This window comes from Amblyomma americanum, chromosome 9 (genome assembly GCF_052857255.1).
Source record: "Amblyomma americanum isolate KBUSLIRL-KWMA chromosome 9, ASM5285725v1, whole genome shotgun sequence".
Lineage (NCBI taxonomy): Eukaryota > Metazoa > Arthropoda > Arachnida > Ixodida > Ixodidae > Amblyomma > Amblyomma americanum.
Window position 1 is genome coordinate 145,793,193 of NC_135505.1, and position 273,625 is coordinate 146,066,817.

General features: G+C 46.6%; 6 protein-coding genes and 2 long non-coding RNA genes across 11 annotated transcripts; 3 read left to right on the forward strand and 5 right to left on the reverse strand.

The window, feature by feature from the left end:
* Positions 1 to 7,036: 7,036 nt before the first annotated feature.
* On the reverse strand, positions 7,037 to 34,147 carry LOC144104761 (uncharacterized). Its single transcript, XM_077637939.1, has 4 exons — positions 33,758 to 34,147; positions 14,430 to 14,529; positions 11,930 to 12,202; positions 7,037 to 8,483 (listed from the first exon to the last, which is right to left on the reverse strand). Exons 2-4 carry the CDS (start codon positions 14,480 to 14,482, stop codon positions 7,628 to 7,630), a joined length of 1,182 nt encoding a protein of 393 aa, XP_077494065.1. The 5' UTR covers positions 14,483 to 14,529; positions 33,758 to 34,147; the 3' UTR covers positions 7,037 to 7,627.
* Gpa2 (Glycoprotein hormone alpha 2) lies at positions 16,563 to 110,443 on the forward strand. Of its 2 annotated transcripts, none has more exons than XM_077637941.1 (4): positions 16,563 to 16,698; positions 91,868 to 91,975; positions 98,950 to 99,125; positions 109,746 to 109,922. In XM_077637941.1, the coding sequence occupies exons 2-4, from the start codon at positions 91,879 to 91,881 to the stop codon at positions 109,836 to 109,838; spliced, it is 366 nt and encodes a 121-aa protein (XP_077494067.1). In that variant the 5' UTR covers positions 16,563 to 16,698; positions 91,868 to 91,878; the 3' UTR covers positions 109,839 to 109,922. The 2 variants fall into 2 exon arrangements, with proteins under 2 accessions (XP_077494067.1, XP_077494066.1); XM_077637940.1 differs by lacking the exon at positions 16,563 to 16,698 and adding an exon at positions 61,889 to 62,250 and having other exon boundaries at positions 109,746 to 110,443.
* Positions 37,537 to 39,692, forward strand: LOC144105711 (uncharacterized). The gene is made up of 2 exons (XM_077638814.1): positions 37,537 to 37,859; positions 38,457 to 39,692. Exons 1-2 carry the CDS (start codon positions 37,699 to 37,701, stop codon positions 39,511 to 39,513), a joined length of 1,218 nt encoding a protein of 405 aa, XP_077494940.1. The 5' UTR covers positions 37,537 to 37,698; the 3' UTR covers positions 39,514 to 39,692.
* Positions 44,439 to 52,053, reverse strand: LOC144103764 (uncharacterized). Its single transcript, XM_077636418.1, has 5 exons — positions 51,678 to 52,053; positions 49,193 to 49,630; positions 47,516 to 47,581; positions 46,295 to 46,380; positions 44,439 to 44,563 (listed from the first exon to the last, which is right to left on the reverse strand). Exons 1-5 carry the CDS (start codon positions 51,710 to 51,712, stop codon positions 44,439 to 44,441), a joined length of 750 nt encoding a protein of 249 aa, XP_077492544.1. The 5' UTR covers positions 51,713 to 52,053.
* LOC144104224 (uncharacterized) lies at positions 58,108 to 60,970 on the reverse strand. Its single transcript, XR_013308468.1, has 3 exons — positions 60,881 to 60,970; positions 59,553 to 59,687; positions 58,108 to 58,221 (listed from the first exon to the last, which is right to left on the reverse strand). It is a non-coding gene; the product is annotated as an uncharacterized LOC144104224 (long non-coding RNA).
* A 26,668-nt stretch (positions 110,444 to 137,111) lies between the features above and the next one.
* On the reverse strand, positions 137,112 to 189,901 carry Gpb5 (Glycoprotein hormone beta 5). The gene is made up of 3 exons (XM_077637943.1): positions 189,485 to 189,901; positions 163,694 to 164,047; positions 137,112 to 146,913 (listed from the first exon to the last, which is right to left on the reverse strand). The coding sequence occupies exons 2-3, from the start codon at positions 163,985 to 163,987 to the stop codon at positions 146,698 to 146,700; spliced, it is 510 nt and encodes a 169-aa protein (XP_077494069.1). The 5' UTR covers positions 163,988 to 164,047; positions 189,485 to 189,901; the 3' UTR covers positions 137,112 to 146,697.
* A 23,345-nt stretch (positions 189,902 to 213,246) lies between these two features.
* Positions 213,247 to 220,019, forward strand: LOC144104765 (uncharacterized). Its single transcript, XR_013308628.1, has 3 exons — positions 213,247 to 213,447; positions 215,412 to 215,556; positions 215,650 to 220,019. It is a non-coding gene; the product is annotated as an uncharacterized LOC144104765 (long non-coding RNA).
* A 1,142-nt stretch (positions 220,020 to 221,161) lies between these two features.
* On the reverse strand, positions 221,162 to 257,223 carry LOC144104764 (uncharacterized). 3 transcript variants are annotated; one of them, XM_077637945.1, is made up of 4 exons: positions 257,174 to 257,223; positions 242,299 to 242,395; positions 231,985 to 232,070; positions 221,162 to 225,027 (listed from the first exon to the last, which is right to left on the reverse strand). In XM_077637945.1, the coding sequence occupies exon 4, from the start codon at positions 224,968 to 224,970 to the stop codon at positions 221,515 to 221,517; it is 3,456 nt and encodes a 1,151-aa protein (XP_077494071.1). In that variant the 5' UTR covers positions 224,971 to 225,027; positions 231,985 to 232,070; positions 242,299 to 242,395; positions 257,174 to 257,223; the 3' UTR covers positions 221,162 to 221,514. The 3 variants fall into 3 exon arrangements, with proteins under 3 accessions (XP_077494071.1, XP_077494070.1, XP_077494072.1); XM_077637944.1 differs by having other exon boundaries at positions 257,169 to 257,215; XM_077637946.1 differs by lacking the exon at positions 257,174 to 257,223 and adding an exon at positions 256,997 to 257,102.
* Positions 257,224 to 273,625: the final 16,402 nt, after the last annotated feature.

Genomic DNA, 273,625 nt, shown 5'->3' on the forward strand with positions numbered 1-273,625 from the left:
GTTTGCCAGACAGTGAATAACACTGATTGCCATCACCAGGTAGAAAAGCTCATTGTCCTGTTTAACCCTTTGTGTGATGCATGTTTATGCGCGAATCATTTCGTTGGCTGCTAATGATCGTTTAGGTGTCCCTGCATTGCAACATTAATGTGCAGCTTACCTCACCACTGAAGCTCCAAAAAGCTTTGAAATTTGGTCTAGCATGGTCCGAAGAAGCTAAACTCAATTTCATGGCAGGCCACTTAGGGGTGGCCCGTCATCATGGCATGTCCCAATTCCTCAGGAACCGCCGTTCCGCATCACACGGTGTTTTGTGGTTTGCCGCCTGTTCTGTTACTGTTAGCCCGTTAAGGCTTTGTGGGCTTATGAAAGCTGCAGCTGAGTGTATGTTCTTGCCACTCAGGGTCGCTACTTGTTTCCGTTTTCATGTAGTGCATAATTACTGCTGAGCATTCCAATGTTACAAATAACTGGCCTGGAGGCGACCACAATTGAAACCCTTACATTAACCATTCCCTTACAAAAATGGTCTGTAGACAGTCTGTAGCCTTCTTATAGACTGTATTGCCTTCCTATAGATATTTTTGTCTACTCATGGTCTATAGACTGTCGATAGACAAAAGTCTACTAAAAGTGTATGGTCATAAATCTTTTGATGGTCTATAGAGAGTCTATAGACCTTATAGACAGAAGTCTATAGACAATTTATAGACTCCTGTCTATAAAGTCTATAGACTCTATAGACAGACAGACCCAAAGAACAGTATATTGACTTTATAGTACATAAACTTTATAGTCTATAGACTGTTCTAGTCTATAGTCTATAGACTGTTATAGTCTATAAACAGTCTATAGACTGTCTAAATAAATTTTTGTAAGGGAATTGTGCAGTGACATTCGTTATTGATGAATAACGAGCGGTTGCTTCGTGGCAATGGTTTCGCGTAGGAGCCGATCCGTGTCACCTTTGCACTCTTCCACTTGCTGTGGTAGCAGGTGCAATCGATAGGCGTCGCACCTCTCGTTCAGTCACAGTGCAGAAAAAGAGGATTTCTTCTTTGTGTGCGAGAATGTGTGCTCATCACTGTGAACGGGAGTAATCCGCCGTCGCGAAGCTTGCACAATCGTCGACAGTCGAACCGGGAAGTGAGAAGAGCAGACGTACTTGTTCTGTATCGTTTTGTAGCCGTCAGACCTCACCTTTCATGTGAAGGAGTGCGCAGTCGAGGTGTTAACGTTCTCTAGCTCTAGACGAATAGAAGCCCCGACGCTATTATTATTCACGGTGTGAAGCAGAGCGGTATACAGCGCTTGGATTTGCTTACGTGACGGTGTGTCTGTGCCGACGGGGGAAAAGAAGCGGGACGCGAGTCGAAGCTCTTTACTTTCCATCATTTTATGCTTTTTGCAAAGACCTGCACAGACATATCCGACTATGGTACCTGAAAAGCAGTTTACATGACTGTACTTAACACGTTGTTGTTATCTGTGGTCCAACAGCCTCGAAGACTACATTGATTACCTGTAGAAAGTGTGTGGGTTATACAGCAGGTATTACGGAACATCGCCTCTCTTAGCGAGTCGGCGCGTACCTTTATGCGCGTGTCCAACACAACCGCAGATTGACGGGAAATGAAAACGATGTTGTTTGCTTCGTGTGTGGAAATTGTTTGTTACATAGACAGTGTTGTGTTGTGCCCTTTCAGCGTAATGGTGGTGTTTTCTTTCACACACCGGAGTCATAATTTTTTTTCATAGTACTTTAACGTGGTTGCTCTACACTGACTGGTGTACATATCTTGTGAGCGTAGCTAACCACTTCATTCATTCCTTGTTTGCGAGTTAGTGTGACGACTCCCGGAACTCGTGAACCCTTGTCTATATGTCCCGTGAACATGCGGGCAATAGCGAAATTACCACTTACAACGCGTGTAGGTCCTGCAAGGCTTTGGCATCAAGAAAGCACCTAAGACAAAAAATCAAGGAATGTGTATTCTTCCATGTGGCACCCTGATTGGAAATCTGCCGATGGATTATCAACAAATGCGTTTGTCATGAACATATAGGCACATTTTTATTGTTATTGCAGCATTACATTAAAAAAATCTGCTCTTTCAGAGAGCCGCATACAAACTTACCGATGAGTTGGTGTGACGCCAAAAATGCTGATCCTAGGTTACAAAGCTTCTACAGTGTGTTGCAGTTTCCTGTTCCCACTCCTGTAAAAGTATGTACTTTTATTTTTTCCTTGTTGTCGTATGTATGAAATAGAAAGAATCTGGCCACGCCACTATCCAAACTTGTGCAAGTTTTGTTACCAAACTAGTTTTACCACTAAACTGAAGATGCATGGCCGCTGCTTCTACACTCATTCGTGTCATAGCGTTATATAAGAAATGTTGTTGTTATTTTTTCACTGCACGGCTAAGGCGATGAATGAAAACAAAATTGCGTTTCAATAATTTGATTTGCCAGGAACCTCAGCTGGTAATTCAGGACTTACTTTTGTCCAATGCCACACTTGAGGATGAACGCTCCCTTTCTAAGCTTGGCTGATAGTGCTTGGAAATTCAGAGTGAAAATGTTGAAGAGTAGGCCAGGTGGTGCTGGTGCCAGCTGCAGTGGCCAGTGTTCTGGTCAGCATCTAGACAAGGGTTTGCCAGCTCCAAGGGTGGCGTCAGGGTGTAGGCCGGGCATATTGCCACTTGTCTCGGCTTTTCGCGTTCACATTTTTTTTGTTGTGGTTTGTAAGTGTGTGTCGAGTGCGTTGTTTTAGTGACGTCAGTGCATCTCATTAAAAATTTGTTCTTTAAAAATGTGAGTTGTGTGCTTTTGATTTTGAATGCATGGAACTGACATTGTAACAGCATCGTTAGGTTTGTATCTGAAGAGTGTAGGAAGCCTGGAGTTTGCATCTGAGCTCTGCTCGGTTTCCAGAAAATGGATGTAGAATACGAGCCTCCTGTCACCATTGCGTTATTAATCCAGTGTTTTACTTCGGTAAGAGGCACTTGTCGAGAGCGCCGGTGTGGTGCGCTGCGGGACAAATAAATTGCGCTTTTGGTGTGTCTCCTTTGTTGGGGGACTGACGCTTATGAATGTCGTTTTAACCTGTAAAAAACACAACATAGTATTTTCTGTTCCACAACAAATTTTTCTGTTGTATTTTGGGATGTGGCCTTGTAGTAACATGAATTCTTGTAGTAACAACAAAAGTTTATTTGTTGTGTGGTCTCTTGTCGTAGCGGCAGACTAGTTCTGTCGTCACAACAGGCGGTGTTGCAGTACGACAGAAAAATCTGTCGTGACAAATTATTTTGTCGTATATGGGGCACGACTCTGGCATTTTTTTTACTTTGTATAGGTAAGAAGCAGCACTTGAGTATAATAATTTTATGTGAAAACCACTACCTGCTTTAATATTTGGCTTCTTTGGCTCTGGAGAGAACCTCGCGAGCGCTCTAGACTAGCCTGCTCAAGTTTGTATGGGACTATATTAGTTTAAAGAAACTTCTGTTTGGGCTAGATGGTTCATTTCAAACCAGACAGGAAAACAGTAGCGCCGAAAAACACACAGACACAGTAGAAGAACGACGTAGGACGAGCGCTAACTTCATCTGACTTTATTCCTTGAAAAGCGAGCAAATATACAGAAAAATCTAGGCATGCGCAGACAGAAATCTCACGTGCGATCAACAAAACCGTTCAAGATATACAATATCAGCTTTAACAAGGTTCACAGATGTATCGCTGACACACTCTTTTCCTCTTTTTCTGATGTGGTATGCCTCTAAAACCTCTTGTGCCTTACTATCACCGCTCCTGCCCAGAATCTTTGTCATCAAGTCGTGGTTTACACTTTTTACATTGTTTGCAATTTTCCCCCGCCGAATGTTCAGCCGCTTTTAAAAAATGTTTAGATATGTTGACGATTTTTTAATAGTTTTTTAAAAACTGAACGACGTGTCCTACACCGATGCTGTAAGCAATGTTTTAGAGATTTTTAAATTGAACGGAAAGGGGTTGGTTTTCACGCATGAGATGCCCTTGCAAGGTTGTATACAGTTTTTAGACCTGAGACTTACTTTTGGAGAAGAACACGTATGTTGGCAGTATGCTTCTCGAGCTAAGAAAGAGCTGCTACCGTATGAATCGGCTCATATTCAAAGACAAACGCGCTATTGCTAATTTTTGCCTAGAGTCGGCACTCGTGGAGTCGTGTCAGCATAATATGCAAGGAAGCTTCGATAAACAAGTGGCTCGATTGGTGGGGGCCGGATTCCCGAGCTCGGTATAATCACAGGCGTTGCAGAAGGCCTCCTACAAAAAGTCAAGGGCGCCATGTTTAAGCGGCCAACGGAACAAAAGAAGCAAGGTGCGAGACCTGAAGTTGTTCCGTATGTGCACTGGGTCGCCCACAACTTAAAAAAAGGTGGCAAATAGGCATGGCGTGCCAGTCGTCTTTTCGGCTTTACGGAAGCTTGCTCAGCTCTGCGCACGCGTAGCCAGCGATGGAAAGAGGAACGGTTGCAGCAAAAAACATAGAAAACACTCTGTGAAGTGCTGCATCGGCGTGGTCTGAGAGATACCACTGACCTGCGGGAAGGCCTATGTGGGCCAAACGGGCAGGTGCATCAATGACCGTGCAGCAGTCAGAGCATGCGCGCTCGCTAAAGGAAGTAGGAGGAGGGCATCTACCCAAACACTGCGCAGAGTGCAAGGTGTGTCACAGAGCGGCTGAACATTCGGCGGGGGAAAATTGCAAACAATGTAAAAAGTGTGAACCACGACTTGATGAGATAAAGATTCTGGGCAGGAGCGATGATAGCAAGGCAAGAGAGGTTTGAGAGGCGCACAACATCAGAAAAAGAGGAAAAGTGTGTGTCAGCGATACATCTGTGAACCTTGTTAAAGCTGAGATTGTATATCTTGAACGGTTTTGTTGATCGCACGTGAGATTTCTGTCTGCGCATGCCTAGATTTTTCTGTATATTTGCTCGCTTTTCAAGGAATAAAGTCAGATGAAGTTAGCACGCGCACGTCCTACGTCGTTCTTCTACTGTGTCTGTGTTTTTCGGCGCTACTGTTTTCCTTTCTGGATCACTATATTAGCTATGTGCTCTCCAGAACTTGACGGCTAGAGGCGAGCCCCGCTCGTTTACCTGAAGCGTCCGGACAGACGGCCACTTGGCTTCACAGAACACTGTAGGGGAGCCAGGTGTCGCGGAGGGATGCCCGCCAGCATCTCAAATACGATGGGCATTCAATAATTTGTCTGCAAGCAAGAAAGAAGGTAATGATCGAGGTGTGCGTGGGAGTCTTTGCTTGTCGGGGCTTGTCTTGTGGCGCATGTGACTCCAACTTCGTGCGATCCCATCTGTCAGAGTTAAGCATTTCAAGTGAACCCGTGCGTGCGATCTAGAGCACACACAAGTTCTAAAGTTTCCTACTATAGAACCTAAGAAGCCAAAAGAAATCCTTGAACGCATATTCAAGTCTGCTCAATCAAAATAAAGTGAAAATTTGGAGTAATAAAAGGAAATGGAGAACAGAATAGATTGAAGATGACGCTGACAGTGGACGTCATGTAGAAGCGACTTCTGAAGGAATGTGTAAGTGAAAAGTAGGATTTTGGATGGTATGCGAATGGCGGTGCTGGGATTAGCGGAATAGACGGTCATCTCAGTGGGAGCAGTTTGGATTGTTATTCATGAAAAGTTGGACATGTACAGAGCCACCGCAAGCTGGGCCCCAAGAACGCTGAGCCTTTGGCACACACTATCTCGTCGCCAGTGCTGTGAAGAAGAGGATTTGGAGCGGTTCCACAGCATTTTTTTTAACGTTTGGTGACGGCGTTCGAGACTTGTGTGTACCACGGAGACATCGAGTCCAAATCAAGTTCTTGCAGAAGAAGCACGATGCTTCCCCTAATAAAAAAAATTTACGGTTTAAAATTCCGTTTCTGGGGCGAAAATAGGCTTCTGTTTTTAAAATGAATGCCACAGAAGATTACCATGCATAAGCGGGGACACCTATGGTAACACAAACACTGCTCTGCGGGAGGCCATCAAAAAACGGGAGGGGAAAGCTCTCAGCAGGCGTGCCACTCCATCGTGACAACGCGTCGATAATACACATGTCTGTACAACCTCAAGCGAAAGTTCGGCAGTGTGGGTTCCAACAGCTATATCACCGCCTTATAGTCGAGACCCGGCTGTCTCGGATTATTTTCTATTTCAACATTTGAAAAAAATTCAATCATGGCGAACGATTTTGAAGCGAAGTGTGAAGAGCAGCCAGACGACATTGTTTAAAGAGGATACATTCGGTTCAGCAAAAGTGGGCGAAGTACATTAAGTTGCCCGGGGACTATAACGAAACATCAAAAAATATTTTGATAAGTTGTTTCAGTCTTACCAAGGTAGATAAATTATTGAACGGCTTTGGTGTCCACCTGAACTTGCATGCTTTCACACAATATTCCGTACTTATATAGCAATGCTGAACCGCCAGCAATTTTTTTTCGAATAAAATCAGGGGCCTATGTCTGCGCCTGTCCTATCGTCCGTGTATTTTTATTTGTAAACGATATACAACCAATCGGAGCCTCCTTTAGTACATTGCCTGCAGCGTCCTGCGCATCCACACAGTACTGCGACTGTTCGTTTGTTTCACTGAGGGACCGTGTGGCGGCGCAAGTCTATTGCGTCATCTATTGGAACGATACATCAAGGCTCCCTAACCCCATCCCGCAAGCTAAAATTTTTTGCATCATTATTTATTAATATTAGAAACGCAGATATGAAGGCATCCAACAGTCACCGAAGCCAAGGAAAGCATATGGAATGTTTCCATCTTTTTTTTTTTTAATTAGATGTGCATGGTAAAAGATGCCACTGCATGCGTGAGTTGAAGGGTTAGCCTTTAGAGGCGGAAATCTGTGTTTCCGCGTCGCATTTGCATCACCAGTGCTGGACCTACGGCGCAGTTTGTCATTCGAATGCAACCGGTCCCAGCCGAATTATGTAACAGGCATGAAAATACAGATATAATTGATTCACTACAGCCGTTATAACGACGGGTGCGGCTTATCGCACAGTGCATGCAAGAGTCGTCGTCACAGTTCGCACCGACAACAATGCTGATCCGCTTTCGGCTCGCGCACCTCACAGCATCTGTTAATAACTTCCGGCTACATCCTGTTGCTTTGACGGCATTTGAGAAGAGTTCGAGGATGGCAGAAAGTCCTCGCGAATCACTGGCATGATTTCATTTGATCGTGCTCTCGTTTTTATTACCACACGAGAATCACAAAACTCGTACGTGGCTTCGACCGCTCGTCCAACCTATACAAGTGCGTCACTGCAAGCAGGTCTGGACGGTCGACCTTTCACAGATTGTTCCCAAAGAGGCGAAGAGAAAGGGGCATGTGCTACTGGCCCCATCACCAAAGAAACACCATTAGTTACGTTGCATGCCAACCATGGCGTCCAGTCATCGTGGAAAGCTCGAGACACTGTCACTCAGCGCACTAAATCACAGCGTTTCGTCGAAACATTTGTGCACAGCTCACACTTGGCTGCGTCGTCTCCGCGCACCGCACGGCAGCCCCTTCGGCTCGTCTTCTTCAGTGGTACCTGTAGGCGTAGCCGAGGTTCATGCCCTTGCTGTGCAGTTCCTGCACCTCGAGCTGCTTCTGCAGGTAGCTGCCCCACTTGGTTCCCCTTCGGATGGCCACCCTGAGGAGCCAGTTGAACAGGTTCCTGAAGGTGCGGTATCGCAGCAGCAGGTTGAATGTGAGCCATATGAGGCAGTAGCTCCACCAGTCGTACAGGCTGAGCGCGGCGTTGAACTGGAGCCCCACCTGGCGCGCCCAGTACGCCATCATGCCCTCGTAGCTGAGGAAGATGACCAGCACCCGGACGGCGTTTATGATATCCCTGCTCATGGCGGCGCCTTCTCTGGAGGCGCTCACCAGACCCGGTTTGATCAGCTTCTCCTGCATGTCGAGGCAGACGCGAAGCGTCTCCCGGTAGCTTCCAGCGCATAGATTGTAGGAGTCGGCCACGCCTAGCTTGTAGCCAACGCACCTCCAGAAGTGGAGCACGCACTCCAGGTCACGCTCGCTCACGAACAGTCCCAGCTGACGAGGGTAGAGCACGACGAGACCGATGAAGGCGAACTGCGTGACGGCCATGTCCAGCTGTGACAGGTAGGCGCCGCCGGTGACCGGGCAACGCCGATTTCGAAGATGCGCGCTGACGTCCCGGTGCATCTGGCGGACCTTGCCGATACTGATGGCGGCCGCGTCGTTGGCCTTCCAAATGTCGCCCTCGTACCAGCATTTGACGTGCCGCAGGGTGCTCAGATAGCGCCGGTACAGGGACGGTAGGTTCGAAGACCGACCTGTACTGGCCAGCGGCTCTAGGAGGGATGGCTTCGTCACCACCATGGCAAGACCAACCAGGTGGGCGAAGAAAAAGCTGTAAGAGAGGAAGGCGGGTTGATTGAACAATCTCCGAAGCCGATCTATACAAAGTTTGGCACTACAATCTTCATGCCTTAGCGTGGCACTTGGTTACTTTCCGGACGCGTCAACCTTCACTTCGAAGGCTCCAATCCCGCATTACGCCTGGCATAAATGCAACTGTTTATATTATTGCGAGCGTAGTTGTCTACTTTCCAGGAATAAACTAAATATTAGACGGAATGAGATATGGTAGCGACGCTGTGCACCTATGCAAAATTATTTTTGGTACCTTGTATGGCCACCAATTATTGTATAACGTAACCCAGGACGACCACAAGATACCACACATATTTAAGGCTGAAAATCGCAGGTTTTACGTGTAACTATCAACTGAGGTGTTCTTCGGAGTTACGCAACGACTAGCGCAGGACGGCGACAGGTGGCGGTAGTGGGCGGGGAGCGACAAATGAGGAAATGGAAAGCAGGGCGGACAATGAAACCAAGTTCTTGTCGGCGATTCCGCACTCAGGAAACGATTATAAGAAAGGACAGATGAACGGGGAGAGACAGAAGATGGCTAAGGTTACTCGCCATGTCATGCAGCTGTGTATTTGCAGCACAATGATTTTATTCCAGTGCTGCTTCTCTTTACGGCTTCTTTTTACGACCCGGAATGTACACCACGTCGCGAAATAGCCACTTACGATCATATATTGTGGAACTGTAAATAGGAGCCGCCACCGGAATCTCTAATGCAAGTTCCTAGTCTCGAGCAATGGGAGGCCGTGTTGGTCAGCTCAGACCTGGGCGTTCAAACCCGGGCCATTGAAAACTCTACTCAGGCCGCTGTCAGCCGTGGACTGATAGCCACCTAGCACGGACCATCTTTATTTGTAGGAATAATATTTGTAGGAATAATATAATTTTCCGTAGTTGCTACAGAAAAGTACTGCAAAAAATACCACAATACTACAGAAAATTGGTCGTTACGACGAAACGACAAAACATGGTGTCTTATTCTTGGCGCGATTCTGTCGTTTTTTCCGTCTGATTCGTAACTGCTTATTGTGCAAGAAGCAGCACTGGATACGTCGTTCTTTTTTTTCGTGGAACCATTCCTATCACATATTATGGTCTCTGTACTTGGAGAGTAGAGCCCATCTCAACTGCGCCAATGATGATCGCGCGGAAGAAGACAAGTCGAAACGTTGGAGTCGAACTGAGGACGCATGCTAACAGGTCCCTCCTCTCTTGTGGATTCTTCTCTTCGAAACCGTAGTTCTCACGATTACGCACAGATATACGTGTACAGCAGTCGATACGAACTTTGTTGTCTGTTTCACCGAACATCTGTCGCGCCTTTTAGCACCGGATCTCTAAGCATCATTTCAGAGTTCAACCGATCTCGGGCTATGTAAAAATCAAACTGAATTGCGGAATATTTTTTCTTTATTATTTGTTAGGCAATACACAGGTATCGCCAGCGAGGCAGGACTAAAGGAGGGAATAGGCCTCCTCCCTTACAGAAATGGTCTATAGACAGTTTATAGACTTCTTATAGACTCTATTGCCTTCCTATAGATATTTCTTTTCGTCTATTCATAGTCTATAGACATAAGTATATTAAAGTGTATGGCTATAAATCTATACATTGTCTATAGACTGTCTATAGGATTTGTATTGCCTATAGACCGTTCTCTAGCGATTGCCTATAGGGGATCTATAGATTTTATAGACATAAGTCCATGGACAGTCTATAGACTGTGTAAAGAAATTTTTGTAAGGGCAGCTGACTGGGTGCAGACTTTTATGTATCTCTTGAGAGTTTTGCAATAAAGGGTCCAGACTCTGCAGGGCGGAGCAACAATGGTGTAGGAACATGAGCAATATGTAATGCATGCATTTATTTCAATAACAGCAATTAGAATAGGCACGGCAAAATAAGTGAGTATGCGGAACACAATAGGAAAACAGGGCGCACCTAGAAGACACAATATTCCATCACAATACTGAAAATTCTCCTGAAAGAAATCTTATGACGCTTCAATTATCGGTCCAGCTTAATTATGACATGGACAGTAAAAAAAATACAACTGTTAGAAACTGACTCGTTTGCCCAATCGCTAATACACTTGTCATGACGCGCAGCGACGGTATGTTGAAACATTTTCCGAAAAATCTGCGGGCACGTAAATTACGGTAAGCCGCAAATGGTAGCCCGCTCTTGAGAGCGGTTGTCGGGTGTATACCAGCAGAATAAGTAATATCGCCTTGAACTAAACGATTTCTGGCATCGACATACTGCATATGACTGCGTCCTGCAAAGCTGACTCAGACGACGAGCTCAGCACTAAGGAACACTATAGGCTGTCGAATTTGATGATGATGACGAATTTTTATGGCGCAAGAGCATCTGTGGCCAAAGAGCGCCGTGACACAAGGTATTTTCGACTTCTCAATGCGGGGCCAAATACTAATTTCCCAAGCATTTCACCCTGAGTAAGCCGATCACTAGGCAGGGGAAAGCTTAATTGTACCCGTTGTATCACCGATACGGGTACCCGGCGGCACTGGGGATTGAACCCCGCACCTCCCGCATGCGAGGCGGATGCTCAACCACTTGGCCACCGCTGCGGTAGGCTGCCGAATTTAACAACGTGCGCAGAAAATTCTGGTTGTAGAACAGTGCTGGGAAGAAAGAGGACGCCACGTAAAATAACTCGTGGCAGTGTTTGTCTTTCTGCGTGCTGCTCTCGAGCTCTACATGTTCTAAGAAGAGCTTCAAATGGGCCTAGTTGGTTAGACAGCTCATCTCCATGAAGCTACTTGTGTTTGTGTCCCTTCTTTTTTCATTTTAACAGTTCATATAAAACGAATTTCCCACGCAATAATATCAGTTGAAAGTTTGCGCCCTGTGTCGTTCTTGTCTATGTAAACCATGAGTAGTGCAATAACAATGTCGAAGTCTACATGTTCCACAGCGTTGCTCACCAAACAGCAAAAGGCCGGGTGCTGCTGCGCTGTGAACGTGTTCTCGAAGGAGAGCGCGTGCCCCGCCGCGGTGGCTCAGTGGTTAGGGCGCTCGACTACTGATCCGGAGTTCCCGGGTTCGAACCCGACCGCGGCGGCTGCGTTTTTATGGAGGAAAAACGCTAAGGCGCCCGTGTGCTGTGCGATTTCAGTGCACGTTAAAGATCCCCAGGTGGTCGAAATTATTCCGGAGCCCTCCACTACGGCACCTCTTCTTCCTTTCTTTTTTCGCTCCCTCATTTATCCCTTCCCTTACGGCGCGGTTCAGGTGTCCAAAGATATATGAGACAGATACTGCGCCATTTCCTTTCCCCTAAAACCAATTATTATTATTATTAAGGAGAGCGCGTTCTGATTGCAGCCCGACTACGCAGCAGCGGCCGCGAGGCTCGGTTATACGCGTCCGAGCGGGCGGAGGAGACCGCTCACCTGAACAGGTGCTCCCTGAAGACCTCCTTGGCCCTGGCGAATTTGTGCGTGTCGAACCATTCGGGCCTGGAGTCGGCGGGGTGGCCGCAGTCCCCGCTCTCGTGCTGTCCGCCCCACAGGTGGTCCATGCTTAGGCTGCTGGCGCTCGGGGCGAACACCGAGTCGCGCGCCGGCTTCGCCTCGGCGCTGCGCTGCCTCCCCTGGAAGGCTCCTCCTTCGCCGGCGGCTGCAGCTGCTGCTCCCTCGAGGAAGCCGTAGTCTCGCATGGCTGCGCTGCGAACGAGACAGTGGGTGGCGACCGTGTTAGTATGACAGCGCGCCGTCTTGCGAATTGGATGCAGCGGCAGTAGCGCTGAAGCATCCGAGCGGCAACGGTTCCGGGTGGTGGGGTTCTGTTTGTCGCTGTGCTTGGTGCGGACGTGACTCGCAAGAGATTACGAGTGAATGAATTAACGAATGAATGAATGAATGAATGAATGAATGAATGAATGAATGAAATTAAATGAGTGAGTGAGCAGGCCCACATATCAAATGACCATCTGAAAGTGAATTTAAATTGTTTACTTGCTATCTTGTCAAAAATTCATTCATTCATTCATTGCTCCATGACAATTATGAACGTTGCTGGGCCCTTAGTAACGATGAAAGATACTTAGTACGATGTAAGAGCAACAGCCTCAGCCTAGCCACTTTCACTCTCACTCACTCACTCACTCACTCACTCACTCACTCACTCACTCACTCACTCACTCACTCACTCACTCACTCACTCACTCACTCACTCACTCACTCACTCACTCACTCACTCACTCACTCACTCATTCAGCACCTACTCACCCATTCACTCATTTGCTCGCTCGCTCACCTAATTCACTCACCGACATGCTCAAACACTCACTCGTATACTCTCACAAACTCACCCACCCACTCATGCACGAACACACTCACTGACCTATTCGCTTAATGACCCACACACTCACCCTCTCACAAACTCAGCCACTCACTCACTCTTACCTACACGCATGCGCAAATGAGAAACTCTTGTGGCAGTTCAGTAACTGCAGGTGTGGACGTTTAACGCAATCTGACATCTCTATGCACGCTTAAGAATGCACTGCATGGCATTCGCTGAACGATGAAAGCTTCCTTCAAGACCCCCAAGGACGCGGAATCATTCGTCGCGCATTTTGTAGCAAAAACAGGCGAACAGAGAAGGCTTCTCCTTCCCATTTGATGAGGCATAATTTCCCCTTCGAGGGATAGAGGAGGAGGGGGTTTTTTCCGCTTTCTTTTTTGCAGGCACCTTGTTACGTTCGCTGCACGCCGCTCTGCGACAAAACTGACCGCCCCAAGGACAGTCGTTATTGTGTTTACGTAATGGCTTCCTGCCCGCGCACCATTCGTCGTTTCTTGTCCTACTTGGGGTACAATCTTCCGTGTTTCACTTTGATCTTCCTTTGCTCTGCACCCTGTCAGCCTGGCGCGATGTGATGTGATTGAATATTACTTCCTGTTATCGATGATGGTGTCACTGCTTTCGAAGCATTAAAGTGCGACTTTCCAAGTTGTATTGAATTCCGATTTGTTTGTTCTCTTGTTAGTTTAAATGGAAAACAAACGGTCTGCTGAGAACGTGGTAGGCTCTCTGAACTATTGACCCCTCCTTGGGTCGCTTCGACGCTTAATCGCATACAACATGATTTCTGAGAATAAATCCTGCGTGCCTTTTTCTGTCTTTTCTTGTATGGTTACTTTTGGAAAATACTGTACGTCAAAATGCCTTTAATTTTTCTCGCTCTTCAATGGAAGCGTATACTAGTAGCACTGTCCTAGGAGTGCATATTTCCAACCTGAAAAACTGATCGCGATGTAAGCACAAACACCGCTGTTCCTTGCTCTTTCGTTCATTATCTCTTTTTTACTGTTTTTCTACTTTTTACTTAAAAGATTGGAACATTACTCACGCATACAGCGACGCAGATGCAACACACCGGCCTGATGCTTTGCACTTCCTTACAAAAAATGGTCTATAGACGGTCTATAGACTTCTTATAGACTCTATTGCCTTCGTATAGATATATCTTTTTGCCTAATCATAGTCTGTAGACTGTATATAGACAAAGTCTACTAACAGTGCATGCCCATAAATCTATAGATTGTCTATAGGATTTGTATTGCCTATAGACAGCTCTCTTGGGTCTGTCTATAGAAAGCCTATAGACTTTATAGACAGAAGTCTACTGACAAGACTGTCTAAAAATTTTCTTTAACGGTCCCACGCACCTATTTCAAGCAGTACAGACGCTCTTATTAAATATACTTGCAAATAACCTGATTTTAACAACGCATTTTAAGCGCGAGGTATTCGCATTAGAACAGTTTTGCAGGTGGATATGTACAGGTACAGCTGTGGCTACCACGCGGGCCACTGCCGTCGCGATAGATGCTTCAATAAAACGAAAAAAAAAGTATCCACGTAATTGACACATGGGGTGCTTACCTTTCGCACACAAGGAAGTTGAAATGCTTCTTTCTTGTCAGGATGTTTTCCATTCCATGCCAGGGTGAGGCAAACCGCGCGCACCGGCCATGTCTGTTCTCTGCAAGATTGTTCAGCACCTAGTTAACCTTTGCTACTTGTTTGCGTGGATAGAGAAGATTATGTTGCGGGTTCCAGAGAGAGAGAGAGAGAGAGAGATGAAAGGAAACGCAGGGAGGTTAACTAGGCTACGCCCAGTATGCTACCTTCCACATGGGGAGGGGAACGGAGGGAGAGAGAGAAAGGGAGATCACCTTCCCACGTGTCCGTAGGCCATTACGAGTAGGGCACACACTGAAAGGTTATCACCCTGAACTCAATCCTGAGTCCTTCAAGAACCTGAGAAGCGCCTTCACAGCTGTCCTCTGCGAGGAGGGTTCAGTCCAAGGACCCACTGTTTTCCGCATTAGGAGTACAAGCTGAATTTCGAAGGCTCTAGAAACGTTGGAAACTGGCGGTAATGTTAGTAATCCCTCATATAACATCAATTAGTGAGGAATGGCATGCTGGCCTTCAGAGCGCTATACGATGACTGGCCAATGCCTGTCACTCGCTTGGAGGTCAACGCAGTTAGCATTCAGGCGAACTGCTTCCTCTTCTGGGCTTAACTGCTTGTTGGCTCGCACTCATTTTATGTTAGCCGCCATGATGGCTCAGTGGTTATGGCTCTCGGCTGCTGACCCGAAAGACGCGGGTTCGATCCCGGCCGCGGTGGTCGAATTTTGATGGAGGCTAAATTCCAGAGGGCAGTGTACTGTGCGATGTCAGAGCCCGTGAAAGATCCATTCTTGTGAAAGATGCCCAGGTGGTCGAAATTTCCGGAGCCCTCCACTACGGCGTCCCACACAGCCTCAGTCGATTTGGGGCGTTAAACCACCATAAACCAAAGCATAAAGCATTCTTTTCTTGGCAACGAATGTTCATTATGGTAACCGTGCGCCTTAATAAAAAAATCGGGGAAAACTCGAAATGAAGGATGACCTGTGAAGACAAGCGAGCACCACCTTTAGATCACTGTGAACACCCCAATAGGCACTGAGCTCTTTTGGACGTCCTGAGGACGTTTAATACGTCTGTAGGATGTCCAAAGGAGCTCCAGTGCCCATCGGGACGTTATTTGTCAGCAGGACTCAGTACAACCGCTAGCTTGAGGTTCAAGACTTAATGAAATGCTTAAAGAAGTTGGGAAAACTGTCAGAGCGCTTCGGGTCGACGAATTGCAATCAGTGATTATTAGCTCCTTCCTATCACTGATCACTGGATGCAGATGCGCAACTGCCGTTAGCGAGTACTGTCGGCGCAAAATGAAATGCGAACAGCGGAGTGCATGGCCAAGACCATTTGACTAAGTCTGCCTGTTGCCATCAGAGCGCGCTTATCCGCTTTGCGATAGCCTTGCTTCTGTTTTCTTTGACGTTCATTTTCTCGCTTGGCCGCTAGAGCGCCCCGTGCATTCTTTCCACCGGTCGGAACTTGCGCAGCGCGGTATATCGCTGGCTGTCACGGCTGAGGACCGCTTGGGTGAAGCGACCGCGCTTAGCTCCCGGGCCTGCAGCGCTTTGATTTCCCTTCCATCATCATCGCGTTATCAGCGCCTGGTCTCGACGCGAGCAGTGGAAAAGACCAATCGGGTTGCGGTCGGTGCCCAACGCGACAGTTCCTGAATCGCTTGTTTCTGGTAGTGAGCGCAAGTTTATCGCCACCAGAAAAGCTGAAATAACCGTGGAACCGAACGTTCACATGTATCGTGCAGCCTGAAAAGAAAGCGCGCATCGTTACTCCTTACCGTCGTGGTGTGCAGCAACGCGTCATTGTGAAGGAGACAGGCCATCCCCTGTTTACCATTTCCAGAATTTTCCAGGCACTCTGTGGTGATTGACGGCTCGAAAACTTTCCTCGTGGATAGCGGGTTACCAGCAGTGATTAATACCTACTTATTCTTGCCTCTGCAGCTGACACAGCCAACATTACGGGTCGTGAGGGGAAGGACATTTTTCAATTGTGTGCCGGCACGTCAACCATCAGACGTTGTCTGCACGAGGCTGTTCTGTGAAGCCGTGTACCGTCGCAGAGCTGAGCGGTGTCGGAAGAAAATACAAACCCAAGGCCTGTGTTTACGCTTGTCTTTACGCTAAGACCATGCATCATGGACTACGGAGAACTGGCGCTGCGTGATGTTCGTCAACGAGTCAACGCTTTCAAGCGAACAGGACCAGCGTCAGCGAATTAGGTGAGCCGACAACACCTGGTGTGCCATTCCTGACATATGTGCACGTCGACCTGCTATATTTGACGGTAGGATTGCTTTAATGCAATGGCCGCCATAATGAGTAGAAGAGGCTATCGTTATTTTCTTAATTCACGCAACCGGTCGATCGATGTTTATTTGTTCGTAGTGCAACCAGACGTTGTTAACACGCCGAGAATGGAAGTAATATCAAAGCGTTGCAGGCCTGGGAGCTAAGAGCGCTCGCTGCACCCAAGCCGTCTACAGTCGCCAGCGATATACCACGCTGCGCAAGTTGCGATCGGAGGAAACATTGCACGTGGCGCTCCGTTGGCAAAGCGAGAGAGCGCCTTTCTCTAATTACGACAGGCGGCCGGCGTAAAATGGACTTTTAGCCACGCCCTCCGCTGTTCGCATTTCATTTGACGCTGCTAGTCCGTATTAGTGCAGTAAAAAGTATCCAAGAGAGTATCGACAGTATTTGAAGCAGCTTCTTCTGTTACAACTCATGTGTGCGTTTGAGTCAGTTTCTTCGCTATTTTCGGTCCATAAGCCGCCATATTCGGACTGCTGTCTGCCGTAGCAGGTATCCGCTATTATGCGAGGCTGCCGACACTTGCATATATCATAAATTTTTCTGATTTTTGATTTAGATTCTCTATCTGAGACGCTCTCTAGAAACTATAGGTTACTTATAACCATTTTCTCGATCGTCAAACAGTGCACAAGAAATACCAGGACACTAAGAAAGAGTGTTTTACGATCGAAAAAATGAAGTACGAACTGGCCCAACGTTCTACCTTGCTGTACTTACAATCAGGTTGGCACGTCGTGACGACGTCACAAGGTCACGTGACCTCTCGACCAGTCAACGAAATTCATGACATCGGCGGGGTTTTTGAGTACCGACAGCTCAAATGCTGTCACATTAAAAAACAAAGGCATGAACAGCGTTAACACAAATATGTTGGGTATTTCAAAATTAACAAGGCAGGTTTCGCGATGCAGAAAGCAATGTAACCGGCCGAAAATGTTGGCGTCTGCCACCGGTATTCCATTTCAAAGCACGCAAGATCATAAGCTCTCGCACTTCGTCCGAAAGGCGGCCAGTTTGACGCATGGTAACGTCTAATGACTTGATGAGGACGAGAAAGAGAATATAACAAAAAATACAAATCACAATGTCGCTAGATTATTGTGCGGTGGCGTTTCAACCACAGCCGAAGTCAGTGCAGTACAACGAGATGTAAACATGCAGGAACCTAGGATACAAAATGCACGTATGTTGCGTCAGTAATTACAAACCCCTGAGAGAAGATCTTGCAGAATTGAGTGCCATATCTCTCCTCCTTCTGTCACACACTGTCCGTTCTCCGAAGCCCGGCCAGGGCTGCCTTTCACGTAGGGCTGAACGAAAGGCACACACATCTATACTCGAATGCCCTAGTGTGAAACACACGCGCTGGTACAAACACCCGTTGACCGCCATAACCAAACGTGTCCTTGTTCTCACGCGGGACGGTTGAGCACCGAAGAATCCTGCTGGAGCAGCACGTTCCAAGCAGAGATCACCCACATATAACTTCGAAGCAGGCAGGCCGTGAAGTCATCGCGAGACTCCCGTTCGAAACGGGTGTCTTCCAAGACGCCTACACATCACTCAAATCCATGACGGCGCTTGGGTGCGGAGATTACACTGGCGTCCTTGAGCCGACTAGTGGATCTGCGACACTACTTTTGCAATACCTTCGTACAGGCCTCCGGCTCATTTGAGCAGCAGCTGCTTGCGGTATTACCTCTTGTCTTCGCCTTCAGCGCTGCGCCAAATGAGAGCGTCCCTGAAGGCAGGTGCTGCCATCAGGTGATTGATCGGTGACGTAAGAAGTGGCTTTCATGCGACAAGCCGTGGTTTCTTGGTGCGTGCTCTTTCTATAGCTACCGAAAAACTGATTGCCACTCGCTCTTATCTCTCTGAAATTCAGCCGAACGGCTCAGAGTCCTCGTATAAACCATTCAGTGCCGCTGAAAGCCTACCAGCGGCAAGAAAGCCTGCAGTAGGTGTCGGGATCCAGAACTCGACAACAGGGACTCCCAACTTACTCTACTCAAGTCCATGATGATTCAAGGCTACGTTGTCGAAACTTTCCAAAGTCTAGGAAGGACAACACTATCTTAGAGCTGAACTTGACCGAAGATGATGCACTGCTGGATGCTGGATGCAGAGCCGTGGGTATATTATAAAGTGAAGTCATATGGAAGCGTTGCACGCAACGTAGGCGCCAGAAGACTGCGGGTGGAGTTTGTGTCTCCTTCTGCCTCACATTACCGAGTGATGAAACTGGATCCGGTCCTCAAGCAGGTCGCGATGACGTCTCTTGGAATCAAAGCATCCACAGTCGTCCAGCCAGAAGACACGATACGCCCGATATATCGGAGCACACACCGCACACACCGCACGTCAGATCGTGCACCGAATGCACACACCCCACTAGCGGCGATAAACGTTTACCCGACGCCTGAGCTGAGACATCGCTCGGTCTTGAAGTCACCTCAACGGGCCTCACCACAGCCCGCTCACATCTCAACTGCGGCACCACGTCTCACGGCCGTGGGCCTCCAGGCAAAATAGACCACAACGGCCGGGGCAAAGCCATAGCGGTATCCGGCAGTGGGACACGCACTGGGGATGCGAGGGGGAGGGGGGGGGTGCGGTTCTCTTCGCTTCCGTGTTTTTCAGCCCCATCTTACGGAGCGCCGCGTGACCTCTTGTCTGCGGCGACCGCACGCGCAGGTCTATTGTCGGATGCGAAACGCATGGTGTCCTCCCCCCCGCGCTGCTCCAGATGAGCACTGACTCGAATAAGGCCGTCCGGTCCTCTCAGCTCCCACCCTGCTTCCGCCCTCCGCGGCCACAGAGCGCTGTCTGCCGCTGCGGTGGCCACCATATCCCTCCTCGGACACCGACGGGCGCACGGAATTGTTCGCGTGTGCCTGTGTCCGTTTCCGTTGTTCCCCTATTGGTTGCGAGCCTTGAACGAAAGCGAATGCGTCGCTTGACGCTGCTAACTGGTCTAGAACTTCCCTTTCCTGCGATGTGAAAGTATCTTTAGAAAAACTCCCCAGCTTCACACTTTCGTTTTTCTGTTGGGAGAAACGGATTACCACATCTACCACCCCAGACGTGCGAACAGACTCGAGGTGTTTGCCCTTGCGTGATTTTGCAAGAAATCTTTTCCAAAGTGCAAGACTTTGCATGGTGTTTCCGCAAGACTCGTCGGTCTTGGTCTGTTGCTTACTCTCGGCTTCCCACGTCCGATTGGCTTGTGCCTTGCGGACTGTCGTTGTTGTTGTTTTGCCTCAAAAGCGGTGGCACATACCGACGGTGGGGGACTGTTGTTCTTTGCCTCACAAAATGGCACATACCAACAAGGGGGATTGGCCATAACCAGACGGGGACTACTTGTATTGCAAATTGCATGCGGCAAACATGGAATGACCTAAAAAATTGGGCTACTCAGTGTTCGTGACATAGATGGTTCAGGGTGGTAATGGGGCCTAACAAGCTTAAATTGGCCACAGTCTGCTTTCCATCCGGCAACTTTTTCTTCGCTGCGAGCTCTTTTTGTATGGACACCGCTTTTGCCACTGAAATTGATCGCTTCTCGTAATGACAGCATCAATATAAAAAGAACAGATGCTAATATGAAAAATGTCGGCGTTTAGAAAATTTGCTGTGTCCTGCTTTCAGTGAAATAGGATGTTGAATTAGCGCAGTAAGTAGCTTAATTGTAGGGCCTCAGGATGACCATGAATAGAGATGTTTAGTGCACACATGAGATTTCATTAGGTCGCGGGAGTGTCAGTGAGGATGGAGTCGTAAATGATATAAGAAATGAAAAAAATACGACACACTGTACCCATGTTTCCGCGAGAACAGCCGCCGCGGGGAACTCACTCGGCTAATGGCGGCCGTTAGTAATTTTTTAAAGCCTACCCTTGGCAGTGAGATATGTCGGATATTGCTGGCTACTATAACTTCCAATACGGAGCGTTTCTTTCCGAAATAAACTGACCGCTTTTTTCTCAGCACTGTTAGAAACGGACTTCGTCCACAACTTGCAAGTGTCATATTGTTGTTTGGCTAATAATGTATTTGTATGCATTTTCAATCTATGAATACCTCAAACGCACCCTTGGTATATGTTTCAAAGTTTGAGTGGTGCTGATACATTGCTGAGTTAATTGCTTGCTTGCCGACATGAAATGGGATAAACTGGAGTCAGTGCGTGTATGGACCTAGCGACAGTTGGCATGCAGGCCGTTGCTGTCTTCCGGTGTCTAAACGAAGGACACGACGCTGGATGCGCCGATGTTTGAGCTGGTTTTCTGGCGACTCTTGCGGCTTGAAATGCGCCTTGAGATGCGCCTTGAGATGCGGCCAGTTATCGTGGCTGTAGAGCTGTAGACGGGCGCAGGCGCAGAACAAGCATGTTTATGCTTGAAACTGAACGCTGCCAACACGCCTATTTATATTTTTATGCTGCAGTCAAGGTTATCTCAAGTTGAAGTACTTTGTCGTCAGTATGAAGTTCGCACATCACCACAGTGATGCGCTTATTAGAATCCTACACTGCGTTAATGCTTTAGTCCCCCCCCCCTCCCTCTCAAAAATGAATCGACATTATCGTCGTTAAGGGCTTCGAGAAGTTTACCAATTATTCCTCGACCAGCCATCTACTAGCTAGTGCGGTTAGCTCAGTTAGTAGAGTTCTGTTCGGGACTGCATTTCTCAAAATAGGAAGAATTTTTATTTAAATGTGGATGTTCAGCTATCTAGCTGCCTTCTGTGGCTGCCTGCTGTAATGTCTGGGTGCTATGTGTAATTCTTGCTCGCTGTAGTTGAGCACTGTGACGCTGGTAAATTCACTGAGCGAGGAAGTGAAATACTTTAGCTGAAGGACACACATACAGAGGTTGCCTGTAAGAAAACTAGATTTGAGGAAAGGCGCAGTAACTGTCTCAGTTATCGGCGGAAATCTCAACCGCGTCGTCGAGGAAGGGATGAGAAGGGAGAGTGAAAGAAAGAAGTGCCGTTGTGAAGGGCTCCGGATGAATTTCGACCGTTCGAGACCCTGCAGCGCAACAACCTAAAGACGACGAACAAAAGGAAACGAGCAGAAGGTGCAAGTCGAGCTGCAGGGTATCAAAAGGTCGAAATTCATCCGGAGCCTTCCACTACATTGCCACCGCGGTGGCTCAGTGGTTATGGCTCTCGGCTGCTGACTCGAAAGAAGCGGGTTCCGTACCGGCCGCCGGCGATCGCATCTCGATGGAGCCGAAATGCTGGAGGTCCGTGTACTGTGCGATGCCAGTGCACGTTAAAGGACCCCGTGTGGTTGAAATTATCTGGTGCCCTCCACAACGGCGTCCCTCATAGTCTGAGTCTCTTTGGGACGTTAAACCCCACAAACCAAACCAAGCTGTCCCTTTTGCTTGTTCCTTGTCTCTGTTCTATAGCTTGTTGCGCGAACGAATCATTGACCAACTAGACCCAACCGCGATACTCTTTAATTTATACCACATGGGGACCATTAACATCCACTGATATCGCACAGCAAACGGGGAAATTTTTTTTCTCCATCGAAACGCGGCCGCCTTGGTCGCGATTGAATCCGTGCGCGGCGGCCGTAGATTGTGGGTATTGTAGTATGTGGGCCGTAGTGAGCCAGTCATCCCATTTTTGACAAAGAGGGTGCAGTTAGACAATTAAGCGGCATTGCACTGCAAAGGTGCGTATGCCGTAGTGGCTCAGTAACGAGTGGCTGTTAAGGTCGTGTGGTGTATAGGTGTAGCCTTCAAAGCGCATCGTAGGGTACCGCCTGGCAGTGAATTTGGTAGAGCAACTTGTCCTAACGATTCCTGTACTCTTTTAGTTTTTTCGTGCTTAAGAAACAGTTTTTAGGTGCTGCGCATCTTTCGGCAAAAACTACACTTTACAGTATGCACCAAATAAAGGAACTAAATCGACCTTCATTTTGACCTTCGATGAATAGAGCAGGAAATTATTAGAGTTCTCCGTAAGGAGCCTGGATCGGATCCAGGGCATCTCGGCGCAACTCTGCTGTTTCCTTCCCATTGAAATGAATTGAAAATTCGTTTTTGAGGAAGGGAAATGACCCAATATCTGTCTCGCATATTTCGACGGTCACCCAAACCGCGCCGTAAGGGAAGGGATAAAGGAGGGAGGGAAATAAGTAAGGAAGAAGAGGTGCCGTAGTGGAGGTCTGCGGAATGATTTCGACCACCTGGGGATCTTTAACGTGCACTGACATCGCACAGCACACGGACGCCTTGGCGTTTTTCCTCCATAAAAACGCAGCCGCCGCGGTCGGGTTCGAACCCGGGAACTCCGGATCAGTAGCCGAGCGCCCCCACCACTGAGCCACCGCGGCAGCCCTTTCCATTCCCAGATTGAAGTTTATTGGGGGTAGAGGGTAAAAGCGGTTAGGGATTCGGCCCTTGCGTTTGATCAGCTGGTGATGGTGCGCGGCTGCGTCTCGGTAGAGGCGGAACCCCAAAGGCGCCCCTGTGGTGTGTGATGTCAGTGCACGTTAGAGTTGGAGAGGGAAGATAAGCTCCGCCTTAAGGGTCTCCCGCGATATCATAGTGGATTAGGCTTTGTATCCAGAGCAATTTGACACTTTTGATCACATTTTTCAAATTTTTTTCAAATTATTCTCGTGCCCTCCACTAAAGCACCTCTCCCTTTCCTTCTTTTCTTTCTCTCTTTCACTCCAAACTTTAGTCCTTAAAAATTGATAATAATAATAATAATAATAATAATAATAATAATAATAATAATAATAATAATAATAATAATAATTGGTTTTGGGGGAAGGGAAATGGCGCAGTGTCTCTCATATATCGTTGGATACCTGAGCCGCGCCGTAAGGGAAGGGATAAAGGAGGGAGTGAAAGAAGAAAGGGAGAAAGAGGTGCCGTAGTGGAGGGCTCCGGAACAATTTCGACCACCTGGGGATCTTTAACGTGCACTGACATCGCACAGCACACGGGCGAGTAATGCGAGACGTTTACTGCGCCATTGCCTTTCCTCAAAAAACAATTTTCAATTTTAATGGGAATGGGTTTTTTTACACAACAGCCAAACATGAATATGAACCGAAATTATGGCTCTAATCTTGGACTGTCAGAAAGTAAAGGGCAAATCGGTTTAAAATATTTACGCAACCCGTGGAAAGCAATTGTGCGCTCTTCGTTCATGAATTTATCTCCATGCGCGAAGAGCTAATCGGAAGCTTATCTTAGAGCGCGCTGCGGCACTTCCGCTTGTTTCACAGGGTAACAAAAGAACACGCTCCTTGCGTTCAGTTGGTTGTTTTCAGCAGTCCGTTCATGCCATGTTGCGATTCAGTTCGAAGTTTGCTTTGCTTTGTTGCTTTGCTGTTGCGTGCCGATACTTGGTCGTCTAAATGGAGAATTTCAGTCGTTTGTCTCACTTGTCTCGGCGGAAACCAGAACCGCGCCTTAAGGGAGGGAAGGAATGAAGGAGGGACTCTAATGACGCAGGCCTGCAAAGCCTAGCGTCGGCTCTACCCCCCCACCCCATCCCTCCCTCGGCATTTATCACCCGACACTTTGTAGGCGGCTCCAAACACGCACATTACCCTCCAAGTCCACACAAACCCCTCCTGTACCCTCTGCCACCACCCCAAAGCCACTCTCGATCATATCCTTTTCCTCTGCCCGGCGGATCCTCCCCCGCGGGGCCTGGAGCACTTTACCACTTGGGAGGCTTGGGAGACCCTACTGCGCTCCGAGGACCCGGCCAAGCAGGCCATCGCCACAGGCCGGGCTGCCAGCGTCATGAGCCTCCGGGACATGAACGTTTGAGTGCAGTGGGGCCGTGCGGGGGCCCAAGGACCGGCGCGTTCTGAACTCCCCTGTGTCTAATACAATGGGTACAAGCTTTCCCCTGGTCTGGTGCTCGGCTTATTCAGGGTGAAATGTTTGGGAAATGGGTCATTGACCCCACTTTGAGTACAAGAAAACACCTTGCGCCATGTCGCTCTTTGGCAACAGATGCCCTTAAAAATCCATAATCATCATCATCATCATCATCATTTCCAGTATTGGGCCAATTATCTGTGCTACTTGGGGTAGCCAACACGTTGGCCATTAAAGTGCCGTCAAAACTCGCAGTGCGCGCTGGCGGAGAACAGGAGAACGAAGCGTGCGCAGAACCAACGGGACAGCGGCTAAGCGCGCTCTTCGGGGAGAAATCGCGGTCCATGAACTCGCGCCGATCCAGGAAGCGAGCGAAGAGGGCTCACTCGCCCGGCGAGGCATGGAGGAGGGAAAGAGAGAGAGAGAGAAAAGAAAGAGAGGAGAAGGGCAGGGGACCAACGCCGTGAACCGGCTCTCCCGTAGCGCCCGCGGCGCTAGAAGCGTCTCAGCGGGTCACGGTTGTTTTATTTGTTCGCGTCGCCCCACCTTGCGCTATAAGGAGCGCAACGCTTGGCTGGATTCCAACGGGTTGCGCTGACCTTGGCAGTGGAAGACGCCGACGGGGAGTCGCTGTGGTGAAGAGACGCAGCCGGCATGCGGTACATGAATCAATGATGACGATGTGATTAGTAAGGGAGCGATTGCTGAACGAGTGAGTGAGTGAGCGGTTTAACGTCCCAAAATGACTCAGGCTATGAGGGACGCCGTAGTGAAGGGCTCCGGCTAATTTCCACCACCTGTGGTTCTTCAACGTGCACTGACATCGCACAGCACACGGGCCTGTAGAATTTCGCCTCCATCGGAATTCGACCACCGGGGATGGAATCGAACCCGCGTCTTTCGGGTCAGCAGCCGAGCGCCACAATCGCTGAGCCACCGCGGCGGCTGAGTGAGTGAGTGAGTGAGTGAGTGAGTGAGCGAGTGAGTGAGCGAGTGAGTGAGTGAAGCTCTCTATTCGTCCTGCCTTAAGGGAAACTGCTTCAGGTATACGGCTCCACAATATGCACGTCTAAACGAATTCCCGAGGTCTTGGCAGGAATTCAGTCCGTCGAGCTAGACGCACATCGAAACAGACTATTTTACGGTCGGTTGTTGGAAAGCGCTGTGCTGTTATTAGGGAAAAAAAGACACAAGTCATTACGGAAGGTGATGCGCTCCTCTAAATAAAACGCACCTTCGCAGGTTACGCACTGGTCGTGTAATTCCGCGAAAATTTGGCTACGTGTTCACAAATCTTATGGCTTTTGCTATTCACCCGCGACCGGAAAGACCTGCATGCACGAACTGTTTTGTGAAGGATGAAGTCGCACGAAATATGATGAGTGCGGCTTGTTGAAAACAAAGTTACCAGGTTAACGTTTGAACGATTCTAAAGACTGCGGTCAGCGTTTTTGTTCTGGGCTTCTTAGACCGTCTGTTTGGTCGGGCAAATTTTTACCTGAATAACACAGAAAACGCAAAGACGCACGGTATATAATGAGTGCAGCTTGTTAAAACAAACTGAGCAGTTTATCGTTTGGGAGAGTGGAAAATGGAAAAATGGTCAGCGTTTTTGTGCTGAGCTTCTCCAGCAGGACGCTAGGCTTGCAAAATTTTAACACAGACGTAGCAAAGGTGGCAGGTGCGCTGAAGCTGTGCGTGACCACCTCTTTGCTTTTGTTACCGCCCCTTCTTCTCGTTCCGTTCCTGTGCTGTTGCGTCATACTTTCTAGAAGCTGCCAACCGGCCGTAGTCAGGGCCTTTCTGCACAGACAAGCTCTCATTTTATTGCGCAAAGATGTAATAATTCCTGTTCAAATGATTTCCTAATTATAATTTTGCACTCTATTAATTCTACTAATTTCCTAATAATAGTTGAAATAATAATAAAACTAATAGTTTTCAGGAGCGATAATCGTTCACGTTAGTGTCGTTTCTCATTCAACGCTATCACAGCGAAACTTATGTAATTCCTTAATGATCCAATGAGAACAACGTGTACGCGATAACCTCCAAATAAATTGCTGTGAACGTCATCACGTTTCAATAACACATTCTAAATGCCGTACTAAACGTCTACTACATTTCTAAAGAATCACAATCGGTGAGGTTATTGGGCGCTCAAACAAGTAGGAGCCAACATAATTACGGGATTGGATACGGAGGGAGACCAGGCTACAGTAGCCATCAAACTCGGACGTTTGCCGGAGCCGAAGACTGCAAGCGAGAGTTTTGTCACCGCAACTTTATTCGTGACAACAAAAGAAAAAATTAGCTCGTCCGATCACCTCGTTTGTACGCAATTGAGTAATTTGCGAATTCGCAGGTTCGCAGATTTACCCGATTCGCAGATCTTCCGCCTTTTTCTTACAAATTTGGACGCCTGTATTAATGTTTTTTTTTTCTGGATTTATAGAGTCATGCACATCCTGGAAAAATCAAATCGTTCCCCAATCCATAAGATATTAATTTCATATATACTGACATTTTAATGTTACAGTTTACAGCTATATTACAGTTTAGTATTACACTTTACAAATTTTCAGTGTGAAGCCAAATAGATCTATCGGGGATCCCTCATCGGCAATTGGATTTTCCATTTTCGGAGCGAACACTGTCATTTTCGGCAATCCATGGCGGCTATATGGGTGGTTGGAACGTGGCTACAACTATAGGCACTCGTTTCGGCCCCAGTCGATAATAACGCTACAGGCTCAATGGCTGAGGCGCGTTTCCGAGGAAGCGCAAAGAATCATGGGAACATCCTCTGCTAGGTACTTCCGGTGGCAATTTTCTTCCACTGATTTCCTCTTTCATGCACCTTACATGCTGGCATCGTGTATTCAATAATTTATTTGTGCTTTGGCATCACTGATTGAACTGCATCGTCGCAAGACCTGCGGGCTCTATAGGCATTAGTCTATATATAGTCTATAGACCGTCTATAGACCAAAGAAAATTAAGGCAGTTATAGACTTTACTCAATAGATCATCTATAGACTCTCTATAGACAAAAGGAAATTGAAAACGTTATAGATTTAAGTCTATAGATAGTCTATAGACAAAAGTAAATGCCTATAGTATGGCTATAGAGTCTATGAAAAGTCTATAGACAGTCTATAGACCATTTTCATAAGGGTGGGCGTGACGGGAATGCAGTAATCGACAAACCCGAAAGGTTGGCGTGCGTTGTCAAAGTTAGTACGCCGGCGTATAGCTTGTTGTTGCAGATACTGGTCGGGGCCGGACCGAGGGGAGTTTCATTGTGCTGAGCGCTTAGGTAATTACATATTTGCTTTCGCTTCGCCGCGAATACGTATACCCTGTAAAATTGATCAGACGATAAGTTGTTTTTTGCTTCGTAGTGTGTAATGTCTGCGAGTGGCCTCGCGAACGACCCATCCATGCATGCCACTCCGCGAGTCTCACCACATCGTGGAAAGCCGCGTCCCTTTTTTATTATGCGAAATCATTATATACAACAGCTGTATACCACAGCTGCATACAACAGCTGTATCTTGCCGGTACTCGCCTACGGGGCAGAAACGTGGAGGCTAACGAAAATGGTTCAGCTTAAGTTAAGGACAACGCAGCGAGCCATGGAAAGAAAAATGATAGGTGTAACGTTAAGAGATCGGAAGCGGGCAGAGTGGGTGAGGGAACAAACGCGGGTTAATGATATCCTAGTCGAAATCAAGAGGAAGAAATGGACTTGGGCAGGGCACGTAATGCGAAGTCAAGATAACCGCCGGTCCTCGAGGGTAACGGAGTGGAGTGCAGGAGAAGGCAAGCGTAGGAGGGGGGGGGGGGGGGGGGGGCAAAAGGTTAGGTGGGCGGATGAGATTAAGAAGTTTGCAGGCATACGGTGGGTACAGCTGGTAAAGCACAGGGTTAATTGCAGAGATATGGGAGAGGCCTTTACCCTGCATTTGGCGTAGTCAGGCTGATGATGATGATGCTTATATTGCGTATTGGCCACAAAACCCAGCAGCGTTGACCAGCAGCAGTGGTACGGAAGCCCCCCAGTTACGTACCCATGGTCTCGCATGACCTCAGCAGTAGATCATAAGATAGTGACGTCTTCCTCAAGGAAAAATTAAATTTCTTCCGAAGGTGTTGGAAATTTAACAGAGGAACTTCAGATTACCAGGCGAGCACGCAACCCATAGGCTGCCTGCAGGAACTATAGGAAGGGCAGGATGCACAAGATCATCCGCCTCGCATGCGGGAGGTGCGGGGTTCGATCCCCACGGGTACCCACCGGTGATACAGTGGGTACAAACTTACCCCTGGTCTGAAATGCTTGGGAAATGTCTTTGACCCTACCTTGAGAAGTCGAAAATACCTTGTGCCATGGCGCTCTTTCGCCATAGATGCCCTTGCGCCATAAAAATTCGTAATCATCATCATCCGGATACACAAGACCGCCGCACACGTACTCAAAGAAGCGGCTTAATTGTGACTTCTTCCCCTTGATTTCGACTACGATGTCATTAACCCACGTTTGCTCCCTCACCCACTCTGCCCGCTTCCGGTCTCCTAACGTTACACCTATCATTTTTCTCTCCATGGCTCGCTGCGTTGTCCCTAATTAAGCTGAACCCTTTTCGTTAGCCCCCACGTTTCTGCCCCGTAGGTGGGTACCGGGATGATACACCTAGCTGTTGTACTTTTCTCTTGAGGGATATTGGTAAACTGCTATTCGTTATCTGAGAGAACCTGCCATTCTTATCCTTCTATTTATTTCCCTCTCATGATCAGGATCAGCTGTCATTACCTTCCCTAACGAGACATATGCCCTTACCACTTAGCATATAGGCTATACCTACATACTAATTTATATTTATAATCTTTTACAGGATTATATATATGGAGTGCTCTTTAAAAAAACGGCATAGGTGTCGTCGCCAGTTTTTCCTCTTGATAATATCGAGAAACTCAATGGACCCTGCAAGTGACAAGCGCTCTGTGGACAATTGCGTACTTTTGCGCGTTTCGCCACCAAGTTGCTGTATGGGACGTTACCGGCTGGTCGACGCTGCCGTGATATTAGTGAAAAATTAGAGAACTGTACGCGTACAGCGGGTGAAAATAGCGCCGAGAAACTGACGAGCTCAAAAGGAAAATACCGGCGCTGTCCTGTCCTTCCTTTCCGCACGGAAGCGTAGATCGCGGCCGGAGATACGACGGTACACTCACCTCTCCGCGACCCAGGATGGAGCTCAGATACGGCATCGACGTTCTCGAGCCCAACGCACTATAGCCTGTGTAAGCGCAGTTCGCGTGGCTTACGGCCGCTATCTGCGGAATACGTTGTCGCGTCTGCGTGAGAGTGCCATCAAAGGGTGCCCAGATAGCGACGGGGGAGTCCACATGATAAGATAGCTTCGACTCTCCGAGAACCACTTTGAGACAGCGCGATCAGATGAAGCGCTTGTTTACTATATGGTGCTACGATTTATCTCAATCTGTGGCGTTGTTTGTTGCGCCTCGCTGTCGTAAACCTTCACTTTCTGGCACGGCGAATCAGTGGAGTCGGGAGCTCTGGCTTCTGTCATCATGGCCATGAGCAGCAGCTCAAATCCGTCCGTTGTAATACAAAAGGCTTCTCCGGTACTCTTCCAATTAACACTTTCTCACGTCGGCTGCGGCCAGCGTATACTCGCAAAAAGCCAGCAATCACCGAAAGCAAACCGTATTAAATGTTTCTGTGTTTGTTATTTGGTGGCGTTAATCAAGCATCTTCATGTATGGAATCGGCCCTCAGAGAATCGTGTGGGCATAAATTGCAAGCAAGTTTTGACAATCAGGTGCGCCGACTTTTGGCAGCAGGTTACCCTGTGTCACTTTTCACAGCTGTGGCTGAGGCCCTGATCAGGAAGCAAAAAACAAAACAAAACCAGAGCGCCAAAAAAAAAATGTTTGGTTTATGGGGGTTTAACGTCCCAAAGCGACTCAGGCTATGAGGGACGCCGTAGTGAAGGGCTCCGGAAATTTCGACCACCTGGGGTTCTTTAACGTGCACTGGCATCGCACAGTACACGGGCCTCTAGAACTTCGCCTCCATCGAAATTCGACCGCCGCGGCCGGGATCGAACCCGCGTCTTTCGGGCCGGCAGCCGAGCGCCGTAACCACTCAGCCACCGCGGCGGCTGCCAAAAAAAAGGGCGGCCGAATAGGAAACGTACAGGCCAGTGGTAAACCAGAGCGGCAAAAAAGAAGGCGGCCGAATATGAAACGTACAATCCAGTGGTAATGAATTATCTACCTAAGGTCTCCCACCGACTTAAGAGAGTGGCTAGCAGGCATGGTGTCCCTCTGGCGTTTTCTGCGCCGAACAAGCTTTCCAAGCTGTGCTCCCCCACGTGCGGTGATGGAAGGCATGGCTGCCAAATCAGGCATGGGACAACCTTTGTCCCTTGCACCACCGGAGTCGTGTATGCTTTCCCACCCTCGTGTGGAAAGACGTAGTACACCGGGCAAACAGGGCGCTGCATAAATGAGCGACTCAGGGAGCATGCGCTAAATGTAAGTGACAAAGGTGCACATCTTGGGTCGCACATTATTAACTGCAGCAACTGTGCACCACGATTCCGAGAGACGGCGATTCTGGGCAAGAGCAGAAATGAACACGCGCGCCTGGCTATCGAAGCATTTCATATTAAGGAAAAAGCTGAAGGACGCATCAGCGATACTTCCATATCACTTTACTCAGCCGAATTGAAGTTTTTGTGCTCGCGTCGTTGCCAGTAATCTCACATGATTTGGTTTTTATTTTTGCTTGCTAGCGCAGGTGTGGCAAAATGTATACATATGCGTTGGTTTGAGAGGAATAAAGTAGTTGTTAGTGTTGCGCCTGTCCTTGTGTTTCTCCCGTGTTCGTGGTTAGTCTAATGTTTTACGCACATCGATCATCTGTATTATTATCATGCAACAACTAGGCCCAACAGAAGTTTTAATAAGTTCCTTCAAACGCCACTACCCTTATTAAATTGGTATATAGACTGTCTGTAGACTTCTTATAAACTCTACTACCTTCCTATAGATGATTATTTTTCTCTAATAATAATCTATAGACTGTCTATAGAAAAAGACTACTAAAAGTGTATGGCCATAAATCTATAGATTGTCTACAGACTGTCTATAGGATTTTTCTTGCCTATAGGCTGTTCTCCAGGTTTCGTCTATAGAGAGTCTACCGACTTTATAAACAGAAGTATATGGACAGTCTATAGACTGTCTAAAAATCTTTTGTAAGGGTACCCAGGCCCATCTCCGCACCAACGTTTTAAATGAAGTCATCTTCGGTCACATATATCGCATACCATGTTAAACTATTAAAACTGTTTAAAAAAATGTCCAGGGACACCAAACCCCACGAATTCAAAGCGCACTACTAAACGAATTCCTCTTAGTGGCCCTGCCGACGTCCCTTCGCGGTCGACCATGGTGAACACTACCGAGCACAGGCAGCTGAATTACGCTTTAAAATCCACACAGCTGCACACCGGTGCACACTGAAAGACGATAACAATTATAGATAGCTGTCGTAATCTGGCAGGACCCTCCATTTAGTAGCGTTCACTTTGCACAGCGGCGAAGTGATAAACTTAGGCGACGTTGTGTTGCCAGACGAAGTATGGGAACAAAACATATTACGACAGGGTATACATACAAGACAGTTGCTATGACATAACAGGCGCGAAAAACAGACGAAGGTGGAAAGATGAACGAAACAAAAAACGATTTGTCGCGTTACATTCCGCTGTCCTGTGTTTTCTGCTGTTCTTCCCGGTCTGTTTTGAACATATCATGCACCCATGGTTGAGCAAGGCGTGCTGCTGGGCTAGCTGGCTAGGTTTGGCCATTATCGAATGTGCAGCGCTGGCAGAATGACGCAGTCATCACAGCTGTGCGCCCTTCTCGGCAATGTCCGTCGTCTGCTAACGCGCCCCGCGTTCCATAACTGCAGAGCCCGTTATTGGCAATTACTGGTTGCGTTGTTGTTTATTTTCTTTTCATTAAGTCACGCTCCTTACGAACACTACTAGCCAAGGATGAGATATCAGCGTCCAGACAGAATCTCGCACAGGTTATGACCGCGTTCAACCGGTAGTCTCCATATTAGCTGATTGATAGGGTGATTGGTTTCCGTGAGGACATAGTAGTGGCGCTATAAACAGGGGCGAAAGGATAGAAGAAAGCAGCAGAGGCACTAGTGTCTGTGTTTTCTTCTATCCTTTCGTCCCTGTTTATATCGCTAATACTATGTTCTCTCAGTCTAATCAACGACTAGCCAAGCATTCTGCCTAAAATGTTTCCATGAATTACCACTCTTCAATCAATCAGCTGTGAAGTTCCTGATGCAGTTTAGAGATGCTGCGAGAATTGACGCCCTCATTAGCCCGGTATCAGGAGTTCGACAAGTTGTTTTGTCATGTATGTCATGCATAGCAAATGCGACGAACTACACGTAGTTCCTTGAAGGAATTAGACTTCTGCTTGGAGCTGGCGCACGAGCTCACAGGCAACAGGCAGTCATAGCAGCTTTAGAAAAGTGGCCAAAATGAGTGCCGAAACTTGAATTCGAGTATGACTAGCGAACTGTGCTCGAAACCTGTTGTAGCCCTTGAATCAGAAGAGGGAGTCAAAAGTCGCGTTTAACGCGATTTCTGCTACCACGCATTGCGCATGTGACGAATATATAAACTACGTGGTTTCGCTTTGCAAGGACTGTACACATCACTTGCAGACGTCTACCCTGACACTGGGTAGACTTTGTACAGGCGGTTAATTCGAATGAAGAGAGTAACGACGGAAAACATTTATATTTTGGATGAGGAGTTTGAATGAACATTTGACTTTGGCGCTTCACCTAATGAAATGCTTTCAACCGTTGCTGGGCTCTAATTTTCCATTACCACGAGATCGCCTCTATGGCGCCCAAGCCGCCCGAGCCGGGCTGCGCATCAACTTGCGGAATTAAAAAAAAAGGGTAACGATGAGAACGAGAGCCACGCATGACCATGTGGAGCTGCACTGAATCAATAGAACTCACCGACGTGTGATGACGCGTTGCCATGGGAGGAAGCCGAGAGAAACCACCGTGCCCAGATCGATTCGGCAACGGCGCAGGCGCAGAAACTCCTCGTTCGCAGACGACTTTTTTTTTTTTTCCTGTATCCTTTCCTCCGTCTGCACTCACGCCTTCCAACAAAGCCCGCTCAGCGAGGCGTCATCACTGCGCACCGGTCTGTCTTCTCGGTCCGCACAAAGCGAGCGTACGACGGAGTCAGCGTCGTCACGAGCGCGACGTTGCCTCTAGCGTCAAGACGCGGCGGGCGCCGTGAACTTGAACGGGTGCGCGGGCCGCCGCCGCCGAAAATCCAGTTTCGTCTGCGCCGGCCACTTTGACCGTGTCGTCTGCTGACCTCCATTCTGGATCGTTATAACGCAGCGCCGCCAGCGCCGCAGACGAAAGAGGAACGCTGGAAGGGCAGCGGTCTTTTGTTATTTTTTTTCTGCTCCTCTCTCGCCGAATCCTGGGGGTCTGCGTGTATATATAGCTGAGAAGAGAGAGAGCTATGGGGGGAAGGGGGATCACCGCCCGGCCTTCGAAGGCCAAGGGCGGAAGTAGTTTACGCGCAACAGAGTTGACCAATGGCAGGCAGCCCTTTGCTGCTTGTTGTCACGAGTGTTTATTGATAGACGTATGCATGCAGAGGTAGAGCACACAGCGCGTGCGGTCTGCCAGTTGCGTTCGGCTTGGAGCAAAGGTGCGGTTCAACTGAAGATGTCCGATAACGGAACTGAGCCCCTCTCCTTGATTTCCGACAGAATGACGGTGGGGAGTACTGTGGAGCGTGTTTTCTGTGGTTCAGGTTGGTAATGTTGCAGGGTTAGGATGATTACGTAAACTAAAATAGTTAACATTTGGTTTCACAAAGAAGCAAAAGAAAAAATGAAAAAGCAACCCACCTAAGCGCTTTAATGTTAACTGTCGCAGAGGCGCATTTTTTGCTTCATCGGCGAATGGGCTACTGATCCCATTACTATCGTCTTCAGGATTCAGATGCACCATCGATCTCTTCGTCTCCTACGCATTCGATGAGAGAGTAGCTCTGGGGAAGGAATAAACGAAACCACGTTCGAAACAGTAAGACCTATGAGGCTCAAGCTGACAAAGAAGGCTCTAACGAGTCAGTTTCGCTCATTTTCGTTTGTAGGTCAGCAGGATCTGTCTCAATTTTGATTTTACATGTGATTTTTGAGCAGGTTTTCCAGGCTTTATTGGGCACCTTTCATTTTCACAGCTTTAACTATAGTACTAAAGTAAGATCTATAGGTGAACGTTCGATTACAACAAAATCTGACTTAGTTTCGGTTTCTGGGTTTGGCTCATTTCGATAAAAAGAAATTTCCGCATATACTGAAATATAGGCACCAAACACAGTGTCCAGTAGAATTATAACCTGGATGGCAAAAACGGGTGGTGGACCTTGCGGTCCGACTCTGTATTGAAGCGGGCGAAGTTTGTCGCGAAGGTTGGGAAAAAAAGAGATCTGAGTAACCACAGTAGAGTGGTAAGGTGGCGCTAAAGGTTGGATGAGATTAAGAAGTTTGCAGGCAAAGGGTGGATGCAGCTGGCAATAGACAGGGTTAATTGGAGAGACATGGGAGAGGCCTTTGCCCTGCAGTGAGTGCAGTTTGGCTGATGATGATGATGATGATGAAAGCTTGGAGTAAAAGACAGTGGCACTTTTGACAGGCGGGATTGGAAAGGAGGCGATAAAAAAGGGAGGGAAAATGAGATTATTGATGTGGATATTCCGCGCGATGCGGACGTGAACGCGGTGTCCTCTCCTATCCTGCAAGAAAACCGGCACGTGGTATCGGGCGACCATTTTGATACACAGCTTTCAAGGCCTCCTTCTGCCCTATCTCATCTGTTTCTGTTCCTCGCGTAATATTCGCATGACCAGTCCTTTATCGTCGAAGGTGTTCTGGATGCGCAGGGTCATCAGTCGAGATGTTTACGTGCACACGAGGAGTCCGAGCGCGGTTTTGAAAAGAGTCCGGGTGAGGGCTTCCGCCTTGTATTTGTTGGTCTTGGTGAGCTGAAGGTAGGGAAGGCTGTATTGAATGCGGATGATTTCAAAGTCCTTGGCGAGTCCGAGAGTGTCCTCTTCGCTCACATATTCACCGACGCTCAAGCCACCTGTCGTCGTATTCCTCGAGGCATGCATACAGTGAAGCCCCTTTGGACTAACAAGCGTTTTAGTTCGTATCCTTCTCAGTATTGTTTCTTGTGTCATTGTTAGCTCGTTGCACGGTAAAGGGCATTCTCTCCTTCTTAGCCTGTAGGGGTGCAGGATCTCTGTATGCATGACTGGAAAATTTGCATAAGTTGGTTGATACGTTGAGTAGTGCAAATATCTTCGTTTCTACTCCCACTCTTTCTGTCTGAAGAGTTTGCGACTGGAGAGAATGAAAAAAGTGTGTGTGTCACTGGATCTGTCTGGGCAGGAGGGCAAATAAAGTGAAGAACAAAAGTGGAGCATGAACGGCTAGCCTTCCATGACCTCTTTTCTATCAGTTTTGCTTCATTTTTCTTCTCGCGTTTCTAAATTGCGTGGCTACTTGCCTGACTGGTTTATTTCATTAGGTTTCCTAGGTTTTCCTTCTCTGTGGTGGCCCGTATTTTGGACCACGAGGAGAAACAATTGAAAATAAGTTGGCTGTAAGCCAGGACACTGAGAAGGAAATATATGTATATTAAGCATTAGATAAACTAGCACTTCCGATACACTCCAGCCAATAACGCGTGATCGGGGACTAACTGCATCGCTGACTTCTTGCTAAAGACGGTTAGTACGTGGAGGTAATAACTACACATGGGCTACGACAGACGCCGTAGTGAAGGGCTCTGGATTAATTTCGGCAACTGAGATTCATTAACCGCCACTGGCATCGCACAGCGCACGACAGATTTTGTTTTGTCTCCATCTAAGTGCGATTGCCGGAGGCGGTATTTAGTCCTTGTGCCTACACTACCCAATGACCGGGAGATCAAGGGTACTTGTCGGCAATGTCTGAGTCCTCGGATCTTGGGTGATGCCTGATTCTGAGTACGCGCCACTTTAAAGAGCGAACTGGGACTAACTGCACGGCTGAGTCCTTGCGAAGAATGGCAAATTCGCGGGGAACATAATTGGGACTGGTGCCCCTTTGCATCTATAGCATCTATGGGACTAAGGCTAGATGTTGTCAGGGTCTAAATGTTGCGGCCGCTGAGTTTGTTCCAAACGAATAACCCGATTAGCACTACCAGCTCTTTCTGACTTAGAGTGCATTAACCAACGAATAGAAGATTAGGAGTGGTAGTCGCCAATCCTCCAGCCCCCGAAATCGTTGGTGACTCCCGGATCAAATGGCACAGCGCCACTTTTTTTTAAACGAAATTTATTTCCCCAGGGCATCAATGATGGGTGAAGGTGTGATGAATGATGTAGTAAATATTAAATGAATCGAAAAAGGTTAGCTGATTTGATTAAGTCCAGCAGAGAACGATGGTACGGTCCCTGCGTCCAGGCAATGTATGAAGCAGGGTTGCTTGGGGAAAGACCTGCTACCATCAGGTGCCGGATCCTTGTAGGCTTGAGAGCTGGGCAGTCCCACAGTAAGTGATGAATGTCGGCCTCAATGTCCTCGTGTTTTCATATCGGACACCCTGGCCGAGGAAACAATTCCCGGTACTGAGGCCACTTCCGAGTGATGGCTGGTTTCGCCCCTTCGAGGCTGCGGAGCAGAGGAAGAGGAGGCAGACGATGACGGAAAGGAAGAAGCAGAAGCAGCGGGTGAAGCGAAGCGGAAGCTCGTGCCCCGGGCCGCCTGCCTAACCGTGCTCCAGCTCGAGGGCGGCCGTCGGACAGCAGCAGCGACCGTCTTCCCGGCTCGTCCCCCGGACCCCGCGGTCCAGCGACAGCAGCGGTTGCAGCCATGGCCGCTCCGACCACCACCATCCAGTCGGGCGCCGCGCGGCTGCCGGGGGACGCGACCGGGGCCGGACGGCGAGGGAACGCCGTCGTGGTCCGCGGCCTGGACCGTCGCGGCTACCAGGCCCTCGGCCTGCCCTTCGACAGCGTCAAGGTGTACCGCAGGTCAGCCCCCCCTGCAACTGCTGGGCTCGCAGAGTACCGCGCTCCAAGCCAGAAAGGCGTGAAAGTCTCTCAAGGCGGGAGAGTTCTATGAGGGCTAAGTTGCCACAACCATCAGCCCCTCAAGGAGCATCCTTTACTCAACCAGACACCAACAAAGGCATAAGAGGCGCACTTGCCGACCCCCAGGCTGTCCGTTTGTCGCGAGGAATGAATGAGTGGTACGATTAGCATCATTTTGCGCATGTTCTACTGAGATGGTATTCGCGTCAGATGTAACGAAACAGGTCTTCGCCACCTAAATGCGGATGTTGTCGCCCTCAGTATGGCGCTTAAATGTTCTCGCACTGAAAATATGCCTGCTAAATTCTGCAATCTCAAAGCTCCAGCGCGCTTTCATGTTGCACCACGAAGGATCGCCTATTGGAGCCATTCCAACGTGGTCGAAGAGTGGCTTTGAAGGTAACGCTCGAACGCTGGCTCATTGTGAGCTTTTAGGGCACGGAAACGGTTTGTTTCCGGCGAGTATGTCTTGTGAGTTTCTGTTCTCACTCTGCTCCGCTAATGCTGGCCCACTGGACTTCCCGTGTCCGCTCGCAGGTCGGCGCGGACGGGCGGTTTCAGCGCGACATTCGTGTTCGCTTGCAAGACCGCCGTCCTGTTCACCCTCAAGGCGTACTTCGCCTTCCTGCTGCTGTGGTATATCTACCACCTCCCCAACCTATCCGTGGACAACTTCCCTGCCAGGCTGCTCGAGGTCAGCGAGCTGCTGCTAAGCGTCGCGGCCGTTGCCGGCTCCGAGAGCCTCTGGTCCCGCAAGTCCAACGTAGCCGCGCTCGCCTCTCGCTACTTCGAGATTTCTGGCGGCGCAGACCAGCGGCGGAGGAGGCCCGGCTTCTGGCAGGGAAAGTTCATCCCCGTGCTGCTGTTTTTCCACGCGCTCGGCGGCATCTCCCTGTTCTTCGCTTCCAACATCTGCCCGTGGACCCGAGAGGGGCTCGCCAACTTCACCTTCGTGGAGGCCTTCTCGCGGTTCTTCTTCGTCAATATGCTCGCCCTCTCTCAGGCGTACATGGCCATGACCATCTACACGCTCTTCTGCATAGACGTTCAGAGGTCAATGAAGGACATCGCCAAAGAGCTGGAGAGAAACCACGGGGTGCTGACTCACGAGGGCCTCAGCGAGCTGCACTGGAAGTGGGAGGCGTGCTGCCAGTATCTGGGCGACCTCAGCTACAACTTCCTCGCGTTCGTCTGCGCCTGGTACTGCTACCTGTTCGTCAGGGCGGTCTACCTCGTCGCCCTCATTTCCAGCACCGTGTGTCCTGCCAGCCGCTCCGCTCTTACGGTCCAGGAGGTCGCCGTGCCTTTGTTCGAGCTCACGTACCTGGCAATCTTGTGCATCGTCTCGGACAAGGTCAAGACCACACTGCAGTCGCCCGTGGAGTCTCTGCAGGAGATGACTGTATCGAGGCCCACGCAGGAAGTGCTCATGCACGTGGAAGTGCAGAGGTTCCTTTTCCGCATCCACAAGTACTCGACCATGACCCTGTGGAAGCTTTCTGTCTGGACGGAGAATGCGCTCAAGGCTTTCCTCCTGGTCATCACTGGCCTCCTCCTGCTTCACGATAAGCGGATCCGTGCCAAGCTTCTGTGAGCGCAAGTTTCAAGGCCGTCCCTTGGCTTCACACTTGACGGCAGCAGAAAGCAATTAGGGGCTATCAAATTTCGCTCTAAACGATGACTACACGACAGATCGTTTTGCATAAAATGGAATGAGGCTGTCATTTTGGTGCATTGTTTTGTGTCATAAAAGAAGCCATTATTTTATCGGCACATGAGGTTCTTTAATGAGGGTTCACAAAATTGCTGAAGGCCTTTCTTGCGACGATAAATAACAATATATTTAATGTTTGCTCTCATCAAGGAGGTGGAGGTAAAGGAACAGTTCCAACTTCCAAGGTATTTTATTCCAAGAAGGTTGCCAGCGTCAGCAAAACGAGAATGAGGGTTGGTAGTGTACGGTCAGTATGAAGATTTGAAACTACAAACCTACTTGGATTTGTCGAGCCCTAATTCTACGAAGGTACAAGCAATACTGTTTGTGGTGCGTGTAGGTTTCTTGAAGTTAGACACCCCCCTTGCAACCTCTTTAGTATGGTACGAAGAATCTTTAGCGGAAAAAGCAGTTTCGTGTGGTTATAGTAACAGGATTTCTGCAATGCCATCAAATTTGCTTGAAAAACCAAACGCATAACAAGACTAAGATTGTTTACTACATTCGAACCTGTGCGAAAGCACTGACTTGAGCTACACAGAAGACTACGATGAGCGGGCAATGCCGCGGGACGGAGCAGACGGAAGTTAAAGACTGCGCGCTGCAATGCACAGCACGAGAGCGTCTTGTCAATCCCCCGCCGTGGCTATGTGCCATTAAGCTTGAGGACATCATCATCATCATCACGAGATTGTGGGCAGTTTAACACAAGGTGTGTTCGGCTGCCGCTGAGTACTTAGGGGCTCCTCTGCACCAAATTTGTAACAGTGGCGCCTACTGGGATTCATAGATAATGTACATTAAGCGACCAAACCAGCTTTGGATGGGTAGGGAACTGTCAGAGTTTGCTCGGGCTCAAATCTGTGCGTGGAAGAAAGTGCAGACAATGCACAGAATATTTGCGACCTTTGCATGGCGCTCCCAATGGGGGCCCGTGCGTCGTGACAACCTAATTCTTTCTCTAGAGTCTGGTGGAACACGCCTTGTTCACTTATTCGTACATCAGCATGTTTCGCGTGTTTTCTCTTTTTCAAATCGGCAAGCCACCCCTGTTTAGTATCTGCGCTTATGAGGCGCCTTAGTGCTAGGAAAACTGTGTTGTGCCATGTGGTCTACCTATTCATGTTGCTGGGAGTATTTAGTCTCTGGAAGAGCCGTATGACGGACCGCCATGCCAAGACACCACGATTATCGAAATCCTTAATCAGTGAGAACTGCGCTTTGGTGCGGGGAGTATATGCTGCCCTGGATGAGCCGCCTAGCTGCCTCCCCTATCTAGATGCATGTGTGCCTCTCAAAAATTTTTGTTTCGTATGGTGGGGATGTGACAGGTATGGTGGGCTGGTATTAAGCAACCTGGTTCTTTACACCGTGATCATTTTCAGACTGTTTTTCGGCAAATTTGACATGCAATAAAGAAAAAAAGGAAACTGCGGCGATAGCCTATGGTGGTCTCGCGCAGCGGCCTTTGAAGATGATCTGTTCGCGCCGCCGCAGGTTCGACTCCGAACAGTGGATATTGATGTGATTTATTTTCGCTTGGCTCTGAGCCTCCGGACATACATCGGCAGGAGACGATTTTTCTGGGTTGTGAACCTCCGGATTAGTGCTTTCGCACTCAATCCGACGTCGGTGCTAAATAAGCATTTAAAAAAAAAAATGAACGTACGCGTTTATCCGACACCGAGGGAAGAATAGCTTTTTCTGAATCGTAAACTGACGGTGAGCAGCCACTGATGGTACTTTCGTTGCCTCAGTCGCATCGTTGCGTGTTCAGCTCCTCTGCGCTAACATCCCACTTAAATGCTATAGGCCGCGTTGTTGACGCCTTCATTGCACACCCGGCTTACGTTAACGTCTTGTATCTGCCTTGACTTCCCATCCCTTATATTGAATAATATTGATATGAAGAAAGGCATGGCTCCGTAACTCAGTGGGCACACCGATCACACAGTGAAAAAATAATTTGCATTTTAAGGGATGCAAAAGCTCAGTAATTTGTCTCGCTTGTCGGTGGACACCTCAGCCGCTCCTTGTAGGAAGGGATGGAAGAAATAGTAAAAGAGAAAAACTTGAGGTGAAACTTAAGCTCCGTCTTGAGGGTATGACGTAAAAACTAAAGGGGCGTCATCACACCCTGCCCACCGGACAGTGAGCAAGCTGCCCAGGGTGGCAGGTGGCAGTTAAATTATTGACTGGTCGCTCACGGAAGAGCGACCCGGGCGCACAACTGGCCCACCGCTGGGAGCACCTCCCATTGCAGGGCAGTGAATCTAAGAAAGTAAAGTATAAGAATGACCTTCTGCACATATGGTAATTAACCCATTACGCTATCGCGTTATGCCTTAAGGCGGAGCTTAAGTGTGCCCTCCAATTTCTCGCTCACAATTCTGATGACAATACGAAACCGGATTTTCGGTAAAACGGGAGCCTTAACGATATCGCGTTAACGATATCGCGTTAAATATTTGTTGTGATGCCAGAAATTTTTCATCTGACTGGCCTTTAATCTGACTGGCTGCACTGTACTGTGGACAGGTACTGATGCGCGGAACCACACGTCTTCACGGAGAGAAACAAACGAACGGGAGTGTGGGCCTTGACTGCCGCAGATATTTCGCAGTAGGCCCTGTTGGGCTGAAGCATTAGAATTGCCACCATGGCACATCAAGGCTTATCGCACTTTAAAGGGCTGTCAGCACCTTGAATATTGCCAACCGGTCACGTCCGTCCGTCCAATCTTCAAAAGCTTGATTGTTTAGAGTACTAGATCTACACTCTAAACATGAATGCGCCTATATGGGAGTAAAAAGGGCGTAAGCTGACCACTAGCGAAAACTCTTTTATAAAAAAATGTTCGCTAGAGGACAGTGTACTCCCTTTTACTCATTTCTACTTAGATCTACCAACAGAAAAAAAAATGTTACCACTATTTTCTTAAACCTATTTTCTGTTTGCCCATCGTCGTTTATTGTCCGTAGACTTCTTCCTGTCGTGACGTCATAAGATTTGCTCGTGAAGACTTAGGTTTCGGAGTTAGGCAACATTTAGCCACGTTCTCGAAGTCAGCACGTCGTTGGCACTTGACGGACGGCCTCATTGTTCTTCGGTAAGTTAAAGTCTACAGCTTCCTTGTTTCGCCACGAAGATGTGAAGAAATTCGAAGCAAATGCTTAAAATGCGACAACACTTTGTATGGGGAAAGAAGTCATGGGTACGTTTGCTGTTTCTGCGGCGTTGACAGGACAGCGCGCCACATTGATTGCTCAGCATGCAGTGACGTCACGCTATAGACGTCTGTGCACCGCGTCACGGCAACGCACCGGGGACAGAAGTCTGAGCACAGTGACGTCTCTAGTGACATCATAGTGAATTCACATGCACTCTACCAGAGACAAAGGCAAACAGTGATGAAGAATCAACAATATTTTATTCAGCACCGCCAAAAAACTGCCGCATGATTCTCGTGTTACACAGTAGCGACAGTCCTGCGAGTACTTTTAGTGGCAAACGCAGCTGCTGTTTGTTGCTGTAGGAATGCTATTTGTCCAGTAAGTAGTTGCACGCAGTTGCCAAGCTACTGAAAGTAACGACGTTGAAATCAACAATATTTCCACGTGCCAGGAGCAAGACCGACGGCGCCAATACTTCAGCCCCTCTGTTGCCAGCCTGTACCCAGCACGGCTTGTTCATGGGGTACACCTGGCGTTTACTTCCTCCCCAACAGTGCTTTCACCCATTCGCCGCTCTCCGTAGCTTCTTCCGAGCAATTTTTCAGCCCGATGACCTGACCGTGACCTCGACATAAAGGCTTAACGTGCCGAAGGGCCCTCTAACCAGTAATCGCATTTAAAAAAGCTCCTCGGGCCTTCCAATTTCAAAGGCTGCGTGGGGAACGGCAGAACGTATTGTCGATACTGTTCTTGTTAAGCAATATGCACGCTTCCTGCCATTTGGGCTCAAGAAATTAAATTTCAGTCGTGTTTAGCGTGCTTTATATCCTGAAACTATGAATCGATTCTTTGTTGATAAGCTGTCTACTGCAATGCGTCAAATATTTTATCGTAGTAATATCGGCCTTCCATAGTTGCTTTTCCGGCTCCATTGGTACCTGAAAGGAAGGAAATAGTTACGAAAATAAGGAACTAAATAACATGTATTTTTACGATAACAGCTACACTCGGCCATGGAGATAAACGTTGCTATGGCCTCGCGTTTATTCGTGAGCAGCATGCAGCATAATTGCCGAACATCTTCTACAGCTTATGTGCTAAGAATATCAAGTAGAATTAGAGGCCGCGCAGCTGGTATAGGTGCGATTAATAAGCAACCTGTGGAGCTGATCACCAAAGAGTACAATGCAACTCCGAAAGTATGCTGTAGTAAGAAGAGCAGAAAACGGCTAATAAAAGTGCATATGGCTACTGAAAAATATGTGGACACATCTGCATGTGAATAGAACGACTGGAATTGTAGAGCGAACAGCGCACTCCCTTATAAAAATGGTGTATAGACATTCTGTAGACTTTTTTATAGACTGCATTGACTCCCTATAGATTTTAGTCTATTCATAGTCTACAGACTTTCTATAGACAAAAGTCTACTGAAACTGTATGGACATAAACATATAGATTGTCTATAGACTCTTTAGGATTTGTATTGCCTATAGACCTTTCTTTAGGGTTTCTCTATAGAGAGTTTATAGACTTTATAGACAGAAGTATATGGACAGTCTATAGACTGTCTAAAGAAATTTTGGTAAGGGTGCGCCGCGGGGCTGATGCTTAAAGCGCATTCTGATAAGGTCACTTGCCATTGCTTGTCGGAGCAGGAGCTGAACCAAATGCGTCACCGCTTTCATGGTGACGTTCTTGGAGGTCGGATGGGTAGGTGTAGTTCACCTCTTGTTTTCGTATCACAGCGCCCCGATCTGCGTTCGTTTGATATGGGAGACAGAAGAAATTGCTTATACTATTTGTCTGTATGTAGCGTGCCTTTAAGAAGGTTGTTATAATTAACATAAAAACAAGAATTCGGGGAATGCAGCACGATACTTTGCTGCTCACATGTGTTATTGGGTTAAAAATTCGCTGTATATGAGCGATTTGTACGTTACCTAATGTTCTAACCCAAGGTTCCTAGCGTTCGTAAGAAATCGCCAGCGCGACGCAGCAACAATTGATTGATTGATTGATTGATTGCATTATTAACTGATTGATTTACCGACCGACCGACGTTCCTTCTTGAAGAAGACAAGGTGAATGCGACAAACCTTGTTTCTTGTTTCCAGCAAATCCTATTAAGGATTTAGTTAATTTTATATACTTTTCTGGGCTGAAGTTTTTCACAGTAGTGTGCTTAAAAAGCTACTAGAAATTATTGCCGACAACCAGGGAAGATTAAGAAAGTGCTTGGTATATGCGCTCTCTATGATGATAACAATTGTGGTGAGAAGGCGGGTCTAGCCACCGCGTTTTTTTCGAAGAAGAGAAAGCTGTAAACGTTAGTCCGGCACGATGCCCCTGCCACCTTAAAGTCAAGGACAATGCAAATAGCAGCGTATGACTAAGAACAATACGCTGGTTCTTTTAAATTAGGCAGAGTAGGGAAATTAGGTGGAATAACAGATCGTGGCATGCGCTGTGAGTTGTGGGATAGCGGATGAAATACCTACTTCTTTGCTTTGAGCATTTCAGCAAGTATACCTTCGTTGCCTACTACACGGGACTGGCTTCATCCCTGCGCAGCCACCGCCTACGAATTGGTTCCTCTGATTCAACGCGAGCCAATACGCTTCGTGCACCTAGAGTTCTTGCAAGTGTGCTGTCACCATCTCAGTGTAGGATAGGCAAGAGTGTCGATCCTCAGCGCCGCAGTGCCGCTGATAACGCCAAGCTGACGTCACGTGCTTAGCTTTCCTCTCTGTTCACATTTCTCGACCTACGCACCTTTCCGGAAGCTTTTACCCTTTCGCCACCCGCCTCGCAAGAGCGATTAAGCTGGCGCGCCACCTGTCAACATTTCCACGAGATGAAACGGCAGTGCGGGCAACGGCCGGAACGCGTTCATCGCTCAGCCGGAAAGCTATACTCCGTTTCATACACCAGGTGCAACGCTGTGAAAGGTACAGAAATAGTCCGCACGGTAAAATAAAGGGAGGCGTGTTACTCCGCGCTTGTTCTGCGGTCAAGTGGTCTTAGGCACAAGAAAGTGACAGGGAGTAGTCAACAATAAAAATGCATTTAATCAAGCCGATGACAAATGTGTCATGCAGTAAGCCTACAAGAAACAGATTTACTATGTTTTGCTCACCACAAGGAGCGCACTACTTTTTGGTCGCGGATGCAGGCAGCGCAAACAAGAGCGCTAGCTTTGACAGCGTTGAACCTGATGTATGAAACGGAGTATACGTGATGGCTATGTGGCAGCTTTCTACCAAGGCTATGTTGGTCATGAATGAAGTCGGCAGCGCCATCTTTCGAATGCGCCACGAAGCTCCACTTTCGCGAAGCACTACTATAGTCTCATACGCAGATGTCCCTCCAGTCCTTTTCACTGCGTGGGGCACAGGAGTTACCCCATGGGGATCTAGTCTGTCAGGTTACTGTGGGTTGAGTTATGATCGCCGCACGTCGATTAAGTGCAAAAGCCAGTGACTAACCTGTCAAAGTGAGGGCCGCCAGGAGGAGGACTATTATAAGCACGACCAGGACGAGCGCACAGCCCACCCTCGCCAATCGCTTGAGGCTGGAAAGATTCGGGACGCCTTGCTGTGGTCGCCGGCGCAAGAGGCCGGCATTGTCTGCGAGGTCGCATACCTTCTACAACGCATTACTGACTCGGAACAAACCGAAATACCTCTCTGTCGTTATGAAACAAACAAACTGAATTTACGGCGACTATTTTTTAAAAAATTAAGGCCAACCTGACACGAAAAAAAAGCCTTACCCCGAGAGAGCTAATGATGATTGGTACTTACCCCATCCACGCATTAATTGTGGTCGCGAAGTGCTTCAGTTTCTGGTGCTCCAAATGCTAGCTGAACGCTCAAAATATTTCCTGTGCTGCCCAAAGAATGACACCAACGTGAATATGGATGGATATCCGGATACCTTCGCATTCTGTTTTCGTCCAGCCCGTGGATATACAAGCAAAACTTCCTAGGCCACAGGGTCGACTTTTCAGCAGTATGTTTTGGCACTTAAGATGCCCACTACACAGCTCAAGGGCACACTCTGTGGCCTGGGAACTTTTGATGCGCCCTGTACCTGAACAGTTTCTGCTTAATTGTTGAAAACCTTGTGCATTGGAAATGTTATACGACGAGGTTATTGTGTCCTATTTTTGACGTGTAAACGTTCCTCTTGTTATGGCACAGTATACTAGCCGCTTATGGCTTGAAAATTAACAGTAAGGCCTCTTTCTTTTTGTGCCCCTGCCGCCTTCCCCTTTCCTATTATCACAGGCGTGCGGAGCGTTCTTCATTAGGGGAAGCCAAGTTTCACCGTAGCCGCCCCCCCCCCCCCTCCTCCTTTCTTTCAGCAAGTACTTCCTCCTGTCTTCTCTCTTTTGCTTTACTTTTATATAAAAGGAATGCTCACAAAGGTTTGTTGGATTGGTCATTGGTGAGAAGGCGGCGAACAGTCCTTGGAAACGGGACAAGAAAGCAGACGACAGCGTAGTCGTCTGTCGTCTCTCCCAGTTGTCTGCCGTTTATCGGTTGATCACGAGAGGCACGGCGCCTTAGCGAAATTTAACGTCGCCGACGTGGCGGTGACGATGTCTTCACAACCCGCATCCCGTCCCATTAATAGGCAACAAAACCATTCCAATATCCCCCGTGAGCTTACATGGTAAGCGATAGGATTTTCACTTTGCTTACCCGGAACCAGAGAACGGTGAGGTTGCGGTGGGGTCGTCAGCCTGTTGTGGTGGGCACTGTTGCGCTCTGAAAGATTCAGATAAACATTTGATCAGTTCGCACTCACTCTACCATCACTCATCTGTCCTGGTTAGCATAGGTAGGAGAGGCACTGTCCCGGGCGCTTGGCCGCCAACTGCCACCTCTGAAGCCGCGAAGCCTCCAAACGCATAAATTTACAATGACGGCTCAGGAACATCTCAGCGCGTCACCGAAAAGGCAGAGCACACCCAAGATGAACTGTAAATTAGTATTACGCTGACAATTTTTACCTTGAAACCTAAAAAAAACTTAAATTATGTGGCCACTTTGAAGAAAGGCTACAGAAAACAAAGGGGGTTGTCGGTTCTTAAGCGTATCCTTGTCAAGCCTCAACGACGTCCAGGGAAAAAGTAAACAGCCATCTGGTGTGGCAAACAGGGATCCTATAGACACACGGTGGTCAGCGTTCGAACCTGGAGCCAGGACGATTTTTTTTCACTAAGAAATTCCTGAGATCGCTGAACACTTTTTTTTGTAACCGCATAGGTGCGTTCATGGGGGGTGTTTATAATAATTACCCCCCTGAAACCTACTCCACCTTGGGAGAAGGTCCACTAAACACGTTGGTCTAACACAGCGATAACTGCAAAAAAAAAAAACACTCCTCTCATATAAACTCTGACTGTATAACGCGGGGCCAACTCAAACGCTCCGAAAGTAAAACGGAGCATGTGCCAGTCCAAAAGTTGGCTGCCGCGCCAGCCCCGCTGGTCATGTCAACATCAAGGGTGCACTACTGGTCAGCCGGATACGTCCACGCAGCATACATGGGAACCTGCCGCTATAAAGCTCGCCGCGATTCTAGCTTTTACCCGCTTTCTTACTCAGTTTTATTTTCGGGACAATTGGGCAGTCGTGAAAATATATGAGTACGAACTTTTTGCACAAAATTGGCAATTTGTTCGTAATTTTTTTCGCTAAATTTGATAATGATCGACGTTTGAAAATTGTGCGCCAAGAGGATAACTAGCTATAAAAAAACAAATCTGTGCTTGTCCCGGGAGTATAATGAATAAATTATTCCTCAAACCTGTTCCCTCTCATAAAGCGCTGTGTTGTGTCCCCGCGTGTTTCCTCCATGTCCCGCTCGTCGCGCTGTAGTCACTGGATATTTTCACCAATTCGCCCAAGAACTTTCCTTATCTCTCTTATTTCTCCCGACTGTGCAGTCTTTGCCATAAACAATCAGGCTGCGTGGTTTGCTTCTAAGTCATATAATAGAGCTTTTGAGGCTTCCATAAAAATCAAAAGGTCTTGAAATATGATAACAAGGGTTCTCTTTACCTTACAGAGGTTTAGAGCTTGAGGGGTGGCATAAGTGGCACTCTGCTACTATTTACTACTATTACTACCACTACCACAATTCATGATATACGTTGTGATGGGCCATCCCATCTTTTTGATGCGCCACGAAGCTTCACTTAGCGTTGTTCGAATGAAGAGGAGCCTGATCGGAATGGGATGCTGTCGGGACCAAATCGTGTATTCGCAGAAAGCGGAAGTTCGAATTAAGCGAGTTCAAATTAACTAGCTTCCCTTGTACTCTGTATGCTACACGCGCTGACTCGGTAATAAGACGAGCTCGTAGCCACGTACGGCTGTTGGTGCGCAGAGTCCAGGATACCCCTGATGACGTTGTGCAGTTCCGCCTCCTCCTGCTGCATAGAGAACGTCTTCCGCGGAGAACGACTACCAGAGGGCGCCGTAGCTGCCGGAGGACGGCTCCCAGGGGGCGTCGTAGCTGCCGGAAAATGGCCGTCAGGGGGCGCCGTAGCTGGTGGAGCCCTGACCTCCATCTTCGGGACCTTCTCGGCCTTCTGCTTTGGAAGGAGGAGATTGGCCCATTTTGATGATGCTGGACTGGCGGCCTTGGTCGGCTTGGGCATGTTCTTTGCCGCTGGGCTGAGGTTGTGCGACGGCGCTGGTGTAGGGCTTTTTAGGACTAACTTGGAAGCCTCGGCGGTCGTCTTTTCGGCTGTTCCTGGAAGCGTGGCTGTTTCCGTGCTGAGGCTGTCGATTTTGCCGGAGGAGCTCCTGGTAGACGAAACATTTGGCGCCACAAACACCCGCCGTTAACTCTCAACATCGCTATTGTTTTTTTTTTGCTACGAAACACGTTGAGTCATTAGGGTTTGAGCGTATACCGTTACCGTACGCCGTTATCGCTGTCGTCGGGCGTATAGCTACGCATGTACGTAGTGGGGAAAATCTTAATTCACTGACCATGTCAAAACGTTAGTCGACGTTTCGGAACCCGTATCGGCTCCTTGTTCACTTTTAAAAGCCGGCCGTGAAATGTGCGCCTTACGTAGCTTTAACTAATCTCCGTATTGTTTTTTAGTAAGTAGGGTGAAGATTACCGTTTGTTCTGCTCAGTGAATTAGGCGTAATCTGCGTTATCAGATTGCATATGGAGCGGAGCAAACCAATTCGTGTCTGCAACAATGATTTCCATGTTATGCCAAGTTTTTTCATGCCCACTTTTCTGTTTACCGGCATTTCAAGGCCCGTGAATTTTGCTGAGATCGTTTCGATGCTCTTTTCGTGTCAAAAAGTGAATTATCATTTTGACATGGTCCGTGGTCCAAGATTTTTTCTACTATGCTACTACCTGACTAGACGGTATTCTTTGAAACCATATGATACGTCAACTGTACATCTGCAGTTTCTTCCAGGCTCGGATTGGTAGTGCTGCCGGCATTGGAGTACATTCAACAAAGAAACCCACGGTGGTTTGAATGGCAACGTCACAGTTGTCAAGCGTCGGCAGACGGTTGTCTCGCACTGAGCACTATCACTTTGTTGTCGTGCACGTGCACGTTGTGCATGATGCCTCCTCGGAACAGCGCTATTCAACAGTTCTTGAGGAGGGGTCGCCACTTGTGTTTGCGCGTGCAGTAGAACTGTACTAAACGATAAGCGCCACTTTTGTATACGGAAGATACTACCCATATGCCCTGGAACTTATAATATGCGCTGTATGCTCTATATCTTAAATCACAATATGCCGTTTGTCCTATAACCCGTTTGCTATACTTCCTATACTATATCCTGCTCCTCTTAAGGTCCACAGATGAGACTGTATCTGATCCCCATAAAAAGATTTTTTTTAAAGTAAAGTGTACATTACGCCTCTGTGACATTCGACAATTGCAGGCATTGATAGTCCGCTGCAAAGTAGCAACCGCCATTCGCAGTGCTGTGCCACACTGTACAGAGGGCAAAACGTTTGTTTTGGAACACGTTCTTGGCGTGTTTTGGGTTGAACACGCGACATCGAGCGGTAAAATTTGGTTAAAAATGTCTGGATGTAAGCATGGGCGATTAAACTCGTAGTATTTCGATGGAATTTTTGGCTTTCCTGGTCGCAGCGTCTTTGGGAGCTGCGGAACACTCAGTTCGGTCGTTCTAGACATGTGTTTTGCCCCCTCTCTACAAAGGCGTGTTATGCGACGCTAAAATACCCAGCAATTCTGTACAAATGCATTTTTGAGCGGGAAACCATTTAAGAACGCAATTTTTTTCATCTTATGTAATATTTCCCTACAACAATCAACATATCCGCAGATCACCTGACGGCAGTCTTGTATTTTTTTAAATAATAATAATTAATAATTGGTTTTTGGGGAAAGGAAATGGCGCAGTATCTGTCTCATATATCGTTGGACACCTGAACCGCGCCGTAAGGGAAGGGATAAGGGAGGGAGTTAAAGAGAGGAAGAAAGGGGTGCCGTAGTGGAGGGCTCCGGAATAATTTCGACCACCTGGGGATCTTTAACGTGCACTGACATCGCACAGCACACGGGCGCCTTAGCGTTTTTCCTCCATAAAAACGCAGCCGCCGTGGTCTATTAACGTTTTTGGTTTCGTCAAAACCGTTCCCCATTGGTTTTCTATGGCAGTCTTAACTGGCAAGTTGCGACCGGTGGAAACACTTTGAAAGGAAGGTTTTGGTACATGTCAGAAGAATGCACAGTGACCTTCAATATTTCCATAACGGTATCTTACAATTTTCCAATTTTTGAAATTTTTGCCCGAGAATTCTGGACATGTTTCCCCGAGTTGCTGTCCTCTCGCTCACCAAAGGGCTTTCTCTCCCGCCTTCCTGGAGACCATGGCCACGATGTCGGCGTCCGGCCGATCCACAGCAGGCGCAGTGACAGGCGGGCAGGTTGTGGCGCTCCGCAGCAGTAGCAGACTCTCCTCGTCGTCCAACGCTTCGCTGCGCCCGATAAGGAGTGTCTCTTAAAAGCGCTATTGAGCACACAAGCATGGGGAGGTGATGACGTCGTCAGGACACCCGTTTAAAAGCAAATCCTTTGAAACCATCGAAACCAAGTGAAAGTGATACTTTTCTTCACGGCGCTGTTGATGACAGAAGGGAACTAACCCCACAGTCATTTCAGATGGGAGGCGATATTGTGAAAATTCCCAGGGACATATGATTCCGTTATGTGTTGCCACTGTGAATGCATTAGGAGCTGTTGATGCCTTTACAGGAAGTGACGGCAGTTCCGGTACAGTGACGTCACTTTCCTCCAGCCAATGGGCGAATTCTGTGAAGACGCATTTCGGCCCCATGGGGCTTCTAATGCTATAGCATAAAACGTAGAAAGCGCCACAGCGTCAAGGCTTGCCCCTCTCGCCCCGTTTGCCCACTGACGTAGGGTAAGGGATGCGCGGCAAGGTGCGTCTCCCTAATCGGGTGCGAGCTACTGCGAGAAGCGACTTTTAAAAATTATTTCTAAATTAAATGCTCCACGCAGAGCTTTCAAATTTGACTCGCATACCCGCAAAGACTAGAAGTATTCTGCAGAGCTGATGATATTTTAAATAATTCTCTATACTATTTCCTAACATGTCTACAGGTTCTTGCGCAGTACTTGCAAAATCACTTTGCCACACCCGTCTACAGTGATGAGGATTTGTGGCCACTATGATCCTAGTCCTGCACACGAACAGAAAAATGAACACTTTCTAAGCTACATCAAAAGAAGGACAAATCATTGAAAACTACACGAAAGTGTCGTCATTCTGATGGTGGACGCGATTGATTTGATGCAGTACTTTGATTATAAATGTGGCTCATTGATAGGCACAGCAGCAAACTGTTCTGATGGAGCAAAAACCGCTGATATTTTTATGACGCACAGTCAAATTTGACCCGAATATCCACAAAGACCACCTCCACAGATCTGTTGCACTAGAATACGCCCGTCGAAATAATTTCAGGGTCCCTTCAATAGGGACGGAGGTTACTCGTGGCTGCCAGGGCTGCCGGCTTCTTCCCCCTGAGGTCTGGGCGACCCCTTGGGCCCTTGTTCGACCAGCTGGACGTTCTTCTTGGCGGTCTTGGCCAGGTGCCTGTCTCGGAGGTCGGTGGCCTCGAGCAGCAGCTTTTGAGCCCGGCTCTTATCGGCCAAGTTTCGCGCCTGCTTCTTCTCAAGCGCTTCCCGCAGACCCTTGGCCTCGAGCTGCAGCACTGCGGCCCTGTGATGACATTAAGATGACATTAACATGACATTAAGATGGCATTAATATGACATTAAGATGACATTATGATGACATTAAGAAGTTTGCGGGGATACAGTGGCAGCAGCTGGCAACGGACAGGGTTGATTGGAGAGACATGGGAGAGGTCTTTGCAGTGCAGTGGGCGTAGTCAGGCTGACGATGATGATGATGATGAGAAGGAGAGTGACAGGAAGGGGAAAAGCAATAAAGTTAACCAGAAAGGAATTGCGGTTGCCTACGCTCTCTGGGAGAAAGGAAGACGGGATGTAAATGGAAAAAGTGGTGAACGATTTAGCGTGGTTATAGGCGACACGCGTATTCGCTGTGCTAGCACTTCGTTTTTAACTTCGGCTTCGGTTCGCTGCTCGGTTTTCAAGGTCAAGTAGGCTTCGGACAAAGATCTTTGGCGGTTTAATGCCCATACATGCGGAGTTGGTCATTCTTTACGTTCATAGTTCGCTGGGAATCCTGAATGAGCGTATACGACAGCGTCCCAAATGTTTATTTGCGGTTGGCTTCCCTCTTCAAAGCTATTTTTCCACAGCTAGCCGGTAGTAATTCGCGTGGCTGCCTATAGAGGGCTCCACCAATCCTTACTTGGAGCGGGTTACGACAGACGCCGCCGACATTTCCAGGACCGAATCCGCGATCTCCTGCGCCTCCTTCGCAGCGCTCCTGGCGGCCTCCTTGGACGGCCTCGCGCTCCTTGAACGTAACATAGCGCCAGCGACAAGAAGGTTACGTTATCCATGTTCAGCATGCGCAGCAGTTTTGTAGAAATCGTTATTTCATGTTACTTTTCCTAGGTGGCCCAAGTTACTTCAAAGGTTTAGCCTCTATAGAAATTCACGTTCAGGGCGAATTGGAGTATGACTGATTCGATAGCCTGCCGCGTTCTAACAACAACGCTCTAGTTTTGCTGACAACGAAGCTTTTATAGGTTAAATGAGGTCGAAAAATGAAAAATAGGTGTCGCCACTGTCGGCTGTTTTCGCAAAGACAGTTATCAGAGTGGAACACGGGTGGGCACAGATTCCGGAGGCTATGCTGCACCTCAACCTCTAAATGGTGATCCGAGAGTCTTTTCTGTCCTTGACGTCATGCGCATAGAGTGGCGGGAAAATTCTTAAATCCAGTTTTCTGAGCAATAAATTCGTCTTTTGCTGCTTTTCACTTTGTACACGAATAGGCTTGGAGTAAAAAAGGGAAGTAAGCTGTACTCTAGCACACCCACTTTTATAAAAGGGTGTGCGTTAGAGGACAGCTTACATCCTTTTTACTCCTTTCTGTTCAGAGTGTACAAACACCGACATAGTCAGAATGATCCACAGAATGGATTTAACTCCGAGCCAAAGTTGTAGACTTCTCTTAATCAGCAGTGAACGAAAACTACGAATAGACCAGAAATCAGGCTGTATAAACCTATGACTCCCATAAGGGTATGACGCGATAACTTTGATGGGGTAACGCCCATATATGCGGAATTGGTGATTCTATACATTGATAGGTACTTGGGCAGCAGAAAATTAATGCCAGCCAATCATGGCGGAGATTTGTGCATAGCGTGCCCTTGTTCTACATGGACAAAGCTTAGCGTTATGCCGATTGGTTCAACTAAGCTAGTCTGGTGCCCGCATTGGCTTTCGGCAGACCTCAAGGACATTCGTAAAGCAACAACATCCATATCCTTATTCACGATTGAACCCTGCCTGCGAATATGCGCTCCAGTCCTGCTTGTCATCCACAAACTAACGCACATATATAGTTTATTAAATATCGCTCTTAATACATACGGCTGTCTGGTCATGACTGCCTGCTTTTGACGTCGTGAACGTCTGCTAAGTCCTTGTTCCAGCGATCGAGCCTGTGAAGCAAGTGAAAAGTTACTGTAAGAAAAGTGCATCAGCGTGTGCTGCCTCCATGGAGCGAAATCAAAGCCCTATAGTGAGCACTAAGATTCGTCGTGCTGTTTCTGCTCGGTATGTGTTCGCCAGTGCTGTCATCGGCCTTTCGTTTCGGACGAGGCCACTGTACCGGCGTCCGGCACAATAGCTCGCAAGAAACTTTGCCGGCAGTTTGACCCATTGGCACATTTCGGTCACGTCACGACACGCAGCCAATGAAACGACACTGCCGGAATTCTCTTTTTACAGCTGTTTCGCTGGCAGAATAGCCTGCATAAAAAGCTACCGGCAGCCGACAGTCAAACCCAACGCAACGAATCTCAGAATACTACCTAAAGGCGACGCAATCGCAGGGGAAACAAATTTTGGTTCGTCCTGTTTTTTATTTATAGAAACAAAAACAAAATCCTTCTCGAGGCGGGCTCTGCACGTCACGTGACTAAAGCGAGACAATAAGCCAAAAGTCTGTAAGGATGTGGGCGACCTCATCTGACCGGCTGACTGCTTGGGACCGTTACGTCCTTTGCTACAAGAGGAAAGTTTAGTCGAGGCACAATTAAGCAAATAGATAATGGCCACCATGCCTGCAATCTAAAAGCGCTTGAGGGAAACAGCACCCAGTCAAGTTCAATTAAATCAGACTTCTGGAGGTCGTGGTTTGCGATGTTTATCCTGAGATGACGGTAAACAGCACGTAACCATGCACGCACGCAATGTAAGCGGCACATCACGGGAGCCAGTTGCGTTAACAGTACATAAATCTGCAGTAGCAGGCGCGTGGTAGCCATTTTGGTGGGGATGAATGATAAACGGGCTGGTTTCTTTGCTGTATGCGTGCTCGTCAAAGTACTTGGACGGGTCGGTTCTCACGGGTGTCGAATATGGACGAAAGAGCGATCAAACGTCGGCTTCTTACCTGCAGGTGGCTTCTTCTTCTTCGTCTTCTAAAAAGATTGCCCCCGTGCCAGAAATGGATGCAACTATAAAGGGCTCGCGTAAAAGCCGCATGCTTAAGAAATATTTTGCTGCAGCAAGCTCGGTGGACGGCAGTGATGATAGTACCGCATTATATAAATCAGTGATGCTGCGCCATTAATACCCAACTCATCATCATCATGAATCATCATCATCACTGCACGGGGAAAGGAGAAAAAGTGAATGACGAAGGGGTTGAGACAAATCAAGAATTTTGTAGCCGTTATGCGTTGAACTAAAAGCCAACTTTCTCGCCTCATGGCATTGAGAAAATGGTTGCAGGCGATGAATCGCATGTCAGGCTTCTCATTTTGATTGTTTCGCCCTACGCAATGCAAAACTCATGCTTCTTTATCCCTTTCATTTCCTAGTCTACACCTCTGATTTCAATGGTTAAACTGGACCGATTCGGAAGATGTTCACACAACCCGCCGCGGTGGCTCAGTGGTTAGAGCGCTCGGCTACTGATCCGGAGTTCCCGGGCTCGAACTCGACCGCGGCGGCTGCGTTTTTATGGAGGCAAAACGCTAAGGCGCCCGTGTGCTGTGCGATGTCAGTGCACGTTAAAGATCGCCAGGTGGTCGAAATTATTCCGGAGCCCTCCACTACAGCACCTCTCTCTTCCTTTCTTCTTTCACTGCCTCCTTTATCCTTTCCCTTACGGCGCGGTTCAGGTGTCCAACGATATATGAGGAAGATACTGCGCCATTTCCTGTCCCAAAAACCAATTGTTATTGTTATTACGATGTTAGTCCAATTCCCTCCTTGCGTTTATTCACTCCCTTACTTCAATTATTAAGGTTTTCGTTAAGAAAAAATGTTTTAGTATCCGAGTACTAAGGCTTCCAGCCTCAAAAAAAAAAAACTTGACTTTTTGTGTGAAGCCAGCCAGAACAGGCAAAATAAAACTGCCACGACTGCGCCGTGCTTGGGTTTCGAAAAATCGGCGGTGACCAGATCAGCTTCGCTGGCTGCTGCAGGAAAATGACTGTACTGTACTATACTATACTATATTATAATATACTATACTATCGCCGCAACCGATTACGCCTAGTGTTTAACTACCTCTCTCTCGCGCAGTACATTGAATGTCGTCGTCTTCATCAACTTCAATCTCTGCTCTACCACTACAATTTTATAGTGCGCTACCACTAATGCCCTCAATCACCGATTTCGCCGAACTTTTTCTGAAGCTTGACGTTACCCTTACAAAAAATGTTTAGACAGTATATACACTGTTAATAGAGTTCTGTCTATAAAGACTTTAGACTCTGAGGGAGATCTGCAAACATTCTCCTGGGTAATCGTTGGTCGATCGTTCGCTATTAAGATACCGCATCAAGTGATGGTGGTGGAGGTTGTAGCTTCGAGACTACAGCACGTGTGTATAGTGAACAGACGTGAGTTGGTCACATTTTATAAACGATATTCAGAGCCAGAATACAAGAGAATAGGCAGGTTACGTAATGCGCAAAGGAAATCATAGGTGGCACGCCGGATGACAGTTCGAACACAAAAGGGGAGGGAGGTGTAATGGAGGATGGTAGACTCCAATGGAACGATGACCGGGGATGTATGGATGGAAACAACTTTATTGGGCAAAAGAAAGGTCGCCTGAGTGGTCTTCTACCAGGCCAGAAGTCCACGGCCGTGAGTTTCACGTAGGGCCCGATCCACTAGCCATTTCTGGCTGGCAGGCTGGGCAGCCTCCCAATAGGAGTGAGTGGGATAAGGGGGACTGCCTGTGGGGAAGGGTACTCCCATAGATAGTGGAACAGAGTGGACTTAAGCACGTCACAGGTGTTACAATGTGGGGGAAGTGGGATGGCTGGGGTAGTCGTTTGCCCTGTAGTGCTGTAATCGAGTTATGATAGTGACGATTGGGTTACCGCCTCATAAGCCACTGTGCCACTTCAGTGCTTAATGTCGCCAAATCAAGGACTGCTCTTACGTAAGAATTTGCACATGCGCTGCCAAATTCTGTAGCACATTTGTATCGTGGTTGACACAGTAGCCAGTAAAACAGTTGAAAGCATATCTACTGCAAGATGACGTATATTATCAGTATCATATATTTTGCGGGCATCTATATCCACTCTTAAGTGGATTCAATTGAATCGTGAAAAGCGGCTTCTTGTCGCAGCGTTGAGCACAGACACGAGCATTGGTGCTACGCGAGGGAGTAATTCGCAGTTCCTGGAAGGGCAGTCGTGGTGTTCTGCTTCTTGCTGCCTGCAAATACAAAGGATGCAGATCAGGAATTTACGAATGCCTCTACACTGCTTACATCAGATGTAAGAGAAAGGGAAGTCGTAAGCGATGGTGGAATTGAATGCGAGCTTCGCCAGTGATGGAACTGATCGCTGCGGTGCATTTGGAGTGCCTCGGCTGAATTTTTGCCGCATACCATTTTCTCGTTTCCATTATCCTTACCACTGGTTGCCGAAAACGCTTAGTTTGAATCAGTTTGCCTGAAACTGTTTTCCTGCGCTACCACTAGATGAGGCACTAGCGCAAAAGTCGTTATGCCCAGGTGAATCTCGGAGTAACTCGGGTAAGCTCGGAGTAACTCGGGTAAGCTCGGAATCACTCGGGTGAGTTCGCAGTCACTCGGGTAGACATTGCAGCCAACGGGAGGAAGCTCGGGTAAACTAGGAGATTTCCTGCGCCCCTTTTCATGCTTTATCGAGAGAAGAGCAGCCCATCCCCCACACCTCCATTTTAATTCGACAGCATTTAAGTTGTCTTGCAAGAACTACCTGGTTTCCCCGTAACGAAATTTCCTGATTGCCCTAGTGGGTCGTGACGCCATCAGCACCACCAAATTTGAAAATGTCAGGACTAGATCGTTGGAGTACCTCCCATTAGGCTATCATATGAGATTATAGTAACCGACCCGCTATTTCACCTTAATCCAACACTAATCCCCACTAATCCATATCAATCTACCAACTAACTGCCACCAATCCACCTTAATCCACACACAAATCTACACTAATCCCTACCAATTCACCTTATCCAACCACTACTCCACCTTGACCCAACCACTACTGCACATTAATACACCTTATTCTATCTTCTGGGTGAGCCAGCTTCGAAATGCTATCGGATTTTCTTTTTAAGGGATCGGTAAAGAAGGCCCCGAGTTTTTATTTTAAAGAGGTCTCATGAGCATTCCACAGACCCAATGTAATCGCAAAGTCATGCTTCAGGGGGACGAATGCAGTCATGGCTTTCGACCGTTATAAGCGATAAGGGGTCCCTTGAGATGAATTGCTAGTGCATCCGCAATTTTAGCTGTGTAAGACGCGCTGGCCTTCTTGCGACGACATTCGCTGGTTCAGGTGTCCGTAGTGAATGAGACAGTTACTGCATCTTTCCTTGCGACCACCAGAACACCGCCACCATGTTCACATTCGGGAATGAGCGAGGGATGTAACGCATGCAATACGCAACTGTGGGAGTGCATCGATATGGTCTCCAAATACGAGTTAAAAGACGAGAGCACACTACAGGTCTTCTCAGTTAGGCGCACCATCCCGCCTCTCTGCTGTGCGAATCACCTCGGCTCGAGAGTGCTTGGACGATGGCCATGGCGACTAGGATGACGACTGCCAGGGCAACCAACGCACACACGGCGATGATGAGGGTCAGGCTGCGGCTCACTTGGATGACGTCAGTGCTCTGACGAGACGACGCTGCAGAGAAGAACAGCCGAGGTCAGAATCCTCGCGAGGACCGGCGCTCACGTGTACATCTTTTGAGCTCGAGAAATCGCTCCTTACGCCTTTCTTTTTGCTGACAAAGCAGTACACTCTAAACACGAATACACCTACACGGGAGTAAAAAGAGAGTGAACTGTCCTCTAGTGGGCACCCTTTAATAAAAGGGAGGAGCCCTTCACTACGGTATTCCTCATAACCTGAGTTCCTTTGGGACGTTAAACCACTATAAACCAACCAAACCATTCCACCCCCTAGCCATGACCATTTGCTGGAAATATAATAAAATCCCAGGCAAACATCCCCCTCTTCCCTTTTCCCTGCCGTCACTGGAATGCAGGGGAAAACGAGGGCGAGAGTATGAGGCGTTGCGAATAACGACGTCCCAATTTTTTTTGCACTGGCCTCAAGCACGAGGGGTGCCTGCAGCGGGCCGGCGGCGAAGCATGCTCTAGTTTACCTTCGGGTTTTAGATCGGAAGCTCTCATACGTACACCAACACCGACCAAGAATCTTGTCATCGTACGTGCGTACGTTCTTTTGATGTTGTGCCGTTGCGTAGCAACCCGAGTTACTACCCGAGCTTACTCGAGTAACTGGGGTAAGCTCGGGTACATTCGGAGGAGGGTGGCGCCATCTGCGCGAGAGGTTCCTCAGGGAGAACAGTGTGGGTTGCGCAATCCCTTCCGGCGGCTGTGATAGAAAGAACCGCCTGCCAGTGCAGTGGAGCATCTGTTGACCGCTCCGCCACTGCGCTAGCAGTGGTATGAATACTCATCGCCATCTGTAAATGCTAAGTACAAAATTACCAATTCTCCATACATGGGCAATAAGCCACTAAAGATATCGCGTCATACCCTTAAGGCGGAGCTTAAGTGTTCCCTCTGCTTGAAGAATTAACACCTGCTTTCGCACGTCTGCGCGCTTTAACCACGGTAAACCCCTACCAATTTATTTAATTACATTCGATTAGCGGGAAACGAGGAAACCAATCAGAGGGGAAGATACAGCTAACCCTTCGCCTACATTTGTTTTTTAAAAAATACGACTAGTTTCTCAACGAAGAATGAGTAGGCTGAATCGATAGGTGTTCATATAAGCCCGGCTACTGCCACAAAAGGAAAGGAATCAATATTCTGAAAGGTGTAAAGCAATTAAAATTCACTCACATTCTGTGCTCTCTGACATCTCTTCTTCAACTTCCTTCTTGGGGTGCAGCACAGCACGTGTTCAGCGCTGGTACGGATATTTATTAGTCGGTGCGTTTAAAAACAATGAAGAATAATATTGCTTGAACAAGGAGCGCATGACTGTGATAGTTGATCGTCCTTATAATTTGATTCCTTTTCATTTTGAGGGAAGCGGACCGACTTCCTTCATAATCCTGCTTGCATGGTGGTGATGATTATGATGACGGTGGTTACAAGGACAATGACTTCTTTACAAATTATTGTGACGCACCGAGCACGCTAAAACAAGATGCTTCATGGCTTGCGGGCGTTTATTTTCTTTTTAGAGTGTGTACGAGTAATTGAAAGCAAAGCAAATACAAAAGAGAAACGATGAGAAAAGTCCAGTGACACCAGACGAGGCAGGCCTAATCATAAAATGCGAATATGTGACGCTGAGCACAATGTCATGAATTTTCGCGCCTAACAAACGGGAATTTTACCAACACGAAAAATTATTGCCAGGAGTATAGTTTTTAAGTAATTTAAATGAGAGACATGTCCTTATTAATGCGGTAAGCAGTAAAGGGACTTGCGCATGCCTGCGGTCAAAATAAATTGGACTGGCACCCACTCAAATGACTATAGTACCACCTGTTGCGTTTTATGCCTGATCCAACCTTCCCGCCCATTCCCGTCTGATGTTTTTACGGCAATTAGCACCACCTCGCGGAGACAGTACGTAGTAGGATCGCGATCTAGGAGAGCTAGCGGCACCTGCGCACTTAACTGAGAAACGAATTCTGTGAACAGGCATGGATCGATATAGCAGACGACGTTGGTAGCCCGATAGGCGGTTGTTCTATGGCGCCACCTTTCGGACGTTACATGAAACGCTGACGTTGGGGCTCCTTTCCCAACAGCTTCTCGAAAGAGGGAAAAGAGAAGAAAAAGAGATGAAAGAGAGCTAGACGGAGCCGCGAAACTGCCAGAAGGTTAGACCGGCGCAAACTACCCGCGAAGGTTTGCCCGAACGCACTAAGATAGCGGCGCGGCGGGCGATATTCTTCGACTTGACACCACGCTGTCTCGAATTTTCCCGCTAATTTCGATATTCTTCGAGATTTTAAACTTTTAAGTGACTAAAAACTTCGGTTTGTCAATAACTGACGCCGCGAGGAAGTTGAGGAAATCTTTCGTTCGGGTTATTCGGAGTTCTTGGTTTGGTGCCTAGTAGCTTCAAAAGGCCAGATTCAAAGCAAGGGTACATATAGAGAATAAAATTAAATATCGGGGAATAAAGCGCCGCGAAGTTTCCGACTTTCCGACTCTGCAGTTTCTTCGCCAAACTTCACAAGAACCGGCTCCCAGTGAGTACGCATGTACTTTTGAATAATTTGTTTTAGCTTTGTAAAGTAATTAGATTTAAGAAAAACGGAATTTTCTCTAACCAAATTTAACAGGTGAACGGTTTTGCACATATTAGAATGCGTACACGCGTGTCCAAGACGGTGGTTTCAGTAAAATTCATAGGATGATGCTACCACAGCTAAAACAACTTTCTTTGTATGAGGATGAGTAAGCAAGGTATATATGGTTGTGTTGTTCCGACAGCGAAAACATTGGCTGCTCTTCCAAGCAGCACAACAGAAACGTGGATCTGAATTGCGACGTCATAGTTCCCGGTTTGCAACGGTTAGAGGAGTGGCGGTTATTATTCAATGCTCACAACTTTGTAAGAAACAACATTCACTTACAAAGTGCTTCCTTGCCAAAACTGGGGAGCGAGGTGTTAAAAATTAATCCTCAAATGTTTGCTAGAACTACCGTAAGATTTTTATTTAAATGTAAATATCTTAAATGCGGTATTCCGACTATTTTTGCACCTTTCGGTTTCGAAATTAGGCAGCCATGAAACGCGACCGGTCGTGTCATAATTGTGTAACGGCCCTGCCGTGTCTTAACGTCACGTTGTAGTAATTGGTATGACTGCCTATCACATGTCTACGGGAGGTAAAAGTAGAACAGAACTCCTGGCGAATAAGGGGCTTGTGTCTGTGACACTGTCGGTATACGCGTGGAATCGCTGTCACAGCAGCATAAAGTTCTGGAAACTTTGCGTACCTAGATAGTTCGCTTCAAATGCGTTGCCGTCTGTGCTCTTTACAACAGTGAGCACACTTGAGCCTTGAACGCAGTATTCGGTGGGTAGCTCCTCCTGAGAATGCAATGTACAGGCCAGCGGAAGTCTAGCAGGAATATTCTGCAAGGCTTTCTGGTTCAGCGAACTGCACGCGGTAGACATAGCGCCGCGAACTTTGCTGCGCGTTAAGACTAAGCCTCCGAGGAAATAGTGGCGAGCCAAACGGATAAGATTGAATGTCGTTTGTAGAGCACGAAACCTTTTCCTCTATTGTTGCTCTTAGAGAAACTGAGTGTAGGAATGGACGCTGATAGACAAAAAGTCCATCTAACAAGCTGAGATGTTACGGTCTTCGGATTTAGTGAACTAGCTATGCTGATCTCGCATATATCATGAAAGGGTGCTTAATTCTTGATTTTTTTTTGTATTTGACAGGCAGACTAATTCTCGGGCCCCTGCTACTTCATTAGAGCGATATTAAGGCTTATATTTTCGCTGCAAAGTTGACTCAGCCATATCAAATAACAATAATAATAATTGGTTTTTGGAGAACGTAAATGGCGCAGTATCTGTCTCACATATGTCGGTTAACACCTGAACCGCGCCGTAAGGGAAGGGATAAAAGAGGGAGTGAGAGAAGAAAGGAAGAAAGAGGTGGCGTAGTGGAGGGCTCCGGAATATGTATATATAGTGGTCTACAGACCATTTTTGTAAGGGGAGATGTGCTTTCATCTCGTTCGAAAGCTATTACCATGCCTTTTGTCTCTAGGTAAAGCTAAGAAACGTTTCCTTTAAATGAAAGAAATGAAAAAAAAAACAGGCAATTATGAGTCTCATATCTAAATACGGGACTGTCCTGAGTGAATTTCTATTCCCGCTTTATTGTAATCTACACTCAGTCGCTATTAATGGTTTTTGGAAGGTATTTTTTAAGCGTCCGCTGTTTGCTTCGTGCTCTTCCCGAAGGAAGCAGGCAGAAAACTGAGGGTTTTTTATGCAACTTTCACTGACAATTTGATCAATGAAACGAACGCTAATGATGTTAAACTTTGAAGGCTGAATCTGCAGAAATTTTCTTTTCTCGACAATAATATTTAATTGGTTTTTTTGGGCTGGGGAAAGGAAATGACGCAGTATCTGTCTCATATATCGTTGGACACCTGAAGCGCGCCGTAAGGGAAGGGATAAGAGAGGGAGTGAAAGAAGAAAGGAAGAAAGAGGTGCCGTAGTGGAGGGCTCCGGGATAATTTCGACTACCTGGGGATCTTTAACGTGCACTGACATCGCACAGCACACGGGCGCCTCAGCGTTTTTCCTCCATAAAAACGCAGCCGCCGCGGTCGGGTTCGAACCCGGGAACTCCGGATCAGTAGTCGAGCGCCCTAACCACTGAGCCACCGCGGCGGGGGCTGGACAAAAGGTGAACTCCGCATTTAGGGTCCCCCGCTTTCTTCCGTCCGTTATTATGCGCCCCCTTAAACCTTCCTCATGAGGAAACTGCTAAACCCGATGACGTTTGCGCCGCGAACGCTTTTTTACTTGTGTTCTTTGTTTGCATGGCCGGACTCTATAACCGCCTCCAGTAGCGGAAAACCAAGTGAGGATTATGGATTGTGGAAAATGAAAATATTTCAAAACTGTCGATCGCGGCTATAGTCGATAGGCGTATTTCCATTCCGTCAACGGTACAGCGCACTAACTCCGGGTTTTGTCTCCTGGCTGGCCTGAAATTTTTTTTAAACGGTGATTTTCCCCCCAAGAGCCCCTCACAATGAAACCATATATACAAGGTGACAGACACCGCCACGGGATATGGTAAATTATTTTCGGGCTGCGGTACTTGATTGTTCATAAGTAAAGAAAAAAGACGAGTGAAACTGGTTTGTGTTCAGTGGCTTAAGCACCGACTTTCGCTGCAATCTCAGAATGCTACCTCAAAGGTAACCTACCCCTGTGAAAAATGGAAAATGGTTTTCGTGGTATAAATAGTGAGAAAAACAAACTATTATATATGTTCAAGTAAAAATGGCATTCGAACTGCTATCTTGCGCGTTCGAAAGTAGTCCTCTAATCTATTGAGCCACAGATGCATTTTTTTTTCTTAGACATGATATTTATTGCACTGAAATTATGTTCTATTTACATTAACTGTTTACAAAGCTTTCGGGAAATGTCACGAAAGACATCTAGAAGAGAGAGAACAGCAGAGCACTATAGACAGGAGGTGGGGATGAGCACATCACCAAGAGGGAGTGCTACTCCGGCTTAAAGTCGATCTGTTCGTACACTTCCCTCAGGTGAACAATCATTTGGCGGAAATGAGATTTTGAGCGCCCGTGTGCTGTGCGATGTCAGGGCACGTTAAAGATCCCCAGGTTGTCGCAATTATTCCGGAGTCCTCCACTACGGCACCTCTTTCTTCCTTTCTTCTTTCACTCAATCTTTTATCCCGTCCCTTACAGCGTGGTTCAGGTGTCCGCCGATATGTGAGACAAATACTGCGCCATTTCCTTTCGCCAAAAACCAATTTTCATTTTCAAATGGCATGAACGGTAAGGTTCATGCTCAAACGCTGTTGCGATCAGAATGAATCAAAGGCGACCACTCTAATTTCCAAGTTCTTCCCAAGCGTAATATACCTATGAACACCCAAGCGCAGCCATAAGGCTTGTAGCCGAATGGCTACCTTTGGATGAAATCTAATGAGCAAATTTCTTTTATTTAAAATATACTTCATCTTCGAGGACTCCCCTAAACACACACGTCATGGACAATGGCCTTCATGGCTAATCATGTTCGTGAAAGGAGTCCAATGGATATGCCTAGCTGCGAGAAGTAGTTTTGCAAACTATCCCAGGTATTTACTTTTGTTTTCTCAAAAGGTTTTCGTCGTTTTTATTTTTGCTTTGACGCTTAGTGTTGTGTATATTGCCGAATTCCGCAACATGGAGCAGGTTTCAATAAAGGGAGCAACGACTGCTCGGTGTCATCCATCTGAGCGTAGCGACACGACAGAAAGGGAAAGCTGCACATATCTCTAACAGAAACTTCGGCGTTGAAGAAAAATTCGCGCTGGTCAGGAATGGGAACCCGATATCACAGTTCGTCCGGCAACATGAAGGACTAGGGTTGTAATTAGTTCGTTCACTTAGAAGTACTGAAGCTTTTGGCGGGAATCTTGAGGAGGACGTCTCCAGCAAATCAGCGTGTTACGTCTGGACGATGCCTTCCTTCACTTTATTCGGTCGCCGCCTAGACATTCTCGGGTGTCTGCTATTAGCGATATGAGGTGCGTATTTCAGTGTTCACAAAACAGCATAAATGGCGCCGATAAAAAATGAATTTCTACTCCAGAGAAAAAGAAAAATACGAAGGATAACAGAGCGCTCTTTAAGAGGCACGTTACGCTTGAGTTCCTTCTTTACTCCATTTACTTTGCGTTCCCTTTGCTAGCCTGGTGCATGTGCACGTTTAGAAGTTGCGAAAGAGCGGTTAGCTTGCATTCCTATTCACTACATGCCACAAAGTAATAATAATAATTGGTTTTTTTGGGGAAAGGAAATGGCGCAGTATCTGTCTCATATATCGTTGGACACCTGAACCGCGCCGTAAGGGAAGGGATAAAGGATGGAGTGAAAGAGGAAAGGAAGAATGAGGTCCCGTAGTGGAGGGCTCCGGAATAATTTCGACCACCTGGGGATCTTTAACGTGCACTGACATCGCACAGCACACGGGCGCCTTAGCGTTTTTCCTCCATAAAAACGCAGCCGCCGCGGTCGGGTTCGAACCCGGGAACTCCGGATCAGTAGTCGAGCGCCCTAACCACTGAGCCACCGCGGCGGGGCAACCACAAAGTATATAATTATAATTGGTTTTTGGGGGAAAGGAAATGGCGCAGTATCTGTCTCATATATCGTTGGACACCTGAACCGTGCCGTAAGGGAAGAGATAAAGGAGGGAGTGAAAGAAGAAAGGAAGAAGGGGTGCCGTAGTGGAGGGCTCCGGAATAATTTTGACCACCTGGGGATCTTTAACGTGCACTGACATCGCACAGCACACGGGCGCCTTAGCGTTTTTCCTCCACAAAAACGCAGCCGCCGCGGTCGGGCTCGAACCCGGGAACTCCTCAAAAACTATTCTTTTTCCAACTGTTCGCCGATAAAATGTTTTTTTTTGCTTTTTCTCACAATATTTACTGTGCAGCCTTTAAGTAATCTATAGGGACGAATAAAACGGTGAAAGGGCGTAGCGGGTACCGCTTCTCATGTAGTCGCTCTCCCGTGCTTCGTTCTGTACTCTGTCCAGTGTTCGAAATGTTCGTCCCAGTAAGGCACGCTTTTCTCGCTTGTGGGCATTCGGAATGCACAGGAAATCTTCATAGTATTGGCGAAAAATCAATTACCTGTAGTTATTTTTCTAACGTTATGTAAATGCAACACGGGAATAACTCACATAGTTCATTTCATTGCAATGACTAACCGCCGCCGCGGTGGCTGAGTGGTTATGGCGCTCGGCTGCTGACCCGAAAGACGCGGGTTCGATATCGGCCGCGGCGGTCGAATTTCGATGGAGGCGAAATTCTAGAGGCCCGCGTACTGTGCGATGTCAGTGCACGTTAAAGAACCCCAGGTGGTCGAAATTCCCGGAACCCTTCAATACGGCGTCTCTCATAGAGTGATTCGCTTCGGGACGTTGAATCCCCATGAACCATAAACCATAAACCAGCAATGACTCACCGCATGTTTTACAGACAGGACTCTTGCTCTTTTGCCTAACAGCAACAAAATATAGAATGCGAATGAGTGTAACTATACCCACTACAGTCCAATGCACATTTCTATGGCCGCCGAAAGCGAAAGTATCGTTAGGAATAGTTTAAACGAACTCTTCAACTCTTTAAGGAACAAGTTTAAACGAGCAGGGCACATTCAATAAATATCGCCCAGGCTTTCGCCGGCTCAACCTATTGGTCATTATTTAGCCCTCAGAGTTGCAGCAACTAAGATGAGTACTGCACGCCATTCTTTTATGAACAGACACATTAAGCTTTCCAGATAAGGGGGCCTTCCCTTACAAAAAATGGTCTGCAGACAGTCTATAGACTTCTTATGACTCTATTGCCTTCCTATAGATATATCTTTTTGTCTGTTCATAGTCTATAGACCGTCTAAATATAAAAATGTCTACTAAAAGTGTATGGCCGTAAATCTATAGATTGTCTATAGACTGCCTATGGGATTTTTATTCCCTTTAGACTGTTCTCTATATAGGGTGGGTCTATAAAGAGTCTATAGAGTTTATAGACAGAAGTCTATGGACAGTCTATAGACTGTCTAAAGAAATTTTTGTAAGTAATTTTTGTTAGAACAATTTTTTTAACACGGTGTCCGCCGGTGCTACTACTATAATCGTGCGCTATGCTAACATTACTTCGCTCTAACCGCGGGCTTTACGTTACTGCCTTCATGGTTGGGCATATCAAATGCTCTAGATGTCGTGATTCAGATTGCAATCAAGGTTTAACCCGAATAAGCACCGTCTCCGGGTGGTCAACAGATGATGAAGCGCAGTACACAATGTATACGGCTAGCTCGCTGCGTCGTCAAGCGACTTCGGGCCTTACGATTCGAGGACAGACGCCGATTGAGCCCTGACATTCTGAAAGAAAGCAGACCCTCGGGTGGAGAGAGAAAGAGTATCTATTATTGAAAGCGACCACTTCGATTAGAGAACGCTGTCGCCTGAGCACGCGGTGAACATTGAAGAACAGATTAGAGAATACTCGGACTTGGCCGAAAGAAGCACAAGTTAATGCCGGCAAGCACGCCATGAAAAACTAGTTGTTCCTGTGCTTGCGCCTGTTTTGAGCCTGTAGTTAGTGCACTTGTGGCGTCAAAACAGGCCCCAATCGGTGCAGTAATAGCTGCACGAGGGATTCTTATCGGCAGAAACGACCTCCATTAGCATCGCTGTCGATGCCGCATGCCGTAGCTGGCAGCCCCTCCATGTTCGGGCTGGCCGAACAGAATGTCATGAAGGTGCGCTTTAGTCATTAGAGACATATGTGGGCCGCCGAAAGGTTACATTTATTGAGAGGGTGGTGCACTGGGAAGTTCTTGGAAATGCTATACCGGCAATTTCATTTCAGTAGAGGCTTTCATTGTATGATGACAATGGCGTCACCATTTAAATGACAAGTGGGATGTAAAGAAAATGTGCAAAGGTGTTAGAAAATGTCTATAGGGACTTTACCGCGACCTAGTTTCTCAAAAAAAGAGAGAGGTTTATTTTCTGCAACGTGGCGCTAATTGGTAGTTGATCATCATGTTACGCAGACCGCACTGTTGAGTTTTATTTTAACTGCGTTCTCATGCGGCGTTTACCATGTTCAACCACTCGACTCACGTGCTACAGTTTCGCCAGTCTTCCAACCTCCTTTCACTTTTAGCTCATGAACACACTATCATAATGTTTAAGCTTTGTCGCTGTTACACCACGTGATTAAATAGAGAACGCGCATTCTCCTCGAAAGCGGAGTTTTCCTATTCAGCACTGTTATTAGTACCGCTATTGTTGATCCCATTTTTCTTCTTGTGTCGCATTTTGTAGAGGCGTATTTACAAAGAAAGGTAGAGTGATCGGGTCGAACAATGTACGTCCACAAGAAAAGTGACATAATAGGAATCACAAAGGATGTCAGGCAGGAAGACGCGATCTCTCCGCTCTTTTCACGGTATGTTTACAAGAAGTATTAAAAGAGTTCGGTCTGGAAGAGTGTCGGATAAAGTGAATGAACACCTTAATCTCTAATTTGATGAAAGAAGTGGCATAGTGGAGGGCTGCGGAATAATTTCGACCCCCTGGGGACCTTTAACGTGCACTGACATCGCACAGCACACGGGCGCCTTAGCGTTTGGCCTCCATCGAAACGCAAGAAGGTTGAATTTCAGATCAGCCCAGCGAGCTCTTAAAAGGAAGACGATTGGAATAACGTTCAGAAACAGGAAGAGAGCAGATTGGGTCAGGGAACAAGCTCTAGTTGTTGATATTGTAATAGACATCAAGAGAACGAAATAGGCTTGGGGGCAGGGCATGTACTGCGAAGGCAAGATAACCGCTGGTCCTTAAAGGTGCACAAAAGAGGAATCTGAACTCGTCTTTTTACCTGCGGGAACTCTATCTACACGTTCCGGGCATTGCTAGAAACTTGGAATTATTGTCCTGTGCGGCCGATTGCCCTAATTAAATCGGATTAAACATCCCGGTTCCCGCTATTTTTTTAACTCAACACGGTAGGTAGGAGGAGTCAACCAACGCGTCAGCCAGTCCCGTGGCGGCTTGCCGCTCTGCCATCGGCGGAGTGATACGTAAATCAAAGAGTCCACGTGTATTTTTATTTTCGTGGGCCTAATTTGCGGCTATATTGTCTGTGACTGAAATGTTTATTCACAAAAGCCTAAAAAACAAAATAAAACCGAAAGTGAAGCCGCCACGGGACTTGCTGACGCGTTGGTTGACTCCGCCTACCTACCGCGTTGAGTTCAAAAAAAAAAAATAGGAAGAAGGCGGGACTTGATCCGATTTAATTAGAGCAATCGGCCGCACAGGATAGTAATTCGAAGTTTCTAAGAATGCCCGGAACGTGTAGATAGATTTCCCGCTGTAAAAAGACGAGTTCAGACTCTTAGTGCACCTTTAAGGGTAACGGAGTGGATTCCAAGAGAAGTCAAGCGTAGCAGGGGGCGGCAGAAAGGTAGGTGGGTTGATGAGGTTAAGAAGTTTGCAGGGATAAGGTAGCCACAGCTGCCACAGGACAGTGTTAGTTAGAGGACCAGGGTTCGAATCCCGGTGCACCGCAATTCTCCTCCGGAAGAAAAAAAAAACTCCGCGTGTCGATGGAATTGCATAACCGGGCCTGGAGTGTGGCGTGATCTAGGTGACTAGAACTGACAACGCACTCCCTCACCAGAACAGGATATGGGCACCCTAGTGTAGTACTTGGCCACAACCTCCCATACCAATAAACCCTCGACCCTCAGGACAGGGTTAATAGGCGAGACATGGAAGAGGCCTTTGTCCTGCAATGGGCGTAGTCAAGCTGATGATGGTGATGGCTATGAGAGGGCTTCGTCTGAAGTGAACGTAGTTAAGCTGATGACGATTATGATAGCGACAGGTGCGCGGGGGACATTCGCCAGCGGCGTGGCATGTTACAACAGAAAATTCCTGCGCTCACCTTCCCCAAAGAAGCGAAATCTGAAACAGCACTCAGCTTTTTTTTCCCTTTTATTTACGAGCGTTGCTTGCGGAAAATTCGACCGCGCCGCCTTCAGGGTTCGCGTGCCGATCTGTTCCGTAAAGCTGGAGTGAAAGCACTCAGCGAGTGGGCCGTGCTCGCAGGCGGCGCCACCCGCAGGAGCACTGACCGTTGCGCCCCCTGGAGCTTTCCACCGGTGGCGCCTTCACGTGTAGGGTCAGCCGCGCTGATTACGAATTGGAACACGCGCATTAGGGCGATTGCCCGGCCCCCCTGAAATATGCACTAGGCTGCAGCGGAGACTTGCAGTGACGGATTATGTGGCCGTCACCATTGACCTAAATGGACGCCTATTGGGAAGAACAAAACAGGAAGAGCAGCGGCCCAACCTTAGCGGCACTGCGGGCTTGCGGAACATGAGCTTTGTGGTTGTTACCATGCGTAGTGCATGTTAGTTTTCTTTCTGCCGCCAGGAGTGACGTAACGTTGTAATAGAACGTAACCTTATAACCATCACTACGCACGTCAAGGCATGAAGTTATTTATTTTATTCATTTATTTATCCGAAATACCTCCAAGAGCCCTCAGGCAAGGGTATTGCGTGGGGGAGTGTTATAGATAAAAAAAAGAAACAAGAGCGCGAGCTAAACATAGAAATGCTACAAGAAACGACTAGATTCCTTGCTCGACCATCACAGGTGTAGGCAAAATATGAAGCTTCCTAACAACTGCGCATGCGCACGGTACACGTGCGTACCTAGCGCATGATGGTAATGGTAGCGGCATTCGGAAACAGGACGCTAGAAGCTTCTAATAACAAGGCAATTTATGCCGTGTTATATGGTACACACAATGGGGGAATAATCGTAGATCGGATGTTCTTCGCTATTAACTGTTTTCTGCTTAATACTTTTTACAAACATTGTCACGACTGTGATGGACGAAGCATTCTTCATGCGGGCGTCCGAATCGCTATAGGCTAAGGTCACCTGGGTCGCCAACTACCGCAACGGAATATGGGCTACCAACTTTAGGAACCTTGCACACTGATTTTCTTCAGCACGTGCAGTGTCTCACTGGTTAGGATTTCTCGCCTCGGTAGTCCTTTCAACTTAACGTGGTATTCAGCTGAGGCGAATAATCCTGCAAAAGTAAAAAGCTCTATAGAGCTCGTCACAGTCTTTGTCAAAAATACACAGCCCAAAGGGTTCGCTTCCGAGCCATGCAGCGGGGCTGTTAAGCACATTTGACAGTCCTAAGGTTGCGAGAGTTGAGGACTTTAGTTCCTCCCGCCTTCGTGAGATTAGGGTCTCTTAGTATGCGAGAGGAGCCACGCTGTAGGGCTCAGAAACAGACGCCCCGGGATGTATACTTTTGACAAAGACTGTACGTTTCCTGTAGCTGGCTCTAGCTGGGCAGTCATAGGCCCTTATACGAGCCTTCATAAAACATCCTGGACACACAGATCTACAAAACTGTCATTATTTAGGCCGTCATCATTATCACCAGCCACGTCACATTCAGTGTAATACAAAGACCACACGCAGTGTCCTTCTATGGGCCCATGCTTGTGGCAGCTGCGTCTATCAGGAATTCATGGCTGTGCTGCTAATTGCCGTCAAGTGTTGTTGCTTTCCGAAACGCGATGGTTTGCGAATCATCATCTTTGCCGAAACGTCAACGTCTTCACCTTGCACATGAAGTCGTGCACGGGAAATAAAGGAGGCAACTCTTCGCATCCCTCTGACCCTGTGATGGTCGCGCGGCTGAGGCACGTGTTCCTTTAACTTCCGGACCTTGACGCCTTCGCTTCCGTATCCATTTTTGTCGGCTCTCCAACGCAAACACGACGTGAGGCGTGACGAGGACGCTTACGTCTTGATGAATGATAGAGTACTTCACCGGGGCTCCAGTGCCCACTGCAGAAGCGGGCGATAATTTCCGGTGTCATTTGGGTCACTTCACCTCCACTTCTGTAAAGAACGAAAGAGAGAGGTAGCAAAAAGGGGACGGAGCTAGAGACAGCAGTCGAGAGCCTCCTCCCTTAGGGACTCATTGACTGCTGGGCTGCTGCACCGGCGACGGCGCTCCAAGGGTGATTACAGTAGACGACTTGCCGAATGGAGGGAGGAGTAGGAATCGCGTGCTTGCTTATTCAACAGTTTATGCTCGGTATTTTACTTATAAACGAAGCTCCAAGTGCAGGTGGCTCTGATGATTGGGTGCCTGAGCTGAAAATGCGCAAAATACGGACGCAGGAGTACGGCACAAACGCGCACACAAGGACAGTCACGTACGCTGTCATAAACTCAAAAACGTACGCGTACCCCACACGGAGAAGAAATACCCGCACGCTGACCGCTGACTTAACGAAAGTGATTGCAACGCAAATGATCTGTGCTTTTGTGATAGAAGTTACCCCACACAACTCAGGCATCACAAAACGTATGGTTTCCCAGAGAGCCCAAATTCGAGATATAAAATTTTAGGTGAGCGGTCGCCGTACTAGCATATTTCGTGGCATTGCCTATAGAATAAAGACATGTTTATTTTCAAAATCGAGAAGAACAAATTTCTATCCTGCCTTTGTACCTGTGTGTATTACACTGCCGACAACTTCAGCAGACCAGTTAATTTGTTAATTTTAATTTTCAACATTAAAAATACACGGTCTAAAGACAAAAGGTACAATGACCCTGTACATACTGTCTCAACTATTTACACAGCGCACTAACTGTAACTAACTATCTACACCGCAACTAAATAACTAAGTAACTTACTAATTACAATGTCAACTATTAATGTTTTCCTATAGAGATAAAAGGTACTGTTATGTCTGTATATCCGCATTGCTTTACGGGAATAACTGCCTCGGAGAGATTGCCAGGATTGACGGTATGTTGGTAGTTGTGTATCGGTGACGACAAGAAACTCGGTGAAGTGACTACTTCCGAATCAGGTTGCCATTTTAACCCCTTTCTGGCAGAGTTAGAGTGGATAGTTGCTGTGTTCCTTGCTGCAAGTCGAGAGCGTGCTGTCTTTATGTCTCAAGTCTGGAAGTCTCGACAAGGAACATGTTGTGGGCGAGGGAGAAAAGAAAAGGGGAAGTGTGAGTTGAGAAGAGGGTGGAACGAGGTGCAGTTTCCACTTTATGCCAAGGCTTGTATTATTGCAACTCCGTGAAAAGTATGAAATGAATGTGGCAAGGCAGCGTGTTGCGGTTCAGAGTCCTCCCTTCAATATATTAAGGTGGATGTCAGAATAATCATTAACGAATATAGATCTTTTTTTAACGACCTCGGTCGGAGTTCCTTACCTTCATAGAATAATTGGTTTTTTGGGGGGAAAGGAAATGGCGCAGTATCTGTCTCATATATCGTTGGACACCTGAACCGCGCCGTAAGGGAAGGGATAAAGGAGGGAGTGAAAGGAGAAAGGAAGAGGTGCCGTAGTGGAGGGCTCCGGAATAATTTCGACCACCTGGGGATCTTTAACGTGCACTGACATCGCACAGCACGCGGGCGCCTTAGCGTTTTTCCTCCATAAAAACGCAGCCGCCGTGGTCGGGTTCGAACCTTCATAGAAGACAAAGGGCAAAATTTATTGGGATTAAAGAAGATGTTCTCGATAATCCGCGCGCCTAATGAACTGCCGCTACAAGTGTCGTTCGTAAAGTGCTTTGTTTTGTGGAAAATAAATGGCGCAAAACTTGTCAAGGCGACACTTATGTTGTTTATCTTGCACTGAGGGGACTGTTGGACACTGCGAAAAGATAACAAAACTGTCATCTCGAAAATTAAACTTTTCTCACCAGACTATCGAAAGAAGAATAAAGTAGGAAGAGTAAAAATAAATCAGTCACGTCCTGTTTTTTTTTTTTTGTCAGAGTAATACGACAGTTACTGAGAATCGACCAGTTCCAGAAAAAGCAATCAAAAGAATACCAAGTTTCAACGGCACCACCTTATGCACGCCCGTGTGACCTTGGGGCCGACGGTACAGGGAAGCTATACGCCGCCTTTCACCTCATCACGATTTGTTTCCGAATAGAACCTCCGTAGTGCGAACACCGAAAGGACAGCCGGCCTTCCGCGCCGCCACAAATGGTGTGCTGGTGGAAAATACTTGGAATCGAAGCCGTGGTCGTATTACCTGACCCGCCTGCAAGATTCAGTAACCCTGAGCTCGTTTCCCCCATCCGCATTGACGTCATCGACTTCGTGGGAAGCTATCTACTAGGTCAATATAGTGGACGCGCTTCACGCCTGGTGGACCGTGGTGCGAAGATAGACAGCGACATGTTGTTCCTGCCTTCCGAAATAGCCATTTACCGAACCTATGTATTATGCGTAGCATCCGGGCACCTTCGAGCTGGAAAATACTGCGCTTCCATTTATGTATTTTTCCTTTATTCATGGCGCTTTGACAGGCCATGTTCCAAGGAATAGGCTGCACCTATATGCTTGGTATTTTGCATACATATTCTAAGAGGAACCTAAATGTCGTCGAGGAAGCGGTATGTAACTTGTTATTGAGTGGTTTTTGTTCTGTTTTTGGTTTTGAAGCGAAAGCTCTACTCCCACCGTGGAAAGCTGAAGGTCATGTGGCTATGAAATTTGACCTTCAAACCAGAAGGAGTGCAGGCTTGGGTCTGAAGTCATGCCACATCACACGTACGCCCCGCCTTGCCACTGCTCCGTGCGTTGAAATGACAGCGCTCGCCTCGCCAGCTATCGAATCACGTGACTCGCTGCGCCACCCCGCAGCTGTGTATGCGGAGCCGACAACACTCTTGAAACTGCAGTAAATAGCGTGACGTGCCGTTTTCTATATAAAACATGTGGCGTGTGTTTACCTTCGTGTGTTTACCTTAACAGATCTTTCGCTCGTCTTAATAGGTTCAGTCGGTTGAACCACAGCGATAATAGAAACTGTCTCACTTATCTCGGTGAACACCCGAACCGCGCCGTAAGGGAAGGAATAAAGGAAGGAGTGAAAGAAGAAAGGAAAGAGGTGCCGTAGTGGAGGGCTCCGGAATAATTTCGACCACCTGGGGATCTTTAACGTGCACTGACATCGCACAGCACACGGGCGCCTTTGCGTTTCGTCTCCATCGAAACGCGGCCGCCGCGGTCGGGTTCGAACCCGGCCGCAGCGGCATTCATCATTTTCTGCTGTTGTTGCTTAGCGTAGGCGGAACAACTTGATTACGAACGCCAAAGCAGGGATTTAGGCTTCGGCAAAATATACAACGCAAGGAAGGAAATGAGGGAAGATTTGACACATAGAGCACTCGGCACCTTATACTTCTTTATTTTTTCTTTTTACTACCGTCACTGCGCTACCACACTGAAGCTGTGGATAGGTATGTGGTATGCATGTATTTGTTGTTTAACGTTCCCAAACTCCACGTGTAATATGAGCGAAACCGTGTTGAATTGTTCCGAATTAATTTCGATCATCCGAGGCTCCTTAATATGCCCTCCAGACACCGCTCACAAACGTTTTTGGCGTTTCACTTCCATCAAAATGCGACTGCTGTGCCAGGGTTTCGATCCAGCAACCGTGGACCCAGCAAGCGAACACCAACGCCAGTTAGCCACTTTGGCGGGTGTCGCTGGAACTGTATTCTCTTAGAGACTAGCTCATAGTGAGGCTGAAAAACAAAATTGTGAGGCATTACTATTCCTACTATTTGCTGATATTTACTTTTGCTATAATTATAATAATTACTGATATGACCTCTGCCAATTAAGTAAATAGGCATAAGCGATTTCTTTTGCTGTCTGACGGTGTAGACGGCCGAGGCTAATTAGGTTGCTAACGAAGTTGCGCTTGCAGGAGCTAGAAATAAATCACAGTATTTTTTCCAGGCTTTCTTGCATTTTCTTTTTATTATTCTGGACTTCATATGCAGGGCCTCAGATTATGGCATGTTCTAAGTTTGGGTGGATGACTTTCGCGTCCAACGCTTGCAGCGGTGATCTCAGAAGAGTTGAGAAGTGTGCTTTTCACGCTGCAGTTTATTCAACTAAACGGGAAAAAAAGCCTTTATCAGTTTTGGGCTCTTGTACTTCGAGAAGTTGAGAGTTTGACTCGCGACTCCACGAGAAACACCGCGATATTTGTGGACACTTTGCTAGTAACAGTACTTAGCAATACTATGTGGCCTTTGTGTAGTTAGAGGGTGCCCCAAACCATCTCAAAAATACTAATGCCCCGTTTGACAAGGTAAGCTTTATTTTTTTAGAGTTTAGCTGTATACTGGCTTATCGCACATGCAAATATTTCGTGTTTAAAAAAAAAACCGCGCAGGTCGTTGGCTGCGAGCGCTTGCGCCCGAGGCCTATTTATAGCACATATATGTGCACCGCGTCACCGACGGCTTGGACGCGTTATTAAAAGCCTCACTGTGGCCCCTTGTCTTGTCTTAGAGCGAAACCGCGGGCACTTAAGACGTCGCGCGCCCTCTTTCGCTGAAAGTGTTAACCTTGAGAGATTCTGCACCACAGTAGGGGAACGAGGTTCGAGAGTGCTACTGCGCTCAGGCCACAAAGCCAACGCAAGATGAGAAAACAAGCAAAAAGATGTCGACGAACAAACAGCAATAGCGGCAACAACGTGGTCTCCGCGCAAGTGTAGATCCATTAGAGGCGTGGGCATACTCCCCCAAATACGCTCGGCTGCCACGGCCATTGTTGTTCCTAATGCGGGCGAGTAAACAGCGTGTCTCAGAGATGAGCTCGACAACAAACACGAGGCAAGTGGCAGGCGACACGCTGCGTGGCGGGGACACGGACGAAGTGTAAACGTTTTTATTCAATGAGCGATAGCCTCCTGGATAAGAAAAGCCAACCGAAGTTGTGGAAAGGGAGACAAAAAAAAAAAACCCTGTTCCGAAGCGCTGACGTTCTGAGACACTAAACTCTTTCTCCCACCGCCCGTCTTGACGCCAAGCATGAAAGCCACTTGGCGAGTGCGGTTTGCCGGTAACTGACTTTGTTGTAGATTTCGTCCCACTCTGTGCTTTTGTCTTTGCTCTCGTTACTTCTCCGATTTTTGTTATGTGTGGTGTAGACAGACTGCAACTCGAGCTGAGTGCGTCGCCTGTCAGGACCAGAGCGCCATCTAGAGGGAGATCCAAGAGACTTTTCTTTCGCCTTTTCGTTCTTTCGTTGTGAAGAGAAGCTTTGTCTCTGTGGTAAAGGCGAGGCAGATGCAGTGACTTCAAAGTCACTCTTGCAACAGCTTTTATACGGTCTTAGTGTATCATGGGCGCGCTGAGCATCTTGTCTTGAATGAAGGAGAGAGGCGCCACAGCAGCCGCAGTGCGTGAGCAAACAGGTGAGCGACGTCACTTCCGCAGAACTATTACATCAGCATCTCTATGTCCCTTGTCCGCAGTCAGGCGTAGGTTATTTTTTCTTTGTGGCTGACTTGTGATTGCTTGGCGGGCTAGTTGGTTCATATCTAACATGTGTTGCAGCGCGAACCACAAGAAGGGACGACGACAGACAGAGTGAAAAGAGCGCTGACTTCCAACTATTTATTTTCCTGATAGGCCACGCATTTATACACATTTGAACCTTCAGCAGGAAAGGGCAGGCAAAGCAATCAGCATGAAAGGCATAGGAGATTAGGACAATCACCATCGATCCAGAAACTTCAGCTCTTTCTTGGTTAGAACAACTGATGACATGCTTACACACCTGTCCTCTGCACGAGCAATACTTGCCGCCTCGATTATCTCCCTAACACACTGATCATTGTGTCGAGCAACGATTGTGCTTTTTTGGAACGCAGGCGCGCAAGGTTTTCTGCGGCGACGTGCAGACTCATTGCCACAATTACGTCATTGCCACAATCTGTCGTCGTCCCTTCTTGTGGTTCGCGCTGCAACACATGTTAGATTTGACTTGTGAAGTTCTCTCGCCGACTAATATTAGAGGTCCGGCGCCAAGGTGCCCCCCCCCCCCCGTATCGCCATGACAATGAGGTAGCTGGCGATGATGCGAAGTGGGAAAGAGTGGGTACTTCTGAGGCGTTTTAGGCTTAATTTGTCGATGCCACCAGACTGGTTACGAATGAAGGCATAAAGGCGGCACCTTAAACCAGAACATTGTCTTAAAGAGACACTAGAGTATTTTCAAACCTGAGAAATAGCCATGATCACACTGTATACCACCAGGCTGCGCATTGTGCGATCACTGAAGAGGGTGGTATACTGAATGTCGCTATTATTTAGCCTTCTACGAGCGAAATGGTTTATTCCGGTTGAAGAAAGATTTCCCTATCCCCTGTTTATTTAATTAGAAGCTTCACGGGGCCAACATCAGTTGTCGGTCACAAAATTCACCCATTGTCTGGAGAGAAGTGTTGTCACCAGACCGGAGCATATGTTAAAACAGTGCCCGTTTTTTAACCAAAATGTGTGCCGTCTCAACATCGTTCGCACCATCGCGACAACGTTGTGAGAGGTTGGGCACAGCCACCAGCAAAGCAGCGCCCGGAGGATTTGTTGACCCAACCACGGCGGCTTCTAAAACAAGACATGGAGACCTTTCACCCTCGCTGTTTCGGCGACGCTACACTGGAAAGGAAAAAAAAAATGGGCGCAAGACAAACTTACAACGTCTTAAAACGAAGTTTCGGACAAAAACAACATCCACCCCCAAATTCGGCTAGGTTTGGAGAGTCGAGCAACCCGCCGTGCCCTTTGTTCGACCAGGGCAAGGGCGCGCTGATCCTCGGAGCGCCTCGATAAAGGAAGTCAAATCGGAAGTTATTTCAACCGGCGCCGCTTCGAGTTGGCGTTCCGTTTTCTTACCTCCGATTTATTTTTCTTTCTGAGTTGTAAGCGATAAGCGCCAGCAATGGACGTAGTGAGGAACGTTGGCCTCGCGATATATTGGTCGTGCCCTACACAGCGGCCTACTGCGTGGTCGTGTTGTCGTTCATTTTTGGAGAAGCTATACGCCTCAGCATCACTCGCCTATTGGTTTCGATGCCAGAGTGTGAAAACACTTGGCGTCTGATGGAGAAAACAGCATTTCGGCGGCGCTCTTTAGGACTGCGACGTGCTCAAACGGGCAGCGTTGTTGTGACGGAGCGAGATGTGTTTCTTTTGAAGCCTTACGGCGGCTCCGGGTCCTTTCCGAACGACTAAATCCCCGAGCTCCAAGATTTTACGGAACAGTAAGTCACTGCGCGAACTAAGTCCGAAAAGTTTTATAGATGCGGGCCCATTGAGTTTGTTCTCGTTTATAGAACACATATGTGCACTCATCGACGATATGTAATGCTTTCCATCAAATTGTTCCGGTGCGCTAGTTTTGCTTTTCTTGTCTATTGGTTTCGACGTTTGTAGCGCCGGTTTCACACTTGATGTTTCCTATTGCCTGTGCTCTTTGTATACAAACCTGGATGTGCTAACAAAAGCCGCGTTTTCTTTCGTGTGATTACAACTTTGGATCATATGAGATTGATGTACACGGCCGTACAATTTTTCTTTTGTAGCGATAGCTACATTACGGTAGAATTTCGAGTCTTCAGCGTGGCAGTTGCACGTGAAGGTGGCGGCGCGGCCACCGCCACGTGGTCACGTGGTTGATCACGTGACCAACCACGTGGTGCGGAACAGCTGCTGCTGCCGGCGGCTCGGCGCGCCGGCGAAACCGAGCTGCAACAGCTGTGCGCATGCGCCGTGTCTAGTGGGACGAAGATGAAGAAGGAACGCCCAGGCGAAACGGAGCGGCGAAAGACTGACTTTGCAATTCGACTGAGCGAGTTCCACTCGGCCAGCTGTAACTAACGTATCACTCCAGGTTTAACCAGAGCTAAACCACCGCCAATTTTTCGTTTACATTGTATCCCTACTCCTGACCGAAGTATTTTCTCTGAGTTCTGTTCGTTGCTGAAAAAAACTTGTACAAGGGGGCGAATGCGTCGCCGGGCTCCTATAGCCTTTAGCCTGGGCCTTCTCTTAGACATTCTATGAGGAGAAAATAAAGCAAAAAAAAATATACACAGAACCTGCTGAGGAGCAGCATGCAGTCATTTCACAAGCAGGATATCATGCTCTGTAGCCTAGTGACATTGACAGTAGTCAGTGTAAGTGACAAAGCGTAATGTTGCTTGCGCGCACTTCTGTAGCTCACAGGCAACGCGCGGAAACCGCACAGTATATACAATCCGGAGGTCAGTTTTCTCTGCAGCCTCGAAATCAACCACTGCAGTGCCTTCTGACTTCGACATTAACAGCACTCGTAAATTATTCCGTATATGCAGGAAAAAATTAATTACGGCGCCGTTGCTTTCAAAAAGAGGAACGTGTTTAATTTTGGATTGCTTGGACGTGTTTAATCAGAGCCTCGAGGCAAAGGCCGGGGAAGTGTATGCAGAGGAGAGAGCTTGCCAAGCAGTGCGAGTTGCTTCGGAGTGAGAGCGATTCGAATGTGAGTGTATCCCCGGAAAATGTTTATTTAGTTAGGGTGGCTCCCACAGTGTCTGCAACGGTGGCTTCCGGGGCAGCCTTGAAAAAAGTACCGTACTTAGGAATCAGCGAGAAACGAGTAGATTTATGGTGACCCGCTTACCTCCATTTTTCGATTGCGTCAGTGAAAGGCAGCCTGCTCAGTGGCTTCTTTGGTAGCTTTTACTTCTTAGGGTGGTACTTATTCATACGTCGCTATTTTTTTAGACATAATATTAACGTAGTACGTGCTTCCGCGATCGCGCAAGTTCTCTGAATTTGTAGTGAGTTAAAGGTCACCTCCAGGCAACGCACTAGTCGACAGAGCTCCGTACTGGAGCACGTTCAAAACAACGAAAAATATATAGAGTAAAATGCATGCCTGTCATTGAATCCAAAGGAGCAGAGAAAGGAACTTCGATGTGCCATTTCGTTCAAGCCGAGGTGCGTTTGCTGACCTTTTACATACTGGCTGCTTGCTGAGCGCTCCAGCTCGAGTTGTAGATTGTCTGTATACCTCCGCAACCATCAGAATTTAATAAAAAACTGTTCAAACGCAGGATGAAGTGCTCTGAGCGGACATATAAAATAAGCAGTTTGTTTATAGATGCGCAAACAAGTGAACGCGATTTGAATGATGTTATGCTCATGCTATTGTCCCTTTTATCTGCAAATAAACAAAATGCACGCCTCAAGCTTACCACTGTGACCTTGTATGAAACCTTTTCCATAAATAAATGAATGGGTATCGCTGGTAGCGCTGCTATTATTAGTCATATGAAGCCTATCCAAGTTCTGAAGAGAATCACATAATAACATTTCGTGAAAGAATAAGAGGACCACTCATATTGATGGTCTCCGGAGCGACAGTCTGGACCCCACAGGTATCGCAAGGTTATCTGCTGCGTTCCGGCACCAAAATATATTTTGCTCTCATTAATTCCAATTTGTCTGCTGTACCAGTAATCATCAAAATCACTTTTTATGTGACTTAAATCTATACACTCCCTACGTTACACTTCAAATTCAGGGACCCTTGGCTTCTTTAGTATCTAGAATGGTTTTATAGCAAGGTGCATTGCTGGGCGATAGCCGATCTGCACCTTTTTATACAAAAAAGAAACCGTAGGGAGATATACGTTTATACCGTTCCGAAGTAGAGTTAGCCAGCGCAGTTCTGTGTCCTCCTTGTTCGAGTCCAATGTCCGCGAGCACTGTTTTTCTCAGAATGGTTTTATAACCCAGGAAGAAAATTTTTTGAAGACCCGGAACATTTTGTTCAGCGCCGTAGCCTATAGGCGCTACTTGCAAGGTTTTAAATCCGCACATTAAAGGTATGTATTTGGCTCAACAAGGTCAAAGAAGTTTGTCGTATGGAAGGAAACAATTTATTAAATGTTTTTAACGTTCAGCAGCAACAAATGCTTCTTTTATGTGAAGGTAGAGTGCGAAAAGCCAGGTGGGTGTACCACAGAGGAACAATTAAAAAGCGTAAGCTCAGCTATGCTCCCACACCAGCAGATTCTTTCGCTTGAGAATGCTCGTGTTTAAAAGCGGCATTCAGCCGCCATTGGATGGAATTTACGCACTCAGCGAAAGCACGGAAGACGTCGCAAAACAATGCCTTGAATCACGTTGGCATAGGCTTGTGCAGCACGACGTATGAGCATTGCCCAGCTATGAATAAAATACTTTCACAGACATTGGCTCAATTATGCTGCGACGTTTTGCAAGCACTGCCCCGCTCCTAGGAAGGATTTCCAAGCGGCAGCTCTAGATCTTAGTGGTGCTTCGGTTAATTGCACAGCGCAATTAGCGCAATTAAACCGAGCCGACAACAACAAGGCAGCCGGCGCCTCTAGCGGTAGTAAGAAGAAGCTGGAACGACTCGCTTCTCTCACTCAAGCGAATGCCTTCCACCTGATGCACGGCCTTTCCGGGCTATGGGGTTGGCGAAAGAGAAAGCGCTCACGCAAACGACCTCTTACCTCTAAGTGCTGCGAAGAGAGGAAAGGGGGAGCGCAGCGATTGGTTAAAACCAGAGTAGTCTTACATAGGGTCTTCAGAGCGACGTCTGACGTCACGTGACGTCGGACGATATTCGAATGGGGCCACTAACCCTGCTAGGGCAGAAAAAAAAAGAGGGGAGGAAAGGAGAATAGGTTTCCGGAATCCGAATTGCGTCTGGAAATGGCAGCGGCAGTTTCGGGATGGCCGCTGGGAGCCGCTTAGAAAGAAGCGCCTGGACCAAGATCAGCCAAGGTAATGACGTCAAGAATACGTCATTGACAGGGAAAGGAACGAAGAAAATGAAAAAGGAAAGGTGTCTCTAAAACTCGCATGAAATACACCAGAAAAATGTGTTGACAATGAACGCGGTAATGTGTAAACCTGGGGCGGTGACATGCGATCCGCTGTCTTCACCTTACACGGCCCCCTTGGTGTCTCTGCAAGCGCATTATTCCCTGTCAGTGCATCTTTCAATGACCACTAGGTATTATTTAGTGGAAAAATATTTGCTAGAAGGCCCTAAGACAACGGACATTACATTCACTAAAGTCACTAGTTCACAGTCACGTAAGTTAACAAACAGAGCTATTATATTCCGAAAGGTGACCTTGAATTGCTTAGAACCCCATGTTATTGCTTCTAATTGAGGGAAATCGCTATGCGAACCTGATCCCAGCAATTTCGTGCGAGCTAGGGGAAGATCGCTACCAGTGTTCGCGTTTTGATTCGCTCACAAGACATTCATGGTACACTTGTGAGTTGGTTGACCTCGGCCTGTCACATCTCCCTACGCTTAGTCTGGAGGTTTTCTTATAGCCCATGCTTGTAGGATGGTGTCCTCTGCCTGTGTACGTATGGTTCGCCGCACAACTAATGCGCCTGTCCAGTGTTCACTGACAGGCCCCTCGTTGACCGATACCGCTTAAATGTGAACGGGCTGCTTGACGGCTTTGTTTGCATGCATGCAGAACTCACCATAAGCATGTGTGTTTTCCGCCTCCTTATAAGACTTTTTTCCACCTAGACAGTCTATGGACTGTTGATAGACTGCTGTTCATTAAGTCAATAATCTTTCTGTAGCCAAATCCTATAGATTAGTGTATAGGCAATACAAATCTATAGACAATCTATGGAGAATATATAGCTTAATGGCCATACACTTTCTCTCTGTCTATAGTTTATAGACAGACTATAGACTATTAATATACAAAAGAAAATACACCGCCGCGGTGGCTGAGTGGTTATGGCGCTCGGCTGCTGACCCGAAAGACGCGGGTTCGATCCCGGCCGCGGCGGTCGAATTTCGATGGAGGCGAAATTATAGAGGCCCGTGTACTGTGCGATGTCAGCGCACGTTAAAGAACCCCAGGTGGTCGAAATTTCCGGATCCATTCACTTCGGCGTCCCTCATAGCCCGAGTCGGCTTGAGACGTTAAACACCCATAAACCATAAACAAAAGCAAATATTTAACAAGACAATAGAGTCTATAAGAAGTCTATATACAATCTACAGGCGGTTACTGTGAACACACGCTGGCTAAATTCTGCAATGCGCAGTGAAGTTCATGGTCTCCCTCAATAAGCGGACCGTCACTCGGGCGAAGTAAGGATACACTGCCTAAATTTTTGAAAGACGCGAGCCTCAAGGACTCATTTTTCGAATGCTGTAAGACTGAAGCTGCGAGACAGTGAGAAGGGAGGGGGGTACAGAAACTGAGCCCTGCTCTGAAGAGGAGAGGAGGTCACGTTGCGGGCTAAAGACGTGCCACATTGTAGTCGATGGACAAATGACCGCACTCTGAATGGCGTAGGAGGCGGAAGGTGAGCTCCGAAAACCTCGAGGTCGGATCTCGACCAAGATGAGCCGGTAGCCGAGAGACAAAAAAAGAACAGGGGCTGGGCAGTAGTTTGGGAGAGGAGGAGGAAAAAGGAGAGGAGAGAGTGGTTCTCACGCGAACCCGTAATTACGCGAACGGCGTGGAGGATACATCGGGAAGGCGTCGCACGTCGCCAATGGGGAATTGCAGTCGGCAGTGGGCGCCGTTCGCCGGGCTTTGAGTGGCTGAGGAGGCGTAGGGAGGTATATCCTCTTCTGCCCAGGATAAGACACGGACACTCGGGTCTTTCTCCAAATGCATGCAGTGCAGAGTGATGACGTGGAGGGCTGCACCGCCTATTGACCCTTGCAAAATACCTTTATACAGTCTCTAGACTGTCCATAGACTTCTGTTTCTAAAGTCCATAGACTCTCGATAGACAAACCCCAGAGAACAATCTATAGGCAATACAAATCCTATAGACAGTCTGTAGGCAATCTGTAGAATTATAGCCATACACTTTTAGTAGACTTTTGTCTATATACAGTCTATAGACTATGAATAGACAAAAAGAAATATCTATAGGAGGGAAATAGAGTCTGCAAGAAGTCTATAGACTGTCTATAGACCATTTTTGTAAGGAATTGAGTGGAGAGGGTGAGAGAAGCCGTCCCAATCGCCTCAATGCGTGGCCGTTCTTCATGTCTCTCCTGGTCTGCAAAGGTACCCGCTCTGTAGAAGACGTTCGACAACTTAACAAAACGGGTATTGGAATGCATCCAGCAGTGAACTTCGCTGCGGCGCGGTGCGGAGAAAGTGACAATTACTGGCTGGTAACATTGAGAGAAAGAGGGGGAAATGAAAAAAAAAACTTCGTGTATAGTACCAGTGAGAGGTCAAAAATATAGTCAAGCACAAGCATGAAAATATGCTCAGCAAACAGCTTAGTGCTTTAAAGGCAACAGCCACCGCCCCATCACGAGCTGGCTAGGAGCTCGGACAGCTTAGGTTTTGTGACGCACTTGCTACGTCACGATAATGGTCAACCACTTTCATATCTTGTCAGTGGGCTCAACCGGGTCAGTTGGTGCATGGTCGGTATATATGAAGAGCGCGCGACAAGCCAAACGAAAGAAGTGGCGACACCAGCGTGCCTCGCAGGATAATACGGTTCCGGGGGCAACGCAGTAAAGGCGAAATCTCATCGTGAAGTTGTTTTCTAGCCTGGCCGAGGTAGACAGCCGGAAGCATTGCTTTTCGACTGCCGATTACGGCTGACTCTAGACTGGTTACCGGAGACCAACCTTTTGGTTGTGAAACGCAACTAGGCAGTCTTCTTTTCTTCGCTCCATCGCTCTGCGTCAACTTGAAACGAATGGCTGAGGACACATCATAAAAGGGTTAAGTTAAATATATTTAAAAAATACTGTTTAAACTTTAAGGCCTCTCTGACCCTTTGGCCATAAAATGCGAGGGAAGCCGCCCTTGCGGACATTGAGCCGTTAAATAAAGGGAGCGAAATGCCCTAAAACTACCAAATTTCACAACACGCTCAGACAAACCGAATACATGTCAGGTTAGGGACAATGCGACACCTTATGCATAACCTTTGACAGGCGAACTGCCTGTTGTGGGTTAGGAATCCAGTTAATGCGGACAGCACCCTTGAGGAAAGGCTGACGTCAACCTCCCTCTTTCTCGGTGTAGAATGCTCAGATGATTCTACGTCTGACAAGCTTCCTCTTCTACAAAAGTCGCGGTTCCCGCACTGCCAAGCTACACGCCTTTGATTCGCACGCTGCATTGCCTCGCCCTCGTTAAGGCATGTGGGAGGCGCTCGCCTTTGAATGAATAGAGATGGCAGTCGGGGACTGCGCTGTCTGTGTGTCCTTCGTGCTTAGTCTTCTCTGCGCCTCCATTCTGGATAGTACACTCTAAACCAACACTTACTGAACTAAAGACCTGCACATATGGCACTGCTCCAGCGCGCATGTTCTAGTTCATGTCTTTTGCCTCTAGGGAAGGGCAGCTACGGTTGGCGTGGCGCTACAATAACCCTGTTGAGGAAGATGACGTTTGTTATTTTACTTCAAGGATGTAATAGTTTTGCCATTTGTCTACGTTCTGAGTACACGTCATTCATCCATTGCTTGGCAAAGATGCCAGAAAGTCGCACGCATGCATATTCACCGCTAGGATTTCAAGAAATGTCATATTTGCATCGTTCATTACTAGATTTCAAAACGATAAGACAGGATCAAATGCACAGGGAGGCGCGAAAGCCAATAACGCAGTCATACATTGCAGACGATGTTGATGATCACTACAGACGAACAGAGTCAACTGAGCTCCCTCAACGGCCGAAAAGTTAACAAAAGTTGGCGCACGCAGTGCCATAGGACCCCGCCATATGTGCAGGTCTCGGGTTCAGTAGGTCTTGCTCCCAACAAGTATACGCCTAAATGGGAGTAAGAATGGGAGTAGGCTGTCCTGCAGCACGCACTCTTGTATGCTAGAGGACAGCTTATTCCCTTTTTTTTACACCTTACCGTTTAGAGTGTAACGCTTACACCCACAGGGACAGCAGAGAGTTCACCCTGTAGCATGCCATGCTTCGGTGGCGCTGCAGCCAACTGATCCTTACCACGAGAAGGCACAGGAACGTAACGAAAAGGCGTGGGAAGATTCTCTGGAACTAAGAACCTCCTTGAGGATCTTCGCCGATCCGTCGGCTCTCTTTCTTTCTTTCTTTCTTTCTTTCTTTCTTTCTTTCTTTCTTTCTTTCTTTCTTTCTTTCTTTCTTTCTTTCTTTCTTTCTTTCTTTCTTTCTTTCTTTCTTTCTTTCTTTCTTTCTTTCTTTCTTTTTTTCTGTCTTTCTCTTTCTTTCTCGGTGTTATTCGTTCACTCCGGAAACAGAATACAAACGCAAGGCGCATGTATCTCCATAGCATTGGGAACGAATCAAATATAGGCGGCCCAAAAGGGAGCTGGGCTGTTAGGCTCTACTGAGCGAATCGAAAGGATTGCGGACTATATGAAGTGCGCATAGTACAGTGCAAATAACTCGGACGAGGGTCTAGTTTATCGAGAGATGGCCGAAATAAGGTGATTCGAGGTAATTCGCAGCTTCACGTGGCATCATACTTTCTCGGAGAGCCCGTAAACAAAAATTCGACAGGCGTTTCAGTGCGTGGCTATAACACCATCGCGAAGTTCTCAGAATTGATTTCAGAAGCAAATAAAGAGGTGTGCATGATCAAAATCAGATTAATTTCCAGTGCTTGCATAGTGTGTTACAAAAATTATGCAAATTGAAGGGAGAGGGGGGGGGGGGGGAGGGGGGGGGGTGGGCTTGTAGTCAGGAAATGACGACTCGTGCTGGCATAAAAATTCTTCAAACAAAAACTCAGCAGGCAAAAAGAAAAGACTACCGCACACAAAAACATTACACATCCGCTAAGGAAAGGTGAAAAACGTGCCTGATCTTTTTTAAACGTAGTCAGCCTTAGTCCAACATTGCGCTAGATGTAGATGACAATATATATAAGAAATGAAAAAAAACGTAGTGTAAATGTTTTTCAATCAAAGGACAATCAAAATAGAACTTCATGTATTATTGCATGCGCGTTCTCTACATATTTACACATTGGAAAATTATTTACATCAGAGTTAGACCTCCGCATTTTTCGCACCTTTAGAGCAAGCGGTAGCACTTTTTAAGATCTGTACGGTGAGAAATAAATTCTTTTTTTTTTAGCATACGTCAGTGCCTTAGGTAAAATTAGGCTATCGTTTAGCGCAAGTCTTATTGTGCTGGCACTCATGGGGGAGTCGTTAGGATTGAGAACCACAAAGCCTAAAAGAACACGGCCAAATATTATTTTGCGCTGTGTACTCTTAGAACATGGTTATCCCGTAATAAATAGGTTTCGTTAACGTCATATGCATTAACAGTTAAATCCTCATTCCTCACTTTTCAACGCTTTAATGATGAATATAATGATGAATATATTAGTATTATAAGGAGCTTTTTTTCGACCGTGCAGGGATGCAGAACATAGAACAAGTGACAAACACGGTGCTGATCAGCGTCGTGTTTGTCTCTTCTTTAGTATGTCCGGCTGTACTGCCCAGTTGAAAAAAAAAAAACTCGTTATTGATTACCAACTCGCCCAACCTGCCGTTTTTATTTATTTATTTATTTTTGAATACTGCAGGCCACTGCTTGGCCCAAGTAGGAATGAATTTACACTGTTACATAACCAAAAGAATAAACCAAAAGAATAAAATTATACAATATTAGCAGCACATGGATACAAAACATACATATAAACAATATTAGCAGGTAAGTACACGATGTAACGCACCAGAAAAATTTTGTGAGGAAAAAACAGATGCCGGTAACGAATTCCAATCTTGCACTGTTCTAGGAAAAAAACTCTATTTAAGACTGTTAGTTTTGGCGAAAAGTGGAGCAAGTGAATGCTCATGAACGCCCCGAGTCCATCTCACTAGAGGACGCTTAATGCGCTCTAGAAGCTTGTGCTTATTTTTTCCCGTTAAACTATTAAACAAGAATATCAATCTATTAATCTTTCTGTGGGTTTCTAGTGTATTAATGTTATTTGAGATCATTAACTGCGAGGAAGTCTTCTCTTTTGTATTTTCTGTACATAAACCTAACCGCTCTCCTATTGACTTTTTCAGGGATCGTTATGTCTTTTTTCGTGCATGGTTCCACACTACTGAAGCATATTAATGTAAATACTGCGCACAAGTTTCGTAGGCCAATTTTTTTATATGTGCTGGGGAAGTTTCTAGCTTTCTTCGTAAAACCCATAGCTTTTGTAATGCAGCTGTAGAAATATTTTGTAATGTGTGCCGACCATCTTGACTTATTTTCAAGTGTTACACATAAATATTTCTATTTCTCAACTTCCAAAATCCTGGCCCGAAGAGATGCGGGTTCGATTCCAGCCGCGGTGGTCGAATTTCGGTGGAGGAGAAATTCTACAGGCCCGTGTACTGCGCGATGTCAGTGCACGTTAAAGAACCCCACGTGGTCGAAATTAGCCGCAGCCTTCCACTACAGCGTCCCTCATTGCCTGAGTCGCTTTGGGACGTTAAACCCCCATAAACCATAAACCAAACAAAGTGCGTGTTATCATATATATATATATATATATATATATATATATATATATATGCCCACTACACGTAAATATATTATTCGAGGAATCGCGGTAGATAATTTATGACGCTCGGGACTGTTTGGGAGGATGCAGGGCGCCTTCTATCTTGAACTTTTTCAATCACTTTCAGTAGAGTGCAGCTGGCAGATTCGAGTATTCCGGTTCAGAAGGATGCTGAGCCCACGCGCCATCGCCGCCGCTGCCAGTCTTCTTTTTTTCACAGGGAGAAAATTTTTCCGATAAAGAGTAGACTTCGGAATGCTTTGCCTGCTTTCCTGCTTGCCCGGTTATTGTCGCCACCCCGTCCGGATGGTTATTGATTAGTCTCACTCCTCCCGAACACCCCCCCATTTTCGCAACCATTTTCCATACTCCCCACTCATCTTCAACTGGTGCGGCCCGTTAGAGTTCTGATGTGCGTCTTCCAATTCGGGAAGGCGCATGTCGTCAGTCGTAGCCTAGGCAATGAAGTATGGAACCATGTAACACTTATTTCTGAGTGACAAAAAGAACATACGGCACAGGGCCAGGTTCTAAACAAAAGGAATAAAAAGAGAGTAAACTCCCTTTTATGAAAAGGGAGTGCGTTAGAGGACAGCTTACTGCCCTTTTTACTCCTATATATGCGCATTTTTGTTTAGAGCGCATGAGTAGACGCTGAAGCTCTTCGTATATTCTAGTGGTTTCACAAGCAAGAAAAGCAAATTAGTGTTTTTTTGAGGAAAAGATATCGTGCAGTGACTGTCGCACCTCATGGTGGACAGCTCAACCACTCCGTAAGGGAAGGGAGGAAAAATGGGTGCCGTAGTGGAGGTCTCCGTAATAATTTCGGCCACCTGGGGGTCTTTAACGTGCACTGACGTCTCACAGTATACGGGCGCATTTAGCTTTTCGCCTCTCTCGAAACGCGGCCACCGCGGTCGGGGGTTCGAACCCTGGAACTCCGGCTCTGTAGAAGAGCGCCCTAACCACGCAGCCACCGCTTAAGGTATATAAGAAAGCAAATGTCCCTACAGTTGTGCGCAAGAAAAGAAAGGGGTTGTATAAAGAGAGAAGAAACAGGAACAATGAGAATGCCCCTCTTCCCTTCCTCGTAGGCTCGCAGCTAATGGCTCGGAAACCCTGCATCGCCATCGTCCTCAGCGTCCTGGCGCTGACTGGCGTGGCAGCGAATTTCTGGGAGAGGCCCGGGTGCCACAAAGTCGGTGAGTGCACTAACGCCACCTGGTGGAGCTCCTGGTCCTTGTTTTTTTTTTATTATTCGCTCCACACGCAGTGTCTTTCGACATCCACATTTGTTGTTCAGTTACTCTGCTCAACCCCGCCCTCAAGAGACTTAATCCAGGGTCCCCGAGGTAGGCTGGCACTGCAGAACGTATATACAATTACCATTCTCCCAAGCGCAACCATATCTATACTGAAAGTTTCCCTTAGGCGAGTCGCATTATTCCATATACCTACATATGGATTATATGGAGTCGGTATGGACTCTATGGAAAGCGATACTGAAGCTTACAAACTCCATATGCCGTCATGCATATTATATAGAAGTTGTATAGAAATTTTATGGAAAGTTTGTAGAATCCGTACAGATAACGTATGCATGCCCATATATATTTCCATCTCTTATGGGCTCCATATTCCCATAATTCCATACGAGCGACTCGTATGAAACGTTTCAGTAGAGATACAACTACAAAGTGCATCTTTTTTATATCTCTTAAATATTCGTCGTTGAAAGATTCGCCAGAGCCCGGGTCTGAGCTTGGAGCCATCAGCCCACCGGCAGTTGCAACCTTTGGGCTAAAATCATTCCCATTTCGAGAGGATCATTTCAGCATCTTCCCGTCATTTTCCAGGGCCTGATCGGGCGGTCTTACGTAACAGTATATCCAGCTTCATTTCATTTCGTCCTTGCCATTGGTCGCTGCGTTGGCAGTGGGTGTTGACGTCACGCTGATCGGGACAGGAGCACGCCCGCAATGGTGCCTAGTTGCACAACGCGCTCCGCCCACCTCCGCACACCCACAACGAGAGATGTCGGCGCTGATCCCATCTCGACGAAGAAAGTGCGTGTACAATAGGGGATATGAAAAATTCAGCAAGTGCGCTTTCCCACATGACTATGTTTCTAGAGGCAAGATGGCCGAGTTCTTTAAAAAAAAAAAAAGAAACAGCGAGGGCTGCATGAGAGGCGTTAAGGGCGTGGATAGAGTGTAACAAACGTAATTTGGGCGAATCAAACAAAAAAAAACTAGTCCTTCTTACTTCCTTTACGCTCGGAACGCATGTTAAGCCATTTAGTCTTGGGCACCATGTTATGTGGAAAAGCGCACTTGCGGAATGTTGCATGTCCCCTATTGGCGGGCGGCGCGCGCAGCGGCGCCGCGATAAGACAAACCTGATGCCGGAGAGGCGGGGTTCGTTTCCTTATGTCACGTTGATATCTACACGAATAGCACCTCCACCAAATAAATTGATAAAAACAAGATAAATGCTCAAATAATAAGGCCCCTGGTTAGTTTACATTGAACAGCTGCTCCTCAGGTGGGGCGGCGGTGCGGGATTCTAGCACTGCACCTTGACAAATCTGTTTGAACTCCAAGTACTTGAGCAAAGCTTTTCTTTCAAACCAGATGTCTGCACTGAAGAGTATACGCCAGGGGTAATCGCTGACCCCTCTCCACAAAGAGGCCAAATAGTTTTTTATGTGCACAGGTTCATTGCCTGTACGCAAGGCATGGAATTACCGACTGCTAATGCTGAGCTCGTCACCGTCGTGCACATTGTCGACAGAATAGCACGAGGCTAATGTTCCACCCGTAGCTAACAACAACCTTCCATCACTCTCGACCTCCAACTCCACGCACGATCCCTAACGGAGCACCGCAGCGACGGCCCAGTCATTTGAGCATCCGCCTCGCATGCGTCAGGTGCGGGATCGATCCCCACTGCCGCCAGGTAACCACCGGTGATACAATGGGTACAAGCTTTCCCCTCGTCTGGTGCTCGGCTTATTGAAGTGCTTGGGAAACGGGTCTTTCCCTTACAAATATTTCTTTAGACAGTCTATACACTGTCTATAGACTTCTGTATACAAAGTCTATAGACTATCTATAGACAAACCTCAGAGAACAGTCTGTAGGCAATACAAATCCTATTGACAGTATTTACACAATGTATAGATTTATGGCCATACACTTTTAGTAGAGTTTTGTCTATAGGCTATTAGTAGACAAAAATAAATATCTATAGGAAGGCAATATAGTCTAGACGAAGTCTATAGACTGTCTATAGACCCTTTTTGTTAAAGGTTTACCTCACTTTTAGTAGAATAAAATACCTTATGCCATGGCGCTCTGTAGCCACAGATGCACTTGCGCCGTAAAAATCCGTCATCATCCCCTTCCCTAACGGCGCTCAAGCGTCACCTTAGGTGGAGACGCCATAGTCGTCTTATAGCAGGCTCTGGCCCGAAAGACGCGGGTTCGATCCTGGCCGCGGCGGTCGAATTTCGATGGAGGCGAAATCTCAGAGGCCCGTGTACTGTGCGATGTCAGTGGACGTTAAAGAACCCCAGGTGGTCGAAACTTCCGGAACCCTTCACTACGGCGTCTCTCATAACCTGAGCCGTTTTAGGACGTTAATTAAACCCCCATAAACTAAACTAAACTAAACTCTTATAGCAGGCTGCTCCCATGGAAGCCTCCGGTGCGACGTTCCCATTCTTTCTATATATTTTTTTTATTTAGTGCGTCTTTGTGCCCTGATCTGAATTCGTTTACGAGCACAAATTTACGATTGCTTCGTGGGTTGTCTGCCTGTGATCCCCGGAGCCGTTAATTGAGCGCGGCTGTACAACGAGGCTCGTTCAAGCTCCGTCAAGAAACTTTAACAGCACTGACCAGATGACGTCGATTGGTTCTAGCCGTTGTCTTTTTCTTCTCCTCGCTTTTTCTTCGTTTGAGTGTCTCGCAAATGTAGCATTTAAATGCGCTGCTTTCGAGCATTTTTCTTGTTCGCGTTCCCTGCTCCCATTCGTTCGTGTGGGCAGAACAAGCAGACCAAACGACGGTCCTCCGTGCTGCCAAGCAGTTTCAGCGAACGGATGCGGCCTATATAGGGTTCGGTGCACCAAGGCTTTGGCATGGCGGACGTGTTTAACGCGATAGCTTTGAGTTTCCCGTTCTGCAAAGAATTCAGCGTCTTTGTCGGTGGCGCTGCGAGCGAAAAATTCCCGGAGAAACCCCCTAGGTGGGCCACAAGTGAATACAAAAGAGGTGCTTGTTATGGCATACATGACTGAAAGCCAACAGCCACCGAAACCAAGGTGCATAGGGGATGCGTTTTTGTTTCTTTAAATTGTAGTTTTTCACCAGTTGGAAGCCAATAAGGGAGCCCTGCACTAAGGCACCTCTTTCTTCCGTTCTTCTTTCACTCCCTTCTTTATCCCTTCTCTTACGGCGTTGTTCACCTGTGTCCACTGAGATATGTGGGACAGATACTGCGCCATTCCCCCCTCCCCCCCAAAAAAACAATTTTGAAGCCAATAAAAACAGAATAAAAACAACCACATGCCGCCGGTGAGATCCGAACCCAAGACCTCTGAAATTCGGAGGTCTTGGGTTTGGTTCCCGCTGACGGCATGTGCTTGACTTTTCTTCTGCTTTTGTTAACCTCCCGTTGATGAAAAACTCCAAATTAAAGAAACAAAAAGGCATCCCCTATGCTTCTTGGTTTCTGTGGCTGTTGGCTTTCCGTCATCTAGATTGGCCACGCAGGTCACGTAACCTTGTGACGTCATCACAACCTGCCCACCGGACTGTGAGCTGACTAACCATCGTGGCCCGTGACAGTTAAATTAAAGGTTGGTCGCGAGGGATTGCTCGGGAACAGCAACCTGAGTCTCTCAAGCCCACAAGTGGCTGCCCCTGATATCGCAGGGCTGTGCCACATCGCTTAACCGCTGCACCACAACGCCAGGAGTTGTATGAGTAATCCCGAAGATTTATGACGTTAGTTAAGTATAAAATGACCAATTCCGCATATATGGTCATTAACACATTAGCTACCGCTTCATACCCTTAAGGCGCAGTTTAAGTGTCCCCTCTAAAATATTTCGTTTCGCCTAAGTAGAAATGAGGCCGCCACTACCGGGATTCCAGCCAGCGACCTCCTCTTCGGAAACAAATATAGGTGGACGGATTTCAAGACGATCCTCTTTGAAACGGTGCCGCGGTGGTCGCCACGATGCATGATTTTTGTTTCTTTTTATTTACTTAAACAATATTTAACATTTAAAAGATATCCTCTCTTCGAATTGGGCCTTTTCAATTAAATAGTGCGCTGATTTTTAAGCTGCGCCAGCTTTACAGTCTGAAGTTCAGTATTTACTTCGGGGATACTGACTGTGCCGGTCTCGACATCTGGATGAATACTCCCACGTTGCAGTAAAAAATGCTTCATTGATTCTTAAGATTTACCACGCCTTGCCTGTACGCTTCGGCCACAGTGCCACAACGGTCGGTTTAATTCAAGAGCAAATTATACAACCCCTACCCCCCCCCCCCCCTCCGCTCCTTCTGTGGAAACGTGGTTGTATAAAGATAACTTGAACGAGTTACCTGAAATTTTCGTTGAAGTCTTCTTTCTACGGTGCTGGTAAAGTAGACGCAATTTTACCCGTCTGTTTGCACGGGGAATAAAACTAGTAGTACAAATAAACTCAGCACAGTTATATCCATAAGGGAAGAAATTGAAAACGCGTTCATTATGAAGTTTTCTAACACGATTCGCCGCAATTCATTTTCCAGAGCAATTCATGGCTATAATATCGCACTACCCACCACTGCCTGCTTGCAATTCGTTGTGGTCGTAAATCTGAAACACCTGCAAACTTTTTCATTGTAGCTACGTGGGCGGTACGACGTTGGACGAAAACTTACGTAAAGACCAGCCTAGAGACATTCGTTTAAAATGTTGCACTTGATGCGAACCCTGCAGTTCGTTTTTTTGTGACGTTTCTGACTAAATTCTCGTACCTTGCAAAGCAAATATCATTCCCGAAGGACCGGGAGGCCGTAATGGGAATTTGAGAACTGTGCTGCAAAACTTTTTACGTTCGCCACAGTGATGGCAGATGCCGGGGTTAGCAAAATTTTTTTAACTTCCATTTTTATTATTATTTTTAACAAACACTTACTACTACTACTACTTGCATTTGATGCTTACGCTCTCTGTACATGTGGGCGAATAGGATGCGGGACGAATTCGGTTAGGAGTCGTTGTGTTTAATTCCGTGGTTTAGGAACTATCCTACAGACGCAGCCGCGGCAGCTTAGACGCACCAGCTTTTTTCACAAGACGAGCACAGCACTCTGTCGTGGGCGAACGCGTTCGGGAAAATAGAATTACACAGCGCGCAACGAAACCTGAGCCCGCACAATCAAATTAAAACCTAAGGGGTTCGTTTGGACGTCCACCGCAGACTTCGTTTTTGAGGTCATAACTTTTCCTTCAACCCACGTTCAAAAAACTGACACATGCGTAAAATTTTTGAACAAGAAAGATTAAAAATTCGCTCTTCGCCCCCATTTTGATTTTTTTTATTTTTGCGGAGGTGGTTGTTTTTACTACCAGTGAATTTTTGCTTACACATGCAGCAGTCGGAAAGACACGTCCGAAACACACCTAACGGTGCAGACGATTCCGCAAGTGGTGCAAGTGGAAGTGCAAAGAGAGAGATTAGATTAAAGACTCCCCCCCCCCCCCTTACATTACTGGAAAAAAAAACGTCGAGATCCAGAAACAAGCAGAATTTACACTATTACCGCTACCCCTAAATGCAGATGAATGATAGAATTGTGAAATGCGAAGTCATGAAAAATCGCCCTCGGTGCAGAGCGCTCCTCTTGGGTTCATTTGTTTCTATTCTTTCCGCGTAAAATGGAGCCTTAACTGTCCGTCCTGACCTCAACATAACTGCCAGGCAGTGCATCATTTGTGATATTAGATTCACAGAACGAATGAGAGACGTGCGAAACGGGCACTAGTTACAGAAAGTGCAAGGCGCTGTAAATACCGGTGCGCTTGCTGGCACGCGATAGAAGCCCAATCTTCGGGCAGGTCCATACGTGTCTTTACAGTTCTTAAAGCCAACTCAAAACGAACGTAACGCCAACGTACAGACAAAGTAAAGGCAACATAAAACCAACCTTGTACAGAAAGGAACGTGAGGCTTTCTGCCTAATACCGGTGCCACATGAAGAAATGTGATGCCATTAAGTGCTTAATGCCCTTGGTTTTAAAAGCGCGAGAATTGGGCCTAGTTGGCTGTTCATCATGCCGAAACACGCTAAACTTTTTACGGATAAAAAACAGAACGAAGACACAACACAGCACACTCTGCGTAGCGTCTTCGTTCCATTTTTGGCTGTAAATAGTTTTGCGCGGTTCACCGCCATCACCAATGTTTTAAAGAGATTAAGAGATTCGTGCAGTACACGCGCAAATTTAATGACATCAGCCTTAATGCCATTTGCAACGTACTAAGTTCGCCACAGCCCATTCGCCCGAGAAAGGCTTACTCTCGTACCCACTCATCGCGCAGAAAAACATGCAGCTTTGATATGAACAGCCTTCTATGAAGTGTAAAGTGTTTTATTAACATCTTGCAGTAAAATCAGGCAGCTCTACAATTTCATTGCGAATGACGCCATATTTGCAGGCACTTCTAACACTCTTGCCTTGTGTGCTAACGGGCGATTGCATGGATACTTTTCTGACGTGCTAACCAAGAAAAGGTATATTTTGCGCAAGATAATTTTAGTATTACATTTGGACACCACTAACGAGATATCATACACAATAAATTTTAATCAGGTAGCGCTGATGGCCACACTGAGACTCAACTCCACACCAAAGATATCAGGGTGCCTAGTATTCACTTGGTGCGAGACCTCAGCCTCGCCGTCTCTGGTCATTTATGTATGTCTGTTTTTTTTATCCTTCTTCCCGCATTATTTTCACGCCACCTTCACGAATACTGGCTTGTGTTCTTGCAAGTACGGTAACCAGGCCGTCTTGTGCAGTTCCAATCCAATCAAATCAAATGGATAAATAAATAAATAAATAAATAAATAAATAAATCAATCAATCATTCAATCAATCGTTCCCACAGGGCACACCCGTCGCGTGAGCATCCCGGACTGCGTGGAGTTCGACATCACGACCAACGCGTGCCGGGGCTTCTGCACCTCCTACTCGATCCCGTCGCCCGAGTTCACCCTGCGCATGAACCGCAACCACAGGGTCACCTCTTTCGGGCAGTGCTGCAACATCATGGACACCGAGGACGTGAGTGGCGCCCTCTCTATTTCATTTGGCCAACTGTTTCGTCACCCGAAGGGGGTGTCTTTTTCCTTCACGAGCGGAGGAAGCATCAAATCAAAGGTAAAAAATGGAAGGCTGAGCTGAGGTAAGGACCGATGAAAAAACATAAAGCGCAAGTCGAAAATGGGGCAGAAAGCGCGCCGCCTTTCTTCACCCAGGCAGATACTAAAATCATGACACTAAAATCATGACTTGCTACTAGTTCCGGCAGAAAATGTTATAAAGTGTACATATACTAGTTCCGGCACAAAGTGTTATAAAGTGTACATATACTAGTTCCGGCACAAAATGTTATAAAGTGTACATATTAAAGCACGACTTCAGCGAGAAGGTCATAGATTTAATTAGAAGCCTCGTCGGGAAAAATTTCCCCGTCGTTCACATAATTCCTAGGACCGGAAGTGACAACTATACATTCGAGTTTTCTTCATTACGTACGTTTCGCCATTTATAGACACCTTTGAGGAAATGCCTCCCCACCAGCTATAGATGACCCAAAGAGAATTCTGGTTTACGTTCCGGACTAGGTGCTGAGTCGTTACACAGCCACGCCCCGCGAATTCTTCGTTGGACGCTCGTCAGGCCGCAATAGACGGCCTTGTGAGGGAGGGCTAGCCAGCGACGGTAGCACTAGTTTCACACTGTGGGTGTGGCGACACCGCCCTGACTACGGTTTGCTAATTGGATTCTTTACGTCCCCCGGAATAACGTAATGACGCCTATCTCTGCAAGCGAAAGTGGGGAGCAATGGGGTAGCTGACAAAGATGATCAAGGTATGTACACTGCGACAGTATGCTTTGAACACGCAGGAGCAACACGGCTATAGATTATCCGGGATGTTAGAACTAATATCGGTTATTTCGAACACACTAAGCGAATAATTAATTTTGTTATTAATTAGTATCGCACAGAGAGGTACATTGCTACACTATGACCCTTCGCGAAAAGCGGTATTCAGCAGCCGTTAGAGCTCCTTTATATAAAACAATGTGAAGGCAAAGCTTGGAGGTTTTAAAAGTCTGCAAACACGTGCAATGCATAAAAGAAGGCACAAAGAATTCATAGGGACGCTTAACTACAGTTTGTAATGAGGGAATAATTACTCTTTGGCATCCACCTAAGCGCAGCCAAACGGTTGCAGAGGAAACCCCAGGCAAGGACGAACTTTTTTTTACCTGCAAAATTTCTGAGAAAGCTGTATAGCTTTCCTCTGTAGCCGTATGGCTGCGCTCAGGTGGATGCCAATGAGTAATTACTCCCTTATTACAGACATACTCCACCTAGGGGGATTCCCCTAAAACATTTGACCATTAACTACAGTATATGCCGCCGCCGTGGCTCAGTGGTTATGGCACTCGGCTGCTAACCCGAAACATGCGGGTTCGATCCCGGCCGCGGCGGTCGAATTTTTCTGGAGGCGAAATTCTTGAGGCCCGTGTACTGTGCGATGGCAGTGCGCGTTAAAGAACCCCAGGTGGTCGAAATTTCCGGAGCCCTTCACTACGGCGTCCCACGTAGCCGGAGTCTCTTTGGGACGTTAAACCCCCATAAACCATAAACCATTAACTGCAGTTTGTGGTGGTAGCGCGATAGCATTAGTGGGTGTTGATGACTTTGCCGGAAGTGAAGTTGCTTCTGTTCTGGTGACGCCACTTCCCTCCCATCAACGGGCGAACTTTATGACCGACGATTTATTTAATGTAGGTTGTTCCAGGGACGACACCCCCCCCCCCCTCCCCTCCCTCGGCCCGTTATTTACGACGTATACCCTCTCCTCATGTCGCTGTCCTCCTTCTCTCTCCCTCCATTGCGCTGCGCATGCATCCCCTATTACACTGCTCGAGGTGCGGCTCGCGATCTATGCACCCCCTGTGACGCCTACAGGTTGACTCTCCTTTTTTAGACAAAAACATAACACACGAAATACCATTTCTTCGCATTTTTCTCTGGGCCTTGCAACAGCGGCAGGGTCGCTTAAAGGCATGCCTCAATCACACGACCGCACAAGATTCCGCCTCAATCACAGCGCCCACTGTCCGGTTGAGCTCGAATCTCATTCTCATTTGCAACCAGAGTAAGGAGTTTTCTTCCTACTACGTACTACGTCAACAGCACCGGTGGCCTTAACACAAACAGAGCCCGATACGCGGTAGTCTAGTGACGACAGCTGTGGTAACCAAAGTCACACGTGTCTGAGGCGCTCTTTCGTAATAGCCCAAATAGGGCTTCGTGTAGCGTAATGCCATTCTAGGAACAACGCAAATGGTAGTTTGGTTACGTCATTTGTTTTAGTTACGTCACATTAATTCTCCCGGCCATCTTTCCACTTTTTCTTCCGCCTGATTGCTGATGGCGACTGGGCAGCAAGTGCCCACGCCGCCAGGTGGCGTGCATGCATGGAGAGGCAGCAGGCGTCTGACTGTGCCTAGCAGGTTAAAACGAGGCAGTCTATGCCTGCAGTGACGTCGCTGTTGACGTCATTTGAACACTGCAGAACCGTGTGCTCCTAGTCTAATGGTGCTGCAGTGTACTACATGCTAGCTTTCGTTTTTCTTGCCAAAGTCATCAGTGTTGAAGAAATCGCGTCAGAGCAGGGGACGAGAACCGAGAAAGGCAAAAGAAAAGCACTGAACCAGTGCTGAGTTTACATGGTAGAGTAATTCAGCTGCACTTAAATAAGACGAGCATAAAAACAGGCATGACAGGACGGGGGCTGACTCGAACAAAGTTTATTGAAACACACCCTAACATTACTACCTTAGAAACAGTGCCTAATCAACTAGCCCCGCCACGTGTTTTATAAAGCAGCGCTCAGTTGTAAGTTGGCGCTGGTCCCGTGTTGCGCTATGCCTTTCTGTGTTCTCATCTCCTGTTGCACCGTTTCCTCTTCAACGAACAAACTATCCCAAACAGAAGACTAATCCGTCGGTTATATTCACCTGTACAGAAGAGTAGCCTTTTCGAAAACCATGTTGATACTTTGTTAGAACATTACATTTGTCCAAGAATTGTGAGATATGATTATGGATTATGTGTTCGAGAAGTTTGCATATGGTAGATGCTAAAGAAATTGGGCGGCAGTTCTGAATGCAGTATATTTTCCTGTTTTATGTAGTGGTTTCACTCTGACAGTCCTCTAGTCGCTCGGCAATTCGCTCGAATCCTCTCTTGGAAAGCCAACCGCGCGAAAATCCAGCCCCTAATCTTCGCTTCTATGAATTAATGCCATCGTGGGCAACATCGGTTTCTTCTTTTGAAGCTGCCATCTGCTTTATCTGCTGGCGCCTCGAGAACAACACCGGAGTGTACAACAAGAGGCGCACGGTGTGGTTTTCGCACCCCCCGCGCACCTCACGGCGAACAGTCAGTCGCACATTGGTTCGAGTCCAACTCCGATGTTCCTACGATCCCGCCAGGTCAGTTAACCTTAAAATCAGTCGCTGCGAAACTATGCAATCTCTTTCGCCAGTCTAGCGGCTGCCCTATCAGCGCTAGTTTCTGCAAAACCGTTAGCGGGGGGTGGCGTGGGAAATTGGAACGTGGGAAATTTGTTTTTTTTTTCTTTCCTTGAGCTGTAGGAGAGGCGGCATTTTCGTAGGCTTTGTTACCTCGCCCGATGTCCCAGTATAGTCATCTGGCTTTCAGCTCGAATACGTCCCAGCGACAGTTTCCTTAACCTCATCGAAGCAGAGCACAGGTTCCAAAGGGCGGAGTAAAAATGCTTAGCGTCTAACTTTTGCTACGTGTGTGCGATGCGTATGCCTTCTACGCTCTACCTATAGCCTGAAACTCTGGCGCACCTGCAGGAACATCTCCTGTTTCAAATACAGCGTTGAGGCGTAAAATGGAGAAAATTCAAATAATCACTGGAAACACCGGGGGCTACTTGTGCAGAAAATTATTGACACCAACGTCTCATAGAAGCTTATGCTCGTAGAAGCTCAGAGTATAGTCTCGGTGAATGCGGATTTTGGAGAGGAAAAATGTAGACATAAAATGTTTTCTACTCTGTTAAAATGTTATTCAAGACGAACGGTTAGTCCGCATGAATTCTAGCTGCGGAAGGCGATCTTTTCGCAATTACAATCAAGGCAAGCGATTTAGTTCCGACAACTCACCCCTGTTGTCCTCTAATAAGCTTTCTCTGGCTTCGAGTGCATTCACTAAAACGCACTTTGCGTTCTCCTCCCCCGGGGAGCAGAGACAGCGATAGTTTTACCTCATTCCCCGGATATCAGAGCTATTTTTCTCTGATATACTCGCCCATATTGCACGTTCAGTGGCCACAACGTGCAACTCCCCGTCAGTCGATCGCTCCGCCCCCCCCCCCCCCCCCCCCACACTTTTTCTCCCGACGCCTGTCGCGGCGTGGGTGAAGTCGGTTGTTCGCCCTCGAACCGGGCTATCACACGGCGCGCCAAAATGGGCCAGCCCAGCTAATACACCTTTACTGCATTCCAAACAGCGCACGAGTCGCGCGAGCCATAAATGCAACGCTCGCGCCATCGCCGATTGCGACACACACGTGACGAGCACGCTTCGAACATACCCGCAGGTTGATGCGCATTCCAGAGACCTGTTCCCCCACTGCCCTAAAGGGGAAATAATAAATGCGGTAGAATAGCAGAGGCGGTGGCGATCCCTGACGGAGGAAGACACAACTGTTGTGTTGCAACGCTTCGAACGCCAGCGATATGTCGTAGGCGGTAGTTGTATCACCCCGGCAGGTTTCGGTGCGTTTTAGGGAACCCTCCGCTAGCAATCGGCCTGCCAATTTTCCGCCTTCGTGGCGCCGGCACGCATATTGAAAGAGCTTAGGCTTTCACGCCGTACATATTATCTCCCCGACGAGGCGAGCGAGCTTGTGAGGGCGGCAGTGGTGTCCACTGGTAGGAAGAGATGGGCGTCGGTCATTAGCGGTTCTTCCTTCATACCGTGCATGGATAGGCGTTCGAGGAATTCAGAATTGACTAGAAGGTCACGTTTTGGCCCGACTCCCAGTATCCTCCAGTGTGTGGTCAGTATGGATTCACGTGTGAGCGTGGGAATTTCGTCATTGGGCTAACGGACGTCAACACGCACATGGCACACCTCAGTAAGAAGCTTAGAGGCGTCGCATGCTTGCTCTATGCTCTAAGGGCCTACCTGCCATTTGCCATAAGACGTTTAATTGCACAGTCTTTGGGGTATTCTCTGCTGAGATATGGCATGTGCTGTTTCTTCAACTGTTCTGCAACATGGAAAAATAGGATAAACCGTATCCTCAAGAATATGGCTAAGAGTGTCATCTATTCAATACCCCATAAACAGCAAAGTGTATTCCTTTCTTCAGGTCTGCCTTCCTTTGACATTGTGTTCAAACAAATCACTGTACTCAGATATTTCTGGAACTCTGACTTTCGGTTCCACAGCGTTAAACCAATCCCATTAAGAAAAGTTTCTCGATATATTGTCCCTGCAGTGCGAACTCATTTTGGTATGTCTATGAGGTCATATTATATCCCATGTATATTCAATGAGATGCCTGATAATGTTTTCAACTTGAACACTCGCAGACAGTTACGAGATGCTATTGCCGAGCTTGAACAGCTCTAGTGCATATGTTTTAATGTACACAAAACAAAGAATTGATTTGGTAACAGAGGTTGTTGCCGCTGCCGGACGGCGCCCTACAAGCCCAATTGAGGCTTTGGCGCGTCCGCGTCTTGTATTGTTTCTTTGGAGTGAATAAAGTATTTATTATTATTTATTATTATTAACAAAGCACTGAAAAATAACGCCTGCCGTTGGCGGCCTGAGTGTCAGGTATTGCTGCCAGGTGTTGTAAAAAGTTTGCCCTCCGAGAAATGTTCGTGGGATGTGTAACCTCACCGCTGCCGTCACGATGCGCTGTTTTGCCGAGGTCGTCCTGCATTGCCGAAAACGTGCACCATCGCCTCTGCGTATAGGCTACGAACTCTTACAAAAATGGTCTAGAGGCAGACTATAGACTTCTTATAGACTATTATTTCCTTCCTATCTATAGACTATACACTTTCTATCTATAAACTATTTACAGTCTATAGCCTATAGACTGTCTAAAAATTTTATAAAGGTGGTACAGGCGATATATATAGGCGATGCAACACATCGATTGAATGTGTTGCGGTCGATGTGTCAAAATACAGTTAGTAAGAGAATCGGTCATTGATGTACGAAATGCCGGCCCGCGTGTCAGCCACCACGTCAGGGGTTTCTCTTAGTAGGTGAGTGCCACCCGGGACACGATGCTTCATGGGCTTGTATGTTTCAACACGTGAAGGTTTTGCGTCGTCTTTGAAGAGCGCAAAACTTTGGGCTGTGTACTTTTTGTGTAACAACAAACCAGGATCCCGACCATGGCAACGTCAGTATTCGTGTAGCAGTGACGTGTCGCTAAAGGGTGCCCGACAAATATAGTAGGCAAACAGTTGTGAAATGGGATGGAGTATACTGACGCTCTTCATAGCTCATCGCATTCCAGAAAAGCGTAGGCGTCACTTTGTACATGCGACGAACTTTTCATTGCAGGGAACGTCACTGAGCCTTCGAGATTCGTGACCCGTTAAGACAAAACCTTTGAGAGCACCCCGACACTGATACTGTGTTCACGATATCGGCTTGTAGAGAAAATGCGTCTTTGGCTGCTTGCCAAAAAAGGGTCCTGTGGCGCTTCTGAGCTATATGTGTCACTGGCCATGCCTAAAGAAATCTATACTCTATCCTAAAAAGCAAAGCTTTTTGGTTTTTTACCTTGTGGGGTAGATGGTTTAGACTTTCTTTTAAGTTACCGGCAAACCAAAACGAATGTTCTCGGTCGAAGTTGAAGTTTATTCTTAGTTTCCTCATACAGAAACTAAAGCACCTCGAACAAAAGGTGCTTCTTTGCATCTGACTAGGTTCAGGGTTCCATACAACCTGTACACGGGGGAAACAGCGCGGTACAGATGAAATTGTTTTCTGCACTCAAAGATACAAATAAAAAATAAAAAATACAACAGTAATAAGCACTCATAAAGCTAAGCGTATTTTTTTGACGTTAATGACAGTTTTAATTCGAAGCATTTTGTTCTACGTTTCGATCAGTGTCCGCTTGATTATACACCAAGTGATGGGTGCAGTTCAATTACTGTAACAAGATGCTTATCTTTGTTCAAAAGCATGGGCATTTGGGATTGTAGGCTTTGCCCAACATAATTTTTTCTCAACTTTGGTAGCCTGTATTGCTTTTTCCTCAGCTCAAAATTTGGATATAGGATCACATATGTTTGTACAAAAATTATCACGGTTCTTCTTCATTTATAAATCGCAAGATTGTTTTCATAAAGCTGATCCACCCTCAGTACTCCATAATTGCATCGAAAAGCATGCGTGCTTTCTTTGTAGTTCAAACCTTCTAGGGCACGGGTAGATTTTTTCCGTGTAAAAAATATGTTTGCCAAATTGGTGGCAGCAGTTGTTAACTTCACAATCTACGAATCAGTAACTACCCGAATAGTTAACGTAGGCGCGGCGACATTACTGTCGACGTCGCACTAGCCGAAAGCAGATGCCACATCGACCGTGACTGTGCTTTTTTTTTTCGCGCGCGTAATGAGACGCCTTTCAGTCTCACTTTGCACGTAATCGCTGTAGACGGCGAGGCGTAGACGGCGAGCGTCTTACGTCATGGATCCGAATCGTTTTACGCCAGCGTTCTCTATAGGAGACCGGACTGTAGCCACGTGAGGGGATTTTCACGTGTTGCGATCGCCTTGCGCAATGGCTTTCCGCCTATAGGCGCTCTAATGAAGCCGAACACCGTAACACTTAGGAGACGACGGATCCGCAGCTTTAGTTAAGCTGAACCCTTATAAAATTGTCTGTAAACAGTCTATAGACTTCTTATAGACTATATTGCCTTTCTTTAGATATATTTGTCTTTTCACAGCCTATAGACTGTCTATAGACAAAAGTCTACTAAAAGTGTATGGCCATAAATCAATAGATTGTCCATAGACTGTCTATAGGGTTTTTATTGCCTATAGACTGTTCGTTAGGGCTTGTCTATAGAGTCTATATACTTTATAGACAGATGTTATGGACAGTCTGTAGACTGTCTAAAAAAATTTGCAAGGGAAGGGCCGTTACATGGCTCCAGTCGAATCTCTCCAGACACTCAGGAATGAAAAGAAGTAGGAATTATAATTTTGTTCATCGCGTTAACATGGCCGCGCACATGTAGCTTTAAGCATGAATTAATAAGGACATTTCCGAAGTGCTTTTCAAGACACATTATGCAGAACTTCGCCACCGTACTTCTGCCCGGGAAAGAACTTGTTCTTCCAGTTTTAAGATTTATACCCATTTTTTTTCCCTATGAGTGTGCGCTTTCGTGGGGTTTTTTGTGTTCTACTCATTTTACGCGTTAGCGTATGCAGCTCGTTCGGCCGAAAAGCCGTCGGCATAGTTTAGTAATCGGCACCGCGTGTCGGAAATAACTAGGGGCTACGTAAAAAAAAAAAAACCATATCCTGGTAATTTGTGGTCCTAGTGATTGATGATTGATGAGTGTGTGATAAATGGTGACGAGTTAATGAAATCATTCTAATTAATTCATTACTTACAGAAATGAAAAATGAAAAAGTTGGTTCAAATGTGTTAAAATGTTCAGAATGAAAAGCCAAAGCTTGATTATGATAATTAAGAAAATATGCAGTGTGTAACTGATCAGTTAAGTAAATTAAACAAATGAAAAAGAAAAAATGCGCTCAAAGATGTCAAACTGCTCACAGTGGAAAGACTAACCCACTACGTTATCGCGTAATGACCTTTAGGCGGAGCTGATGCGTCCTCGCCAATTTTTTTTTTAATTTCTGTTAGCATACTCGCTCATAGAGTTTTTCAGTTTTTTTGCATTTTTGCTTTCGGATGCGTTTGGTATCTTTTTCCTTTCGCCGAACTTACTTACCGAGACCTCCTTCTCAATGGAATTGCGTTGTAGCCGTCTTGTCACTAGTGCCAGAAATTCCGCCGATTATTCATGACGCAAGTGAAGACATTTCGCGAGGTGTGATACAGGAGAGCTGGACAGGTATTACGGATGAGTAGACATGTCTGAATTTTAACGCCACAGCGAAGATAACGACCGCAGAGAAAAGAAGAGGAGGGGCCACAAGTGAGAGACGGGTGGACTAAAACAGTGTAGCGGAAACAAGAAAGAGCAAATCCACCGCTGAAATACGCCCACTAAGCTTCCTTTAAAGAGGACGAAGTCACTACATGGACGAGAAAGTATAGAATAAAAAGCGAAGTACTATAGGTAGATAAATCACGCTAGTAATGAGTGAATAAATTGGCGATTCAATCAACCAGTTAACAGTCCGTTTACATCCAACTGAGCTTGGAAAATCTGGGAGCACGGAAAAACCTGGAGGATGACTGAATGACTGCTTGTCTCATCATGCAGCTTTCAGCAACTAGAGAAATAAACAAGGCAAGAAAATGCACCTGAGAATATCGGCAGGAAAAGCTTGAGAAAGAAAAAGTTATGTGAACAAGTTCAAAAAATCAGGCTATAACGATTTAGAAAACATGCATCTACAAATAAATATACTACATTTGCAGATTCTTTAAATGTGGAACTGATGTAGATAAAATTACAGACCTTAAGTCCCAAAAGAGCAGTTCAAGCCAAGCTGTCGCATTTCTAGAAACCTTTGTGCTAATTTCCACTCTTCGGGTTCTCTCCGACGTCCACTGATATCGCATCACACGATTCTTCTCGAATTTCGCCCTCAACACGTGAGATCTCCGGCCCCTGGTAGTTAAAGAGATGAGGCACAAGTGAGAGAGAACAAATACTCGTATGCTGATTTGTTGAACGTCATGACAACCGGTCGATGCCATTGGTCTGGAGGGTTCCCTTAGAGGCGCATTTTCCTCTCCGTTCATGAGCTGCATACGACTATAGGCGTTAAAGTTACCCCCCCCCCCCCCCCCGAACTTTCTGTACAAAAACCAAATACAAGTTAAAGAGACTACTAATGCCTCTCTATTTCTGAAAGCTTATCGTTAGCATTATGTTTTGATTGTTTTGGCTTGTGCTCCTGGATGTGCAAACACGTTTCTACAACAGCTGCCTAAGTGGCTGTGCATTTGCCTATTGTTCTTTCCGTCATTTTGCTCAGACGCGTTGCAGTTTCTGCGTTAGATTTGTTGTTACGGTGAATGCGAAATGTTCTGCATAGACACTGTATAAATTTTAATATTTTTTCTCAAGTACTATACTCGCGTTGACTGATTTCTGTGCACGTGAACCATGGTTGAATATGCTGCCTGCCAGGCGCTGCCACTCAAGCCGCCGATAGCTTTGGCAGGCCTCAATATATGAACCGATTGCATTACTGGTAATAGGAGCATTATTAGTATTAGAAGAGTGTTGGTTACTGCTGAGAGTAAGCTAGCAAGCACTAATAAACACAGCTGTCTCCTTCAAGCTGCCCTGCAGAAATGCTTTGCTTGGTTCACTCCATCTCTTCGCCTCAGTGCCCGGCCTTCTGCCATTTCTTTTTTTTTTTGCGCAGGTCAAAGTTCAAGTCCGCTGCCTGGACGGTCACAAGGACCTCACCTTCAAGTCGGCCAAAAGCTGCGCGTGCTTCCACTGCAAGAAGAACTGACGGACCCGGCGGTTCCTCCTCGCCAGTTGGCTGGCCACCGAAGCGGCACAATCCTTCACCCCCTCCCCATGCCGCGTCTGTCTAATGTGTAACTCTTCACACTTGCGGTTGTGTTGATGACAATGGTAACTGCTGTGTGTTTTCGTTGAAGAAATAATGTTCGAGAAACGCGACTACCTGAAAAAATTAACCACCTTTTTTTGTTCTGATTGCGACGTATAATTCTGTGGTAATCGCTGCAATGCTTTTTGCCTCCGTATTTAAAATGCAGTCGTGACAAAATTTTTTCTCTATGATTTTATCGCTTGTGCTCCGAAACACTTACATTATAAACCTACCTGGTAACTCTTTTCCAATCACCAGTGTTTTTGTAGAGTGAAATCCTGCCGATTAATTAATTTTTTTGTCTAGCACAATTTGCTAGTCTCGCCTTAAAGCACGTGCAGTTCTTATCCTTTTTCAGCCAACTTGAATACATCGGTACTTAACGCTGGTCTCGTTCAGCGGCCAATCGCCGAACAATTCAACAATCATCACATCCCCTCGTATCCCTCACCAGTAACCGTACCCGGATATTTTGACCGAATAAAGAATACGAATTCTTCTAAACAAGTGTCATCTCGTGTCCTGATAAACTTTCACTGGCCGAGATACACCTGTAAACTTGGCAATTGTAACGCAATAATGCCCTCATTAAGCGCTAACGTAAAACTTGATATAATTTACTTAAGTGTATTCATCATCAGACCAACTCAGCGGCCATATCATGCTGTGGGGGCTTCATGGTGGTGTCGTTCATAACAACATCATGAAGTGAACAGTGCAATCTCATTCTTCGTCCTCTGTGTGCGTGTGTCTGAGATTGCGCTGTGCACTTCATGATGCTTCCTGACCAACTAGCCCACCAAAACATCTTAACGTTTGTAACAATCCACAGCATTACTGGAGAATGAATTATTGAGACAGTAAATCAATCAATAAAACAATCAATCAATCGATCGATCGATCAAAGAATGTCAGTCAGTCATTCAGTCGGTCGGTCGGTCGGTCAGTCGGTCAGCCAGTCAATGTACAAGTGCTCCAATTTATCAATTAGTCAACAAATCCATCAACCCAAGCACCCAGCCAACCCGGCAGTCAAGAAAACTACCTAGAAGGCGTCTCTAGTCCGCTACGGGCTTCTATGCTGCCACACCTTATTCCTCCCGAACATCTGTCATCCGTCTGTTAATATATCACCGGCACGAGATGGCGCACCAGGTCATAACGGTGAGTAGGAAGTAAAGTGTCCCGTGTAGCCTTCCTCGTTACTTGATGCGGCGCCATTCTTCCCTATAACAGGGCACTCTGGGCACACTGTGTAAAGTGTGAAGGGCAGCTAACTCCTATCTCTGAAGTGAAAAGCATCCAATATATCTATCCAGTACTAGCCTATAAAGACCACAATTGGAGGCCATGGTAGTACTCGCAGTAATACAGTACGTACTACGTCCCCCGCTATGCACGAGGGTGGCGCTGGTGAACTCTGAAGGCTCAGTTACACTACACAGAAATACCCCCGAAAGCAGAAGACTGGACAGCCGTCGCCATAGCTCCGTTGGTACAGAGCACCGGACGCGAAGTTCGGAGGTCCTGGGTTCGGATCCCACCGGTGGCATGTGGCAGGCTGGAAATAAAGAACAACATCAACAAAAACAACAGGAAAATGCACCCGGCATAGAAAAAAAAAAGACGAACACCACGGAGTATTCACACAGCCTCGAGCGCGGTGTGAAAGAAAGTCGGCCGAAATGTGTGCAGCAAATGCTCTCATTTACAGGGCTCTGGAGGTTGCGTGGATCACAGCAATGAGAGCATGTTCCCTTTTAAGAACATGCCTCCGGGCGGATTAAGCTTGCCTGCCTAAGCCTTTCCCCGGAGACCGTTTAGAGGGCAGGCCTATTCCTGGAGGCCGGAAAATATTGAAAGTCTCGCAACGCACGTGGCAACCTCCCGGCGATGTTTGTTCTTCATATGCGCGTGCTCACGGTCTGTCATCAGCAGGCGAGGCTTCCGCGAAAGGTGCGAGGTACGTGGAAGAATTAAAGCGCCGGAAACTTTCTTGCTCCCTGCCTCTCTTCCCTTGCAAGAACTTCTTTACACAGTATATAGACTGTCCATATACTTCTGTTTATAAAGTATATAGACTCGCTATATACAAACCCTATAGAACAGTCTGTAGGGAATACAAATCTTACAGGCACTCTATAGCCAATCTATAGATTTATGGCCATACACTTTTAGTACACTTGTGGTTTATGTTTTATGGGTGTTTAACGCGCCAAAGCGACTCAGGCTATGAAGGACGCCGTAGTGGAGGGCTCCGGAAATTTCGACCACCTGGGGTTCTTTAACGTGCACTGACATCGCACAGCACACGGGCCTCTATAATTTCGCCTCCATCGAAATTCGACCGCCGCGGCCGGGATCGAACCCGCGTTTTTCGGGCCAGCAGCCGAGCGCCATAGCCACTCAGCCACCGCGGCGGCTGTTTTTAGTCGACTATAGACAGTCTATCGACTATGAATAGACAAAAAGACATATCTATAGGAAGGCAGTAGAGTCACAAGATGACTATAGACTGTCTATAGACCATTTTTATAAGGGTTGTGATAGTAGTGATTTGATTGAACAGCTCTGCCGAGAGGTAGATGACTCCGGAGCACCGCGCTTTTAGATTCTCAGTCAGACTGGTATTAAAAATAAACTGGGGAGGTTGAGGGGGGCACTTAAGCTCTGCTTTAAGGGTATGACACCATAGCGTTAGTGAGTTAATGCCAATATGTGCGGAACTCGTCATTCTCAACTTTACTCTCATAGGCCCCTGCGATTACTCATACCACTCCTTGCGCAGTGGTGCAGCGGTTAAGCGATGCGCCACTGCCCTGCGATGGCAGTCGCTGCAACTCGTGGGGCTTGTGCAACTCAAGTTGCTCTTCCCGAGCAACCTCTCGCGATCAATCATTAATTTAACTCCCACCTGCCACGGTGGTCAGTTTGCTCACTATCCGGTGGGCAGGTTGTGATGACGCCGCAAAGTCACGTGACCTACGTGACCCACCTAGTTTTCTTCTCTTCACTGATTTTTGCGTGCCGTTGGCACCTTTACTGTTTGAAACTGGAACTTAATGTTTTGTTGGCAATATAATCCAGAGGTGTACTATGAAAAAAAAAACACTTTTTTACGGTTTGAAAAATTTTCGGCAAGTAGGCATTTAAGGCGGAGCTTAAATGTCCTCTGCAGGCTTAGTGCGCTACAGCTAAGGCTCCTCCTCGCCGATTTCGCTGATCATTGTCTGAAGCCTGCTTCACCTTGGAAACCGAGTCGAGAAGCGAAATTGAGACAGAAGTGAAAACCAAGCCCTTACAAATGTTTTTAGACAGTCTGTAGACTGTCCATATACTTCTGTTTATAAAGTCTATAGACTATCTATATACGAACCCTAGAGAACAGCCAATAGGCAAGAAAAATCCTATAGACAGTCTATACACGATCTACAAATTTATGGCCATACACTTTTAGTAGTCATTTGTCTGTAGACAGTCGATAGATTATTAATATACAAAAAGAAATATGTATAGGAAGGCAGTAGAGTCTATAAGAAGTCTACAGGCTGTCTATAGACCAATTTAATAAGGGAAGTGTCAGCGTACCTAATCCGTATTAGGTCTAACCACGCTAAATCGTCTCTCATTTTTTTGTTCGGAACTCAACGCTTGACCCTGGCCACTCCCGTTGTGGTTATGAGCCACTTCAATCCAGAGCAGCAACAAAAGCAGCGTTTGCGTACACTTCCCTACGCTGAGTTCTGCGCACGGCTTAAATGATGGTCGTTCTGGAGGATACACCACGTGCACGAGGGGGAAGAATTTCGAGCCCTGGATCACGGAACTCTCGTTACCCGTGCCGACAACGGCCGCGTCCGCTCATGTAGGCGCGGATCAGTGATGTCCGTAATCGATGTACTGGCTCAAATGCTGGCGTTATCTCGTCGCAAACATGGGGCCTCTTTCGACAGTTCCTCCTATCATAGCGATCAGAAACAGATGTTTTTTAAGAGCACAGTATTTGCTTATACACGGAACGAGCGAAATCTATTGAATCCGGGCCAAAGAGGGGAAAACGGGACGCAGAAATCAACCCAATCATATTCCGATGCCATTGAACCGATCCACAAATACGCACTGCACCTTCAATCACCGCCATTCCTGCACCGGATGAAAAGGCATCCAAACGACTGTAATTCAGGCTAACCTAATGCAAGCCAACCCAAGCCAAGCTAACCCAACTTTAAATGACCTGACCTGACCTGACTTAAGCAAAGCTAAGCTGACCTGACCTGACCTGACCCGACCTAACCAAACCTAACCTAACCTAACCTAGCCTGACCTGACCTAACCTGACCTAACCTGACCTAACCTAACCTAACCTAACCTGACCTGACCTGACCTGACCTAACGTAACCTAACCTAACCTAACCTAACCCGACTTGCCCAGACCCCACCCAAACAAAGGCAATCAGCATTTGGTTTTCGCTTTCTGAATTCCCTCGCGGGTTCTCGTACCTTCAACCGGTGCCGGTTCCCTAAAGAGGGAAGTGGTGGCGCGGGTCCACGACAGTATGCCACCCCAGTACGAAAGACCTGGCGCGAAGTCAGTGCTCGTTTCTGAGGTATCTAACCATGCGTCATTGGTAGCATATAAATAACCGAATTGTTTATTCACCATCTTGTAGGGAAGGAAATTACAGATGGGGGACTGCACATATGCTGCAAAGTTGTATGAAAACCAACCGTGTGTGTAGTTTGGATGGCGTGAAAACTGTTCACACAAATAGACGTTACCTCAGAGAGAGTCTGATAAATGTTTGTAGGAAATAACTGCCCCCCATTTTCAACAAATTGCGTTGGGCGCTGTTTACCCGTTGCCTTTGCGTGAGAAAAAAAAAGTCAACCCTCATGAACAAGCTGCAGTGTATCGGTTGTTTCGTCGGAACAAAACTTTGTCAGGGATTACTTTTATGGATAGGTTTGTTTATTCATTTATTTACTATCAGGGCCGTTGAGGCGTTACAGATGGGAGTGGTAAGTAATTACACAAAATCAAATACAATAACGAGAGTTATTAACATATATGTGGTGAAGGAGCGCACATTTGAATGCTTCTGGTTGTGAGATGGCGACGGTCAATGGCCAAAGGCCAAAGGTCACTGAAACCAAGGAAGGCTCATGGGGATGTTTCTTTTTTATTGCGAAGCAATACTACTTTAGGTCGCACTTCAGCCCGTTCCGTGGCGAGGCGATGGTAGGCACCATTGACCTTTAGCGTGACCTCGCTGCGCGACGTCACACCACGTGACCTAGAGTGACGTCACACCAGCTGTGTAAAAACGGGGCCCCATCTCACGCCGTCGCGAGGCGAGGCGGTAGCCACCAACGGCGGCCTAACTCCCGCTCCTCTCACCAGGGGCGCTACGGTCGGTGTGACGTCACACCAGCTGTGTAAAAACGGGGCCCCATCTCACGCCGTCGCGAGGCGAGGCGGTAGCCACCAACGGCGGCCTAACTCCCGCTCCTCTCACCAGGGGCGCTACGGTCAGAGTGACGTCACACTAGCTGTATAAAACAGCTCCGCTCCTCTCGCCATGGCAGTCATACAGCCAGATGTTACGATGGTGCCTACAAACAAGGCAGCTCGGCAGAATGCAAAGAGGAAGCATCAGCGAGCTACGGAGAGTAGCCAAGGGTATTGCTTTCGCAATCTTCCAGGTTTAACCAAGCTAAGCCTTCAGCCAATTTTTTTTTTCTATTTCGAATGTGAGGTGTGGATCAATGGGAAATTAGCAGTGTAAGTTTCTTTTTTACCTGAAAGGTAATTGAATTGAAAGAAGAAAAAACAACCTTAGGGCGCTAAGCACTTGATACTAAGCAAATTGACGCTAAGGAGTAGACGAAGATTCAATTTATTTCAGTGCCACACTCTAAGCAGAAAGCAGTAAAAATTGGGTATGCTGTCCTCTAAGCGCACTCCTTTTCAGCGCTAGATGACAGCTTACTCTCTTTTTACTCCCATATAGGCGTGTTCCTGTTTAGAGCAGGGCCGGCCTTGCCTCATTCGGCGCTCTGTGCGCGAGCTCTTGCAGAGGCGTTTCCTCCCCCCCCCCCCCACCCCTCTCGGCCGTCAAACTAATCTTTTCTTTATATTTATGTTTTCTCGATTCATTTTTTTTTCTGGGGGACGCCTGCTATTCAAGCAAAATTGTTTTGACAGTTTATTAACGTGACCTGTGTATTTCAATGCTGAAGCCTGAAGGGAGACCGCGAATCAATAGCGCCAGCCAGAAGTCCTCACCGTGACTCCGCCCTAGGTTATACCTAGGTCCCAGCGGGTCACAGACAGTTAACATTACAAGCAGCTGATACAGTCTAAAAACACGTACGCAAAGAGGCTTATCAGCGAAAAATAAGTTTATTTGCATTTCCAGGCAGCTTCAGTTATTTTTCAAGAACGCTGCGCGCACGAACAAAGCGGAAATATTGGCTGTCTGATTGATTAAAACCTTCATAAGAAACCAGCCAATGCTAGAGACATGGATAGAGGGGCCATGCCTGAAGACTTATTCTCCGACTTGAGACAAAGGACCCGCCACCTCTTGAGAACAGACCATTTGCTTTTTTTTTTTTCAGGTAGCAGCGCCAAAGAAACGTGCTGCTTTCAGCCTTCCGCAAAAGAGGAAATTGGATACTTAGTCCTTGTTACACTGTAAAAAAAAAAAGCTCTCATCACACTGAATACATTTCGTCCTTCACCGTTGCTGGATCGAGTATTCCTCGTGGGCCTCAGCCCGGATGGTTAACATTTGAACTTTTTCGGGTCCGCGCGCGGAGACATTCTGTCCACAAAAAGGCGCAAGGTGCTACCCCCCTCCCCCCTTCCCTCCCTACTAGCGCGTGAACAGCCCTGCGCAGGCACGCGCTGCTGTGTCCAGCCCACGGTGGTCCGGCCTCCGCAGTCACTCGTTTCATCAGTCCTGTAGCCGAACATTCCGAGGACTCAGACCACAAAATCAACTTCGACGAAACCAGCATCCTCGGAACCGAAACAAATTACCAGAAAAGGCACCTTCTCGAATGCTGGCACATCCAAACTATCCGTCGTCTCTTCTCTCCTCAGAAGAGCAAAGTCAATCTGCTCCTCCGAAGGGGAGAAAAAAAGCAGAAGTCACCGTTCTCGCCGACCTACAAAAGAATGGCTACACACGTGGCTTTATTCAACGCGTTGGTGGCCCTCAAGCTCGGAGGACAGGGAGACCAGCCAACAATGAAACAACAAAACGCGTGCTTCCATATTTCAGTGGAACCAGCCAGGCACTCGCACGCATTCTCGGAAAACATGGAATCTACATGGCTCACAAACCTGTTTCGACAACAAGCGGCCTCAGAAAAAAACAAAACAACCGGGTGTCGTTTACAAAATCCCTTGCTCAAAGTTCCCGGCTTCATGCATCGGCGAAACAAAAAACTTCCACCAAAGAATGAGGCGACACAAAAATAACATCCGGCTAATGAAACCACCCCGAACAATATCAACCGCACAAAAGGAAACCTGCCCCCAGTATATGCCCAGGCACTTCGCTCTTCAACGCAACGAAAAAAAGTTGCCATTCAGCACCTCCCTGCTATGCGCCAGCGTAACTAACAGCCTAAAACTAGTCCCCCTCCCCCGCACCTTGCGCGACACAGCTGTCGTTCTTTTCACCCCCCCCCCCCCCCCCCCCCTCCGCTCCATACTTAAAAGACGCTAGCTACTGCCCTCAGTCACCCCGGATGAAGGAGCCGAGTCGGCTTCGAAACGTTGGGTTAAAGTTAACATTTTTGGTTGGAGATGTGCAGTTTATTACAAGTCTTCAAACCCAACCAGGCAGGTAAATCTGTCAAAATGTTTAGTTTTCAATCTATCCGTGCAGCCTTCGGGCTAGAAGCTATGCAGCTTGCGAAGAAGTACATCAATACCATGCAAGGCATCTCGGTGTTCAAGACACACCTGGAATTCGCCAAGATGTGCAAGGAAAACAAGGTTGTACCCCAGAGCCTACGACTACGACGCCTGGTCCCTACCCCGGAAGGACGAAACATCATCAACAAGGCAGAACAGCACCTAGTGACGGCACGGATGCATGAGTGCCGTAGCGTGATTAGGAAGAAAGAAGTCGACGCCTTCTTCGCCCGCCGACAACTCGAGCACAAGATGCCCAACCTAGTGACGTCTATCGAGGCATTTGCAAAAGAAACCGCATCATCTGAAGCCGACAAACACCGCACCAAGCAGACAGAGAAGTTGTCAAAACTTCAACGCCGGCCCGAACAACCCTCACCGGACCATTCTGATCTGGTCGCCAACTTCTCCTCCAGGAAGCTCACAACCGCCGAAACGTCAATCCTAGCCAAGGGACACAAATTCAACCTCTAGGTTAACAGAACCCCCCTTCCAACAATCGTATCTGCGCTTGAAGTCAGTATCCGGCAACTGGAACCTGAGGTCAGGCTCAAAACAATAGGTATACTCAATTCAGTGCAAGCACACCGAAAAGAATCATACCTAAATCCGGACGAAAGGCAAGCCCTGCGAGACCTCAAGACAGACACCAACATAGTGATCCTCCCAGCGGACAAGGGCAACACAACAGTCGTTCTGGACAGACGGGACTACGAAGAGAAAATGTCCACCTTACTCAGCAGTCAAGAATATGCATAATTGAAGAAGGACCCCACAACCACTACCCAAGCAAGGCTAAACAAAACATTGAAAGAAGTACTCGAAAAACACCCCAACTTCCGAAACCTCTACCTTCAGTTATTGAGCACCAACGGATCGGCTCCAGAATTCTACGGCCTGCCCAAAGTCCACAAACCGGGGATCCCTTTGCGCCCGATTGTCGACTTCCGGTGTTCCCCTCTTCGCTCGTTGTCAGAATACCTTCACAAACTAATATTCCCAATCACAGGAAAAACAGCGACCCATATCCGTCATTCCAGTCACTTCATCGAACTGGTGTCCCAAGCCACCCTTGAGGCCGACGAATGCCTTGTCTCCTTCGACGTGGTGTCCCTTTTCACAAACATCCCCGTGAAGATTGCGGTGGCTGCTACCCGTGACGCCCTACAACGCGACGACACACTCAGCGCACGAACCCCGCTGAGTGTAAATGATGTGTGCCGCCTCCTGGAGTTTTGCCTATCAAGCACATACTTCTCGTCAAACGGGGAATTTTACCGACAAGCGAAAGGAACACCAATGGGAGCATCCATGTCTGTCGTCATGGCCAATTCAACAATGGAACACGTCGAACAGCGAGCCTTCAACTCATTCCACCCGAAACCAAAGATTTTCCTCAGGTATGTCGACGACTGCTTCGCCGTCATCAAAAAATGTAAGTCTCAAAATTTCCTTCGTCATTTAAACTCCGTAGAACCTGACATTCAGATCACGCTAGAGGTGGAACAAGAAAACTCCCTGCCGTTTTTGGACGTCCTCGTGTCCCGAAACGACAATATTCTTCAATTCTCCGTATACCGCAAACCAACCCACTCAGGCCGGTATCTCCACTTCTCTTCGAACCTCCCGACAGTCCATAAAGCATCAGTGGTGAAGACGCTGTTCAGAAGAATTGAGACACACTGCAGCACAGAACTTGACAGAAAAAAAGAACAACGCACGATATTCAAAGAACTCATCATGAACGGCTACCCTAAAGACTTTATTCAAAAAACCATTCGACGTCAAAAACACAATATTCGCCAAGAAATCAACGCACAAAGACCAACGCCACGACCAAAATACGTCACTTTACCTTATGTCGGAGGTGTCGGCGAAAGCATCGCCCGAATTCTGAAAAAATCGGGTCTCCAGGTTGCGCACAAGCCCACAAACACTGTTGCGCTTTGCCTACCTGTTCCCAAAGACCGGCCGCCGAGAGAAAGAGCCCAAGGCATTGTCTACCAAATTCCATGCGCCGACTGCGACGCAAGCTACACCGGCGAAAACAAAAATTTCAAAGAAAGAATTCAGCAACGTAAGAAAGACGTCCGCAAATTCGCAAGAGAGCGCAATCCAGTAGCCGAACATTCCGAGGACTCCGACCATAGAATCAACTTTGAAGAGACCCGCATCCTCGGAACCGAAACAAATTACCACAAGAGGCTCCTTCTGGAATCCTGGCATATCCAAACCACTCCGAACAATATCAACTACACAAAGGGAAACCTGCCCCCAGTATATGCCCAGAGACTTTACTCTTCAACGCAACGAAAAAAAGTCTCCATTCAGCACCTCCCTGCAGTGCGCCAGCGTGACTAACAGCCTAAAACCTGTCCCCCTCCCTCGCACCTTGCGCGACACAGCTGTCGTTCTTTTCACCCCCCCCCCCCCCCCCCTACGCTCCATACTTAAAAGACGCTAGCTATTGCCCTCTCAGTCACCCCTGATGAAGGAGCCGAGTCGGCTTCGAAACGTTGGGTTAAAGTTAACATTTTTGGTTGGAGATGTGCAGTTTATTATAAGCTTGCCTGGTTGGAGCGGAGACACGAGTCTCCTTCTTGAAGCCCCGCTGGCTTTGTTGCTGGCGGTGGCGTGCTTCTTCAGAGCAGGTGACATGCGGAGAGGACGCTAAAGACAGCGGCACTGACTGATCTTTTGCGCGAGTCCTTCGGAGTCAGCCCAACCTAATGCTTCACGCGGCGCCCCCTTTATTCTGACGCCCTGTGCGACCACGCTGGTTCTCCACCCCAAAGGCCGGCACTGGTAGAGTGCACATCGTCCGTGTGAAGCGTCGATCACACTTGCCTAGAGTGGTCCGACGGGTGCTCTAAACTGCACCTGCGACGCCTGGCGGCAGTCACTGGGTTCGAGGTCGATTGGCAAATAGCGGCACGAGCATGAACACCGCGGCAGTCGCAGTCGACCGAGACAAAAGGCGGTGTGACTTCCGAGTCGCCAGCACCGGCTATCGTTGAAATAGCGCTCCCAGATGAGCCGAGAACACGTCACGCTGCCGCCACACTGATCGCTCAGCTCCGTGGTTTCAAGCGATGCGATAACGCCGAGAACATGCGTGCGCGCTTTGTCATGCGCATTCGCGGCTCAGTCGCCGATACAGAGCTGCGACCCGCTAACCACGCAGGCCCTTATCTGGGCCAGCCCAACACCCTCTCGGGAAGGCCGCAGCATCCACGTTCGTGGCTCGTTTGACCACGCACTCTCGAACGCGGTGGCTGCCGCCAGGCGTCGCACGCGCAGTTCGGAGCGCCCGTCGACCAAATTCCAGACAAGTGTGGCCGACTTCGAAGGTGTTATCGTCCCCGATGCCAGACCTTGGGCGCCTTCGTGCAAAATACTTGGGCACTCCACATTTGACAGACAGTACGTGTATACAGGAATATATATACCGACCAGCATATGAAAGCACAAGTAAGTGAACAAATAACTAATCGCGTGTATATGCCTTGTCATCGTCTTATATCGTCATCCTGATACCCACAGCGTAAATTGTGGCAACTACATTGTATTTTCTTTTCAGGCGTCAGGTTATGATTAGGCGAGTTCCCAAACAAGGTTGAAATATTTTACGCTGCGTTTCGAGCTTTTGGCTGTGTGCAGCGACGAAATTTGCAGTGGTTTGTTATCAAATTTCTATAGGACATAGGAAGGTTAGAGCCTTAGTAACTAACAGCGATGTTTTGTGCGTTGTTGGGCTATTAAAGTGCTCAGAGTTGTTTGGCCATACTCACTAGAATTTAAACTACAAGTTTTAAAATGAGCTGAGAAACAGCTTCTTACTGCACCAACCTCCTTCCATGATTACCGTGTCTGTGATTCCGTTGTCCAGAGTGCCTGACAAGCTTTGCAATGCCGGGTCACAAAAAGATACGCACAAGATCACTAGTAAAATATATGCGCCAGTTCTACATACTCCCGCACAGGCCCCACGTGTTTGATTTGTGCGTTCAGATAGGGGGAAACTTTGTTTCTAAAAAAATTGCTAAAGAAGCGATTTGATTTTTCGTTCCAAGTGTATGACTGTAGTCTCAGTTGTGCAAAATAACCGTTTTTACTCTGATACAAAGTTTCGGGACTCTCCATCAAGTAGATTTGAAGATCAAGGTACATTAGTGTAAAAAATCAAGAGCTATAAGAGACCGAATTGAACAAAATTCTAACCTAGTTCCGAGCTGTACTTAAAGCTGCGTCTAGTTGGAAGACTGCTGGAAAATTTCATCGCCGTAGCTTTCATTACTACTCTACAGCCCATTTTTAAAATCCATTTTCGAAGTTTAATCTCACCTTAAAGTATATTCGCCCTAGAACAGACCTAGCTGAATGTAACAACACATTGTTATCGATTTCATGTTTCGCGAATGTCGCCTTGTCGACAGTTTTCGCCTTCGCGACTAGGGATTGTACACTGCTGTCTTGTTCGGAGCTCTTCATTGCTCCAGTTTATATTTCCCAAATGATTTAGCCGATTTCGAAATCTTAGTGTGACCTTATCTCCCGTCATTTTATGGTTCATTACATAATGCGTCCAGAAAACGCCGAGATCCAAATGAAGTACACTTAGCAGCAGCCGTACGTAGCGCTCGCGGGGCTGCCACCATTTCATCCTTGCAAAGACCGCAGCGGTGGCCCAGTGGTCTGAGCATCCGTCTCGCATGTGGGAGGCGCAGGGTTCGATCCTCGGTACCACCAGGTACCCACCGGGGATACAATGAGCACAGGCTTTCCCCTGGTCTGGTGCTCGGCTTATTTAGGGTGAAATGTTTGAGATATGGGCCTTTAACCCCACCTTGAGTAGAAGAAAAATACCTTGTGTCACGGTGCTCTTTGGCCACAGATGCCCTTGCACCATAAAAAATCCATCATCATTATCAACAACAACAATAACCTTGCAAACCACATTGAAAGCAAAACGAACTTTGGGCGCAACCCGAAAGAGCATTATTCCGCAGCCGACCTTCGGGCAAGCGTGGGAAGTAAAAAAATATGAAACAAAAGGCAAAACGCAACACTCGGGGCCACGCACAGCTATAGACGTGCGTGCTGACACATGTGTTCTCTCTGTGAATACCTAGCGAGCGGTGTACGGAATGAGGTGAGCAAACAAGCCTTGATGCCACGTGGGCTGTTCCTCGCTTATTTGATATGAAGCTCCCCGCACTGAGCTGATCGCTCGCTGCACTCACAAAGCGAGAAACGCGTAAGGCGCATATGTGACGGTGCTTGCGAGGTGGTCTTTGCTGCCTAATGTGCGTCGCGATGTGGAGATCCGGAAATGCGTCCTTATAAAAATTTAGGGACGATCAATTTATTGATGCGAAGGGAATGCGATCGCAAATTTTTCACTCGACAGCTTGTTCCAATTTTTGTTCCATTGTATTTCACTCATCAATCTATTCCAGTTCTTATTCTATTACAATTACAATTCTATTTCAAATCTGATACTATTTTGAGTCTATTCGTATTCATTTCTATTCGTACTCGCTTTTTATTCATTCTTGCTGAGTTATTCCTAGTCAGCATATGCTTTCTCTCTCCTGCAAATGGAAAGGAGAACGGTTTGCAGGTGGAGAGAGGAAAGTACCCCTAAACACAACCTGCCACTTGTCATGTTTGGCAAATGGAGGCTTCACACGGCGCCTTCAGACAGTTCGCGCCATCGTGGCACCCCACTGCTATCGTATTGAAAACAAGCAGTGCTCAAGACGGCCACGGTGCGTTTCCTCACATGCAAAACCTCAAGGTCATGTCGCTCTGAAGAACGACCTTCAAGCGGCGGAGCGGAAGGGTGTGGCTGTGACGTCATACCATGTGACTCGCGGTGCAGCTTCGGCTCGCGAAGCCAGCGGCGTTTCTCTCGCCTTCGCAACTGCGTTGAACAACGTGATTCAACGCTCACCTGGCAGTTCCGCTGAACCACGTGACTCGCCATTTATCTGATAAGATAGCAGAAAGTCCGAAGCGTTGCTCGATGTTCGCAGGCAGCCATGGAAGAGTAGCGCGCTGGAACCACTGCTTCGGCTGTGTACCGTAGATGTCTGATTTAATGCGATGACTCTTATGATCAAGAACGTCGACAGGGCACGTTGGCGGTGGATAGAGCGGGGAAACTTTAAACCTCAGCAAACCGTGCTGTCGGACCACGCTTAGTCGGGCTCCCGCTCTGTAAGCTAGGTTCAGCCGGGTTCAACCCCAGCCATTTTTTTATTTTTTTCTCCCTCTCATTGATTACTTCTCTTCTACTCCCCGCCCCCCCCCCCTTCCGTCACATACCCCAACCACTTTTATTTTCCAGAGGTATATGCTTTGATACTCTAAACCTATTGCACTTTCGCTGGATATAGGTGAATGTGCGGATAGACTGCTAAGAACAGGTCCTTACCTTCAGCTCAGTTCTTGCCCGCTTGTACACAAGGCGCGTGTCTTGAGTATTCGCTTCTCGTACTCTGCTACTGTTCAGCTCCATGTGCTTCCAAGGTATTTTTTTTTTTGCTTCATTCGAGTAATGTATTTTGCAGTGCTTTCGGTGCGCCTTGGAGGTCAGAACGCAGCCTTTGGAACGGTGTGGCACTTTACAGGAAGCTTTAAGAGTTTTGCTTCAATAGGCCCACGTAAACGTTGCAATATTCTCGCAAAGGCAATGGTGGGAAGCCAGTATTCCCGCACTGTACATAACGGGGTTTAATTTCTTGCGAGAATCACATCACATCACATCACATTGTCACCTTAAAATTACCTTATTAAAATGAAAACATAAATGCAGCTTTAGTGGCCTGCTTGCGAAGGATGTTTTTATCTGGGGTATCTGAGATCATTAAATGTCTAAAAAGTGCATACATGACGGCGATACTGCTGAATTGCTGCAAGTGTTTAGTGATGAAAGGAAGTCCTTCATAGCAAGCAAATGTTTGTGTTTTATGCGCGCACTGTCGCATGGTGCTACTATCTACGGAGATCCTGTGAGCCGATGTTGTTCTTGCAGGATTGGGCATCTGTTTATGCAATGTGGAGTTTAAGAAAAATATGCTTTACAATGTATACTTGACGCCTGCATGAAGAGCTATTCTGTGCAAGAATGAAGCCTTTGAAGGCTGAGTGATGACAGATACGGTGCAGAACTCTATCCAAGCTTGTGCATGGAACCAAACCTGCACCCGCTCTGAAATGACGCAGTATCTGTCTCAAATCTCGGCGGACACCAGAACCGCTTCGTAAAGAAAGGGATAAAGGACTTTTGTTTCGTGATTAGGGCAGTTTACAGGATGTGATGGCTAGCATTGCTGTGGTAGAGGCAACGACTAGCTCTCAGTGTTATTTTGAAGAAGCCGTGGCCTACAGGCAATATAGGACAGGCTTCCATCAGTGAACAGTTAGAGGAGCCTGTTGTTCATGCCACGTTTGATATCAACTGTCCCCGGTAGATCTGAAGACAGCGACCAACCTGCAGTGGGTACGCCACCCTTCCAAGCGAGCCTTCCAACCTGCATGACGAAAGCGCAGGTTTCGGGTGCGGGACCAGACCGAGTGCTGTTTCGCGGGATGCAACGATGGCGAACACCACAGCAATGTAATATAACCTTTACTTTTCTGAAACTGCGTTTTGCACTGGCTGCATGCACGCCGCTAAGTTCGCATGAAGCCATTTGGTTACCTATCAGAAGTTACGAAGAGCTTAATTTAACTTTATTATAGCTGTTAATTTAGTGACGGCTGCTTCTCGTCCTATTACGGAAGTGTCAAATGGCATTGTACATCAACTACTTCGTTGAAAAGCTACAGTGATAGCTTCATACTGAGCCACGTATATTCTGTTTAATAAATTAAAGTGGTCTCCACTTAAGCAAATTACACTTTTAAGCAAATTTATAACAGAGTAATAGCTAATCCTATTAACCTCGCCAACAACGCAACGCTAAACAAAGGGATGCAAAATAATACAGCGGGAGGCCCGTGAGGGAGGGGCGAGTGGAGAAAGTATTGAGCCGAACCCTCAAACGAGCAAACAAACAGCTACCTTTCATTGTTCCCTTCTCGTCAAAAGAAAATAACAGGTAACCTTTACCTCGGCTCCCACTGTTACTTGGCCTAGTGCAGTCCATCAGGAAACTTCGCCTTGACGACAAAGCTAACGCCGTCGAGCTCTCAGTACCGAAGTAGATGACTGCAGCTCATCGGCTTCTTTTACTTTAGGAACGGTAGTGTGACCAACCGGCGACATTCCAACCTACAAGGAGAGACGCTGAGTTTTACCCCTGTACAGCGTTCAGTAGTCGCTAAGTGGGTACACAACAGGGACTCCCTTATTAAGAGCTCCTTCCCAGAACGAGGGCCTTAACTACTGCCAGCCTCCTTATATTAACCAGCGCTAGTCCAGAAGGCGTACATAAGCAGATAAAGCTGCGCGAACCTGACTGTTCTACGCCCTGAGAGAACAGCAAAAGGTGTACCCTAAATCCTTGCAGTGCGGTCGAGGCGGGAGTCAGGAGAACTCCGAGCCCGTTTCGCCGACTCGTCTGCACGCTTCTACACTGACTAACCCACATCTTGGCGACCATGACCGGCCAGCTCTTACGAATGCCCCCTGGTTCTCCAACGTGCCAACAGCTTCGGCGAATATCCTTGAGCGACTAATTAACTCGCGCCAGCTCAGGCTCCCACAACGCTGCACGGCTCTTGATCAAGCGTAGGGTGAACACCGAGCTACAGAGGGCGCAACATTGGTTACCCGCGACGCCGTCCGAGCTGCTTCTCAAGGCCGTCCACGTTCACGTGCTTTGGCATTGTCCACGATTTGCATAAATTGTGGCAGGGGCGGCGGTTTTCCCCACTTTCCCTAACGACCTGTTGTTCCCGGTGCGAGGAAAACAAAAACAAGAAGGGAAGCATGGGCGACTAATTGCGTTTGCTCGACTAGCGTCGGTCCGCCTCCGCTTAGCGCAGGCGAGTGTGAGGCAAAGGCACTGCTTTTCGGTGGTCGCGTTGCCCCCGCCTTGACGGGCCACACGTAGCGAGAGGAGCACGCTCTCGTTAACGAAATTTCTGCCGCCAGTCTACCCCCCCCCCCCCCCCCCTCCGGAGAGATCCACGAGGAATGGATGAACCGTGTTCCTTGCCTCCTACGCGGAGTTTAGCTCCGAGAATACTCTGGATACGAGAGTTCTTGCTCGGTAGAGAGGCACTCACTTCAAGAAAAATTCGCGGGGAGATGAGCTGGAGAGGCGATTATGTGTGCTTCGATACCCCCTCTAAAAGATGCAGAGTCACTCGTTACGTGTACCGTCTCCCGGTTCATTAGGCATACCCATATGGAAAGCCGAATTTTAGGACGTGGATAGCTGCGCACTAATAACAAGGGCTTTCAACAGGACAAAAAGAAAATCGCCGCTTTTTATAGACCCTCGTTACTGTTGTGAGCTCTCCTCTTCGATTGCAATGAACCGATTGGCTCGATCTCCTATGTTTGTGAAATTGGAACTTTATATTTTTTGGATCCGCTTATTTGGAAATGACGTGTACGCGTAAGAGCTTGCTGCCGTCAAATGCCAAGCACGTGTGTAGCCTTGGCTGGGCTCAGTCATTTTCAGCGTATATCGTCTCCAAAATTATTCTCTTCAATTTGAAACCTCTGTATGAAGCCTGTTTAAGACCGAGGGTTCTGAAATTCAGTCAGCGAGGCATTCTTTACCTGCCCTTTAGTTCTTGAATGCTAACTCGGACTCTAACACCATAGTCCGGAGTAATTACTGAACAGCTAACCAAACTGGAAATCACAACTCTCGTAATCGCCTTTTCTTGACACCACCAGCAGCGCAGATATTAAGTTTGCAATGCTAAATGCTAGTTTCTTTTTCTTTTTTTTTCAATTTGCTTAGTTTAATAATTTCAGTTAGATAATTAGATAATTAGTCACTACAGAACGACTAAAGGCAGTGCTGTTTCGGTTGAGATTTGAAGAAGGCACTAATAATAAGCGCAAACCATTGTCAATTTCTTCATGAATGTACAAGCGTTATAAACGTATTGCATGCAGCAAAGTGTCCTAAGCCAATCCAAGTTCTCATTTCCTTTCTTCTTCATCTCGATTATCGATAGCGCGGTGTAAAAAATTTTACGTGCTTTTGAAGGTCACTAATTTAGAAAAAAAATTATAACGTCGTGAATCTAGGAAACGCTGCAAACGTCAAGGCTATCCTTATTCACGTAATTATTGCCCCAGAAGCATTCGTCTGGATGCTAAGTAACCCACCAGAAGAATTTATTGTGTTTCCACTATCTAATATGAACTACAGCGAGGAGGGGTACTGGGGATGTTCACTGCACAGTTGTTCATTTCCTGCGATCCACTTACATTCCATTTCGTTGCCGTTTAAACTACTGCGATCTCGCCCACCGCTCACCCGACATCGGAGAAGGGCCACCAGGGTCAACACACGCTATCATGAATAGGTCCACAAGTGTAGCCTCTGTCGGTACCACGTGTTCTTGGACGAAGGACAAATCTGGTCGGGTTCTTTATCTGGCGCGTCTTTCGGAAACTGGGTGCTAAAACGGAAGCGTCATTGAAACCGGCGTCCACGCACTCCAAGAAGCGTGCAGTGTTGTAGAAACTATATACTTCTCCCTCTAGTTGTGCCGCACAGGCCGAATTCATGGAGGCATTTTCACGAAAAAGTAGTTACGGTGCCTCCTTGTTGGGCTGTCATCGAGAAGAGCCCGTTTTGGAAGGACACATTGGTTGATGGTCATTAACGAGCCTTCCCGCGAAGACTTGCGCACTGCGTCTATTCTTAACGGATGAAAGGTCATACCACTTCCTCTGTGCTGTACACTTTTAAAGGGCCAATGAACGGTGTTGTGTATTTGGGTGCGATTGACACCGACGCCGCGAATGAGCGACACCGGATCTCCCGGCTGAGCTGTCGAATGACCAGACCGTCGGTCCGCATCCCACGCGTTACTCGAAACACCGTGAAGAGAAATGGTCACACTTTTACACAACAGCCCGGGCGGGAAGGTGATCGCCGTGCTTCGGGTTTCCACTCGCGTCGTCTGCTTACGTGGCCCACACTACACACGGGCCTCAAACGTTTACTGCACTCTGCAGCCCACGAAGCTCTGGCGCGAACTTCTGGCACTCCTTCAAAGACCGCACAAGGCTTGATTGCGATAAAAAGCACACCTGAAGCACAAGATTGCGATAAAAAATAGTTATGGGAGCCATATGGCCACTCACTGCAAAGGCTGCAAGTGTCGTCCAGGTTTTGAAAACACCAAATTCATCGCAAGGTCTAAAGACAAATTAGAGCGTGAAATCATAGAAGCTTATTACATCAAGCAGAGGGGTCATATCTGCATAAGCAAGCCATCTGTCTCGCTCTCAGAAGAAGAGATTAGGTTTCTCAGTGGGTCATTATCAGAGTTCTAATCATTGCTTGATCCTTTTGGCACGTGTTCCTATGCTCTGTCACTGCGTGTTTTTGTTTTGCTTCTATCTTTGCCTGCTGGTGTGGTTATTAAGCGGTTTTTTTCCATGAATAAACTTAGTTGGAAGTTGGCGCCTGTCCTGTCTTGAGTGTGCTTGTCTTCGTCTTTTAGCGCCTGTACGCTTTTTTGCGTAAACCATGTCAAGGCATCATCATCATCACGATCATCAGCCTATGTCTATCCAATTAGCTTTGTCATTTGCCATCTGTGCCCACCGTATCACCGAAAACTTCCTAATCTCGTCCACCCACCTAACTTTCTGCAGCCCCCTGCTACGTTTGCCTTCTCTTGGAATCCACTCCGTTATCTTTATAAGTACCAGCGGTTATCTTGCCTTCGCATTACGTGCCCTGCCCAAGCCCATTTCTTCCTCTTGATTTCTACTAGGATGTCATTAGCACGCATTAGTTCCCTCACCCACTCTGCCCTCTTCCGGTCTCTTAACGTTACACAAGGCTTAGTACGAGTGAAATGAAGTGCCGCCGCCGGAACTGATTATCGAGCGCACCTCTAGGCTAATGTTCCTTGCTTGCGCGTCGTTGTCGGTGGCGTGATCCGCAGAGCTATTCCAAACCTAATAGCATGATTGGCTATCAGGAAATGAAAGGCCCGGTAACTGTCTCAGATATCGGCGGACACCTGAACCGCGCCGTAAGGGAAGGGATAAAGGAGCGAGTTAAAGAAGAAAGGAAGAAAGAGGTGCAGTAGTGGAGGGCTCCGGAATAGTTTCGACCACCTGGGGATCTTTAACGTGCACTGACGTCACCTCCATCGAAACGCGGCCGCCACGGTCGGGTTCGAACCTGGTATACCCGTGCTCAGCTGCCGAACTTTCTAACCACTGAGCCACCACAGCGGGCGAATAGGAGCAGGAGGAGGCAGCGGTAAAAGAGAACAGGGCGGAAGCTTAAGGTGGAAAATGAAGGAGGAGGGTGTGGTGGGGACAGGCGACAGGGGTCGCGCCGGGTTTGTGCTGGCTGCTGCGAAATGACTTCCTAAACGCGTTTGCATATAGCCGCCATGCTCATAATGGGCACCGCAATCACCTGCGCAAGAACGACTGCGGTGGACGTGGTAGCAGGCACATACCTCAGCAACCCCTCCGTTCTCGAGGGCTTGTGAACAGCGACGCACTGCCTTGGCCAAGTAAGTCGATTCCTTGCGCAATGATGATTGTGGACCCCTTTAGCATGCCGTGTATCATGTTACAGTTACCGGTAGCGGAGTACCTCCAACGATAACACGATATGCTAAAGGTAAGGTCTACCACAAAGTGGTAGCGGCAACTTCAGTAAAATCAACTGGACGCCCCTCTCCAGCTGTAGTGCACATGGTGTTGTGCGCGCGTGCTCTTCTTCCTTGATTATGGGTACCACAAGCGCCCGACCTGTATATATGTTATAGTTCAAGTTAAATACTTGTATATAGTACCCCCCCCCCCCCCGTACTCTCTCCCTGTCCCCTCACCTCTTTAATTTCATTTCTCCAGTCTGCCTGCTATCCCTTTAAGTCCGCTGCCCCAGATCAGGTCCTTCCCGTACCGATGGCAGATGCCGGGGCTAGCAAAAATATTTTCCTTCCTTTTTATTTTTATTTTTAAAAGTAGACCACTGCCACTACTAACTTGAGCCAGCCATGAATCAGCGCGCGAACCGTCAACCAGCACATCCAAGGGGGTTGTTTGTGGAGTCCACGTCAATGGAAATGAGCACGCGCTGGTCTCCATGTGCGGGCCACGCGGCGTGCAATACCGAATGAACGAGAATATTACTCGCAGCCACACCACATTTCGTAATTTCACCGTGACAAGCAATGACGTCGCAATGACGTATACCCTGAAAGAAGCGACACACAGAGAGCTAGCGGCAACTGTCAGTTTTGTAACTTGAAGAGGCGGAATGTCTCTCCTAATTGTTTCTGGCAACCTGCTCTGGAGGCTTTCAGAAGCAAAGGCTGTCCTTTCTGCCAGTGCGACCTTTCCTTTTGTCGAAATGGAACGCGTCTGTCGTAAGATATATACGCCGGTTCTTCCAGCCAGATGATGATGGCGGGGCACGTGAGACGTTACGTCAGGCGCAGGTAACGCGCAACTAGCTTCACTGACTAGTCGCACGCATTATCGGCGTTAAATGAAATGCCAACAGCGGAGCGCATGGAAGACGGTCCAGCTTAGGCCGTCTGCCTGTCGCTATCAGTTACAGGCGCGCTATTCCGGTTTGCGATAGTCTTCTTTCGTTTTGTTTGCCTTTCGCTTCCTCTCTTTGGCGCTGGAGCGCCACATTCATGCTTTCACTGATCCCAACATGCACGGCGCGGATTCGCTGGCGGCAACGAGTTAAGCGATCTGTCCTCTCTCTCTGGTTTGCCGCGCTTTTATTTTATTTTTATTCTATCACTGCCGTGTTATCAGTGTACGGTTCCAAAGCGAAAAAGATCGAATGATCGGTGTTCATCGTGGCCGTTGCCGAATCGCATTTTTGTGATGCTGGGCGTAACTTTAAAGCCACCTGAAGACCTCAAATACGCTGGGATCGAACAGAAAATGCCAAGAGTATGACCGAAACAGAGAGCCCGAATTGCTGCTCTCAACAGTCATGGCGTGCCGAAACGTTAGACTGCAAAGGAAGCAGGTCGACCACTTTCTACGATTAATAGAATTTTCCAGGCAGTCAATATGGCAGAATTTTCCAGAATATTCCAGGCATAATGAACGTGGCGCTCCAGTGGCAAAGCCAGAAAACGAACTCAAAAGAAAACAAGCAAAACTGTCGATAACCGGATGCGTGCGCCTATCGTTGATAACGACAGGCAGACGGCATAAGATGGACCGTTCGCCACGCTTTCCGCTGTTGGCATTTCTTTGACGCCGATAGTGCAGGAAAGACGAACCTTCACGGGGCTTGGTCACGCCAACGTATTTAGAATAAACCCCTATGCCTAGTAGCCTCAAGAAACTACCAAGCCAGTGGTTATCACAGCGGCCTTCGCCCGCACGCCCGCTGCTGCCACATAATCGCTGTGTCATAAACGAGAGACCGTGAGGCGGCCAGCTAGGCCGCACATTCTCCGGTGCGTATCTTCCTCCTTTCCCAAGAGGTCTGTACAGGTGCACGCTTTCTAGTGCAGAAAGCAGAACACGTTGTCATTGGCCGTAGCCGTGTGTCACTTTCATGCTTGGAGCCCAACTGATGAAAAACCGTGACATTCTCTACGGTTTGAATTCGTACTGAAGTCGCGTGCCGGTCTTGAGGGCGCTTGTTCGCGGCGCTACCCTTGGAGACAGACGCAAACACACGTGCGGCTAAGTGGCGCGATAGGCGGTCGTCTGAACGGTGCTAAGATGACGGCGCCGGCCTCCCTTCTGTTCGATGTTGCGTTCAATTCTCAGCTCTCCGTCCTGTCGCCCTACTTGTTCTTGTGCTCCGTTCTTGTTGCGCTGTGTCCTGCAAGCATGGAAACAACAGCCCAACAGCAAGTGTTCCTTCAGTTCAGGGAGCAGTGAGTCGCCTTTCAGAGCGCGAACTTACTACCGATAAGCGGCGACCTGGTTTTAAGCCAGCTTGATAAGCTTGCAACGGAAGTCGAATCTTTTAATGGAGATAAGATACGACTTCGCATAGACACTCGCAACTTGGCGTGATCACTGCGAAGCCCGTCTGCGTTAAATGCTCCGCTACGCCCACAGTTCTCAGACAGTGTTGTGTTCCTGGGACTCAAAGCCTGGGTGCTTTCCACCGTCAGTGGTCAGAGCAGCGGCTCAGCAGACGGCGACTTCGGCGGGCTCTGTGCTGCAGGCCGTGTCTGGTTCCGACGTGCCTCCAATCAGTCGCGCCAGTGTTCCGTGTGCGGCAACGTCGGATGCGGTTTCAACCTTGCCGTAACTCTTGGAAAAACGAAATCTTTGTCAGCAGCAGACAGCAGCCTCGCAGAGAAATCTTCGAGAGGACTCTACAAGAGTGCAGGCTTAAAGCGTGTCTAAAGGTAAGCGGCACGTTTTGTTCGCCTTTCAAGTTCGCGCGTACACTTTGATAAAAGTATGCCAGCCGCAGTCTTTCCTGCGTTTCCATAAAAAAAAAGTAAAGTATTGCGAGATAAAGAAGACTACAAACTCTTAGAGTTGTCGTGTAAGATATCTTCACGAAATACGCGGCGCGCCTCTCTTAATACACGTGCCAGTGATGGATCATTCATGCAATGAAGCGTTTCAAAGTGCATAATCTAGCGATTTGTGCTTGTGACAGTTCGTGACAGGAAACTGTTGTCAGTGAACTTTGAAGTGTCGTACTTTCGCGGTCCGTGAACTAACTCAAGATTATCAGATTTAAATCCTTTGACACAAATCATCTTCATCATCATCAGCTTGACTGCGCCCACTGCAGGGCAAGGTCTCTTCAACGTCTCTCCAATTAACCCTGTCCTTAATTGGAGAGACACATTCAACTTACCGCAATCCGAATAAGTGGAAGATTTTCGACGCTAATTATTTCACGGCTAAACGTAGGGTTCCTCGTTGTGGCCATAATGCAATGAAGCCAGTCGGCAACATTTCAGCAGCGCGGACACCATCATAGTCAGCAGCCTAATTACGTCCGATGCCGGAGAAAGGTCTCTCCCCAATCCCTCCAATTAAACCTGTCCTGCGCCAATCTCCTTATCCCCCCTCACTCATCTCCCCAACCTCACTCGCTCATCTGATCCTGTCGCCCACTGCACTGCGCTTGAGTCCTCCTGTAATCCACACGTTCACCCTGGTGAACCGTCGGTGGTCTTCCCTGCTCATTACATGCCCTGAACATGAAATCTTGTACAAGAATTCGTAGAATGCGTGTGAACTGACGTAGTAGCGTAATTCAAAGTTTCGCGAAATAGCGCTTTTCGTTTATCGAGCCCTTTAGCAAGCTTTCAAGAAAATTCGTTTTTTTTTGTTTCAAAACAGAGTTCCAATGAATGTCTACCGAAATCATCCGCGTGTTTGCGGTGGCATTGTAGCTTTAATTTCTGCTGTTTCGTAAGAGCAAGACATTGCTGTGTTTTGTTTTGCATACATATTAATTCCAACATCGTGCAAAAGGCTGGGAAATTCAGATTGCCGACCCTCCGGAAAGGTGGGATGGCCGCAGTGGGAACTTAGGATGCAAACAGGATTAGGTTCATGCTACTCGGCCTTCTGCTCCGCTGATAGCAGCAGCATGTACAGTAGTAAGAGTTGATCTTTATCATCCACCATCTGTGGTTGAACTTCAGGCCGCTTTTTAAACTCATGCGGCTTTCTCTTTGTGACGTTATCCGATACTTCCATGTATAATAAAGAAAAAAAAAGACTGAATACTTTGCACGGGCCCGCAAGCCGTGGATGCAGATTCCACTAATACGCAAGCCTTCGTAGGTGGTTAAACAAATCGTCGGGAGTGGTAACATCGGCAATGCTGTCACTCCTACTAATTTTGGCTGCTTTGTGTTTCTCTACTCAAGAAAGCAGTGTTGATGCGATGCGGCTTATGGTTTATGGTTTAGGGGTGTTTAAACGTTCCAAAGCGACTCAGGCTATGAGGGACGGCGTAGTGAAGGACTCCGGAAATTTCGACCACCTGCGGCTCTTTAACGTGCACTGACATCGCACAGGACGTGGTTGTTGATGCGATACCATTGGAAGCTTCATCTCAGAAAAAACCCGCTGTTATGGTAGGTCATAAATTTCGCTGATTGGACGAGCAACACCTGCCAACCGTTCAAAGCATGCACGTAACCTGTACATGCTATCGCATTGTCACACCTAATCAGTCATTAAGTGTCCTCCTTATTTTTTCATGCTTACATTTAGGAACAGGCTTTAAGCTAAGACACGTACTGTAGGGTATGATACTTTACGGATACTGTAAGGATACCGGGAACGGGATACCGTTTGACAGGAGGGATGTATGAGCAAAAACACGGACGCCAACTAGCTTTGCTAAAAAGATGACGTTTCGTTTCCCAGCATGGTGGCTTTGTTCCTAATCACTTGAACAACACTCCCGTACATGGGAACCCAAACCTCACCTTTCGAGACCATTTGTTCGGCGTCCTTGTTTTTTTTTTTGGTAAGATGCGCAAAATGCAACTGGACTGGTGCCCTAGAGAAATAAGCCAGCATGTGCAGCCCAGAGACATGGGTCTTACTGCATGGTTTACCGGACTGTCCGCGAAGCGAACTGCTAACGTAAACACACACCCTTCCCTCCTCGCCCTCTCCCACTTTTCATACTGTCGTAATATAATCGCTTTGATAATCCTGCAACGCGGAACAGTGCGCGCTGGTGCATCACTTCAGCAAAGATAATCAGCTTGGGGACAACTTGAGTGCAAAAAGATCAAACTTGACAGGCTCCTCCTAAACAGGGTGTTTCACCTAAGCCTTTACACATTGTTTTTCAAAACCGGCTTTTTTAGTTACAAGAGCGCCTTTTTCTGCGTAGCACTGTCTGCGATGTAGTGCATCAGAATACAGCTATGACGTGCTAACTAACTAGCAGTCCGGTTAACTAATATTGAACAGATAACTTTTTAATAATTGTTGTTAGGCTCCTATATTACTAAGAGGCGTGTAGCCCACTCTAAGTAGTAGCCATATCAAATTGTAGAATTTCGAAAAAGCGGTTATCCTGGGCGCTGCACCCTAGCACATTTTGGCTATTGCGACGTGTTACGTGTCATGAAGGAGTTGCTTTGCCTGCAAGCTTCTCGAAAGTGCGCGTATTTTGGCGCGATGTAACCGAAATTTGTTGACAGCGAACACCGAACTCATAACGCCTAGCGATTAAGAACAGCAAAAAGACGAAAAACAACATACGCATGCGCCGCTGCGGTGGCTCAGAGGTCATGGCGCTCGGCTGCTGACCCGAAAGACGTGTGGGTTCGATCGTGACCGCGACGGCCGAATTTCGATGGAGGCGATATTCTAGAGGTCCGTGTACTGTACGATGTCAGTACATGTTAAAGAACCCCAGGTGGTGGAAATTTCCGGAGCCCTCCACTACGGATCACCCGTCGCGGTGGCTCAGTGGTTAGGGCGCTCGGCTACTGATCCGGAGTTCCCGGGTTCGAACTCAACCACGGCGGCTGCGTTTTTATGGAGGAAAAACGCTAACGCGCCCGTGTGCTGTGCGATGTCAGTGCGCGTTAAAGATCCCCAGGTGGTCCAAATTATTCCGGAGCTCTCCACTACGGCACATCTTTCTTCTTTCACTCCCTCCTTTATCCCTTCCCTTACGGAGCGGTTCTGGTGTCCTCCGATATGTGAGACAGATACTGCGCCATTTCCTTTCCCAAACAGCCAATTCAGTTCAGTTAAATTCAGTTCCAATAGGAGTCCCTCATAGCCCGAGTCGCTGGGATGATGACCCCCCCCCCCCCTTAATACAGCAACATATACATGCGTGACCGGCGCTAGCAGGATGAAGACTGAGCCCATTGGATTATAAACGAGACTTGTTAAGGCGGAAACTTTGGCTAGATGTAAATAATCTCTTAGAATCATAACGCCTAGCGCTTAAGAGAAGAACGCATTAACTATGGAATCATTCTTATGTGTGCTCTGTTGTCCTTTGGAATTTATTACGGGAGTGTCGTATTCGAGCTGGTGACAATACTTCCGCAGATAACTGAGTTGAAAAAGAAGGCAAACAGTGAACATCTTACTGAATTTATTTTTTATTTTTCATCACACTTTGCTGGCACATAGCTTCCCGCGAATCGAAGAACTCGGATTGGGCAACAAATACAAATTTTCACTCACTTGAAACATACACATTCTCAACACGAGGTGCAACACACGGAAAAAAGAGTTTACAAGAAGTGCTCACTCCCGCTTGCTGGTTCATCAGCTTGCTTTTATCTTTCTCTGAACACACCGTGAACACAAGTGAACACAAATGAACACTCGGTAAGGCTAGGCCACGTGATGTGCAGCTGGGTGCAAATGACAGCTAGGAAAATGCAGGAGGGGTGCACATTTCAAACTCCCCTGTTCCGCTCGTAACATCCGGTTCCAAGATGACTTTCCACGTCCAATCATAACCTTCATACTCCGCCGCCTTGAGCCGCACAAGACACACCCAGCGTATACCAATCTCCTCTGCTTCCTCAGTTACGCTATGAAATTGTGCCATCATCTTCTGTACCCAGCAAGGAAGCGTCGAAATAGAGACATTGCCCCCATATTTCATTTCAGATATTCTGCAACTGATTCAAATAAATAACTATAGGTATTTAAAGGAGAAAAGAGCCACAAAATGAACAGGGCAGGAGAAAGCCTCAGGGTGCTTGCCAATGTTTCGACGTGACGTCTAGTCTTTGTCTGGGCGAGGACAAGTCCCAGAGGCTGTCCTTTCTATTGTTCACTTTGTGATTTTCAAGAATTATCTGCCCGCCCTCTAACTACTAGGAAAAAAACAGTATGGTTTATGGTTGTTCACAGACAGTGTGTTCTTAGACAAGTAGGTAATGCTGGAGTTGGTTATGAACAAGGCTCAAAAGAAGCCACGGTTTGAGGCTTAAGGCTTCACGAGAAGGGGGACCATATTTTTCAAAGTCGTCGCAGTCCATCCAATACGTCTTACCGATAAGCTTAGTTCAAATTTGCCTAGTGAAAATGAGCAGTTTGCTGTGTAGATAGAATGAATCGAATTCACTTTAAAGTGGTTACACATTTTTTTCTATACGTGAGTCATGCATGTGACGTCACAAAAAAAATCCTCGCGTTTCGCTTTTCATGCCGAGGCTAACGCAACCACACTCCCGGTTTGGAAGTAACAGCTGCGCAACAACAACAACAACAACAAATAAGAGAGATTGCTGTAATGAGCGATAAAAACGACTAAACGAAATGGTGGGAAAACGTATCACGCCTCTGTTTGTTGCCCGCGAAGCACTGGAGATCGATCATTCACTTGTTGAGCAAGGGTGGGGCGTTCACGCGATCTGTTCGATTAAGGTGGCCCCGAATATAGCCTCTTGCGCTTGAGTGATCGCTGCGAAGATCGTGCAATTTTAAACACATTTTGTCGGCGCAAATGCACTCGTTTCTAGGCTTGCTTTCTTTGTTTTTTTTCTTTTCAGTACTAAGGAATGCTGACCGATCAATTTTAGCCTACGCTACATGCGTATATGTTTGGGAAAACGCGCCACACCATTATTACCTTGCTTTTCGCCGCTCCTACTCCAAAGGATCTCAGAGGCTCAGTTCAGCAGAACCCCGTAAGTTGCCGAAATAGAACCCATCTTCGTTTTAAACGACTCATTTTTTTTTACCTTTTCTCTACGTTCACGAAAGTTCATTGCCTTTTTAGACCCAGGCAAACGGTAAAATAGGGGAGATCTGTCTCTTTCTTGGTTCTGTGCTTGACGCATGGGTGTTTCGAAAGATTTCTGCTTGTGCTCAACCAAATTGGGCCAGAAGTCCCACAAGTCAATGAATTTCCCTAAAAGGGCTCCATCGGTCAGATTCACTTTAACTATTGCTTGCGACCGCTTAGCGCCCTCAGGGTTTGCTAGCCGAATGCAACATGCACTGTGGTAGCTAAGTCCTCCGAGAATTGAATAACTGCAATTTCCAGTCCGGCCTCACTTTTGAAATTTCGGTAACCAGTTGACGTTTCTCTTGTAATGTAGCCTCGGCTTTCTGCTAGGCAGGGTTCGTGGGAAGCTGCATTTTTTCTTATTGGGGGACTCAGTCAAGGCCCAGGAAGCAGCCTCAGAAATTGCTAATTCGCAAGGAGTGAATGAGAATCTGCAGAAAAAAAAACGAGATTTCCGTCCTTTTGTTTGCGAACAACTGTGCAATCGCAATATTTCGCAATGTCTGCCAAATGTTGTGCTTTCTTCTGTATCTACATGATTTCAGAGCACACCCAGAGTAGTGCAATAATGTGTTCGAATATGTGTGAAATCGAAACGACGTTTCCAATGCACTCCCTTTACTGCCTATATTTTATCGCATATTCATTTATTCTTTTTCATTGTTACGTATAACTGTGTTTATGCTTTGCCTTGTTGCCGTTGTATTGAAAATTAGGGCCGCCTTCAAGCTGCTCAAGTTTTGCCATTTTGGTAAATGAAAATAAATACAAGTACAATACAATCTAGCTAAATAAGTCTTTGTCGAAAGTTGGTATAAACTCTGCACCGTACACGTTTTCTCGTAACCATTACTTTACGTATAGTTTCTTGACTGCCTCTTCATGGTTGTAGTGTTTTTATTTCCATCTATTGAATCAAGAGTTCCTTTTTAACTCCTGCTTAGCGCCGTGCTGTGCAAACAAAAAGCGCGATTAGCTGCGAGTAACAAGCGTATAGTCGCTGTGACGTAACGGGCCACTGCTCTATCAACACTCTCGACTGTTCGGCGTATCGTTCGACTACATGCTAGCAATGTAAACGGCGCTCTTAAAGTGCGTGGTGCAGTAGTGAAGTTTCGGACAAAGCAAGTTGGTGGTAGAGACCGGTGCATTCAGTGCAATGAGGAGGGCAACCACATTTATACCCAAGGGCATCGTCGTGATGGCCACCGGACAACAGTGTACATCAGGTGCAGTAAGATGTGCTGGAAAGCTTTGAAGAGAAACAGCAGTCACCTTTGTTTAGTCGAGAGCAGCCGAGCAAAAAACACTTACGTAAGCACAGACACGTGTTATGTGCGTAGGAGACACCCGGGTGTTTAAAGTCATAACAGGCAAGCCTGGACTCAGCACATCATTCTCTCTCTCCGGCTCGGACTACGCGAGCTTATATATAGGAGTAAAAAGAGAGTAAGCTGTCTTCTAGTTTACTCCCTTTTATAAAAAGGAGTGTGGCACACTACAGCTTATTCCCTCTTTATTCCTTTCAGTTTGGAGTGTACTCTTCGGCTCGCTTACCGGATGGGAGCGGCAGAATTGTACTCTCCTTATGGGAGCAACATCTGGAAAAGTTGTGAGCATGAATACTCGCTCTGCGCTTACTGTTGTGAACAAAGAAAACTGTTTAAAAATTTGTGGCCGTGGAATGGTTGCGTTACTTCCACCTGGTTTTCTGCTTGAAAATGCCGTCAAAACCACGCTTTGTCGAAAGTCTGGCTGTTGAGCTAGAGAGAATTGTGGCTTCGCGCTTGCATGGAGCAACAGAGGTTGAAGGTTATTTTGCGTTTCATGTTTTCAACATCACTACGGGCGAGGGTTCAGGATTATGTTTGACCACTCCAGGTTCCTTAACATGAACCGATGGAGTAAGTGGTACACCTGCTGGCGCAAAGTGCAAATCTCAATTCTGGAGGTGCCTTCTTCTTCAAAAAGACTCAAATTACCACGATAGGGAATGTGGTCGGGTCGCAATGTTTTTCGGTGGCGGTTTTGGAGGCAGACAGAGTGGCATGAAACTGCTTCGGCTGCTTGTATCGGAGTTACCAAAATATACTGTGATTCAAAGTCATCAAAGAAATTCATCGTTTAATTCGTCACTCTAAACTGCATCTTTCATTTTATTTCCGCTGCGAGATTATTTATCAGTGAAGTTCGCGAAAACGTTTTGAGAACCCTATGTGCTGCACCGGCAGCAGACGGTTTTTACCGCAATTTAACTTCCATAAGGTTCGAAAGATACTACCCATCGCAATGCCCTTTTTATTTACCATTTTTTGACGCAGGTTTTACATTCGTGACAGGTCGCACAGTTCACGCGGGGTCAGAAGTAAACAGATCGCGCTATGCAGTTCCAGTTCCACTCACGCCTTGCCCAATGGAAACGTGACTGCATCACTGATGCGGTGGGGCTGCAGCATTCCTTGCAGTTCATTCTATAACGGATGTAAACTCACTTGAAACGAATAAACTACGCCCTGTTTGTATCTCTACGTGCTTGTAATCATGCGGCGAATACGCGTTTCGTTATTCAGTGTGTGTCCTCCGAAATTTTACAGGCTGTCTAAAGGTCCCTGTAAGAAACGAAAGTAATATGAGGCATGAGGTTGCCGACGCCGTCGCGTTTATGAAATGCGACGCGAGGAACCGTGAGGCGAGAACGGACCTGAATGGGACAGCTTTTCCTGCGAACAGGCTGGAAACACTTCTCACATGAATGGAATACACCGCAATGTTGTGGGTTTACGTAGAGCCAGTCCCTGTGACAGGCAAACCTGTCTTATCCTGCAGCAAATGTCGTCGCTATACTGTTTTTGTGCCTGATTTTCCTGTCCCACCTGAAAAAGCACGCTCAAACGTTTTTTCTTTGTGTTCCTACTGCAACGTTTCATAGGAGCTGCTGGTATTGAAACTATGGTAATATGGAGTCCATAAGATATGTTAAAATATATGGAAATCTATATCTTGTCTGTGCGGAGTCCGAAAGCATTCAGCACCATTTTTATAAGACTTCCCATAAAAAGTTCATGAGATCATATGATGTCCGTTAGTTTCCATATGTATGTCTATAGTCTATACCGACTCCATGTGCTCTTTACTGACTCTTATAATCCGCGTGTGTGTGAATGGGATTCATTATTCGAACAAACAAAAATCGCCGATCATTGTGTCCACTGATATTTAGCCTGGCTTTGATAATGTAACACTAGGTATTTTAAGGAGCTCTTATTAGACTGTGTACAGACGTGAACACACTTGCCTACAGCGCTAGCGAGCGGTGCTCTTCCGAGGGAGAGAGGTGAATATTTAGAGCAGTGCTGAATTTCACCGCCAGTGCTGGCGCTCAGAAACTGCGCTAACACATCGCAAGATATCGCAAGCCTGCTCAAGTCTGTACAGATTTCCAGCCTGACATGTTCTGAAAGGGAATCTCAACGGTTAAGTTCAGTTGGCAGCAAACTCGCAAGTTTTCTTTCTCTTTCCTCAAACCTCATGGCTCGTTTTTCAACTACAGCAGTATTCTTTAACAGTGATGGGAGCATTCAACTCTGATTTAAAGCATGCAAAAGTTACAAAATGCTCATAACCAATTGCTGATTGGCTGATAACCAGCAGAGGCCCATTAAGAATAGCAGAACAGTGAGGTTTGACTGACTCCATTTTTTTTATTAACAAGCACATGATACCATGTTGGTTACGTACCGAGAAAGAAACCAGTGCATTTTTCGTTTTTCGTGTCAACAAACTTATAAGCATCGGGTTTCAATGGCACGTCAACTGAGGTAGTGTATCGATCACAACCGAGGACTGCAATGATCAACATAGGTGCGTAGCCGGTCAGCCATTGCTTAAAATGCAATATAGAACGACTTTATTTTGTTAGCTTTTAATCTTCATACGCTACTTGGCATTTCCAGTTACATTGCATATAGCCGCTTATAGGCATGTTCTACGTTTGCAACGAACAGGCAGCATGTCTGATCGTATATAATGGGGATACCAAGGACACAATGCAAATTGGAGACCACATTTTGTGTGACATCATAAGCAAAGACCAGTCGTGTCATCCCCATCAACCAGATATACCTCTCTTGGCGTTCTTAGCTGGACTCATTCACCCGTGTAACGTTTGCTCATGTAACACGTCACCACCTTGGCTGTCCCAACTGCAGTCAAACCTAGTTATGACAAAATGAAAAGGGCCGCTATTTTACTTTAAACATGATGTGACGTGGTTTCGTGATAACACATAATAGAGGCTTTTAGCATAATGTATACCGCCACCTTTATCTATTACCACTTACCGCGATCCTCTAGTGCGCATGCGCATAAGTGATTCCGCGGTAGCGGTGGCGGTATGCACTACGCTAAACGTCTCTAATAAAGCGACGGTCAAAACAAATCCCCTTTAGCGCCCCTTCAGGTTATCAACAACGAGGCTTAAGACCGGTTTTTTAAGCTCGTCTCTACAAACGTGGCACGCTTACAAGACAGCGCAACAACACTTTTCTTGAGCCTACAACTTGGCCATCCAGAGGCCCAAAACATGAGTACGCTTACTGCGTTACGAACTGGGAGAGGAAAAAAAAAACGAGAAAGGAGAGACTTTGAAAACCCAACTTTTTTTGTTACATAGGCCCTGCACGAGGGCATAGGGAAAAGCAAGGTTGCACACAGTTTCACACCCCTCTCATTGCTTTTTACACGCCCCAGTCTTGGGATCACTCTACGCTGAGAGACAGACCGGGCCGAGCCGTGCAGAGTTTACGTCGCGAAGTGCTTTACACCATTCACCGAGTATTTTTGTGGGGTTCGTGCTGCTGTCTGACCGTTTAATCATTACGTTTCACGCTCATGATGTGTAAAGAAGTATTTTCTATGCCTTCTCGGAAAAGGTTAGCAGATGTTTTGAATTTTAAAAACATTTCTTTCCATAAGTATAAGAGACTTGGAAGCAAAAAAAAGTGCTCAGTGGGAGGCATTACAGTTGTCTTATCAAGCTGTATCACACACTACATGGGCTTTCCAAAGCATGCAGGCGGCCCCGAAAATCTCTAGCTCGAAGTTTGAGCAGTGAGAGGCTGTCCAGCTGAAGCATATAGGACGAAAGACAGCTGGTTCAACGGCTGCAGCAAATAGCTAAGGCCGTAGGAGCCCTGGACTTAAAGCCCATCCCAGTTTGAGGGGCGCAAAGTTCTTTACTGAACAAAATGTTTTTCATCATCACCATCATCTCTCGAACTCACTGCGTGCTCGAATCAAAATGACATAAAGGTGATCTAACTTCGGAACAGACAACGCAAAGAATACATCACGAGACGCAGACAAGCGCAGACGTGACTGTGTCTGGTGGTGTATTCCTTGTGTTGTCAGTTCCGAAGTCAGCGCACACGTGTGTCATTTTAAATGAACATCTAGCCCCCTTTAAAGCACTGCTGTCGAATCAAAAGAACCTCAGAAAAAAGAAAGTAGCATGAGGCTGCAGTTTCAAGCTCCTAAGTTTCATAACGTTGATGCCTGGAGTGGCATCGAATAAGCAAGTGCAGTAATTCTTAGGCTGAATTATCTTTTAAAATATTTATAATGGCTTTGAACGCATGGTTGCAGTACATTCAATAACTTCAAATGAACGTCATATGAACAGAAAAAAGTATATTCTAGTAAATGAAAAGCTTTTAGAGAATAGATAAGTAATAGAAGCAGAAATCGTTGCGACATATTTTAAACTTGTCAACCACCGCAAGCTTTAAAACCGTATTCTTCTCAAACTAGGGTTTAATCAGTAAAACATTATTCTGTCACTACCTCAAATCATCTTGTTATTTTTTCGGTCGAAAATGAAGAGCTCGTGGTCCTAGGAAGGTAGTGAAGAAAGGCACAGAGAAATCGTTAAAAACATGTGAATAAGGATAATGACATTGGGCTGTTAAGGAATTTACTGCAGTGTCAAGCACTGATTCCAATCAAGACCTCTCCTGCCCAGCTCAGACCAGTTCACTTTCCGTGTCGCAAACGCTATGCTTAGCGCACCGAACAGTGGCAGACCTTCACTTGGCCTGAAATAATTAAAATTAGCGGATTACAGACTTTCGAAGGACTACGTTGAGCCATCAGGGCACGCAATAGTGGAGAAGTCTGGAATGATTCCCGTTACTTTTTTTTATTGGCATGCGTAGGAATCTCCTCACACGAACGTTTTTGCATGTGCCCTTTCTCAAGTTGCGGCCGCTGAGACTGCGATCGAACTCCCAACCTCGTGCTTAAGCAGCAGGACGTCATAGCCGCAGGGCCACCACGACGGATACTTTTCTGAGTTGTGATGAGGCACACGGAGCCTAGTGCGACGGTTTGAAGCATCTGCGGCTTGTATACCGTCTTAGATTTTGCTGTCTGGCAGCGACGAATAATTAATGACGTATGACGTAGTCTGCACCTTGTCGTCCGAAGTGCAATGCCAGAGACGTAGTAACCAGGCTGAAGAACTTGAGGAACAAAAATAAGCCAAGACAAAACCGAGAGAGTAAGGTTTCATGCGTTATCTTTAGTCATCTAACCACACTCGTGACCGGTTCTTCACCAAAATGGCGCCAACTCCTGGCTAGCGTTTTCCAATGTCTACAATTAATGGCCATTTCATCACGACTACTGCGCCCTCCACCGGCAGTCGACGTTAAGGCTTGTCATAAATTACTCGCAGCATTACGCTTATCGCTCGCTATCTTGCTCTCTGCCTTGCGTGGCGCGTGGTTACAGAGCCAGTCGTTCGGGAAAAGCCGCGCATACCCTTGCGTCCGTCTGCAGCCTGTCTGCCCCGAGGTCGTGAGTGCAGCTCCCAGCCGCTGTGGCCGCGGGAAAATAAGCTCAAGTGATGGGTGAAGAAATACGCAACGTATTTAGGACCTCCCTTTCGGTACAAGAAAACTCCACCGCCATTCTGAGCCGTAGACTTCCAGTAAATCTCCCGGAATAGCCGTGAACTTCGAATGAGAAAAGATGTCATTCTAAAAAATAACCTATTTCAATTGTCTTAACGCAGCCAGGCACTGCTAGGAAATACAGCCCACCTCCCTTAATATGCAAGCAAGCTCGTTGAAAATCTTTATTGGGCTGTATTTGCTGAAAGGTAGTAGTAGTCCAAATTCACAAGGCTACCTGTAGCACTGAAACTGTAGGGACAACTAATTGTGAGCATTGCAGTGTCGCGGTGAAAGCGCCACGTTGACGCATGCTGGGCCGTTAGCTGACGTGTGTGTTTGAAATGCACCCGGCTCCGGTGTTTCGGTCTGCCGACCGACCCGGTGCAGATGCAGTGTCTCTCAGTTCTCTCACCACCATAGGAGGCAAACAGCTACGAACTAGAATGAACGCTAATTTATCAATCCACTAACCCCGTTTATTTTTTCAGGGCTTTCAAAACAAGACGTAGAACCCTCCCTTGTGGCCCCACGGCTTTTTTCGGCTGGAATATATAAATAGCACTGTCACTTGAGTATTCATGTATGCTCCCGTCTTTAATTGGTTTAACACTGCGCACTGTCGAGAGAATTAGAGAACAAGAAAACAACAAGGACGCCAGCAAACTAGGTTAGGCGACGACGCTTCAGCTACCAACAGACGACCACTTGTCAGGAACCGAAACGTCACTGTCTATAATGCTACTAGCCAACGGGTCGGCGTGCTGTCGGTTCCAGCGGGTCCTTCCGGTCAGACAGGGTTTTGTTGCAGCTTCGTATTTTTTTCCATCGTAGTACGTAAAGCTCAGCGCCGTCCGGCCCGCTCTGTTTCCCTCTCTCTCTCAACGCGGCTGGGATGGTGACCCGCCTAACAAGGGCAGCAGCAGAGCCCTGCCCAGCGTGCCGTGCGGTTCCCGGGACGCGTCCTCCTTGGTGAGCTGGGGCCGCGCCGGCTGAGTCTAGGGTTGCCTGAACCCCTCGCAGCTGGTCCAGGTGGAGTCGCACACCTGGCACGAGCAGCTGAGTGCCTCGTAGTACTCGTAGGTGCGCAGCTCGTTCTCTTCGTCCACGTCCACCGGGTCGCAGAAGCGAAGCTGGGTGCGCACCAGCTTCCGGGTGTCGTACGTGCACACTGGGTGGAAGGAGCGCTTGAACGGGAACCGCCAGTCGGAGATCTGCGTACGCACAAAGCAAAACAAAAACACTGTGTTTATAGTCATCACCAGCACCGAAAATTCGACGACTTTGGGACCGCACCGCGTGATGTTTCATGGCAACCGCGGAGAGTCCCGTATAAAATTTCCTTTACACAGTTTAGAGACTGTCCACAGAGTTTTGCCAATAAGGTCTACAGTCTTTCTACAGACAAATCTTGTAGACTAGTCTATAGAAAATGAAAATCATACAGACTAGTCTGTAGACAATAAAAATGCTATAGACTAGTCTATATACCATAAAAATACAATAGACTAGTCTATAGAAAATACGAATCCTATAGACGCTTTCAGTAGAGCATTGTCCATTCAATCTATAGACTGCCAATAGATAAATGAAGATACTACATGAAGGCAACAAACTCTATACGAAGTATATATACTTTTTTTATACGGAATGGGTCAGCAAAATGGGACGACACAGTGCCGGTGTCTTCATTTCGTCCTCTCTTGTCCATTAGTAAGTGACAGAAATGCGCAGGAAATTTCGGAGGTTTGTCCGAATGGCTTTCCAAGCCCCACTGTCAACCTCCTGTGATGCTCCCGGTGCTGTAGGTTGTAAAAGTACAAACGAAAGTTCTGCTTTCTGTCTAGTGCTTTGTAGACGGCAACACGGTCCTAAAATGGCTCCAAAACCTCCATCCTTGAGCCAATGGCTAACTTGCCTGCGTATCACGGAACGTAGCCAGGAATTTTTTTTCAGGAGGGGCCAAGATAATTTCATATAGCTAGCGGGGGGACAGAGGGCATGCTGGCAGCTGGCTGAGCACTGCCAAGAGAACTTGGGAGGGGGGCGGTGCTGTCTGCGTGGTGCAGCTACAGCTAGCGCCTGGGTTTTTGTCGAAACTCCAGAAAAATCGATGCCAAAACACCACTCCTCCTGTGCTAGGCAGGGTGACAGCGCTGGTGCCACAAATGGGTGTGTTTAGCCTTTAGATGTTAGTGGCGAACACCAGCGGCCGGGGTGGCCTCGGGAAGCGTCGAACATAACACACTTTTTCGTAAGAATGCGAGTGAGGTTTCAGGTTTTCATCACAATCGATATCGGCCTTGTAGCGTGCGTGGGTGAGCTTTGAGGCATAGACGCGCATTCGGAAGTTTGCGGCTTATTTCAAGAAGAATATACAAGGACTCATAGAAGCGAAACGGCTTTTTAGATGGGTGAACAATTTTCTAAATGTATTATGCGCGTGTTTTTTTAGAGAGTCTGCAATTAATTGTGGGTCTATGTAGACGTATCAGTGCGTGAGACGCCACTGCCTGCGGCTCTCGAACAGCGTGCAACGAAATAAGACTTGTTTCTTGTTTGAAAATGACTTGTGCACAGATATATCTTCCTCAGAAAGGTCTGCGTTTGCATTGTGATCCACTCTACCATTTTTGGGCGCTCGCTCCTTTAAGCCAACTTCTGACGTTGCCACTGAAACATTCACTGTCACGTGAGCCGGAAAGCAGCTAGCGTCACCTAAGAATGCCAGTATCCCTTGTCCTGCAGAGTTCTTGCAGAAAAAAAAACAAACTCACAGGACGGTTACGACAATGTAACGGGAGATTCAACGATATCTGTTTAGGCGTTAAGTCACGTGACCACTGGTGTAGGGTGCGCTAGCACCCACTAGTTACGGCGACGAGAAAGCCACGGACGAGCGCCTAACTGCTGTCGCTGAAAAAAAAAAGCTGCTGAAGTTTTTCACAGCACTTTTCAAAATACCTACGGCGACAAAAAGCATTTTGCAGGAGGCACCGGGTATCAGACGCCCTCCCCCTACATTCTTATTTTCTTCTGTTGCTTCGATACTTTAATGCTCCCGGGCCCAAATAACTGACTGTTGAAATAATCGGCAATCTAGCCACCGAGCCCCACGTCAGAAAAATGTTTTCGGTCACTGCATGTCCTCCAGTGCCTTCACGCGGCCAGCTATAGTTAACGATACCTGAAACAAGTGCCCGGCTGTAAGTTCGCAAGGAGTGTAAGTCGGGAACACATCAACCAAATCACCTCGTGACCAAAAGCACGACTTATGATAACACCTATAAGCGATCCCGATCCCTAACTGCGAATTTTGTTTGTCTGTTCTTCACACATACCCAACAAATTTGAAAAAAAAAAGCATTTTTGAGCAGCAAACCGTTTGTGAACGCAATTTTTTTCAAAAAATGTAAGACATCCTATTAAAATCAATATATCTGCAGATCAACCGACGGCGGTCTTGTTTCCTTTTTTCTATTAACGTTATTGCTATTGTCAAAAGCGTTCCCCATTGGTTTTCTACGGCAGCGTTAACTGTTCGATGCGATCGATGGAAACATTTTAAAAGAAAGATGTTGCTACCCATCACAAGAGTGGACCATTACCTTCAATATTTCTATAAGAGTGTCTTACAATTTTACAAGTTTCAGAATTTTTTAAGAGAACTTCTTGTTGGGCTAGTTGGCAATTGATCATTGTACTTTAAAGGTGCCAAAACCACACACACACGCACACGCACACGCGCGCGCGCGCGAGAGGGAAGAACGGGACAGAGCGCCTTTGTCCCGTGTGAGTGTGCGTGTGAGTGTGGTTCTCCTTTGAAGTACAATGTTCAAAATGTTTGTCCGAAAATGTTGGACATGGCTAGGTGTTACTTCTGCTTGACCAACACGCCGCCAAGATGAGGCGAATGACAGCAGAAGGCGCTAAAGGAACTGAAGACGCGAAGAAGCTCCATGGATCTGGCGTTGCACATTTTAAGCAAGTGCGTCACAAGAAATGATGTGAACTTTTATTGCCTGACTGTTTACGTTCCTAAAGTTAAATGTATCATGCTTCATACTTAGTTCGAAGCACAACACAAAGTGTAAACAATCAATATTATCCCCAACGTTGAGGCCACTAAAGTGAGTTACGTATACAACTGAGACCGGGACTGTCGTCTGCTTTCGGTCGGACTACATTGCTTTGACATCTGTTTATCGAGTGGGAGACGTATTTAGAGTAGAAAGGCAAGGCCTTGAACTGACAATAAAGTCTAGTAAAAACAACGGCGGTTCACCTTGTAAATGGAGAGCTGGTGTTTTTAAAACACTGTATCAGCGGACGACGGTATTATGGGCAAAGAGTTGGAATGACTGTCTCAAAGTCCGCTCAGCGTTGCTGAATTTTGAGAACGACAAGACATGTTTGAGATGGTAAGGACGCAACAATCCTTGTTTGTAGATAAAACAGAAAAATCAATGCATGCTGTCTCAAGATCAAAGTGCTTCAGCAGCGGCTTGTTTTTGATCGCATGTTCCCGGATATTTTCTTTAAGAAAGGTAAAGAATAAAATGCACGGAAATGCTGAGCCCGCGTTTTAGACATGACGTTGTTTCTTTTTCCAACAAGACTTCCTTTAGCCAGGAGATCTTCAGAAGCCGGAGCAGACAGCACCTTGCACTTCACATACCCCAGTATGGTTTTCGAACTCGTGTGAAACGACTGCTTCCGACAACTCAGCAGCAAGAGCTGCGAAATGTTGTTGCTGCTCAAGGAAGTATGCAAGCACACCTGCTTAAACATATCATTCCTCATCTAAAGCTGCAAGGCTTTAGGCTAGGAGTGCTACTGGTTTTAAGAGGAAACTTCGGTGCAGGTGCAACTCTCGTTTTCCTATTTAAATGCACGAGCTACGAAGAAATGCGGTTGTACCTCAGATAATATACCAATATAAATGAATAAATTCGTCGAGCATAAGGGGCGAAAAGATAGGGGAGGAGGAGGATATGTTTCCGGAACAGATAGGCGCACAATTCCAGTTCCGTCCCTGTGGTGCACTGCGTTCATACACCGTCTGCAATTCGTCAGCAAATGCCGTGTTCTAGCTCACGGCCGATACCGGTTTTTTTGTCCATGCTGCAAGAGTACGGCAAATGAATGACTAACAGCCTTCACTTCCAGCCCTGTCAGCTTGCGAACACCTTGTCCGTTTTTTTTTACTCCTTTCGGTTAACGCATTTTTTTATCCACCTATAACGATGCAAGGTAACTAAGTAGCGGCCTCATCTTTATAATGCAATTGCATAAGATTTCACAACAGGAGAAAAATTCTCCCTCCGATGTCGCTAAATTCCCTGATTGGTCGAGAGAAATCACGTTACCTTGTGATGTCATCACAACCTGCTCACAACGCGCTGTGAGCAACCTAGTTTCTAGACAGCATAAGAGTTCATGCACAGCATAGATTTCAAGAACAGAGAGCATTAGAGAAGCCACGACCAATGTGAAAGCTAATGCTATCGCATTTAATTTTTAAGGTGACTTTAGCCTCCCAATAGCTTTTTTTTCTGACGCAAGCAATCGTATTGAAAGGAGCGTTTGCTCCATTAGAGTGCGCCTTCTGCTCCGTAGTTGCGAAATTATTACTCTAGAAGCCAAATCTGCAAAGTACAAAGAAGATCGACAAGAAGCCACTCATTGAAATGACGCGAGTAAGAGTCTTTCTTTTATTTTATTTTTTACCACTTAGCATACCCAAAGTTGCCACACAAGAGACACGTTTCCATCATCAATTGTTTCTCCATGACCGACAGAAAGGTTACCATTTTGTTCTTTTACTCCCTTCTGGCTCGAAACGTAGGTTTCGTCCATACTTATAATTCTTTCCAGTGGTGCGTTGTCCTTCTCACGCAGCCCAACGCAGCTTCGTAATACGCGGCAAAGCAATTGGCGCGTCTAACACGATCATTTTCCTCGTTCCTCGCTTCTTCTTTCTCGCTTTCTTCCCTCCTTCGTTCGTTCCCACCTAAAAGGAAAGCTATAAACGTGTCTTCGGCGTCGCCGCAGACAAGCAGTACGGCGCCCACGTGTTATGCGTCGCTAGTATTTCAAGTTCGATCCTGGCGAACAGCGTTCAGATCGCGACGTGTCCTCAAACTCCTGCAGCCAACAATCCCCGGGGAGTGATCACTAATACCGAAGGCGCCCTGCTTGCAAAAGTCTGATCCACACCTACAGCTTCTCGCTAAATGCATGCAATATTGATAAAGGCAGAGCGTCGCTTCAAACGGCAAAGAGGCTTTCCAATTATACCTGGAGTAGCGCACCACCACCACCACTGTCTACGCGAGTTTCTTAAGAGCTTCATCCACGTCAAAAGTTCTGAAAAGTGCTATATCTTCGTACTTGAAATAGCTAAACGTTAAGCGGAAGCGTCAATTTTACGTTTACAACGCCGCTAAAGCACGCTGCGTCACGCTTCGAGCACTAAAATTATTTTAATAGTGCTTTTTTCACTCTTTAAAGCGATATATGTAGCAAGAAAGATGTTATTAGGGACGTCTGCAAAAAAAGGAAAACATATTTTAGATATTTGCCTAAGCAAAAATCATGCTCTTATGACAAGGTCCCCGTATTCGGCCAATTGCCAGCCAAGCCAAGTAGGAAGCTGGAAATTTGAATAGCTTATGCCGACTACATCACAGCCGAGTATGTTTCTCCGCGTGTATACGTCGTCTCCTTTGCAACGGCAGAAGCAGACGACGCTGCATGCCGACGCGCGAAGTGTGACAGATAAGTAAGTCCACTCGAGCTCCTCGAGAAAATATGAACGAGTGAAAAGAAATTACCAAATATGCACTAGATTTCGTTCTTTCTTTCAAATACAGAGCCTCTTTCTTCCGATCAATCGAGGTATCTCGACCCCGCGTCAAGCTGCCACCATGCTGCGTCGTTTTAACGAGGTACTACTCGCACATGCTCATGCCATTGTTGCAGTATCTTCGATGAGTGTTCACGAACGCTGTCGGCTGCGATTTTTAGTGCCTCGCGCGCCTCCCGCCAAGCAGAGACGTAGGAGTTTGCTGATTTGTTGGCTTACTTCTATTCTTCTGCTTTTAGTTTGCGCACTTATTACGTGATCGCTCTGGAAGTCACGTCTCGTCTGTCAGTGGCTCGGCCTTGTTAACGCGCGATGGCGAAACGAGGTCGATGATGAAACGATGATGAAACGATGATGATGATGATGATGATGATGATGATGATGAAACGAGGTCGCGATTACGAAGCTCTCACCGGCTACGAAATATTGCTAGCTTTAGAGAGAATATCTCGCATAAATATTCGCAGCTTAGGCGAATGTCGGCTTGTTGTAATTATTCGATGCTCAGAAAGTATATTTTGGGTATATTTTGCACATTGAAGTTGCCTCGCAGTGCAGTAAGAACCCAGCCGTAACGAAAGAAAATTTACAGGATTGCACTTACTTCTGCTTATGAGCGGAAATGCGAAATCCTTACCCTGTCCTCTCTTTCTCTCATTTTCATTTTTTCATAATTTTTGTAGTTTTTATTTTTATATTTAGTTTTTAATTTCTAATTTATATTTTTGTTTTAATTATTTCTCATTCTATTTTATTTTTTGACTTTTTGGTTTCTAGTTTTTATTTTATTACATTTATATTGCTTATCAGCTGTTGCTTAACTTTTACCTTTTATTTTATTTACCATACAATTCATGATTGACAGTTCGAGCGGGCAACTTCCGTCCACAAACTTCTGTCCACAATCTTCGGTCTGCAACTTCCGTCCACGTCACTTATGAGCCAAGAAAGGCTTACGCCTTAATGCACACTCCGGTGTACTGCTGCGGTGTCTTTTGTCTCGGCATGTTTGTCGTCTGCTTGCTGAAGGAGAGGACACCATAACAGCGCACTGTGAGGCCCGCCCCTTTTTCATGTCCTATTTGCTCTGCAATATACCTTCATGTTAAACACTCGGCTTTTTTGTTTATTTATAGGTACCATCAGTCCTTATTAGGACCAAGAGAGGAGCGCATACGTGACGCCATTACTGAGTTACCAGCTTGGGGTAACAGAGTTTCTCACTATTACCGAGAAAGAAAGCTGGCGCCACCGTCCATGAGAGTTTCTTAAAGATGCTTGAAGAGCACTTCAACCACTGCGGGAACCCTACTGCCAGACACTGAGTGCTCTCAAAATGGGGGAACGAATTCTGCATAGTCGATGTTGCATCCACCCCGACCACACCATATGGCGGACTTCCGATCGTGATGTGTCACTGAAATTTACGTTAGAGTGTGGCGACCGTCCAGTGAGTTTTCAATTTTTAGCACGCCGTATAATCACACCGGATGATGCGCCGGAAACAAACCCGTTTGCTTCGAACCGTTACACGATGTGATCCACAGCACAGGTGCCTATTCTTCTAGCCAAACGCCACGGCCGGCCTAGATGGGACAACGGCGCGCGCTCTCGTCCAGTCCGGTCATTATCACTTTCCCGATCCTCTCCGCTCTCCTCATTTACTCCTTCGTCTCCTCACGCTAAATTCTGCCCACGGTGACTCATTGGTGAGGGCAGTCGGCTACTGAACCTGAGGACCCGGGTTCAATCCCGGCCGCGCCCGACGCGTTTCGATGGAGGCAAAGCGCGAAAGTCACCCCTTTGTGCGATGTCAAGGCACGTTAAATATCTACAGGTGTGGTAGAAATTATACTGGAGCACTCCACTACGGTCCCTCTATAGTTGATTCTTCCCCTGCCTCTTTCATCCGTCCCCTCACGGCGCGGTTCAGGTGTCCACCGAGAAGTGAAACAGTTACTGCACTCTTTCCTTTCCTAAAACAACCCATTATTTTGCCCACTGTCGTCCCGAAACGCCTTCCTCCTCCCCTGCAGTCTTCTCCACACACTTTTACATGCCGACACATTTACTTTGCATCGAGATCTCGGGGAAGGGGCCATTAACAAACAGCTGTTGCTGTAAAACAAGAAAAACCGCTGCCGTCACTGCAACCTGTGAACACTTCCGATATTCACTTCGAACTCCCCGAGACGGTATATCACGAAATCTGCGCGTCGTAAGCATGATGCGCAAAACTACAGAGGATCAGAAATGCTCGCCCATAATTGAGCCGAACAGAGCATCACGTGAGGTTCCAACTTCCAATAACCTGCCCCTGCGCACAAACAGGATGCTCCTTCCTTGTGCACTGCTGCCTGTCAGTGAAGCACACTTTACCGAGTGTGGCATGCCTCTTATTTCATGGACGGGTTTCTCGCTTCACATTCGTTCGGGATCACTGAATGCAGCATCCGGTTGGTCATTAGAAGGTGAATATCGATTGATTTGAAGACAAAGTGACTGATTTATTTATTGATTGGTTGATTTAAGTACTGGTTGACTGACTGATTACTGATGGATCGATCACTGACTGGTTTACTGACTGAAATCCTGACTGACTGATTGAGTGGCTGACTCAATGATTGTTTGACTTATTTAGCGACTGATAGATGACCTATTCAGCGATTGATTGGTTGTTGATTGACTGGTTGATAAAGTGACTGAGTGAACAATTATGACTGACTTATTTGCACGTTGACGGATTGACTGATTGGTTGGTTGGTTTTTGATTAATTAATTAATCGACAGGTTGCCTAAATGATTGAATGATTTATTGATAGATCGATTTATTTATTGACTTATTGATTGAATTAAGGACTAGTTTATTGGCTGATTGCTTGTTTGAATTATTTATTTGTTATTGACTGCTTCAGCGATCGATAGACTGAATGAGTTACTGCATGACTTGTTTGAGTGACTGACACGCTGAATTAATGAACCATTGGCGTAGTGAACGACTGATGAATCGACCGACTCATTGAGTGAGTGATTGGAAGACTGACTCGTTATATGACTGATTGATTGAGTTGGAGAATAAAATAATGAATAAATTGACGAATTAATTAAATAAAAACGTCCTCTAAAGCAAGTTAGGCAAGAATGAGCTGACCGACCCTGCTAGTCTGAGAGGTCCAGAATAACAACAGAAGAAATTTACAACAGAGTTATAGAAGGAACAGTACAGGGCACATGCTATTCAGCTCCTTACGTGTTCTTTGTTGTTAGTGTTGTTGCTTCGAAGTTTAAAAGCCTTTTGTTGAGATAGGCAAAGATGACTTGGGCACAGGAACAACGGTTAACAAATAATTAGCACTTGGCGTTGAAATACGGGAATTCCAGCAATAGAGACAGGCAAAGAGCTCTTTTGTAGTCATCGTGAACTATCTGTCGTAAACTCCGACTAATACTCCCCGTCGGTACATTAACACTTCACGAGAGGCCAATAACAGCAACAACCGTTTGGTGATTCGGTTACTAGTCGCGTTCAAGTGTGTGTACCTCGTTCCCCAAGTTCTTGGAGTCTATTTTCGGGCATCTTCTCGGCTTCAAATGTCAAATAAATTAGTCCGCGTTCAACCGCTTTTATGCTGTTCCTTCAAAACCGTGGCCCAACCTGTCTAGACAGAAGCTGCTCCGAAGGTTTGAGCATGGGAAGTGTTGCTTGCGCTGTGTGCCGCTATCTGTCGCGTTGCTTATTGTTGTTGGCGCAGCAAAGAGCAACCATGAGTCCAGGTGCATGAAGTAGTGGCACGCTTCTGGCGAGAATGTTACACAGGTGACGACAGTTGGCAAACACAGTGGACATCCTGACATAATGTCCCGCTGTTGCGCCGAGAACCTCTCGTTAACGAAACACGCTGCGACCGCAGCCTCTAATCGACAAGCGATGAGGGAGGCACGGCAACCGTTGCGATTCGCCAAAACTCACGACAAAACATCGGCCCGAATGTGAAGCACGCCCATCGATTCGAACTTGGCATGAGGTTGCGTAAACACGTTTGTGCCGCATCACTTGTGGTTGCCAACAAGCACCGGCATGTTTTTCTTACCGCACGACGCATCGAATGTCGAATAAAGGTCGCTCGGCCTTGTAGCTTGGCCTTCCTCAATGCTAATGGCACGCTGAAAGAGCTGCAGTAACGAGGACCGAAAGTGAATCGCTTGCTGCCCCACCGGTTTCGTCCCGTCCAGCGTTGACAACGACAGCAAAGCACACGTAGCAAGGGAGCGCTCAGCCCCTCAGCTGTCCTAATATTTGTCAAACCAATGCGCGGCGTCCTGTAACGAGTTTAGCGGCGGCGTGATCGGAATGACAGCGTATTCCCGCTAGGCCTCGCCGCCTAAAGGTTGAGCGTCGTCAGCGGACCTTACTGTCGTGAGGTCTTTCGTTCGTTGGACGCGTGGGCTGGCGCGGTAGTTGCGGCGAAACAGTGCGGTCGAACGAACTGGAGTTTCTTTTCAGCTGTGCATACAAGTACGATGGTACTCACGCTGGCCGGCAAGCTTCCGTTAAAATCTTAAACAGGCTGTAGAGTTCGTTTGTATGTTTTTCTGTAATTTCGATACTGTCCACATCGGTGCCCTTGATTATTCAGAGCTAAGAATTAACTAGTCCCTTTTTTTGACCAAGTCACATGACCTTAAAAGCCTAAACTTCCAGAAGCACACGTTACCTTTTCATTAACAAGAGTTGTATTACTTCAGGCTAGTTGATTTGTGGTCTATAGAAGCCATCGGAAAATTGCGCTAAAATACACGATACACAAATGGACACACAGAGCAGGGCGAGCGCAATTTTGTTCTGATGCGCTCCTCCTGTTCTATGCATCCTTCCTGTTTGTACAATGTGTTTTATCGCAATTTTTCTATGGCTTCTACTTTCCAGACAGCTGCTCTTTTTTTCCTCGAATGTAATCACGTATATCTGAAATAATAAGAAATTGATTCGAAGATAAGCCGTGCTTCAGAGCTCTCTAGCTGAGTAATGATTAATCCATATTTTAACTTTTTCTGAGTGGGGTGAATGCAAAGTCTGAATGTGGTGAACAAAATAACTGGAGACCTCTTCTCCTCCCTCAAGCTTCTAAAGAATTAATTCGATGAATTCTGTAGCTGTTTTTTCAACATCAGTGGAATCCCGGCCTCGTCTTACGACGCTCTGGGCTGTTATCTGCACTGTATGCTGTTTACTGTATACTGTTTATTGTATACTGTATACTGTACACTGTCTGTTGTATACTGTATATTGTACCAGACTCCTACACGATGCAAAGGCAAATCTAGTCGCCTCTGAAATGAAAAGTGTAGTATGAGACATTTTTTTTTTATTATATTCACGGGCATCATGGTCAAGTCACGGCATTGATACGCTTCGGCAAAAGAAAAATGCATGTACAATACTGCAATGTAATGGGCATTACGCTTGAAGGTACGATGCTGATATAGGTAAGGAATCGTTAATGTTAGGACTGCTAGCCCAGATTGCCTAACTGAATACTTAAGGGTCCTGTAGGAAACCGACTTCACATGCAACATGTGATGTCACAAACACCAGCGACATAAATTTCGGTTGTAGCGGTTAGTTGCTGTCTGTGTAATAGGTGTCCATGGTAAAACAGCGCGGAAAAACCCGAGGACGGAACAAACACGACGACACATCGCTCGTGTCGTCGTGTTATAGTAATAACAAACTTGCCTAGCTTTCCGTACCTCTGTGTCATAGGCAGGCGCCTGTTAACGTCTCCCTCCGAAAAATAGCGCTCGCAGGTCATTTCGATTTCGCTTGTTGACACTTGACGTGAACAAAAAGCTCTCGAGGAGAGGAGAGGCAATATACCATGAGGCGTAAGCCAAGCGCGCTTCCCAGACAACAGCACCTTGATCGAAAAACAAGTGGTCAGTTGGGCTTACGTAACGGCATTCAACGAGCATTTAGGACATTTTGCGTAACGCTTCTCCATGTGTCGCGGCTGTTTTGACGTCCCCAGTCCAATATCAACTCACTTCGAGAAAGTCAGCTGAGACTCGAAATGCTTGCCCCCTTTTTGGAGTGCCGCCGCGGTGACTGAGTGGTTATGGCGCTCGGCTGCTGACCCGAAGGACGCGGGTTCGATCCCGGCCGCGGCGGTCGCATTTCGATGCAGGCGAAATTCTACAGGCCCCTGTGCTGTGCGATGTCAGTGCACGTTAAAGAACCCCCGGTGGTCGAAATGTCCGGAGCCTTTCACTACGGCGTCCCTCATAGCCTGAGTCGCTTTGGGACGCTAAACCTCCATAAACCAAATCAAACCTTTTTGGAGTTTCGTTTATTTTTTCCTCGCTTTGGGACTACGCTGTTCAGTACCTTTAATTCTGTATATCTTGTATAATTTCTCCTATAGTAATAAATACATTCATTAGTTGCTTTCAACATGCACACCTTGGTTTACGATTTCACCCAGCTGTGCGCTGCTTTTGTTTAGATACCTCCCTTACAAAAATTTCTTTAGACAGTCTATAGACTGTCTATTGACTTCAGTTTATAAAGTCTATCGATTTTGTATAGAAAAACCCAAGAGAATATTTTTCTGGGAATACAAATCCTATAGCCAACCTGTAGGCAATCTGTAGATATATGGCAATACACTTTTAGTAGAATTTTGTGAATAGACAGTCTATGAACTATGAATACACAAAAAGAAATATCTATAGAAAGGCAATAGGGCTTATAAGAAGTCTGTTGACTGTGTACAGTGAACGCGATCGCTGTGTAGGGTCGACCCAACTAGATTGTGGATTATTTACAGAAACAAACGGTGACTTCCTCAGTGCCCGCAGAAGTGGTTTGCACCACGGAACAACCACGGAGCCCAATTGGCGCAAATTTTTGTCCTGTTACTGTTTTAAAGATTACAACAAATACTAAAGGCGCTGATATACGTTGTAATGCTTCTTTCAAACGAGTATTTCAGTACTCTCGTCGCTCTCATACGAAACTGCTGACGGGCGCTCGAAACTCAGCTGAAGTGAGTACGGTCTGCCAGCGAGTACTAAAGTGAGATGCCGACCAAAATGCGATGAGTACTCCGCAGCGGTGGCGTGGTGCTTTGAGCATCCGCCTCGCATGAAGGAGGGGCAGGGTTCAATTCCCAGCGCCACCGGGTGCCTACCGGTGATAAAATGAGTACATGCTTTCACCTGGACGGAGGACACCTGAACCGCGTCGTAAGAAAAGGGATAAAGGAGGGAGTGAAAGAATAAAGGAAGAAAGAGGTGCCGCAGTGGAGGGCTCCGCAATAATTTCGACCACCTGGGGATCTTTAGCGTGCACTGACATCTAAAAAAAGATTTGAGAGAAAGCTTTCGGCCACCCTGTTTTAATCTAAACAAATTAGCGCGAAAATAAAGACAAAGGACAAGGAAGGAAAGACATATGACGACGTTTCTATTTTTGTGCTAATTTCTTTATATTATGCAACACCAACTAGCTCGACCGTACGCCCTTCCACCGTATTATAGAATGCTACATATGTGAACCAGGTAAACTTTATTAAACTGTTAATAAGCGCTGGAGACTCGACAAATTGGCCGTAATTTATATTAGCACAGTTAACAAAACAGACCACAGTTTGTGCCCATATCGTCTAAACGTCTCTTTTTCCCTCTTGTCTGTGTTGTTCACGCTGTGTTGACATTACGGAACTGTCAAGGCAGAGCGCAAACCCGGCCGAAAAAACGGGGAGCGAACGAAGGCATGACGCTGTTGCGGAAAGTCCCGCCTTCTAACCGCCTTCCAGCTTTCACAAACTACGGCAGTTGTTGATCCTTCTTTCTTCAAAATCCATGCAAAACAGATTCTCAGATAAGGCCGGTGCGAAGATAGCCCGGCGCCCAACCCCGCATCGACCGCGTGACTTCGAGTCGCCGCCATAAAAGCGAAACCTCTATCAGTCGCTCAGCCGTGCAGTGAGTTACGCCTCTGTAGTGTTGGTGGCAGTTCTCGGCAGCATTCAAGTGAGTCGTCATCCCACTCGCGCAGTTGTCGAAAAAAGTGACCGACAGCATGCGAGTTTGATCTCTTTGGAAAGTGAGTCAGATTCTGGGCAAAGGAGCAAGAGCACATATCCACGCACAACGGAAGCGTCAAGCTTCCCCTGGAAGACGGTTGCCGTTGACGTACGACATCGGTGACGCTGCGGTCGTTGAGGCTCTCTGCCGAGCATTAATAAAGCAAAAAAAGTAGTTTAAGTTACGAGTCTTTTCTCGCACGTTAACGAAACTTCGTGCTCGGCGCGGTGCGATGTCTGGGTAATGAGTTTAAAACTGACGTCGCCGTCGTGGTTTCGATATGTGGTGAGCTTAAATGGTCTCCTTAACTTCACTTTGGTGGCTCGAAGCTTTTATTGGACGACATAGGCGATATTCGAAATTTTTTTTTGTGCGTTAGCAGTAAGAGCGACTGAACGAAGGCGGTGTGTGAAGCCTAGGCGAATGAAGCCTCCGTAAGTGCCACCCACTATCCCCCCCCCCCCCCCCCAACGGCGTGGAACGTCTGAAACCGAAGCCGAGACCTCAGCGAAGGAGTGAGAGAAGTCCACCACCCACAAGCTAATCTCCACCCTACCACCCATCTCAACCGTGTTGCGCACCACCCTTAGCTACCTCCACCCTCCTGAAGCGCCACCCAACAGAAGCTCACGCAACTTGGGAACGAAAAGGAACCGCGAAATCAAATTCGAAGACGCAGTGGAAGGGCGATCAATGTAAAAGCGAACTGTCATCATCATCATCATCATCATCAGCCTGACTGCACCCACTGCAGGGCAAATGCCTCTCCCATGTCTCTCCAATTATCCATGTCCTTTGACAGCTGCATCCACCCTTTGCCTGCAATCTTCTTAATCTCATCCGCCAACCTAACTTTATACCGCCCCTGCTACGCTTGCAATCCACTCCGTTACACCCACTCTGCCCTCTTCCGGTCCCTTAACGTCTCTTAAAGTGCAATACAAAAAGACACCCTGTTACTGCAAATGCAAATTTTTCGCATCAAATTGTATGATTGCCCGCTAGCGTTCATTTTCATTTTTATTGAAGAAGTTAGAGGGTCAACCTAAACGACGTACCGACCAACATGCGAGTAAATATGTTGAGGTTAAATCCGTTGGAATCTGTATTAAAAAAAAAGATTTTTTTTAAGGCAGAGCTTTGTGGGTAGTAGTATGAATGAAAAAAAAATCACAGGACGCTATTGCCACTGCGTAACGCGACATTCTTTGCGGCTAGGAATATGTAATTTTGTTTGTTGACTTTCACTTGCCTCTTTCTTTCTGATTTAGTGAACGTGACGTCACTATGCTGTCACTCGTGACCTAACTGTATTTAGACCACTCAGCATGGCGCGTTATTCTGGCCTCACGCATGACACCACTTCACGCTAACAAATCAGCATGGAAGAGCGTTACGCCAACATTTAACGTCTATGCCGGAGAACCGCAAAACGTGCCCTCAAAAGTTCAGGATTTTTCTGTATTTCATCATTGAGTGCAGCATTGTCCCAGCCTGTTTACTCCATCTTGTTCTTTGTCTCCTTCATTGCTTCAGTATTCGAAAGAATGCATCTACTAGTTCAGCTTCACAGCGGGCAGAGTGGGTAATGGACGAAACGCGGGTTAATGACATCCTAGTCGAAATCAAGAGGAAGAAATGGGCTTGGGCAGGGCACGTAATGCAAAGGCAAGATAACCGATGGTCAATAAGGGTGACGGAGTGGATTCCAAGAGAAGGCAAGCGTAGCAGGGGGTGGCAGAAGGTTAGGTGGGCGGATGAGATTGAGAATGCAGGCATTAGGTGGGCCCAGCTAGCAAAGGACAGGGCAAATTGGAGAGACATGGGAGAGGCCTTTGTCCTGCAGTGGGAGTAGTCAGGCTGATGATGATGATGATGAGCTGGAGGTGTAAAGCATAAAAGAACATGAAAAGCAAAAAACTACCGAAGCTAGGCTACAGCTTAGTTAAAACATTCGACGGAAGCCGTGATGCCCCTCCATTTTTCTCTTCTCTTTTCTCTCTTCTTCTTCCTCCTTCTTAGTTATCGGCTTCTCTCTCTTGGCTGCTGTCTTCATCGCTTCTCCTTTTTGTTCTTCTTAATACATCGTCGTTCTCTTCCTCTCTCTGACTTGACTTTCCCTTCGCATGACTTGGCTTTTGCCTACCAAGAACAAAGACAACAACAAGAAGCGAAGAAGACACAAGCAAACGGAGGGAGAGAAATAGAGGAAGAGAAAGATCAGGAAGAGCAAAATGAGGCCAACAACAATAACAACGAATCTCTCGATCTCTTCTTCTTTTTTCTTCTCCTTCTTTCCTTCCTCCTTATTTGTCTTCTTTTATTTCCCCTCCTTCCTTCGTCTCTTCTTCTCTGTCTTGGCTTGACTTGGCTGCCGTCTTCTTCCTCACAACTTCATGCTTATTCATGTTCTGCTGTTCTTTCTTTCTTGTATTCTTCCCTCTCTTGGCTTCTGTCTTCTTATTTGCTTGCTTTTCCTTTTTTTTCTATTTCTTTCCATTCTTCTTCTCTACCTTGGCTTGTCTTGGATATTGGTTCGCAACTACAACTACTGTGGACTTGAGTAAGATTGATGCAAGGTATACATTATTCCGGACACCCCCCGGGCCTGTAGGTGCCTCCTTGGGAGCAACCTCCGGTGGGTGCTCTTCTTGGCGCATTGCCAAAGTCAAAGAGCCAGGGTTGCACGAAGACCCAGGGTGGGCTCCGTATAACGGCTCTCACCGTATAAGACGCTCGTACTTGTTGCGTCCGCTAACGCCCCCTATCAGTGGGGATATGCTCTCAACTCTTGCGTCCATCATTCGATTTTTGGTCTAATGAGAACGCGACATTTTTGAAAGACAGGTTCCAGAGGTAGCTTTCATTGGCGTCACAATGGCCGTCATTCTGTGATATGAGAACCTCTGCGTAAGGCCGCACACTTGCGGGATTGACTCAACGCCACCAAATTTCGCCCATTGCGTCACAACTGATTTATTCCGAGCTATGCCTCATGCAAACGCCATCGCACAAAATGAGAGCGTGGTGCCACCGACCTCTCCGGAGTCGCATCGGCCCCAGCAGGACATGGCGGTGATGTCGTCCCAGCACTGGTTCCCCTTGGCGTCAGTGCGTGTGGCGCGGAAGGAGTACTCCCGCCGGTGGCACTCGAGCGTGGTGAGCGTGTCCACGGCGACGTCAGCGCCCCCCGCGGATGACGGCAGCGGCGATAGCAAGTCTTCCTCGTCTTCCTCCCGCACCGCCGAGGCCGAAGCTCCGGCGACCGCCACGAGCAGCCAGCAGTGGAAAAGCGCCACGGGCGCCGGCAGCGGCGATCCGAGGAAACGCATCGTTGACCACGTCACGTCCGCCCCCTGGTGGCGATGACGCTGCTGGTGCTGCCGCCGCCGCTGCGTAGAAGAATAGACTTCTTCAAAACCATTTTCAGGACACTTGAAGGATGCATTAAAGCACCGAGAGAGAAAGGGGAATTAATGATGGGGAAATTAACCAAGAGAAGATACGTGGCGGTTTGCTACCCTGCACTGGGGGAAAGAAATGTGGGGCTATAACAGAGAAAGGGGGAATAATTCTTTCGCATGCCCAAAAAAGGCTAGATTGATTCTATTCCGGATGACTCATACCTCTTGAATTCATTTTATTTTTCCCATTTTTTTTTATCTTGATTCAGTCTTCTGACGTTTCCTTCCCCGCGCAAATGCTTCATTGGCATTCTACCCTATACCTTGGCCAATCCCCCCCACGTGGGTATGTGCCATATTACTTGAGGAGAAGAAGAAGAAGAAGTTCGAATTAGAAATAAGTGCATAGTGAAGTCACAGGCTCTCACACAATTGCGATGCCTCCAATAAACTAAACATTGCCTGGTAGGTCTTAAGAGCCGATAATTGCTACTGACACCATCATAGGTCCTTCATTTCTGTAACCGGGTTAAGGTGACAACCTTCCAGTACACAGCGTAACGAATGTTTCTCGGCACAAGAGGCAGGACATGCACAAAAGACGTGATCAATCGTGTACCGATCAATACCGTGCGAAATGAGTCATCAACATCATCAACAGTAGCCTGACTACGCCCACCGCAGGGCAAATGCCTCTCCCATGTCTCTCCAATAAACCCTGTCCTGTGCCAGCTGCGGCCACCTTATGCCCGCAATCTTCATAATCGCATCCGCCCATCTAACTTTCTGCCGCCCCCTCCTACGCTTGCCTTCTCTTGGAGTACACTCCGTTACCCTTAAGGACCAGAAGATATCTTTCATTCGCATTACATGCCCTGCCCAAGCCCATTTCTTCCTCTTGGTTTCGACTGGGATGTCATTAACCCGCGTTTGTTCTTACACCCTTTCTGCCTGCTTCTGGTATTTTGACGTTACACCTGTAATTTTTCTTTCCATGGCTCGCTGCGTTGTCCTTAACTTAAACTGAACCCTTTTCGTCAGCTTCCACGTATTGGCTCGAGTATTGGTGCGTAAATGCGACATAAAGTGGCAGGCAACACGGCAAAGTAGCGTCACGGCCTCATAAGCAGAGTGGAGGTCGAGATGTGGATGCGAGTTGGAAAACTAGCCCGCATTTTAGGAGGCAAGCGTGATCAAACATAATAAAATATATAAAGCAAGGAAAAGGGAAGGAAATTAACGCAAGAAAGATAAAAATAAAGGTTATTCATTGGAAGGTCAAAGAGGTCGACCGGAAAGATAAATATCTGACCTGCTACTCTGTACTGGGAAGGGTAAGAGGAGAAGACGTTGCGCTTAAAGAAGCGACCATTAACCCTTTGTGGTGCTACCATGATACTGTGTAGAGTGTGAGCGGAAAAAGATGCGCAAAATTGTCTACTGGTTGCTTCAGAAAGCATTGAATTCTCACTAAAGATGATATTTTTTTGTCATTCAAAGTAGCCTGATCTGAAAAACATGATGACGACCGGTTCTCAGGAAATAAAATGCCCGGTAACTTTCCTACTTCTCGGTGGACACCTGAACCGCGCTGGAAGGAATAAAGGAGGGAGTGAAAGAAGTAAGGAAGAAAGAGGTACCGTGGTGGAGGGCTCCGGAATAATTTCGACCGCCTGGGGACCTTTAACGTGCACTGACATCGCACAGCACACGGGCGCCTTTCCGTTTCGCCTCCATCGAGACGCAGCCGCCGCGGTCGGGTTACGCATTTCGACGGTGGCGAATCGCAAAATGCATCCGTGGGCAGCGCAATGTCGGTGCACGTTAAATATCTCGAGGTGGTTACAGAACAATGAATTTTCATCTTTATAATAATAGCTACCATCGGGGTGTACAGGTTAGGATAGCGTGATCTCGAGAACTGGTTGGTTGTTACCTAAATTACCAAGCTCTACATTGGCAGACAAACATTTCGCTACTAAGAAGTGCCGTTACCAAAGTGGCTTCCACCACTGATACGAAGTAAAAAGAAAATTTTAGTTTATCTCAGTGTGGACCGTAAGTGTAAGCGTGAATGCATTGCAGAATATGCATAGCACATCCCAACACGGCTTATAGATGTGTAGGCCGATGTCCGGAATGGGTCACGTGCCTTGGCACCTGGGCTTGCCACCGCATTTGCCCGCGCCTATTCTTCGACATGGGCGAGGTGCATGGCTTCCCTGGCAGCTTTCGAGGCTTGATGAGCAGTCGCCATCAACAGCTTCGCTTTCAGCTGGACAGCGCACTCGTCGTTACTCGCTGCCTTTGGTGGTTTACGCGCCACCCCGATCAGCTGCTTCTCTTTTTCGCGCGAAGCTGCGCCCTCGGCGTCCCCCGCTGCTTTCTCTGCTTGACACGCTCGTTCTTATTTGTCCTTAGCGATGTCTTAGGCCGCCTTCTCACCTTCGTGTGCTGCTGCATTAGGCTGGCCTTGGTGACATAGGGCAGGATTTTTATCTCGTGACTAATCCGGTTAGGTGGTAGCGCTACTACCGCCGTTCAACTAGAAGATGACAAAGACGGTGATTTAAAGCACTTGGAGTGATATGCTGCCAAGTAGAATGTGTCTGATCCGATGGCCGAGTGGGCTAAAGCATCAGAAAGCAACTCTACGGCGACGCTGGCTTAAACCCTCCACGGGGCCAATATATTTTTTTCTGATGGGTTTCATTCAGACAACAAAATCCGGAAAAGGTCGGATTCATATTCGATCCCAGGTTGGACGCATTTTTCAAACAATGTCAGCCTGAAATTGCCGAGGTTGGGAGCTTGCTCATGTTATCTTTGAAAGCTGACAACATGGTTTCCGCTCAGCAATGCGAGTATAGGCTGCAGCTGTCAGCGGGTGTGCGCACTGTGAAGATAGCACCCACCGCAACCCTGTGTGAAAGCTCGATCTATTTTCTTCATACGATCTATCAGGTTTCATGCGGCGCATTGGAAGACACGCTGCATTCTTTCTTGCTTCTGGGCAAGGCGGCGAGCTGGCCTGTGCCCTTGTTCGTTTGCGCGGTAAAATATGCACTCTACTGTACAGGAGACCAACGTCGTATTTTTAGTTCGTCGTCGGAACATTCGGTGAAATCTCGCGGTAATTTATGCTTCATATTTTCACCTGCCGAGAAACTTCCGGGTCACTGCTGACACCCTATACGGTTCCTCTTCTACATCTGTAGCTGCGCTATGCTAGCGCGTCTTCGTAAGTTTGGAGTTTTCATCAAGACGCTTAACTCTATTTCATCCCCTAAAAAAAAGTAAAACGAATTATTTGCCCCGGGTCGCCGCACTAAGCCTATTTTAATGAAAGCAGCCAAGGAGGCGACCTCATAGACGCGGCCGAGACAGCAGCCAATCGGGGTCATATTCCGGGTGCTCCGGCTGCGATGACAGTCACGTCACGGCCTCTGCGATTCTATTTGTTACTCGTTCATCCATACTACGAACCATGAGACGCATACACAGAGATTAGAGCACCACTACCGGATTCTTGCGACCACCGTTTAATTCTCTAGCGCACTTAGTTTCCGAAAAGTGCCGTAATTAAATGAAAAAGTTTTTGCCTGACCTTTGCAACGCTGCAGTTTTAGCACTATCAAGTCAGGTCTGATGATTTCCAAAGATTCAACTGGTAAGGTGCTTACAATGCAAGGCCATGAAATACTCAGAGTGGCAGGATGCAAATATCCCGGGGTGTGGGTAAATGAAGGAGAGTTATTCATGGTAAAGAATGTACAGACAGTTAGGGTGAAAGGGTGAAGAGATGCCGCGATAATGAAACAGGGAATTATTTGCGTACGACACATATCAGGTGTTAAGGTATTTGGAAAGATATAATGGTGCCAGGGCTTACTTTCGGGAATGCGGTTTTGAGCCTTAGGGCACAAGTTCAATCAAGACTAGAAATGAATCAGAGAGCTGTTGGTAGATCAGCCCTGAGTGCGAAGCCCAGAGAAAAATATTATATGAAGAACGTCTGAAGAAACTGGACGATAACAGGTGGGTAGCTCAGGTATCTGAATGCTTACACACAAAAAGCGTTGACTCATAGTGGAAGAACAGGACTAGAAAACTAACCAGAGAGTATGTCGGATACAAGTACGGAAAAACAAAGAGCTTTAAACGACAAGTAAGAAATGCAGATCATAAAAACTGGATTATTTCAACGGCAAATAAGCAGAGTACAACTATATGGATATTGGAAACGGCAGATCAGGAAGGAATCGTTCTAAAATAACTGAAGAGCAAGTGCCCTAATCTACAAAGATAGATGAGGGTGTCCTAGAACTTGAAGCTACAAAAAGAAATTACACGAAGATGACACATTCTCATTGTGTGTGAAATCTGTGGATACAATTGGACGTGTTATACTCGAATGCGGTGGTGTTCATCCGGATGTTGATGCAGGCACAGTACCTCTCCCTGAGACCATATGGTTTAGATATAACAATGGTAGTGTGACTGAATCTCGGCTGAAAGTCAGCAAAAACTGATTGGAAAATCGGTGGCTCAAAAGCAGAGAGATGGCACAAAGTTTTAAAGTGTTGGATTAAAAACGTATTTAAAGAAAATGGCGAATTTATAGACTGATTTATAACATCGTTAAAGAAATGTAAAGGAAACAAGCCGAGCATTTTGGCAACTGCCACCACTGTTTCAAAGGGGACGCTCCTATCTTCCGTCCGTCCGTCCGTCCATCAGTACATACATACATACATACATACATACATACATACATACATACATACATACATACATACATACATACATACATACATACATACATACATACATACATACATACATACATACATACATACATACATACATACATACATACATACATACATACATACATACATACATACATACATACATACATACATACATACATATGTACAGTACATACATACATACATACATACATACATACATACATACATACATACATACATACATACATACATACATACATACATACATACATACATACATACATACATACATACATACATACATACATACATACATACGTACAGTACATACGTACGCATGTATACGTACGTACGTACGCATGTATACGTACGTACGTACGTATGTATGTATGTATACGTACGTGCGTACGTACGTGCGTACGTATGTATGTATGTATACGTACGTGCGTACGTACGTGCGTACGTATGTATACGTGCGTACGTACGTGCGTGCGTATGTATACGTGCGTGCGTGCGTATGTATACGTGCGTGCGTGCGTATGTATACGTGCGTGCGTGCGTATGTATACGTGCGTGCGTGCGTATGTATACGTACGTGCGTGCGTATGTATACGTGCGTGCGTACGCGCGTGCGTATGTATACGCGCGTACGTATGTACGTACGTACCTACGCACATCTATCCAATCCATCCATCCATCCATCCATCCATCCGAAAAGTGGCTATTGGGACTAGTCACTTCTGGCCGGATCAGAGAGCTGCGACTACTATCGCGACTCTGCCCAGAGGGCTTCTACGGTGAAAGACGATACCAAGCATATATTTGCGCCACAACAGAAAACACGGGCCTGCCTTGAGAGCTTCTTCGCCGAACGTGGCACACTAGCATGAGCATTTTAATGCAGCTTCAGGCAGCGTTGCGCAGCACAAAAGTGCGGCAGCCTGTTGTTCATCCCTCGGGGGCAAGCAGATTACATTTCCCGTGGCTCTCCGTATAGTCCGTGTAAGTTGGGAATGGCTGGTCGCCATCGGTGTGTTTCAGTGTGCACTTTTTTTTTTCCTGCAAAGGCTTGGTATGCGGTGAAATTTGTATATTTGTGGTCCTCTAAAAGATTTTACTCATCTACACTCACTTTCTTCATATTGTGTTTTAAGGCCTCTAGCGAGATAACCGAGTGACCGGTTTGAAAATATTGTAAGGTAATGCATGGTATGGTATGGTACGATATACTGTAGAGTAGTGTAGGGTAGGGCTAGGGTATAATTTGGGTAGAGTATGGATATAGGTAGGGTAGCGTATAGGTAGGGTAGGGTATGGATAAGGTTATGGATAGGGTATGGGTAGTGAATGGGTAGGGTATGGGTACAATGTGGGTAGGGTGGGGTACGGTAGGATAGGGTATGGTATGGTATGTGGGGCTTACCGTCCACAAACGACTCGTAGGCGATAAGGTACGGCGGGATGGCGCGCTCTGGATTAATTTAGATTTCCTGGTGTTCTTTCAAGTGCCCTGACATTGCGCACCACATACGCGTTCCTTCATTTCGACGCGGCTGGAATTCGAACACGTGACATTAGGATACGCAGCCGAACGCCAAAGGTGCAGCGGCTGGTCCGCTCTGAATAACTAAGCCTGCAATGCTCAGCGTATTAATTACATCCTATACATGCTGAAAAAACTAGAATGGTTTTCAATTATTCCTTAAAAGAACATTGAATCCAGGCAGTATTATATAAATCATATTTCCCAGAATGTTTCACAAAGCACAATCTCAGCTGTCCGCAGAGCCGGTAAGCATAATGTAAGATCCCTTGTTGCAAAAGCTAAGATCATTTTACCCAGAAAGCCTTCCGGCCAAATAACCTAAATTTGGGCGCCAACACCGTTACAGGGGCAGATGATTGAATGGCTTCCGATTTCACTTTGAATGTATTATTTTTGCCTCATTTTGCACGTCTAGTCTTTAATGTCTCAGAAATGAGCCTAATATGCCAATTTTATTTATACCGGAATAAAACTGTTCTAAATAAACTTTGATTGATGTCTAAGGTTCTCCTGACGCAATTAGCGATTACCTAAGTGTCTTATAGGCAACGGACACTAAGCTGATTGGTATGCAACGTTTCAATCGTTGACGTCCTTTTTCCTATGCTAAGATGGTGTTAGAATTCTTCAAAGCTTCTGGTACGCTCGAGGCCATAAGGCATTGCATATACCGGCCGGCTAGTATTTCTAGCGCAATTCCCCCTCCGTCCTTCAACAGGCCTGCTGTTACCTGACCCTCACGCGTCTCTCATAGCCTGAGTCACTTTGGGACGTTAAACCGCCATACACCAAACCTGACCCTCACAAGGTGCTTTCCCCCCTTTGCATTGTTCCTAAAGCTTTCTTCCTCTTTCGTTACTCGCGGGATGTCCCGTTGTTGCGCGATACTACAGACGGCAGCGATTGCTTAGAGGTAGAGCATACGCCTCACGCGCAAGAGGACCCGGGTTGGAATCCCGGTGCCGCGCTATTCTTCACCGGGTTAAAAAAACTCCGACTGTCGATGGAATTGCATAACCAGGCCTGTGGTGCAGCTTGGTCTCCGTTACCACAAACAAACCCGCACTCCCTCACCACAGCAGGATTTGGCCGACCTGGTGCTGTACCTGGCCACAACCTCCTATATGAACAAACCAATTAACCCTCGACCCTCAGTCCCCAGCGGCTGCGCAGCAACTGACCAAGGCGGCGGTCAGACCTGTGACGCAGCGGAGGGTTCTAAGAATCTCTGGCTCCGGACAGGCCGAAAGGTAACGGAGTGGATTCCTAGAGAAGGCAAGAGAAGGGGGGGGGGGGGGGGGGCAAAAAGCTAGGTGGGCGGATGAGATTAACACAAGTTTGCGCTAATACGGAGGGCGCAGCTGGCAAAGGACAGGGTTAATTGGAGAGACATGGGAGAGGCATTTGCCCTGCAGTCGGTGTAGTCAAGCTGATTATGATGATGATGATGGCTGATTATCTCATTAACATCCTGATCGCACTGCCTACTGGATAGATTTGTGTAGAGGTCATCGGCTACATTAACTACAATCTTATCCATGTTGCTAATGACATTGTCCTCTTTGTCTCTACAAGTTGTTTTTTTGCGTTTTTTCTTTTAATTGCTGCCAAATCAGATTTATTTCTCTTTTCCACTTCCGCAGATTTTAAAGGAGGCGGAGTTAGCCGAATGTGAGACAAGCGCATCGAGGAAAACATCACATTTCCGTTCGCGCGTATCTCGAGTCCGCGGCCGAGAAATAGCGAACGCAAGCGGAGCACCCGGTCTCTAAGCGTGTGCCCTGTGCAAAGGCGAAGCTCCCCTTTAGGAGCCGCTATAACATGGAAACGAGAACGGCTCGTCAGCAGATTGTGTATCGCTGAAAATTGCTCGCCGCGTCCTGTTTCGCCCTGATCAAATGCAGGCGTATTTCGTTCCAGTGTAAGCGAGGCCACGACTCGAACGCAACATCGCGATTAACGGGGAAGCACGAAAACAATTGTTCGCTACTGGATAGACGTTCCTGCGATGTAACGGCGCTATCCGCTGTACAAAAGCGTTCAAAATTTCCAATCCTATCGTAACTGAATACGCCAGGCCCAGCTTGCGTTCGCGATAAAATATTCCGAGTCTTGAAAGATGTCAACAGGTGACGAGAGTATCTTTTAGAATATAGGCGGCGCTTAAATTCGCCCGCTACGCAACCGAGCGATTTGCTAAACGTCGCGCGTGACAGATCCCATGCCTAATATTTGGCGATAGTTATTATGAAACGATGCTCGCGTCGCATCCAAACTGAGCGATTGTTAAATGTCGGTTTCTTCGCATCGTATCCAGTGTACGCTTGTACTTTGTTATGAACGCCGAACGATTTATTAATGTGTTTATCCGGCTCATCACTGCACGGATCGAATTAAATTGACTTTGCGGTCATGTTCGTTACGAAATGAAAAGCACCGTATAGGTTCTGTTTTCTCTGCCCTTTGTTTATTTTTTACATGCACTTGCCTCCCTTAGTTCAACGGCGTCGTTGCTGCGTGGGCGCTTTCTCGCAAGTTTCGAACTTAAAACGCAGAACCTATTATTTGCAGCTGCAAAGAAAATGTTCATTCATGACTGGATATAAAGCCTGGTAACGTATTCTCTGTTATCACCACCCGAAAACGGGACGGCCGCGCAAGTATAATTGCTCGTTATACAAGGCTCTTGCGAGCAACTGAGAGCTCTCATTACACAGCGTACGCTACAAGCCCACGTTCGCTTGATGTGTGGTCATGATTCGATATGGCGTTTTGGCGCTGTGTAGGCGCTCACAACCAATCTTCGCTCACAGCAAGTTGCAGCATCTCGTAATCTGAACAGTCTATCTGCAAAATACGCCACCGCACAATCAGGTCTAAGTAGCCGGCAGTTTTATGCCCTCGTCTCCTTCTGTCTAAAAAAAAAAAAAAGTAGGTCGTATATGCCTAGCATTCTACATGTGTGACAACACTTTTTTGCGCAGTAACTCTAAAAGTTTATTGCGTAAAAGCTTGCCCCCGCTAGCGTGGGTTCAAAACGATCTAAACGCTTCACGTTCTAGGGTTGTGTTGTGTGCGCTGTGTGCGTTCAGAAAGATCCGCCTGTACTCGTTGGACGCCTTTTTTGAAAGTCGCTCCATCGACTGCGTTGAAATTATGCAAGAAAAGCAAATGATTTTTGCGCATTGTGATAAGGAAATCAACGCGCGGGATTAAAAATGCGATATTAAATTGAATGTTAAAAGCGTTACGACACGTAATAGGTAGAGAATTTGCTTACATTCTCGAAAGGCTCAAAAGTTGTCGTTACGAAAAATATTTCGACCATTAAAATGGTTGTCTGAATTGTGAAGTGCAATAAGCATTTTATATCGAAAAATATTTCAATATTTTATCAAATTTATGAAGGTTCGGCATATATGGTTTGGTTTATCGGGGTTTAACGTCCCAAAGCGATTCAGGCTATGAGGGACGCCGTAGTGAAAGGCTCCGGAAATTTCGACCACCTGGGGTTCTTTAACGTGCACTGACATCGCACAGTACACGGGCCTCTAGAATTTCGCCTCCATCGAAATTTGACCGCCGCATCCGGGACCGAACCCGCGTCTTTCGGGTCAGCAGCAGAGCGCCATAACCACTGAGCCACCGCGGCGACGTTTCGGCATATATGGGTTTAATTCTGAAACCCCGGATCTAAACACTGTTCGATGCTATGCACATCACCACCCGAGTTCCAAGGTCCGCGTGGTGAGAAGGATAACATTTATATTGCGTTTAGGTGGCAAGCTTCCTTTATAACATAATGTATTCACTTGAGAAAAGAGAGTCCCCCCACCCCCTCCTCCGGTATTTTTCTGTCTTTGCTTTCCCGTTCAGATACCCCCTTTCCCCTGGCTGAAAGATTTGGTGAGTCGGTCTTGTACGTGAGTTATTGAGGCTCTTTTTGTGCAAAGATGAGGCACCAGCATTGGCACATTCAATCATTTTGGAGACAACGCGTTGGACGGTGCTATCGAGTTGGCATTGTAGCGCGTGACAGTATCTGCCTGATTTTTACAACAGCATGAGAAAAATTTGTTAAAAGCACGAGCCGAAAATCTTTTGCGATTTACGTCACTTTTCGCCTCAAAGATGCTTCACAAAAACGGCTTGTCTGCACACTGTCACGTTTGCTGAGAACTTTCGGTGATTCTAGAACTCTGCTGCTGGCGTTATCGAAAGCACAACAATAGACATATTCTCTTTCTTCTAAATGTTTTATTACGGACTGAAAGACGACGGCGTAGCGTGGAGCGTTCGCCCTATGGTCCACCGGCCATTAAAACATGTAATCGCTGCATATCGAACGAATCATCGGCTTGCCACAGCATAAGAGTATAAAAAGCTAGCCAAATATATTTGCCTATTTTTTGGCGCCATTGTAGCACTTTAAACCGACATTAACGCCCCCAAGGCAACAGCGGCAGTATCTTAAAATTCAAAGAAATTTAAAAAAATAGGTGATAAAAAAGCACGAAGCTTTGCCGCGATGACAAAAGAGCCCTGCACGAAAGACCACAGGACGACGCAATGAAGACTCGACGGTATAATTGCAGTCATCATCATCATCATTATCAGCCTGACTACGCCCGCCCCAGGACAAAGCCTCTTCCATATGTCTTCAGTTAATTCTCTCCTGTTCCTGCTGCGGCAGCCTCATCTTCGCAAACTTCTTAATCTCCTCCGCCCATTTGACTTTCTGCCACCCCCTGCTACGCTTGCCTTCTCTCGGAATCCAGTCTCTTACCTTTAACGATCAAAGGTTATCTTCCCTTCGCATTACGTGCCCTGCCCAAGTGCATTTGTTCCTGTTGGTCAGGACTAGGATGTCATTAATCCATCCGTCCTTCGTAGCCTACGTCGCTTTGGGACGTTAAACCCCCATAAACCATTAATCCGTGTTTGTTCACTGACCCACTCTGCCCTCTTCCTGTCTCTTAACGTTACACATACCATTTTCCTTTTCACTGCTAGCTGCGTTGTCACTAGTTTAAATTAAAACCTTTTCGTTATCTTCCATGTTTCTGCCCCTAGAGGTGAGTACCGGTAGGACATAGCTGTTATATGTTTTACTCTTGAGGGACATTGGTAAACTGCCATTCATGATCTGAGAGATGCCAAAATGTGCTCCACTCCATTCTTATCCTTCTGGTCGTTTCACTTTCAGGGCCCAGATTTGCGGTCACTACCTGTCTTAAGTAGACGCATTCACACAGCACCTCACGAGCCTCGTTACCGATCGTAAGCCGCTCTTCTCTTCCGAGACTATTGAACATTACCTTAGTTGTCTGCATATCAATTTTTAGACCGACCATTCCAGTTTGCCTGTCTATGTCATTGATCATGTTTTGCAGTTCCTCCCCTGAGTGACCTAGCAAGACAGTGTCTTCAGCGAATTGCGGGTTATTTTTTTCATTAACTCATCCCAAACTACTCTCACTCCAGGTCTCTGAACACCTCCTGTAAACAGGCGGTGAAGACCATTGTAGAGATCATGTCTCCTTGCCTGACACCCTTTATTATTGGAATTTTATTGCTGACTTCATGTGGGACGATGGTAGCTGCACCCGCTATATACGTATATCTTCCAGTATTTTCACATAAGACTCTTCTACACTCTGATTCCGCAATGCCTGCATGATTGCTGAAATTTCGACTGAGTCAAATGCTTTCTCTAATCTATGAATGCTATTATAGGGGTAGGTTATGCTTTGCGCATTTCACTATCACCTGATTGGTAGTGGGAATATGGTCTATTCTCGAGTATCGTTTACTAAAGCCTGCCTGATCACTTAGTACATTGAAGTCTAAGTCTGGTCCTAAGTTTTTTTTAGCGATTACAGTATTAAATGCTCTGTAGGCAAAAGACAATTAGCCGATCGGTCTATAACTTTTCAAGTCAATTATTTCCCCTTTATTGTGCATTAATATACTTGTAGTAAACCGGCGTTTTTCTTGGAACCCCCAGTAAATATTTGATGGAAAAACTGAATGAAAAAAGGCGGTGGTGGTGTCTGGGATTTAACGTCCCAAAATGACTCAGGCTATGAGAGATAGTGGGGGGATATGGATAATTTCGACCACTTAGCATTCTTTAACATGCACTGACATCGCACAGTACGCGGGTCTCAAGCATTTCGCCTCCAAGGAAATGCGACCGCCGCGGTTGGGATCGAACCCGCGTCTTTAGGGTCAGCAGCCGAGCGCCATGACCTCTGTGCCATCGCGGAAGCTGAATGATGAAGGACAATGCGAGTAGAACTGATTTTGGCAATAATTTCACTACAATACCATACTGGTAGACTAGTCTTAAATGAAGAAGTCTAGCCATAAAAGCGCGAAGCAGATACTGCGGCATTGCCTTTCTCCAAAAAAACAATTTTCATTTTTTTTTTAATTTCAGCATATTTTTTGTCAATAAAAAACGAAGCATTAGGGATACAATATTTTCCTTTGAAGTTAAAATAATTGACTAAATAGAAAAATAAACTACACAAAAAGAAAGAAAACTAACCAAGGTAATATATCGGGCGTCTTTGTGGTGAAAAGTGGGAAGAAAAATTAATTGAATCTATTGTGCAGTCGCTGTACAGGAGACTGTAATGCGATGAAGAACGTATAGCCGACTTTATTCCTGTGCTTAATCGATGAAATTTTGGACGGAACTTTGATAATACATATGTTAAAACTAATTTTATCCTGTAATTAGAATCGTGCACTCCGTTTTCTGTCTGTTATTTCGGAAGCCCATTAAGGAATTAGATGAGACGAGAACAAAAAAAAAATTTTAAGCTGACTGATGCAAGAACGATTGACATTTGAAGGAAGCTGTATGTTTTAACCAAGCACGTCGCATACTGCCCGGCGCTGATAAGGAAAGCTCGATTTCTCGCATTTCCAGCGCACGCAGACGTTCGGCATCGAGCCACGGACGCTGTTGGAATCGATGCGTGTCACTTACGGCCCGGCGTTTGTCGGGAGATAGGTTTTATATCAGCCGGGGGAGGGCACACGTTCGCGCGCTTTTGTGATCGAAGCCTCCGCTTTGGGGACACTGCCGGAGATGCGCCCCATAAAGAGAGGCGGGAAAGCGCGCAGCGACGCCGCTCGACAGCAGGCACAGAATAAAAATGGGAAAAGAGGAATGAATAGTGTAAGTGAATGGGGAAGGAAGAGAAAACAAAAAAGAAAAGACCGAGGAAATTAAAAACAAGCAAGGAAATAGGGAAAAGAAAGGGAAATTAAAGGGAAGGTGATAATAAATAATAATAATTGGTTTTTTTTGGGGGGGGGGAAGGAAATGGCGCAGTATCTGTCTCATATATCGTTGGACACCTGAACCGCGCCGTAAGGGAAGGAATAAAGGAGGGAGTGAAAGAAGAAAGGAAGAATTAGGTGCCGTAGTGGAGGGCTCCGGAATAATTTCGACCACCTGGGGATCTTTAACGCGCACTGACATCGCACAGCACACAGGCGCCTTAGCGTTTTTACTCCATAAAAACGCAACCGCCGCGGTCGGGTTCGAGCCCGGGAACTCCGGATCAGTAGTCGAGCGCCCTAACCACTGAGCCACCGCGGCGGGGTAAAGGGAAGGTGGCAGGGGGTGGTTTTGTACCATGGCTGAAAAAAAGTAGGAAATGAGGAAAGGAGTAAAAGGGAGGGAAATTAAAGCGGAGTTTAAGTACCTGCTCTGCATCGGCGACCAAAAAAAAAGAGAAAAAGGAGACAGTGAGGACGAGAAGGGAGATATTTAAGAGTAATAATAATAATAATTTGTTTTGGGGGAAAGGAAATGGCGCAGTATCTGTCTCATATATCGTTGGACACCTGAACCGAGCTGTAAGGGAAGGGATAAAGGAGGGAGTGAAAGACGAAAGAAAGAAGAGTTGCCGTAGTGGAGGGCTCCGGAATAATTTCGACCACCTGGGGATCTTTAACGTGCACTGACATCGCACAGCACACGGGCGCCTTAGCGTTCTGCCTCCATAAAAACGCAGAAAGACGAAATTAGGGAACCGCAAAGAAAGGGGAGTTAAAGAGGAGATAAAAGTGCTCGCTCTGCGTCGGTGGCCTCAAAAATAGGAACGGGGAAGGCAAGAGAGGTTCGAACCCGACCGCGGCGGCTGCGTTTTTATGGAGGAAAAACGCTAAGGCGCCCGTGTGCTGTGCGATGTCAGTGCACGTTAAAGATCCCCAGGTGGTCGAAATTATTCCGGAGCCTTCCACTACGGCACATCTTCCTTCCTTTCTTCTTTCACTCCCTCCTTTATCCCTACCCTTACGGCGCGGTTCAGGTGTCCAACGATATATGAGACAGATACTGCGCCATTTCCTTTCCCCAAAAACCAATTATTATTATTATTATTATTATTATTATTATTATTATTATTATTATTATTATTATTATTATTATTATTATTATTATTATTATTATTATTATTATTATTATTAGGGCAAGAGAAAATCTAAGCAAAAAGAGAAGAAAAGGAGATGCAGGAGGGAAAGGGAGGAGAGAAGGAAAGAAAAAGGAATCGGAAGCAAAAGGAAGCAAATGAAAAAAAACAAGAAAGGGGAAGCGGAAGAAAAGAAAATGTCCAAAACGGGTTGAAGAAGTAAAATCGAAGGAGCCACAGACTGGGCTTCCTTTCTTCCCTAGTGTGCCCGCAAATATTCACCGCACCGCAACACGCGCGGGCCCTCATTTCAAACAGTATGGCGTGTAACGTACGCTAGGAAAGCGGAAGTAACTTTTCCCGGCATCGGGGCTCAAACCAGCGCCCCCAGATTTGATAGTCCATATCGGCGGGACGTTTTCACCAAGAAAACACCGCCGGTGCAAGAAACGAATGTGCATCGTTCCGTGTGGACCCTCCGGACACAGGGATGTTTGCTTCTAAAGCACAGACTCTGTCAACAGCAGCCCGCAGATTTTATAGCTTGGATGCGAGGCTGCTGAAATTGCAGAGCGTCAATGCAGTATCTTTGTGCACCTTTGGACAAGACATGTTCCTTGTTGCAGAGCCGAGGCGCGCTTATTCGATGGTGTCTCCTCGAAGGAAAAAAGCAGTCGACAGTAGTAGCTAACGGCACATCACACGAATGTCCTGAAAAAAAAAATTGGGAGTGTGTGCCGAGTGTGTGTTTATGGTCTTTCACGCATTACAAACTTGACATTGAATCAACAGAAACAATAACAGTCGTGCGCGCATTGCCAGATAAATGAGCTGAGGAAATGTACGCACACATGATAGAAATATAATCACACAAGCTTTATCGCCTCCAGCAGGCCACCTTACCACTTTCTTCGCTCAACGTGAAGAGAGTTATCGTGTGAGACGCGCATACACTGATAGCGAAATTAAGAGGTTTTGGTAAATTCGACAGTGTGTGCGGTGTGCGCCTGTTAGCTGTAATGTTTCGACTCAGCTTTTTAAAATGCGCAGGGCATCATACAAGGTGATGCCACAAATTTGCGCGAGCGCTACGGTTGTACAGGGTTGGTCAAAGGTGCCCAGGCCACAGGGCCTGCACTTCTTCTGTACATCCTATAGCACTTAAGATGCTGATAAACTATCAAAGCGGTCAGAGGTTAAAACAGCACTTCCTTTACTCTCTAGATTTGTTTAGCTTCGCGGGTGACTATGCTACTCCAAAGCAGATCCTGTGGCCTGGGCATTTTTGACCAACCCTGTGCGTACCGCTGCTACAATGATCGCCTTCCCGTTTCGGCTTTGAACTGTGTGTCACCCTAGTCCTCAGTTCTGTGTGGACTTCTCGTGGGTGCCATCGTATGGAAGGTGAAACTGTGTGGATAGGTGGGGACTTCTGAAGTGTAAAGGTGGTACATTGTAGTTGGTGATGGTTGACGCTTCGAAGGGACGCATGTCGATTGGTTGGTGGTGACAGGCGGCTTTTGTACAGATAGGGTGGGCTGGCAGTAAGTTGGGGCCATCTGGAGGGTGCAGGTGGGTGAATTGTGTTAGGAGACGGTTCTGGCGGGTAGAGGTGCGTTGTTTAGTGTCGGGTGGAGGATTACAGAAGGCGGGAGATACGTGCAGGGCAAAAATGAGCGGTAGCGGACGGAGGAGTTCTCCTTAGTGGCGGCATCACACAACACCACACGGACAGGTTTTGACAAAGTAAGGGTAGTAACGCTAACGCATTAGTAGAGCTTGACCTGCAGCCACGGCCATTCCATTGCCGAGAGTCGCAAAGAGAGTGAGTCGCTCACGCCCCCGTCCCACTTTGCAGACTGCCTATCAGGCCTCCATCCGCCCCTAAGCGTGTGTGGTTGTCACTGCAACATGGCAATGTCCTGCTACGCATGGTTATGTTTCCGCTGTCCTGCAACATGGCAATGTCCTGCCCCGCATGGTATTGTTTCCACTGTCCTGCAACATGGCAATGTCCTGCTCCGCATGGTTATGTTTCCACTGTCCTGCAACATGGCAATGTCTTGCCCCGCATGGTATTGTTTCCACTGTCCTGCAACATGGCAATGTCCTGCCCCGCATGGCAACTATACATATTTTAGCGCTAGCAGGATACGGACGCTAAAAATATGCATAATTTGTCACAAATCCAACTAGCCCAACATCTAAGTCTTTTAACACACGACAATGTTTCCACTGTCCAGTACTCGGTATGTGAGATGCATTGTTTTCTCTTTTGCACTTTGTTTCCGCTTCACTGCTTTTAAGTGCGATGCTGCTTCACTAGAACCGATAATCAGGCCAACGGCGTATTGCAAATCAGTTTATGAAAGAGCACGTCGCTAAGTGCAGCACCGAAGAGCGTTTTTCGTCGGAAGCGATGCGAGCTAAAGCATTTGAGCAAACACACCGCGGAGAGCTCAGCGATCTAGCGTACACGGCGGTCACTGTGTCGGCTCGACGCGTTGCGTAAAGCAGCATCATGTGCGCCTTCCACTTTAATTCTCGGGGTCGCGCTCGAAAAAACGCTCAGTAGAAAACGAAGAGGAGGGGGGGTGGGGGGGTGGAAGGGAGAGACATTATTGGAGCACTCGATGCAGTTCACCGGGCGTTGTTTTACGTCGTTCAGCCCGCATTGGAAAGAGGATTTGTGAGCCTCGCCGGTGCAAGTGTAACCCCGGCTGTTGACTTCTACTCGAGAGAACTTCCAGGAAAATACTGCGCAGCGCTTGAACTGTGATACAGGTGGCGCGGCTTCTCGCTGTTGCGTAAGTGGGTAGCGAAGTGCGCCATGGTCGGCCGGCGCTCTCGCCTTGATCAAAACCTCCCGGCACAAGTCGCTCAAAGTGGAGAAAAGTGCGGCCGTCTGACAAGCGAAAATACAGAAGCGAATCTGACGCCATATATACGGAAAGAAAAAAATTAACTGAAATCACACCAGGCGTTGCCCGACGAAGCCCAATTCTGCGCTCAGCCAGTCAAAGCCCGACCGGATAAGGAGTGTGGGAAGTGCAATATATCCTGCATAGGACCGCCGTTTCCCATCTGGGCACCGCGCACATCTTATGAGCGAATCCGGCGAAGCTTTCTCCCCTTGGAAAAGAGCGATCAAGTCGCGGCATTCGGCTCGAAGTGTCTTAGAGTTCTCGGGTGTCCAGCCACTCTATAGCGTCGCGGCCACTGGCTCCATCGCTTGAAAATGTTCAGAAAATGTCCAAGTGGTGCATGAGTCCGTTTTCGCGATTTCCACCGTGCCCGTACGGCGAAGACAATTGGCGAAAGTTCATTTGTACTGAAATTCTACTAGACCCTGTGACCTCTTTCTTGTGCCTTTTGTCTGTGTATAATCAGCGCCTCCTCTGCGTTTTTTTATGCTGGCTCTATACCACGTTTTTAGAATAGGCGAATGCACTGCTGATGTAGGAGAAAAAGCGGCAAACTTGGACCATCATAGCCCGCTGTGCAGGATGGCATGGACAATGTTTGGGAAGGAATGGATAATCTTTGTCGTTGCTGGATGCATGTTAGAATGGAGCCACAAGTACGGAAAATACTGAATGCGCTATATCGGATGCACTAAATATTCCGAGAAATTTCTCAACTTAGTCAATCATATTACCACCTCTATTAATGTTGGCGATTTCAGTGGTGTATCGAAGAATCGACGATACAGTTTCTGTATCGGAAATTAATTTTGGTTCTGCGTCTTATGTCGGTATCTGAAATACAATTTTTGAGGGTATCGAGGTTCGTTATCGAAGATACTTTGTTTAACGGGCTCAGCTGTGATGTCTACTAAAGCTATCATTCAAGCATTTATCCGCGCTTAAAATGCGAGCAAAAATTACTCCCACAAATGCACAAAACATTTCACCAGTGAGGTCCTCTAGTCACCTGAACAAACTCTAGACTGAAAAACAAGCAGAGATAGTTTCCGCGACAATGGCTTTGCAACCCTATGCACTCGTGTAGACAAACGGCCCCAACCAAGAAAACCGAAATGCTAAAGTTATGCTAAAGTTATCCGCTTGTTATCACATTACGTATCGAAATGATGGTCGCATCCCGTCTATGGGCGGATGTAAAGAGGGTTAGGAGAGATCTGAATTCTACGCGCTTCCGGTTTGGCGCGGTTTTAGCACGATGCCCGTTTGGACGGATCGTTCTTTATTAATGGCTTATTTCCGCATCCGGTTCTCCTTTAATGGAAGCGTGAGTGAGGGAAGCACGTATCGCTTATTCCATTTCTCGGGGGCGTACCTCCCACTAAAGCAATCGATTCCTCTGCACATACATAAGCTTAAAGCCTGTCAGCAACGCATTATGTTTTTATGTTTCCCTTATTTTTCAAGAGAAGTTCACTTACACCGCAGGGGTGCTTTTTAATGACCTCCATTATGCCGAGAGAAAGCAATATTGCGCTCGATATGTCGCGACTCTTGACTTCCCTTTCGGATATCAAAACGTTTGACTGGGTGATGCAAGTCTTAAAGGTGCTGAATCGGAAATCGGAAAAGCAGTGAGCGTCCCCCCCCCCCCCCCTTCAACGAATGGCCCGCTCCGCGAAGGATGCGGTGATCATGTCTACTCCGTGCGTCGACCCCGAATCTTAAAGACATCATACGGCGTCACTTTTTGCGACTTATACGACGGTCGTTAAACCTGGCACGAAGCCGCATCGAGAAATGCGCTGCTTTTGGTCGAGAGCACCACGCTAGATGTGAGCTCCAATCTGTATACATTTTCTTCTGCTGCCCGGTCTCCGGACTGAGTGCAACCTGAATTTAGATGGACATTATTCCCGGCCTCGTTGAAATGTCGCAGCTACGGGGTGGCCAGTGTTAAGGTCGGCCAGCCGTGGTTTCAATTCCGAACGCTGTTTGCACGCCCGGACATCTCGTCACTTTTAGGTGCTCACGCGATGACCAGTAACGCTGTCAAGCTGAGCGACAGCCAATCAGGAATAATTATTGCGTAATATTATTAATAATACCAATGTTTATTTCCAAAAGAGGGTAGAAATGCAGAACATTACGTGACAGTCAAAGCCTACAAGGGCTTGCGTGACTATGGCCGGCAACGCTAGAAACTTGCCGGTACGTTGGCTATGCTGCAGACACTGTACATAAGCAATTACTACTAGTTATCTTGCTAAGTTAAAGCAGAATATTACACACTTTTAGAACCTTATGAAATAACTGGGCATAACATATCATTGTCTTAACTTAGCAGGGAGATAAAAAGAAACCTTAAGTTCCTAACAAGTTCTTAACAGATGGTTTAACGCACTCGATGAAGTAGCCGCTAACACTTCGTCTGGAAGTCTATTAGAAAATTCAGGATCATAAGCCCAGCGCTTTGTTCTTCCAAATCAGGTCTTGTATTTGGGGACCTCAAATCTACGCTGGCTGCGCAAAAAGCGGGAAGCAGCATAGGTAATCATAAACTCCGTGTCCCAAAAAAGTCTTATGGTAGCCGTTATGAAAAATAGCGAGTCATACGTAGGGAGCTTTAGCGTTCGGAAGAGGTCAATCGATGACGTGTTAGAGGAGTTGTAAGCAGTAGTTAGTAGCATTTATTTTGTTCAACAATTTATCACTGCGTTCTTTCCAACTAGAAGAACAAATGCGGAATTCTGAGACTCTGTACCTGTGTACACTGTAGGCAAGTGTATGCATTAGTTTTTTGTTTTACTTATATTGAAGCCCGCTTTTTTCAGTTATATAAAACCCAAGCTTCTCTCCGCAGTCTGATGCAGATGTACGCCATATGGAAGTTCCATAAGCTGTTAGAATCAAAGATTATGCCGAGATACTTGACTGCATCAACATAATCAAGTATAGCTTACAGTGGCATGCGTGATTTCGCGCTTCATGCAAATACACGGTTTGGTCGAGTACCGCCATTTTTAAGGGATTTATACAATATATTTTCTTCATTCTTCTCTTTTACTGACGTACCATTGCACGAGAAACATATTAGTGATAACAGTAATAATGTTTTAGTATGCGCAATATACATGTGAGTGCAAAATAAACCCACTATGTGGTGGTGCTAGACCGCTGGAAAAAATCTACGGATAGGTACAATTTGTGGAGCAAGCGAAAATTGTAGATAAGACCACTACGATTTAGGGTAACGAATGAAGGACGATGACGTCACACAGCATGGAATAATGTGGGAAAGAAGGGAAAGGATAGAATTTTGGAGTTATAAGAGACGAGGATTAATTCAGCACTATCGCCTCTTTCCGTTCGTCGTCGCATAGCCACGCTATCACTGTACCACAAGTTCTTTTACTCATCACTTAACCGTGCCCCTTACATCACGCCAGCATCATACATTTCTCATCGCACTAGCCACACGCTTCAAGTTTTTCGCCCACGTGCCCGAACTGTTACTTTTTTAGCCTCCTTCTTCCCACGTGCAGCTAAAGATTGGAACGGCCTTCCCCAGCATATCGTCGACATCACCTGTCCTTCATCATTTGCAAGCAATCTAAACAACATTTTTTGTTCATGATCACTAATGGCATTGTTTTGTGCCTTTTCTGCTAATCCCACCCCTTATGTAATACCCCGCGAGGGGTCTTTAAGGTAATAAAATGAAATGAAATGAAATGAAATGATCTCGGCTACTCAAAGAGCGTATTTCACTGGAGGTATCTGGTTAATAATTCGTAATACGTGGTATGTGCACAGGCGCCGGTCGCATCTAGTTCGAGCCCTGGGAACTGCAAAACGGCAAAAAAATAAGATCTTAAGAAAAAGTAAGCAGAGAGCACGAGCCTAGTCCAAAAGCCTTCAGCAATCGTCCTGTAATTTTCTTCTCTCCTTCATGTTTTTGCCTACACGAGGAAAAGCGAAGTTTGACTGACATCTACTCTCCGCCCTAACTCGTCCACGCTGAGCTGAGTGCCAAGTGCTTTCTTTCCATTCGCGTGAAAAAGTAACCACTCGCTCCGCGACAGGAGATAATACGCAATAATTGTCCCCAGCGGTAATGTTAATAAAACTAGAATTAATGATGACTAACGCTAGCTGTATATTCTACCACACCTTTTTGATACACAACCCGAATGCTTCGTCCCATTCGCTACTAAAAGAGCCTTTGAATGTGATTCTTCGAGGACCGTGGGGCTGCGGGAACACTATTGACGAAACAGAAAATCTCAGATGCCCTGAATTGGTTAGGAAAAATTCTAATGTGACTTAGTGATTCGTGACTTTCAAGACTATGCTTATACCTCAGGTCGAAGACGATCGTTACACAACGATGATGCCTTCTGGCCTCTATGAGCTGAAAAAAAAAGTGGGAAGATATGAGGGTAGAGTTGGGAAACATAGAGAGGGCGGCTTGGGTGAGAGAAAATATGCCAAATGTAATCAATTTCAAATGGAGAAGGGGAAATGGACTTGTGCAGCACGTTTCATCCTTGCAGCACATAATCGGTTGTTTGTTAAGGTAACAGAGTAAACTGGAAGGGAAAAGAGAGAGACGGGGAAAATAAGTCAGTTGAAGAGGCTAACCTCGAGAAGTTACCGGTTTGCTACGCCTCACTGGGGACGGAAAGGGGGGGGGGGGGTGTTGATGGAGAGAAGGGGGGAAGCCTGAGTTAGAAAAATTGCCTAGAGGGGCGGAGACTAGAGGAGAAAGGCTGGCCGTCGCTGGCGGAAGGGAGAGGTTTAAATGGAGACTCACGGGAGCGGTCCTTAGGCCTGCACTTGAATTAACCTGGCTATTGATGATGATAATGATGACCGCGTTCGAAAATTTTCTCGGCAGAGCACCTGCTTCGTACAGTCGATGGACTAAGTGGGCCCGCTGCCAGATGCATTAGGCAGGTGACGCATCGCACAACATATTATCACTATCTGGCTGTTCTAATGGCGACTCATCCGCCGGAGAGTTTAAAAAACTAAACATTAAACAATAGCCCCTATTGTACTGAGGGTGCCTCGTGGATGGCTTACCGATTTAAGCTGCGAAATGAAGATCCACTGAGGACAAATTTACACTGCGGCTATTTCTGTCCTCACACTTACCGCAAGTTTTCCACTCTGAAGGTCGAATGTATCGGCTCTTCGATTGTAACTTATAAAATTCAATGGTGTGTTATTTCTCTGTAAGTTTTATTGAAACATGCCGCCACACTTCTAAATACTGAATATCCTGAAGGCAGGACAGGAAGTTCTAGCACCTGCTGCTACCTGGCTAATTATTCGCACTAACATAGTAATCATAACAAAAATTTAGTACCTTTTTTAGCTGCAATATGCGAACAATATCATTACTCAAAATTTAGAGTTAGAGTCACAAACGGCCTCCGTGGTGGCTGAGTGGTTTTGGCATTCGGCTGCTGACACGAAAGTTGCGGGTTCGACCCCGGCTGCGGCGGTCGAATTTCGATGGAGGCGAAATTCTAGAAGTCCGTGTACTGTGCGATGTCAGTGAACGTCAAAAAAGCCCCAGGTGTCGAAACTTCCGGAGCCCTTCACTACGGCGTCCCTCATAGCCGCAGTTGCTTTGAGACATTAAACTCCCATAAACCAAACATAAAGTCACCATCAGAAAACGAGGTCCTGACCTCGTCTACAGGCCGAGACAAAGGATGTTTATATATATATATATATATATATATATATATATATATATATATATATATATATATATATATATATATATATATATATATATATATATATATATATATATATATATATATATATATATATATATAACGTTTCGTTAAAGCGCGAATATACATTAAAAAACCGGCTTGCGTGAGGAAATAACAGCACAAAAAGATGTCTAATTTTTGATGGTGGTTTGAAAATCGGCACCAGCTATGCTCTATTCTACGGAACGTTCTACGTGTATTTTGTCACTGGAATATGCGGAGTATAATAATAATAATTGGTTTTTGGGGAAAGGAAATGGCGCAGTATCTGTCTCATATATCGTTGGACACCTGAACCGCGCCGTAAGGGAAGGGATAAGGGAGGGGGTGAAAGAAGAAAGGAAGGAAGGGGTGCCGTAGTGGAGGGCTCCGGGATAATTTCGACCACCTGGGGATCTTTAACGTGCACTGACATCGCACAGCACATGGGCGCCTTAGCGTTTTGCCTCCATAAAAACGCAGCCGCCGCGCTGGGGTTCGAACCCGGGAACTCCGGCTCAGCAGCCGAGCCCCCTAACTACTGAGCCACCGCGGCGGGTGTCTCATTTTTCGTTGGACACCTGAACCGCGCCGTAAGGGAAGGAATAAAGGAGGAGTGAAAGAAGAAAGGAAGAGAGAGGTGCCGTAGTGGAGGGCTGCGGAATAATTTCGACCACCTGGGGATCTTTAACGTGCACTGACATCGCACAGCACACGGGCGCCTTAGCGTTTTGCGTCCATAAAAACGCAGCTTCCGCGGTCGAGTACGAACCCGGGAACTCCGGATCAGTAGCCGAGCGCACTAACCACTAAGTCACCGCGGCGGGTCCATACGCAGAGTCGAAGCAGAGCATTTCGTGACAGAAGGTACACCTGCAAAACTTGGTTTTATTGAAGAAGAGAATCAGGTATTCGAATGAAACATTCTTTGCGGCGTGGTGGATATCCATATGGGCAGATTTACGCGGGCGCAGTGTGCCCACACAAACGCCGAAGCATCAAGGCGCTCACAATTCGTTCCATGTGTGCTTTTACGTGCACAAGACGAGAGCCACGGTCTCTGCGCGTACACTTCAATCACCACCTCCCACTCTTAGAACTCAGCGAAGATTTTTGTGCGTTCAGAACTTATGCGTTTCATACAAGATCGTGTCTCGGGTGCCAATAACCATGTGATTCGACCTGCAAAACATTATTTCAGAACTGCACCGATATTTACATTGTCACTCATAATATAGCGCACACGACTAACTGCAAAACAGAGTTAACTAGAGTTAAAAAGGGACAAAAAAGCATGCACAATGCTAGCATGTGCCATAACATATGACGAGCCAGGCCCAAGGTACGCAGCCGCGGTGGCTCAGTGATTATGGCGCTCGGCTGCTGACCCAAAAGACGCGGGTTCGATCCCGGCCGCGGCTTTCGAATTTCGATGGAGACAAAATTCTAGAGGCCCGTGTACTGTGAGATGTCAGTGCACGTTAAAGAACTCCAAGTGGTCGAAATTTCCGGAGATCTTCACTACAGCGTCCCTCATAGCCTGAGCCGCTTTGGCAATTTAAGCCTCCGTAAACTAAACAAAAAAAAACAGTCTGAAGATACAACCGTGATCGCCTGAACAACGCGCTGCAAATAAAGTTGCCCTTTATTTCTCAAAAACTCAACATTCTGGTACAACTGACAATCTATCTCCTCACAAATTCACTAAAGTCGCATTTAAAGCACTACCCCCCCCCCCCCCCCCCCCCCACGTCGCCCTCTTCCCCGGTTAGCCGTTCTCATCCCTGAGGGAGGAACCTTTTTCTTTTTTTCGATACATCGGGTTCATTTTAACCGAAGTCCCGGATAGAGACGATGTACACCCTCTTCCCAGTACTGTCGAGCTCTGAGTCGTCGCACCAAAAAATATCTCGTGAACTGAAAACAGTAGAAGAAAACATGCCAGCAGTCACAGACCCACAACATCCAGTATTATAACAGCCAGCGGACACTTACATTGAACACCTGTCGGTAGTAATGCGTCGACGCCAACGGCGATCTGCTGTCCGGCCCCTCGCTACGAATTGCAGACACTGTGCGCAGACCGCGACAGGTGGTGGCTGGGCGTGCAGGTGATGAAGGTGGGCCGGCGGAGGCGAGGAGATGCCTTCACCGCCAGTCCTCCGAGAATGCGCGGCAACTTTTTCGAGCCGGCGGTTCTAGATGCGCGTCACACCCACGCTCGTCAGTGCATCAGTGGCGCCCTTGTAACAACGACGAGAAAGACGGTACTAAAAACAACAAAAAAAGTCTTTATGCCCTCCTCAAACTCTTCGCGCTGTTTGTTTATTGGCGGCGACCTCGACGGCGCAGAACCGAAACTGGCAGAACAGCGGCCCAGCGCCGACGGCCGACCGGGGGAAAGTCGCCTGTTGCTCAAGTAGTATTCGTACAGCGCACGCCTGCGCTGGCGAGGAGGGAAGTGCGGTGCGGGAGGGTATTCGCAGCGCACGCCAGGCTCGCGCTGATTGGCTAAAAGCGAGAGGCTCGTCATTCGTTCAGGGAAAGATTCCCCTTCTCCCTACCCTAGTTTGGACTGTAATCCCCTTTCCACTCGTCATCCCTCTTGCCTACGTAGTCCGTTACCTTCCCCTGTGGGAAGAGGAGGCGGGTGTACGCGATCGCTGCGCCATAGCGCGAGAAAGGGAATTGCTGCCACATGTTGACTGCCATCGCCATCTGTCGTGAGGTCTACGAAATGCATCGAAAATACCGATGGATGAATGCCACCACCGAAGGAGAGCAGACGATTTTTTTGCCACACCGTCTCGGTAGATTAGCAGGTGGGTTAAAAGCGAATAAAGGCTGAATAAGGGCCGAATAAGTTTAGAAGTACAGAATGCAAGCCAAGGAAAACACAACGGTACATGTCATCTTATCACATGCCGAACATCGGCTCCTGAACTAAATGCAGAACGCCGTCAGGCAAGCGTTTCGTAAGTCGCCGAGGACCAAACAGTGAATCAGTGACCAAGTCCTCCTGTAAACGAGTGAACAATAAGTACTGATGTGAAACTAAAACGAAACGAACTATGTGTATATACTGCGGAAGTAAGCAGTATGAACTGCTTCTTAAAGTGGTCAACAGCTTTGTTTAAAGAGACGGTCAGAGTAGATTGAAGCTGGTCTAAATAAAAGAATTACTGAGTTAAAAGAGAGGCCGCTTTACTTTAAAACGGGTATTTCATAGGCTAGAAAAAACTTGCGTGTTGTGTCTTCTTTCTTGTGTGTTGTAAAGCGCCCGTGTTGTCTTCCTTCTTGTGCGTTGTAGGTTTTGGAGCTAGAATCCTTTTATTATGTATAAAAAACTCACGAGAAGGTCCCAAGCCATCGGCTGTACAGGACATGTTTTCTTAAAGTGAACACTAAGATGTTCATATACAGTTATAAGATATTCAAATACAGTTTTAAAGGATGCAAACAGAAGCATGCTGGGAATGAAATACGCTTTTGATGAATATAATGACAATATGGAAGGCAAAGTATAACTTCAAAATAAAAGACGGGTACTTTGTATGGTATTACTGAGGAGAAGAAAGCAATATGACGTGATTAAAGAAATAGATCAGATTTCAAAGCAGAGATACTAGATCGTTATTTAATGCTAAATATGGATGAATTAAAGATGCAGCAGAAAATATTAAAACGGGCAGGACAATCGTTTTTCGCTCAGGAAGAAAATTGTGTGAAATTTTCCTTGGTTTCCGTTAAAATTGCGTCCTCCTACAATGCACCATTACACAGTTGCGTGGGACACCCCGTATATTGGCGTTCGTATGTAGAGGGGAAAAAAAATTTGCCAACGAGAGGCAAGTCCGAGCTGTGCGAATTGGTGCGTGAGTTGATCTCTTCGACTGCCTCTTATTTTGTTTTGACGTGTGTTTAGCTCTGTTTTCCACGTTCCCAATTGTGGACTTGCGAAAGGCGATTCAGTGAGGCGTGGTTTTTCTCAGTCATGGTTTCGCTGCCAGTGCAACTCTTGTAGTGATGTTCGTCGATTAATCATGCCCCTTCTCTTCCTGGGTGGCGGTAGTGCTGTCCGGCACAGTGCCGAGGGAGATCGGGCAGAGACGCGGTGGTAGCGGCAGTGGCCTTCCCGACCTTGGCTAAATTAGCTGAACGTTATTTCGTGCTGAGCCTGCATGCAGCCAGTTGGTGAAAGTGGCTCAACAAACTGAAGAAATACCTTCGTCGATTCCAGTAAAGGATCCTTTCAAAATGCGAATTGTTCAATATAAACAACTGTCGAGAACATGGCAAGAAAGAGTTTAAAAGTGATTACATTCTGAACACGCTAAATTCAGCGAAAGCTGTCACTGCGCTGCTTCCTGTCTTTTGCTAGTGGCTGATACCTGCGTGATTGGAACTGAACCTCTCTTGGCCGTCTTGCGGACATCCTGAACGTCCACAGGACGTCCAAGGGAGTTTCAGTGCTCATCGGGTACAGTCTACAGTTGAGTCCGGGTTTATCGAACTACTTGATATATCGAACACACAGATGAAAAATCCCCTCTAAAGTGCACGAAATTCGAGCAGTACATCGAACTCCAGTTTCGCTGACAATTCGATATATCGATCTCCGCGATGCGCCTCTGCAAGTGGCCTTCCTTCTAGGGACGATCCTGCTATCATTTTAACGCGCGTGAAGACGAGTCACCTACGGCACTTTGAGCACCTCCTGGCAGCGCTAGCGCTGTCAAACCGCGTGATATGCTGAACATAAGGGGTGTACTTGAGGGTGACCTTCGGTCTCTAGTGTTTATTTCCACGCCATATCACTGTCATGTGCTGAAGCCAGTGCTTCACTGTCGAAGGCGTTGCGGAAATTACAAGTAGATTAGTTTTTATTAAAATAATCTTTTCATGTTGTACTGGTAACAGGATAAGACACCTTGTGGTAGGCAGTGGCTAATTGCAAAGCACCATCCACTACGTCTTCGCGAAGCCAGTTAGGCCTAGCAGTGACTAACGAGCGGTGCGCGTTGCGCAAGAGGCGGCACGTTGGTGCAAGATGCGCGTCACTAGCATGGGTGCAATGAATCATTGCATCTAAGGTACGGGTAATTTTACCTAGTACCATTTTTGATATACTGAATTACCGATATATCGCCCTACTTCGCAATACTTTCCAGTTCGGTGCATATATCCGGGTACGACAGCACAACCTGGCCGACCACAATGGTCGCAACGGGCGCACGGCGACGTGCGTGATGCTAATTATCTCTTGATGGGTGATGTCATCACGGTGACGTGACCTTCAATCGGCGATAGTCACGCGACGGTCACTTGACCACGGATAAAGCACGTTGGATCTCGGCTCTGGTAAGGACCCCATTACACTTTTTGCTGTAAACAACGCAGAAGACAGCGGAACCGAGACCTCTGTAAACGCGCAGCTCTCACAGCATGTCCTCGAATGAGCTGCAACCAGCCCAACTATACAAAGTTAATAAGAAATTCTTTTTAAGGAGAGGCGAGGAAATAGCATATTGAAATGGCACATCCTATTGGCTACCTGAGCTGCACTTTGATTTTAGGAAAAGAAAATGGCACAGTATCTGTCTCATATATCGTTGGACACCTGAACCGCGCCGTAAGGGAAGGAATAAAGGAGGGGCTGAAAGAAGAAAGGAACAGGTGCCGTAGTGGAGGGCTCCGGAATAATTTCGATCACCTCGGGATCTTTAACGTGCACTGACATCGCACAGCACACGGGCGCCTTAGCGTTTTTCCTCCATAAAAACGCAGCCGCCGCGGTCGGGTTCGAACCCGGGAACTCCGGATCAGTAGTCGAGCGCCCTAACCACTGAGCCACCGCGGCGGGTGAAGAAATGTGGGAACGAAATAAGAAACGGGTGTCATAGTGGAGGAAAAACGCTAAAGGCGCCCGTGTGCTGTGCGATGTCAGTGCACGTTAAAAGATCCCCAGGTGGTCGAAATTATTCCGGAGCCCTCCACTACGGCACCTCTTCTTCCTTTCTTCTTTCACTCCCACCTTTATCCCTTCCCTTACGGCGCGGTTCAGGTGTCCAACGATATATGAGACAGATACTGCGCCATTTCCTTTCCCCCAAAACCAATTATTATTATTATTGTCGTAGTGGAGGGGTGCTCCGGAATAATTTCAACCACCTGGGGATCTTTAACCTGCACTGACGTAGCACGGCTCGCGGGCGCCTTTTACGCGATAGCGTATACAGCTCGTTCGGTCGAAAAGCCATCGGCGTAGTAGTAGTCGGCACCGCGTGTCGGAAAAAATCAGGGGCTGCGTAAAAAAATCGTACCATGCCAACCACTTGCCCCAGAATGTTCCGGGTGGTGCCATGCGATTCAGCGTTTCGTGCAGCATAAACTTGATAGTTCAGTTAGAGCCTAGCTCGCGGCAGGGATTTGAACCGGCGACCTATAATCGGAGGCTGCGTATAAATAATTGTATGATGGTAATTTGTGGTTCTGATGATTGATGGTTGATTGGTGCGTAATAGGCGATGACGAGTTAATGAAATCATTGCGTTTACTTGACGAATTAAAGAAATGAATTTTTTTAAATATGGAAAAGGGTGTCTAAATATGTCAAAATGCGCAGAATAAAAAGCCAATGCTTGGTGATGCTAATTAGAAAAATTAGGGTGTGCAGTTGATCAATATATTAATTGAAACAATTGAAAAAATGAAAACAAATCGTTCAAATGTGTCGAACTGCTCAGGCTGGAAAGCCTAACCGTTCTACGCTATCGCGTCGTATCCTTAACGAGGCGCTTAAGTGTCCTCTCCGATTTGCGTTTCGCCTCCTTGTGCTGTGGAGGGCTCCAGAATAATTTCGACCACCTGGGGATCTTTAATGTCAGTGCACGTTAAAGATCCCCAGGTGGTCGAAATTATTCTGGAGCCCTCCATTACGGCACCTCTTTCTTCCTTTCTTCTTTCACCTACTCCTTTATCCCTTCCCTTACGGCGCCCTTCAGGTGTCCAACGATATATGAGACAGATCTGCGCGATTTCCTTTCCACAAAAACCAGTTATTATTATTATTATTATTATTCCTTGTGCTGTGCGATGTCAGCGCACGTTAAACATCCCCAGGTGGTCAAGCCTAGCAAGCTGTTAATATGGGTAGTTTTTGAGGAAAGGAAATGACGTAGTAACTGTCTCACATCCAGGTGGACACCAAAACTGCGCTGGGAGGAAAAGAACGAAGGTGCGACTGAAAGAAGAAGTAGGGAAAAAGGTCGTACCACTGGGCCACCACAGCGGGTGCGCCTTGAAGGAAGGGATGAAGAGGGAGTGAAGAATGGAAGAGAAGCCGCAGTGAAGGGCTTCGGTATGTGTGTGTTAACACTTTTATTTTCCAAAAACAAGAGGAAAGGGGAGTATGAGGGTTGTCGAAGCAAGTCGGGGTGGCATATATACCTAGTCCAAGATGCCGCCGGTTCGCACTGATTGACGTACTAGCCGGGCACCACCCTACCGCTCGTATGACTGGTTTAATTGCCACTGCTGAGTATTTGGGTTTGTACGTGCACTCCCATAATATATAGAAAAGAGCGAGCACTGCACCAAGGGCATGTCGGAGTATTGTATTGAGCTGATCTTGCCTGAGATAAACAGGTTCGGGTAGGTGTTTGTCTTTGTCTCCAGTCCATCGCTTCGGAGGTGTCTAGATCTTTGTGTGGAGGTGTAGATCTTTTTCATTCCAACCTGGTGTGTTCCAGTCTATCCCCGAAGATGGCTGGCGTAGGATCGAGGGAGCGGCGTGCATCCACCCGGTTGGTGAAAGCTCGGGCTAGATCATTCTCTCCCTCGTTCCCTTGTAGGCCTTCATGACCTGGAATAACTTCGATCTTTAACGTGCACTGATATCACAAAGCACACGGGCGCATTCTGCGCTTCACCTCCTTCGAAACGGAGCCAAAGTGGCCGGGTTCGAACCCGGGTACATTGGCTCAGTAGCCCAGCGCCCTAACCAATGAGCCTTTCGGATCACAAGAATTGTGTCGGGCATTATTGTGGACAGAAAGCTTCTAAACCTTAATTTGATATTAGAGTTCATCATCATCATCATCATCATCATCATCAGCCCTACTACACCCACTGCAGGGCAAAGGCCTCTCCCATGTCTCTCCAATTAACCCTATCCTTTGCCAGCTGCATCCACCCTTTGCCTGCAAACTTCTTAATCTCATCCGCCCATCTAACCTTCTGCCGCCCCCTGCTACGCTTACTTTCTCTTGGAACCCACTCCGTTACCCTTATAGACCAGCGGTTATCTTGCCTTCGCATTACATGCCCTGCCCAAGCCCATTTCTTTCTCTTGATTTCGACTAGGATGTCATTAACCCGTGTTTGTTCCCTCACCCACTCTGCCCGCTTCCGATCTCTTAACGTTACACCTATCATTTTTCTTTCCATGGCTCGCTGCGTTGTCCTTAACTTAAGCTGAACTCTTTTCGTTAGCCTCCACGTTTCTGCCCCGTAGGTGAGTACCGGTAAGATTATGCTGTTGTACACTTTCCTCTTGAGGGAAATTGGTAAACTGCCACTCATGATCTGCGAGAATTTGCCATATGCGCTCCACCCCATTCTTATCCTTCTAGTTATCTCCCTCTCATGATCCGGATCAGCTGTCACTACCTGCCCCAAGTAGACGTATTCCGGCACAATTTCTAGGCTCTCGCTGCCAATTGTGAACTGTTGTTCCCTTGCTAGGCTGTTGAACATTACCTTGGTTTTCTGCATGTTAATTTTTAGACCCATCGATCTGCTCTGCCTGTCTAACTCGTTGATCATGATTTGCAGTTCACCTCCTGAGTGACTCAGCAAGGCAATGTCATCAGCAAATCTCAGATTATTTAGGTATTCTCCATTTATTCTTATTCCCAACTGTTCCCAATTCAGGCCTCGAAATACCTCCTGCAAACATGCGGTGAACAGCATTGGCGAGATCGTGTCTCCTTGCCTGACGCCCTTCCTTATTGGAATTTTATTGCTGACTTTATGGAGGACTATAGTAGCTGTGCAGTTGCTATATATATCTTCCAGTATTTTGACATAAGGCTCTTCTACCCCCTGATTACGCAATGCCTGTATGACTGCTGAGGTTTCCACTGAGTCGAATGCTTTCTCGTAATCAATGAAAGCTATATATAGAGGTTGGTTATATTCTGCGCATTTCTCTATCACCTGATTGATGGTGTGAATATGATCTATTGTAGAATATCCTTTACGAAAGCCTGCCTGATCATTTGGTTGATTAAAGTCTAACGTTGCCCTGACTCTATTAGCGATTACCTTAGTAAATACTTTGTAGGCAACGGATAGTAAGCTGATCGGCCTGTAATTTTTCAAGTCCTTGGCGTCTCCCTTCTTATGAATTAAGATAATGTTTGCATTCTTCCAAGCTTCTGGTACAGTCGAGGTCATAAGGCATTGCGTATACAGGGTGGCTAGTTTTTCTAGCACGATGTCCCCTCCATCCTTCAACAGATCTGCTGTTACCTGATCCTCCCCAGCTGCTTTTCCCCTTTTCATTGCTTCTAAGGCTTTCTTTACTTCATCTTTCGTTACTGGCGGGATGACGCATTGCTGTGCACTGCTGTCTTTCTCATTAGCGTTCTGATTACATTGGCTACTGTACAGGTCTGTGTAGAACTCTTCGGCTACGTTAACTATCTTATCCATATTGCTAATGACATTGCCCTGCTTGTCTCTTAATGCATACATCTGGTTTTTACCTATGCCTAATTTCCTCTTCACTGTTTTTAGGCTACCTCCGTTCTTTATAGCATGCTCGATTCTCTCCATATTAAACTTCCTTATGTCGGCTACCTTGCGCTTATTTATTAACTTTGATAGCTCCGTTAGTTCTATTCTATCGGTAGTGTTAGATGCCTTCATGTTTTGGCGCTTCTTAATCAGATCTTTCGTCACCTGAGATAGCTTCCCGGTATCTTTTCGAACTGTCCTACCGCCTACTTCTACTGCGCACTCCGTAATTATTGATGTCAGGTTATCGTGCATTGAATGAACATCAAGATCATCTTCCTCAGTTAAAGCCGAGTATCTGTTTTGCAGCGCTATCCTAAACTCCTGTGCTTTCCCTCTTACGGCTAACTCGTTAATGGTCTTCTTCTTCGCTAGCTTCTTCCGTTCCCTCTTCAAGTCTAGGCTAATTCTAGACCTTACCATTCTATGGTCGCTGCAACGCATCCTTCCGAGGACGGCCACATCCTGAATGATGCCAGGTTTAGCGCATAGTATGAAGTCTATTTCATTTTTAATCTCACCATTGGGGCTCTTCCAGGTCCACTTCCTGTTTTCTCGTTTGCGGAAGAAGGTATTCATGATCCGTAAATTATTTCTATCCGCGAATTCGACTAATAACTCTCCCCTGCTATTTCTAGAGCCTATCCCATAGTCACCTACCGCGTGGTCGTCAGCCTGCTTCTTGCCCACCTTCGCATTGAAGTCGCCCATCAGTACAGTGTACTGCGATTTTACTCTATTCATTGCTGATTCTACGTCCTCATAGAAGCTTTCAACGGTCTGGTCATCATAGCTGGATGTGGGTGCGTAGGCCTGCACCACTTTCAGCTTGTACCTCCTATTCAGCCTAATTGCTATAGCTGCTACCCTCTCGTTAATACTGTAGAACTCCTCTACGTTGCCAGCTATATCCTTATTAATGAGGAAACCCACACCTAGTTCTCGTCTACCCTCTAACCCGCGATAGCACAGTATGTGTCCGTCCTTTAGTACTGTATACGCCTCACCTGTCCTCCTAACTTCGCTAAGCCCTATCACATCCCATTTAATTCCCGCTAGTTCCTCGAACAGCACTGCTAGGTTAGCCTCACTAGCTAAAGTTCTAGCGTTAAACGTTGCCAGGTTCAGATTCCAATGGCGGCCTGTCCGGAGCCAGAGATTCTTAGCACCCTCCGCTGCGTCACAGGTCTGACCGCCGCCGTGGTCAGTTGCTCTGCAGCCGCTGGGGACTGAGGGCCGAGGGTTAATTGGTTTGATCATAGAAGGTTGTGGCCAAGTACTACACCAGGGTGGCCAAATCCTGCTCTGGTGAGAGAGTGCGTTGTCGGTTCTGGTCACCGAGATAAGGCCGCACTCCAGGCCTGGTTATGCAATTCCATCGACACGCGGATTTTTTTTTTTTTAAACCCGGTGGAGAATTGCGCGGCAGCAGGATTTGAACCCCGGTCCTCTTGCACGCGAGGCGGATGTTCTACCTCTACGCCATCGCTGCATCAAAATAATCACGGCACCAAAATTAATCTACACATTTTCTACATCAGCTACTCGGCATCAGCCACTCTGTTTTGTACACCACAGCGTCATTTATTTCGCTGCATCGTTCCGCGTCCTCCGCAAGTAAAAAATTTGAGGGGGCACTCACGCTCCTCCTGAAGGATGCGACGCGACAGCGTTAATGGGGTGATGCCCATATGTGAGGAATCGGTCATTCGCGACTTTGTATTCACAGCTTCCTGGGAGACCTCATACCACTCCTGGCGCAGTGGTGCTGCGGTTATGGGATGTGCCACTGCGATGGCAGGTGGGGCTTGTGTGACCCAGGTTGCTCTTCCCGAGCACCCTCTCGCGACCAATCATTAATTTAACTGCCACCCGCAGCGGTGGTCAGTTTGCTCACGGTTACATGTGCCGAAACATTACTGCACGCTATAATCATGCCTCAAAAAGCCCGAAATGAAATACTTATAAAAATATTTTGATGTGGCCAAATGAGCCCCTCCTTCCGAACTGACGGAGATGTCCCCACCCTGTCAAGGAATGCTGCATTGTGGCGTCTGGGAATATGGCGCCCTCTGCGGCGATAGCACGAACCAGACGCGATGGTCAGCGCTATTTGCTCTCTGTGGAAATGAGCGGGCACGCATCTCAAAAGAGCCAGCCAGTGGCCGCAGTATGTATTCGGTGACGCGTGCCGGCCTGGTGGGTCATATACAGTATTGTGCGTTTTTATCGCTGACACATTCAAAAATTTCCCCGCCTCAACCGCTGGCTCGTTTGCGGTGCAACTGCACACAGAGCTTGCGTATTATGGTGACTTTTGTATCGTAGCAAGTTTGACAATGGTACTTACTTAGTTCAGGCGCACATGATGGGAAAACGTAAGCGTCTTCGAGAGGTCGGCGAGCCAAAACCCGCAGACGACGCTTTTTCGCTGAGAACCGGCAGTGGCGCCATCTGTTTTCGGCAGCGGAAAGCGTATCGACTAGGCCGCCGAGGCGAGCATTGCAAACAATATTCCTTAAAAGGTAAAGCCTCGTTAAATCATTTGTTCTGATATTTTTCCGCTTAATTAGTCGAAAATGTTGTAAGCGCTTCACTAGAAGCAGACGAAACGACAGGAACAGCATATTCAAACGGCCCGCGCTCCTTGCAACGCTCTCCTCGACGGCCTTGTCGTGACGCTTTGCGCTACCGCAGACAGATGGCGGAACTGCCGCCCTTCAGCGAAAAAGTGTCGTCTGCGGGTTTCGGCTCGCCGATCTCTCGTAGACGCTTACGTTTTCGCATCATGTGCGCCTGAACTAAGTAAGTACCATTGTCAAACTTGCTTCGATACAAAAGTTACCATAATACGCAAGCTCTGTGTGCAGTTTCACCGCAAACGAGCCAGGGGTTGAGGCGGGGAAATTTTTTAAAATGTCAGCGATAAAAACGCACAATACTGTACATGGGCGTCTTTGAAAGTGGGCCGTCGGTGGGCTTGTTACCGAGAGTGGGCATTTCTATGCGCCCCTAAGAGACGAGCTGCCTCATCATCACTGCACCCGCTTATAGGTTATTCGAGGAGCTGCGGTTAAGTGTATGGCGCAGTTGGAGAACCGGGCTCCCTCCTCGCCACCCGCAGGTAACAGACAACACGCGTGTCAGGCAGCCTCTGCGCACTTCCTTGCGCGCGACCGTAGACATAGCATGCGTGTTATAAAGGCAGACGGCAAAGGGCGCCTCTGAAATATACACGGCCACTGCGCGCTGATGAGCAATCGACTTGGGGCGGACCTCCGTACTAAACGACTCTAGCATCGGATAATCGAAGAGCAGGTCAGTGACTCCATCGCTGCAATGGCGTTGCATGAATCTGTAACGCAGTGCCCGCAAGCGGCAGCGCTCGAAGAAAAGAGCTATATTCAGTCGTGCCCCATTAAATCGACTCCCGTTCATATGGACGACTCGAATTATGGAAAATTCTTCTGAAGACCAAACTTTTTCAAAGCATTTACGCCTTCTTAATATGGAAACTCGCTGTCCGGACAATTAACAGGGTGAAAATGTACGGAGTCCATTGGGACCCATGTCTTTTTCTTCCGTTAAAATGGACAACGATGAGAACAAAAATCCCGAGTGACTACGCCAGATTTTCCGCCCTTGGCATTTTGAGTGCAGAACACCAGCCAAAGGCAGTGCGAATGTGTGAATGCCCCGGTAAAAGTCTTTGTGCTTGTCTACGGCTTCATGAGTTACAGAAGCAGCATGCCTTACCATTTGCCGCATTACATGAACGGTTGCTAAAAAGTCCTATGTGCTACGTATAAAACCACATTCACCAGCTGCCAGCCGAGTGAGCACAGAGTTCTTGGGATGTGAACACTCGGAGTAGGAGACACTTTATCACTTCAAGAGGCACCATCACGTGTCTCATGGACCACTAGGCACTCCAAACGTGCTAAAAGTTGCACCGCATGATTTCAAATATAATAAGCGACACGAATAATGTACCTGGAGCTTCCAAGATTGCTCGATTTCTATTGTAGTGCCCGCCGCGGTGCAGAGAAGCAGTCCGTAACCATAGTTTTTTTTTTCATATTTATTTTCGGTTTTCTTCATGATTCGTTATTACGGACGACTCGCTTTGTGGACACTTTTGCTCAGGAACCAGTGTCCATATTAACGAGGCACGACTGTATAACAGTGTGTAAATGGGCTGGCTACTGTGCACGGGAAGTCTTTTCTCAGGCTCCTGGGAACCGTATGCTCTCTAGGTCGCTGTTATGTAAGTTGCTCGTGGAATTAGCTGGAACATTAAAATTGTTCCCGGAGCAATTGTGTGCGGTACCACCTATTAACGTGTGAAAACATTAGAACCGCGATGTCAAAAAATATGTGTCCGTCGTTTTCTCAAGACTTCACCTCCCACCTGCCCCTGTTGGCAGGTTGAAAAGTGGAGAGAGGAAAACCCTCTCTCCACATTCGTTCACGCTATGGCCGGGGCCACATGCCAGCCTGCGTGAAAATGTGAAGCCTCCTATTTTCACCTGCTGCTCTGGACAGCTTCGCGATTGCTTGCACATTCGCTCTCTCGATTAGTGTGACAAAGCATAGGCGGGTTTGCCCGACCACTTAGTTAGGGTGGCGGGGGAGGGGGGTTGAATGTAGAGGAGAAGCGGTAGTCATTTTTATTTTTATCGTTGATGTGCCGCGTAGGAATAGCAACGTTTATAACTAACACTCTAGCAATGATGACAAAATTTCGCTGTCATGGGCAAAAAAAAATCGTTACGAATTAAAGAGGTGCCTTCAGAAAGACAAGGTGGGAGGGTGGGAAGTCCTCCCAAGAAGGTGTGTAGGGAAATCACTGCCCGCGGCTCAATGTGCCATATGAGATCGGTTGTGAGCAGCATATAAGACCATACTAACAAATTGTATGATCAAGCTTCAATCCACCGCAAGCCTGCATTTCATTGGTGGAGAAGTCCCTCCGCACTGAAAGAAAAAAAAAAAGGGGGGGGGGGAAGGGCTCGTTAATAAACCGTGAATAAAGAAGCGTATATATAGCGCTGGGACGCGCAATTGAATGCATGGACACGTAACGTACGTTGTTTTACTGCAAGTGCTAATAAACACTCCTATGTCTTTGTTTTACTTTACTTTGCTCGTTTACTCATTTGCTTCACTTGGAGTATCGTATTTAAATGTAAGCTCATATTCTATCGATCATTTCTGAATCAAGAGATCCCTGTTCATCATATGTGTAAATGGACTAAGCACGCACTGCTTTTAAATACATGAGATGCGGTTACATGGCTGTGCAGACATTTTCAGAAGGAAACTAAAAAATCGCCGTAATGTGGCGTTTGAATCTGTACTCCGGGCAGAGCCTTATAGACCACAGTACTCGGGGGCAATTGATACCGCACTTGTCACAGCTGAGATGAACGAGTCAGATATTCCAAACTCTGCATCCCTGACACTATAATATGCACACGTCTGCTCCTTTTACCTTGCCCGGATTACCCGCAATAAAAGCCATGCGGACTTGAAAATTGTTGAACTGAATCGGCTTCATGCATGCAAGCAAAGGCCAGAGGAAGCGGCGCGAACCGGGATCTCGCCGGTAGCGCCACCGCTGCGGCATGAAAAAAAGAAGGCTTAGTAGTGGCATAAGTGGCGCTATGGTGGCGGCGCTCTCCCCGTGAGTCTTTAGAGGCGGTTGCCGCGGCGCGGCGCTGGCGTAGACTCCTGCAGCAGAAGCAGCGCGTTGTCGGTACGCGCGGCTACGAGGGGCCGACAGGACAGTCGCGCTGTTTGTTATTGTGTTATCACACAAGAATCCCATTTTTTAATGCATCACCGCTTGGCTGCCAATGAAAATGCACAAAATGAGTGGATAATTATTTTTAACCTTTCAAAGAGAAATCAGTGGCCGCTGCCTCGAAAATTTGCCCGGCGCTCCTTTCTGTCCCCTGGAGGAATTGATTTTGTTCGCTCACAAGCACCTAAGCGGCTTAATCTGCGTTGCGTTATGTGAAACCAATATACCGCTGTCTCAATACCGCAATTTGTTCTTTTTATTTTGTCTTGAAGAGGAACAATGCCCAAAAATTAACTTCCCCTTCGACCTACACCACCCCCGTAGGATATCCTGGGAAGCCCTTGGAATGGTAAGACAATAACCTACAACTTTCGGCTGCAAGTTTTTTTCTATTTGAAAAAAAGGCAACTGCCAATCTTGGTTTTTCTGGTCTTTTGTTTTATTTTTTTACGAAGGTCAGGTGGAATACCTTCCGCACGAAATAGGACAGCGCTTGAACGATGAGTCCGCAAGAGCTTTTTGCTGTTTCGCTCACTCGTTGAGGTTCAGAACACACGACACCGGATCCTTGATTTTTTTCCTATTCAATAACTCACCACGGTTCTGATTGCACTTCTATTCGTGAAAATTTTAAAATTCCATTAAAATATCATGCGCTCAAGGCGTTCTTATAACGCTACTAGGAGATTTTATAGCTACCCTTCCATAGTTGGACATTTCATGGCTTATGGAACGGGCGGATGTAGCATCAGCTGCATGGGAGTACTACGCCCACTATTTTCTAAATGAAGGCAATTCATTCATTCATGCAAATCGCCTTATAGTGCGCGATTTTCTACCCATGGTGTCAGGGCTTATTCTTCGTTAAAGTTCACTTAAATTGCTTGCGCCATTAATTATAAAGGCAACCTATACTTTTACTGGTTCTTCTAATACTCGCTTCTCAAAGCTTTGGTTTTCACTACTAACTAATTACTGCAGACCTTGCGATTGAGTTCCATGTCTCTCCTGCCTGGTCTTAGAAATGATTTTTTCAAATTTAAGTTTAACGTTAACGTAACAAGCCAAATACATGCATTTTTTATAATTATAGAATGCTAATTTTGATCCAATTAACAACGCAACAAACCTCCGCTTTTAATAGAGCATTCATTTCGGGCTTGGACGTAGATTCTCAAATGGGACATATCCACTAATAAAAAAACAGCTGTTATGTTCACATGATACATATATGCAGAAAACTGCCCCGTTTCTACTTTGTACTGGTGCTCAGGCGATGGAAAGGGTGATTCAAAGGTACCGTGGCGGACGCCTTAATGGTGTCACTGCAGGGACTGCGGCTGCCTGCCAGTCTTTGAGAGCTGCTCAGTGATCACGAATAGTGGCCGCCTTACCAAAGAAATAACTGAAACCGTTCAAATTACTTCTACCGCATCAGCGAGCCCTCTCTCATTCTCACAGATATGGATATGTCGTTTCTGTCCCCGTCGGCGGACGTAGGTCTCTAATCTGTTTGTCTCTTCCCATAGTTTTATTTATTGCCTTCTTTTTCCTGCTTAATGAGCACTTGCTTTATTCTATTTTTTTTTTCGCGTTGACCTTTTCTTTCGCCGCCATGATGACTGATCAGTGGTTGTGGTGCGCGCTCGGCTGCTGACCCGAAAGATCCACAGCGGTCGCATTTAGATAGAGGCGAAGTGCTATAAAGGCACGTGTGTACCGTGCGATGTCACATTAAAGAACGTACCCCAGGTGTTCGAAATTATCCAGAGTGGCTATGGCGTCCTTCGTAACCTGATACACTTGTCCCAATAGCTACCCCGGTTTACGAGGTTAAACCCCAGGTTGAACCCCATAAAACCGATCCAAACACGTTTCACTTTATCTTCTCAAACACCTCCGTTCGTTCCTTTTACTCTTCGTCCACAACCTTTCATTCTTGCTTTACCGCCGTTTCGTGCTTTGTCCGAGTGGTTTCACCTCCATTTCATTTAGCAAATCTTCTTTCACCTCCTCCTCGAGCTTCACTGCTCATCGCTTGTAACAGTTCGTCAAATTTGCCCGCATCCTCCTTTCCCTGCCCCAGATGGTGTTTTGCTGTGTGTGCCTTTGGTTGGCAATGCATCTTCAGGATGCTCCGCTCAGGCGAAATGTTCGCGGTCAGCTGGGTGTTGAGTGGTACCCGCGTTTTATAGACTTTTTGCAAATTTTTATGTCTCCGAGGGACGCGCTTACCCGCTTTTATTATAGCAACGAGCTTAAAGCGCCGCCCTTTCCCAACGACAACGCTCAAACTCGCTGAATACAGCGACGCAGCAAAGCAGACGGCCAGCTTTTCCCCTACAGTATTCGATGACAGCGCCGCGCGCGGCCTACCGCTTTTTTGCTTCAGCACCTCCCGTTGAAACCCGCCTCACTCTTGCCGCTACAAGGCCTACTCTATTCATAAGACAAGCGCCAGGCGGTGGGAGGCGGTGGCGCTGGCGTCAGTAGTGACTTTCGTTGTGTAGGCAAAAGGCAGCACCTTGCGCTTGCATGCTTTCGAACGTAATTCGCGATATCCCGTTGAGTTGGGGTGCGGTTGGTTGAGCCACAAGGCTGAAGAAATGCAGCGCATAAGTTTCCAAAAATGTATCGCGGTCAGCTAGGGGCGAAAACGATGGGCAGTGGACGTGAATCGGGACAAGTTCGTCGACGGATAGGCTGCGCGGCTAGCATTTCTGCATCTAAATATGATAGTCTGTATCTCCTAATCCGCATGCATGGTTGCTCTACAGTCGCGCGCGAGCAAGAATCAACGCCTGCATCTCGTTCGCGCTCTGTCGGGCTCTCATTATAAGAAGTTTGGGTGCGACATTCTGTGTGCATGTGATCGGAAGTTGAATTCGCGTTTGGCCGTCATTCGGACTACGTCAACGGTATCCCGTCGCGCAAAACAGACACACGCACGCGCACGCACGCGCACACACGCACGCACGCGCACGCACACGCACACTACAAACGCAGCTCGAGCCACTACGTTCACGTTCGCGTGCTTGAGCAAGTCTTTTCAACACCGCTCATAGAAAACGATCAAACGTCGCTCGGATCACGGCGAAGTCACGCAGTGTAATTTCACAGGTTACCTGAATTATCATGCAGGTGGATCAGAACCTGGCGAAAACAGCTAATTTATACCACGCTCGAATGCAAATTTCAAAATCAGCAGAATGACTTCAAATACTTTGCTCTGAAGTGTAAATTTAGTTGGAAGCTCGCGGAAAACTTATGCGCTTGTGAGCTGTACCTAAGCCAACAATAACGATTGTCTACGACTCTCTACAGCTCTGCAGCGGCAGGGTCCCCGGAAAGGGGGGGGGGGGGGGGTCGCCTCCCAACATTTTTCCAGGGGGAACAGTGCCCCCCCCCCCCCCCCACCTCCCCTTAGTCTCCAACTGCTTGCACTTGGGTCAGATTTCTGACAATTGAAACCCTTCATTTCTAGGACTCCTTTAGTGCAAATCACAGTGGAGCTGAGCTACTTGGCTTCGTAGCCAGTTGTAAATCATTTCGTATACTCATAACCGAAACCAGTCATGTCCCAACAGAAGTCGACTGTCTGACCCGTGTACATGATCATGATTAGCAGAATTTAAACAAACTATACACGAACTTTTTAATGCAATTGATCACTCCTCGTGAGTAAAGCTTCCCATTTCAATTTGTTTTTTATTGCCATGAATCTTTGCACCGTTTGTTCGTTCGCACTCAAAACCGCCGGCACACGGCTTTATCATTTTGTTTTGTAATGCCAGATGCGACCAGACTTATCTCCATTGATCGTGGCCACGTTCAAATGCTTCCACTTTTTTCCAGATTGTTGTAGTTACTTTTGGTTCTTTATCTTCAAGGTTCCTTGCCAGCTTTAAACCGAGGGTGGCCAAGCACTGCAGGCATTCAGTTCGATGACCACCGAGCACGCTCGTGGCTATCGCCGCCGCCGAGTCATTCAGTTCTTAGTGGGCGCGAGTAAGCCCCTTAAACAGTTTCTTTTGGAAGCCTTTCCGTTGTCTTCCTGACTGCTGGAGTGTCGTTACCACAACGTGACAGTTTGCATCAACCTTTGAACATTGAAAAATAAAAAATAATTAACAAAACAAGTTTGAAGTCATGCCCCCCCCCACACACACACTGAAAAAAAAAAGTTCCTGAGTCCCTGTACAGCGGTGCTCTGCAGTTCTACAAAACCATTGAAGCGAGACCTCGACTCCTACCACATATTAGACATTTGTGGTGGGAGTCGAGGTCTCGCTGAATCAAGCAGAATAAAGAATTTTAAATTCGCTGCTCTTTCGACTAAGTTCCAAAGAACGGATGCCGTATTCAAAATAACTATATGGCTTCAGTGTAGTGTCCTGTAATATTGCGCGTTCTCCATTGTGAAGTGGCTCGGCAAAAACGGGAAGCACATCACAAGGTTCTTCATGTGAAAAAGCTGCTTCGCGTCGTGCATCCCGTGGCACTTAGCAGTCAGGCATGCTGATCGGCCCAGAAGTTGAGGTTGTAGACGATTAGTTTCCCTATACCTCGTGAAAACGTAATCGCCGAGGAAGCCGATGCAGCGCTACACCAAGTAATTCCCTCTGCCGAAAAGACTCAAAAAGTGCTGTACTAGTCTCCGGGCATCAGTAAAATGTGCCTAACCAGATTAAACGCGTACCAATAGAGTTTCTTACTATCACCAGAGCGAAAGGTGGCGCCCCGTCTATGGGAGTTTCCATGGAGCTTCATCGAGACTACAATGCTCTAGAAGGCCTTCTAGAACACTGTACTCGAGACCACCTCAGCTACAATGTCAGCCAACATAAGTGCTCTAAGCATCGGTCATGGGTCTGACAGCTACCGACTGCAGAACAACTTTGGTCAAAAAATAATGCAAAATAAACGTTGTTCGAAAATTAAGAATGCGCTAACATTCAATATCCTGTCTATAAATAGCAACAGACGAGCAAAAAAGCATGTAAATGTAAAGTTTGCCCAAAATAAGCGATGGCTGGCTCTCCTATAGGTGGTGCTCAAACTACAGCGGACATTGTGTCACGGCGAAGCTCTGTCATGTGAATTTGGACTTCCGGTTCGTTCCTGCGGTTTCGTTTGCTTGCAGAGGTGCGGCTTCGACCTTTCTTTCCTTAACGCCAACGCCCACATGGTTGAAAAGAGTGTTGTGGGCTGCCTCAAACTGCCGCAACTTCAAAGCAACGGAATGCAACATGTTCCGAGTGCCTTCAAGTAGTGAACGGCGAAAACAGTACGGCGTTGCGATCCGCTGGCAGACTGCCTGCTACGAGCTCCACGGACAACTCTTGGCTTTGCTTCGAGCATTTTGTTGGTGGCAGACGTTTCAGAGTGTTGTGGAAGTTTGGGAATTTGGTTAAGTAGGCTGTTTTCTCTTCTTGAGGAGCTAGAAAATCTCGCTCGGACAACTTCGGACGCAACCGTCCTCGCATGACGGCGGCAGAACCGCGCGGTCGTAGGTGTGCATGTATGTGCTGTTCGGCCTCCGTCACTACAGCTCCACTAGATCTTAAAGGACAGAACGATTTATTGCTCAGGAATTTGTGCTCCGTGCGAGTTGCTCGAATCCAGAGCTAGCACTTTAGGCCTATGCGATCGCAACAGTCAGCTGCCGAAACGGGCGACACCGGCCACGGCGGGGTCCCGTTGCCTGACATTGCTGGTCGCAGTATATGGTTACGAGCACTTTTAGGATTTATGAATTGTTTTGTGTGAACATATTTCCCAACTTCATTCCCAAAGTGAAACACATGTTTTCACCAAGCAGAGGAGTCGACATGTGCACGCAACATGTATGGGGAAATTATAAGCGAGCTGTTACCTTAAAGTTCCCCGTTTGCATAGACCCCCACGTTGCAGTTATGTTTCTCTGCTTCCTGTGTGCGGAGAGGGAGGGTGATAGACAAGGTGATCACATTACAAAGTGATAAGAATTATTCACCACCATTCTTTTCATACTCTGAGGCAGTAAGTTATGAGAAGCTTCACTTCAGGATTACCGTCGAAATTAATATATATATATATATATATATATATATATATATATATATATATATATATATATATATATAGCAGCCAACATAGTCTAGCTTTTTATCACGTTTCATTGTACAACATGTAGGAGAATTGACATCTGAGACAAATGTTATAATACTGAACTGTCGCTGCACAGCAAAGCATCATTTGAAAACGGTCTAGGTGCTAAACATGCGTGTGAAGTAGACAAATGTCTGCATCTCTAGCCTACGTGTGGTGCATTGCATGCTTGCATATAGGAATATTGCACTGAATGGCTGACTTTTGATAGGGACATTGGTGATTTCAAGAAGTCCGAAATGCTGCAAGGACGGCAGAGGCCAATCTGGTGGTCGTTGGGTCAATTATCCGTAAGGATAAAGAGTAACAAACATGCAATAAAATTGCTCGTTTTAAAAGGCAAGGGAGCACATTGTGTCCATGGACATACCAGATTTTTTTATATAACCAGTGTCTTAGGGACGGTTTACTGCAGTCAGTTAACATACAAGCTATGCCGCAATGTTCACTCCAAAATTAAAATTGGGTGGGAATGCCTTTCTTTAGCGTTGCACAAGACAGTCAAAAGAACTTGTAGGAAATGCTGAAAACAACTCGGATAAAGCTTCTGTTTGTGCTAGAAAAGCCTCTACCATGCTTTTTATTATCATTTGCTATTTGTCACTCAGATGTCCTGCATTAAACTCATTTATTACATGCTGTGCTGTATAAAATGTGCCTGCAAAAGTTTTTCAAAACAAATGCTATATAAGATGTCAATACCTGCATGACAATTTTCCAATTAACAGCTGATGAACTTTCTCATTTTGCAATTCAAAAGTAACGCTGCCTATGTGAAGAGTTAGTTCTGCTTTCTGTTTTGTCATTGTGCCTGACTTTGTTTATATTGTGCCTGTAGCGAAGCTGTGCTGCAGGCCTTGATGCTTTGCTTTGGCTTGAGGTATTCGTTAAAAAAACACAAGGCAAGCCAATCTTCTGCCCAGCTGCTTGTGTTACTACTTACCTACCTTACTTTGAACACTTCGCAGACAATGCACAAGTTTTATATTTCCACATTTCTGTGCATATGCATCAACAGCTGAGGTGCCAGCCATTCGGACGTCTGTCCGTAGATTGGCTGGTGTTTCTTCTTCGACCAGGCTCCGAGCACTAAGTACACGACAGCAAAATGGCTACAGGCTCACCTCTGCCCTGATGGGAAGCCCTAATGCCATAAAAGAGATGCCATAAAACAATGCATTTATTTTGTTCTTTTTAATGTACACAAAGTAGCAACCAGCATTGGGAAATCAAGCACAGGAATTCTTAACATTCAGAGCTTCAAGTTATATGCAAATGGCATGTAATGTCCCGCACCACTGTATGCAGGCTGTGAAATGTATTGCTGTGCATAACTATGCATGGTTAATTTTGTGGGAGTGAGGTTCTTGTGCACGCACCAGAGCCTCAGTAAATGGGCGCACCTCTTTCAGTGCTGGAATAGCTGCTAAGTCACTTGCCTATCCATGCCCTTGACGCAGATTAGAGGCTTTTAGCCACAAAGTCGAGGTGCACATGCTCGGTGCAATTCGTACTGGCAGAAATAATACAGTAGGGCTGAAAATGCAACACATTGGTCATGCAGTTGCATTTTTGAATTACAGACGGACTGAAATTCAATTGCTTGAGACAGTTGTTATGCATGCGAGCTAGTGCAGTAATTATTCCATAAGCCATAGCAAATATTCGACAAAAGCATTTTTGGTGACAAGGACATAAGACCGTAAAACAGATTGTGCACTTTTGCCGAGGCTGTGAAGCATTGTTAAGTACAGATTTTTGGTAGGAGCTCAACTTGCCGCATGTGCCATTCATAGCGCAACTAAAACGCGGTCAACCTTGCTTGCAGGCAACGACAGCTCCGGTGCTATCGCGTTGCAAGAAACCCTTGCAGCTCCGATGCAGTGCATATGAATGCTTTGTAGGCTAGAAAATCATAAAATATTTCAAATTGTATGGTGTTACATCTAGACGGGATACATGGGCAATGAGGGACGCCGTAGTGAAGGGCTCCGGATTAGGTTAGACGGGTTCTATCGCACAGCACACGGGCGCACCTTTCGCGCTCCGCCGCCATCGAAACGGGGCTGCCGCGTCCTGGATTGAACCCGCGGGTCCTCCGACTCCGTAGCCGAGTGCCCTAACCACTAGGCCACCGTGGCTGGTGTAGAAAAAGTACCTGAACTCCAGCAGCCACTCAGTTGCTGGTTGTTCATATATTCAGCACCTGCTAGCGCGAAACCTCTCGGAATTATGCTCCGTAACATATATTAGAGGTGAATGCAGCAGCCGAATAACAGTAGAACTTTTTAGCGAGTGAATGAAGCGTCCTAAACTTCTGAACGAACAGACGACGCACGCCGAAACGTTCGCAATTGCAACCCTTTTTCGCCATTAATTCAAATACGGAGCGTCGAGCGCGGACATAATGCAGGTACAGCATCCTGACCTTTTTTTACGGCTTCATTCGCGCGTATTAACGCATGAAAAGCCGAATTCAAGCTTATTAATTCCGCACTCCAAGCCATGTCCAAGCGAAGCCCTGTACACACGCATCTCGCCGAAAGACCCGGAAGTCGGAGTACCCAGCATGCCTTGCGGCTCGTTCAGATTGGACACCACCTATTGGCCAAGTATTGCAGACAACAAAAGCCAACACTTCGTGCTTAACCAAGACTTCTTTATGAAAAATATGTTCTTGAAAAAAATGTCGCTTTGGCATTTTAAGAAGTTTTTAATGGCACTTCGGAAACAAAAAAATTTATTGCCGTTGTGTGCTATTTTGTTTTCCCTGCTATGGTTTTTGCGCGCTACGTTTGCGTCAAAGGGTGCGTTCCAATATCTCGAAGTAGACGCCGCCGGACAGCCGCCATTTTTGGACGCGTTCCATTTCAAGACTGCTTCGCCGAAGTCAACATCGATGCAGGCTAATTTCCTGTCTAAAGATGGCGGAGCCGACGTATGCGTCATAGATAGGTATGCGTAGCGAGTTGTGCTCTTCGCGGGCGTCGGACTGCAGCCGGAGTATGGATATATAGGCACCGTCCTTCAAGTGTGAGTCATTCCTTTAAATTAATTGGTACGCAAACTAGTGACTAATTAAACAATCTTCGTGGACGTGCGATTCCTAGCGGTGACTATATAGTGCGGTTGAGAGATTTGCTACAGCAGCGTACGCTGTAGGTCTGTTTATAATCTGACGATGCCGGCTCTCAGCGCCTTGATTTTGTGAATTAAAACTTTGATTTCGTTGGCTTCTTCGCCGGGGTTAAGACGGCTGGCGTTATGGTTTACAAATGTGTTTTTCTGTTGCTATATTAGCTGCATCTGCTCTTTCATGCACATTCTTTTTTACCTCTACAGTCTCAGAACAAACACACCGGCATGTTGCGAATTGATTTTAGTCTGTGCAGGATTACAGCTCGCTGCTGTATTTAGGTTTTTGGTTGCCGCCGAGTACCACGTGCAGCAGACAGCAGGTTTAAGGCACGCATGTGCTTTTCTGCTTCAGTATCACCTTTCGCGAATTTTAATTTTGTGTTTACAGTCTTTCGTATTCTTTTTTATGTTTACAGGGTCGTCCGGACGAGCAAGTTCGAGGAGCATTATCCTCTTGAGGACAACAACAACAATAGTGTCAATAATAAAATAATAATGGCATATATCTTCAGCGTCGTCTTCGGAGAGCGGACACTACCGTCTGCTACAAGTAGAATAACCGCTATGCGCTGCCACCAGTCTGATTTACGTGTAAAATTATTGCAGCAAAAAATGTGCCAACTGTTGAAAATGCGTTTTTAATGATAATCATTGCGAAGTTTAAGAAAAATTGCAGTATTACTGACCATAAGCTCATGCCGCGAGCTACTGCTCATGCCGGCTGAGCAGTAGAAAAGTTCCAGTATGTAGACGTAGACGGGTTCCTTGACGTCACACTAGACGTCTTGTCGGGCGTCTAAAGGATCGGAACGCACCCAAAGTCGTCTGCGCCATGGACGAAACGGTATTAGTAACGCCACTCTATATTTCTGAGAAAAAAAAAACCCCGACTGTCCCGCACCAAGTAACTCATCGCCCCATGATGTTTTGAGCGCCCATGGTGGCTCAGGTGCAGCGCCGCCAGCTTTCCCTCTAGTAGTACGAAACTCTATGGTTTGCAGTTTTCCCGCGATGTATTTTACTACAGGACTGCGCTGAAATGTGAACCTCATTTTCCGAAAAAGTAAGGCACCTTTAATTTCTCCTGTGTGGCGAAAGCATCAACCTTGCAGCGGCTAAGCCGCTAGTGTGTGGTAGTTTGGTTTTCATACCAAAGTGTTATGTTTGATGCACGGAAACAGGGCGTTTCCACGTGTTTGAGCTTTCGTTAAGTGGGTACAGACAGGTTGCTTCCGCATATTTAACACCCTCTATGAGCTGCTTTCTTACGAAGGCCGTCAATAAGTTGGAACCCTAGAAAAATAAAGTGTCATCATTTTTGACATAGCTTCAAAGTGACCACCTTTGCTTAAACGCGGGTTGGAAATGAGCAAATTTTTTCAACACTAGTTGCTCGATTGCAACCTGACAGGATTTTATTCTTGCCAACTACTCTCTTTTGTCCTCGTGAGTGTTCCAGTTCAACACCACCAGCGACAGTCGTGTCAAGAAAGCTTTGGTTATGCTTTATGTGGTGTCCATTATCAAGTGACCATGAAGCCCGTCGTGGTGACTGTGTGGCTTTGCGTTCGGCTGCCGGTCCCAAGATGGCAAGTTATTTGACGCCGGCCGCGGCGGCCATGTGTCGATAAAGTCGAAATACAAAAATGCCCGTGCGCTCTATTAAGTCAGCGCACGCCAAACAACCCCTAGTCGCCCAAATTAATCCTGAGGCCTCCACTACTGCGTCCCTCGTTGCCGATATGTCGTTTCAGGATGTTAAACCCCGCAGTTTACAAGTAATTATGTAGCGGAAGTTGTATTGGTTTCATGAAATTCAGTGACTGCATGCATAAGCCAAGAACTCAAGCAATATATTGTTGATGGCTTTTGTTCCAGGTCCGGATGAAAATATGGAATACTACTTTGTTAACAAAGATTGCCTGATTTCTGTTTTTTGAGCAGGCACCCTAAGCTATTTCATTTGCTGTTTGCACTTTTATATGCCTAGTCGCTGAAGATTATAGTAGTGTTGTGCCCTATGTCTGCAGTTGGTTATGAACCCAGATAAAAAATAAAGGAGCTGAGGGAACCGTGAAAATCCGGATGCATTACTGCATGGACTTATTGGACTTTTCAAGCTTTTTTTTTTTTCATTACGATTGATAGCTACGACACTGAGAAAATCTACTCAGTGGTACTGTTCTGTATGTGTGCTGGCTGTTTGATGATATAAGTGGCCCCTTGGCAGGCAGGCAGGCCTCCTTGCATTTTATTGGTATGCCTTTGCAGTGTGCACAGCTATTGTCAATGGATTCACTCTGTACATTTCTTTTTAGGCGCAGGCTGTTCAACAGTTGTTTTCAGAGAACTTCCTGGCCTGCTCAACTTCTAAACTTTTGGCAAGCACTCTCCACAGCTGACACTGTTTTTTCTTCATGGTTTTGTTGTGCATACATGCACACTGTTTGCAAAAATTTATTTCACAGATTTTGTTGTTTGCTTGGCCCGATCTTTTGTTTAGACCTGCTACAGTTAGCCAAAAGAGCAAGGGCTTTGGCTAGTTTCAAGGAAAGAATGAAAAAGAGAGTTTGAAAACTGTGCCTATGTGGGCCTGTCTGAATGAATGAATTGCAACATAAGCAAGCACAGGTATGCATGCTAGCAGATTACGAACACTGGAAACTTAACATCACATTGTTAGAGATTTGAGGACAGCAATAACTGGAATACTGAAGGGCAAATAGCAGTGCCTTTACAATGACTCAACAAAGAGAAGGCAAATATGTAAGCCTTTGAGAAACAGCAGTGTTTTATAAAGCGAGGGCAGTTGGACTAATCTTATTCAAGTTTCAAAACTAAAGCAAGATTTCAGTTATTTTATTCTTTTGCTCTACCTACAGCAGCATGCATAAAAATCCTGAATGGAACATGGTATACAGTTTTTAGTTGCTGGCTTTCTTGTGTATTTTGTGACTGTTTACATGCACGCAGTCAGACACAAATATTGAGTGCTGAAAATTGACATTAATTCTTCTGTTCACCCAGTAACCATGGCCTTTATGCCCGCCGTGGAGTGCGGCTGCGAACATCTGTTTTGGAGTCTTCATGGGAGACATGGGCCTGGTACCTACCATGTATATAGCTGACAGCTGTCAACTGTTCCTCCCAAGTGACACTTTGTTCTCTTGAGGTATTTGTCATGTGTTTTGATTAAACATTTCACTGTTTTTAATCTTAAGTAGCAGGTATGTTTTACTGAGGCAATAAAATGTTTGATTTGTAGAGCAGTTTATTGGCACGTTGGAAGCGCCGGCGACGAAGACCTTAGCACATGTAATCTACGAGCCAGCGAGGCGAGAGACTGGGACACAAGCGGCAACGTTCCAGCACGAGCATCCGACAGGCTTCTTCTTCTTTACCTAAGTAAACGAGGGCGCAAGCGCTTCGTCGTCGTTGGTGTCGGTGCTGGATCATGTTCTTCGTTCCAGATTCTTTAATTGAAGCCATTTCTTGCTCTTTTTTTGCACTAAGAACACTGCCTGCATTGAGAGCCAACCACATTGGTTCTTTTTATTACTTCGTCTGAATTTTTGTTGTAGTTCTACGATTACATTTAATTAACAGTTTGCCTTTCAAAAGCTTTCATCTTCCAGCAGGCATTGCAAGAATATGTCAAGTTTGCACAGTTCACTTATAGTTATGCAGTAGACAAAGTGAAAGGTGCTTAGCACTTTACAGAGAGCCCTACTTGATGTCTCACGAGCTATAAGAGCTCAGTTTAGAGAAAATACGGATGTCCTGCATGCTGGGAGAAAAAGTGCGTGTATTGAGGGTGCATGAGAAAACTTGCTGTGCTCTCTTGTCGCTCTTGCCTGGCGTTTGGCCAGTTGTCTACATATTAAAGGAGTGTTTGCACTTAGTATAAGTCTAGGTAACGGGCAGTCAATACATGAAATGACGCAGTAGTTTCTTTTGCACTCTTGACATGCAAAACGTTGCAAAATAAATGCATCATCTCATGAACTAATTACCTGGTACCTAGACTTCTGCTGAGCAAATGTGCCTTTAATCTGCAGACAACAGGCCAAATGTCAGACGAGGGTCAAGAGGCAGCACAGCGACAAGTTTTCTCACACACCCTCAATGCACACATTTTGTCCCCAAAGCATGCAAGATGTATTTTCTTCATAGTTCTTATTGCTTGTGAGACATCAAGGATGGGCTCTTCATAAAGTGCCTTTCATTTAATAGCATTACATTACCACATGGCTAAAATACATCTATACAGCTAGGTAAGACCTCTATTAGCCAACTGCTAGCATTGCTTACCACAGCTACAAAAGAGCTAAAACGCTCCTTTATAGCTAAACAAAGTATCGCCTAGAAGTCTACAAGATGTCAAGGAAAACCTCTTGTAGTCGACAGATAGCCTTGCATTAGCCTAGGCTACAGGAGGTCTTCAAGACTTCGGACAGTTATATAAAATCTTGGCGATAATTTTTTAAGACATCAAAACGTCTTGGTATGGACCTTCTGCATGTTTGTAAACAAACGAGGTGGCGCTGCAGTCGCTAGCGAGCTCGTGGTAGGCAAAAGGTCGGGGAGTGGCGTCGCGGATATGTGTTGTGCGCAGGTTTTCAAGGCTTGTAGGCGCGTTTCCAGTTTCTGCAAATCACAGCAATGGTCGATGCTTCCAACTTAGTAATTTGTCGAAGTACACCAGCTCGCGTTGTCCACGTGCGGCCTATAAAGAGAAATAGTTTGCCACTGTGTATTGTATATATGGTTAGTAGTAAACATGTAGAAAGTGTTCCTGCCGTTTATTTATGCGCTAGGCATTGAATAAAACAAGTTTTGACACTCTGCACTAGCCGGAATGATTTTACTTCGTGACACTAGTGAGCGGAAGTGCTGGCGTTGTTTCGCCGGAGCAGACATGCGCTCATCGTCTGCTGACATACGTACGTGTCGCGCTGCGCGAAAAGTGGGGACAGAGTCGTGTCCCCGATCTCCTGTCTCGCTTAGCACTGTTTTTAGCCGCATGACCACGCACCAGCCAGGCCGACTTGTCTTGTTAAGCTGGTCGATTTGGTGAAGATTTTTGATTTCTAGAATTATTTCCTTTCCTAGCCCTGAAGTCTAGTTTCGTGACGAAAAATTATAGCAAAATATTGAGTACAAATTTATAAATTACACTTTTTAGAAGTGTGGTCGTCAAAAATTGTGAGGTAATTTCTTTGATTTCAGTGCCGCATTTCTTTGACCAAAGCGAAAGCGAAGATGCCATAAACGAGGGAATAAACTTTAAGGTTCGTTTTCTGACCTCTCACATTTTCTGTGACTGGATCACTCACCTTCGTAATTCGCATGAAAATCAAATGATTCCATTTGTCGCAAACTATTCCTGAGACGTTGAGGAGCGTAATAAATCTCTCGATTTTTTCCCTACACGTGCAGTATTGTGTTAGTTATTTTTTTGTAAGAAACGTTTTCATGTAACTATGCATGCATAAGTGCTGATCATATAGAAAAACAACTGATCGCGTCATCATACAGAACAGGGCTTTATGCACATGCTGGCATAAAAAAAAAACTGCGCACTATCTACTCAATTAGAGACCTAGCTTGGGGGGACTTGACGACGGTGTTAATTATAATTACCCAGAACTGCGCCAGGTATAGCTATAAATAATAGGAATGACTGAAACTAGCGTAGGAATTTCATATTTGCACCAAGTTTAGTTACAACGAAAACACTTTTCATGCCGCATCCCCTCTCAATCTCGCCACGTGTCTGTTAGTAGCACGCCTGCGGCTGCTTCTTTCCAAACAAGCTTCGCGATCATGTATTACCTCATGAAACATGACACATGCATGATGCAATGAAAAAGCATATGGCGTTTAGCACACTTAAGGTACGCTATTCTAAGCACACCAACGCGACCGCGCAGGATTGACACAACTTACCAGACTTCTTTCTACTCGAATGAAATAATTACGTCGTCATATCAAGAAACAGTTTCAAGTAACTATTAAATGTCACAAAACGCGCCATTTAAACATGGTGTGCTATTAACAAAAAAACGCATTCCTTGGGGGCGACTGAACCTGTCGGCGCCCCGTGCACTCCGGCTCAAGGTGATAAGTACGTGTGCAGTTACATGTCTTTTTTTTCCTTTAGCAATTATCAGCCTACTATCCTGAAGTTCAGGTGAATGAACGCAGTAACTTGCATGCTATTAAGTGCATTGAGTGGCAGTGCCTATCGACTCCCAGACTTCGCGCTTTACTACCGTGGCCCAATGCCTGTTAGCCAGTTTCCGAATGCGGCATTTATGCGCGAGAAACCTACCGAGGCTAATTTAATATTTTTTATGCTACTACGCGGATCCAGCAGTGACGCAGCTGGTCAATATATGCTGCTTCTGCAGTGCACAGGCTTGAAGCAGCCGCCGGTAACTGCGGCAGCTGCGGCAGGCACGGGAAAGCGGAACCTGTTTTGCCTACCATGCGAAAGTCGCTGCTAACATCAGCGCCACCGCATCTTCGTGACGTCGCGGGGTGAAGGAGGTCCATAGATGACTTGTAGATTTCTACAAGCACTTTTTGTGTTTTGTGGGAGGTCACTTAACCTTGTGGCGTCATCACAACCCGCCCATCGGATTGTGAGCGAACTGCACACTGTAGGGGGTGGCTGGTAAATTAATGAATGGTCCTTGGAAAGAGCAACCTGGGTCACACAAGCCCTACCGATGGCAGTGCCGCATCGCTTATTAACCACTGCGTCACTGCACCAGGAGTGGCACGAGGGGTTCTAGGTATCTATGAATGTTAACTAGAGAATGAGCAATTCTGCATATGTGGGCATTAACCCATTACAGCTATCGCGTCATACCCTTAAGGAGGAGCTTAATTGTCCCCTCCAGTTTTCTTTGCTTGTAATAATGAATTAAGCCATTGCCAACTAGTCCAACTAAACGCTTTAAAGTTTGCTGTAATAAAGGTTCATCCTTGCTTTTATTGGACACTGGGTTAATGATCCCATCATTGCGTTTTTCTGCATTCAGATCTTCCGCTGTTCTCTTCATACCCATTGCAGTTGATGGGAGTGCAGCGCTGAGTTAGGAATAACTTAAACCGCGCTAGAAACAGTCCAACCTATGAGACTTAAGCTGACCGAGAAGGTTCTGTTCTTGGAAGTGGATTTGGCTCATTTTGATCTGTACGTCAGCAGGATACGGCTCATTGTTGATTAGACACTGGATTTACACATACATTCTCAAGCCTTTACTGGGAACCTTTTGTTTCCACAACTTTTTTTTTATGGTAAGATTATGAAGGAGCTTTCCATTGCAGCAATATTTGGCTTGGTTTGCATTTCTGAAATTGTAAATTGGTTTTTGAGGAAAGGAAATAGCACAGTAATTGTCTCTCATTTTCGGTGGACACCAGAACCCCTGTAAGGGAAGAGAGAAGGTGGGAGTGAAAGAGGTTCTGTAGTGGAGAGCTCCGGAATAATTTCGACCGACCGCCTAGGGATCTTTAATGTGCACTGACATCGCACAGCACAAAGGCACCCTTTTTTTTTTTTGCCTCCTCTGAAATGCTGGATTTGGCTTATTTTGAAAAATAAACTTACCATATATTCAAGAAGTTGAGAGCATATTTGATTCCTTTTGAATAATTTCTAAACATACGCTATAGGATTCATTGGAATAATCAAACAGGAGGATATCCAATTTGATATTCCAATTTCCAAATGCACATCCTTACGAAGAATGCCATATTTCTTCCCCGTAGCATTTACCATGGAACTTTCCACAGCAAGCCATACAAAGCATTGAAGCCACCGCTGACAATACAGAAAAAACAGGCCGTCAGCATGGCGGCCTTTGGCATCTCATTTTCAAACTAAGTCAGATCACTGTGAATACAGACAAGCTGGAAAATCATGGTTTTTATTGAACTTCTTGAAGCACGGGATAGAGCACGTCCAGGACCTGGAGTATGTGTTGAGCAGTTGAAGTTTGCATTGTCTGCAGCAGTGCACGAATCACATCCAGAACCCCCTAAACCATCGTTAGGACTAACTGTCCTTCATCAGAAGCCTGTTTGCAACACAGCTACAGCTTGGTGATACGACTTCGCATGGCCACTCTGGCAATGCTTTTGCCTACAACTTCTGGTCGTACTTATCCATGGCGCACAGACAGGGCATACTGAGATGGGGCTGCAAGCAAGTAAGTTGTGGAGAAGCCATGGGTGGTATCCGCGTTGCTGACATTACCAGTAGCCATTCTGGACATCTACCTGTTCGCTATCATGAGGTTTGACTATATAGCTTAAACAACATTGCTTATGTTATTAAAGGAAGGCCTCAGCAAATGCTGCTATCTTACAAGGCTGTAATTTTCGTATCGATGTCAGTGGTGGCCCATGGGGCACTTCTGCCTGCTTTTCAAAGCCGACGCAAATGCAGGACTGCATTAGAATGGTCGTCGCGTCCACCTATGTGCTTTATGCTTCAGTTCTGGCCTGCGTAAAGCCTCTACAAAAAAAGATGACAAAAGGTGGACCTTGGTGTCCATGAAATCCATTATAATGACGGAAGGCAACCTTTTAAAAAGCATGACCACCATGTTTGTAACACGCTCACTTGTATTCATGAGCAACAAATCGTACCTTTCACTGCAACTTTGCTCACACACTCAAACTAGTAAATGGGCACGCTAAAACATGTATAGCTGGCTCCTCTCTATGGGCTATGCAAACACAAGACTCCACTCAACCAAAGATTAAGCAAGAAAAACTTTTATTCAAAAGAACATGATATTCACACAAACCATTGAAATATTTAACATATAGCAAGATGCGTCAAAGAATAAATCGGAATTAGGCAAAATATAGCCACATTCGCAAAAAAAAAAACATAACTGAATGCTTTATTAGGAACATTCCATACACTGCAAAATATGTACAACAAATCTGTTGCTCACATTAAACGCAAAAACTCACCGAGCAGTGGACTCAGCCAGTGAACTTGGCCTTGGTCCTGACTGTGACTTAGAGGAGGCTGAGAAACAAACACAAATGCACTGTCCTGTACATCTAGCACACCAAATCGACCGAGTTAGACTTGCGACATGCGCTAAGGGCCGGACTGCTTGTATTTCTTACGCAAGTGGACCAGATGATTCATCTGCTCCCTGAGTAAGCTCTCCAGACTGTCTGTCTCCATTTCCCGCGGCAAACTTTCTGAGACATGCGTTATGGCCACTTCTTCAGGCGACTCAGTTTTGCACGGGTTTAATTTTACTACTGAGACCACCTTGCCAGGTGCCAGCCTGACCTCTGGCGTTCGTGCCAATGCGAAGAGTTCCTTGTGTTTTATAGAGGCCAGGTTCACAAAACCCTTCGTCATGAGGCGGTCATTCAGGTGGTACATGCTCACAACACAAGGTCTATCAATGCAGTTTGAGGAGAGAATGTTGACATTCATTTCATCGCTTGGACTCTTTGAAGGCTTAGCATCTAATTGTGGTGCAGGAGAATTCTCTTTCTTTACCCGTCGCCGCCGCTTGCGTGATCTGTACTCCCGCTGAATGGATGACCTCGGTGCAGCACGCTTGCGGCCTCGTTGCTTCCTGTGCATCTGGGTTGTGGGGGCCCAATCCTCGCTGCAGCAGCTTGAAGTGGATGAAGAAGAAGATGAGGAAGAGGTGTCCAACCCTGCCTTAAGTGGCTGGACTTGGATGACCTTGTTGGACACCTTAAGGAGCACTTCTGGCTCCAAGATCCTCGTCGTGTCGTCATCACACACAGTGGAGTATGCCGGCCTTTGCAGAGGAGCTTGGGGCATATTGACTGAGCCCACCAAGCCTTGTGGAAGGCTGGCATCTAAACCCCGAGGCTTAGGGTTATGAGACTCTGCGTTCACACGCACTACGCGCGAAACTGTCACAGGCACAGAGGGCCTCTCTGCCACAATAGGCATGGGCTTCGCGGGTTTTGTTTGGATTAGCTTAGCGGTTGTTTGCTGCAGCGAATCTGAGGAAACCACCGGAACAGCGGGAGATGACGAGGTAGCTGACTTTTGAATAGGTGCCACCTTTGTGCCCACGGGCGGCACAAAAGGAAGCACCTGTTGTCTTGGGTTCAGGGGCTTCTCGATGACTTCACCAGTTTTATTGATGTACCGAATTGCTCGTGGCATGAAGCAGAGCTGTTTTTCTGCCGAAATGTTGTCTCTGGTGGTTGACACTGGTCCCAATGGCGCCACGACGACCTTGTCACTGTCTGCGACACATTTCACCCTGATCGCTCTGTAGCCACATGGCATTGCTGGCTCACTGGTGGAAACCTTAGACCGTTCTGGAAGTGTGTTGACCTTCGGAGGTGTAGTACCAGAACCAGTTTGTCCACCTGCCAGGACTGTGACGGTGGCAGTGTCAGATGGTTCAATTCCAGCACTGGCGTTAGGTAGTTTGTTGCCCCGGAGAATGTTAGGCTTGATTTTTTGAGGAACAGGCACATCTGGTGGTGGGTGTGGTGATGGTGATCGATTGCTGTTCATGTCCCGGAAATGAAACGTGCTTAGATTCCTTCCATCCCAGTGTAGTTTGATGACCTCGTCTTTGGAAAAATTGTTTGGGATGTTGTTCTCAATCAAAAATGCTTCAATCCCAGCCTTTATCTGGTCTGAGGTAAACACCGGAAGCTCGTCTGAAGTTATAACAATGCGACGAACTGCTTTGTTAGGTGCAGCTGCACCGTGTTCTCCTTTTGGAGCCTGTGACGCCAAGTCTTCTTGCCGGGCATCAGGCACCGAGTCACCCTCAGACTGCTCTGGAGAAGTAGGCTCTGCCTTTATGACAACAGGACTTTGCAATGGCTCGTTCCGACACTGAGTGGTCAAGTTTTCCAGCGTTTCGTCTTGCTGGGCATTGAACACTGAGTCATTCGTATGACGGTCTGGAGAAGCAGGCTCCATTTTGACGACCTTGGGGCACAGTGGCAGCTTGTCTTGACAACTCTCTCCTGCTTCTGATCCTGCAGTCAATGTCTCATTTTTGACACGCCGAAACAAAGATGTCAGTATGTTTTTCTCTCCTTCAGAAAATAAGTCTTTGTCCTGAAGCATGGACTGCTCAAGCAACTTCATGGCCGCCTTGAATTTACCCGACTTGGAAGAAGGCATGGCATTTGTGCTCACATGGCCAGCAGAAGGTGCTGGCTTGAATACTATCTGTGATCCAATTACAGAGTTTCCCCTTTTAGTCTGAAATGAACACAGCTCAATGACGTCATTTCCCCCCTCATTTTCTTTTGTATGTGGGTTGCACTTAGAGCCCATGGTCTCTTTCAATTCTGGTCCTTTTTCGGGGCTGCCATCTTTCTCTTGGCTTGTCTCACGAGTCTTGTTGCTGGTCGTTGCCTTGTTTGTGTTGCCTCCATCGTTCCCAACTTGCGGTACTTGTTTGGGAAGGTTCTGGCTCTCGTTTTCTTTTGCAAGACTGCAAACACTTACAATCTTAAAGCCATAGCTGTCATCTTCCTGCTCCTGAGATGCCCGTGGTTGCACCACCCTTGGTGGCCAATTGTCACTCTGTCCCTTCTTCAACACTGGTACACCAGTGTTGGTCGGTTTTGCCAAGACTGAGACTACACTCTGGCTACTGGGCGGTGCATTATTTGTGATTGGTTTTGATACAGTACACGTGTTTTCCAAAAGTTTTCTGACTGTATTGCGGCAAGGAGTAGAAGAACCAACATGGACCACCGCTGGAGAGTGTTTGCCCTGCAGTGAGCTGCTGGTCGTGTTGCCCATTTCCGTGGTGGCCACACAGCTACCATCTTTTGCACTGTTCCGAAGCTTTGTGAGTGGGACACCCACTTTTGTCTGCTCTTGAAAGACAATGCGAGCTCCTCTCGAACCTGGTTCAGAAGGGTTCACAGCAACCCTTACCATGCCTCTATCAGACAATGTGGGTATAACGTTTTGATGAAATGCTCCATCACTGGTCACTGCAGGTGTCGATGACCCACTGGCATGAGTGACAAGGCACTGCGGAGGCTTAATGCCGCTGCCCAACACTCCTTGGGTCGCGATGATTGTTCTACCACTCTGTGTCTTCTTCACGACGAGAACGGCATCTGAGGTGGCCTTGGTGACGCTCTCATCAGTCCTCAAAGGTGTGGCTAACTTGTGGGTGGACACCTCGATCACACGCTTCAGTTCTGGCTGTCGAGCAGTGCTTTGGGAAGAGCAAGATGGCATGACACTAAGAGGTAACGTTGGTGCGTCATTCAGCACCGCATTTGGGTTGCGCCACAGTTTTATGGGAACCACTGTGTTTGATGGCCACGAAGTTCTTGACCATGGCTCTCCAGAGGTTGACGCCCAGCTTCCTGCTCCTGCAGTTTTACCTAATGTCAGAGAGGAAGCAGTAGAAGCTGGCGCTGGCCGTGGCAGAAGCACTCTTGCCATTTTCGGAGCTGGCGAGACGGTCACCTTTCCATCTTGTTTTTTTTCGGTTGCGGAGGCAGATGACACGCTCACTATCTGCGGCACTTTCTGCACTAAATTCGACATCCTGGGCTCCATTTCAATATCGGAAGAGTCGAAGGGCCAGCCACTTCACTCACGATGGTCAGTTATTGCCTGCAATACAAGTCATATTTCGTAAGGGCAAAAAGCATAACTTTAATACATAGGCATTAAGTCAGTTTCACAGTGCAATAAGTACTGGACCCTCCACCTTGAGCCTATGACAATCTTTCTTTCTGCTGTGAATATTGCGTGATGGGCTTAGAATCAGGTCACAGCATGTTTTCAAAACAGTACGCACTGAATAAAAATAAATTAAGATTACCATCAACAAATATAAATTTACTTCTGTGGGACATGGGTTTGGATATTTTAGGCACCCTTCCACCGTGAACCATTGCCAGTTCCACAGAACTCTGCTGCCTCAGGGCCACTAACTCTGAGGACAACAGGGCGCTGTTTTCAACCTTGAAGCATTTGCTTCCTGTCTGTGTTCTTCAGAATGTATGTTCCCTGCAATCTTTAACTTGTATTAGGACAACACTAATGGCCAAATTTATTTAATCAGCTTATTTGGCTCCACCGCTTGAAGGTAAGAGCTTTCAAATGCTTCACTGGCTTTCTTTGTGACATGTTTACGATTATCTTCCTGCATAGAAAACAGTACATTCAGGTGCATGCTAGCCATGGCAGTTCATAAGAGGAAATCAAAATAATAACAATCACTGAAAACATCAACCAATATGGGAGGTGGTGAGAACCACACTGCCAGCGGATGTTTCCAACTCGGACCATCAATGTCCAGTGAAGTTGTAACTGTCACTGAAACTTGGTAGTTTTGCGGACACAAAGTTTCAATGCATTGTCACTTGCAAGTGAACATCCCATACTGGTTTTTGATGACTGCACAGCAAAGGCGGCGGACACTGAATTACAAAGTAAGCCTGAGATTGTCAAGCACGTTTCTGCATAGTGCTCACGCTATAACCCACTTAGGGGCCTTTAAGGGATAATAAATAAAGATTATGATGATGACGATAAGGATATGTGCAAGACACCGCTCAAGAACAAGCTACACAAAGGGGGTTTAAAGCAAGCGTTCTCAATCTCTGTAGAGTCAGGGAACCATAATGGCCTTCAAAAGTTGCTGAGGAGCCCCGCATGCCTTAGCTTCCATCTCTTACTGCATGTAGACACATATGGCAGCTCAAGGAATGCCCATATTCCATATTCAATTAACCTTTTACTTGCCAATGTTCCAAAATCAGAACACATGAAGCTAAATTTTACTGCCCTTCAAAATACACCCTCTTCGAAATTTTTGCTTTTGCATACTGCATGATGATCGTGGAAAACATACCAACTATGAGATTTACTACTGAATTGACTGATTTAAGGACATTGAATTGTTAATCTGACACGGACATATCTGGGCTCTCTCACAGCTGACCGCTTGCAGAGCCTTTTCACAGGGAAAAAAAAGGTTCAAATGTAAAAAACAGAACAAATTTAGTAATGACAATTAGTTGCCAATTTCGTGACAGAAAAAAAAAAGAATTAAAGCCTGTGTGTTTGTCACTGGCAGTGAGTTTTGTGCAACTGTTCCTTTTTTTTTAAACATTGGCATACGGCAGTACAGAATCCAAAGACAGGTGATACTCCCATTTTAGAGTCTCACGCATTATGTCGCCTGGCATAAATGCCATCCCATTCTGTGTGTGAAATGTCTGGGCACAGGCTTGTGGAAGTTATTGGGCAGCGCATTTGTGGTATAGTGTCTCAAGCGCATGCTACATATGCAGGACTCGCTGCACGTATGAACGCGCTGCAGCATGTTGTGTGTGCAATACCATTCATACAGCTTTCATGTTGTTTATATTTTTCCATTTTAGGAAGCTTGCGGGTGAAGAATCTTGATAGAAACCAACGTATAACTCCATTTCATGACCACAGCTCACATCCGCTGCCGTGCGCCCAGCAGTGTAGCGATGATAATCGCGTGTAGTGCAAAGTGTGATTGACCATAATGCACTGCTCCATGCACCAGATGATCACCAGGGGTCTTTCCAATTATGAATGCACAGCAGAGCCCACTTGAATGCAACGATGATCACAAACTTCCTAATCCCAAGGATGAAAAGCACGACTGTGGGGCTGCAAATTTTCAAAAGAACATGGAAGACTGAAATGTCACCGGAAACGCTGCCAAAAGTACTCTGGGTAGCGAGAAGCAAGAAGAAAGTACTTGCAGGGCGGAGCTATGATGTAGGCATGTGATGTATTTCCCACCTAGCCCTAAAATCGAACTTGGAAGAGAAATTTTACTAGCAAAAGCTAGTCGACCAGGCAGGAAGGAGAAAAACCTCGGAGACTGTACAAAAAGAGGAGAGCATGTAAAAATCCTTTGATTGCAATGGTGGTAACTCTACTATTATTGCATATTTTTGAAGATTTTTTTTGCTATGGCATGGCTATGGCATGGCTATGGCATGGCTATGGTATGGCTATGGTTGGTTTACAAAAGAAACATTTAGAAACAGCATCTATCCTGCTCTTATCATCCCATTAGGTGCTCTGCTCATGAATTATTTATTCAGTTACCACATTTGCATAAATATAACAGGAGGCGACGGTGGGGAGGTTTCCTGTAAGCTTTTCCTATTCCTCACTACACTTTCACTGTCCTTTCTTTCACAGCGACCTGCAACGCCTTCTTTGAATGTTCATGGCCAGCTTTACTGTTTTCCTTTCCTGCGCGCGCCAAGCGCTTTGCCTCATGACCCCAACGGCCTTCAAAAGTTGGCTTTTCCTCATAGCTTGCAAACCTCATGGTTAAGCCATCTCAGAAAATCGCCGTTTTATTGTCTTAGTTGTTATCCATTTGTTGACAACTGTTGGCTTGGTGTTTACACCATTACCTGTCTGTGGCTCTGCGATGCTCTAGACTGCACGTGTGCCACGATGTTGTCATTCTGTGGAAAGTGCGATGCCATGGACATAGGCTCTTTACTATCGGATGTTGTCATTCTGCAAAATGTATGTCGCCATGGACATACACTCTTTACTACAACCGATTTTTTATTCAAGATGCCTTTACTATAAATGAAAAAAATAATTAAGTCATTTATGGAAGGCAAAATGGGACCACAGTTTCAATTTACCATATATGAGTTTTTACTATATCCAAGTTTACTACAAAAGGGGTGCACTCTGAAAGAAATTTTTGACCAAAGGGCAGTCGAAGGCCCTTAAAGTATTGCTCAAATGTTGCTCCCTGTTCTGCATTCATCAAGCACCCAGCAGTTACAATTAACCTTGAGGTTGTTTACCTTAACAGATAGTTACGGAGAATACTGACCACTAGGAACTGTTAGTCAGACCACCGTCAGCAGAACTTTAGTTGATTGCTTAACTGTTAGAAAGCCGACAGGAACAGGGTGTGCTTGAAAACCAAAGAAACTGGGAGAAACAGATTTTCCTATAATGGCAGACCAAGGTATTGCCATGGAAAACGGAGTCCGAGCATTGACTGCATGCATTTCAGCTTGCATTAAGGGCTGAGTAACTCCTTGGGCACACGCCACAGGAGCCACACTGTGCAGTCTCATCCTTTGAAGAACACAGCTCCACAAGTTTTAGCTACATGTGTCAAATGCAGCTGGTACAGACAGCTCGTCGCAAAATTTTCCAAACGGCAGTTCAGGCTCAAAAGTCTCGAAATCTGACTTTTTTTTTTTTTTTAAAAGGCGAGACATAGCCAAACCCCAATGGTGAGAAGAAAAATGAAATAGACTTCACACTATGCACTCATCCTGGCATCGTGCAGGATGTGGAGGTCCTTGGAAAGGTGCGTTGTAGAGACCACAGGGTGATAAGGTCTCGAATTAACCTTTGCTTGAGGAGAGAACAGAAGAAACTAGTCATGCAGAAGCCCACTGAGGAGACAGCGGCAAGGAAGAAAGCAGAGGAATTCAGGATCTCGCTCCAAAGCAGATATTCGGCTTTAACCGAGTACACCATCCTTAACGTTCAAGCAATGAACGATAATGTCACAGCTATCATTACGGAGTGCGCAGAAGAAGTAGAATGGTTCGACAGGATAACAGCAGGCTCTCTGAGGAGATGAAAGGACTGATTAAAAAACGTCAAAGCATGAAAGCATCTAATTACACAGACAGAATAGAACCAGCAGAGCTATCAAAGCTAATCAATAAGCACAAGGTAACCGACATAAGAAAGGTTAATAATATGTAGAGAATCAAGCACACTAAAAATAACGGAGGTAGCCTAATAGTGGTGAAGAGAAAACTAGGCAAAGGCAAAAATCATGCGTATGCGTTGAGACAAAAAGGGCAATGTCATCAGTAGTATGGATAAAATAGTTAAAGTAGATGAAGAATTCTAGATAAATCTATACAGCTGCCAATGTAATAAGGACGTTAATGAGACGGGCAGTATTGACCAGCAATAGGACATCGTGCCAGAAACAAGAGAGGAAGTAACGAAACCGTTACAGCAGCATCATCATATTCGTCCCACAAAGCAGCCCTTCGGGCCGCATGCAAGAGATTGGGATAATGTCCAAAGCTTTACGATTATTTAATATTATGGTACGAGTATGACATCACATACTCTGATGCAAAATACATCAGCAATATCAATCAACAACTGAGTGCAGTCATAAAATCACTGGAGTGCCATCCTAGAGAGAGCCAGGATGGCAGAAGACTTCTTTACTGAACTGCAGAGTAGTCAAGCCAAACATGGATCTACGCAACACCTGGGAAAGTTAACATCAAAGATACAGACATTCTGATTGTAACTAAAGAGGTAAGGAAATCCTTATGAACAACGAAGAGAGAAAAACTGGCTGGATGGAGTCCGCTGCATGTCAATCGAAAGAAAGAAGGAAAAGAGAGAGCTTGAAAAGCGTGCAATATGCGTCACAAATTGTCTTTGACATAGCTCAAATTGCAAACAATATGCTAATCTGTAAGAAAGGCAAAACCACAGGTCTGATATTTACACCTCCTTTAGCTTACTGCCCCCTGAGTAAAAGAAAAGACTCACCAGAAAAGCTGCTAATAGAATCGGGCCATACTACAGATCTGAAGGAGCCAAGACAGCAGGAAGGTGTTCGCAAAAGGCACTCGACAGTATATCACATTTATGCCTCTGATCAAGCTGCTGAGACATCTGCAAAGTTCAATTTGCCTGTATATCTATGACTTTCACAGAATAAAGCAGCAATAACATAAAAAAGAAGTGAATGGAAAACCTCAGTCTGTTGACCAACATTTTAATAAGAGACTTGTCGTCGTTAGGGCATCAAAGCTTGATGACCCAGCTTCAAATAATAATAGGAAATACTTCAGCATCTTCTGATTTCTCGACAATTTCGTCGTCATAGCAATGCAGGGGGATAGATTACAGTGAACGACTGAACACCTAAACAGGCAAAATGCAAAAGTAGGCCTAAAAATTAATACAAATAAAACCAAAGTATTTCTTACAGACTGGAAAAAAGGAAAAGAATTTGTGATAGACAACTGAGTATTAAAATTAACTGAATGAGGTAGTCAATACTCCTGCGGATGCGACAGACAAAAGATGGATGAGCAGAATGCAATAACAGATCAATGCAGTTGGTAAGTGGGCCGCCTTTAAGAGGCATTTGCTGTTTCATTCTTGAGTTGTGTTCGACCATAAGAACAACGCAGCAAGTGAAGGAAGGAAAAATAGTATACTCCATCTCATAATTTCCTCGCAGCACTATAGAAGGTGGAAACTTCTTCAGGCAATCAGGCGAGCGCATTACATGTGTTCCTCCAAACCTCACTGAGTGTCTGCTTGTGGCGTGCACAGGTATCGTTAGAAAAAAAAAAAAAAGAGTATAAATCAATGCTACCTATGTACCGTAAGTGTGTGCATGCTTACACATGCTAAACCTAAGCATTTTGCGGGACGTTACGCCAGCTAGTTGTCACATCTCCACATTTAGTTCAGCATACACAAGCGGAGACACAACAGTCTGGTGTATTCGTCTAGTTTTTAGTATGGGAACAATTTTTTCAACAAACCGACAAGTGAGATGAGACGAAGCGAAAGCCTGGTGTCCCATTTATGGCCAGTGGAGGTACTGATAACGACAATAGCAATGACGAATTCAGTTAGAAGCGAGGGCTCCTGCTTCGAAGGGTAGCGCCATTTTGAAAACAATATTTTAGTGTACACAAAACCCACACATGCTGGACTCTGGAAATGGAGCACATGACGTGAGTGTACAGTAAAGCTCTATTTGAAATAGCATTTTGCAAATGTACACTATGAAGCAAGCTATTTTTTTTTTAGCATAAGCTATCCCAAATGGCCATTGTATACTGGTACCTCTGGCACAACATTCTGCGGTGCCAGAATGGTGCCTCTGCACTCACTGCCGCTTTCTACTGCTGCAAGGGATTGCTAAGACAGAAGAAGAGTGGCACAGGCCAGATAGAGAAAGCAAGTGTGCGAGTTGAGAATATTTTTGCTGTCATGGCCAAAATCATGATATGCGCAGGACTGAAAACCAGTGCTCTGTCATCAGCATTAGAGCAGATACCATGAAAAGGAAAAAAGAACAATCGAGGGCTGCTCACAATCAGATGGAGTGCCAAGATTGAGAAATTTGATGAAACAACATCGCTGTGTCAAAAAAAAATAATTGGGGTTGCTGGCACAGGCTTCTTTCTTACAGCAGACTCAGCAGGGCTAATGATGATAGTATACAAAGTTTGCCTGATGCATCTCACACTGACAATGTTGAACAGGGGTGCAGCTGACAAATGTTAGTGCAGCAAATAAAGCATTTCGGAGGGAAAATAAAAATTCCTGCACATCATGGTGAAAAAAAAGTTCAACGTTCCATTTCTATTTAGCAAACAAGCCGTGCATTTTTTTTTTCAGATTCGTCTGCAAGCTTTGTTCCTTCTCAGCTCACGCTGACTGCAGTTTTGTGCTGCACAAGTGGAACATACCAGAGCTGCTCAATTACCCTCTGCACAGCTAGACAAAGGATAAAACGAGGCTTACCAGCAGATCTAGATGTGGTCACATGGTCGACGCCACCGCGGCTGCTACAGTGCAAACTGCACTCTTTCGGAGCATCAGTGTCTTACCTGGAACAAAGTGAATGCAAGAAAAAAACTTTGTGTGAACACAAGAACAAACCTTTGCTCTGCATGTTCACAGCTTACTCCTTTCGCACATGCTGCATTTTACATTCTACTATCTCATCAAAGCAGACAGCTCACTGTGCTTCCCTAACCAGGTGCACCTAAAGTTGCTATGGTTGCCCAGGGCACAACATCACATTTTATATGTGTCAGCATGTGTCCGGCTATGCCCTGCAGAAAGCCCGATGTCAGTTATAAAGGACAGATGCCCATGGTCCCTACTCACAAACTCGATTTCAACATATCCAGAGGCAACTTGTCTGGCATCTCTCTTTAGGGGCTTTCTACATTCTGCCACATAAGCATACCTTGGCACCATGAGAGGTAGCTCAATCACACTCACTCACTCGCACTCACACTGACAGCCGCTCGCTCACACTCAGATTCACTAACACTCACAGCCACTCACTCACACTCGCACTCATGTCCACTCACATTCATGACCACACGCACCCACAACCACTCACTCACGAGTCACAACCATCACTCACGCTCATGTCCACTCACTCACATTCACTCACTGTTTCCTTGTTTGCTGACAAGGAAGGGGATGAGAGATTTACTGCTGCAGCCGACTGTGCTCGTGGCTTCCCTGGCACAGCCTTGGTTGCACCGAAGTGGTGGTCAGCTAAGCGGGGCTCTGTCGGACTCTTTAGAAAAAAAGAAAATTTTAAGTTTCGATGCTCTAAGGAAGTGGTAACTTATCACGCATCTTCCATGTCCCGAACGAATGTTACGCACGTATGCTCCCGCGCTTGCTGCTGCAACGATGAGCAGTGGTCTTGGACGGTGTCTAAGTTCCAATATTGGGTTTGTTTGACAGTCATGTGTCCATGAGTCTACATGAACACATTAGAGGCAAGTGTTGACTATGGATACCTTTCGTGGCATGGGATATGGAGAGTGTTTTTCAAAAGAACCACTGAGGTCGTCACCAAAAGGTAAATGGCTGGAATGGGTGCCAAGTACAGATTTGCCCTGCAGAAAAAGGATCCAAAGGGGAGTAGCCATTATCAATCCCTTTACAACAGCCTCCTGGGCTCACTTTGGGATGTAGTTGACAGCTGGACAGGGCTGGGTTCATCTAACCAGAGCAGGTATGCATGACAGATCTGTGGATGTGCCTGCCGTGCAGTACGTTGTCTGCACTCCACATAATCCCTGCCTGAAGGAGGATTTAAGAACCACCACGGTGTTTTTTTCCCCGAGGCCGGTGCGTATGGAGGCCATATGCACATCTGAGTGGGAATAGGGACTGCTAACACTGCACCTAGTTATTGTCCCGTTGTCTGCCACTCCTTTAGTCGTCGAAACATCGTTTGTGGAAGAATGTGTATGCAGCCAACTTGTGAGTCATTTTGCAGTGCAAGCTCTTCTGGAATGATGGGACGGTACTGGGAAAAAGCCTTATACAAGAGTTCTTAGAGGAAATCGTAGTATGCGGCTCAAGAATTCCTCATGCTGTCCAGATATCAGTGCGGGTCATCATTATCAACAGCATGATTATGCCCACTGCAGGGCAAAGGCCTCTCCCATGTCTCTCCAATAAACCCTGTCCTTTGCCAGCTGCGCCCACTGTATGCCCACCCCACAACTCAGAACCATGCCTTGCACACACGAAGCTGAAGTTTGCATGCAGGTGTTGACTTGTCAGGGCAGCCCTCAGCAGCCCAAATTGACGGCAGCATACTAGTTCCACGTACATGATGCTGATGGGAGCCTTTTCATGACACTAAAAAAACGGCTTTTTGGACTGTGGGGAGATCATGGGAAACTTAAACCTCAATTCTTTCCTGTTCCACGAGTACAGTCCAGTGTAAAAACATGCCGACGCCCTTCGACCTGTTTGCCAGTGAAGTTGCCAGTGAGCCAAGTGTTATAGTGTCACAGCTTGCTTGACGTAGAGGCCGGCGGCAAGCACAGGTGGTGATAGCAGGAGCACAAGAACACAGGAACAGGCAGGTCCGCCAGCAGCAGTGTCTTCGTCGGCATGCGGCAATCGCGTTTCAACTTTCTCTTCACTACACTACCTCCCCCTATAAAGAAGCATCATCCCGATGCTAACCAGAGCAAAAAACACTTGGCAGAAAACCACACAGGGGCCCAGAAATCTTGCTGGCCGATGTAGAAGGCAGTGGGAAATGCAGGCGATTATCGCGCGTATATGGCTTAAGCTGGACAACGTGCACAATTTCAGGGCGGGGGGGGGGGGAGCGACGAGATGACGGTCGCATTCCTTCGGGCAGCACCTCGTAGTTCAGGTCACCGATGCGGCGAAGAACCGTATACGAGCCAAAGTAGCACTTCACGAGTTTCTCGGAGACACCTCGATGGCGTACCGGCGTCCACACCCAGACCTTACCTTGTCCCCAGGGTAAAAATGGACATCACGTCGACGGAGATTGTACCGACGAGCGTCTGTATATGCTGTTGGTGCTGGAGGCGGAGTCGAGCGAGTTGCCGAGCTTCCTCCACGCGCTCGCAGACTAGACGGGCACTATCGACTATGTCGACAGACGGCTCGTGTGGCAACATAGCATCAAGCATCGTGGTAACCTGTCTGCCATGCACCAGTTGGAAAGGGGACATACCTGTCGTCTCCTGGACAGCAGTATTATACGCGAATGTAACGTAGGGCACTACCCCGTCCCAACTGCGATGGCGACGTCCACATACATGGCAATCATGTCAGCCATCGTCTTGTTCAGCCTCTCCGTCAGCCCATTGGTTTGCGGGTGGTACGCCATAGTTCGGCGGTGGCTGGTGCAGCTGAGACGGAGGATCTCCTGTGTGAGCTGTGCCAGGAACGCGGCACCCCGGTCAGTGATCAAAATGGCAGGGGCACCATGACGGAGCACAATACACTCAATAAAAAACTGAGCTGCCTCAGCAGCCGTCGCTGACGGAAGTGCTCGGGACTCGGTGTATCTGGTTAGGTAGTCGGTGGCTATGGTAATGTACCTGTTACCCGACTTCGACGTTGGATATGGGCCGAGAAAATCCATTCCGATTGTGTGAAACGGAGCATGCGGTGGGTCGAGCGGCTGGAGAAGTCCAGCTGGTCCTGTAGAATGTCTCTTCCGCCTTTGGCACTCTCTACAAGTTTTTACGTGGTGACGGACGTACTTAGGAAGTTGCGGCCAATAATACTTTTCTCGAATACGTGCAAGTGTTCGGCTGTAGCCAAGGTGACCAGCTGTAGGATCATCGTGACAAGCTTCGGCCACCTCGGCGTGCAAGTCTTCTGGCACAACAAGGAGCCATGACTTCAGGCTGCTGTAGAAGTTCTGCTTGTACAATACGCCGTGCAGAATCCGGAACGTTGGCAGAATACGCAGGAAAACGCGGAGCACCACGTCTTTGTGGCCTTCCAGGTGTGCCATCAGCCGACGAATCTGAGGATCATTGCGTTGCCGAGTAGCCATATCTGCCGTGTCCAATGCCCCAAGGAAGCCGTCCTCGTCGTCATTATCACCCCCTAGCGCCGGATTCACGGGGGCTCGAGACAAACAGTCAGCATCATTATGTTTGTGGCCGGATTTGTAGGTGATGGTGACGTTGTACTCCTGTAGCCGCAGGCTCCACCGAGCAAGGCGGCCTGCGGGATCCTTGAGATTGGCGAGCCAGCACAGCGAATGGTGGTCGGTAACGACGCGAAAAGGGCGACCGTACAGATAGGGCCGCAATTTGGTGATCGCCCAGATGACAGCGAGACGCTCTTTTTCAGTTGTCGAGTAATTGCCCTCCGCCTTCGAAAGAGCTCGGCTGGCGTCGGCAATAACCCGCTCGGCACCGTCCTAGAATTGCACAAGCACTGCCCCTAGTCCTTGGTTGCTGGTGTCCGTGTGGAGTTCAGTGTCGGCGTCTTGATCGAAATGGCCTAGTACGGAAGGCACTGCAAGGGCATGCTTTAATTGGCAGAATGCTGATTGCTGCTCCTCGGTCCACTCAAAGGCAACGCTATCCTTCGTAAGGCGGTAAAGTGGCGCTGCAATCTGGGCGAAGTTGCGAACGACACATCTGAAGTACGCGCAGAGGCTGAGAAAGCTGCGGACAGTCTTCTTGTCAGATGGTGGAGAGAAGGACTCTATGGCAGCCGTTTTCTCTGGATCTGGCTTCACACCAATTTGGCTGACGACATGGCCTAGGAACTTCAGCTCACTGTATGCGAAGCGGCACCTCGAAGGCTTGAGCGTGAGTCCGGCGGTCAGAAGAGCTTGATGAACCGCTTCAAGGCGCACAAGATGGTCAGCGAGAGTGCTGGAGAAGATGACACCGTCATCCAGATACACGTCTGCCACTTCAGTCCTGCGAGCACAGTATCCATGACTCGTTGAAATGTCGCGGGCGCAGTACACAGGCCAAATGGCATGACCTTAAACTCGTAGAGTCCATCCGGTGTTATAAATGCAGTTTTCTCGCGGTCGCGCTCATCCACTTCAATCTGCCAGTATCCACTCTTCAAGTCGATGGACGAAAAATAGTGGGCATGACGAAGGCGGTCGAGAGTGTCGTCGATGCGAGGTAGTGGATACACGTCCTTCTTGGTCACCTTATTGAGTCGCCTGTAGTCAACGCAAAGTCGAAGGGTCCCGTCTTTTTTCTTGACCAGTACTACAGGGGCGGCCCACGGACTGTTGGATGGCTGGATGAAGTCGTCGTTAATCATTTTGCGCACTTGCTCTTGTATGGCTTCCCTCTCCTTCAAGGGAACGCGGTACAGTGGTTGGCGAATCGGGGGCGTCGCGGTATCGACAATAATTCTATGCTTGACGACGGGCGTCTGGCGAACTCGGGATGTCGTCGCGAAACAGTTGTGGTACCGATGCAAAACAGAGAGCAGTTCGCGTGTGTGGGCAGGCTCAAGCTTGGGATCGATGTCCAAGGGCAACGTTGTAGGGTCACACGACCCGGGCGGGGCCTCCTCCTCAGGCAGCACAACAGCTTCGCGAACGTCACTAAGTTCTTGCAGTTGGGCTATAACTGCCCCTTTCGTCAGGTGCTGCGGCTCGTTCCTAAAGTTGGTCACTAAAATGTTGGCACGCCCACGTTCAACATTGGCGATTCCCCGCGCTACACCAATGCCTCGCGTAAGTAGCATCTGGACACTTCCTTCGAGAATGCCTTCGCCACATGCGGTTGTATCGGCTCGGACAGGAGGAAAAACTGTCGACAACGGCAGCAAGTGAACATGGTCGGCATCAACTTTCATCGCAGCGCGAGGGGCCCGAGGAGGTATTGGCGATGAAGAACATGTGCGGAGGGTCAGTCAACTTGTTCCTCCCTTTGTCAATTACAGTGCCATACTCACGGAGAAAGTCCATGCCAAGAATAACATCTGTGGAGCAATTCTCCAAGATCACGAATGTGGCTGGGCACGTCTCACCGTGAATCTCAACGTGGGCAGTGCACTTGCCAACAGGGTTTACGAGGTGACCTCCCGCGGTACGTATGGGCGGGCCCTCCGGTCTGCAGTCCTCCAGATGGCGGTTTTCCTGCGGCCCAGCGGCTCCAGGCGTGCATCAGACGGGGGCACGAACTCATGGCGTCGAGAGCCGGAATTGGCAGCGGTCCGGTACTGACGATGTAAGGGAGGTGGACGACGGGCGGCGGCGGCGTAGCTCAGAGATGGTTGGTCGGTTGCAGCTACTATGGGTAGGTCTTCGGACGCCAGCGCGTGTCGCAGTTCGTCTCGAACAGCCGCCGCGATGGAGACAGATGCAGGCTGTTCAGGGGCTGGGAACAGCCTTTTCAGCTCCTCTCGGACGACGTCACGGCGCGGATAATTTCGCGAACATCGGTGTGGCCAACACCGCTCAGGCGAGATGAACCAAGTCTTGAGACGACAGGAAGGGTGCTCAGTCGCTGGAAGTGACTGGTTCTTGTCGCCAATGCATGCTCGATGTTGGTAGCTTCAGCGACAAATTCGGCCACTGTGGTAGGAGGGTTGCGGATGAGGCCTCCAAAAATGTCATTCCGGACAACCCTCATCAAGGCCCGCACCTTCTTCTCTTCAGTAGCCCGAGGGTCAGCGCAGGCTCTCAGACGCAGTACGTCTTCGATGAAACTTCTCACGCTCTCGGTAAGAGCCTGGATACGAGCGTGGAGCACATCTTAAGCAAGCTGTCGCCGGTGCTGGTTTGTGAATGTGCGTACCAGTTCACTCTTGCACGTGTCCCATGATGTTAGCGAAGCCTCGTGGTTCTCGAACCAGTATTTCGCTGTGGCATCTAAGGAGAAGTACAGGTTCTGCAGACATTGGTCGGGTGTCCACCCATTATGTCGAGCTACCCGTTCATAGTGCTGGACCCAGTCTTCAACATCAAGTCCATCGCCACGGAACGGGGCGACAGATCTTGAGGTGACAGGCACGTAGACGATCCTCGGCGCAATCGCGGGGTCGGCTTGTTGTGACTGGGACGGCATGGTGGCGTTGGTCCTAGATGTCCTCGATCCGTGGGGCAAAAGTCCGAATTCCGGCGCTTGGCCTTGCTGACGTCAGCTAGCGCGAGCCTCTGTTTCTCCCGAGGGCTCCAGGAAAACCCGACGGCCAGGACTTAGTACCGGGCTCAAATTGCGAGGCGGGGTGCATTGCATGAGGTGCATTACCCAGCACCTCCACCAAATGTCACGGCTTGGTTGCTTGACGTAGAGGCCGGCGGTGAGCACAGGTGGTGATAGCAGGAGCACAAGAACACAGGAACAGGCAGGTCCGCCAGCAGCAGCGTCGTCGTCGGCACGCGGCAATCGCGCTTCAACTTTCTCTTCGCTACAATAGAACCATCAATAAGCTGTTCTCTGAAGAAAAGGCAAACAACTTTTTTCCTAACCTTGAAAAAAAGTTGATTTTTGGTCCCCAACATTATTTTGCATTTCAAAAACTGCTCAGCACAGCAAAGGCTACAATACACCAAACTGCTTTTAATTAAACTTTTTTTAAAAATCATTAGGGCAGTCAGTAACGCGGTTTTGGATATATATTAACAAAATTACAGGAAAGTAATTTATAACAGCACACACAAGAAGAAACATCTGTCACTATATTAAGCTGTGGAGTAGCAAATCACAGTTTAAGATAGAGAGAATGTGTGCCCTGCCCAATGCTATGCCACACCAATGCACATTTCCTGTATCCCTTTCACAAGCACCATTTAAAGACTGGGGGTCTTGTTCAAAGTCAAACAGTGCACAGCCACACAACATGTTTTCCGCAAAGAGCTAAGGATGCGGAGGCAGCCGTCCAAAACCTTTGAAGCCCAAAACAGTAGCCTTCGAGCAGTTGCAATTGCAGCATCACAGAGCTCAGAAAAGTAGAAACAAATGAGAGAAATCTTGGTAGTTGAGAATGCATTCTATAAATATAAAATGCTTGTCTACAGTTGGGGACAACAAAGTGGATAATTCCTATATAAAAAAAAAAAACCTTCCAATCAATGGTGTCGACCTGTTGTCAAGATGTCATGCTCAACCACCTTCTGCTTGCTAGTATATGCACCTGCTAACCCAGTCAAAAAAAACCAATTGGTCCAGTTGGGCATACCATTTGGTTCCAGCTGGAACCTCTTGGATCAAATTGATCAGCCAGTTGGGCTCATGAATCCAACTGGGTAGTCCACTTGGTTTCCCTATTCCCATTTGGACATTCCAATTGGTTCTGTGTTTCCAGCTGGATTACCCAACTGGTTTGTGAGGCAGTCCCAGTTGGATCGCCAACTGGAACCATTTGAAACCAATTGGGCTCCCAGTTGGAACCAAGAAAACCAATTGGAAGCTGATCACCCAACTGGAAACTCCAGTTGGTTCCAAATGGGCGATCCAATTGGAAAATCTAAGTGTAAGTCAGTGGTGTCCTTCATTCTGTATATATATTTAGCTGGCTATAAAACAGAACACAAGGCTAAATAGGTTCTTGTAAAAGAGATATTAGCAGCTTAATCTCTTGAATTATTTTCATCACTTCTACCATCACCGTGGGCGTTCTTAAATTAAATAACTTTGCTTAATGTTCACCCGCCACTGTCTCCAGCTGTCTGTCTCATGAGTGGGGTATATAATTGGCTGCAAAAGTGTGTTCTGTGGATATACGTTAATTAAGAACTTGTGTTGGTATACAGTGTTTGACTATATGTTTGTAATGTGCTTGTTGGTCTCCCTTGATTTTCATAACGACGTGTAGTTATAATTTCACTTGCCTTGTATAAACGTTGGCAGCAGTCTCACGGCAGCCATAGAAGAAAGGCCAATTGATTCCAATGCAACTCTAATTTTTTTTTCTTTTTAAAAGCTTAATCTCTTGAATTATTTTCATCACTTCTACCATCACCGTGGGCGTTCTTAAATTAAATAACTTTGCTTAATGTTCACCCGCCACTGTCTCCAGCTGTCTGTCTCATGAGTGGGGTATATAATTGGCTGCAAAAGTGTGTTCTGTGGATATACGTTAATTAAGAACTTGTGTTGGTATACAGTGTTTGACTATATGTTTGTAATGTGCTTGTTGGTCTCCCTTGATTTTCATAACGACGTGTAGTTATAATTTCACTTGCCTTGTATAAACGTTGGCAGCAGTCTCACGGCAGCCATAGAAGAAAGGCCAATTGATTCCAATGCAACTCTAATTTTTTTTTCTTTTTTTTGCTGACCCGTTCAAACCATTTGAGCCGAATAGGTATGCCAATTGTGTTCAATCGGTGGGCCATTTGGTCTAGTTGGATGACCAATTATTTCTAATTGGAAGCACCAGTTGGGCTCAATTGGTCGAGCCCAATGGGTGGCGAAAACACAATTGGTTTTCGACCCCTTGGTTTCAACTGGAAATTTTCCAACTGGACCCATTGGCTTTTTTTGACTGGGAAGAGCCATGGCAGGTGTAAGGCGTCGTATTTTTTGCATGGCTTGCAAGAAAATAAACGCGTCAAGGGAACGAAAACATAACAGGGTAATCATGAAGCAGGAAATATGATTCAGAAACAATTCATTTGCAATAAAATAACAGAAGATAGGTTTGGGTAGGGCATATAATGCAAAGACAAGGTAACCGGTTGTTGATCGTTCAAGGCAACAGACTGGATTCCAAGGGAAAGAAAGCTTAGCAGGGGCAAGAGAAAGTTAGGTGGGTGGATGAGATTAAGAAGCTTGCGGAGAGAGGGTGGGCGCAGCTGACACAGGACAGAGATACGGGAGAGGCCTTTGTCTTTCAGTGGGCGTAGTCAGGCTGATGATGATGACTAGGCAATCCCACACTAGAGCTCCGTACAAAAGTTAAAGAAAAAATTGAAGTGGAAATAATTTTTTGACAATTTAGAGTTTGGGTTTGTTGGGTCTTGTCATACCCAATTATAATGTAACTGCTTTGCTTTTCAGGGCTGTAGCATAGAGTTTGGCTACAAAATGCTACTGGCAATAATTTACATGCCTCAGTCTATATTTGTTATTACTGCGTGCAAGGTAGGAAAAAAACAGAACATATGCTTATCTTACGTGAGGCCCTTCAGCTTCCTGTGTACAAAGACATCACCGAGTTTTGAACATATGCTTAGGGGTTTAAAAACAACTTGGGTGCAATCTATTTTAAGAACATGGAAACAAGTAAAATGAAATTGGGGATTGATGCTAGAGTGAGAAAATAATTTAGCTAGAGAAAGAAAGTGACAGAGTGCAGTAAAATATCACCTAGGCAAGAACCCGCACTGCTGTAATGATGCAACAGGTGCACTTTTTCCTACCACCTTTCCCTCATTCTCCAATGTGGACTTTCAGCACTCCTGGACTTCATGCAACCCATTTTCATCAACTCCCTGTATTCTCAGTCAGCTCTTTCAACAGACTGTGCAGTGGTCCTTTTGACCACCATAGCCAGTACAGAATACAACCAGTTAGCCCTCAGTTCAAAGGAAACTAGTGCCTACATAGCTCACAATATACATCAACAAGCACTGCTAAATAATCTGCACACAAACCCATAAACTCAAGACAGAGGCATTACACAAACATATTTATCATCACCGACATCATCCTTTCCTCAATCTTCCTTTTCCCCCACCACAGGATAGTGGCCCACCAGAATGCGTCTTATCATGCCTACATCTATAGCTTTTCCTTCAAAACAAACCCTTTTCCAACTTATTAGGACTTATCTACAAGTCTAAAATCCCATATTTGGCATACTTACAGCACACAGGTGGTACCATAAGGCAGGGCCACACTTTCTTCTATGGATGAAAGCACAATCGCCACCCAGCCATGGAATGCAGCTTGTTCACAGGTCACTGTGGAAAAGCAAGAGAACCAGAACAACGTTGGTGACATTAATATTAATAGTTTTATTCAATTCAGTCACCAATGTACACATGTGGGCATGCCTAAGCCATTTGTTGGCTTGCACGGCAATGCCCCAGAGCAATGGCAGTAATCATGCAGCGCGACACACAACAAGGTTCACCATGACAGCGTTGAAACATGAACAGGACGTCATTCTCATAAAATTATGTGTGATGATGCTGTAGAGGCACGGCCAATTTAAAAGTGACACTTAAGAGATAGCCAATCAAATAAACCAGTACAGTTGCCTACTAATACAAAGAGTGGCCCAAACAAAGAATAAAAATATGTGCTAACGTGCTATTCTCGGCACCAGGAGTGCATCGTTAGGTGGCATTCGCATGCAATGCGGTATGGCTCGGAACATGAAGGGGGGTCAGCTACTTTTGTTCCCGATGATGGTGATGTTGAAAAATGTTTTATTCAATAGATAGCTCTGCACCCTCCGAACTTGGAAGGGCATTTAATCCAGGGCTCCTACAGCTTTAGATTTTTGCTGCACCTGAGGAACCAACTGTCTTTAGTCCTCTAGTCTTCAGCTGGACAGTGCGGCCTCCTACTGCTCAAGTTTTGGGTTTGGAATTTTCGTAGCTGCCTGCACGCTTTGTGAAGCCCATGAAGAGTGATACAGTGTGGGGCATCCCCCCCAATCGTGACCATGTGTGTATGTGGTATAAGAGGCCGAGGTGAGTGTATGGGTTCGTCTGTAGCTGCCTCCAACTTATAACTTCTTCCCGCATGAGCATTTTGTGTGGTGGGGAGTAGATTTCTCAATTTAGCTTGTGGTTGTCAAGGATTTTACCATACTATTGTGGAACTGGCTCCGGGGCCGCTGAGTCTTCTTGTGAGACTCGGTTAGTGTGAGCTTGGGCTGCGGTGTGCGCGCACTGATTACCGCTTAGACCCGTAGCCTGGTGTCCAGACAAGTACAGTTTCAGGAAGTTGGCGTTTTTTTCTCACATCATTAAGATATATGGTATGCATTTGCTGATACGTAGCCATCCGCGTAATTTGGCCCCAAAGTGCACCGGTCTCAGCACCAGGAGTGCGTAATCAGGTAGCACCCACGTGCAGTGCAGCACGATTCAGAATTCGGAGGGGGGGGGGGGGGGGGGGGGGGGGGGGGGGGGGCGGGTCAGTTGTTTTTGTCCTTGATAGTACATGGCATGGAAGTGAAGCAACGACCCATAATTGCGTCCGTGATCCTGAAAAGCTTCCTACACACTGGCAATAGAGCCTGCAGCTACTCCTCCATCAAAGAGGGGCTAGTATGTCTTTCTGTTCTCGTCAAAGCAATAATAATTCAGAATCTTGGTCAAGCCATCTGTGTGGCTCAACTTATTGGTATTAAAGGGCAACTCCGGTGGTTTTTCTACCTTCTCTGATTTTACTTAAACATTCAGGGTACGTTCTCAGTGGTTTTCTGATCCTTTGCCTCAAGTTTTGCAGTAGGAGGGCAGTGTTTAGTTGCAACGATCAATTTCAAAATTTCCCATTTTGTGGCCTCTATTGGGGAGATTTTTGCAGGAAACCTTGCCTTGTGTATGTGATGTCACCGGTCCCACAGCCATCAATATTAGCTCTGTGCTTGTTGAAGGACCAGCTTTTGGTCATTTAAGACAAATAAAACCAAAACTCTCACTTACAGTGAACAGTTTAGCCAATCAACGTGCGCACGAGATTTTGTGACAGTATCCGTGGCATCATAGTACGGTCCGTCATGATGTCATAGTTTGGTCGAAACCCAGTTTCAGTTCTGGATTCCCGGTTTTTTATCTTTTTAAATACTTCTGTTTGGTACATTGAAACAGTTTTTTGCACCATATCGAGGGGACTTGATGTGACTATCAACTCAGAATGGTCACAAAACATCCGCAGTTGGCCTTAAGTATTGACTGTATTAGCAGTGTATTAGAGTATTAACAGGTAACACAGCTAATGAGCACATTTACATTTACCAACATGTCTCGATAATTTCAGCTCAAGGAGATACGAATATAAACTTGTGTTATGCTGAATTAAAATTAATTTGAGCATTTCAAACATATAATGCTGATGAAATCAAAGTGTTAATTTGAATCAACCAGAAGTTCAAATAAGCGTAGTTCAAAGTTGCATGCTCCATCTGTAATAAGGAGACTACATATACATCCATGTCAAATATTCAGCGTGTCATGGACAGCTGGCATTCTTAATGCCAACTCAACAAAGAGGACTACATGGACATACCACACAGAGTTTTTTTCATGTTAAAGGTAGGTTGGGGACATGTTTGAGGTTTGTAGGACTATCTGATCCTCAGGTGTGCTTCTCTTTACACCATAGCATACTAAAATCTGAACTCACTATGCAATCTAAGACATAACTATAGTAAATTATGGTACTGCTTACTGGCCACACACCGGAACTAATGAGGCCACAAGGTGCTATTACCACTCCAACATAGCCACGGGAGCAGATAAAATGACAGGACGCATGCAAAAAATAAGATGGTTGAAAAAAAAAAAAAAAACTCTCCACCCTGCGTACTCATTATCAGCCTGACTATGCCCACTGCGTATTACCACTTTTCTTTCCACTCACATAGCACAAAATCCTAATCGAAGTTTCCGGTTGTCAAAAGAAATCAACTATGCAACAACAAGCAACACAAAGAAACATCCCTCGGAGATGCACAGTGCATTGCTGTACGTGCAGGCTGCTGCTACCCGGAGCAGATAATGAATAAAACTGTTGCTTAAGAAACAAAGGGAAAATATGTACATAAACCAATGGCATAGCAACAACTGTTCTTGCTTTCAAACCTGTCAGCCATAGTTACATATGCCCCTAGCACCAAAGGTATGATAAGCTGAAACAAAAACTTGCTTCTCTCATCAATAGTTTTTTCAAAAAACGGCACCTTATTTCATAAAGGAGCAGCCCAAAGTGTTGATAGTAAGGATCCCAGAACTGAAGCAGACTTGTCACTTATTTGTGAAATTTCGAAATATAATTTGCATTACTTCTATGACAAAAACAAGTGGCTGCTACTTTTAAATCAGCAGTCATATAGCTTTTGTTTCACTCTTGTACCTTCATTACTGAACCCAGAATTATATTTGCAGCCTCAAGCTTTCAACATAAAAATAAACATGTCTACAAAGTGGGAAACTGAGTTTTTCTTTCCTACATGTAAAATAATTTTGGCAAACATGAGTGGCTTAAATTTTCTTGTCTACTTTTTATTCCTCAAAGCACTAGCTGTTTTGGTCTGGGCTCTTGCTTAGGCATGACACGTCTTCACTCACAAAAATTTCAATATACTGTCCACAGCTTTTATAGAGACTGTTTACAGATGGAATGAATTTTTGTCACCTCCAAGGCCCTTGAAATAAGAGTCCTTTAAGTTAAGCAGCTATGAACACTTGTGTAGAGGCATATAACTTTCACATAGTACATAGTACCTGTGGCTACAAGGTAAAAAATGGGTTTCCAGGCAGTAGTGCAAAGCTCTTCACAGCATTCAGCCCACAAGTGAAGGGGGCAAGTGTGCTACACCAGTGTCAGTGTAACCATTATGCTCCTAACTACTGATGTTACAGAGCTTACCTCTTTTGTTACCACACCACTTTGCATCGATCACCGGTGATTGACGGATCTGAATTGTGATTTCAGTGCTACCACAGCCACCGAGGATTTGTTGCGTCAACTAGTTCATTGTTACGCACTCTACTTTCATTCCTTGCATAGTTTTCATTTTTTCTCGTAAGGTGGCAACTTCTGAAATGCCTCTGAAGTTGAGGTTCCGGCGCAGTGCACTCATGGTACCGCATCAGCTGCGGAGACGGAGCAAGCTCGGAAAAATCCTGCTTCACACGATTCTGCTGCATCTGCCGCAGATTTTTTTCAGTGCTTCAAGCAGCAGCTACCTCAACAAGGATATTGCATTGTTGGGATTTGATTCTGCTGAAGAAACTGCTCAACTTCAGCATTAAACATGGACACCTAGCCACCCATAGGCTCCGTTTCCACTTGTCTGTTTTGTTCGCTAGTGGAGCCAGTTTATGCATCTCACTGATGTTATGAATGGTATGGCTGATTTCTGTAGTGTCTCGACATCACATGGGCAAGATTTACTTCCATCTTCCCAGGAGGAGAAAACTTCAATGTACTCTGCGGTTTTGGGACATCTTCAGAGATGTTCTCTCCTTGGTAGTATCCCCAGCAGTCCTTTGTCGAGCTCGTCCAGTTTTAATCAACGGTTGGCTGCCCTCAGCCCAGGGCTCCGCTGGCTACTGCCGCCCGTTGCGCTTGCTGTACCAGACATTGTTGGTCGTCACAGCGGTCGCTGGACAGCAGTCTCTCCCATTGCTCCACACTCGGGTTCTGTATTTTGGGGACCACGTTTTTGAGGTGATATAGTGTGGGATTTTCATCGCACCAAAGTCATTTGTCCGCGTATATCGTAAGGTGCGTTTTTTTTAGTATGTGTAGGTTTGGGTAAAAACCTGTCTGTAATTGTCTCCAAGTGACAGATTCCTCTCTGTTGAGAGATGTGTGCAGTAGGGGATATCAGATTCTTCTGCCTCTGTAGTTTTGTTGTATGGCTGAGTATTCCTTTGGTGCTGGCACGAGTTACACGGTCTCGTCGGGTGCTCGGAGAGTAGTGTATCCTCGAGCTATCCTGTCGGCCTCTTGGTTCCCTGCCACCCCCCGTGTGTCCTGGTACCCACACAATTTTGTGTGTGGTCATGTCGTTTCCTTCTTCGTTGTTTTTAATTCTGCTGCCCACTGCGAGGAGCATACGGAGCGCTTGACGACCTATCCTGCCATTCATGTAACTTCGGCAGGCTGTTTGAGAGTCCGTGAGTATTACTAGCAACCGCCCGGTTCTATAGCCCTCCGCTCCTGCTAGAGCAATGGCTGATTCCTCGGCCTCTGCTACCAAGCAGCCTCACACAGACACACTGGTCATTTCGCGTAAAGACAAATCGACCACCGTGGCCACTGCAATTTTGGTGTCTCCTCCTCTCGGGGACACGTCTGCATACACGGTGGCGTCATGAGGAGCATATATATTCTGGATAAATTTGGCTCTCGCTTCTCTTCTCCCTCGGTGGAGGTTGCGATCCATGTTCCTTGGAATTGGCACTATCTTGAGGGATTTGCGAAGCTTGTTGGAGATCGTTTCCGTCCTCATTTCTTGCATCTGCTCGCGGTATCCGAGTCTCTTTAAGAGCGCTCTTCCAGCCGTTGTCTGCAGCAGCCAGAATTTTTGCGACTCAAGCTGCGCCTCCCATAGCTCCTCGTAGGTGTTCGGCAATCCCAGGGCCATGAGTATTTCTGCAGACTTGTTGCGCGGAAGTCAGAGCGCTGTCTTATACGCTTTGTATAGCAGGGCATCCACTTGTATTTCGCTCCTGTTGAGGCACTGGTAGGGTAGGCTGTACGTGATTCGGCTAATGACCAGGTTTCTGACTAGTTTTAGTGTGTCCTCTTCACGCATGCCATGACGCCTGTTAGTGATGCGGATGGTCATGCGTGCGACTTGTAGTGCTGTTGCTTTGAGCAGGGTGAAAGTGTGAGTAATGCGTTGGTTGGATCGAATCCACATGCCCAAGATTCGTATTGTTGTCTTTTCTGGTATAGGCATTCCCTGTAGGTAGGCCTTGAGTTTCATGTCCTCACTGGTTGGGACGGTCTAGTTTTGCTTGCCTCCCCAGACTCACAGCAGTTCCAATTTCTCGGTTGAGCATGCGAGTCCTCTTTTTCTGAGGTATTGCTCTACACAGGAGACCGCTTCCTGTAGCCTGTCTTCCTTCTCCCCGAGGAAGCCCGTGTTTGTCCAGACTATAATGTCGTCGGCATACATGGTGTGCCTGATGCCTTCAATCTTCTTTCGTTTTTGAGCTAGGCCTATCATAGATAAGTTGAAGAGTATGGTTGAGATGACTGACCCTTGGGGTGTTCCCTGTTCGGTATGTGAATTTTGTCCGATCCAAGCTCTCCCATGCCGATGGTGGCAGTTCTATCGGACAGGAAGGCACTGACGTATCCATGGATTCTGCATCCGCAGTCCAGGTCATCTAGGCCCGTAAGGATCGCTTTATGGCTGACGTTATCGAATGCCTATTTGATGTCCAGGGCCATTATGACATTTTCACCAGTTTGGGGTACGTTTCGGAGTACATCTTGTATTTGGAGGAGCACATTCTGCATCAAGAGTTTAGCTCTGAAGCCGAACATGGTATGGGGTACACAGCCGTTGTCTTTCATGTAGCTTTGCAATCTTAGCATCACTACTCGCTCGTAGAGCTTGCCAAGGCACAATGGGAACGCGATGGCCCTGACATTTTCAATTTGGAGCTTTTTACCAGGTTTAAGTAACATTATTACTTCGGAGTGTTTCCAATTTTTGGGAACCGCCTCCGCCTCCCAGTGTTTAAGAAAGTTTAGGAGCTTTTGTCGACTCTGTCCGCTCCTGCTGCCATGTTTCTGGTCGTATTGCTTATCACTGCGTAAACTTCTTACACTTTTAGGAGGCCGTCCGATCGAGTCTCTGGTTTTCGGCTTCCCGATAAGTTCCTCGCTATCGCGAGGGGTTGTGATTGCCGAAACATTTTGCTCGTGCCTTCTCTAGGAGGGTGGTGTCAGATCCCTCGAAAGAGTGGATGAACCTGTGGATAGCTTTTGCTTTCCGATTTGATTTTGGTCAGATCGATTAGTGCTCTTAGGATATTGCAGGTTCTGGCCATGCCTAGAGTTCCTTTAAGCGAGTCGCTGAGTTGTTCTTAATTTTGTTTTGAGAGTTGCGTCGCATATTGTTCAGCTTTTGCCGTGACTTCTGCTATCTTTAGTTTTAGTTTCCTGTTGTCTTTTTGCTTCCGCCATCTCTTGGCGAGACTGCATCTGGCTTCCCATAGTCTGAGGAGGTGCCCGTCTACTTCGGGCACTGTTGCTGTTCCCCTTATATTTTCTGTGCATTTTTTTCGCGTTTCTCTCAGCATGCCGCTCCATTCCTCCAGTGATTGGATACCACCTTAAGATTGGTTGCACACCCTGCAAAATGCATTCCTGTCTGTGATTTTTGCTTGTCCAATCTGGCGTCTTATCCTGTACAATGCTATTCGCGTCCGTAGGATCTTCACAAAAAAGAATAGACTTGGGCCTGCTAGAAGTTAGTGCACCAATCTCAGATTGACGCTTCGCGATTGCCCACAGCTGTTCATGAAAGCTGTGACTGTCTTCAGACTGGTGCTAAATCGTCCAAAATGTCTTCCGAAATTGTCTGTTGCAAAATAAAAGCATTGTAGAGCGTTTTCCAGCAGTTCAATGTCAAGCCTTTTTATAACATACATGGATATTACGAATTATTAGCTATATCAAGCTGTTCCTGAATATTTTCAACAAATAAGAGCATTTCTTATTTTATATATTGAATGCGGCTTCCTATAAAACTGACATATCGAACAGCCAAGCGCCAAACTTTGCTCGCTCAGATAGGAGGCGGCAGGCTTTGCCTCACTACAAGTGATTAGTGGTAGCGTGGCAAGTGTTGGCGCCACAGTTCACGCTTTATCTCGCTTCAGAAAGAGCGGCGAGAACAGCTGGTAGCCAGGCAACCAGCATCCATTTGCGCCTCTTGCACCCGTAGTTAGCGCCACGGAACCAGCAACATGGTTGCTTGTTGTAGCTTTCCATCAACTGTCATCTGCTCACGTCAACTGCCGTGGAGCAGAGGTGGTGACAACCACGATAGCTTTCGCGCCGGCGGCAGGCTTTGCCTCACTACAAGTGATTAGTGGTAGCGTGGCAAGTGTTGGCGCCACAGTTCACGCTTTATCTCGCTTCAGAATGAACGGCGAGAACAGCTGGTAGCCAAGCAATCAGCATCCATTTACACATCTCGCACCCGTAGTTAGTGCCACGGAACCAGCAACATGGTTGCTTGTTGTCGCTTTCCATCAACTGTCCTCTGCTCACGTCAACTGTCATGGAGCCGAGGTGGTGACAACCACAATAGCTTTCGTGCCGGCGGCAGGCTTTGCCTCACTACAAGTGATTAGTGGTAGCGTGGCAAGTGTTGGCGCCACAGTTCACGCTTTATCTCGCTTCAGAAAGAGCGGCGAGAACAGCTGGTAGCCAGGCAATCAGCATCCATTTACACATCTCGCACCCGCAGTTAGTGCCACGGAAACAGCAACATGGTTGCTTGTTGTAGCTTTTCCATCAACTATCCTCTGCTCAGGTCAACTGTCATGGAGCCAAGGTGGCGACAACCACAGTAGCTTTCGTGCCGAAATCCAATTTTTTATGCAACACTGCTGTAGTATGAGAAAGCCACCCCAGCTCACTGCAAGCTGCTTCGAAATGGTGCTAAGGCTACGGAGAAAGCATCTCTCAGATGCTGTTTTTTCGCTGATTAAATTTTGCTTCTCCAGCCAGAGTTCTTGAGGAAATTTTATATTACAAGTTTTGACTATATCGAGCCATTTTACACTCTTTTACCTATTCACTGTAACGAATTATCACTGTATTACCTTCTATAATTTTCATGTGAGTAGATCATCACAGATGATATCGCAAATGGTATGACAGATATACTTTTTGTTTTCTGCAATTTTTTTCAACTTATTTAAAACCAATTTTAAGGTCAAACTGATAATGCTGAAAAATACATTTATCAAGTTATGTTGTGACAGATTAATTTTGAAACTTTTTTGCATGGTGTGACAAATTTATATCAAGGACACATTAAAAATGGTCTTTTTGTATGTAGTGTCAGAAAAAATATTCTTGCTAAGAAGTTTTTGAGCTATAATAATTAAAACTTTTGGTGGCTAGTTTATAAACAAATTGAAAAAATTTTATATGTTCAGAAAGATGATGAATTTTCATGGCACAAGGGCAGCTTTGGCCAGAGTTCCATGGCACAAGGTTGTTTTCATTTCACAAGGTGGGGTCAAAGACCCATTTCCCAAGCATTTCACCCTAAGAAACCGAGCACCAGGCAGGGGAAAGCTTGTACCCATTGTATCATTGGTGGGTACCCGCGGCACTGGGAATCAAACCCCGCACCTCCCGCATGTGAGGCGGATGCTTAAGCCACTAGGCCACCGCTGCGATATTTATATGTTCCAGAAATTTTTTATATTATATAAAAAAAGTTTTTCCTAATTTTCAACATTATGAGTGTTTACCAATTTTTTTTCAATATTCACACCAAGTATTTGTGTTGAAGTAAGGGTCTTCAGAAAACACATTCCATTGCCATCATTTCTGTGTCTCAGACCTATCTAAAACAGTCATTTCTCCCACAACATTTGGCAAAGCAAGGAAGGAGCTCACCATCCAGATATAAAAATCATTAGTAGATGAACAATGACCAAAGACTGTAGGACTGAGTTACCAAGAAACAAGCTAAAGACGAATCCAAAAAGCAACAGTTCTCAAAGTGGGTTCAACACAAGTCTTGAGTTCCTTTGAGTGCATTGTGGGCTCCCCAAGGCCCTAAATCCATGCATGCCTTTATCCTTTATCCACTTTACTTTAGGACTAATGAATCTGTAAATTCTGTCAGTCATTACTAATTGAATGGGCATTGTTTGAGGGCCTGTAAACCTGCGTGCTCTCCTTTGCATGTGTGTTAAGCAGGAAGTTACTGAAGCTTAGACATGGGAGGTTCCTCAGCCCCTGGTGGAGAGCTATTGCCAAAGGGCATATCTGCTTTTGAAAGTCTCACTGTAAGTTCGTTCACATGCATATAATAGGAGAACTGCAGAAACAAGACATCCAATAGTGCAGCCAACTCAAGCCAATTCAAGATCCAAACTGTAAATGAGCTTTTGTGTGGTGTTTTGTGCACCAGTAAATATTTATAAATGTACACTCAATATGATAAATGGCTGTTCACACATTGAACTATACATTGATGTCCACACATGCAGTGCAAAGAAAGCCAAAACCAAGCACAAACATCATCACATATGGAATGAAACCAAATTTTTGTTTTTTATGAATGTTCAAAACCTTGGGGAATACACTTGCACAGTGAGGGGCAACATGCCTAGAACCAATTCCTGAGGCTAAAGATGGCCACTATCCAATGAAAAATACTGATAGCATCATTATAATAAAATTTCTAGCCACAAATACTAATATACAAGAGCCAGGCTTAAGGTGGCAGTAAGAGCCATACTTAATTGGCAGTAAGAGCCATACTTAAGGTGGCAGTACGCCAGTGGCAGCAAGGCAAGTAATCATATTAAGCATTGCATACTTTTTTATGAGCACTAGAGCAGCAGTATATGGCATTTTATATCTCCATTGTTAAGTTAAACGACTGGTCCAAACACACTCCCTCAAGAGGACTGTAGTATGCAGGTTTTCAGTGCACTGCTGCTTCATTGTGTTCAGAACATGTAATAGGACCATCCTATGCCCTAGGTTGCACACAGCTAAGCATAAAAAAATGAATAGCATAGCTAGCAGAATAAACATAGCACAAAATGGCATAAATAACATACAACCATGCAGGTAACAAATGAATAGTGCATACACCATCAGCACAATGATTCTTTTTAATCTAAAAAGCAACTAATATATGGAAAGCACAGACAAACAAGAATGAAACAACACAGTATATCAGACTCATATAGAATGAACTAAGTACTATGTAAACCCTAATTCAAATGCAAGAAATAACACTCTCAATTCGTTCCGCCGCGGCAGCTCAAGTGGCCAGAGCGATAAGGTTCCAACAAGTTGGAAAATTTTTGCCGCAACACGCAGCTCACTTCGCTCAGTCACTTGAATGTGAACCAGCCTTTAGGAGGGATCTTCTTTGAAGAGTACCGGAGCAAACAAATCAAATGTGATGCCTTACATGAATTGTGTCCATTAATTCTTATCATAAGCTTTTAACAGGCCTCGCGTACAGTGCCTGCAGTAGATGAAAATGACAGCAAAGGCACGCATGTCTTGAGTATGGCAATATTTTAACCGCTTGAACTCTCGTCATCAAGTGCCCACAAATTGCCTTCAGTGCCACAAGCACTTATGCTATATATTGATGTCATGATTGAAGTAAGCTTCAATTCAGGCAGACCACAGGTTCCTCAGCAGCATTAATAAAAGTCTCACAGATACTTGCACTGGCCTCTCTTAGAAAAAGAGAATCATTTTTTTTTCTATATGTGTGCAAACTGAAACCTGAAGCAGAAGGCATTTCCTTGCTATCGCAGCCAAGCCACATTAGTATGTGGACAACTTTGAGCAGAGCAGTATGTAAACGCTACTGACATGACTAAGTCATGCAACAGTAGAGGGCTTAAATGCCCTTTTCATGCATAAAGCGACACAAAACAGTACCAGTATTTCACTACTCCACACATTATAAACAAATTCCGGCTGCTCTCGCTTTTTTTTGGTTTCTTATCCAGAAAGTACAATTGCTTGGATAATACAATGTTTTTTTTGATGGACCCAAGAAAAAATTAAATTTAATAGCATAATAAATTAGTGCAATGTCCAAACTTACCTCCTATTTATTGTATGTGTGTGTCACTACAGTATTTCAAAAAAATAAAAACATACTACTCCTTTTTCACCATGTCCTTGGTGCTTTGTACATCCTCTACCAATGATCAGTGTGTCTACAACAGGTAACAAGCAATATGACAATATCTCAAAATTCAATCTGATCATGTGACGCACGTTAAAGTGAAGTTTATTGCACACTTATTTTTCTTCTGGTTGCAATGAAGGCGTGCAATACATTTACAGAAGGCAACCGAATCAAAGTAAAAAAAGAAAGCTGACAAACACTCTAGAACAAGAGATAGCTAAGACACCACGCAGTAAGAAAACAGGGCAGGCTGGTTTGTAGAAAACGGTATGAATCTAAATAAAATTCAAAAATTAGACATATGAACAATGTAGCCATGTCCACATTTTTTGTTCCATTAATATGATCATTTCCAATTCATTTTGTGAGGTGCTGGAGCTGGCCTAAGGAACCACACTATCCAATCTATCGGGCTTGGAAACACACCTGATGACCAAGAAAATTCTCTGTCAAAAGATGAGAAATAAAAACTCTGACAATCAATGGTTCTGAGCTTAATAAAGAAAACCTCACAAGATAAGTATCTGAGTAGATACTTCTGCTTCCAGCCAATGAATTTAGAAAGCAGAGATAAAATCCAAGTGTGACATGCACAAGAACAACCATACATAATTACCTATCCAAAGTCAAAGATCTTTAAACATTGAATCAGTGCCAAACACAGCATCAAAACATATTGTATAATCCACACCAAAACAGTTAAAGAAAAACGGTGCACCTTATTTTCCTAAAAAACATCACAGCAAGAACACTAATTTAATTTTTTATGGCTTTATTTTTTCCCTTTATGAAGAAGGATTGCATGCTTTTTGATGTTGAAATTCTTATAAAATAAATTCTACCAGACCATTTCACATTACAGGGTTTTTTGGCAATTTTAAAACAGGGAATCGTGGAACCACTTGCTTTGTTCTACAACACAAAATCCCTTTATTTTCACCAGGAATTAGGCTGAAGAAAGTAAAGCTATGCTAAAAATGCTTCCTAGAACAATTCCCTCTTTCATCTCTTCATATCCTGACACGGTGGCTTAGTGGCTGGAGTTTGCCAACTGTGCCCATAGACACAAAATCGAATCCCGACCATGATAGCTGCACTTGATGGAGGTGAAATGTAAAAATGCCCATATGCCTATGCTAGATCTTTGTGGTCTTTGCACTTACTCCAACTATAAAAATATTGTTTCAACATCAGAGTTGCCATTCAGAATGCACAGCAATATATGCTGCTGAAGGGCATTGCTATCAGAAAAAAATTATTTGATTAAATCCAAAGAAAAAAACATCAGGATCAAAGCCATGCTATATCTCACTCTGACAGCTACTGTTCAAATTTATTCATAAATCCACACCTTGGGTGACAGGAGTTGCAAAAGAGTGACACCACGAACAAGGGACTTACCCTTCCTGAAATAGGCTTAGAAAAAGTGCTAGTTTCTGCAACAAGCCCCAAGTTTCTTGCAAGGCAAATTTTGAAATTGCATTCCAGTTTACCTTATTTCTGTAAAATTTTCCTGTAGTGTGATAACTGAGAAGAAGTGGGTATCATACAATAAAGTGCTGAAACCAAAAATAAGTATGTGTCCACCATCAGCCATTGCAAACATGTGACAAGGATCCTGCCTTGAAAAAGAAAAAAATCCCTTCTTTAAAGCTACATTTGAGACTGAGGGGAAGCCAGGAATTTCTGTTCTGTGGGTGACGGGAAGCAGGGACACTTCAGGCCTAATTGGTGTTGCTTTTGTAAAAGCTTGAAGCAAGAAGTAGCCATATGAGCAGAACTGTTATACATAACTTCTTGAGCAGCTGTTAATTCTTGTAATTGTCAAACTAAATTATGTGACTAAAAATTTTAAAAATTACTATACTAGGGGTCAGCTTTTAAAATAAATTATAAATCAAAATATGGGCAACAAGAAATTCTGGTGCAAATTCTGGTTCAAGTGTACCACATCTAGGTAATATATTACGTAGCGAATGTCTGGGTGACTGTCAAGTACTGTACTACATAGTGAATGTCTGGGTGACATGTCCACAAATACTGTACTACATTGGCGAGCGCATAGTCAGCGTAATCAGCAGAAGAGAAATATGGCTTCCCATTTCCACTGTACAGGATGAAGTTTCGAATCGACCTGTATGCATATGAACGCATTATTATTGAGCGCAGGGCTTCAGAATCAGCATGATGCGACCAAAATGGCCGCCGACAGTTGACAGGCATGGCGGCGCCACAACTGCGTACCGTCGATTGGCTGTCAATCTGCGTCTCAACTTCCGGTCCACAAAGACTTTAAACTAAGGCCACACTATGGCAACGAAATAGGCCTTGAATACTCTGCAGATCAGAGCCCTGGCAAGCCATCATTTAACGCTATAACAAAAAAATGATCGACATTCCCCATGTAGCGCACAGAAATGAACAATAATGCCACTTTAATGCTGGAAAAAGCTGTCAAAGCGCGATAACATACCAAGGGGGCAATGATGCTAACGACACTTCCGGGTACATTAACGCCTGGTAATAAAAAATCACTACAATAAACGTATTCGACCAAACTTTACTGCGAGAACACACACACATTGACAAGGCAGTCGTGGGCACTCGATAAGCGCACCCGCAATAAAGATAACCGATTATCGGAAGGACGTGGCATAATATCTCCCGCAGAATGCTGGGCGTCAAGGCATTATACTGCATTACCACATATAACTATGTCGTGCAACCGCCGTCGAGAACCAATACGTTCACCATATACGCCATTGCTCTCTTTTCGCCAAACACGACAATGCTGTCCATCTAAAGCTGCACAGACCAGATAAAATAAAAGCTGCATGTTTCAAAACACTGTGCAGCGCTAGGCAGCGCCAAGAGGGAATACTATGTTGGCTAGGGCTACGATGAAATTTCAAATGCAGAGAAAGGCTTAGCGCAATGTTACCAGCCTTGGTTCGACTTCCGTTTTCACGACCCCGCTTTGGTTGCAGCAGGCTCCGAAAACGAAACAGTCGCGAGGAACAAAAGAAAGCGAGTACGCACAGAACTGTGCATTCAGACATGTAAAATATCGTACGTGCAACACGCTTTCGGGAAATAAATGTACCGTTGCTTACCGCACCTTGGCGCCCGTTAGGGTTAAGTAAATATCGAAAGCTGCAGTGACCTCTGGCGTTCCTTGCTGTTATTGCTGATGGCGCTACTGCTGTAAATTAGGGTAAAAAATGTAGTGTTGTTCTTCTGATTATGTTGAGATTAATACGTTACTCCAGATATTAGCTCATCTAAACCACTGGCGGCCTCACTGCGCTAACCAGTTTTCAAATTTGCGCATAAGCATTGACATTCATAGACCTAAATACGCATATAATTAAGATATGCATTAAAAACGGGTGCTTTTAACAAAACTTTAAGTCGTTTTTCTTCGCTAAATTTCTAGCTGTACCGCATTTCATTTCGTAGGACGTGGTGACATATACATCTACAACTATAAAGAAGTAGACTATGTCATTTTCAGCCTGCACTGCATTTCTGTTCGCCACAAAAAGTTCGAATTTTATCAATACAGTTCATCTTTCAACATTCCTAAGCGCATGACATGAGTAAAATGCAACTTTCCCCCAAATTAGGACGTAAAGACTAAAGCAGTCTGGCTACTGCGGTCGCCATTCATTGTTGCCTGTGTTTTGAAGCATCAGGCGGCGTTGTGTAGTTATTGTAGGGTTGTGGGGTATCGTCGTGTCGATGGTGTCGTCAAGATGCACCTTCACAGTTTTATAGTAGTTCTCTAAGTCGTTTACAAGTGGATTCGTTCAGCAACGTCATTTTTCCACATTTTTCTGCCTGGCCAGCAGGCACATCGGTCGACGCAGGCACGGTGGCCGACATACGCATGGTGCAGGCGTGGTGCGGAGGCACAAATAAAGTTCGCTTTGTTTTGTTGAAGGAGTCAAGGACGCATTCAGAATTATTTCTCACCTATTTAGAAATAACTCCGGAGAAAGCATATATTTCTAATTTTAAGATTGTTGGCGTGCGCTCGCATTGTTTTATATATTGTTCGAATCATAATAAAATCAAATGGAAGATTATGCTGTTTTTAGCACTGCTGAGTTTTTAGGCAGGCCATGCCTTGCTAAAGATTGACGGTATTCCATTTCTTACGAAAGCGCGTGCCTGCTCGTAAAGCTTGCAGCCGTTACACAGACGTTGATTCGAAGGTCATGTTGGCTCGCACACACATTGCATATATTCTGCCTCCTTAAAAGGAAAACTTGATGACTGGCGTTTACCGCCCGCAGTGTTCGGTCCTCTCTGGTCACCGGAATGATGACGCAGTGTATAACGATTTTGTTTACGGCCGCTGCTGTGGTGGGTTCATGGGTAAACATTTAATAATAATGCGTATATTTGCATTTGCCCATGCTTTATTCGCTCGAAGCCGTTTGCGGTCCTTGCATCCTTATTATATGCCTGCTTTGCGGTCGAAAATGCGCGCTTTAACATTGCACCGCCTACTGTACTCCTGATCGCTGCACATATTTCGTGGTGTCGATTGCGTTGGAATGGTTTCGAGAGAGCTGCCCCCATGCGCTGTCGAGGGCGTATTAATTGCTTGTCTTTCATGACGCCGACATTTCCAGTCGGCAGAAAACATAACTGGCGAAGGACGATCGAAACCACCGACGGTACATTTGGCGAATTGCAGGATGATTCCTGAGGGCGTTTCGAGGCGTTTAACCGCGCGCCCCACCCGATGATGGTAAAGGCACTACGAGGCTCGGGCTGCGTGCACATGGTCACGCGATCGTGGTCGAGCCCCCTCCATCCGACGACCACAAAAATAGCCCGATGTGGTGGTGGTGGTGAAAATATTTTAATGAAATTGTTTAGGAGATTTTAGCGGTGGTTGGAGCTCTGGAACGCCATTGGCGTAGGCTGCCCTCCGGGCTCTTCCGATTAGTTCTTTTTGACTCGTTTCGTCCGAGCTGGTCAGATCTGCCTCCCACCCCTTCTGCGTTGGCTGGTTATTAATAGTGACCACCTGATTTCGTTGGTAGGCCCATACCATGTGGTACAGGTCTACCTTCTCCCCGCTGAATTTGCATTGTGAGTAAAAAAAAAATGACCCCGGATCTATTGCGTGTTGTCTTCGTGGATTGTTGTAAGAGTTGGTCTGCAGCTTTCGGAGGTGTAGTTCCTCCCCTTTGTCTAGTGTCTTAGTCGGCGGAGGGTAGACCCGACGGGATAGTGTTAAGTGCTGAAGTATGTCGTTGTAAGTTAGTAGTGGGGTAGGAGGTTCCAGGACAGCCATACTGGGTACCCGGGGGAGAAATGCTGACGGCAGGAAGAGACAAAACCGGGAGAAGATAAAGTAGAGCGGCAGACTCGAGAAGTTAGTAGACTTGCATTTTTAAACAAGGGCTGCAAGATACAGTCCTGACAGAGAAGCTAAGCAAAGCTAAGTCAGCTATATTGCTGGAAACACAGCAAGCAGAAACATCGAGCACTTGCCAGAAGCCTGGGACAGAGCACCAGATGCACGTGAAGCGATGCAATTGTGTTATCAAAGGGTGGCGTAACTTAAACAAGTGGCAGTTTCTAACACTGGGCCACTGTTCCCGACATCGCGTATTACTCTGCTGGCCAATTGCAACAGTAAATGACACCGGCTTCTAATGTCTGACTAAAATAAACAAGCCAGGTATTCTAGAACTTTTTTTCTTGTGATAAAATTTTATTCAGGTAACAAAGAAACTTTCAACAACGGACTACTTTTTCGTCGTGGAGGAGTTTTGTGCGGTGGTCCTGAGTGTGTGCAGAGCTTCACTGCAGACTTAAGTTGCATCCGACTACGTACAGGCGGGGTCAAAAGTCTCCGGACCACGTGTTACTCAAACGAAGCCGATAACTCTGCTATTAGCCGGCTGCTGGCGACCACATTAGTAGAGTTGAAAGGGAAAACTGTTCTTTCATCTACACAAGTGTGGTCCCCAGCCACCAGCTAATAGTAGAGCTATCGGCTTCGTTTGAGTAAAAGTGGTCCAGAGATTTTTAACCCTGAATGTACATTTCTGAGAGAATCGCATATTGCTCTTCCGCACGTCTGTCGTGTTTTGAATACTGGAATTCGAATGTTTCTTTGAATTATTCTGAAGAATCAAATAACCTCTACTTACAGCCCTTGTAGCATACTAACGAGAACTGCCGATGCATCATTCGATTCTTTCGATATGTTGATCTTTTAAGCGCGGATCTCTTGAGTTAGTGTGTTTATCAAAAACATGTCATAATAGGTATCATAATTAGAAGGAACAATGCAGACCTTTTTTTGTCGGGGATCGAAAACATAGGTAAGTACCGCCACCACCTCTCGTAATTAGTGGTTTCTGGGGAAAGGAAACAGCGTATGAAATGTCTCACTACTTGGAGAACAGCTCATCCGCCCCGTGAGGGACGGTGGGAGTGAATGAAGAGAGAAAGGTGTGCCGTAGTGGAAGGCTCCGGAATAATTTCGACCGCTTGGGGATCTTTAACATGCACTAACATCGCACAGCACATGGGTGCCTCTTGCGTTTCCCCTCCATCGAAGCGCAGCTGCCGTGGTTCGGACCGAGAATAAAAAGTTGGGAACTTAATTTAAAAGTTTACTTGGAGTTAAATATTAAAAGTATCCCATTGGACATATTCTGGCAAGGGACTACCCTGAGGCTTAAAAATGTGTTAGACAGCACGAGAAGGTCGGTTAGATGTATAGCACGTTAGGGCGGGGCGCCGTCATGGTTCCACATGTCCGCTTTAAGGTGAGACGTCAGGTGGCGTGCAGCGACATAAATGTGACCGTGCAGTGTACACAGTTCTCCGTTTGGGCCAGGAAACTGGAAGGGTCCACATAAATTAGTCTTCTGCAGAGATCACTGCAAGAGGCAGTTTTAAGACTCACTGCTGTGCTTGATTTCCCAGATACCATACAGTACTGCAAAACGCCACTTAGCCGCCGTGGTGGCTCAGCGGTTATGGCGCTCAGCTGCTGACCCAAAAGACGCGGGTTTGATCCCCGGCCGCGGTGGTCGAAATTTCCGGAATCCTTCACTACGGCGTCCCTCATAGCCCGAGTCGCTTTGGGACGTTATACCCTCCTAAACCGTAAACCATGGATCAAAACCTTTTTTATGACGATTATGTATTTTTATGGCGCAAGGGTATCTATGGCCAAAGAGCGCCATGGCACAATGTATTTTCGACTTCTCAAGGTGGGGTCAAATACCCCTTTTCCAAGCATTTTACACTAAATAAGCCGAGCACCGGACCAGGGAAAGCTTGTACCCAAAGTATCCCTAGTGGGTACCCGGAGGCACTGGGGATCGAACCCTGCACCTCCTGCATTCGCGGCGGATGCTCAAACGACTAGGCTACCGTTGCGGTCTGACAACGCTTTTTAGTGTTGTTGTGGTATGTCCCTGCGTGGTGACCGGGTTGTGTACAAAAACAGTAGAGCAACAGTTGGAGGTTGCATACAATCTCCTAGCAATCATCTGCATAGTTTGGTGGTCTGTAATGCCATGAGTGTACTCTATGCACAACGTTTCAAAATGCACCGATTGCTGAACTTCGGTCCGGAATCTTCGCAGATCTCACATTCAACACCTGGAAGCACACTGTTAAAGCTGCCGTCTACGGACTATAGGGTTAGCTGTTAGCAATCCATTGCAGCTTTTCATCTGTGTGCATTAGAAGTAACCTCGAGGAGTGCATTTTATCGCATCAGGTGACAGGTGATGCGTCACTCAGCTACTGCTCACCAGCTTTCTAGCTTATCTCGCCTCCCGCCTCTGGGTCTAACACTCTGTCCTACTAAATCATGTTTCATTCGCATTGGAAATAAAGCCGGCTTACAGAAAGATCCCTCTTTAAATTTTACGATACATAATTTTTCGAATCCTCAGGCAGAAACTTCGTATTCTTGGTTTTCTCCTCCATACATCTGGGACTGGCACCCCGTGGCTGACAGCCACCCGTAAATCGGCTCATGCTACTCTAGGTCTGATTCGTCGCATAGCTATGCGCTCTGGTGGCGCACGTGCTCATACGGCCCGCCAGCTTGTGCGCTCTATCCTTCAGCCACGGATAGTATATCAGGCACAATTTCAACGTCTCACCCGGAGACAGTGAGGTCGAAAACAGTCTCTCCAACTTCGTCGTTTAAAGACACTTCCTCCGTGGTCATATTGACAGCTCACAGACAATCGCCTCACCGTTTCCCCGTCGGTATCAGCCGCGTACCTGCCTGAAGGGTGTATATTGTACACGGATGCATCATATACTGCAGAGAGGGGAGTTACTGATGTGTATAGTCCGTCTCATCCGCATCTCAACTCTCGCGTGACGTATACCGCGGATACGTGCACTCCCCTGGCATTGGAACTTCAAGCCATTTATAATGTCACTGCTTCCCTTCCGCTCGTTCCAACATTTAATACAGTTCATATTTACACCGACTCCCGCGCCGCCCTTACACAGCTTAAGGCTGTTCGACGCACATTCCAGATTTCACAATCAATTCATGTGCTCTGCGCAAAGTATCCATGTCCTGTGCGCATACACTGGATTCGCGGCCATGCTCAGGATCCCCATAACATTCTAGCGGATGCTATGACTCATCTTCACACATCAGACGACCCGCCACCTTCCCCTCTTCCCCCAGATCCGTTCCTGTCCCATGTTTCCGATTCCGAAGTTCTGCGCCAGAGAACACGCTCTCTAATTCCTCCGTGTTCGCACCCTCTCCCCGTAGTCTTACTCGGCAGGAGGAGGTATCCGTGCGCCGGATTCCGGCAGGGGCGGCTCTGACACCATCTGTCCGTCATCGGTGGCGTGCAAAAGATCTGCCAGCAACTGACAGGTGCCCCACAGTAGCGCTGCACCGGACATTTGTGATGTGCGGCACTTGTTGTGGACGTGCCCAGCGACGGCTGTTATTAGAAAATGGCTCCTCAGGGAGGTGGGCCTGCGGTGGAACCGCGAACGTGACTATGTCAAGTGGACTATGAACAATCGTTTCGTCAGCAACCTCTGCGACTACCTCAGCGCAACGGGTCTTCACTCCGTCTTTTAACTTTCAATCTCTTGCATTCTTTTCCCGTTTTTGCAACTAATGCCTCATGGCACACTTCTCGAATATTAAAATAAAAAAGAACCATGACGGCTGTAGAGACATTCACGATATATGAATAGAGGATTAAATGACTATAAATACTCAATTTTCATTGTGTGTTTTCTTCTTTCAAATTATGCGTTAGACATCAGAATACACAGATCACCGCGACAAATTTATCGGAATTTCTTCTTGATGCTGTAGCGGTTTCGTTTTCGTCACTTTAACGGTTGCATGAGGTAGGTCACACGAGGCACAAACAAAACAGCAGCCCAATTCACAATACACAGTTTTAATTGTATATCACTTGAGCCAGCTTGTTTCAAGAGCTGGAATGACAACCAGTGATGTGTCAGCAGTTATATAGCCTTTTTTAAGCGTCATGTGACATAAACATCACCTACATACCTCAGCCATCCTTTTGTTTGTGAAAACGAAACCGAAACTGGATCAAGGAGAAATAAACGTCTTTGTGGCCTGAGACCAATACCGCATGGTAATCCATATATTCTAATGTCTAACACATCACATGACAGGGAAAAGAATCTGCAAAAGAAATTTGATGCCTTTACTTCTTTAACACTATTCCTTTAAAGAGCTTTGCTTGCATGTTTATTCCTTTCATATGGTGTGTGGGTATTGGAGCACAAGGAACACCATATGGTGTCCGTTTATGATCTCTAGTTAATTTTAATTGAATTTCTTATTGATGCCTTTTCAGTTTCGGCTTCATCAACCACCCGATCGATGGGAACAATGTGTTGGTATGGTTTAGGACACGCGAGAGATGGCAGAAATTTCAATATAACTGCGAATAGTCATTTGTTGTTCTAGCTTTTGAAATAGGCTGGCTTTAGCGTTTTAGTAAATTAAAACTACATATCAATGATTATAACATTTTTATCGCGCCTCATGTGATCTAAACGCACGTTACGTGTGACAGCGATCGTTAGGTTGTAAACGAAACAAAAACAGCATGAGGTAAAATATCAGTTATAAATTATATAGCGCTTGCTGGTGTATAACATATGGTGATTTATAATTTCTAATGTCTTATGCATTATTACAGAGAAGAAAATCTGCAATAGAAGGTCACTTAATACAAGCACACGTGGGGACGAACCCCGTAGATTTTGGTAACAGCTCCGTTTGTCTGGCCACGATATTCTTTTTTGGTTTTCACATGAAGCACTATTTCCACGGCCAAAGGACGTCGATTTACGGGGGGGGGGGGGGAGGTGCGTAGAGTGCTGCGAATGAGCAGCTTTGCTTGCTTCGCGTCACTCATTCCATCTGCTTGATGAGACATGCTAAAAGCCGGTCACCTTTGCTGCTCCTTTCTACCCTTCGTAATTCTCCAACTTCCCTATCCACTCTGTTGGTACTCGAAAAGTGAACAAGGAAGGGAAAAGCCCCAGGTTGCTTGCCAACGTTTCGAGAAGAGGACTTGTCTTCGTCTGGGCAACGCGTTCATCATTGGCGGGGTTTAATTAGGGTCTTCATTCCGAGGAGGAATGCCCGGTGAGGGGCAGGAGGACGTGAATTTGGAAGGGTGTTAGGTTGAATCACGGTGTAGAAGAGCCATATGTCAATATACTGGGATATAAACAGCGGGTGCACAGCTGCCAGAGTCCTACATAAAGTCAGCAATAAATTCCAATAAGAAAGGTGTCAGGCAAGCCGACACAATCTGTCCAATGCTATTCACCGCCTTGGGAACAGTTGGGGAGAAGTAACTCAGAATACTCCAGTTACCTCCGATTAGCTAATGACATTGCTTGCTAAGTCACTGCTAAGACATAATCAATGACTTAGACAGACAGAGCAGTACGGTCGGTCTATAAATTAACATGCAGAAAACCAAAGTAATTTTCAACAGTTTCGCAAGGGAATAGCAGTTCACAGTTGGCAGCGAGGTGCTGGAAGTGGTAACAGAATACGTCTACTCAGGGCACGCAGTGACCGCAGATGAGGATCACGACAGTGAAATAACTAAAAGAATAAGGATGGGGTGGAGCGCATATGGCAGGTTCTCTCAGATCACGAATGGCAGTTTACGATAACGCCTCAAGAGAAAAGTATATAGCAGCTGTATCCTACCACTAATCACTTATGGGGAAGAAACATGGAAGCTAACGAAAAGGGGACAGCGCAGCAAGCTATGGAAAGAAAAATGATAGGTGTAATGTTAAGAGGCAGGAAGAGGGCAGAGTGGGCCGTGGATCAAACGCGGATTAATGACATACTAGTCGAAATGAAGAGGAACAAATGGGCTTGGGCAGGGCATATAATGTGAAGGCAAGATAACCGATGACCTTTGAGGGCAACAGTCTGAGTTTCAAGGGAAAGAAAGCGTTGCAGGGAGCGGCAGAAAGTTAGGCAGGAGGGTGAGACTATGAATAATACCCTCTAGAATGTATTTCCAAATTGATAGAAGTTTGAGGTGATAGGGTGGCCGCAGCTGGCACATGAGTGAGTTAATTGTAGAGACATGGAAGAGGCCTTAGTCCTGCAGTGGGCGCCGTAAGGCTGATGATGATGAAGAATGTTGTATGTTAATATTCATTCAGATGGTATACAGGCACCCCTACTTATTCAAATATTTCCAGCTATTCGCATATGTCACAACGCGGAATTCTCCTGCGTCGGGTAAGCAATTAAAATTTGTGTGGTTTCGGTTAAGGTTTGAACAGTCCCAGCTAAGGAAGTGGTCATGTGAGGCATCCTTGTCGTTTTATTTTGCTTTTGCTCTTCCTCAAGCCTATGTTTTGAGTTCCTCACATGGCCTCATTCCATATCTGGACATAACTACAGAACGGTTGTTGAAACCGCAACCAATACCGCACCATAGAAAATCCCAATAGTGGGTGGAGATTAATCCCTGCTGGTGATTCACGTTTACTAATTTCTAGCACTGCATTCCGAAGCAGGACCACGCAACAAAAATTTGATGTGCGAAATCTTTCAAGCTTTATTGTCCGTTTGGTGCACCAAGCAAATATAGTCTAAATCAGCGCGGGCTCGCGCTGATGCTTCCTCTGTTCGCGGCACACGCACAAACACCTGTCCGGCGATCAATGTATGACGGCAACTCAGAGAACCCTTATTGAAAAGGTTCGTAAATAGCAGCAAGGGTTTCACTGGAACTTATAAATATAAAACATTTTATCCCAGAGTGCTTAGCAGCATCGTGGTGGTATGCGAATAAAAGTAAAAAAAAGGGCTGACGCCATACCATGCGTGTCCCTTCGATCTGAAGGAAATTTCCCGATCACACTAAAATTAAATACGACACACGAGACGAGTATGCAAGAAGGCGCGGCGGCTGTTGTGCATCTTTTATCATAGTGAATTAAAAAAAATTCTCTCCTTAGCTGCTGCCTGTTTAGCGGGGAGATTGCACGCGGAGCTTGCACACTGCATCAAATTTTGCTTCGTATAGTAGGATGCAACTAAAAAAAAGAACAACAGTTGTTAACACTGGGCCACGGTGCGAGGCGTCCTGTATTACTCCGCTAGCCAATAATAACAGAAAATGCAATATGTTTTTAATGTTCGACATTATTGAACAAGCCAGATATCAAAATTCTAAAGCTTATAATTTTTTTCTTGTGATTAGCTTCTTGTTAAGGTAACAAGAAAAGTTTTAACAACGGACTACTTTTTTTGTAGTGAAGCAATTCTGTGCGGTGGTCCTGAATGTGGGCGGAGCTTCACTGTTAATTTGTATCCCGCTATAGTACGTTTGGCAGCGGTACTTCCCTGGTTTAGCCGCACATGATTTAAACCTGCCAACCTACTGTGGATAGAAAAAAAAACGCCATGCTGCGTTCTCTGGGTGAGCGAATAAACGTTGCGCATCACTAACTAGTATAACGTTTTAATGGCTATGAACGACATGATCTGTTCATATATATTTTAACGATTGTTCGCCTTATGCCTACCAGGGGCTCGTTATTCTCAACTGATTCCGATCTGGCGCTGTTTAATTAAGCAATGCGCGAAGCTTCGTCGACTACACTAAAAACTGGATGAAAACAAACTCACGTGGGAGGCGTGGTCCGCCTTTACGAGGCGCCTGCTGCACATGCAAAGAGGCAGACGCGTGCTTTACAGCTGCCATCATCTCTCTTGTACATTTTACCAGCATGAACTACGCATGCGCATTGTAGTAGGATACAACGTTATAACGCGGCAGTTGTTAACACTGGGCCGCGGTCCGCGGTGTCCTGTGTGTCTGCCGGCCAACCACAACATCGTTTACTGCAGTAAACGAAATCAGATTTTTAATGCCCGACGACTGTATTAAACATCATCATAATCATCAGAAGCAGCAGTCTGACTACGCTCACTGCAGGACAAAGTCCTCTATCATCTCTCCAATGTTCTTTGCCAGATGCAGCCGCCGTATCCCTGACTTCTTAATCTCATCCGCCCACCTAACTTTCTGCCGCCCCGTGCTACGCTTGCCTTCTCTTGGAATCCACTCCGTTACCCTTAAGGACCAGCAGCTATCTTGCCTTCGCCTTACATGACCTGCCCAAGCCCATTTCTTCCTCTTGATTCCGACTAGATATCGTTAACACCTGGCTGACTCCTTGTCCACTTTGCCCTCTTCCTGCCTCTTAAGGTTACACCTATCATCTTTCTTTCCATACCTTGCTGCGCTCTCCTTAACTTCAGGTGAACCCTTTCGTTAGCCTCCACATTTATGCCCCATAGGTGAGTACCGGTAAGACACGTACAGCTGTTATATACATTTTTCTTGAGGGGTATTGGTGAACTGCCATTCATGATTTGAGAGAATCTGCCAAATGCGCTCCACCCCATTCTTATCCTTCAATGTTTCACTCTCGTGATCCGATTCTGCGGTTATTAATTACCTGCCCAAAGTAGACGCATTGCCTTACCACTTCCAGCACCTCGCTACTAATATATTAACTGCTCTTCCCTAGCGAAACTGCTGAATATTACTTTGGTTTCCATCATGTTAATTCTTAGGGTCCATAGTACTGTCCTGCCTGTCTAACTTATTGATCATGTTTTGCAGTCATCTCCTGAGTGACTTAGCAAGACAATGTCATCAGCGAAACACAGATTCCCAATCCAGGCCTCTGAATACCTCCTGTAAACAGGCGGTAAATAGCATTGGCCAGATTGTGTCTCTCTACCTGACAGCCTTTCTTATTGGAATTTTATTGCTGACTTTATGTATGACTATGGTAGCTGTGCACCCGGAATAGATATCTTCCAGTATTTTCACATAAGACTCTTCTACACCCTGATTCCGCTATGCCTGCTGAAGCTTCGACTGAGTCAAATGCTTTCTTGTCGTGTATAAAGGCTATACATTGGGGTTGGCTATACTCTGCGCATTTCTCTATCGCGTGATTGATAGTGTGAATATTGTCTATTGCCGAGTACCTTTTACGAAATCCTGCCCGATCATTTGGGTGACTGAAGTCTAAGATTGTCCTGACTCTATTCTATTCGCGATTTCGTTAGTACATACCTTATAGGCAACGGACAGTACGCTGATCGGTCCGCGTATTACTACGTTTTACTTCGCCGATTGCTCGCGAACCAAACAGAATTTCTATGACTAGGTTTCAAGGTTGTCACCGGATGCTTCCTCCTAAATTTTTTTTCTCCATGGCCGCGAGGCTTGCGTCTGCACGCAAATGAAATTACATGAAGCTTGCTTTTCGTTTCTTTAATGAATTCAATCACAAGTGTTAGGCTGCAATGGAAGCAGTCACAGCATTTCTTTGAGGTTCGCGGGGAAGACAGTCGTATTGTTATGGCCGAATCTACATTTCTAGCCTAACAGTAGTCAAGCCAAGTATAAATCTTCATCTTCCCGGTGTTCTTTGCTTCTCCATGGTGAAGTGTATCTTTTCCAGCTTTCCCTCTAGGTCATACAGGAAACTGTTTTTGAATCAGTAAAACTCCGGAGACGGGCAGGGGAGTCCTGTTCATGCTGATGTCACTAGTTCGCGCTTCCGAGTCATATTTGGCGCTGGTCTTACCTGTTTATTGCCATGTCAGCTGCTGTAGGCACGGACGCGCTTTACGTACTTTTTTGTCCACCTTGCTGCTGTGGTGTATGCAAGTGCTGGGAGCGCTGCAGGCCATCGTTAACCACAGCGGCGGGCTAGTATGTGACAGAGAGAACCAATTGTGCTTGTTTTCTTTATTGCCACGCCTCCATCTCATTTTCAGTCAAATATATTCTTTGTCAAAATACAATACATATTTCAGCAACATTGATTTGCAGTGCGTGCAAATAACGTGCGTGTTTACGCGCAAATGGAAATATTGAGCTGAGATATCCTAGTTAGCCTCCACATTTATGCCCCATAGGTGGGTACCGGTAAGGCACAGCTGTTATGTACATTTTTCTTGAGGGATATTGGTGAACTGCCATTCATGATTGGCAGTCCACATGCCACGGTTCGTTTTTGGGCCGTGTGGTGGGGGAATTGAAGCAATGTGAAGATGACCCTCGCCCTCACCATTAATTTTGGTCTTTGGAGATGTTAGTTTCAATTCAAGGCTCAGAAGTAAACCATATAGTCAGATGGCCACAGTTGTACACAGACCCTAAGTTGACGAATATATATGGTACCTTAATCGCCATACACTGAATTTCCAGAATGAAACATAAGTCCAGTTATTAGTCGAATTCCAGTGGAAAACTCTTAACTGCTCAAACTGGTTAATACTTGGTTCCATCTGGAATCAACTGGGAATTGTACCATAAACCAGTTGGGAATTTTTGCACACGCCCATGCAAAAGCTTTAGACCTGAAAAGCAGGTATATAAAAGACGCCATAGCGAAGGACTCCGCATTAATCTTGGTGAAATGGGTCCAACGTGCGCATACATCGAACAGCCTTTGAGTGTTTTTGCATTTGCTCTCCGTTGAAATGACACCACGGCCAGGACTCGATCCAACATCCTTGGGCTCAGCAGCCTAACGTCACAGCTAGCCAAATCACCGAGTAGTGACATGAAAATGTGAGGTTATCTCATACATCACAATCAGGTATCCTCAATGCACATACTACTACCATATGCCACAGCGATAATTTTTTCACTTAACATGCAGCACTGCATCGGTGCCCACGTTGTGCCGGCTCATCTAAGTATCAAATATGGCAACTGCAATCAGCAGCTGTGACGCTGTGACAAAGACAGCTCGCCGAAAACCGCGCCGTCCGCTGCAAAGGAAGAGACAGAGTGGGCCGGTACCGCTTCCTCTCTGTATTTTGTTGTGTCTGTAAAGACATTTCTGTTTTTACTATCGTGCATAAACACACAACGGTTAGCACTACCGTCACTGCTTCCTCACCAACAACGCCCCTAATGCCGCTGTGCGAAGGATTCATGATGCACGCCGAACAACCGAGACGTGCCCCAGGTTTCGTGGTGAACACAAAGGTAAACATGTTTCTCTGCACTGCATGAGCACGAAGCATGGTGATGTACTGATACACACGGAAGCACCGAAGACCACGCCTGCCTGCAGCGGTTCGCGCATAAGCCAGTGAAGGAGATTGATTTGGCTTGATGCGATCTCTAAACCAGACTACAGGTCATTTCGCATCTGGTCTTTTTTTTAGGTGGCCTAACGTCACTGCTTATATATTAAAAAAGCTTTGTTTGTATGTTTTATTAGTTTTCCGACAGTTTGTAAGTGCTTTTGTGATATAACTTTGATTCATGCTGATCCCCCCAATGTTTCTCGCCGCCCTGAGCAGTTGAACCAACTGAAATCATAGAGTTAAAATACTATTGAAAGAAAGGCTGGCCATCACGGGATAGGTATTTAAGCGCTTTAGTAATATGATTCAACTGTTAGCATAACGGAAAACAAACTTTTCGGCTGTTCTTTCTTTCTGCCTCCAAGATCGCCTTATTATTGTTAGTACGTTTCGCAGGCTCGCGCTGTGCCCAGGGTACAGTGAACTAGAAAAGGGGTAGTATGCTCACTGGCCGGGCTGGAGTGAAGCCGCCGCTGTCGCAAAACGGCGGCGGCGCTGCTGTCGTATTCACTGTAGGAAAGCAGGGAAAGCGGTCCAGGCGTATACGGGATAAAATGCCGTGTTACTGCCAAAAGATCGTGCCTGCGCGGACTAAACTAGGTTGCATCATGTGTGTTATTCAACATTAGCGGATATCCTCATTCGCGTGAAGGCGGAGTCAAGCGCGTGGAGCGCAGGTGCACAGCGGCCGCTGCTTTTCGATTCCAAGAACTCATCAGCTGAAATTGCGGACTGGACGCTCCGCATCGTCCGACCAACGCGACTTAAAGGCACATGCTTTGGGGACACCAGTTCGGCTACGGCGTGTCGCTTTATTACCAACTTTAAAGTAGACAAATATCTCTTCAGATCAATGCTAATGACGGCTGTGAAACTTCACGCATGCTCGCCGATCTAATCGATTTGCATGTACCCACCGACTCCTTTGAACTTGCATGCTGTAACTCCTCTGCCATAGCATCAGCGTAAAGGTGTTCAGGAGATTTGAAATTATGGTTTATGGGGGTTTAACGTCCCAAAGCGACTCAGGCTATGAGTGACGCCGTAGTGAAGGACTCCGTAAATTTCGACCACCAGGGGTTGTTTACCGTGCACTGACATCGCACACTACACGGGCCTCTATAATTTTGCCTCCATCGAAATTCGACCGCCGCGGCCGGAATCGAACCCGCGTTTTTTTTTTAATTTGAAATTAGACAGTACACGAAGCCCTTCATCTTCAAATGGGGCAAATACAAATTTATTTATATTGTTTGAGACAAGCGCACAGAAAAAGCAAGTGTCGCAGTGGTTCAGCTACGGCTTAACTTCAAGTGCTTGGCCCGTTCACCTCTGCTAGGGCTCTCAGTGTTCACTCCTTTGACAAAAAAAATGAAGCCTGACTACTGTCAAATTTTAAAATTAAATTGGAAAGAACTTCTGCGTAAAGATGGCAACCAACCTATTTACAAAGCCTTGCCCTGTACCACATCCAGCAGATCAAAGATGCTGTCTGAATGGAGTTGGCTTCGGCCGCAGCATTCTGCAAATGTTCTCAAGCTTCAGCACAGAATAATAGAGCTGTGCGGAAGGGTAGACGAGTCGTATACCTTGTCGCAGTATTTCGCGTGCCTTCCAAGTTGAAAACTGTCAACAGCGGCTGGCATAGTTAGGAGGGCAATGCCGCTTTCACACTATGCTTTTACGACACATTTTCGTGCTATATACGCTGCGATGTGAAAGGCTAGTTGTGAGTCACTCTTGGCTACATGCTAACTGTGATCACGGCACGGTCCAGCCAGATCAATTGGTAACTTCAGTACGATTCCTCTGGTATGCGATGTTCAGATATCTTAGAGGTGCCTTTATCTTCCGGATCAAGGAGGCCAAAACTTCACATTTTCCCCGAGAAATGCATTTCACCAAGCCAAAAACGAAAGGCAGTTTACTATGATTAAAACTCCGATTATGATTATCAAAACTATAATTAGAAACTCGGCACGGCAGAAGAGGACTACCTTCGGGCCATCTTTCCTGTAGGCATAGCCGGTATCGAAACCCGGTGAGAACCAATGGTTCTGCAGGCGACCTGGCATTTTTTTTTCCTTCACGGAACACTCTCTCACTCTATCCAGAATGCTAAATCCTTGCATTGCCACCGCCGCGGTGGCTCCATGGTTATGGCGCTCGGCTGCTGACCCGAAAGACACGGGTTCGATCCTGGCTACGGCGGTCGAATTTCGATGGAGGCGAAATTCTAGAGGTCCGTGTACTGTGCGATGTCAGTGCACGGCAAATAACCCCAGATGGTCAAAATTTCTCGAGCCCTTCACTACGGCGTCGCTCATAGCCTGATTCGCTTTGGGACGTTAAACCCCCATAAACCAAACCTTGCACTGCAGGTTCATGGGAGACGAAATAATGTTCTAAGCACGCCACTGAATCCTCCAAAGCAAGCACAAATTGACATGAGCACAACAAACAACAACAACCAGAAAAACGACTCCCAAGCAGATGACCGCGCCTACTTGTGTCGCGGTGACAACAGGATGAATGGATGGATGGATACGGCTGAACCCTTCAAATCGGGCGGTGGCTCAAGCCACCTAGCCATGGCTTATGAAACTTTACTCTTGTCTTGATTTTAGCCACCGATCAGATAACCTTCGCTTGGTTACTTCTACCCGCTTAAAATCTACTTTCCCTTCATGGTCCTTAAACCATAATGCCATTATGAACAGTGTTCAAAACGGCGACGGCACTTAGCGGACATGCGGGAAACTAAAAAATGCCCACCGGCGTCTTCACATCGGTTAGAATATTGGGTAGTGTGCTCACTGCGCCTCGTCTCCATAGGCCAATGTGGAGCCGCCAGTGTCGACATATTTTAGT

Excerpts from the sequence above, each read along its gene's own strand:
- LOC144103764 (XM_077636418.1), bottom strand. The coding sequence starts at position 51,712 with ATGGTCTCCAGGAAGGCGGGAGAGAAAGCCCTTTG. Across the intron at positions 47,582-49,192 it reads GACTCTGCGCACCAACAGCC|AGCGCAACAGTGCCCACCAC; the intron begins GTACGTGGCTAC and ends TGAATCTTTCAG. Across the intron at positions 44,564-46,294 it reads GGCGGCCCTCACTTTGACAG|ATCGGGGCGCTGTGATACGA; the intron begins GTTAGTCACTGG and ends AAACGAACGCAG.
- LOC144104761 (XM_077637939.1), bottom strand. The coding sequence starts at position 14,482 with ATGGAAAACATCCTGACAAGAAAGAAGCATTTCAACTTCCTTGTGTGC. Across the intron at positions 12,203-14,429 it reads AACTTCCTTGTGTGCGAAAG|CGCAGCCATGCGAGACTACG; the intron begins GTAAGCACCCCA and ends TCTCGTTCGCAG. Across the intron at positions 8,484-11,929 it reads TTCAGGGAGCACCTGTTCAG|CTTTTTCTTCGCCCACCTGG; the intron begins GTGAGCGGTCTC and ends CCTCTCTTACAG.
- LOC144104764 (XM_077637945.1), bottom strand. The coding sequence starts at position 224,970 with ATGGAGCCCAGGATGTCGAATTTAGTGCAGAAAGTGCCGCAGATAGTG.
- Gpa2 (XM_077637941.1), top strand. The coding sequence starts at position 91,879 with ATGGCTCGGAAACCCTGCATCGCCATCGTCCTCAGCGTCCTGGCGCTG. Across the intron at positions 91,976-98,949 it reads GCCCGGGTGCCACAAAGTCG|GGCACACCCGTCGCGTGAGC; the intron begins GTGAGTGCACTA and ends TCGTTCCCACAG. Across the intron at positions 99,126-109,745 it reads ACATCATGGACACCGAGGAC|GTCAAAGTTCAAGTCCGCTG; the intron begins GTGAGTGGCGCC and ends TTTTTTGCGCAG.
- LOC144105711 (XM_077638814.1), top strand. The coding sequence starts at position 37,699 with ATGGCCGCTCCGACCACCACCATCCAGTCGGGCGCCGCGCGGCTGCCG. Across the intron at positions 37,860-38,456 it reads AGCGTCAAGGTGTACCGCAG|GTCGGCGCGGACGGGCGGTT; the intron begins GTCAGCCCCCCC and ends GTCCGCTCGCAG.
- Gpb5 (XM_077637943.1), bottom strand. The coding sequence starts at position 163,987 with ATGCGTTTCCTCGGATCGCCGCTGCCGGCGCCCGTGGCGCTTTTCCAC. Across the intron at positions 146,914-163,693 it reads GCCGATGCGACTCCGGAGAG|ATCTCCGACTGGCGGTTCCC; the intron begins GTCGGTGGCACC and ends GTGCGTACGCAG.